General features: G+C 36.9%; 5 protein-coding genes and 1 long non-coding RNA gene across 9 annotated transcripts; 3 read left to right on the top strand and 3 right to left on the bottom strand.

The window, feature by feature from the left end:
- Window positions 1–28049: 28049 nt before the first annotated feature.
- On the top strand, window positions 28050–30657 carry LOC135072229 (uncharacterized). The gene is made up of 3 exons (XM_063966173.1): window positions 28050–28545; window positions 29004–29219; window positions 29944–30657. The coding sequence occupies exons 1-3, from the start codon at window positions 28114–28116 to the stop codon at window positions 30076–30078; spliced, it is 783 nt and encodes a 260-aa protein (XP_063822243.1). The 5' UTR covers window positions 28050–28113; the 3' UTR covers window positions 30079–30657.
- Window positions 30658–34536: 3879 nt separating this feature from the next.
- On the bottom strand, window positions 34537–36418 carry LOC135072228 (uncharacterized). Its single transcript, XM_063966172.1, has 2 exons — window positions 36326–36418; window positions 34537–35979 (listed from the first exon to the last, which is right to left on the bottom strand). Exons 1-2 carry the CDS (start codon window positions 36353–36355, stop codon window positions 34675–34677), a joined length of 1335 nt encoding a protein of 444 aa, XP_063822242.1. The 5' UTR covers window positions 36356–36418; the 3' UTR covers window positions 34537–34674.
- Window positions 36419–112450: 76032 nt separating this feature from the next.
- On the top strand, window positions 112451–167619 carry LOC135071738 (ras-related protein Rab-37). Its single transcript, XM_063965524.1, has 6 exons — window positions 112451–112546; window positions 153817–154191; window positions 155075–155185; window positions 160234–160342; window positions 162558–162668; window positions 166155–167619. Exons 2-6 carry the CDS (start codon window positions 153976–153978, stop codon window positions 166394–166396), a joined length of 789 nt encoding a protein of 262 aa, XP_063821594.1. The 5' UTR covers window positions 112451–112546; window positions 153817–153975; the 3' UTR covers window positions 166397–167619.
- A 2672-nt stretch (window positions 167620–170291) lies between these two features.
- On the top strand, window positions 170292–180733 carry LOC135071728 (zinc finger protein Xfin-like). The gene is made up of 5 exons (XM_063965507.1): window positions 170292–170633; window positions 171264–171410; window positions 171495–171572; window positions 172341–172421; window positions 174834–180733. Exons 1-5 carry the CDS (start codon window positions 170493–170495, stop codon window positions 179130–179132), a joined length of 4746 nt encoding a protein of 1581 aa, XP_063821577.1. The 5' UTR covers window positions 170292–170492; the 3' UTR covers window positions 179133–180733.
- Window positions 180734–181394: 661 nt separating this feature from the next.
- LOC135071739 (protein Tob1) lies at window positions 181395–244028 on the bottom strand. Of its 4 annotated transcripts, none has more exons than XM_063965526.1 (4): window positions 243763–244028; window positions 186509–186806; window positions 184302–184393; window positions 181395–183266 (listed from the first exon to the last, which is right to left on the bottom strand). In XM_063965526.1, the coding sequence occupies exons 2-4, from the start codon at window positions 186795–186797 to the stop codon at window positions 182889–182891; spliced, it is 759 nt and encodes a 252-aa protein (XP_063821596.1). In that variant the 5' UTR covers window positions 186798–186806; window positions 243763–244028; the 3' UTR covers window positions 181395–182888. The 4 variants fall into 4 exon arrangements, with proteins under 4 accessions (XP_063821596.1, XP_063821599.1, XP_063821597.1 ...); XM_063965529.1 differs by lacking the exon at window positions 243763–244028 and adding an exon at window positions 227184–227231; XM_063965527.1 differs by lacking the exon at window positions 243763–244028 and adding an exon at window positions 223904–224070.
- Window positions 244029–253151: 9123 nt separating this feature from the next.
- Window positions 253152–254066, bottom strand: LOC135072226 (uncharacterized). The gene is made up of 2 exons (XR_010257375.1): window positions 253833–254066; window positions 253152–253314 (listed from the first exon to the last, which is right to left on the bottom strand). It is a non-coding gene; the product is annotated as an uncharacterized LOC135072226 (long non-coding RNA).
- Between the last annotated feature and the right edge of the window lie 29107 nt (window positions 254067–283173).

The raw sequence follows: 283173 nt of genomic DNA, 5'->3' as shown, positions 1-283173 counted from the left end.
TGTCTACAGTCATACTACTAGATATCTTATAGTACTTGTTTAGAAATTCTTAAAACTACACTCTTAACCCATTTAGACCGATAATTATTTTTCTAAATAAAAATTGATTTTTCAGTAAAAACTTACAAAAGGAAGCCTAAAAACCATGAAAAAAATATTTAAAAAAATAATCCATAAATAGGGGGCCGTGGGGAGCCCGTACCATATAGGGTACAGTAGGTCTATAAGCATGCAAAACATAGTCGTTGTTCAAAGAAGATTTTTATTTATTTTTGTATGATATAAAATTAAAATAAAATCACATCATCCATAGTATCACACTTGGCATATCTTGTAAGACGTTTTCTGTGATACTAACCACATTTGGTTCTTTTTTCCTACCTTCTCCGAAGTTAGTGAGGATAGCTGAAGAAGACTTGGCTTCTTCTGATTTGTTACGTTTAGTGTTATCCATAATCGCATTTAGCAACACGACGATGGAAATTTAGCAAATCCATCGAAGAAAACTCTGAGGGTTATTATTTACATTGACACTATCTTTATCGCCTACATTTTCGTCAGTCTGATCATCATTAGTGGTCATCTGACAAGACAGCAGTAGAAAAATACCAAGATTGCTTTGTTTGCTGAAATTATCAAATTTTTCACGAGTTGTGGCAATATAGTGAAGCATCAATAGCCTAAAACAAATAAAAATAATAAAAATTAAATTTTATTTTTTCGCATGATTTGCTAATGCATAGACCTACTGTACCTTATACGATACACCTATTTTAGACTGGAATAAACCGTATAAAAATAATCTTAATAATATTTTTTTTGTAGATATGATATCTATTGTACTCTATTTTTAAAATAAAATTGATAAATAACATAATTTACCATGAATAATAAGAAATTATACCTTCTTAAACACATTGTTAATATTTTTTTGGTTTTCTGTCGAGGAATTTCATAAATATTTCCGAAACCACTTGTTAAAACATATTTTTAAATATTTTTATGTAAAATAATCACTTTGAGCTTACTGTCTCAATCATTTTTACAAGTTAACAACAATTTGGTACTTCGAAATATTTTCAAAAAGACACCGTACCACATAGGGTACGGTAGGGCTAAATGGGTTAATTAGGTTTTAAGTCTGCATTAAGCGTTGTCTTAACTGTGTCTCTTTGATCTCCAAAGGATTGTGCCCTTTTTTGCTTACCATTGTCTTGGGGGATAACTTCAAGATTTCTTGAGTGCGACTATTGTCTTGGCCAAGACAACGGCTGGAATTAGGCTACTAGTCTTCAAGATATCTTCAATGCCTTATGAAGATAATCTGTTGCTACTCGGGTTTAAACCTTTTCACCCACAAAGAGTAATAGAGATTGAGATCGAGGGAAAAACAGAATAGTTTTTATTTAACCAGGTTTTTAAAAAGTTATAGACAGATTAAGTAGTAATTTGAAAGACCGAAATTCGCGTGGGCAAAACTGCGGGCAAAAGCTATTAAAATTTCTTTATATTTTTTACTTGTAAGTACACAATTTCATTGTCTTCAAACGAGCCGATTAAATAGAAAATAAAATTTCAAATGACAAATGTGAAAACTTAGTTATTTTTTAATTTATTTGGCACAGATGCCAATTTTGCGTGTTGCTAATTAGATTATACTACGAGTAAAATAGAAAAATATGTTGACATCGATTTATGTATTACTATGTAGAATAACTAAGTGGTTGACTACAAGCAAAGTATTTTAATCTCTCAACTAATTACCTTGCTTTGGCCTGGGAAAGATCGTTATCTTCGGCGGTCCATTTGTACATTAAGATGATGATGATGATGATGATATTGATGATCACCAAAAAACTAATTGAGGTCAATTTATTTACTACTTACGCAGTTATTTACTACTTAGGTAACCGGGTTTTCAGATTAATTCCGTTGCGGGTTCAATGACAGTTTAACTTTCCCCTGGGACAAACTTGACCTTCACTGGTTGGGTTTTTACTGGCGGATCCTGGCTACACAGGAGTTGCAGTGGTGGGAACGAGAGGTAGTCATAGTCCTCTTCCCTATTAGAATGATTGAAATAAAAATCTCATAATCTTTTTTTGCTGACGCTACAAGAAATTTCGACAACATGTTTTGCTTTTGCGTGCTATCCGTGCCAGTGTGTGCCGTGACGATTCAATGTATTCGTGTATGTAAATATGTACACACACGCGAGCAAGATTCCCTGAGCCTTTAAATGGAGGCACTTATCACGTGATGTCTAAGTGAATAGTAAATTATAGGGTTTGGTAGATTGTCTTGCTTAATATTTACTTTATAATTACGAGTAGTTATAATTTACTATAACGGATTTTATTTACAGCTTTGTTTAATTTACTTACACAAAGACGGACAGAATTCCCCAATCCCCATGACAATGAAAATGTTCATTACAATACCTAGCTACTTACTTTTTGTGTCAAAAGTAGAAAAAACAAGAGACAATCGAAAAGAACCAAAAATTAAAAAGAATTTTCTCGCCGGCCAGGCGCACAGGAGTTTGGTCGTATCTGATTTCAATTTTTACTTGGCCATCAGTCTACCCATACTAATTGGCAGTTGGTGATTTATATCAGAAATAAGTTATGTACCTACCTATGACAAAAAAGAGCCCAATATCTCTTTCCTAGATACAAAATCATCAAAATTATAATAGTTTGAAGAAAAATTGTACCTATTACTTAATTAGAATTTCACATATGAGACTCACACTAATCGTAAGTTATCTTTACAAATACAATTTCCGCTAATTATATTTCAGTTAATAATCCTCATGTTAAAAGTTACGCTTTCTGTTTTCATTCATGGAACTTAATATTTGTCTCCCGTGTTTAACAATACCTACTTGGTACTGAAACATGTCTAACGCCCGTATTCAGAAACGATGCAAGCAGCAAATCGAACGGACATCGTTGAATAGAGCTCTGTGATTGGTTCGTGTGTCACCCTGTGCGTCCACGCGCACTGTGAGCCCTCATAGTAATGTTTGTGAATACGGGCGTAAGGCTGGGTTGCACCATCTTACTTTAACTTTGACAAACGTCAAAAATATGTCAAAATCCATACAAAAAACCTGTTGTCGTTAAAGTTACGATCAAAGTTAGGTGGTGCAAAAGCTTAATTAGCCAAAAGTTTAATATAATTCTATACCTTATACCACAGAACAAAATTAAGAGCTGTTACAAATTTATACTTGTTTATGGATTTTCTTTTTATAACCCAACATTAGCAATGTCAACTCGCTTCCACGAATTTAGGTAAGAAATTGAAAAGAAAAACAATCTTCCAGTATTTTTAGCGAGGGAGGAAAATAACTCTATTTTTCTTATTCAATGGAAAAGTTACGGTTTTGTTTTTACAACCCCGTGATTTTATTTTTGTAGGCCATGCCATGTACTAAATAAAGCGCTAATTGTTTAGATATGTTTAGATAATTATTAATCATGAAAATTTTACGAGTATCTACAGTCACTTGCAGTTAGTTTTATTGTATCTCTATTCTTTTGTCTCTAGTCTCTAGTGTCTTTTTTCATCATCTAACATTATTAAGTACTTATTATTATTATTCACATCAATTTAGTAAAACTCTACATTTACAATTTTCCTAACGGCTCCAAAAATCACCTTTCAGTTGTCTGCCCAAAAAGTTTCGTTGCTGCAAATATTGTTTTGAATGTCAGAACAAAGTGAGAAGAACAAAACAAAGTTATTTGTAGTACGAATTTGCGACCGCTCGTGAGCCGCGCGTTAGCGCTGCGATCACCTTCGGGCGACCTCGTGCCTCCGTCGAGGTCACTTTGTGAAGTCGGGCTGGTTACAAAACGTCTAGACGAGGATTAAAATGTTTACTGAATTCAAGCGTCACTTGTTTTGATTATGTAAGACCTACTTAATCAAAAAAATTGACGCGTATTATGTAAGTTAGAACTATTAGTAACTGAGATACTTTGATAATTTGAAGAAATAATGTTTAGAGCTCGAAGAGTTAGTAGAGCTGTTTGAGTGACAATAACGCGTTTTGAAACACCTAGTGGATCTTTGTATGTATTCTTTCTGCAACCACTTGTGAAAAGTAACCCACAGTAGCTACTGTTCATGTCAGTGCAAAAAATACAACAGCGGCACACCGCAGATATTAGTTCACAAACTATCTTGAAAATCTATGTCACTTTTGTCTAAAACACCGATGTCAAATTCTAGTGCCTGCCATACATCTGTAAAATGCATAGCTTACGGGAACAGAGCCAAATATTTCGTGCTACAATTTATTACACAGAATGTCAAAAGTATTCGCGATTTGCTAAGCAATCCGTCGTGTCGTGTAGTCGGAATTCCGAATGTCATCAAAGCTACTTCCTTACACAGAAAAGATTCCAGAGTCCAAACCTGTTTACACAAGGCAGGAAGGAAAGCAGGCCGCTATCAACCGGGCAACATGGAAAGCATTGGGGGAGGTCTATGTTCAGCCGTGGACGTTCTATGGCTGAGATGATGATGATGATGAAGGAAATATCGTCCCTGACAAAATTATTGTTTGGACAGAATGGAAGATAAGTACCTATTTGATCGATACAGCCATTTTATGTTAATTCGAATTCCCTGATCTGCCTGCGACATTTCGACACAGCGCTCATTGTTCGCTGCGCGCGCGCCGCTTACTGATGAGCCAGCCAATCGCCGCGTTCTATTTTTAAAATCCGATCTTGACTGAATCGAGTAGCAAGCGTCATAAAACCTTGTGGAACAAACGAGTTTACTGCCTTATATCAATCACGGAATTCCGGACTGTAAAAGTATAATTGAAAATAATAATTAAATCATTACCATCAGCCTTCCTTAGTCCAATTCTGGATATAGATAGGTTTCTCCAATGCATGCCAATTAGTTCCGTCGCCAGATATTATCGTCCAGCATTTAATTAACTTTAAAGCCTACCCATAACTAGTTTTTGTGCTAATTTCAGTCTGTCACAAAAAGACTTCATCGCGCGCATCACCCCCTATAAAAACTATCTCTATACGAAATTTCATCAAAATCAGTTCAGTACTTTTTGCGTGAAAGAGTAAGAAACATCATCAGAATTCTATTCATCCATCTTGTATAAATGTACCTATGGTTGTTGCTCCATCTCACAAAGGGCGTCCCACGCTACGCCAAGACTATTTGAATAAGAGATAAAAATTGTCTCAATAATTAGGCACTTTATCTTGAAACTCACAAGGTTAGGGACTTCACTGATAATTATGATTTATTATAGGAATAATAATTTTGATTAGACGACAAGGAAATAAATTAAAGACAATTTAAATATTAACATTGTTTTGCAAGATAAGTAATTAGTTCCTATAGTATTGTTTTGTATCTTTTGTAAATGTATTACGTTTATTACTTGCATTTATATAGGTACTATTGTTTAGAAAAACAAGAATAGCATAACCCAGGGGTTGAATGGCGGAGAATTAATATTCGTGTGAGTTTTTTCCATACGTACCTACCTATTTCTTTTAAGCAAGTTGATAAAACTTGCGATACACAATGTATGCGATAATGAAATGGTTTTATTGATGATATTAACACCAATAAAATAAAATAAAAACTCAATTTGTAAACTACTTTTGTGCTGCGATAATGCCATTAATTAACATTAGTGCAAAAATTTGATTAGATGTACTTACAGTGTTTTAATATTTATAAGTAGGTACTAACTAAGAATATTGTATAACCTGTCGAATAGGTCGGATAATTAGTTAATTATTACATTATAACCTTGGTGGTTATAGTGCTGTGTGCTATTATTACCAAATAAATAAATTTTGAATTTGAATTTTGAATGCTTAAATATCTAGCATTAAGTCCACCCATTGTATATTTTTTATTGTGCAATAAAGTTTTATAAATAAATAAAAAAGGGTGGGAAATATTGCTATTTCTAGCTATTAGTAATTTAAAATACGCTTATCATCAATATTCCGTCTCTACCGCCACCATAGACTACTACTACTTAGTTATCTAACTCCGTCTATAAGATGTTCACAAAATCCACGAAATCCATCACAAGTAACTACCCAATTTATGTGTGAAAAGTTTCGTAACCACCAACGTGCTAATTTACAAAAACAAAAAAAAAAAACGACTACATTTACAGCTCTAAAAGTTGCCGCACGCACCGTGCAAAAAACATAATAACATAACTTCAAACAAAACTACCGTCAAAGTAAGTCATAACTTATTCATAAAAACATGCAAAGGGTTTTATCCTTTTTTTCCGTGTCCCCGGGGGAGATACGGGACCGGGACCCGGTTGGCGGGAAACCGGCGGAACAACACGTTTGTGTCTCGTGGCGACTTGGTGGGAAGGTAACGTAATTATTCAATGAATTTGTAGCCTTCCAGGACGATGAATCACATTTATTATAAGCTCTTTCGATTGTACATCGTTTTTAATTAAATCTTAATGTAAATCGATAGACCCAAAAGATGGTGTACAACTGAGCTACTAAAAAGTATAGCCGTCATATACATAACATAAAGAAAGAAAGAAAATTACTTTATTTTGGCAACAAACTCAGGCAACAAAAGACATACACAAAAAAAATAAACAAAGTTGCCAAAAAAGGTCACCCACTCAGTAACATCTTGACAGTGTAACTGCCAAGACACTGATTTTCAGTGGGGTGCCTTTTAAACAGCGTTATACAACAAAAAAAGAAGAAAAAACGAATCATCATCAGGTCATTTAGACTCCACTGCAAGAAGAAACTCTCTTTACCAGAGGTAAAAGAAGGATTTGGTCTACAATCCCCGCACTAGCCAGACGGGTTGGGGAGGCATGATATTTATATATTTTATATATTTCTTCCTTTAGTTGAAGTTACGATATCCACGAGAAGATTGGGGGTGTTCCGTTCTTACTCTAGTTGGCAGGATCTAGTCTGCAGTATTATCAATTTAGCAGAAAAAAATACGAAATGTTTAAAGCAAGTTTTATGCCTTAATAAAAAAGTTGAAATCTGTTAAAAATACGTTACAAATTAATTTTTGAACATTGATTCTAAGTAGGCATTCGTTTAAAAGCGTTTAGCTAATAGCCAGACGTGTAATTCTCTTTGCAAAGAAAACAAAGGGATTTACCACTTTGAGGCTTTCAGGCAATTTATTAAACATTTTAATAGCTTTACAATGGAAGCAATGCGTAAACAGTAAAACGTAAAACAAGCTGTAGGAATATACTATGAATCTTTGTTGGTTAATGGTTTTATTCTAGCTAGGTTTATATTGTTCTTGACCACGGTTGCTTTGTGTTTAGGCAGCCCAAGTTCCTGAAACAAAAGAAAAAACAGTTTAAAAAGTAAAAAAAAAAACACAAATCGCAGGAAGGTTTAATGAATGCTACTCTTGTAGCAAAGTGTAGGTTTGTTGTGGACACGACAAGAAGAAGAAGAAAATCCCACATTGCACACCTACTCCAAACAAGTACTTTCATGTACAAAATGTAACATACCAATTTGCCAGACCCTCCCCAATAAAGCCTAAGCGAATTGCATATTACGGTATACGGCAGCACAAATCGAGTCCAAGCAAAGTAATTCTATTTGCATGAATAATATTTGCCCACCACACTCGTAAATTTTGGCCGTCCACGGCACCCCTGGGAAGAGTTAGGGTTAGGGTTGTCACTTGTTTTTAAAGCAACTTTTCTTATTAGAGTTCCGTACCTGAATAGGAACTGGAACCCCATTAATATGCCTCAGCTGTCTGTCTGTCTTTTTGTCAGTGCTGTATCTCTTGAATCGTAATACATAGACAGATGACATTTTTACCTAATGTGTATTTCTGTTGCCGATACTTACAACAAATAAAAAAGAAACGTATAATCAAAAGTTACGGTTGCATACAAAAATATGCATTTTTGATCGATTTTAATATAGGCAATGCAACTACTATAAAAATCTAATCGTCAGCAGGAGAAAGGCCCTCTCAAATTTACCAGAGGCAAATGGAAGATTTGACCTACACGCTGTCCAGACGAGTTGGGGAGGAACTGGTTTCTTAAAAATATTGTTGTTTGGACATCGTATTTGCATTTTTATGTAATAAATATTGAATATTTTGTGTCAGAAAATATTTTACAAACCTTTTTTTTTAAATAGATGACAACCCTAGCTTCAACCCTTCAGAGGTGACCGAACAAAGCGGACCTTTGTCCCTAATGGCTCTTCCTGATATCTGAGATCTGTTTTATTTTGCTTTGTTTGGCTACCAACATACCAAAACAGAAGTTTTCTAACTGACTTTGTTTTCTGAACCGTATTTACAGAGAACAAAAACCATTACGGGCTTAATAACACGCATTGAACAGACTAAATACCTACCTATAGTCCGATTTTTAATTCGACGGAATTCTGACAGCTGTCATTTTTTGACAATTCAGATGTAATAAGCCTTTTTTGCTTTGAATTATTAATAAATAATATGAAATGAAATTTCATATAGTACAACTTACAAGAATGAACTATTGTTTGTTTTGTGAATTCAATGTACACTAATTATTATGTACATTTTAGAGATTAAATAGAAAAAAACTTTTTTTTAACACAGTTTAACAACATATTATCATAAACGAAAATATGTATTGATCATCAATCATCATTATCGTCATCATAATCAACTTGGATTATAAAATTGGCATCTTGTTAAATTGGTTATTTTATGAAGCTAAGATTTTATTAACAAAAGGATTTTCATAAAAAAGGTTTGTAACCCATGGATTATTGGCCAGGGAGTCCAGTAATAGAAAAATAATTTCCCAATTTTTTTTGTAACTTCAAAAATATGACAATAAAAATTCAAATAACCATTTTGAAATGAGCAGTACATTTTTAAGTCTTAGTTTTTCAAGTGAAACCTTAAATTCAAGAAAGGATTATTTTTTATATTGTGAAAATGCTGTCCATTCTTAGTGGGAATGTTTCAATGTTGGCAACACTTCTGAAATGTCAAAATTCCGTCGAATTAAAAATCAGAGTTTACAATGTTTTATGAAACACGGAAAAAATGTCATAGGGTCAATTTCGTATCGTAAGTCCAACCACAATGTGAAAATACCTTATAATTCCGTACTTTAGAAATAATTGAATACCTAATTAACTATAGTTTAGTGGAGTTGGATTTCTTTTCATTTCACTAAAATTCAAGTCGAAACCTAGACGTTGACTATACTGGAGTGAAAACGATATTTTTTACCATTAGGTGTAAACCAGTTCTCAAATTCAGTGATGCACTGTTTTCTGTATTTTCTGTGCAGTCATTTTAGTATTCTGACTTCTGAGCGAAGGTCACTGATTGACTCACTCATCACGAAATCTCAGGAAGAGAAGAGAGAAGTCTCAAATTTGGCATGGGGGTTCCTTTTAGAACGTCGGACGATATTTTACAAAATTCAATCCCTAAGAGGGCAAAGCGGGATTCACGCGTACGAAGTCGCGGGTTACTAATATTTTGGACTTCTGAAAATGTATATTGAGATTATGTAGAAGGCAGTAAACTCAATTTACTCCTACTCCATTTCGCAAATAAAAAGAGGCTCTCCTCATCCATTACCGATCGCATCTTCGGATCAGGCGAGAATTTTTACGGCTCCCCCGTCGTGTTACCGTTTTATATTTACTTTTACGTTTTTTACCTCGGGCTTTCTTTCAATTTCACGGAGGCTTCACTCACCCCGACTTTTCCTTTGTACTGAATATATTATGGTCACACCTCGTAAATTGAGACTGTTTATTCCGCGGTTAGTGGGGAAGGAGATTTGTTTGTTTTGTTGATTCGGGAAAACATTGAGACGTGGGGAGACTTGACAAAATCAGTGTTTTTTGCCGGTGACCTTTTTGGAATTTGATCAAAGTTTGTGTTTACTAACAATTTTAACAACTGCAGATATCAAGCAATAAAATAAATACTACATAAATGGGAAGATATAACTCAATTAGGTACGACCTACTTGAATCTTTCGAACTAAATGAAATGACACAAGTTACTGGAAATTATAAGCGTCCCCAAAAAGCAAAGAGATGAATGAGGACACTGCCTGTATTTTCTCGCAGGAAAGCTAAATCCTTTACTCAAGGAAAAAGCATTTTCTCGGAAAACATTTCGCAAATATCCGACGAATTTTCTTCAAAATAATATAAATTCAATTACCTACCTAATGTTTCTAAGGTATTAACAATAAGTAAAGTAATCACCATTAGTCTTACGCAGTTCCAGATCAAGACTTTTACGGGAATTAAAGGACAATGACCAAAAATGTATGGAGTGTGGTCCAAATGTCCACCACTAACGAGACCTATGTAGTAAAATAGTCTACTAAATACTGATTCATTATAACCAAACCGCAATCAAAAATATGCTGTCAGTAAAAAGTTATGACTGAATGAAAAGTCATGTTTTTTACCTTTTCATCCGAAAATTGTTCTTGATATCATTCTATCCATCGCACATTTTGGATTAATCTTTCCATGTTATGTCATGTCGCTTAGTGTGCCGTGTTAGATTCTCGCTAAAAGAAAAAAAAAGCTCAGAAGAAAGACAACAATATTGGAATTATGGTCGGGTGGTCGCTGTTCCGCTCCTATTGGTTGTAGGGTGATGTTATGTAATCTAAAACCATCCTTGATAAATGGGCAATCCATAACAAAAATATTTTTTCAAATCGGACCAGTAGTTCCTGAGATTAGCGTGTAAACTACTACAATTTTTCATATGGTCATAACTTTTTACTGACAGCTTATTTTTTTTTCGTCCCATACTGAAAGTTAATCTCTATTTAATGGACTATAAGCCAATATAGGTCTCATTAGTGGTGGACATTTGGACCACTTTTGGTCATTGTGCTTTGGGGAAAATACTTTCTAAGTGGTAGACATTTTTTTTGGTGCCCCCAAGACGTGATGCCTTAGGCAATTGCTTAATTTGCATGGATTAATCCAACAGTGGTAATCGCAAAGATTAATAAAATATTAATGAACATAGAATATAGAAGATTGACAAAGATGTATGATGAAAATAATAGTTCTGTTTAGAAGAGCCAGCCCATTCAAGCTTAGTTATAATGATTGTCATTGTTCTCTCCCAAATGGGAAATTGCGGACATTTACAGTGCCTCATTAAAGGTATATTTCCTCATAATTCATGTCCAAATGCGTTGTAAATATTTTATGTCTCCGTTGCTGAAGGCAATTGTCATGTCAGACGTCTTATTTATCACACGTCTTTGCTTTTATAGAGGCTTTGTCGTTATTACGACAACAGCTTTAAAGCTGTTCAGTATGTAATACCTGTGAAGTGGATTATGCCTTATTATATTATTAATTTTATAAAGTATAGCCTGCGACTTGGTTTCCGAAAATTTCGATGAAAATGCTATTTTCATCTTGAGGGTGTGAGTTTTCGGTCAAACGATTATTCAACTGAATGATCATCATGAATAGTGCAATAGGTGAAATGGACCTTCGGTGAAGAAATTGCGTGAAATGAAAAAAAAAGTATTTCGATGATCAGTTCTAGACCCGAAATGCGTAAGCCGACAAGTAAAATTGAATAGCCAGACAAACCATGGAAGAACGATTTTTTTATAAATAACATTCAAATACAATCACCCACAAGGTGGATCAACGACTTGATAAAGGTAGCAGGAAGGCGCTGGATGCAGGCCACTACCAACCGTGCGATGTGGAAGTCATTGGGGGAGGCCTATGTTGAGCAGTGGACGTCTTGTGGCTGAAATGATGATGATGATTCAAGTACATAATACTATATTTTTCTAAATGCTTAATAAATTCTAATTATCTTACTAATATTATAAACGCGAAAGTTTGTATGGATGTCTAGATGTCAACATGTTTATTACTCTTTCACGCAAAAACGACTGAACGGATTTTGATGAAACTTTACAGTATTATTGTTTACTAGCTTTCCGCCCGCGGCTTCGCCCGCGTGGAATTTTGTCTGTCACAAAAAAACTTTATCGCGCGCGTCCCTGTTTCAAAAACCGGGATAAAAACTATCCTATGTTCTTTCCCGGGACTCAAACTATCTCTATGCCAAATTTCATCAAAATCGGTTGCGAGGTTTAAGCGGGAAAGCGTAACAGACAGACAGACAGACAGACAGACAGACAGACAGAGTTACTTTCGCATTTATAATATTAGTTGGGATAACCCATAATAACATATAGGCTATAATTTATACGGATCTGTGACAAAATACATTTCACGCGGGTGAAGCAGCGGGCAAAAGCTAGTAAATAATAATTCTACGACTGCGTTTTTGTTGCTGAACGAGATAAAAAAAGAAAGAGAGAAAGAAAAAAAGAAAGAAAGAAAGAAAAATTTTTTTGAAGAAGTTAAAGAAAAATGTGTGTTGAACTTGAAGCCCACTTGGTTAAAGTGAGTGTCGGAGGGTTATTTATATTTTGCGGAAAACCACATTTTAATCACACCTTGAAGCTGTCCAGATTCGTCTGTTCTTTCAGAGTAATTTATGTTCTATTTCTGAAACGGTACGTGCTGTAATTCATCGAAGCAGAGCTGTTAATCAGGCCATCGGGCCTTCACGGCTGGTGGCGAGCGACACGTCAGACGAACTCCTTGTTTTCTGCTGGGGGTTTAATTTTAAGTTCGGGTTAGGCATGTCCATTGTTTATATTCTTTAGTTATCGATGATTTTGTTTTGTTCGGTATTAGCCAATGTAAACATGTTTTTGATGCTTCAAGTTGTGAAATCATGAAAAAATATTCATGAATTGTTTCTACTCTTTTATAATTTTGCTTTCCTTTCAAGTCTTTGAAGTATGTGTTGTTGAAGCCTAATCAGGTTCAGTGCTAATAAAAATGTTTTTGTTTTTAACTTAATTAGCGATATGCCAATCGCAATGAAAATATTATTAATTACTAAAACCTTGCCTGATGGAATTATCATTGTATTTTCATTTACATTATCAAAGGACTTTCTCGTTGAATACAGATACGGGTTAAAGGGTCTCAGTAGCATAGATATTGAGATTGAATCAGATTGAACACAAAAGCTGATTATACTGAATGACAAGCCCAAGCTGGACCTCCACTTGCTCCATTCAATGCCACAAACATCTCAATGACAATACCTTGGATTCAACTGTCAAATTGAATATACACAATCGACAAAGCAACATTACTTTCACATCACTAGAAATATTACCCCGTGTATGGGCCCGGCGACGTGGACTTGTTACTCGTTCGGATCCAATTCATTATCGGACTTCCAGACGCAACACGAATATCATTCCGCAGTTTATGCCAGCCCTAATTTCGAATGTAACATTCTCGGATTAAGGTTCATTATTGATAGCTGCCGCGGAACCGATAAGACAAACTGGAATCCGACATCGAATGATTACTAGTCTCGCTCGCTCGGGGCTTGCAAGTCGAATGCGCGTTCCTACGTGGTTGAATATGGACTGTGTGTTGATGGGAGTAGAGTTAGTTTTTGTGTGGTTGTTGTTGGGTTAGGTCGTTGTTGTTTCGCGGCTTGGTGAAGCAATGAGAGAGGGCGTGCGATAAATATCCGCCTTTGAACCGTCACCGCTCGGCTATTAAAATATATTCAGAATTGTTGTTCTTTTTGCGACGGACGCTTGGCCGAGTTCCCATGTTTGCGATGAACAGCTTGGAGTAATTTTCGCTTCTGAGTAATAAGAATTGATTGCTGTGCAGTTTCGTGTACAACACGATTAGTCTTGGAAGCTATTAATAATAAAGTATGAAATTGGCTCGTAAGTAAAATTGATATGACCAACCAAACGTCGTATGGAGCTCAAAAACTTTTCTTAGAGTGTGATGTATTTTTCACTCATGCGCTACGCTTGGTTCGATCGAAACGTTCAACTTTGAGACAACTAGCGCCATCTATCGGTAGCGAAGAGAAGTGTAGCCGCGCTACTGAATCCCCAATAGGATTATGCCTCGTTCGAGGAAACGCGGGCTTGCTCGTAGTTGGGGTGAATAACTAATCAGATTGTTGGAAGTAGGTACTAGAATTCTTTTCACATATTTTTTTTTATGTGACAGGAGGCTAACTAGCAGACGGATCACCTGATGGTAAGTGATTACCTACCGTCGCGCGTCGCCCATAGACACCCGCAGACCCAGGGGCGTTACAGGTGCGTTGCCGGCCTTTAAGGTGAAGATACGCTCTCTTCTTGAAATCTTGCAGGTCGTATCCGTCCGGAAACACAGCAGACGACAGACCATTCCACAGTTTGGTTGTACGGGGCAGGAAGTTTCTAGAGAAATAGGTAGAAAATTAGAAACAGATGAATGTTTTGTTAATTTGTTTGTGTAGATACTTTGACCATACATAATAGGCTAATAACAGCAATAACCTTTGAACTTCATTTACAGAATGTTTTTTTTTTTTCAGGAAATATTTTTTATTGATCGAAATTGTTCTTCATCAGACTTCATCACTATCACCATAATTCTTTTGAAAGTGATTACATTTTACCTATCTGTAGGTTAATATTTTCAATAAACCGAATTTTTGGACTCTGCAAGTCATAAAATAATGTTAAGTTGAAATTATTTGGTTTTTTATCATGTAGTAGGTACCTACAGTAGTTATTTATGTTACAGTATCATAACAAATGACACTCATTGCAGTTCTAATATTCACAAACGAAATATCAAAAGTAATATAAAAAAATATCAAACCTAACCATCGGAGCACTAAAACGAATAAAGGAAAGCGAGACAAAACGTAGCTAGCAATAAAAAGTCCCAAACAACACATCGCATCCGACTTCCGAACATAAAGCGGGATACACGACAGGACGCGGCAACGACCGGCGACGGAAGCGCTGATACACGTTGGAGTCATCCCAAGCTTTCCACTTGGAATACAGTCTCCAGCACAGCTGCAACAAAACACCTACCACAACATTCGCTTGATATGCCGTATATATACCCACTAATAACAAAGATAGAAGAGAAAAATTAGGTTCTTCTGGGATTTTATGTTTCCTTCCTTTTATTCGAGTTTTTCCTCCTCTTGTTCCTACCGCTACAACTCCTGTGTAGCCAAGATATACAGCTTGACCACCTATAAAAACCCAAGTAATAAAGGTCAAGACTCAAGTTTGACCCGGGGAAAGTTTAACTGCCATTAGACTCACAGCAAAATTAAACAGAAGAACATAGGAATTCAAAACAACGTACTACCGGCGGTGTCAGACACACCTCGCTCGGGTCAACAGGGCTCTCCGAAAAATGGAATCTACCATTATCTTTTCGGACATTTAAAATTAATTCCATCCTGCAATGTCTGATAAAACTTAAAAACAAATCACAAAACGAATTTATCTGGCCTGGATGTTGAACTCGACAACTGTAAAGCTACAAGACCGTGAGACTGTGGATAAATCGTGACAGTTACTGCAATTTATATTAATTTTCGAAAATCTCCGTTGGGCAGAAAGAAAGTCAGAAAGTAACCGTTGGATTTCGGTGAGCTTAAACTAAAGTCAAAGCTGCTGCCTGATAGTTATTTCATTGAGTTGAAACGATGAAATGGTTCAAAAGTGATTGCTATGTACGAATGATACACAACGATAACAATAATGCTTAAAAGTGAGCTTATTTTGTGTATTACAAATTTTCAATATTTGTATTGTTAATTTGTTATTACAATTGGATTTTGTTTAGTTTGATTGTGAATTCTCTTAAACTTAACCTTCTTTACTTTGATAAATCATCAACCTTAATATTCTGTGGTAGGTGAAGTAGCATTGCTGTAGTAACACGTGTATTGGGTGCTCGTAAATTTGAAGAAATTAGTATAGTTGCCGAGTAATTACAAACACGTAATTTTAAATTTTAAATTTTAAATAAACGCTCAAATGGAAGTACCCTTTCCACAACCTCGCATGTGTTTTCACATCGATAGCGTGAACGGAACCGATACGTTGGCGGAACGCATCGACAATCAACTTATGCCGCTAGCAATCCAATGGAACTACAAACCGTTGATGTCGTAAACGCTTTGTGATTCAGGTCTCTGATAGCAAGTGACATCGTAAAAATATCTTTACGATACTCACATAACGGTTTTTCTAAGATCTCCATTGTTGTGAGACTGGTTTGAATAAAGATGATTCTTTATGTACTCCTACGTTATTTTAGATATTAACATGCAGAAAACGTGAACATTCTTTGCAAAGTAAAAAGGACACGTATCGGAAAACACAGCGTGAAACGTTTACCCATAATGTGGACCCGCGGACGACCTCATAAAGGTGGCAGGAAGGCGCTGGACCAATGTGGCGATGTGGATATCATATAAGGGGAAGACTATCTTCAGCAGTGGACGACCCATGGCTGAAATGATGATGACAATGAAAAAGGAAAACACAAAAATAGCAGTTTTGTTATTGATGATACCATTCTCAGAAATTAATCTGATCTCCTGGTTATTTTATTGGAAACAAACGAAAATCTCATCTCGTGTGATACAGAACTCAATTCTATTATTATAGCCCATCGTATATATCAAAGTTAACACGTTGTTCTATCTGGTAATCAAACAGGCCACCCAACCGTGAACATTCGCCTCCAGGCGTATGCAACAGCCATTCATCTGTATAACACAGTTTATGTCGAAATATTGTACGCAAACAGCGCTGTAAATCCCTTTCTAGTTGATGAACGGAGTCTACACTGAAATAAATCCTTTGTATGTTGCATTTTCATGTCCAAGCCGTTGAAACCATTTTCAGGAACCTTTTGGCGCAAAGAAGAAACTCGTCAGTCATAGCTATGATAGTATGGAGAACTTAATTCCTTGATTGTAAAATGTATAATCATGTAGATTCAGGGTTAAAGCCTTCTCCATTTACTTTAACTAAAAGGAGTGTCTCAGAATTGTTTTTGATTTGATTGTGCTAGATCGAAATCAATGGCAGATATTAAGACTCCCCGCAGACTAGAGCTGCTAGCTACAGGAAGCTAGAAGATAATTTTGAACTTTTGGGTGTATTAGCAACAGATTTTGACTTGAAATAAAATTACTTGCCCATAAATCTGACGTCAGTTTCCAGACCATACAAAATGTTGAAAAATAAGAAAACTAGAAAACAAAGTTAATCCAAATATTGATTAATAAATTTATCAAAGGACTAATAGTTTAAGCATATTTACTAAGTTCAGGTCCGAAGAAGTTTTGCAACACCAAGCTTTTTAGGTATATCAAAAACAACATAATAACCATCAAATCTACTCCATCCAAATCTGTTGCATTTCCCTAAATACCACATAATATTTGTAACAAATCTTTCGCCACCCTTTTCGGCACTTCGCCACATATCACCATCAGATATCGAGTGCGGTGAGTCAGTGTTCGGATCGGAGCGGTGTAAATCACGGGGCAAATGACATTTTTTCCGGTTTTCGCCCTCTCCACGACTGTCTCGAGAGATAGCTTGGTTTGGTAGAGATAGAAAAAAAGGGTAAAATATTTTTAGAAATTGTTTTGCAAGTTGTTTGCTTTTCTGAAATGAGTTGTTCATTTATGGTGCAAAATCGCCCCTTTTATATACCACAGTGTTTAGCTTAATGTGGTTCTAGTTAATCACTGATGGTTATGCGAATATTGTTAAAAGGGGTTCTTATGCTATGTTGAAATTGTTATTGCTCCATTGGAGCTAGAAAAAATAATTAATATGAAAAGAATATAGAAGGTACCTATTAGGAGAATCATCCGTCAGTTCTGCGTACTATGTGCCCTGCCCTGCCCATTGCCACTTCAGCTTGCTAATCCGTCGGGCTATGTCAGCGACTTTAGTTCATTTACGGATTTCCTCATTTCTGATTCGATCTCGCAAAGATACATCAAGCATAGCCCTCTCCATAGCACGCTGTGCAACTGATAGGAGAATATCTATCTTTACAAAATTGATGATAGCAATACCGTTTTGAGCACTTTAAAAAATCATCTCAATTGATTGATGATGTCAACAACCCAAATCACACCTGGCAAATTTCAATGTACACACGACAGCACATCAGGCTACCCATTTTTGTTGCAAACTCGCCCCTATTACAACTGCACAAGAACCCACAGTGGTTACCTAGACGTGCCGTCGTCTGTACTTGTGTCTCTGTAATCACTTGACACTGGCTAATACTGGTAAGTATGTTATTAAAAAAAACGAAATTTTGATCAGAAACTAATAAAAAGTAAAAAAAAACTATCGTTTTTGATGCAGCCAGTACCTCACGAGGGCGGGGCGGAGTCGGATCATTATTTAGATATTAATCCTCTCCCTCCGGCGCGGTCCTCAGTCCTCATGACGTCTCGACGGGCATTTTAATTAATATGCGAGCTGCGGCTTTGCACGATTGAGGACTTTTTGTAATTACAATCCTTCAAAGATTAAACGAGCCAAAACAGAAATTACGGATATCCTTTGATGGTATCGATTTTAATGCCACACTTGGTATCGAGATCCAAATGGTATCATATAATATATCATGAGACCCCATATAATAACACGCTGTTGTTTTTAAGCTTCAAAAGATCTAAATTAATTTTGAACTAAATCTGGCTTAGCCGTTCCATAAAGGTCTACGCTTAAATTACAAGTTGAATCTAAAAACCTATTTTTGAGGTCTTTTTGAACCCCTTTGCCTAGCATGTAAAATTTTACTTTAAGGATCTTTAAAAGTTATTCCTCTAAATTGTCATAATCGTGTATCATATTATCATACCTAGTTAAATACGAGTGTATTTGGTAAGATTACAAAATTGTTTGTACAATTAGGAAAATTTTCATTCTATTTACCTATGTCAAACCTACGGTATGAATATTGTAACGAAAAGCAAATAAAACTTTACGATAGATTCACCTCAACGTAATTTATAGGGCTAGGTATACCTACTAGGTAATGCTTCAAAGTTGGAGGCCACATAGCCATCCTAGATGTAGGCGCACTGATCTAGGCATTCAGCCTCAAACGTGACTGGAATCGGAAGTCTAGACTCCAGACTGTAGCTATTGTGACGCAAAAGACAAAGGTCGGTGACTGCAGGCAGGTTTATGGCAGGGATGTTATGGATATCCGTAACCGTAACCGAAACTTTCGGATATCCGAAATAAAAAAAATATCCGTAACCATAACCGATTCAAAGGTTTCGGAAAGTTTCGGATGTAGGCAGAGTCAAACAAGTCCCCACGCTGATTTAATGATTGCATTTTGAAGTAGGTAGGTACATGAATTTTTTCCCATAAGCTTTTTTGTGAGACCAAAAGAAGGTGACATGTGCCAAAGAAATCTCCTCTGTACCCATTCTATTTGTTAGGCATGAACTGTGTTGGACAAGTATTGGAATCTACACTATTGCATTCTATACTTAGCACAGATATCCGTACCGTAACCGAAACTTTCGGATATCCGAAATAAAAAAATACCGTAACCGATACGTACGTATCCATAACCGAAACTACATATCCATAACATACCTAGTTTATGGCATGCTTAATATATAATAGACTTACACCTACAAATAAAACCTAACAAACACCTTGGAGTAAAAGTGATAAGAATGCCTAGTAAATTATTAGAAACGCCTTCGAGGAAAAGTTATAATAATCGAGATAAAAATGAAATTCATCTGTTAGAAAATAAAAAATAAGGTGTTCGTGAACCACTGAACCGATTCAGTTTGTGATCCAGGAAAGAACAGGATTATATCCCGATTTTTGAAAGGGCATGCTCGCGCATAATAATAGTCTTTCTGGGACAGATCTAAATTCATACTTGCGAAGTGATCCCTAATTTTTAAGTGACCCTTATGTAAACAAATTCCTGTTATGTGTTACCATTGGGGCCACTTAAAAATTAGGGATTGATGGTGAAAACGGGCATATTATTAAGTCTTTTAAATTAGAATTACTTACGTATACCGTTCCTAATAAAATGTCAAAGATTTTAGAATTCATTAATTGTATGTTTTAGTTTATACTACACAATATCTATATTAGAGATGAAACGGATATCCGGTAACTATCCGGTAGGCCGGATATCCGGCCTAAATTTACTATCCGGCCGGATACCGGATAGTAACTCACTATCCGGCCGGATACCGGATATTAAAAAACTAAGACAATTTCCTATTAATAAAATGAAACACATTAATCTTTGAGGTAAACATCAATAAAATGGCTTATAAGAATGACGGCTTTTATTTAAAGTCCAAAAAGTTACAAAAAAGCCATATTATTAGGCCTTTAAAAAAACTTATTTCTTTTTCTGGACTATTCACTCTAATGACGAATACATAAATAGTAAATATCTGTTAATGACGAAATATTGCCAAATAAAATAGGCGATCTTTTTTCACTGAGATGGTCTGATGTCATGATGCAGTTCAGTCAGATTACGCAGCAAGTTAACTAATTTAATTTTTGACTATTCAATCACACACTCACAATGGCAACTGAAATCGCCCGAATTGATCTGCCCCCTAGACAAGTGGCAAAATCTGACATTCTATTCGGACTGGTTCGATTTTCGAAAGTGTGACTAGTCTAGTCTACTAATCGCGTTCGAAGCACTTGTGCGGCGCTAAACTCGTCACGACATGCAACGACACAATGGGCCAACTATCCGGCCGCCGGATATCCGGCTATCCGGCCGAGCAGCAGGCCGGATATCCGGTATCCGGTATCCGGCCAAACAACTATCCGTTTCATCTCTAATCTATACAGTGTGAGTCACGTTAAAGTGTACATATGAAAATAGATGAAACTAGACCTATTTTTATCGACAAAAAAGAGATCAAAAAATTTTTGAGATTTTTTTTAAATTTTTTATAGATTTTTTTTTCTTCCAATTACTTATTGTAAAGAAAACGTAATAACTTTTAAACTAAGCGGTATATCCTGATAAAATAAAAACAGTAATAATGCTAAATAACAGGCAATACTAAAAAAATACATAAAATACACAAAAAAGGCCAACTAATAATAAAAAATGATACTTTTTGAAAAAAATCTGCTTTTAAATTCGTGTTTTTTTGGTTATTTGATAAATTTCTCAAAAAAATGCCCCCATTAACCGGTGGTTTTTATTACTTTGTATTATTCTCTATCGTATTACCTTCGTAAAACCAAAAATCGCATGTCTCTATCCCTATCACAACGTTTGCAATGATCGTTTGAACAAAGGCCTGCCACAACATTATTCTCCGCTACAGGTAGAGACAATTTTAATTTTAACTAAAATGCTTATTTTACTTCAAAATCTTTTGTGTTTATTTGAAATCTAACTTGTCTTTATCAAAATTACAAATCTAGAGCCATTTTCAGTTTCGTTGTTAACGAAGCGTTGAATGGCGCGCCCGGAGAGGCTTAGTTCAAACGATCATAGCAAATGTTGTGATAGGGATAGAGACATGCAATTTTTGGTTTTACAAAGGTAATACGATAGAGAATAATACAAAGTAATAAAAACTACCTGTTATGGGGGCATTTTTTGGAGAAATTTATCAAATAACCAAAAAAAACACGAAATTAAATGCAGATTTTTTTCAAAAAATATCATTTTTTATTATTTGTTGGCCTTTTTTGTGTATTTTATGTATTTTTTTAGTATTGCCTGTTATTTAGAATTATTACTGTTTTTATTTTATCAGGATAACGTAAGTGCGCCTATTAACGACCCCCCAAAATTTGTATCCTATTACCGCCCTATTTTTCTTTCTTTCATAAAAGACATAATAACAGGTTCCAGAAAACACGTTACCTAAAAAATATCTAGATATGTTTATTGACTATCAAAACGATTAAAGTTTGTGTTCGTAAATAACCAGTAAACGGAGTTATTTGACATTAAATGGGACGCGCCCGCAACGGACGCACTTTTCATACTGACGCGCTCCCAGCTACTTAAGGTGCACCTTGTTATTAATTAGCGATTTTAACACATTTAAAATGAGTATACCAACATGTTTTTGCATGAAAATATTAATTCGTACTTTAGTTTCCTTAATAAACCCTCAATATAGCCCTCTCGCTGTATTTTTGTGGCTTAAATACAATTTTAAATAAGGGCGGTAATAGAAACACTTTTCATAATTTGGTTCCTAATAACGACCCATGGCGTTGTTAGAATTTTGATTAAATTTTTTATTTTAGTATTTATATCTTTAATTACGCATTTAACCTCTACTTTGTTGTCTTGATCGATTCATAAGAATATTTCACATGATTAAATCAATTAACGCCATACGTTAATTGTCATAGGTTTGGCATAAAACTGCAATGAACTTTAAAGAATATCTCTAATAATGTATGACAATAGATTTTATAAAAACCTGTTAAATTCTAATTAGTACCTGTTTGATATAAAATAAAACCTAATAGAAATGATACTTCACTGATCACGTCTTCATTAAAGTAGATATTTTAGCTGGTTACTGTTTATTTTTACGGTCGGTAATAGAATAAAGTAATATTCATACTTAATTCTATTACCGCCTCATAGCTATAACGCCACCTGCGAAGACTTATAAGCCTGTATTTTGTATATAACTAACATTTATGACATGACACCAAACCATTCATGCGTTATCACAACTACTATGTAACTTTTTAAGATCTTTTGGATTAATAAAAAAATAATTATACAGACAGTGTCCAATTGTCCATAGTTTAAATTAAAATACACAATTACACACAATTAAAATCAAAAACATCAGTCAAAAACGAATTAAAAATTATAGTCAAATTAAAAATAAAAATAAAATATTAAATGAAAATTATTTTTTATTAAAACTCAAATATAGTTTAAATAATGACCCCCACTACTCAGTAGAAGACCGGGTATCGCGTAATCAAGTATAATTGAGGAATTTATTATTCTACTATTTCTGCTTGATTATTTATTTATTTTCGAGAAGCGTGCCTTTTCTCTTTTAATAATAAAAAAAAATAACTTGAAAAAAAAAACAAATTTAACTAAAACTAAAAAGCAAAACAAATTTAACTTGAAAAAATCAAGTGGTTCCCGAGCCTCTGAGCGGGAATCGAACCCGTTCCTCTTGGAATATACCCAATTGAAAAGCAATATTCTTAGCGGTCGGTAATAGAAACAGAAAAAACGTTAATAGAAACACACCTCGTCTATAGGTCGGTAATAGAAACAACTGCTTTTTCAGATTAAATTGCTCTTTATTAATTATTGTTTGATCGAATACTCATTATTACTCCTTGAATTCAAAGATTACTTCATCATTGTTATAAATAAATTAAAGTGTCTTTTCTATCACCACGTCTTATATCTAATTTTCTAACGTTTATCCGAAGTCAGCTTAAACTGGCGGTAATAGGCGCATTTACGTTATACCGCTTAGTTTAAAAGTCATTACGTTTTCTTTACATTAAGTAATTGGAAAAAAAAAAATTCTATAAAAAATTTAAAAAAAATCTAAAAAAAAATTTGACCTCTTTTTTGTCGATAAAAATAGGTCTAGTTTCATCTATTTTCACATGTACACTTTAACGTGACTCACACTGTATAGCTACTTATAATAAATCTGTAGAGAGGTCAATTCTGTACATGAAATATATTTTCAAAATAACTACCAGGGGGTGATTAGTGATCGATACTGATGCCAAAAATGCAATCAGTAAAATTTTTGTCTGTCTGTCTGTCTGTCTGTATGTTCCTTATAGAAACAAAAACTACTCGACGGATTTTAACGAAACTTGGTACAATTATTCTTCATACTCCTGGGCAGGTTATAGGATACTTAGGAATTCCCACGGGACCGGGAATTAGCGGGAAAATCTTTTTGTATGAAAAATCTAAACTGCTTAAGTTAGACGCTTGAAATTTGGCATGCAGGTACCTTAGTAAACTTTAAGCTTAGTTACAACAGGATATTGCAAAATTCCCACGGGAACGGGAGTTAGCGGGAAAAAACATTTGTATGAAAAAATCTAAACCGCGTAAGATAGACGCTTGAAATTTGGCATGCAGGTACCTTAGTAAACTTAAAGCTTAGTTACAACAGGATATTGCAAAATTCCCACGGGAACGGGAGTTTGCGGGAAAAAACATTTGTATGAAAAAATCTTAACCGTGTAAGATAGATGAAGGGGGTAAAACGGGATCCACGCGTACGAAGTCGCGGGCGGCCGCTAGTAAAAAATACTATATGGAATTTTATGCAACATTTTGATTTTAACAATAATAAAGCTAAAAGGATAAAAATAGCACATAACAACAGTCTTGGCTAACTAATAATCAGGAAGGCCAAAAAATACCCCTTAATTTTTCACTAATATGAAATAACTAAATAAGCTACTAACAGGTACTAGACTAATGGTTATGAAGAATTGCAGTTTAACTCGTCGTAATAAAAGAGCAGAAATCGATCATTTAGTGAGTCCTATTCCCATACAAATAAAGTTAGAATTTCAGCATCTATCCGATTGCATTGCCGACGCATCAATAATGCATCGCTGTTATGTTCCTATTCGTACGCAGATTTATGACGATGTACATCAGACTATACATTTTCGTTGGAAAGTCGCCCTTATCGCAACTACGTAAGATACCACAGTGTTTACGTTGACGTGCTGTCGACTGTACACTTTAACAAAAACCGCGCTCATGTGTAAGGTCTTATTTGATGAAGCCGCTTTGAAGTCCTGTAGGGTTGACGCAACCAGTTTTACTAACTTGTTTGTGTTCGCAGAATACAATGTCTTGCCAGCTGCGGTTGCAGGTTCGAGTCTCACTGGGGGCAAAAAATTGTGTGATACAAATAGCCCCTTCAGCTAAGCAAATAATAGGTAATGAAAAATGGGTGGGTGGGACCCTCGAAACGGCAGTCCAAATCCAAAGATATTTTCTTCTAGACACCGAACTGGCACATCACGCTAAATAACATGCCATCTTAAATAGTCGTACTAGTGCTTGGTGCCATTTTGGCCATGCCAAATCTGGTCTGTACAACAGCAGGCTATGTTTATTCGACACTTAGGTAATCTGAAGTTTTCAATGCTTCCACCCGTCACACTGAAAATGAAATGCCAGTATAGCCCCCAAATTATGGTCCGGCTATTGAAGCGTGCTCGCTCATCATCAAGTAGGTACATATAAACTTTTTATATAATTCATAGTGATAACGTGAGTTGAAGATGAGCACGCTCAAATCATCAAACCGGGCCTATGTATCTCTCTCATTCCTAGTTGGTACCTACATATTTCTAGTAATAAAACAATCGCAGTTCAAACGTTTCAACCCTGCCAAAGCGTTTTCATATGGTCGGTCAAAAGCGGCGCGTGCCCACATTAGCCGGTCAATTGATCGGCGCAACGCGAGCTGCGCCCGCGCCGACACCGCTAATGTGGAGGTGAGGGATTACTAATGTTTGGCCAAAAAACGTTTCCCAAATTATCACATCGCAAACAACGTTTCGCAAATTTTCATTTGGCAAATTCTCATTTGGCAAAACAACTTATTGCAAACTTTTAATTCGCAAATGTCTTTTTTGGCATATTATTGTTTAGCAAATTATTGTTTGGCAAAGTATGTTTTGCCAAATGTTTCATTTGGCAAAAATATTTCACGATAAACTATTTACAAAACAATTTGATTGGTGCATAGAATGGAATACAAATTAACTTGTGGTTATTATTTTGTTTAGTGGGTAGTTAATATACAATTTTTTCTAAATAAATTTTCATATTTCATTCTTTTTATCGAAATTTCCAAATGATTCATTAACAATAGAGATGATTCTAGCGCTCGGCGGCCGCTGCCGCGGCACGCTTCGCTCGCCTTCGCGCATTAAGGGTCACTGTTCTAACCTAACCTAACCTACTATTTTCTACAATACCTACTTTTTGCAACCATACTATTTTCTGCAATCTCTCTGTTTTACATAAAATTATTGTGAAAACCATGACCATGTGCCTTATGCTTTGATTTGTGGGTAACGGTGGGTACTCGTAAGTATGTGAAGTGTCAATTTGACCAAGCAAATTATTTGGGATATAATATTTGGCAAAATAAAACATTTGCTATATAAACATTTGCCAAGTAAAATTTGGCCAAATGTTAATTTGACCAAATGAATTTGTTGCGAAAAGTACAGTTGCTAAAAGTTTATTTGGGAAATGAAACTTTGGCGATAAGTTGTTTGCGAAGTGAAATTTGGCGAAAAGTAATTTGGCCAAACGGAAGGATACCGGAGGTGAGACGATGTTGGAGGATTAACGCCTTTTGGTCTAGTCATGATTTATGCAAATTATCCGTAAGAAGATTTGCTGAGGGCCACAGTTATTTATTGCATCCATAATGTTACAAAGGTGCTTATGTTACTATTTTAGATACAATTATTATGGAGTGAGTTATGGACCCTGTATGTCGGGTACAGCATTTTAGGAGAAGGGTCGAACTTGAAGACTCTTGAAAGTTATCTTTAATGGAGATCCTAAAGAAGAAGTGTTCAGAAAAAAATTATGAAGTGATATCAAATGCATAATCAAATCGATAGGTACTGTACCTACCTACCTATTCTCGTTAGCCTTTTTGGCCACCGTGTAGGTAAGTAAGATGTTTAAAGAAAATATTGACGGGTCAAATGAAAGGTTTTTTTACAAAGAAAACCTCTAAAAAGGAACCTAATTTTGAATTAAAAAAAATTTTTTAGACCTATTATTGAATTTTGAGTTTAGTTTAAATCCTATGTTTTTTTCCTGGGTCTCTCAAACTTATCTTTTATTACTATAGTTTTTCTCATCCAGATTGATCCATTGTTGATTTTGGGCTCCATCTTTGAATTTGTTTTACTTTTGATTTGATGATCGAATCACCGATTTTCATAAACAGTAAATTTAGGGGTAACCTTCTTCGTTTTAATTTGTACAAGACCCTTTTTGGGGGTGGTGGAGAGAACCTTAAGTTTTTTCAGAAAAATAAAGGTAGATAACAATCTGTCACAATATCTTAACTATACTTTAAGTAACTAGCTATCTAACTTTACTGTTGTCTACACCATCATAACATAACCCACTTATCTTCAAACTAGGTTAACCACAGAGCTTCCTCTGTTAATGTGGTTAATGCGACCTGCTAATTTTCGCTAATCAGTGTTACCAGCTTCTTGCGTTAAACAGAACTACATAATCTACGATTAAACCTACTTTCTGGTTACCAATAAAATTAGTAAAAATCACGTTAATGGATTTGTTAATGTTTCTATAATAAAAAGTGATAATACATTCGTTTTCGTAAAGATTTAGGTAATTCGAGCCAAAATAGTAGGAGTGTGTTGTGTCACTGTGTGCCTATATGGCACAAAAATATTTTATAACAAAAACCTGAAGTAATGTAATAATAATATAATAATATGTAATGTATATGTCACCGTAACATTGTGAATTCCGTCAGATTATAATCTGACGTAGTTAGATTACAATCTAACCTACCTAACCTAACCTACTGTTAGTTTACAATCTTACGCGTTATATTATAAACTGACGGAGTTCTCAATTTCGCGTTGACATATACATTATTATTTCTTTGTATTGTAATTATTGTAAATGAGAGAATCTGTGAGTGAAGAGGACGCCTAGATGTTTGTTACTTTTTCACGCAAGAACTACTGAACACTGGACGAAACCACGGGAAAAAGCTCGTAAGCTTAGTAACAACCCCTGCTAAATTCTCCCGCAGAAAGACCAATTTATTATGCCACCACTTTTAGTGGAAAATTAATTACACTGGCAACACTAGCGCTAATGTGGTTAAGTTTGCACTTTTGCTGCGCATTTAGCGTGAACTTAGCGCGCGTTGCCAGCCCTCGCGAAGCGCGTGTTGCGCGTGCGAGATTCGAGCGCGACGTTGCCGCTCTGCCCGACACCGGTGTCGCGCTCTCTGCCGCCTCGCCCCTCAGTCTCGCTAGAGCGACCTCGAGAGCGCACCGATTCATTAACGCTCTGTGACGCAACGCGACACACGAATCTCACAATGGACTCGAATTCAAACTCGTCGGAGATGTGTTGGCCGAAATTAGAACTAGATATGGAGACAGAAAGAGAGAAACGTGACAAGATTACTTGGAACTCCGAAAACACCATACGATTGATTGAGGTTCTGGAAAAGGATTGCCGCGAGCTGTGGGATGTGAGACACCCGCTAAACAGGGACAGAATATCGAGACAATCGAAGCACGAGTATTTGGCTTGTATGTTTGGGACTACAGCTGAAGAAATAAGCAGGAAAATTCATAATTTGAGGACGCAGTTGAACAATGAGTTGAGAAAAATAAAGCGTCGTCAGTCGTCAGGGTGCCCGGAGGGGGGCGCGGGGGGAAGCGGCTGGGAGTATTTTGATGCCCTCTCTTTCCTCGTCAAGGAGCCGATCGCGATGGAAGACAACATCGAAGGAGTCAATTTAGCGGTTTGTTTTCAATTCATCAGTTATTGTTTTTGAGTAAACCGTTGGTACAACTTTGACTTGAAAGTCCTTTAACTTGGAGCGTATTTCTTGCTGGTATTATTGGCATTAACTTGAAGCGCTTTTTTAAGGTTATTTTATAACCGCGTCGTAGGTTGAGCGAGCGTTAAACTACCTGCGTTCTTTCAAATTATTTTTAACATCATTTATTTTGGTTGTTTATTTTTGCGTATTTTTGGTTGTTTATTAATCCAAGTAAGTATCCTTACCTACGGATTTACATAATTAATTTACACTTACACAGTTTAAGTTTTACAAAGACGAAACTATCTACCTAAATCTTTTAGAAGTTATCCCAATGTTATTATTCAAACCATTAATGAACAAGCATGAGTATTTTTTAAGGAACGAACCAACTTACGATTCCCTTTTTTGCACATTTTAACGAGCATTTTTTACAGCTCGCCGAATTCCAAGCTGATGAAGAAGAAGAATTTGGGATTGCTGCTCGAGCAGCGGCCATGGAGTCTGGCAGCCCCCCCGCCAGGCCTCGTGGTAGGCTGCGCGTGGCGGCGTCTGCGCCCCCTCCGTTGCCCCCAAGTGCCCACCCGCTAATGACGTGGCCCGAAGAAGCCGTGCCCAGGCTGAGACCAGGCATCAGCTCTGACGAGTGTCAGGTATGTTGTTGGTTACCTTTATAGCAGATTGACACATTTTTCAGCAGATTGACTCTTGGAGGCTTGGGATTGGGACTAATCAGGACTGAGAAACCTTACTGAGTAACAATAAAACGCTAACTTCTAGTACTAACTTACCTAATCGTAAAAGGAAAGTGAATATGAGGAATCGAGGTAGTTTCTCTAAATCTGTTTTTGTTTCTGTACACTAACCAACACAAACTCCTCAGTATAATAGAATATTATTATCGTCACTGTATCCAACTAAATGAAATAAGAAATAACGCAGTTTCGCAAATAAATGATTTCTTTGCTAAAACAAAAATTGGCGGCCGCTTGGGACCGTATTTAGAATTTTCCAATACTTTCTAAGTCTCGCTCATAATATAAAAGTGTCGCACAAATATTCCGATATCATTTTTATAGAAAAAGCTGTAAGTTTGATATACGTAAGTCACGGCGCAATAACGTAATAACATCGCACGGCAATAATGCGAGTACACTTAAGCCTTTGTGACAGAGTCACCATTAGTGTCACAAGAACACGATGTTACTTTTCTTTACATTTTGAGAAGCTTAAAGGCATCCCGAAGGTACCCCTATAACATTTTGTGACAGCTTATCAACACTAAAAAATAATTCCCAAAATGCGTAGCGTTGGCATTTGAAGCTCTAAAAAGTCGTAGTGTTGAATTTTGAACTTCTATTCTTTTCGTATACTTAGATATTCGGCGACTTCGTAGCCTCGGAACTGCGCACCCTGCGATCTGACGAGTCTCGGAAGAAGCTCAAGCGCATGATTCAGAAGGCGATCCTGCAAGTTGGAGAGGAGGAAGACGTCAACATCATCTCCGGATAGCGGCGTCGAAGTCTCTCGGCCAACTCCTCGGAGTAAGGTTGAGGGGCTTTTCCTTCTAAGAATCACGCGCATTCTCACATTGTAGACTGTAACTACTTATAAGATCCTCACGGTATTCTCGAAATCTGTAATTTAGACTTTAGTTAGAGTTTAGACTATCTTAATCTTACTACTTAAATATTTCGTAAGTCTTTTGCTCCACACGGTATTCTTGAAATGTGGATTTTAGAGTTTTAGACTAACATAGCCTTACTACTTAAGTATATTTCCCAAACTCTCGCGAAAAAAGGTAACAGCGTTGTCTATGTATCGGCAGTTGAAGATAAGACAGTTGCTCTGTGGTTGCGGATTATAGGGAAACTCGATCCTCTTTAGACCAGATTATCACCGTCCATCAGGTGAGTGAGTGGTGTAGGTCAAGAATTTCCCCGTTGTGGATAACAAAAACAGACTTCATATTTTATTAAATTGTGAATTCGCTCAAATTTAATCTACTCGTAGTTTATGCATAGAATTTTATATTGTGTGAGTCTCAATATAATTGAATTCGTATCAAGTTTTCTAGACTTAAGGTCTAAGTTTTCTAGACTTAAGACTAGGTCGAATTCTAGATTTAAGAAAGCTGCGTGAGTGATTGTAAGTGATTTTATTAAAGGTATCGTTCAATTAAGTATTTTAACATTTTTAACCGCCTGAAATTATGTAATGCATCTTTGAAATAATTCGAATTCTACCGAATGCCGGTATTATTATAATGAATAATATAATGATTGACTTAATTAATAATAATAGCATTATCGTAATTTGATCAAATCTCTTTATTTTTATATTGTTTTCAAAATACTATAACGTAAGAATAGTAATACTATAGTGATAACGTGTGTATTACTTATTAATAATATTCAATGTATAGCATGTAATAATATTCAATCTCAATGTCTTTTATATTCTGTGATTGCTGTTCTAATACTACTTTCATAAATGTATATTATGAGTATTTTAAAATATCTTTTATGACTTGTAGTAGGTACACCTAAATATTAGTATCTTTTTAAAAATGTGATTATTTTTAAATTTTCTATCTTTATAAAGACGTAAACATAGATAAATTAACCCTTTCTGAAACATTATCGTAGTAGCTACATACAGACGAATTCTGTTGCAAAATCGAATCTATTACAATAACTATAAGAGCCGTATGTTACCTTGATGTACCGTCGTCCGTATGTAGGATTTTCTGATAAATAAGTGTCTATATTTGAAAATATATCTAATTCAATGAATCTGATGTATTATTTTCCTCAATGTTTGTAAGACATCTCCTCAACTCCTAAAATCACCTTCAACTAACTAAAGGTTTTGAATTAAACTAAAGTTTTGGTCTGTGAAACTTCTAAATTCAACAAACGTAGGCGGGAATCTCTTTAGAATAGTAACGGGTATATTAATTCATTTTGGTTTCATAGGCAATCACAACTATTATATCTGTTTCATCAGGACATATTACATGAGCCTTAATTCGATGGGTAAGTATAGTAGTAGAGTGAAGAAAGAGTAGAAAGTAGAAGTGGCTGAAAAACCGCGTGCGTTGAAAAAAAAAGTTAGTGTCTTATTTCCTGTAAAAACTAACTACCAAGAATTTATGCCCATTGAGGTTTAGGAGTACTACTTAGTTGAATTTTTATAGCAGAGCAGAGGTCTTAGTAAGGTATAAAAATACAGATGACATTGCTTATTAAGTAACTTAATATAGATCAAGGTAATTGACATTCATTATAATAATATGAAATTGAAATGAGGTATTGCTGAAATTTTCCAATAAACAGATCAAAAGGGCTCCTATTTATAAGCTTCGCTGAATTTCAATAACCCATTGTAAGGCTTCGTCTACATACTTTAATAAATGATTACTTGAGAAGGTCAAGGGCAAATACTTGATAGAGAATTTGATTCCAAAGTCGAACCGCAATACCTTATCGATTACAGCTTTCTTTCTTTATTGTAAACTTTCCAGACAGATTATTATTAGAGCCTCTATAAAATTATAAGTTACGAGTAGTTCATTGTTACAGATTAATTATTAGATATTATTATTAATAATAAATTTAACTAGCTCTAATTACGGTTAACGGAGTACTGCCGCTTTAGTATTTTTAATTTTATCCTTTTATTGTAAACAAAGAAGCTCAAAGTTGCACAGCGTGCTATGGAAAGGGCTATATGCTCGGTGCTGGATGCAAGCCGCTACCAACCGTGGGATGTGGAAGTCATTGGGGGAAGCCTATGTTCAGCAGTGGACGTCCTGTGGCTGAAAATTAAATGATGATTGTAAACATAAACCGTGTAACCATACTCAGAGCATATGGTAATTATTTACTTAATCTCATCTCATATTGCTCATTTACTCTTATAACAAAATATGTTCATGTAAGTGTATAACTAGATTACCAGAACCTTCAGTGAGTACGTGCTTACCTACATAATAGAAAGCCTTCGAGCCTCGTGCAAAAAATAATAGCGCAGCCTCAACACCGTGTATTGATATATCCGTATCAAATATCTTTAATGAGTAACTCGTGTCTGCGTAGTGTAATTCAACACAACCCTTATCGATTACTACAGAAAGGTTCACGTTAAAGACTTCTATTGGAATTAGACAGGCTATTTTGATGTGCTTGTTGGTCACCAAGCCTTTTCAATTATCGAAAGAAGCAGACGAATTTGTTGATCGTAGAATTTTGAGATGTTTTCCTTAAATAAGTGCTTTTCTAGCCAAAATCTGTCCAATCCCTATATTTTGATTTTCGCTTGGCCTGGTGGTTCTCACGTATCGCACTACTTTACCTGCTGTCGCGGATTCATCAAAGACGACCGTATTTTAGTGTTTATTAAGGGTGTTTTCTTATCATCATCATTATTAAAATTTCATCCACATAGCCACCATTCCTGATTTTAGGCCTCCTCAATTACTTGTTGATTTCCAAATTGGCCGGCGCATCTAGCGCCTTACTGCAACCTTTACGATGTCCTCTATATACCTACGCTACGCTTACTGGTATGTGGCCTCCGTTCCAGTACCTACCTTCTTATTCAGAAGTTTCTGGAATGTGTCATGTCATGTCATAGTACAAGCGTAGCGTTCCTTTGAAAGGGAAAATATGCAATTTCCCAGGCTATTTTATTAATTCATTACGATCCAACAACCGCAGCCCTCTGCCCTCAGTGACAGTGAGTGAGAGACCTCACGGCATCGCGGCACGTGCCGCCCTGATAGTATCGGCCCTCCCACCCACAGTGCTAGGTACAGTCAACAGCGCGTCAAACTATCATTTCTGTTGCAAAATAGCACTTCTTGAATGGACATAAGATACCAGTGCTTACTTAGCTTGATGTGATGTCGTCTGTACATGGCTTTCATTCACACATACATTTAGGGCTGATAAAAATGATAGGACCAATTAGCATGAAGCATTATCGTTGAGGTTATTTAGCCGTAAAACACAAACTTACATGGTGAGAAATTTTCATATGCTTTTAATTTGAGACTGAGAGATTTATTAACTGCAAATTGCCTAGGTTCTAGTTAACTGCGATATATGGCAATGTTATGGTGCTTGGTTCTAGGTTCTACTTTAAAGTAGGTTACTCAGTTTAGCTTATTCCACTGATCCCCGTTGACTACTTCACTAATAAAGGCATTGTGAATAAAGGTAACAATATGTAAACATCACTTACCTCTAGGTGCTCTAGCTTTGCAGTTTGAGTGAGAAAAGTAAAATAATAAACACAGACGATGATTCGATCATATTAATCTATAGAAATCAGCTTCATGTAACTTCAAACTAAACATGACAAAATTATGTTCAACAATGTCGCTCAAATATTTTCCCAAATCCTCAACAAACTTTAACGCTAAATCTTGAGCAACAGATTTTCTCCCAGTCAACTCGGACAAAAAGCACACACCGAGTTTTACTTTATGGCCGTATTTGCCAGTACCACGAGATCTCACATCCCTTTCTCTCCACAGGTATTTTGTTACGGGTGTCTCGCTCGCACGGGCGTCGACCCGAGTATAGCCATTAGTACGCGCCACGAGGGTATAGTCATGCACAGCGGCTTAACGTTTTTAGGTCGATTTTTGTTATTAAAATGCAAAGATTTGATACGTACGGCCACGTTGAAAATGTCAAGCTTGGCATGGACGAGACTGTACTTGTACTTAGCATCATGCACTTTACGAGATATTGCATGTGTTTTCATTTTATAATCACTAAAGAGAAGTTTTAGATGGATGGCGTTTATATTGAACATTCTTTTGTTGATTTCTAGTAAATATTGTTCAGTATTTAATAATTTATACTTATATTTCTTTCAATTCACGAAGGCTAGTCGGCTTTACACCTATTTCAACTAATCTTGGCGCGCTACGAGTATGGTTAGCATAAAAAATAAAGAGACAATGTTTGACTTGATTTACTCGTTTAATTTTAACAAAGTAAATACATATTATATTATGTACTACTAATTTATTACAAATCAATAAAATAAGTACCTATAATATAGACGTGTTTTTGACCGTTTGACCAGAAATACTTAAGATTCACATAACTCTAACTTGCACTCACATAAGTCTTCTACTCCGTATTCGTTCTCACTATCACTGTCACTTTGAAAATCTTCGATATCACTGTCACCTGATTGGTAGGCTAAATTAGTATCAAACTCAAAATCATAATATTTCATATATTCTTTTTCAATTTTTTCCACATGTTTGCAAGCGTTATGCCAGGCAATGTTGGCATCGATGCTCTCCAAACCTTTAAGTATTGATATTTTGACTTCAGCCAGGTTTTGTCCGACATCGTTCCAATCAATCCGAGTTTTTAATATATCCCAGATGTTTTCGATCGCGTTCAGCTCGGGATGATTTGGTGGCAGCCGTAATATTTCGAAGCCTTTACTTTTTACTATTTCGTCGATGTGATATGTCACAAAACGCTTTTTATTTTCTTTGATTAAATCGTACAGCTCTAACTTGTGAGACTGTTCATCGAAATAAATGTCGTTTTCTTTCAGCCACTTTTGCATATCGTCTTTGCTGTGATTTAACGTAGGTATTTTACTGCTTCGGGCGTTGTGATAAACAGCGTTATCCATCACAATTACTGAATTTTCTGGTAAATTCGGCAGAAGCATCTCATTCAGCCACTTAACGTAAGTATCAAAATTCATGTAGAAGTTAACATCTCCAGTTGTGGTTGCTGCTTTGTATACTGAAAAAGCACCTGAAATAAAACCACTACTGGTACCAGCATGTGCTACAATAAAACTTTTGTCCTTATTTAGTACGTATGTCTCATCTGTGTACACAATAGGACGGCCTTTGGAACGGCACTGCTGAATTGTTTTCAAAAATCTCAAACGCCATAATTGTATTTCGTGCCTTTCTTGTAACGATTTACGTGTGTTACCAATTTTATTCCATTTGTAACCCATTTTTTTGAGCAAAGAATATAAAGTACTCATACATCCGTCAAAACCAATCTTTTCCTTTAATACTGACTGTAGTTTTGCCAAAGTTGGTTTCTCATTGTGTTCAATATAAAATCTTTGGATTGTAGTTCGAATGATGTCGTAGTCCATACCACGGAAATCGAATTTGCTGTCTCTTTTGCGTCGTTTTTTCATGGGAGAACTGAACTTGGAGGAAGGCGATGGCAGCTCTTTTTCTTCTTTCAAGATCCTTGATATAGTTCGTTCAGAGGCTCCTGTTGCTTCAGCAGTGCGCTTAGTTATATTCGCCAAAGGACTTAAATCACATTTGTCACTGTTGTGCGTTTTCAGAAATTGGTACTCCTCCTGAAGAAAGTGATAGACTTTGGCGATAATTCCTCGTCCCTACAAACAACAGAAAAAACGATTTAAATAAACATAAGTAGCAAGTAAGTAGTAACCATAATTAATTATTTTTTTATCATCTAAAAACCTATTTTTTTTAAACTAAGATTTGCATTATAACAATTTTTATTGACTAAGGCTGAGATGCACCACGCGCTACCTAACTTTGACCGCAACTTTAACGATAACCGGTGTTTTTTTTATGGAGTTTGACCGATTTTTGACGTTTGTCAAAGCTAAAGTAAGATGGTGCAACCCAGCCTAAGTAGGTGTTTCAATAGAAAAAAATTAAATTATTTGTGAATTTTATAATCGAATTGATAATAACAATACTCAAGTAACTTACTTCGCTATTAAAAACTTTGCGCTTTGACATGCTGCCAGTACTGCGTGGTAATTATCGCCGCAAACACTACGAACACGTGTAGCCTGAGCGACAGTTCGCTCGCAACTGATCGATTTACCAGACACTCACACTATCGTTATGTGCATGTACACGTACAACACGTAAAGCCCGCTCGCCTTCGTGTGCCTTCGTCAGAACCAGACTACGATTACGAGTACACGTTATTCAACTCATCTTGGCGCACGGCGCTATGTGTGAGTTAAGTTACTCAGTGTGTGTTTGCTCAAACGACCATCGCCGCGTTTGAACACAATGCCATATTTACAAGCACACGCACACAGCTCCGAGCACCAAGATGAGTTGCAATATGAACAGTATATGTAACTTTTTAACCGACTTTTTGATCCCAGAATTTTAGGAACTAGGTTTCGGTTTGAAAAAATATTTTTTGTTTTCGGTAGCCCATCGAGACGAAGGTTACGAAACTATAAGCAGCAGAGCTTCAATAAAAGTTGATGGAAAACGGGAAAATTTTCAGGCGTTTCACCTACCTACGAACTTACGAAGTCACGGACAGCTAGTTTTTTTAAACAATATTTAGTTAATCGGCCAAAATATAACATTTCAGTCTCTTTTAAGTAAAAATGCTCTTTGAAAACCCTTACAGAAAAAAAAATTTTTACATTAATCTGAAATTGAGTTATTATAATGAGAAAAATAGCCATAATCTTTTCCTCCCCATTGTACTACGCCACTGTGCGTCAACTTTAGGCTACAATATTATGTACTTTTATCTCTGCTTCCTCTATATCTAAACCAATGTTGGTTATACAGTTTAATACTTGTGATCCACACCTACTATTAAACAATAAGCAATGACGAGAACTCATTGATAAACACAGCTGAAATTAATTTCATGACTATTAAAATTACTGACATTTATTATGCGAGCGTAAACAAAACAAATAATTTATTAATAATATCTATCGGAATGTATACAAAAGTGTCCTCCAAATTCCAATACACTAAACAACAAGGTTAAGGTCTCCCATGGCCTGATCGTGGTACCAGGCGCGCATAGAAACGAAGGAGTGTTGTGGAAGCGACGCACGCATTCGTAGGCGCGCCTTATCCGCGATGACAGATAGGCTAATAGTGCTGTCATCCCAAGTAACATTTTACTCCATTTAAGAGTTCACATTTAGTTCCAATGTGTACTTAAAGCATTAGTACAGTTCACTCGTGATGTATAAGCTGTATTATTGCAATTAATTACACCTATACCTGTCTAAGGGACTTATAGGAGTGTAGACTAGTGTAGAGTTATACTTTTATACGATTGTTGGTGTTATAATACTCTAACAACTATCCTTTAGTCAGCCATCTGACTAAGAGCATTATAGGAGGGTAGAGATACGGCAACCGCTGTTTAACGGCCTACTTGTACGATGTTATAGAGCTAGCATTTTAATAGAACACACGTGGTCATTTATAAAGCCCAAGGCTGTTATGTTTACTTGTTTTAGACTGTTATACAGCTAGTAGCTGTAGTAGGACTTGTTTGTGATAATTAAAATAACCTTTTTTTACTATCTGTACAAAAGTGTTTCAATGGTTCGCATGTACACTGTAGGCTGTTAAAAGGACTATATGTGTTGTCCATTAACATCAATAGCAGTTTATTTGTCCACAAGTACTACTCTTATTTGCTTTAAGCTGAACACGAATGTGAATGTGATATTCTATTACACATTTCCCCAAGCCTGTTTTTAGTTGTTCATGGTGGTTCTGTACATGATGCAGAGGAAAATATTATGCTTGAACCTGAAATTTCCCTTCAAAATATACCAGATATCAGAGTGTGATGATTGCAGTTCTTGTGATAGTGAATACCATTTTGATTTGGACAATTATTTAACCTTTCGCAAAAAAAAATAAGAACATGGGCTATTGAAAATCGTATTCCTCATTCCGCTTTGAATAAATTGTCAAGCATAATAAACGAATTTAAACCGGGAACACTACCGTCTGATGCTTTAGGTATTCATACTTGACTATTAGTACCTGGGCTAGGCGATTTAACGGACATTAATAATTTTTATTGCGGATCTCTAAAATTTCAGTATTTGAAAGAATTAAAGATACCTACACAATTGACCTGAACTAGGTACATCTTAAAGCTGTACATAAGTTCACATTAGAATAAATTTATAGACATTAGCGCTGTAGTGGTACAAATGTGGAACTTCATATAGATAACAGCATTCTAACAGAACACATGTGAACCTAATATACGCTCACCGCATTAAATTGGAGTTATAACAGTTCACATAGCCGTATTTCATTTCCACCATTTTGTTCTACATAACCTAAAATATTTACCAAATAAATCTCCAAAATTAATGCAGATTTATCACAAAATTCGCAGATAGAGCGATTGAGTTTTGGTTTCATGTTATAATTAATTACCGTAATATAATTATAATGCCAATCCAATATCAAAAACTGAAAATTGTTGATTTCCTCTCAGCCAGTTTTAAATATTTTAAAATGAATATCGCGTTTTTACAGAGGCGCGTAAATATTTTAGCTGTAAATATGTATACATTTCACGATAAAGTTGCATTCCCAATGGCATTAACATTATTAAGTATTTAAAACCCGTGTTATTATTTGCATAAATGATTTTCCGCCCGAGTTGTTTCCCTCTTGGCACTCACGTACAAATACCAAACTAATATTAAAATGTGGAAATAATTTAAGACACACGTGAACTTTAGGTAGCATTGGAGTACTTTTGTCGGACTTTATAACTTTGAAAGCTGTGCATTTAGCCACTTGTTACTCTTTATTGTCCTCACGTACGTTGTATGGTTCACACTGCGTCCCATATAGTGCCGTAAGTCAGCCTTAAGTACGATGTTACTACTTAAACTGCTATTATAATGCTATTATACTGCTAATGTACAGCCATAGTGAACTTAAAGCTGTCTAATTTGTGCCCAAACTGGTTCTATAAAAGCATTATAGCAAGCTATACAGCTCGTATACAGCTGACATACACAGCTTGTGGAGTACATGTGAACGACTATTGAACTCTTAAATGGAGTAAAATGTTACTTGGGATTGCACTATAAATATACGTGTCGACACGGTAGCGAGATAATGTACTAGTGATAGGACAAGAGAATAGACACGTTCTCATGTGAAGTACACAGGAAAAGTTGTTTTATGTAGTTGGTTAGGTACGAGTGGAAAGAAGAACGGTCATCTGTGACCCAGGCCCGACAGAAACGAGACATACCTCAGTTTTTTTGTCATGTGTTAATTAGTTAAATTATATATTTTTTATATTCGAAATCTATGTATAACACCAAAATATTACCCTTTGTTTTCGTTCAGGCGTTATACAAAAACTAATACAAAATGCTGCCGCACAATTTATAAACGCAGTAAGTACCACTTACTGCATTTATGATTGTTTTGAATATTCTGAATCCTGACATCGCGATCTATAAGAATCAAAGACCCGTTTTTTTCTATCTATCTTAGAACGGAAGATACATGTTATCATAAACGCAGTAAAGAGCAGATTGTCGGTTTCTTCACATAGTATGTTAGCAGTAAGAGCACATAATAACTTAATATTACGTGAATACTCGCGCTTACTTAATTTGCTACACAGTAATAGTGCAGTATGTGCCAATTACATCATTCTTATTATGTTTCTACAATTGTTAAGTTCACCTTGCACATAGTATATGTGCAGTAATTCCACTTAAACACACACTGATATTATGTTTCCATAGGAAAAACAGATGACTTGTACTTAATATTAATGCAGTAATTACAATTATACTGCGTACATACTAAGGATTGTCAGAGTGCTGCCTAGGTGTTAACATGTTATGAACGCAGTGGCTGACTCTTACGTTATTGGAAGAAGTTGAAAACCTGTCCAAATGACAAATCTAGCCGAAGACCCAAGAGCTAGATTGACCCGACACTATACCGAAGATATCCCGGACGTGTCTGTACGAGATTAGAATGGCTCTCAAACAGCTGAAAATCAACAAGGCACCGGGCGATGATGGAATCACGGCTGAGCTTCTGAAATCAGGCGGAACGCCGGTACTAAAGGCTCTTTAGAAGCTATTCGATTCCGTCATCCTTGAGGGAAAAACGCCTACGGCATGGCACAGAAGTGTGGTGATACTCTTCTTCAAAAAAGGCAACAAAACCTTGTTGAAGAATTTATTTTATACCCATCTCACTTCTGATTCTGTTTTTGAGAGTCATCATGAATGGTTTCACGCGACATCTAGCCTCCCAAACAAATCAGTTTCCAATAAGGCTTTAGTATGATAGACCACATACTTATCTATGGCAGAAAACTGAGGAGAATAATCAGCAACTTTGTCTGGCATTTGTGGTCTATGAGAAAGACTTCTCTCTTCAAGCTACAGTCTCTCCAACGGTGCCAAATTTACTATAGATATAATCGTTGAAGGGCTTGTACGAATAGGCCACAATGTCAGTCCGTCTCCGGGATCAGGACTTCAGTTGCAGCGAGGGGTCAGACAGGGAGATGTCATATTTTTAAAACTGTTCACTACCACTCTGGAAGATGTTTTCAAGCTTCTGGACTGGAGCGGATTGGGCATAAATATCATCAGCGAGTACATCACCCATCTTTGATTCGCGGACGATATCGTAGTCATGGCTGAGAACGTGGAGGATCTAAGCTCAATCCTCGATTGCCTCAATAGAGCCTCTCAACAAATGGGTCTTTAATGGACAAGACAAAAATCATGTCAAATGCCGTGCTGTACCCACTCCTCTGAAGGTTGGAGACACTATAAGTTGTCTGATGGCCGCTGGGGCAGGAAAGTTCTTGTGTGGCGACCATGAGCTGGAAGACGCAGCTTGGGCAAGCCTCACACTAGGTGGACCGATGGTCTGGTGAAGGTCGCGTCAGGTGCCTGTATGCGAGCGGCACAGGACCGGTCTTTGTGGAAATCCTTGGGGGAGGCCGTTGTCCAGCAGTGGACGTCTTTCGGCTGAAACGAACGACCGAGTCTTTATTTTATTAGATTGGTATATTTAAGATCTAAAAGTGGGTGCCATATCTTAATTTTTGATTGAATAACAAGCGATCTCAGCAATTATTTTGTAATACTTGTTTCATTTACCCCTTGGTTATTTGGGAAAGTTCAACATGAAAGCGTTATTGGCTTATGATAAGCGCAGTATAATTGTATTATTACTGCGCATTTAAAGTTTTGATAAATTATTTTGATTCACACTCCCATTCATAAATGCAGTAAGTTGTAAAGATACGGCGCACATATTACGTTGTAAGAACTAAAATTTAAATCAATCATTTAACACATGTACCGTAAGTAACGAAAACTACTGATAAACGCAGTAAGGAACAATCATACTGCATTCATGGGTAGTAAGTATCGAACGAAAACTTAGTTAATCCATAACATGAACAGTTTTTTAATAATTTTAAATACAAAATATTAATTAAAATACAAAAACCTCATATCAAAATAAACTTTGAGTTTAGCTCTATAAGCCCATATATTTTTTTTTACAAATATTTGCGTAACTAATTGTAGACACCCCAAAATAAAATTTCAACTTTGATCGCGTTTTTCTCGAAACTGTTCACGTGTTACTTACTGCGTTTATAAATTGTGCGGCAGAATGCCTATTTATCACCAAAATTGGTAAATGTATGTACCTACCTAAATGTCTATTACAGCTGCTATGGAATGTATCTAGGTGACCTGGAGATACAGCCGGATTATACAGGGTGGAAACGAGAAGTTACAAAATCCAAAAATTCAATATTACCAGCTTCCATAATCTGTAACCTATTATTGGTACCATTTGAAAGAGCTCGTGAAGCACTTTCAGAATCAGTAACTAGTTTTTCGATATCTTGTATAGTTTAGAAATAATCGAGTGAGACCACTTATCGTTCCATATGTATAACCAACCTGTATATTCCGGCTGTATCTCCAGGTCACCTAGATACATTCCATAGCAGCTGTAATAGACATTTAGGTACATACATTTACCAATTTTGGCGATAAATAGGCATTTTGTATTAGGTTTTGTATAACGCCTGAACAAAAACAAAGGGTAATATTTTGGTGTTATACATTGATTTCGAATATAAAAAATATATAACTTAACTAATTAAGACATGACAAAAAAACTGAGGTATGTCTCGTTTCTGTCGGGTCTGGGTTTTTTTTGTATGAGGCGTGACCGTTCTTCTTTTAGCGTGGATTGTACGTTGTGCTGTCGTTTGATTTAATCAAGAAAAACTTAATTCTACCTACGTCCAGCTATACAGGGTGTTAGGTAAATGGGTATATGAGTCGACACTAGCCCATGTTAACATAGGCATATAAATGGTATGGTGAAGTCAGAAATTTGATATTATCATTTTAATTTTTTTAATTTTTATACAAAATAAATTTTATGAAATCCGATTTGTATGAAAAATAAAATAATTAAAATGAAGATATCAATTTTCTGACTTCACCATACCATTTATATGACCATGTTAACATGGGCTAGTGACGGCTCATATACCCATTTACCTGTATAACATTTTCCTAAATTCAAATCCGGATTTTTTTCTACAATATAAATATAAATAAATAAATATAAATATAAATAAATATCCTTGGACATTTTACACTACGCTTCTAGTCCCAAACTAAGCAAAGCTTGTACTATGGGTACTAGACAACGGATATAAACATACTTAAATACTTTTTTTTTGTAAATACATACATATTATTACATAGTAACACCCAGACCCGTCACAGAAATTAAAATTCATAATTTCAATTTCTGCCCGGCCGGGAATCGAACCCGGGACCTCTCGGCATAGTAGTCCGTTTCCGAACCACTACACCAAACGGCCGACATATATAGGTAGTAGGTAAATATATTAATTAGATCATGAAACTGAATTTCAGGACAGATTAAAATGTAACACCGTAAAAACTTTGTCCCTTTTTATTACAGTGAATGCAAAAGTTTAGACAAGAGTTAAAAAAATTATAAAAATCAGTAAAATAAGAATAATACCTTTAGTTTCAAAATAAAAAAACCGTCTTTTTTAATTATTATCTTAAAAATAAAAATAAAACAAGTCCAATACCACTATTCTAAGTACCGAGCTTTTCTATGAAATCCTTAGAATTTTAACTAGCGTTACGCAAAATAGAATGCCCGCAGAATAATCACACGGTGTTTCGAGTAAACTCTGCGATCAGATAGCCATGGTAATAGCCATTGTTGCCGTAAATATGCAGCGCGCTGTATAAACTTGGAACAAAGATGGCTGCACGTATTGAAAACTAATACAGATTGAGTAAGGAGAGGAATACATTTGTCACTAACCCCTACTCTTCTCGCGGGTGTCGTAAGAGGCGACTTAGGGACTAGGCACACATTAAAAGAGAACTGGCAGCAGCGGTCTCTGATAAACATTAATTTTCCAAACTGCGATCTTGAACCCGCCTAGCCTGCCAAGCGTGGAGATTATGGCAAAACCCTCCACTAAAATGCAGGAGGCTCATAGTCCAGTAGTGGACTGGAAAGGGCTGTTGATGAGAGGGAAAGGAACTATGTTCAGCAGTGGACGTCCTATGAAATGATGAAGGAGAGTATCTTTAACGTATCTTGCTGGATAAAGACTTCTACAAGGATTTCAACAACGACCAAACCTGAGCGTCACGCTAGGGGAAACTAGGGGAAACGAAAGTCTTTGGTTGAAACGGAGGAGAAGATACTTAGGCTGGGTTGCACCATCTTACTTTCACTTTGACCTACGTCAAAAATCTGTCAAACTCCATACAAAAAATCACCGGTTATCGTTAAAGCTACGGTCAAAGTTAGGTGGTGCAACTCAGCCTTAGGCTATGTTATATGTAGTATGTATTTATTGGCAATCATAATTAGTAAAATTGGTTAAAGTTAATTTTCATTTCATTATAGACGCTGCTGGTACCTATAAGAAGTTGTCGAGATTTTCATTAGATTCATGATTTTGTAGTTGGTGTAATCTGATTTTTTTTTCAGTTGAACAATTCAGAACCTACATACTGTTTAATTTTTGTTTAACCTACACTTAATTTTTTAAAAAAGGTTGGTTTTTCATTCTTAAAAATGAACAAAGAATAGAATTTGTGAAAGAAAACACTTCTCCCTTAAATTAACGAGACGAAAATTCTTTGTTTGAAAAAATAATCACTTCGTTAATGGTTTTCTTTTGATGAGAAGAAATACCTTATTAAAAATATTGGCAGTAAGATTTCGGCAGCCTTATTACGCGTACTTTGTGGAATTTATTGAACAGTATTTGTTATAAGTATTTGACTTAGTTCCTGAGGTTTATACCTATTAAATGTGAAAAAAGTTCAATTGACATGCACATTTGTACAATCCGAGCAATGTAAACAATAGTGCCGACTTTGGTAAATATTTACCATGTCGCACATGGACGGTAATGAACGAACGGTAATGATAAACACGTGTGCATTGTGCACCAGGGTTAATGATGTTGATTCGAAACAGATTTGTAAGTCATGGGGGGAACCAAAGTTTAAACTTGGGACGTCTCTTGAAGGCATTGTTATAAAGTAGGTAAGTTTTGCAAGTTTACAAAGTCACAAAGTTTCAAGTTTGTGAAGATTCGCGCGGAATCAGGTTGAATGTTCTGTTCTTCTTTCTTCCTTATTCCCTGTAAGTAAATCGGCCATTTAAATGAGGTTTTCATTCATTACATACTAAAGGACCTGTAGGTACCACAAGTTTAAAAATTTCTTTATTCAGATTCTCTTCGATAATAAAAGCGGACTGAAAATCAGATTGATTAATTTTGTAGCAAAACTTTTTGGTAGGTATAAAGTTTTTTTAAACTCTACTTTTTAATGAAAACCTTTTTAAAGTCGTAATCTTACATTAAACCTTGCACACCAATGTAAGAAAAATAAAAATTATCGTTCAATTTTTATTAGGTACTTGTTCGTTTGAAAAATGTAGAAAAATTTAGCGCCAGTGAGTTTGTGGAATACGTCAGTTTACCTACATACTTTTTAATTACACGGTTCGTTTTATTGAAAAGAAGATTACAAATAGTTAACAAAATACTCGTGAAATAGATAGAAAATGTATTCTGACTCTAGTTTCTACAGCAATCGTGAATATTACACCGACTATTAACAAAGTTCTACTGCCGTGGAGAACTCAACTCAGTCCCGATCCCGACATTTTGTAGTTCTACCGCATGGAGAGCTCAGTCCCGCCATTTTGTGTAATCAACTTGATGTGGCTTTTGGAATAAAACAAAATTGCCGAACGTCTCAATATCCGGACCTCTGCCCTTGCATGATTTACGACCTCAACGACTCCTTTATGCCAATACCGACCCGGTCTCTTCTGTCGTACGCAATTATGTTTTAGGGTTACATCTTTGGAGGTAAAAGAACTTTATAGTCGCTTACGCCCGTATTCACATACATGACTGAGGTCTCACAGTGCGCGTGGACGCACAGGGTCACACACGAACCAATCACAGAGCTCTATTCAATATTGTTTGTGAATACGGCCGTAGTTATTTAACTTCTTTGTGATTCTTTTAGTCGTTATTTACTTAATTTTATAATCCCAGGAAAAAGCAGTATGAGGGAGGACAAAAGAGGAGGTTCATAGGTGCTGTATGAAATGCTTGGAAAAATTTGGAATGGCATTATTTTTTTGGCCACAACGGGGAAGACTTGCATTTTGATGGAAAGTGATAATCAGACAGAAGTTGGAAGCAAGTTTCATCTGAAAACATCTAGAAGGAGTCATTTTACGACTCGTATTTTGAAACCCCGTTCGGTTTATACTTATTTAGAGATAATCACGGGCTTCAATTCATACTTGAGCAAAGATATTATTTGAATAACCTCTCTAAAAATAAGACTGGAAGTTTTGACATACCTACTAGGTTAAAAAATGCATGGTGCATTTATGTGCTTGTGCTAAGGTTAGGCAGCAAAAGTGCTATAAAAGTCGTGTTTTTCTTGAATAACTTAATTATAGATCATCATACAGAACCAGGGTTTATTATTGGCGTTCGTGTTCTCCTGTATTTTATTTCCATTCATTCCGACGATACGGCAGGTTTTAATCGGCTCCCGAACCATTCGTTTTGTCCGGGACCCGTCAACCGAGACGGCTTGTGTAATGTTCCGGTCTTTTCCGTCTCCCTCGCTCTCGTACAAATACCGTATTCACATCTCGCTCCGAACACCGCATGGCTCTTTTGTGTGTTCGTAGGCGATTAGGGGACTTGGCACGTTCCTGAGAAAACGGCAGATGTTATAAGTTTGGCCCGTTGTTTGCTCTGGTGGCTACGGGACTTTGATAATGTTGACAATCGCGGCCTTATCGGACTTCCAAGGGCTTATTAACTCACCTTTTCAGATGATCCAGTAGAAAAAAATCACAAAGCACCGCTATAAGCCGGCCGTATATCTATCAACAACGAATTCTTTGTTACAACATAATTCTTAGACGCAAATTGCTCTGAAACAACAGGTAATTTATTACAATGTCATTGCAGATACATGGGCATTTAGTGACAGTAAACATATTAATCAAATTATTCTAAGTGGCCAATAAATAAACGTGAATGCGACGGTAATAAATTAACGCCTCCCATTGAGAATAATGGTACACCGCCCACACGGGGATCCCCTCTCTGTACAAATTTACTGGATTCCAAGAACTGCAGACCATGAAGTGACTAATCTTCTCGTTAAGTAGGTACCTATGGAGGTAGATTTAATTTGAGACCTTACAACGGACACTGAATTGCTTCATAAAATTAATAAAAGACAGCTGACAATAATCACAAAATTCAAACTTTTTTATTCGAACATCGAACAATGTTTTTTTTATCCTGGCCGCTTATACAATCAAAAAAGGTAACAACATAAAAAAGAAATTGGCGGCAATATTTTTTTACGTGCGCTCGGTTAAAAAAAAGAACGAACCAACTGCCAGTTCCCCTAGTGACGCGCTTGTCGCGCTCTCGACTCGACTGTCGCCGTAGTTCGTTCGAGCCATCTCTTCGTGCGTTATGCGGCTCTGGTAGTTGTCACCAGTTCCGATTGAGAATTTGACGCGGTGCTAATTAGTAGACCCTTTTTTGTGGCTGTTAAAACAAAAGGTTGGGTGTGAATAGAAACAGTTGAAGGTATTGCATTGTTTGAGTGATTTATGAATATGAAAAAAACAGTTTGTTACATTAACAATGTTCAGCTTCGTAATGATATTATTGCTTTGTAGCTATTGTTAGTTTAGTACATAATAAATAAAACGTTATGTAAATAATAATAGATAAATAACATAATATGGCAGAAAAAAGATTGTATCGTCTAATTTATTGGTGTATCAGATTCTAAAACAATCGAACATCGCACGCTACTGGCAGTTAAATTAAAAGAAAAATCGCGGTTTCTTTTATTTCGATTCGCTTTTCAAACTCCAATAAAAATTAGTTGGAAAATTTATAGCGACGGGGGAACAATGCCAAGTCAGTAGGGGGCCGTCCATATATTACGTCATTCTAAATTAGGGGGGGGGGGGTTGGTCTGCGGATGACGGTAAATGATAGATAGGGGGGGGGGGGGGGTGTTTCGAAATTGACGTCATTCTTATTTATTTATTTATAGTTTATTGTTCACCTACAAAAAGATTATTTCTAAAAAGAAATTTCTTCCAGCACACCTAGGTTGGCACCCGGGGCGATCACCCCCCCCCCCCCCCCGTCACAAGTCCTATGGCACCCCCTGGTACCCCCCCCAGGATTTTTGGGGTTTCCTACCGATTGAAAGACAATCGCACCCCCCACCCCCCCGTATCATGACATAGACCGCAGATTTGCCATGCAGATGTGCCAGGGAGTACTAATTTGCGCGACTTGTGTCACCCCCTGATGCTTGGCACCCGGGGCGGACCGCCGCCCCCCCCCCCCCCCCCCCCCCCTTCCGCCGCTACTGATTACATATAATACTAGCTGCCCGCCCCGGCTTCGCCCGTGGTACTTACGTGTATTATACATATAAACCTTCCTTAAGAATCACTCTATCTATTAAAAAAAAAAAAAAAGGTGATTCTACAAGTGTTTTAATTTTGTCAAACTGGTAATGACGTCAATTTTGGGAGAAGGGGGGGGGGGCATTAAGAAATGACGCTAGGATGATTGTAGGGGGGGGGGGGGTCTAAAATCTGAAAAAATCGATGACGTAATTTATGGACGGCCCCTAGGCAAGTTGGCGGCCAAGTTTGTATTCCAAGTGTCGTAAATAACATGAATCTCTCCACTTGAAACTTTGCAGACGCCATACGATGTAGAGCACGGGACGCACGATGCGGTAATTATTAATAATTGTAGAGACGGTGGTAATTTACAGAATACCACCATCTTACCTAAGTCTGTCGCCATAACAACAATGTTAACAGCATTGTTGTGTTCCGGCAGTTAGAGGTAAGATAGCCTGTTCCTCCGTGGTTGAGGATTCCGGGTGAAGCTCGCTTCCACTTTCGGCCTGATCGTCACTTACCATCAGGTGAGATACAGGCCAAGTGCTTCCTCGTTGTGGATAAAAAAAGACGAATAGTTGCCTAAAATAATACACTCGTAGAACCTAATACAGAACATAGAGAATAATAGAGATACTTCAAAAATGATATTGATTTTGGCTCTAGAAAATAATAATTTTCTCTGAAAATCGTCTAGCATTAAATGCTTGAGAAATCTTTATTGACAGTCTTTCCATTACCAAGATCTAAGTAATAAATAATGGAGATTAGCAAGTTTCGAAAGCTCCTGACAACGTAAAAATAGTTGTAAGTAGATAGTAACATTATTTTTCCAACGATTTTAGAAAAGAGGCGTGTAAATATTCGTAAAATGTACAGTCCAGCAGCAGTTGCGTTTTTATTCAATGCTGCTTAGATTCATTAAATTTAATTGCATACAATAGAAAAAATAATGTACTCATCAATAAAACAAAATGTGCAAACAACTGTTAGACATCGGTCTTTTTAATTATTATTTATTGAATTATTATTTTGTTTATGAATTCATGTATGATTGAAGTGATGTGTTTCAGTTGACTAAATAACTCTACTTTATTGTTCAAAGTTAATGGAGGATCCGACAAACATTTTCTAATCTAAACCACAGAATAATTTTCAAAATGGAGTCTGCGATTTAGAATAATTCAGCTTCATTAGAATTCATTAATTAGAAACAGATAAGTAGGTAAGTACCTTATGAAAATAGATCACCTTACGATGAGAAAACCAGCCAAAAATGATCAAACTCTTAACTTTTTGTAAGTTAAAATAATATTAACAGATTTTTAAAAGATGCAAGATAAACCATAATGGAATCGTGAGAGACGAAGCCATTATGTAAGCAAAATTTTGACGAAACAACTTGTCTCGGACCTCGATAACTATTGCGCAGTTTGTTAGCTCTAACAACACTAATGGAAAACTTTCGCAATAACAAAGTAACAACACCGTAACAACTTTATCTCGGCTAGAGTGACCAATCAATAGCTCGTCTCATGATTGCGTTTTTAATGACAACGGTAAGCAGATAGCATCGAGCCATCGAGCCCTAATTGACGTCCGCGTCTTGCGCTGTATAAACACTTCTGTATTATTCCCAATAAACCAAAACCTACTTTATTGCGAGTCAAATAAGGTATAAATTCAAGCAGAGGGTGATGGTTACGTCATTACGCGCGGTAATTCGAGTCCGCACGGCGAGAGCGGTAAACATATGATTTATGTCAAGCGGCGTCGTGGCGCGCTCAATATTCCGACGCATGCGTAGACCGCTAACGCCATCTCTTGACACGTGGTTTGAGGCTCACAGCGCAGGCGCGCCGACATCGATTCCGTCACCTTGACTGGATAATAAATTCATATACACGAACGTACGACGCTCGAGACTTATTAGGTACACGTGTTAGGTATACGATTAATTTGGTGACCGCACCGCCTGTTGTTTTATGGATAGGCTTCGTTTTGGTAACCAGTTAGGTTGGCTTAGCCATAATTAAAATGCGAAATTGAATATCGCGATGCGAGAGAATAGGAATGTGGCAAGCTTGCGTGGAGTTATGTCTGATTGGTGATCTGAATCGAATGATAATGTTATTTGTTCTTTAAAAAGAACAAAAGAGCAGAGCATCAATACAGAGAGAGAGATAGAGAGAGCTGCAATGTTTTTAATTCCTACTTGCATGAATATTACTTTTCGTCTACCATCATCATACCAAAGTCTCAATGATCACAGTCAGTTACAAAGTATGACCAGACCTTCCAAATCCACTCGCATTCTGCGTCCAAGCTCTGTCACCCCCTCTCTCTCGCCTCAATGAATCTTCAAGCAATTGTAAAGCAATTACGAATATCTCAAAAACATATTGCACCCCTCACTGGGTAGAGGGAGGTGGTATCATTTATAACACCCCGTCACACCCACACCCCAGTCAGTTAGGTTGGCCCGGCAAAGTCAATCAAAACCACATCTATGGATAATAACATAAACACAAAAGTTTGTAAGGATATGGGTTGATGTTTGCTGTTCATTCATCACACAACTCGATAGATTTTGATGAAATTGTACAATGTTATACCTATATTATAATACATTAAGATAGCGATTATTGATCGAAATACACGCGACTGACGCTGAGGACAGAAGTTCAGAGGTTTTTCAATTCAGCGTAATTCCAGTTTTCAATCAACTGTTTTCGGATTATCAGGATTCAAGATGCATGTTATCTAATAATTAAAAGGAAGCATTAACACGAAAAGATAACCCGAAAACAAAAGAATAAAAAAAAAAAGTAACAGTAGCGACGACAAAAGATACAAAACATGGAAAAATGTAAGTTCGGACGTGCTCATAAGCATGTTTTTTGAAGAAATGCGGAATAAATGGGACTTTAAAGTCCGTACACAAAACAACGCTCAAAGCTGAATTCAATCTAAGTCAGTGAAAGATTCGATAAATAAAACACCTTGTCTATGCTTAAAATGGAATCAAGCTTTGAGCTTTTGTTACGAATAAAACTGCAATAGCGCACCTCAAAGATTCGAACTTCACGAGAACAGCAGTTATGGAACAGTTTTAACATCCCAATATTTCGTTCAATCGTGGCAGGTACCGCATAATTTTTACCACATGGTCATCGTATGATTTTTCTGGGTCCTCAACTATCTCTAAACCCATCATAATCTGATCATTAGTTTTGCACAAAACATTCAACGATTCTTAATTCCTCAGAAACTAAACTATTCTAACCATTCTCGCGCGTGAAGCATACAACGTTCAGTGTCCCCCAGGCGCGGATCCAGCCCTCAAAAAAGGTTGTGGGCACAGCACGGGACACAGCCACCAATAAATAGCAAAGTGAGAGTTTGATCACTACATGCCCGGACATACATACATGCGTATCGATCTTATTCATAGATCATAATTAAAACAAGCAAATTAGGGTTGTGGGGATGCCCACAGTCCCCAGTTCCTTTGTTTTCTAATCAGTTGTGATAGGTAGTCCTTTACTTAGTATGTCTACCTCGGACAAACGATCCAGCTAGGTAGGTCCAATTTCGAGAAGGAGGTCAATCGTCGAATCCAACTCGGCTGGGCAGCGTTCGGGAAACTACGCAACATCTTTTCGTCCAAAATACCCCAGTGCCTGAAGACGAAAGTCTACAACCAATGTGTGTTACCTGTGATGACTTATGGCTCGGAAACGTGGCCCCTCACTATTATAGGCCTTATACAGAAGCTCAAAGTTGCACAGCGTGCTATGGAGAGGGCTATGCTCGGTGTTTCTTTACGAGATCGAATCAGAAATGAGGAGATCCGTAAACGAACTAAAGTCGCTGACATAGCCCGACGGATCAGCAAGCTGAAGTGGCAGTGGGCTGGGCACATAGTACGCAGAACTGACGGCCGATGGGGCAGCAAGGTTCTGGAATGGAGGCCACGTACCGGAAAACGTAGCGTGGGACGTCCACCCACAAGGTGGACCGATGACCTGATAAAGGTAGCGGGAAGGCGCTGGATGCAGGCCGCTACCAACCGTGCGATGTGGAAGTCATTGGGGGAGGCCTATGTTCAGCAGTGGACGTCCTGTGGCTGAAATGATGATGATGATGATGATGTGATAGGTAGGACCTAGCTATTGTGTTGGTGACTTAATTCAAAAGAAGCCGTACAGACATTAGTGGGTAATGTCCCCACTTGTACCTGGTAAATAATACCTTAATCGCATTACCGAGAATCGCTTAGGTATTCCGCAGTCCGTGCCTTTAATCCCTATTGAAGACTTACCAACGTTGCACTGACTACCGGTTACTAAAAAAGTCGGAAAACTAGCGTAAATAGCGAATCGAGAAGATGGAAACAAGAGATTTAGGTCCAAATTTGCGTTATAACAATGCTCATCATCATCATCATCATCATCTCAGCCATAGGGCGTGCACTGCTGAACATAGGCCTCCCCCAATTTCCACAAAGGCCTGATGGTAGCGGCCTGCATCCAGCGTCTTTCTGCTACCTTTATGAGGTCGTCGGTTCACCTTGTGGATGGACAATGCACATTGCACATAACTCGATTTAGTCGCGTTAGCAGTGAAAAGAATGGAGTCGAAAATTATATATCAAACGGATCTCTGTACGAACCGCCCTTTTTAACAATATCAACAAATTGTGATTCTTGCATCCCCCATTGAAGATTTACCAACGTTGCACTGACTATACGGTTAGTAAAAAGTCGGAAAATCCGCGTAAAATAGCGAATTTAGAAGATGAAACTTAGGTTGACAGTTCAGAAATTATTAGATCTGAATTCTAAAACGATGCTCGAAACGATTTTTTTTAAGAATCGCTATACAGAAACTTTTTTCTTTTTCTTTTAATATGTACTTACGACATGGGTCTACCTACAATTATTTTCTCTAAACTTCCGAATCTCTTACGCTCGTTTTGGCAGTGGTATCAGGCAGAAAACTTTAGGCCTAAGACTATGACATATATTATTATGAACGATTTCTTGAATATTGTTAACATATTTATAAAGTAGAGTTTATCATTTCTACACAAGTTAAGCGATAGATTCCAAAACAATAGCTTTCTTGTTTTCCGAGATAAAACAAGAACTAAGGAACTGGAATTTCAACACCGATTACGCGAAGACATTCTGTAGAGTTATCCATTCCCATCTGAATTCCAAGGAATTTAATATCGAAGGTAAAACTACCAAAGATTTAGACAAACTAAACTAAAACTTAACACTCCGTAACTCAACACCGTTCACGAGAAGATAGAGCTAGCAATTATCATAATTGTACCGAAAATTTCAAGAAATTCAATATCAGATAATTCGAAGCTTGGTACCAGAGATTCAGGTAAACTAAACTAAACTCTCCTTAATTCAACTCCAATCACGACAAGATAGACTTACTCGTAGCAATGAATACCGAAAATTCTAAGGAACTCATTATCAGATAACTTGAAGCTAGTCTTATCAGAGATTCAAGCAAAACGAATGCTAAACTCTACAGTTCAACACCGATTACGCGAATTAGTTCTCTTATTACCGAAAATTCCAAGGAAGTCAACATCACAGATAACTCAAAACTAGGACCATTCTAATAAAACACACAAGAAGCCAAGTTTTTTCTCAATACTCAATACTTTATTTAAGTTTTCCGACTTAAGCCCCGAAGCTAGATTACTCGTATTTCTTGTAAAACACCCAAGAAAGAAGCAAAGTTTTCCAACGCCAACTCATAGATCGATGTAGAAAATTCGAAGCATCCACGGAATCCAAGTGTCGAGTGTCGCGGCAGGTATTGCTGACACGCCGGTACCAGGGCCGCATAGAGTCGAGCGGGTATCGGTGGCATCGGGCTCGTTGGACACGCCTCCCGCTCCCTAGCGCCCCCCACCGTAGGGACGGTGACGTGCAGTCGTTAATTTACGGATTAGGTAGTTGTTAGTTGTGTATGTGTGTGTGTTCTATTCTATTTGGAACGGCTTTGGTTACGTTTTAAATTGTTCGAATTTTGAATTTTTTTTTTCATGTTAGGCAAAGGCAAAATTTTTGCAAAAGATGATAGATTACGATGATCTGCGTTCGAATTTGGAAGTTTTTTTTTCTTAATTTGGGCAAAGTTTTTGTTTGTTTTTGTTTTACTTTGTTTTTAAAAGATGATGGATTCTAACGCCCATATTCACAAAAATTACTATGAGGTCTCAAAGTGCGCGTGGACGCACAGGATGACATATGAACCAATTACAGAGCTCTAAATCAACGCTTTGCGTTCGATTTGCTGCTTCACTTAAGCAACCATCGTTTTTGAATACGGGCGTAATAAACGATTTGTCTATGAGCTGAGATGGAAATTGTAGATTTAGGCTAGATTTTTCATCGGATAGCTTCTAACTCAAACTGAATAATGAAATTTTCGTTTTGACATACGAGGGCGGCACTGAAAATTTCGGGAATCAAGGAAGTGAAACATCATTACTATTTAAAAATGTATTTATTGCTTTTTAAAGTATTCTCCGCGAAATTTGACACATTTTTCCATACACGAAACCAATTATTGAAGCAACCATTGCATTCGGAAGTTTGGGTCTCCAAAATGGCCGTTTTGTAGGCGTCCACAGCTTCTTCAGGTGATGAAAATCTCTGACCACGCAATTTATTCTTTATTTTAGGGAAAGTATAGAAATCATTAGGGCTTAGGTCGGGGCTGTGCGGCGGATGGACTAATAATTCTATGTTTTCTTGCTCTAAAACTCTTTTGTTCTGTGCGCGGTGTGAGAACTCGCATTGTCGTGATGGAGGATGATGCGGCGGTTGCAGTTCTCTTTACGGAGTTCAGAAACGACCTGTGGCAAACAAATGCTAGCATACCATTCTGCATTAACCGTTCTTTGTCCCCCAAGAGGAATAGTCGCAACATGGCCGGTTTTGGAGACAAACGTGGCCACCATTTTTTTTGCAACACTCCGTGAACGAACAATTTTTTTCGAACACTCAAACTCGTGACTGGTTTTTTGTTTCGGGTTCGTACGCGTATATCCAGGATTCGTCACATGATACGATGTTGTATACAGCATTTGAGGATCCTGCGTGTAATCTTCCGAGAGTTCTGACGCACCAAGTAACGCGAGCCGCTTTTTGCTCTTCACAGAGCGAATGCGGTATCCATCGGGAAAATAACTTTTTTACACCTAATTGTTCATGCAAGATTATTTGTATTTGACTCATGCCAATGTCTAAAGTTGCCTGAATTTCGCGGTATGTCACATGTCGATCTTCTTCAATCAGCTTACGCATAGCATCAACGTTTTCTTGGGTGACTGCAGTTTTTGGACGACCTTGACGGGGATCATCACTGAGCTTGACACGTCCACGTTGAAATTCAGCAAACCAGCGATAAATTGTGGTTTTTGATGGGGCTTCATTATCAAATGCAGAAATCATCCGGTCAACACACTGTTTTTGTGTTAAACCACTCCGAAAGTCATAAGAAATCATCGCTCTTGAATTTTCTCGAGTCAATTCCATTTTCTCAACGACTAAACAAGTTTCACAAGACCTTGTGATAAGACCGAGAATCTTTTTTAAAATAAATAAATGGTATTCGCTTTTTAAAACCAAGGAGTTTGCAATTAAAAAGATTTTAATATGATAGGAACAGTGGAAATATTCCATTTCCGATACTTTTAGTGCAGCCCTCGTATTTCCTATACCGAAACTATCAATGTGGTAAAGTTAATCTACAGACAAAAGTTTTATCTGGCGAACTGAGATAGAATAAATAGGCCTACAAAAGTATTCGATCATTGTAATAATAAACGCAGTGAACGCTTTAACGATATGAAAAGAGGTGATAATGTAAATAATTATGCGTCGTTTATAAATTATGAGGAAGTTATTAATCTATGAACCGTACTTAGGTATGACCAATTAGTTGGCTATTTGTGGAACACTTTTAAATATGAGTAAGTACGTGATAATGACGAGTGAGTACGTACTTCCGTAAGATAATTACTTAACGATGTCGGTATTTAACTAACTTGTATAATAATTGAGAATACGAGTATCAATGAAATTAAGTTAACCTTTAGTTTGCTTAAGTTGGTGTTTAGTACTTATCTAAGTACGCTAGTAAGTATCAAATTACGTAATATCTATCTAAGGAAATGGCTTTCATTAGAGGATGCGCTCCACGATAAAATTTTATCTTATCCACGACAAATGATTCGTTCGGATCAGAATTACGCTGTGGTTGAAGATTCCGGGTGAATCTCGCTTCCACCTTTGGCCTGATCATCACTTTTCATCAGGCGATGTGCAGGCCAAGAGTTTCCTCTTTGTGGATAAAAACATATCGTCTTAAATCGAAAAAATGCCTCGAATTATTATATCGTGTCGTGCATCCAACCCTATTACTTAATGTTACTATTAAAAACATTATTCTTTGGCTTTCTGTTTGTTTTGTTGTAACGGTTACGGTAATTAGAATAACAAAACAAGTCCGCGGAGCGCCACTGTGACATCGGCGTGAATGCCGAACGTCATTTCAATAGACAGCTGTCATTTGTTTGTTATTTCCGCGTCATTCAGTGACGATGAGCGTCAATGAACTATTGTCTGAACCAAAGGGACGTTTTTTTCGGAAAACAATGAATATGTACATTTAACCATTATAAGCAGGCTAAGTAGGTTGTATTGTTCTAAATGGACAAACATAGCCTTAGATGGTTTAGCTACCGTCGTCAGGGTAATTCGAAGAAGTAGAAAACGCGTTTTTATACATAGGAAATGCTTACAGCTGCTGATATTATAGGAGCAGTTCTATAAACCTAATAAAGTAAATGCTCTATAAAGGGACGTAAGACTGGTGGTGGCTACAAGGGTAGCAGCGGTTACAGACTCGATTCCTACTACCGGTAAATGTTATTACGGGACTATTCCGACCTCTCGTTCCCACCACTGCAACTCCTGTGTAGCCAGGATCTACAGCTTGACCGCCATAAAAACCCAACCAATGAAGGTCAAGTTTGTCCCGGGGGAAATAAACTGTCATTGGACCCGCAACGAAATTAATCAGAAGAACATAGGAGGAGTCCGAAATAAAGGTTCGACTTCCCTCCATTGCAAAGCGGATGACAGGTGACAAACAAAGGTTTAAAACCTTTAAGAAAAGATTATGCACCACGGACCATAAATATCAATTTAATCTTATGAGCAATTAGCAACTAACCTGCCAATAATATTTTTCACAAAATCACTTAAAAGCACGGAATTTTTTTCTTGTCGCGACAAGATCGGTGTAATAAATTGCGGAAACAGATGTATGTTGTATTGAATTTAGCATTATATCACATTCATGTTTCCAAAGATCACACTCCCACAAGATATGATGGGCAGATTGCTCATACTCATGACTGACATCATCAGTGGAACACTCGCAAAAAGGAGACGGAACTAGTTTGAATTCGTGAAGTTTATGTTTAAAGTTGCCATGCCCCGTGAGGAACTGCGACGAGCAATGGTCGACCGGTAAATGTTAGTGTGATGATGAGCATGAGTTGATGCGTTTTGCTCAAAGACCTAAAACGTACTTGAGCGAAAAACTATTCAACCCACTGTGGTCTTTCTCGTTTAACGTCCTCATCGCGAAAGTCGTGTTTTGGTTCTAAGACTGCATTTTCACAGAGGTGGAGCTATGCGGAGTTGAACACAGATTAAAAAAATACATAATATGATATTGCTCATAATACACATCCCATCCTCAATCCGCTTTTAGTGGAATGGAAACAGTATTAGCGGAATAAAAAAGTATAGCGTGCGGACTTTAGCTAGCCAAAGCGGAGAGGAGATATGTGTTAATGTGGAGATCAGTAGTCAGATTTCGTTATTACATCGCTTCTCGCTCGGTTTTGGTTCGAAACTCTCGATTTGTTCCGTTGTGAGCTTTCGAAGTTTCTTCTTTATTGAGCAGGCAAGGTTTTTGTCCGATATCATAATTATTTTGTGTGGGTACATCGAAGTCATTAAAAACCTTCACTTCGCTTTTAAATACTTGTGTTATTTCTCTGCCAGGCACACATAATTCTAAAACAAAACTCATTTATCTATTTTATTTTATAAAACTTATCAACTATTCCTGCAAAGCGCAAATAGCTAGAACAACAGAATGCTACAATCAACTAGAACAACAGAATGCTAGAATGCCCTTGCTTCACAAAACATTATAACCCAAATTACCAAAACGGACTCCAAATTTTACCGCCTCCCAAATTTTCGAGCCCTTCACCTTCCTTCTCGCTGTCCTTTAACCCCTCAAATTTCCCTCCCAATCGTTCCATTTGGCTTTACACCACCTGACTCTAACCGGTTATTGATCCAGGTCCAAAAAGAGGACCTAGTCTTAAGATTTCTCAGTGTCAGGTTCCAAGACGTAGGGCCCTAAGGGCGGGGCGGGGGGCGGGGCGCGCCGGGCCCCGCCTACGGGAGGGGCCCTGCGCGCACGCCCCGTAGATCCGACCTTGTAATGTTTCGCTTTTTATACTGAACCCTTTTTGTTGCCTTTTTGTAAATCCGGTTTGCAAATGGTGTGTTGTTGCTTAATGACGTGGAGCCCGGGCTGAGTATAATTGAGTAAAAAGTGATTCATGCAAGCATGACAGTTCAGTGTTTAACAAATATTGGTTGAAATTAATCGACACTTGTGTAGTGTCACATTGAAGGTCGATATTGACTTTAGCTTATTTTAATGTAATTTAAAGAAAGCCTACCTCTACATACGAGTAGTAGGTAACCTAAGACGGTAGAGACATATTTTTGGAGTTGCAAAAATAGCACTTGCTTATTAAAGTTGAACTATTTATGGTTTTTTAAGTAATTAATTTGTATTCATGAAGACCTACAAATGCTTATTTTTATGAATACGGATCAATAATATACTTAGCAAGAGGTGTAGAATAGTAGAGCGGCGTTCAAGAAATTTTAAGCACCAAGCCGTAGGGAATTTTGAGAAAGGTAATCTAAGTAAGTAAGCAATTAGAAAAGTGGTCTATAAAGACCTAATTAATTAAATGATATTATTATGCTAACTCAATAAAGATATAGGTAATTATTGAAGAATTTGGAAGATCGTTAGTTAATAATTTGCAAATATGTACACTGTCTTGATTACCGTAGAATTGCATGCACTTACCGAGATTAGGTACCAACTTACTAAAACGAAGAACTAAGAAGACGGTTTCCAACTTGAGACCCACAGACTTCTAAAAAAGTCCACGAATTTATAACAAGGGGTCCGTGAGTTACATCAAATTAAAAAGTTGGCTGTTATAACATTATGAAAGCATGGGGTAGGGTAGCGATCTGTTCGGAGTCTCGGGGTCAATGTCTTAAAAAGTTTATCATTTAGGGTTCGTTACAAAAGATTGGACTGATGTGTATCCCCAAGGCCCTAAGCCACAGGGCCTTTTCTGCAAGCCTTTGTAGCGTCATTTGGCTTTGATAGCTAAGCACTTACGGAAATTAGATTATTGCGAGTACTGCTTCGAGAAGATCCGTGGGAGAACTAGGGTCAGTAGGGAACCGTCATTGCCCTCAGATTTGTCACAACGTATGTGGGGCACATAGCTCGTAGAACTTAATGACCGCTGGGCTGAAGTGTTGAACGTAGTGTGGGGAGGCCTTCTACTCGATGGATCTTCGATCTGGTGAATGTCACGGGAACGGTCAATGCGGCCAGCGCAAAACCGGTCGTTGTGGAATTCCTTGGTGGACGTCTTTGGTTGAAACTCTTGATACGATAAAGTACTTCCATAGCTGGGCACCGTTAATCAAATTGTTAACTTCGTTAATCGTTAAACCGTTAATAAAAAAATTAACTTCGTTAAACGTTAAAACGTTATATTTCGCAAGATTTAACGCAAGTTAACGTTAATCGTTAATCCGTTAACACATGATAATAAAACGGAAAAAAATGTATGAAAGGTTCAAATAATTTCGAAAGCTTGTATCTCGCATAGAATTGATTCCTCTTTTATGTTTGCACTACAAGCTTTCGAAATCATTTGAACCTTGCATAAGTACAATTATTTTTTTCGTTTTAGTAACTACACTACAACTGCATTTCAGAATAAAAGCTTGTTTTTTTTATATTATAATTTTCTTTTACACTTTTTATTATTAGTATCTCTCAGAGCCTTGGTTCAATTATAATACAACTAGCTTTTGCCCGCGGCTTCACCCGCGTGAAATTTCGTTTGTCACAGATCGTCATAAATTATAGCCTATATGTTATTCTGGGTTATAAACAATAATACTGTGAAGTTTCATCAAAATCCGTTTAGTAGTTTTTGCGTGAAAGAGTAACAAACATCCAGACATCCACACATACTTTGCCCGCGGCTTCACCCGCGTGAAATTTCGTTTGTCACAGATCGTCATAAATTATAGCCTATATGTTATTCTGGGTTATAAACAATAATACTGTGAAGTTTCATCAAAATCCGTTTAGTAGTTTTTGCGTGAAAGAGTAACAAACATCCAGACATCCACACAAACTTTCGCATTTATAATATTATAAGTAGGATTTAGCACCAAAGTGCTCGAAAAGACAAATCCAACAAACCCAACTCGATAAGTTTCCACAGTTTCGTTTAGGAATTCCTATGGCCACCTCCTGACTCCGTCATCAGAACCCTGGACATCATCTAGTACTAAAGTGCTCGAAAAGACAAATTCAACGAACCCAAATTCTATGCGATTCCTTTAGGAGTTTCATTTAGGAGTTCCTATGGCCACCTCCTGACTCCACCATCAGACCAGCTCAATGGTACCATAACATTGCATTTGTCATCGTACCTAAATAAGTATAACAAATTTCAGCTCAATCGGTTGAGGAAAACTAGTCATAAATTCAGTTGCAAGATTTGTCCCACAAATACTAACAAGTGAAAAAAGCTTGTAAAAAATAAATAAATAAAAAATATCATTTTTTATATCGTTTCGTTAGTGTAAAGCAATCGTAATCATTTGACAGTTCATAACGTACGACTGGTTACAAAAACTGTTGTTTTGGGTTCTGGAAGTTCTGGAAGCCCGAACGTAACTTGTCAGAACGCGTTTTTCTAGCGTTTTTAAGCGTGTTTACTGTATCTTTTTGGTAAATAGTAGGTACTGGATTAACGATTAACGGACTTAGGATAATTTAACGGAAGTTAACGAGTCCGTTAACATTTTTTAAAGTTAACTTAAAAGTTAATCCGTTAATAGAAATGTTAACTTCGTTAATTAACGATTAACGGATTAACGAGTTAATGCCCAGCTATGAGTACTTCATAGTAGGTAGGTACGTCACGGCAAATAAAGATTAATACGTAATCATCTGCTTCTTATGTAGTTATATTAAGTGCGATTTTGCAATAAAAACGTCTACCATACAAGAGTGTGATATCATACAACCATGACCACACAGGTCGTTGTGACTCATGACATATGGTCGATATGACTTGATGATATTTATGTTTTTATGACCCGCATTTATCAAAATATTTGCTTTAGGTATTTCATGCTAACGATCGACTACCTGTTTTGGGATCTATAGAGAAGACGGCCTCTTTTAAACTTTTTAAAAAGAAAACTATGAATAGGGATGTCTCATTCATTTTATTGTTAATGATTAAAGCTTGGGTGGGATTAAATGTTTCACTTGAAGGTTGTTTTAGATTAACTGCTGTGTTTAGAGCGGCTGCTTTTTTCTTTCACAACAATACATAAATTAATATGATTTTAATTTCAGAGATCTCATACAATTAACGCTGGCCCGTTAACTCTTACATTGCACTGCATCCGTACATTGGTTACCAACTCTAAAATCTATTTGTAATCTAGGAATGCTAAATAAGCCAACAAGTGTATTTTTCTTTAACGGACCTTGGAAACCAAGCGGAATATACTGGGTGCGATGTAGAGAGCCTGGGTTTATCTATCATCAATTTGGTTGCACTACGCGAATCTGCGCCTTCGTTCGTTCGTTTCAGCCAAATGACGTCCACTGCTGGACATAGGCCTCCTCCAAGGTTTTCCACAATGAACGGTCCTGCGCTACCCGCATCCAGGCTCTTCCCACGACCTTTACCAGATCGTCGGTCCACCTAGTAGGAGGCCTGCCCACGTACGTCTTCCAGCCCGTGGATGCCACTCGAGAACTTTCCTGCCCCAACGGCGATCGTCTCTACGAGCTATGTGCCCCGCTTTTAGCAATTCTGCGAGCTATGTCGGTTACTTTGGTTCTCTTCGCCCTTTGGGTGACCTTGCGAATCTGCGCATTCCTAGAAAATCATGAAGTGAACCTTTGCAAAGATGTAGTAAGTGACTTAATGAGAGAAGCCTGATGCGAAGTACCGTTGTCATAGTATCAGGCCTCAGAAGGGGAGAATTGACAATGAGAAGGGACGGACAAAGATAATTTGTAGGGAGCATAGTGACGCGATGTGCAAAGGGAAAAGAGCCTCGAGCGCTCCCCCAAGATTTGATTGGTATGCTGCAAGGCATGCAGAATTATGGATGGAAGATCTTGGAGATAAAAGTGACCCATTTAACCAATACAAATCGCAATTGTGTTGTTTTTGACACAATCAAAGGCGAAGAATATGAAGCAGCTGTGCTCTTGTATGGAGTAGGTTAGTAGTATTAGTAAAAATTGGAGCTTAGCCTGGACCCAATACATTTTTGCCGAAAGCTTGAAAATTTAAAAAGTTCAGAAGCTGGCAAAATAATGTTTTAATTTTTCTATTGGCATTGTCCTGTAAAAAAAACAGCTGAGTAAGATAAGGAAAAAGAACAACTAAGGAGAAACAAAATCAATTGGATTATGTTACCTAATTAGGTACTGATTAATATTATGTATCTTTTGTATTTACTACAATTACTGTATCAGTGTTCATTTAGATTTTAGTAAACGGTATTCATAAAAAAAAGAAATTCCAACTGAGTCTCTGATCTGAGCTACAATTTCCTCTAACTGAAAAGAAAACCCGGGCAACGGGGAAACAATACGAAACATAACAACTGCCGTCCGATATTCTCTGCGTGTATTCCATACTTTTATGTTTTTATTGCAGGCCTAGAGGGAGAGCGTTATGCAAGAGTGCTAGCCGAGGGTGGAGGGTGGCAGGGAGGCACACCCCGCGGCCAGACGTGTTAATCTGATCGAGAGGAGCCTGGGGAAATGCGGACAGGGGAGATTTTTTAAATTTTATTTTTGGAGCGTCCACAGATTAATGGGTCAGTTAAAGGAAACAAAAGTCGTCGCTCTTTTGAGTTTTTAGACTTTTTGGCGTTAAAAAAGGATGAACTCTTTTTTGCTGCTTTGTTTTTCCCAGAAGTTTATATTCTTAATAGAGAGAACAATGCATGCATTTGTTATGTTTAGAAATCGGGAAATAATCGAATTTTTACTGTTAAAAACGAAATTTAAGGCTTAAGTTGCTTCGATGTCAGCAGGAAGGAGAAAAAAATACTTCTTAATTAACTAAAGATAAAATACACGCTGACTAATTAAACTTATATACTCCTCGACATGTTATTATCTCCCATAGTTTCACTCGCACATGCTCGATAGGGTGGGGTGGGGTAACAGGTGTGTTCCTTCCCTCGTTATCCCGGGAGTGTGTTGACTTAATGCATTCTGAATCGAATGGAGGAACATTGTGCTGCAATTTGCAGACAAATATTAATAAATTCACGTTTTAGTTTGTAAAATCATCAGCATCATCACTTCAGCCACAGGACGTCCACTGCTGAACATAGTCTTCCCCCAATGACTTCCACATCTCACGGTTGGTAGCGGCCTGCATCCAGCGCCTTCCTGCTAACTTTATCAGGTCGTCGGTCCACCTTGTGGGTGGACGTCTCACGCTGCGTTTTCCGGTACGCGGCCTCCATTCCAGAACCTTGCTGCCCCATCGGCCGTCAGTTCTGCGTACTATGTGAGATCTTACGCCTGTATTTACAAACATTACTATGAGGTCTCACAGTACGCGTGGACGCACAGGGTGACGCACGAACTAATCACAGAGCTCTATTCAACGCTGTGCGTTCTATTTGCTGCTTCACTTAAGCAAGCATCGTTTGTGAATACGGGCATTATTTGCAAACATTCTTAATTCTAGCCTGCAATGATAACTTCTTTTTTATGTTCCTTGACTAAAACTTGGCTCAAATGCAATATTTAATTGATTTTATTGTTGGCCCCTATCTAGAAATTAAATACAACAGAAGTCTATTAAGCGAGAAAGAGTCTACTAGGGGAGAAAGTATTATTTTTCTTGCCTCTGTACCACAGCTAGAGGCGTTTCTTTTTTAATTGAGCAAATAGTAGGTTGACTACTTTGAAAACTTATGATTATTGACTGAAATTCGCATCGTACCTACCTAATTCATTACTTTCCTGGCAAAATAAAGAAATAAATTCCAGACTGCAAACGATACCGGCCAGATACCAGATGGCATTCCATAATAATTCCAATTAAAAGAAACAAGGTTACGGTGAGAACCAATTACGGAGACGGTCGTTAATAAGAACTTTTATTATAACATGGTAACACTGAGAAGATATTTTTTATAACGAATTAACAGTATCTCGGAGATCATGTGAATTTTCTCACGATTTTGATGTTGAACTGAGTAACTAAGTTATTTTATAAATTAAAAATGTTCATCTCAGATAAAACGCTGTTGCTACTAATAATGAACTACAACTAGGTAACTTCATACCTTCATTAATAATTATGTTTTAGCTACAGCTACTGTAATGTAAATTAGTTGTTTTGTTACTCCTTTTATTCAAGATAATTATTATCTGTGATTTAACCATTTTATATAAAAATTCAGTTAACGATTTCGTACCTACAATAAAACATTTTTTTACTGCGTCAGTTATTTTTCATCTTCATACTGTTGGTTACTCATTTTACTAAACAAATGTCAAAAATCTCGGTCCACGTTGTGGGTGGATGGGATGTCCCATGCTGCGTTTTCCGGTACGTGGCCTCCACTCCAAAATCTTGCTGCTGCATCGGCCGTCAATGCGTACTATGTGGCCTGCCCATTGCCACTTCAGCTTGCTAAGCTAATCCGTCGGGCTATGTCAGCGACTTTAGTTTACGGTTCACCAAAATTTTTGAGCCAAATAAATAAAAAAGGACAAAATTTATGTTGTCAAACAGTTGAATATTACTTCAATTGTCGTCTTCATCAATTTTAGTTAGGCTAATCCAATAGCCGCTCAAACGCGGCGTCACTGCAGGGGGGCGGGCTTGGGGTGACCACCCCCTATCGATCGAGGTCTAATTACTTGCAGTCATAGCGATTGCAGTTTTAATTTTATTGAAAGAAAGAAAGTAAGAAAGAAAGAAAGAAAAAATATTTATTTGGTATCAAAGATATTACAATACAGATCAACAATAGAGCAAAAAAAGAATTATTTGTACCAAATTGGTATTGATATTTTATTGAAAAGGCTTTTGGGATTTGGTAAATAATACCTGTTCGGTGATCTTCTTCTTTTCGTGTCGACAACAAACCTACACAGTATCAGCCCAAAACTCCGCCACAAGAGTGGCGTTGTCAGTAGCACTCATCAAATCCTCCTGAGTGCAGTTGCTTGGGCACTCAGGGCATGACATCAGGTGCTTCATCGATTGGGGAACAAAACCGCACCTGCACTCCATGCTCAAGCCATCCAAGAATCCCCACCTGGCCAGCCTTAGGTACTGTGGTAATGGTGATTGCAGTTTTAATTTTATAGATATTTTATTGAAAATGCTTTTGGGAAGGGTGACATTGGATTCGTTTAATGGGAACGAAAAAAAGTGGGCAAAATGTGTTTTGGTAAATACCTCATGTGTTGATAGCTTTTTTCGTGGGTTTCCTCTTGATAACAATCTTACTTTAGGGGTGTAGATGCAATTTATGGTGAAGCGAGATTGCCCAAAAAAGATGCCCGTTTAGAGTTATCAAAAGAAAATTAGCGCATATCTAATGAAGTTAACTAGTAGGCCATGAAAAAGACTGCAATCTTCCAAATCTAGCACTGACACGATTTATGTTGAAGGGGAAGGGGGGATTCATTGTACATAAAAAAAACTTGCTTGAAAATAACACTAAACAAATAAATTGCTGTAACTATGTAAATCGTAAAGCCGGCTTTAACCCGATTTTCCCTCCCCTTGTGATTGCATCTTTGTTCTTTAAAATAACATCCGTAAAAACGAGGTTAACAGTTTTAGAAACTAAGTGCTCTGCACACCCTTCACATAAAAGTAAGTTTCAATGTACTCAACTAAAATGTTGTTATGTATTTTCATCATACTGAAATCAATATTAGAATGAAACTGATGACAATCAAAAAGTGACTAGTTGCCATGCATTTACTTAATGGGGGTTTTATGTTGGGCAGGGGTTGCAACACACACCCCGCACTTTGCTCGTCAGGTAAAAGCCTACACGAGCATTAAACGGGGATTTTGCAACCCAAGCAGTAATCCTTTTTACATTGAAATGGTTCAATATAGATGTGAAATAAAAATGCGTTAAAAACGTAAATACACGTCACTAGAGAGCTAATTTAGGAAAGGCTCGTGCTCGATATCTTGTCAAAGAATGGAATGACAATGACGTCATTTGGCGGAAGACCATTATAGTGGATGGTAGATAGACTTCCAAAAATGCCACGAGCTGAATGACGTAGAAGTAGGTCATATCTTTTGGAGAGCCGACGAAATGTTGAGTAAATGAATTCTCCTGGCAATCGTAGCGTATAAGGCCTCAGCCTCGAACTTAGCGGGCAGCGGGGCGGCGGCGGCGGCGGCGCGGGAGCGGGGCGGGCAACGCAGACCCGTTCTCGAAACCAGCGGGCAGCTCGCGCGGCGCTTTAGCGGCGAAGTGTTGTGTTCGGGGTTGTGTTGTCGAGATATTTGTTTTTATTCGCGAACGAAATGTCTGAACAACGGCGACAATTTTATTTCGATTCAAATTTATTCCTTACGCTCGATTTATTGTGGGCAAAAGAAGGAGTGCGCTGCCCGCTCGTTGCCCGCTCCCTCGCCGCTGCCCGCTCGTTGCCCGCTCCGGCGCCGCTGCCGCGCCGCTGTTTTCGAGAACCGGTCTATTTGATTTTACGCATAAGATCCTGCCGCTCCCGCCCCGCCGCCGCTCCCGCGCCGCTGCCCGCTAAGTTCGAGGCTGAGGCCTTACGCCCACTGCTCGATGAACTGACCATATCAAGATGGTATCTTTCTGGATGTGACTGGATGAAAAAGCAGAAGATCATTATTTGTGGTGTTCTTTGGAGGAGATTTACATCTAGGAGTAGACGGCTAAAATGATGAAGAAGATAACACAGGAATAAATCGTTCTAATCGTAAACGGATTTTCACTGCAACCGAAATATCTTCAAGAGATCAGAGATAATAAAGAAAGTATTTGAAGATTAACGTAACTACAACCTTACACTACATGTGTGTCTTAATCTGCTTCATGACTTTTCATCATCTCTAATAATAAGTCCAGGGTGACAGAAGAGAGTTTTCCAGAGTTTCATTTTAACAGTTTATCCTTCTATTCTTCACAACCTTAGCAGTAAACATCTCAATATGGGTAGGTATACTAGTGACGTGCCGTGGTATTCCTCAGATGATCGATAAAATACATTAATCAACCAGCGGGATAGATTCGGCCTGCCGCTAATTGAGTGGAAACCGCATGACGTTTCGTGGGCGGGAAACGGCCCAGTTTCATTTGTTTGGGAACTGTCACAATGATAAACGGTATGCGGAAAACAGGTTCAAATCAAACAGGATTTAGAAGTTATGTTATTGAAAAGGGGGTTTTATGGGTCAACGTTTTTATGGATCTTATGTTGTCCAGAATTAATATTTAAAAAAAAATCTGTTCAAGGTTAATTTGTCAAATGGGTATTATAACTGAAACAGTATTTTACCCATCTTCAGGAAGAATAAAGTAAAATTCCTTCTCGTATTCCGCAATTCCCTGGGAACTGTTTCGTCTGTTTTATTCCCGGAATGAAAATAAACCTGAGAAAAGTAAAGGAGGAAGGCGTGATGAAGGTTATTATAGAACCTATTTTTAGCACTGGGTCAAAGTTCAAGTTCAGAACAATGGAGGAAAACGTGGCTCATTATTTTGTAAAATAACTTCAGACTTTGCTCACTTACTAAACACGGTAGTATTTGACCACCGTATTTTTGTGTACTTAATTATTTTTATTGTATGGATTCTTACGTGATTAAAATGATATTACTTAAAAAAATGAAAATGGAAAATATTGGCAGATAGAGGGACTTAGATAGTTCAGTTATAATTTCAGATTCTTTCATAGAAAAACTTCAAATGACCACCAGAAAGTATTAAAATTAAGTTAAGATCCCTATATCATTGATCAGTTACGTATATCAGTGATAATATTAACACACATCATTTATTATAACCCTTATCCGACTGAAACAAAGCACACAATGGATTATAAGCGTGTCAATCACGGGAACCCAACCCTCATCCCTCCGAGAGGGTCGTAATTACATTATTATTGACAAGCGTTTGGAATAACAATCGCGAGGGATTACGCGGCGAAGATGTGTCGCCGTTTTCAAAACAAATGTGTGCGGATTTGGGGTGATTAGTAGGTATAAATTAAATATGCTACAGAAAAAAAATGTTTGGATCTTGTTATTACTGATAAACGACAAACTTTAAAAAAATACCTTTTTCTAAAAACAGCAAGTGTAGTAATATAGTCTTAGGCTGGGTTGCAACTTGCACCATCCTACATTAACTTTGACAAACGTCAAAAACCTGTCAAACTCCATACAAAAAACACCGATACTACACCGGTACTACCTACAACCCAGCCTAATGTTACTTTATGAACTCTACATTTTTCTATTGTTTTATCCGTATAATCGTGAGATTTTCATCTTATTTGTTTTTATTTTATTATGAGTGCACAATTTGTTATTTTGCAAATAAATTAATATAGTCCTGGCATCTTTAATTTAATTAAATATAATTACACCATTTTTTAATGGTTAAAAAGTAAATTGTAAACGTAAACGCAACGCACGGGAAAAACCGGCACATCTCGTTTGCGACTCTAGATTTTGTAACGTGTTTCATTACAAAACTATAATAAATATACCTGAAAAAACATTTGATATTATTAATTTTGGTGCTATTAATGATGTTTTAAATGTTTTAGGATTTATTAGTATGAGTTTTGGCCTGTTAATTAGGAGTTCATTTAGGCCTACATTTCGCCGCTTGCGCGTTTCTGAGCTTCTACTACCAAAATGTTGTTTTTGTATTGTAATTATTTATAAATTACTTATTTTTATGTAAATAACTTTTTAAAATTACTCATTCTATAAGCTATGATTACTACTAACTGAAGATTTTTGTTGAATAATCAATTTTTATGTAGTAAACCTTTGAATTCCATAAAACGGTTGAAGTTCTTATAGATTTCAATAAGTTTAATCTTTTACGGTTTATACTGAAATGTTTGTAGATAGTAGAAACATTCCTGAAAGTTATTGACAAGCTTTTAAAGAAAAACACCTTCCAGTAATTCAGTTATCACTATTTTGTGACATGATAGAGCTAAAGTCATCAAATAAAAAATACCAATAGGTAGAGCTCCGAAATTTTTTAGTTTAACTGACTTGACATTTACTTAGGTACCAACATTTTGGACCTGTTTAATGATAACAGTTAATTCTTTTAAGATAACAATCTAGAATTGGTGTAATAATCTCTCTTTCATACATGTCATCACGGTAAACTAAGGGATACACAGTCAATAGCATTCACAAACCGCTGTGACCTTTCAAAATATTCCCCCGATCCTTGAAACTACAAAACTCCGGAGTTCCTTTCTAATTTATTCTCTCACAATTTCGGCTTGTTGCCGCTTTCTCAGGTCACAAGTTGCACACTCCACATCCGTTCTTTTCTGAATGCACAATACGAATGTTGTCGTCTCGCTCTCGCGCTTGTTCCTACGCGCGTTTCGCTCTCGCTCGCGCTATTGCGACGTTGTCAACTTGCCTCGAGGTGACCTTGTCGCGCTCCGCTGCCTTCGATATTATCAAGATTAAATAGGCATAATTGCTATGGACTTATGGATTAATTTGTGATTGAAGGCATTTATACCTCATTAGGCGGTAATGGGAACCGCGAGACGTTAAGTATTGCTCGTAGCTGTTGTGTAGATAATTAGTAAGCATGTAGAGATTATCTGAGTTAATGAACAGCGGAATATACGCGTGGAAAGGTATTAATGAAGGTAAAGTAGGAGTGAAAGAAAATGTTCGTGGGAAAATGGAACTGTAGTGAAATTATGATGGTGTTATTATTCATTGTGTTGTTTATGCGTGTCCATCGGGTAAATAGCGCATCGATGAAATGAATCTTTGATGAGATGATTTAATTTATTGCAGGTGACCTTTATAAAATAGCTCTTAAAACAACAAACTCTCACTAACCAATCAAAAAACTGAGCAATAGACAAAAAACTGTATAACAACTTGGAAAATTAAACTTTAATTAAAAAAAACATTGGGTTTGTTTAAAAAACTCTTCAAAACTAATATCCATTTTACAGTAGGTGGCAGTGGAGTACAAAAAGGAAATCTTTCACGAAGAAAAATCTCAGACGTTATTCTGATTTGAAAAATTACTCGGTAGTACGGAAATTAAAGATATTTTAGGCGTCTTGTGGATATAATCACACCATGATTATGCTCATGTAGTAAATTCTTGGATTCCTATTAGGAATATTTATAGCTTTCTACCATAATGGCCTAATTCTTATTGAATGATTGGCAAACAGACATTACAAGTTCAAAAGTATTTAAAAAATGTAATATGAAATCACCAAACAAAAGCAAAAAGAGGACGTTAAGGAAAATTGGCTTCTCTCAAACACATTAACACTATTTGTTATTGCGGCCGATAGCGTTTCTGTGAAAAAGGACCAAACATAATGCTCTTATCGGAGCTTTAGAACCGAAGTGCTCACGTTTACCGTGTTATTTAAAACCTACTGCTCGACCGAAAACGTCCAGGGAATAATTTCTTCTGCCAACATGTAAACACGGATACGTCGACCACCAAAGATAAAACGACGTAAATCCCTTTTCCAGAACCAGAAATATCAACTGTATCTGGTAAACTCTAAAGTTCAGATTCGACTGTTGCGTTCAAAGAAAAGCGGTCTTTTTGAGCAGAGGAATGATCGTTCGTAGTCTATTTTTGGCTGCGGTAGGCGGTCGCTCAAATGCATCGTGATTTTTTATGTCTTTAAAGGGTCTTTTTGTTACTTGAGGTAATTGTTGGATTGAGCCGTGTTTCCGGCTATTGTGCCAGAAAATTTTAATTAAAAGCTATTGGGATCAAGGCGTTGCAGTTGTAACTTTAGTTTTGCCAAGGTTTGTTTCTCTTAAAGGTTTCTCTCAAGGTTTAGATTTCTCTAAACCGATTAATTACGCTGCTTTGTTGGGTAAACAAAGATCCAATGCAATCGAAGTTTAACTAAGCGTGGAGAGGTGATTTGACGCAAATATTCATTTACACAGAATTTCACGTTTAAATAATAAAACTTGAGTCGTCAAAGCATGAAGTAAATGCCTACGTGATTAGCTACATGTTACGACCGATAGGTTTGTGAATATTATTCAGTTACTGATATCGTTTTTGGCTGTAACATTGAATTATTATTTTCTAGAATCGTATAAAATTGACAGAATTTTCTTTATCATGAAAACGGTGTATTTATCATCATCCTAATAGCAAAGATTTTTTCTGGTCGCTTCGTATGATCGATTTCGTGGAAATGTTTGTCTGCCAAAATGAGAGATCTTGTCAGACAAACATTTCCACGAAACCTTTGATCTATTTTGAGCATAAAAAGCCTACTTAAGTTGTTAGTGGTTGTTGTTGTTACTAAGTCAGCAGAGATAAGTAGAGTAATTTCCATTACTGGCATTTCTTTACTATCTCAATATGCCTTTAATTTACTGAATGCTGATAAACAAATCCTGAAAATCGTCCGGTCGGCCGGTCGTTCGTATTGTTCATTATACTTTTATTATCGATTATCTTAGGTACTGAATATTCCAATAATTACAACTTGATAACCATTATCGTTCGACCATTAAATCAACTCATTTATTAATCACTAGCTTTCCGCCCGCGGCTTCGCCCGCGTGGAATTTTGTCTGTCACAGAAAAACTTTATCGCGCGCGTCCCTGTTTCAAAAACCGGGATAAAAACTATCCTATGTCCTTTCCCGGGACTTAAACTATCTATACGACAAATTTCATCAAAATCGGTTCAGAGGTTTAGGCGTGAAAGCAAGACAGACAGACAGACAGACAGAGATACTTTCGCATTTATAATAAATTAGTATAGATTTCTCAAAATTCATTTATCAAACCGAACTAGTACGATATTGGAAGTCCTACTTGCTTGTAGTTCTGATTAATTGCGTTGCGAGTTTCAAAGCAGTTTATTTGCTAAGCCACAGACTGAACTGGCTTTAGTTTAGTTTCATTAGTGGTATGTGAATCCTAGTTTGGAAGTTGTAGAGTCGTAAACAAGTGGTTTATAAAGCCTGGAAGCCAAATCAATAGAGTATCGCAATAACTGGGTAACCTGGATTTCAGAGAATTATTAATTCAAGTCACTGATTTGTTGCTGGAATTGTAGCTTTGAAATAGTTATTTGTTTGATCTGAGTTTAGTGTAGTTTTCTCGATTGGTTCATTATAATATCAGCCAATACAGTCCATTCCTGGACGAAAATCTGCCCAAGAAAAACCGAAAAATCCCGATCTCCGGTCTTTTTTCTTTGAGCGCCGCTAAATTGTACCTTTATGAGTTAAATATGTTTCCTCTGAGTCTAGTGTTCACTCAGTGATCTGGTTCATCATATCAGGCAATAGGAATTGGATGAAAAGCTTCTCATGAAGAACCGTAAAGCTCGTATCCCGGTTTTCCCTGATAGAGCTCGTCAAAGCTCGTTCCGATCTTTTTCGTTCGGCCGCTGCTAGAGTTCATCAGTGCATCAAGCAGGGATCCATCGATCATCTGATCAAAGCATTTCAAATATTAGTACATCGTCTAAATTATATGTTAGCCATTCAGTAACTTTTAATATACCGTTTTTCTGTGACAGACAAAATTACACGCGGGCGAAGCCGCGGGCGGAAAGCTAGTAGGTACATGAATAAAATGGAAATCTATGGGGTACCTACCTAGTAGTAGTACCTACTATGATTGCTTTTCCATGCGGTATTAAACGCTGAAGAATAAAACGAAGAGGAGCAAAAGTAGTCTGAAATTGTTCCAAAATTCTTCATTTTCAGAATTCGGTAAATCAACTTTCAAGATTCGGCTCATTAATCTCATATCAATTCAGGACAATTCAGAAATGAAAATAGGCTTATGATTTAATTTCAGAAATCAACTGCTAGTCTTCTCACATAAACCGCGCCTGTAAAAAAATAGTGTAAGCAAGTTGAAACACAGCAATAAAAATATTTCCCAAAAAGTAGCGCAAAATGAAATACTACTTGCCGCTGGCATTCTATTCTGATGGGCAGCAATGCGTACACAATTTCATAACTCTACATTAGCGCCCCTAGCTACAAATTCACGACTACTAACGCCATCTACCACAATCTATTTGAACTACAATATACGCGTCGCCTCTGATTGGGCGAGACTGACGTAAAAGTCACCTTGCCAATAGAGATAGCCATATCGCACCGTCCGCTAGCGAAAGCGAGATAGAACAACAACAAACGCGGTCTCCATCGATTCGGAGGTCAGTTGGCGCATGTCAAGTGCATTCCAATAAAAGTAAAATACTTAGACACAGAACGTCTGTGGCCCTGTGCGTTGTCTATGGCTTATTTATTGCCTATCAACGGGTGCGTGGGCTAGAATTGGAATGAGGATGGTATGGAGGATGGAGGATGTAGGGGTCATTTGGAAATACATATAAAATAGTTTTTAATACTTCATGAGTAGGAACATGATGATTTGTATAACTTTTCCAAACCGGGTCTATACTTTCTTTAGCTCGCGGCTTTGCCAAAAATGCAATCAGTAAAATTTTTGTCTGTCTGTCTGTCTGTCTGTCTGTATGTTCCTTATAGAAACAAAAACTACTAGACGGATTTTAACGAAACTTGGTACAATTATTCTTCATACTCCTGGGCAGGTTATAGGATACTTAGGAATTCCCACGGGAACGGGCATTAACGGGAAAATCCTTTTGTATGAAAAATCTAAACCGCTTAAGTAAGACGCTTGAAATTTGGCAAGCAGGTACCTTAGTAAACTTAAAGCTTAGTTATAACAGGATATTGCAAAATTCCTACGGGAACGGGAATTAGCGAGAAAAAACATTTGTATGAAAAAATCTAAGCCACGTAAGATAGACGCTTGAAATTTGGCATGCAGGTACCTTAGTAAATTTAAAGCTTAGTTACAACAGGATATTGCAAAATTCTCACGGGAACGGGAGTTAGCGGGAAAAAACATTTGTATGAAAAAATCTAAACCGCGTAAGTTAGACGCTTAAAATTTGGCATGCAGGTACCTTAGTAAACTTAAAGCTTTGTTACAACAGGATATTGCGAAATTCCAACGGGAACGGGAGTTAGCGGGAAAAAACATTTGTATGAAAAAATCTAAACCGCGTAAGATAGATGAAGGGGGTAAAACGGGATCCACGCGTACGAAGTCGCGGGCGGCCGCTAGTGTTACAATAAAACGATCGTAATTCTGCTTCGATATGGTTATTATTCCACGATAATAAAAGGTTTCCAATATTATTTAAGTTACCTACTCATAAATACAGCAAGGCTATCAAAACGTTACTCTACATTTTCAATTACAGGGTTTTATTTATAGTACCTACTCGTATAAGTAACTGAAAAGTGTAGTGTGTGTTGGTTTAAATATAAAATTTCTTAAACCTTAGCTTGAAACAAAGACAAAAATCTTTCCAGTAATACATTAATCTGATTATGAAAGTATCGTTGATATTTTTGCAAGTATTATTTTATAGAAACTTTACTGACAATTTACTTACAGGTTTTGTGCAAAGTCGCCTACATAACTTTATAAAAATGAGCAAATTAATATTCCTATAGCTACTACTGACCCGACCGGGAAATGAACATAGAACTTTTTTACAATATGTTCCATCGGATACCAACTTTATAAAAATAAGAAAATTAATATTCCTATCTATTACTGACCCGACCGTGAAACGAACTTAGAACTTTTACACTATGTCCCAAAAGTGCTAAGGTGTCAGTTATTTTTCATTCAACTTTAGCGGTTCAGGGACAATTCAACTTCAAGTTTATTTACTCGGTTTAATTACAATGCGGGTTCTGGAATACTAAAGCTATCCCTTGGGACTACAAAACCTTACTAATTTGATGAGCAGGAAAACTTCCCTAGTTAAGGAGCGGCTGTGGGCGGTGAAACGCGAATGTAAATCCTACTTGTTGAAATAAAAACCAAACCAAATGGTATCGGTTTTCAATTCTGCTACTGGAATAGCTCTACAAAAAATACGTAGCTTTCAGGTATTTGCGCAAATCAGAAAATTTATATTTATAGACAGTGTTTTTGTATTTTCTAGCTGGGCGTTGGCATTGTACGAGTTGAGTACGAGTAGGTAATATGACATTACTTTGAAGACATTCATTTGAAAAGCTCTACATTTTTATTAAAACTAACTTGGAATAAATTGTATACTTAACTAGTTATCTTTAGCGTCGTTAATTTGTATAAAGGCTTAATTTACCTCTAATAACCCAAAGTCACATGCCCCTAATCCGCCAAACTTCTTCATCAAACAAACTTTTTCGAACTGTTTAACATTACTTCGGCTTATCGCTTAGTTCGTTAATCATCGGCTCAGCTACCGCCGATAACACAATGTAAAGATAGGTCACGTATCCGCGCTACATTGTACCGACTATAAAGTACACCTACACACCCCAGCTGACAACAACAGACGCATTAACTCCATCCTTTTTCACCCCACGCGTTTTCCTATCACCGTCTCCGTCCCACGATTTCCACACACCCTTTTAACAAACTGTTGAATCAACAACGTTGGTGTACTTTTGAATTTTAACGCTTCAAACATAAAGTACAATTCAGCTTGAAAAGGCACCAGGAAAACGCGAGCATTTTTTTGAATTGAACGCATTTGTGTGAGTTGGTAATTGACCGACACACACGTAAAATCAGCCCGTACTACGAAATGCACAGGGCTGAAAGGAAAATCGTTTCAGCAAAGTTATGTTGTGTCTTTGTCATTTGGGGTATGCGCAAAAGAGAGGAAGTCAATGTCAGCTGGAATGTGAGCGACTTTGTTGTGAGTTTAGGTGGTAGGGCCCCATCTCGGTGGATGAGAAGACGGGATCGATTTGTGAAAAGCAGGTTCACGCGAGATAGTATTTTCCGAGATAAATCTAGAGATTTGTCGACTTTTTACACAGTAAGTTAAATTCGCGGTTCTGCTGCTGAGTATTCGTGCATCGTTCCACTATTATAATGGTCTGACGAAAGTTAGTGCCGTTAGATGTCACTCACCAGGGAGTCATTGGTTTCCATAGTTTCAATTTCCTCAGCTCAAAAAGAGGAAGATATTTTTTTTATCTGTATGTCTAAATGTGTATAAAATAGTTATTGGGGTACATTATTTTGAAGACATAAGATAGAGAATTTGATAATACTTAGTCCTTACCCTGTTTCTTTTATTGTAATGAAAGTTTAACTAAAGTAAGTAATTTCTAAAAGTTCCCTCTACATTACCAATAATTAAACTCACGAGTTTTTTCAGTTTTAAGAAGCAGATTTGTAGTTAGCTTTATTTTTGTATTTGGATGTGGAAAATTCGGAAATTTCATTGATTTGACAGAAACATGTGATTTTAACTCGAGATACGTCGTGAAAATTGTGTCATCGTGTAACTCAGCACCACCCACACATGTCCAAAAAGCTACTAACCCCACGCACACAGTCTCACAATGGTCATAATACACAGGGGAATTGCTTCTACAACGTCGAACAGTGCACACAGAGACACAACTAGCCAAGTGATTCTGAACCCTAAAGCTATGGTTAAGTGTCCTACATTTACCGATCCGTGAGATAACCTCAAAATTTGAGTTTTTGACCTACAGTGTCATGATATCGGGTGTTTCGCGGATTCTCCAGCATTTTTTGTCGTAAAAATTGTTTATTTAGTGTTAGAACTATTTCTCGTTGCGTGGTTGTTGAAGTTTAAGTGATGCTTTCAGTGTGTGGTGTTACCCAGTGGGTTTGGCTGTAGTTTCGGAGTTGGCTACATTTTTCAGGATGTCGCGTACTCCACTTGTGTTTTCGGCCACTCAACTTTTATGATAGTGTTGTTTGTGTTGTTACAAAAGTGTTTAATCGATTACTCGAAGAATAATGAGTGTAAGTATTTTAGTTTGTAGTGATGTAGATACTCGTAATCGGCAAATTAAAGTAAATATTTCGTTAAGTGTTAAATGATAATTACATTATAAAGTAACAATAAAACTTAATAGCTTTTAAGATGAATGGTTTAAATTGTGAGCTATCAATCTTAAGGCATAGAGTATTAGGTTGAGAATGGCCTGTGCGTGTTTCTCATATACTTACGAGATGTCAGTTAAGAGCTTTTCATTTGAGAGAAAATTTTTATTACGCGATGGAAAATTAATCGTAAATGAAATTACGAAGTCGAGTTAGGAACGGGATGAAAATTTTAAATTCAAATTATGTATACGTAATTTTAGGAAAGTACTATATGTTATTCTTATTTGAAATATTTTTTATCAATTAATAGTCACTACTAAAAACTTTGAAACAAATATTTATAACTCTACAATTCTAAATTCTTTATAGGTACTTCGGCAAATAACTATACTTACAATTAGAAAGAAAGATAGGGCAGTGGTACCACCATAGACTGCATCTTACTTAACACTAGGTACGATTGCGGTCAAATACCTACCTTGTCCTACATAAAAAAAACTTTCTTTCATAAAAAACTACCGCAAGCAAGTAATACAATCTTTGAGAACTTATGCCATCAGTTTTCAGGAATTATGTAAATAAATACCTAAACCCATGTTTCCTTTTTTTTTAATTTTGTTTGTATTTTGTTGTTAGGAAAACAACCGTTTTGTACTTATTTCTATTTTTGCTTGCCTTAAATTTGGCTGCTATCTATCCATCAGATAATTATCTTCACACAAAGCCAGTATATTCAATCTGAGTATGTATATTCGTACCACTTTTGCGGCTTGCGTCATCATTAGGTATTCAATTGTATCGATTTGTTTGCTCTCAAAACAGACTCAACTTTGCTTTGTTTACTTTCAAAGCAATCTCTGCAATGCAAATAGCAGTTAAAGGGTTAATAAAAGGCCACACAGACAATTTTGAATAGGCTTATTCAATTCAAACCCCGTTGGGATAATTTTTATTCATGATAAACCCTTATAGGGTTATTGTTATTGCCTTTTTTTTTTTCGAAGAAATAAATTATAATGTAGCTCTAAAAAAACATTTTACTAAATGTAGTTGTGGCCTAATATTTAAAGTATTTTTATGCCATCTTTTGAAGGACGAATATTTTTTAAACAAAATAAAACAACGGATTCTTACTTCACTATTTTATTTTGTGTATTGCCAATCGACTCTACAATGTTTCTATTTTTTATTGCAAAATCACAAATTAAAATAAATAAGATGCCTCAATTCTCAGCTATTGGCACATTCCTTTGTGCAATAAAGAGTCTAAATTAAAATAGTAGTCCAGTAGAATTAGCTTTTAAATCGGAAATAATTCCTACAAAAGATTTTATTGCTTTAATGGCTTCATTGGTTGCCCATTAAGACTCTCCTAAGTTTTCGACTTCGACGGAGTTGTGCTTAAGTGGTGGGGGCCCCCGAAAGGGGCGCTTTTTGGGTTTTCCAGTTATACCGCGTAAAGGACTTACCCTATCGAAAAGTGGTCTTCCTGATAGTTGAAGGGCATTTAATTCTGCATTAAATAAGACCAAATTCATATGTTTTGAACAAACCGTTCTCGTGCAAATGTTTGGCAAAGTAGAAAATATGTGTATAATTAATGACCCTCTCCACGTCCAATGGCTCATTACCCGCAGGCTTCCAAGTCTTGAAAAGGAGCGCCTCAACCAGTGTAACCCTATCAAGGCATACGAGCTGGATTCGCCGATCCTTGTTCGTCCCAGCCGTTCCTTAACTGCGGTTGCTGCACCTCTTCCTGGCACTCACCTGAACGACTCTGTGTTACCTACTGTGGCTGCCCCTCTTCCTTGTATCCTCCTGCACGACTACGTTGCCTAGCCGTATGCCTGGTCTAAGGTTTGACGCCAAAAATCAACAACAACAAATTCATATTAAAACGCTGAAGAGTTTTTTGATTGTTTGTTTGAACGCGCTAATCTCAAGAATTACTAGTTTGATTGAAATAATAATTTTTGTGTTGAATAGCTCATAAATTGAGGAAGGCTATAGGATATATACAATCACTCTACGACTAATAGAGCCGAAGCAGTAAAGAAAAATGTTGCAAGCACGGAAAATAGTATTTAAACTATTTTCACGCGTGCGAAGTTGATTTTGTGGCGTCGAACCTTGGACCAGGCATACGGCTAGGCAACGTAGTCGTGCAGGAGGCTGCAAGGAAGAGGGACAGCCACAGTAGGTAACACAGGGTCATTCAGGAGAGCGCAAGGAAGAGGTGCACCAACCGCAGTTAAGGAACGGCTGGGACGCACAAGGATAGGCGCATTAAGCTCGTAAGCCTTGATAGGGTTACACTGGTTGAGGTGGCCCTTTTCAAGACTTGGAAGCCTGTGGGTAACAAGCCATTGGACGTGGAGAGGGTCATTAATTATACGTATATTTTCTACTTTTCCGAACTTTAGCGCGGGAACGGTTTGTCCAAAACATTTGAATTTGGTCTTATTCAATGCAGGATTAAGTGCCCTTCAACCGTCATGAAGACCACTTTTCGATAGGGTAAGTCCTTTACGCGGTATAACCGGAAAACCGAAAAAACGCCCCTTTCGGGGGCCCCCACCACTTAAGCACAACTCCGTCGAAGTCGAAAACTTAAGAGAGTCTTAATGGGCAACCAATGAAGCCATTAAAGCAAAAAAATCTTTTGTAGGAATTATTTCCGATTTAATCAATTTTTGTGTTTAATTCTACTGGCCTATAGGTGCTATGCAGTTTTTGGGATCGAACAATAAAAAAAATAAAGCTGCTGGCTGGAATTAAAAATTCCACTTCAATTTTCGAACGTAAAACAAAACATGATCGCCATTTATTGAGCGCTTTTCCAATGAAGAGAGAAGTACCTACTCAGTAATTACGTTATAGATTGCTTTATCACTGTCCAAGTGTTCGCAGAAATGACTCACCGAACACAATCACATTTTGTCGGCCGAACGAATTTATCTCCGTGACCTTTGTAGTTGAGAGAATGAAGCGTGTATTTTTGGAATTTTGTCGATGACTTTTCATTAAAGTATTGTCTTTGATGTCCCTTTTTATTGGTTGCCAGAATCGCAAATATCTATGAGTTTGAGTAGGTACCTACTCTCGTCAGTTAGTATGAATCTACAGGGTAAATCCATTACGAAATTAATAAACTTTAGATTAATTAAAGATCAAAAAGAGTCGTATTATAGTAAATGTCCAGTCCTTCATTAGATAATATTGTAAATCTTAGATATAAGTAGGTATTTAAGATTGTAATAATAATATGTTAGGGATAGTATTAAGAGGTACACGTTTTAATTAAGTACTTTTTAGTATCTTCAGAAACTTTTCCGATTTTCTCTTAGAGGGGATACTTACATAATAAACCTATAGTTAGCAAAAAGTGCTGCATGGAAACAATAAAGACAAACAAGGTTAGCTAAAATGGTTTAACTGCTCTTAACGTTATTTTTACGACAAAACTATTACGTTTCGAGTTATTTTGCGTTTATTTTATTGGCCACCGATAAATAGTTACGGCATTAAAAGCTCATAAAGTAAATAATGATTGCGTTCCTATTTTACGAGTACGACCGACTTGACGTAATTATTGGGAACTCAGCTACTAGACAAAGGTCGCGGATTCGACCCCCGTATAAAATACACGTTGACTTTGCAATCAGTATCCAATTTTTTTTAATAAGCTCTACGTTGAAAATTGGCACACGTGGTTACTATTTCGAAACCGCGGGTACCTAGCTGATAAAAATCATTTAATATAAAAAAAGTTTTTTTTTTAAATATAAATCGATGGTTACTGATTCTGAGTCGCTCCTAAAAATTTTAATACTGATTGCAAAATCACCTGTATACATATCAAGGTATAGTACAGTTTATGTGCACTAAATAACCATACCTTTACATAGTTGCACTGGGTGTTTCCTATAGTCTTATTCACTAAAAAAGGTATATAACTTACTTCGAAGTTTGGCAAATTCTCCTTGCCTTGAGATTGTATGGAGCTCGATTATTGATTACATGCGACTGTATTCCTAATCTATACAGGTTTATTATTTTATCAATGTCTAAATATTACAAAACCAACACAATTACCCTTTTATGAGGACTTTTACTTTTAATACTCCGTAAGTCAAAAATAACTAGTAAGTAGGTATTTTCCTTAATATCTTTCTAAACCCAAGCTCCTTATTGCTCTTCCAAGAAAAGAAAAATACATAATAATCTTTCAGCGATCCTCCCGTCCCAATCGGCTTATTTTGCAAATTGAATACAAATTGTTGTACAGACAGACGTCGATTTATTTTCGTTACGAGACAGAATCTAAGATTACATTGTAGAGAACAACAAATAACCAATGTTACGAAGGTAAGGGAAACCGAAAACAATGTAATTTTATAGCCTTTGACCCATTTTATACCCTTCTTCAGCTCTTGTCTTCTAGAGTTACAATCAAAATAATTTTAAATTTTAAAATGGCAACGAATGACACAATATCATCATCAGGACATTTACGCCTGTATTCACAAACATTACTATGAGGTCTCACAGTGCGCGTAGACGCACAGGGTGACACACGAACCAATCACAGAGCTCAACGCTGTGCGTTCGATTTGCTGCTTCACTTAAGCAAGCATCGTTTGTGAATACGGGTGTTAGTCTTCACTGCAGAATTTAGCTAGCTAATTAGCTCCCCTTACCAGAGGCAAATTTAGGATTTGGCTTATTCTCTTCAGTTCCAGATATGGACTCTCTCGACTCGGAGATATTGGGTAGAATGCTTAAATGGGTCACATCGTACCTATCCTTTCTAATTTGCCAGAGGCAATTGAAAGATTTGAAGAGGCCTAATGTTCACAAAGTGCCTTTGTCCCCTTTCACGTTACCCAATGGAAAAATGGAGGCAATTAGTGTAAAATCACCTTTTGCGTTTTTTCACATGTTACAGGGTTGAATCAACCTGACAGCCAAAAAAACATGATCCTGTGCTTTGGATGTTAAGCTGTTGTTGGGCATGTTAAGCTGTCGATTCGATTAAATCATGTGACGTCATACGACGGCTCATGTAGCGTTATGGCGCAAGTACACTATGCGGAAAATTTTACCGAAACGCTAGATCTCACACTAAAGCACGGGTGGGCGAAGGAGAAAGTAACCGAGATGGTGTTCACACTTATTACGTCTTGGACAATTTCCCTTATAGTGTATTGCGCCATTACAGCAAAACATAAATGCCTACATAAATTACCTTTTAGGATTGTGATTTGAGTAACTCCCACACGATCGTAATTAAATACTCTTTGAACATTTCACAAAGGCGTGGGTATTAACTACGTGCTTTATGTCGATATTTTTGCATTTATATTGCTAAATGTGATTGTGATTCGTCTGGCTTAGGTGGGACTTGAATCTATGACCTTTCATTATTTATCGGGTGACTGACTTGGCCCATGTTTTCCAAACCATAAAAGTTGTACCTATAGATAGTGTAACTAGGGGCTGATAGATCAATCATCGGATAACTTTTAACTGAATAAAACGAGACTGGCCTATTGACAGTCAAAATGTAAATTTTACTCTTCAGATAAGAGATATTCGATGATTGAAAAATCAACTCTAAAACTTCAATGCTTTAGAGTTGATTTTTCAACCATCGAATATCTTTAATTGCTAATTTTCCTATACTATTAAAAGTTTAATTTTAATAAAAGTAGGTAACTAGGTATTATTGAAATATCAGGGACATAGGTAAAAGGCTTTATTTTCAACAAATTCACAAGCCGTAATCAGAGCTAAACAAAATCAATAAGGCCTTAAAAGCTTCATCACGACAATGTAATTGGAAGGCCAGGGCTGTCAACCTTGTGAAACACAATTATTATTTCACAATTTAATGACATTTTACCTTGTGTTCGTGTAAATAATATTGCTTTATCTATCATTACAAATAAAACCTAATCTGTATGCTGATTCAACAGACGTTAAAAAGATGTTTCTGTCATTAAAAATATTACCATACCAATTTACATTCTGTGGGAAAGGACATTCAGTTTTTCCCGAATTCAAAATGGTTTTGAAAACTTTTCCAATTTTCTCTTCATAAGATTTTTTCGGACAAAATGTTTGAATTATAATTAGCCGCATTTGTCCAGACGTTTTTGAAAATAACACAATAAATTTAAAAATATTTTTATGAAGATAATTTAGTCAAAAAATAGCCCAACATTTATGTAATTATTTACTAAGGCTAGGTTACATCATCTTACTTAACTATTACAAACGTCAAAACTCCATACAAAAAATACTGGTTATCGTTATAATATACCTAGTAACGGTTAAAATTAGGTCGTGTCACTCAGCCTTACACAGTTTTTAAAATCTTCAACAAGAGTGTAATCCACAGATGTCAAGGCAGTTTAAATAACCAAAAAGATTTATTCTTTACAAATACCTAGCCCGAAATAGGGCAAATCCCATTGATTCGCCATCCTTGTTATGGCGTGGGGTCGGGTTTCACCAGTTGAATGCGGGCGACATTGACCTGATTCAGGGGGTGTGATCTAATAAGTTTTTGTAGGGATGGCAGGACTTCAAGAATAGGGATCATTGTGATGGTAAAGCAACCGGTATAGCCCTTTCTTCAAACAAAACAAAAGAAAAATTTTGTTTTGAAAGTTTAAAACATCACGTACTCATGTAAATGTTAAATTGAAGGTAAAAATTGCTACGTGGTATCTACATCCCTAAAAATTGATCTGCCATTTGTTTTGTTTTCAAAAGCGCAAGATTTCTCGACTTATCAAGATCAAAAACATAATATAAAAAAAACTTTATGTAAGAACACAATTTTTTTCTACGTGGATCGCAACTTAAATTAATGGGAGTGTGTGACGATATGACGAGTAGATAACATCTTAACAATGCCACCCTTACTTGAAATAAAACCGACTTTACACTGCAAACCGTTTTACATAATTTTCCGTATGACAAATGCCAAAGCGCCAACCCTACCAGCACCCCGCATCTAAAAATACATTTATGCAAATGTCATTAAGTTTTACTTTACATGCATATTGGACGGGTAATAGATTTTTTCCATCTCCCTCTTATTTACGAGGTGTTTACAGCTCACAGCTGGCGAATGTACGAAAATACGTTTTATTTTCGACTCAAATGCGAAGACATAGGAACAAATAAGCCATAGGCACTATGGGGGGCGTGTGACGTCATTGCCAGCCGTAAAAATAGTTTAGGGCCTTTACGTAATGGCTTGTCGCGCATCGTAACTGGATGTGAGACGTCGCCGTTCTTCGTTGTATAATAGAATTGTGAGGGCCTCTGGAGATTTGCCATATAATGTGATAATCTTTGCATTATTTTCACTCCTTTATTTACTTGCGACTTCGTCTGTGTGGAATCAAATCAAAAGTAACTTCAAATGTTTTCAGGATAATTTTGAAGTCGGTGTCTTGCTATTGCATAATAATTGTCATCCACTCTCCATAAATAAGTAAGACTCAAAGCAACCTTAAAAATGATATGAAAACTAAGGAAGTAAGAAAGTTACGCTTTGTTCAGACTGTACTTAACCTATTTAAAGTCATATTATTATCAAGTTGCTTTAAAAAAGATAAACGTGTAAAATTTTATTGTTCTCATCATACAGTAGACACCCAAGACATCTTCCTTACACAAGCTCAACTAGCAACACAAGGCGGTCTTCGAATTACGGAACCCCGGCTGACTCAATTTCCGTAGAGGCGTGGTTCCGGGAAATCCTCATAGATGGCGTTAGTGGCACAATCCTCTAAAGCCGAGTTGCACCACCTTATTTTAACCGTAACAATAACAAAAACCCGGTGCTTTTTGTAAGGAGTTTGACCGATTTTTGACGCTTGTTAAAGATAAAATAACATGATGCAACCCAGCCTAATAATAGTGTTGTTAAGAAAATATTTATGATCAAAATATCGTTCAGAATAGTGTAAAAAACAGCTGTGATTATTTTTGTGCGTAGAAAAGTACCATGAATGATTCATGTAGAGTCTGAAAGTAAAATTACATAGTAACTTTTCGTAGCTATTTTAATATTTAACGAGAATTTATAAGAAACTGATCGGGCAAACGATTTTCACACTGTGCTTTGAAGACTTTGATAAACTTTTAATGATGTGACCTTTTTAATCCAAAAATAAACAAGATCGTCGAATATTCTCCGTACACAAGTCTTTGTAAAGTTTCCAAAATTATTAATTCCTGACGGTGGCAATTTGAAATTATTAAATCTAACGCAAAAAAGATTCAAAGGCTGTTATCGGAAAATATACTCGTAAACTTGATTATACTGTACCAAAAATAAAATAAGTCTTAGTTTTAATAGCTGTTATTGGAATTTATAACTAAAAGGTTTGATCAAGTGAATATAAAATTACAACTCTTTTGGTTAGGAATATAATTTTCATTAGGTACTGCTGAGATTATTGAGATGTTTACAGCTTACGGCCGTCTTATCCTTTACAATACATTATAAATATAGGTTAGAGTTAATCATCTATTTTATGTAACTTGAGGGTTTTTCAAATTAAAATTACAGTTTACTTATTAAGCTCGAATTTACCTCAGCCGACAGTTAACTAAAATAGACATACTGCCTTAGCACATTTTTTTCCTCTCCACAGTTTAAGAATTTTACTGTTTTCGTTTTATTGTGTTTTCGTGAGCTGTAACCTTAATAAGAGGAAAACTTACATTTAGCCCTGATTTAATTAAAGACAGACCTATTTACAAGAAATCACCTTAAATCAGTAGAACCGTACATTTTTACGTGGGTAGTTAGCTTTATTTGTGGATGAGCTGTTATGGCTAAATGACCACTTTAATTATATGAACGTTCTCCCACACTCGCAGAGAAATGTTATTTAGTCGGAAACTCATTACAAGTAAAAGGTTTTTGTAGAATACGAAGACCTTTGAATGCTGTAGTTCACGGGAAAATGATCCATTTACGGTGGGAAGTGGGTCGCGTTTTCCTTGATTTAAGATTATCCACCATCCACGACTCCACGTGTATGCTACAAATGAAATGCCGTTGACAAGTGACAGTTTATTGGTTGGTAATATACTTTAGTTACTCTCTCATTGATTTATTTACCTACTTTTTAGTGAATTCGTCACCCGCAAGACCCGCAGAATTTGGTATCCGTTTAAAGCTTACGCTTTTGATTACTTTAATTAACTATTTTGATTTACATTATTCAGATAACAGAAAAATCTGAGTCCTATATTTATCATTGAAATGATGATGATGTAAAAAAAAATCAAATATCTGCAAGTTAAAAACAATAATAACTTAAGCAAACAATAAAGAACGACTTCATCTCTCAACCTCGATCTACAACCCCATCAGTCATTAAAGATAAGTCGGACATAAAGGTTACTTGAGTAGGGTCCAACATGGGACCCCATGGGTGACGCACGTGACACGTCCCGCTCGTATATTGTACAGTCAGCCTCAAATAGTCCGTGACACCCAAATTAGCCAAAAAGTTCGCAACTAGGGTTGCCAGGTCTTAAAACACAAAAGCCGGCAATTAGTGTCGTAGCTCACGAGTGGGCACTATCATCATCGGTTGCCCAAAGTCCTGATGTGGCTACACTTTCGGCTGGCGCGGCAGCCAAATAAAAAGCCTAACAAAAGCCGGACAGGCCGGACAAGATAGTATTTGGCCGGACAAGACCGTAAAAAGCCAAACATGTCCGGCTAAAGTCGGACACCCTGGCAACCCTATTCGCAACACTTCTTTCTTGCAATTGGAATAAGGTTGTGATGTATTTTGGCCTTTGAGTGTCACCTATTTGACGCTAACTGTACGGACGGAGGACACGTTGAGATAAACAATATGCATCTTATGTACTTGTGTTAGGGTGCTATTTTGGTGCAATGGACAGTGTCACGTTTTCGTAAAGGAAAGGCTCTATAAAAATGAAAATCAAATGTAAGATCTTATATCTTACCAATCTTAACTCACAATAGGAAGTAATCAAATTCAGTAGTAGCAGGAAATTAATTAATAAACAAATATGCTAATTACCGTACGTTTCATAATTTAAGCTTTTGAAGATATAATCAAGTTTTATTAAATAAAATAAAAACCTTTGTAGATCACCTCCGCTTCACCACACAAGTGCTATGTATTATACGAGTACATAATATTGTAAACTTTCTCTTCTTGATCTTGAATCGCTCTATCTATTGCTGAAAACTGCATTAGGTAAAATTTAAGCGCACAGACAGCGGGAGAGAATTTATTTTGAAATGAGTAAAGATAAATAAGATTAAATGACACGAATCCTTAATGATGTCATTAAGGATTCGGCGAATATTCCTGAAAACTTGTTTCAGAAGTAGGACAAGGTACGTAAACATAATCAATCAAAATTCAAAACTCAGAAGTTAGTAACTTAATTTACTGAACAAACTCTACTTTTCTTGAAAAAAATGGTCTGATACTGATAGTTACTTTATTTTTAAGCGTTGGCATCTCTGAATTTAAAACAGTACGGAGAAAATTTATTCTGTAAAGCTTTCTGAGGATCGGCAGTCTACTTCTGTTTTCTGTATAACCCTTAAGTATTCTAACGGTACGCCTCTTCAATTGAAAACTTGTATTATTAATTCGTTAGGTATGTAAAGTATTATTTTTATAATGTTCTCATTACCTACTTAGTTTATTCTGCGCCTTATTCGCGTGAATTTCAGTCTGTCACAAATGATGGCACCTTCATCATAGAAAAAACAATTCTGCCTCTAGCAATCAATAATTCATTCCAAATATTTTTTATTGTCTTTATTAAATAAACATACAGCTTAGTGTAACACAGATAGCAAAGAATTAGCTCACACTGATAGTTAATGTTATTAACAATATCTGCTAAATTGTGTTACCTCTGTTCATCATCATCAAATAATCATCATCATCTCAGTTACAGGATGCCCACTGCTGAACATAGGCTTCCCCCAATGCTTTCCATCTTGCCCAGTTGGTAGCTGCCTGCGTTCAGCGCCTTACTGTGGGTGGACGTCCCACGCTGGCTCTATCTCTGTTAATTAAATTTTATTTATTTATTTAGTTATTCATTTGCAATAACATATTCAGCACATACAGATATACATGCATTCATACATTGACCCTGTAAGGGTGTAGCAAAGTTACAATTATTTAATACTAGTTAACATCTACGAATTAAATTAACATTTACGAATACATTAACAATTACGAATGCTTAATGGTAATAATTAGCCTTAATAATAATTACATTATTTTATTGTACAATTATACATATACTAAATTATATTATTATATTATTTATTATTATGAGTTGGATATTGCACTATACAGGGTATCCAAAATGTATCTTTGGTTTTGCCGATTTTTGGGGCAAAAAACTATAAGACAAGACGAGGTTACTTTGGGATTATTATATTAATTTACTTGAAATATACCTTCATAATAATCCCCCACTACACATAAAGATTATATCAGTGAGGATTACCTTCAGACAACCTCTATATTCAGCCTATGTTTCAGCAAAGTAATTAATCAATACCGTAATACGCACTGCATATTGCGCACAAAGGTAATAAAGCCGTGTGCACACTGCACACGGGATGTTAATACAAAATGTAATATGGGCGCTAGGATCGCCACGCGGCTGTTTAAAACGCCGGATATTCTGGACTTCACGTTTGGCTTTAAGCCCGCATTATCATGTTATTCTTTGTTTTTATGCCCTCATTATACATATTTCTTTCTTTCTCCATAGTTCCACATTAACGTCTTTTGAGTGTTAGCAACTTATGTTTTTTTATAATTTTTAGCTCTTAAAACAAGGCATTATGATTTAATTTATCGTCACTACCTGTTTATCAAGACTGTGATGTTCAAAAAGTCAGGTATTGTGTCTGCAATTCTGCACATAGCACAAATCTATTGCAAATGTCAACGCCAGTTCAATATATTCATACTTTCAGACTCTATGTGCCCACAACTGGGCAATACTTACATACTTTATATCATACACAAATGTCCAACATTTACATTGCGAGTTGGTGACCCCCAGTCGGATATGCAAGTAAACACCGCCCACCTCGATAATTGTTCAATATTGCTCAAACACACGCTGTACAATGGTTTTGCCACGATCATTAGAAGGTAGTCGAGATGATGACAGTAGAGTTGTTCCAACTACCCACGCTTGGAATAGCTTGTCCCAAAATATTAGGTTTTTGTAGGCTACCTAACAAGAAAATTTGAATTATAATTTTTATCGTTAAAAGTAATTAACAGGTTTTTTACTTTTATGAGTTCGCTAAAGCTTTTTGAGAGACCTCTAATATCCTTTTAATGTTCGAGGTTATAGGTACTTAATATTTTTTAAAGTATAGAAATAAGCGTTTTACTCGTGAATATAATTATAAAAATGTCTAAAAGGGATTGAACGGCAAATAAAAATTAAAGAGACATCAAAGGTCCATTAGAATTTAACGAACGTTAAAAATGATTATGAGACTATGTATTTACAGCTAACCCATTTAAAACAACCATCATCATCATCATTTCAGCTATGATTTTCATATTGACCTTTACGAGTGGACGACGTCACCACCTCATGGGTCGACCTTGCTGCCCCATCCTCTGACCTCCAGAACCTTGCTGCCCCATCGGCCGTCTGCGTACTACACGTAAAGAACAAATAGTGGAGGCATAATTGTATTTTAAGTGAGAAGTGAACAAATAGTGGAGGCACAAGTTGTATTTTAAGTGAGAAGTGAACAAATAGTGGAGGCATAATTGTATTTTAAGTGAGAAGTGAACAAATAGTGGAGGCATAATTGTATTTTAAGTGAGGAGTGAACAAATAGTGGAGGCATAATTCTATTTTAAGTGAGGAGTGAACAAATAGTGGAGGCATAATTGTATTTTAAGTGAGGAGTGAACAAATAGTGGATGTATAATTGTATTTTAAGTGAGAAGTGAACAAATAGTGGAGGCATAATTGTATTTTAAGTGAGAAGTGAACAAATAGTGGAGGCATAATTGTATTTTAAGTGAGAAGTGAACAAATAGTGGAGGCATAATTGTATTTTAAGTAAGAAGCGAACCCACTGAATCTACGTATACTAAGATTATTAACTGTCGGACTACATCGAAGGGAACGGAATAATGGATGGCAGCCATTCAAAGGCAGGGTAAATATTGACGTCGTATTGACAGATAAGTGCTTCATTACTTGGAATCCTTTGAACGGTAAACAATCGAAAATTCCATTGACAATACTCCTTTAACATTGAATTGAGTTAATACCTACTTGAAGACATCGAAGTTACGCGCTGGAAGATGTTTCCCCTCATAATTATGCCCAGTATCAAGTATCATTAGTTTAGGTGTTCGACGACAAGATGTAAGATAATGTAATACCAATCGTTGGTAATTGTAGGTTTCAAGATAGCAAGTACGAACTAAAGGCTGACATAGCCCAACGGATTAGCAAGCTGAAATGGCAATGGGCAGGGCACATAGTACGCAGAACTGACGGCCGATGGGGCAGCAAGGTTCTGGAGTGGAGGTTACGTACCGGAAAGCGCAGCGTAAGACGTCCACCCACAAGGAGGACCGACGACCTCATAAAGTAGCTGGAAGGCGCTGGATGCAGGCCGCCACCAACCGGCCATTGTGGAAATCATTGGGGGAGGCCTATGACTGCAATGCCAATTTATAATCATGACTGGCAACTGAGCAACCGTCGTTCAAATTTTAAATAAACACCCAAACGTTATGCTTAAATGTTATTAATAACCACTCATGTGAATATTACATTTCCTTACCAATATCCTCTCAATTTTGCACCAATCATGATCCTCAGCCTACGCGTGACCTTTCTATGAAATAGGATATAGTTCGGCATTTAGGTAAATAACCTTGAAGCATATAACCTTAAATCTCCCGACAAAAGGGGACTTAATTAAATATCTCATCCAGGTCGCATAGTACGTTACAGTGTGGGCAGTATTGGGGTCATAAATCAGTAGGCCTAACAGAACATGTTTATATTCAACGACCTTCAGGCTACCGAGACTAACTTGAGTGATTTGAGTGAGAGTGACTGAATTTTTAAATAAGTAACTTGAAAAAATGATAATTTTTTTCAAGTTACTTAATTAAAAATTCAGTTTTAGATGCGAATCTTATCGCATTTTTTTTAAATAAAATAAATATAAAGTAGATCAATCTCATGGAAAATTTTAATGGAGCGGATCATATTTTTTATGACTATTTAGCAGACAAGATACTGATACATAAATGAATAAAACTAAAATATGTTATTCTCAGTGTGGCAGTATTCAAAAAACTAATTCATTTACTTTACAATCATTGTACTACTTATCGTAACCCACCTATTAACCTATACCAATTGTGGAAAACCTTGGGAGAGGAAGAAAACCAGCAGTGGATGGCTGAAACGAACGAACGAACGTAACCCACCAAAAATATTTTCATGTAAAATGTTGCCAAGACGAACCGTATAGCTCGCAATGTGAAAAAGTTGTCAGATTTCATGTAGAGTCAAGCTTTTAACTCTAAAGTCCCTAACCTAAGTCAAAATCTGTGGTTAACCAATCTATGATAAAATTATACTTACTGTGTTCTTTCTTTCTTTCATCCTCCATGGGATGTTTTAAGAGGACCTACCGTTTGTAAAGGTTTTCTGTTGTACATGAATACTTTGGCCAATCCAGTTTGTTCAATAAGCTTATGACGTCCTGTGTGTGACAGATCAAAGGATGAACTAGCGGCCAACCGGTTTGGGTTGACCTTTACATAAATAATAAGATTAGAATATTTTGAAGTCTGTGACCGTAGGACAAAAATAAATCTTCTTAGATTAATCTTATTTCTTTCATCTTGGTTTTGGTGGTCATTGGGATAATGTTATTGCTATTATTTTATTTAAAGTAGTTATTTTTGTCAGCAGATCTTAAAGTAACTAAGCATGTAGAGTCAATGATAAAAAAATAAACTCTCTTGACTCAGAGTTTCTGGTTCTGTTACCAATTTACATTTTGTTCTTCTTCTTCTCAGTCGTTACACTCTTGACAGAGATGTCGCTATTGTATAAGACTTGAATCTTCTTGAGACTGTCCGAAACTCTATTTGTTTTTATATTTTTGAAGCACGTTTGCACAATCTGATTAAGCTATATTAGCGCAAATTTTGACAAATTTTGCAGTTAATTCCTACTTAAATCTTTTGTGACTTCAGTGCCGATGGAACAAGGAGATTTTAAATTAGAAATCCTTTCATTTTCTCAGACCCAAATAAAGGTTTATGTCTTACTTATATGGCGCTTTGTCATGCTGACTCACGTTAAACAAAACTACCGTCAATTTCGACTGCGCTCTAAACTGGGTGAACTTCTCTTATCAGATCGACGAGGACAGTTGAAACTTGAATGGTCCCCTCGACTCGCTCCATCTCTTGATAATAACTCATAATATGTGTCGTTAAATGAAGTTATGGTTAAGTTTCACAGGGAAATATAACTGCGATATGCGAGAAACTTAAGACATTCCAAAGCACTAAACTTAATTTATTAATGCACAGACATGTCCCGTTTTGCGACGAGACCTGGAGCGATTTTGAGAAATGGAAATTTCCATTGCGATTCTAGAATTCTGGAGTATAATTAATTATGTATAAATAAATTGTTACTAGACACCCGGGCAAGATATTTTGCTATGAACTAATTGTACAAGGACAACAGGAACAAGTAGTTGTAGTCTATTAAAAGCTGTATAATTTATTCTTAAATAAGTTACAGTACAATTTACAGAAATATTCCTCAATAAAACTAACTAATATTATTTTGTCACCAGCAAATGACAGATGACAGCATGAGCGACGATGTGTTCGAAGAAGACACGCTTCGAGCGGCGCCTGCGCAGCGCAACACGCGCTCGCCCACCGGCTACCCCGACTACCGCCCGCCCGCCGAGACGCCCGCCAAGGCCTACGCCGACGATGACGTGCCCATCCACAAGGTACGCGACACTGAGCCTTATGTGTATAAAGTCCGGTCGCCGAGCACGTAGAATTTCGTCCAATGACCCCAAGCTACCCATCCTTATCGTTCGCGCGACAGCAATATAATTAGCTGTCGCGACTGTGCGACGGGCGGTCACAGTGACTGTGAAAGCGCGACGAAATTCTACGAGCTCGGCGACCGGACTTTAGCAATAAAGACTGCGCCCACCGGCTACCCCGACTACCGCCCGCCCGCCGAGACGCCCGCCAAGACATACGCCGACGACGACGTGCCCATCCACAAGGTACGATACTGACCTTTATGTGTGTAGCAATAGAGACTGCGCCCACCGGCTACCCCGACTACCGCCCGCCCGCCGAGACGCCCGCCAAGGCCTACGCCGACGACGACGTGCCCATCCACAAGGTACGATACTGACCTTTATGTATATAGCAATAGAGACTGCGCCCACCGGCTACCCCGACTACCGCCCGCCCGCCGAGACGCCCGCCAAGACCTACGCCGACGCCGACGTGCCCATCCACAAGTTACGCGATAACGCGACACTGAGCCTTATGTGTATAGCAATAGAGACCGGGTTCAACTGCCGTTCGCCCGCCGAGATGCCCGCCAAGGCCTACGCCGACGACGACGTACCTATTCACAAGGTACGATACTGACCTTTATGTGTATAGCATTAGAGACCGGCTTCGACTACCGCCCGCCCGCCGAGACGCCCGCCAAGACCTACGCCGACAACGACGTGCCCATATACAAGGTACGCGACACTGAACCTTATGTGTATCGCAATAGAGACCGGGTTCGACTACAGCCCGCCGAGACGCCCGCCAAGACATACGCCGACGACTACGTACCTATTCACAAGGTACAATACTGACCTTTATGTGTATAGCAATAGAGACCAGGTTCGACTACCGCCCGCCCGCCGAGACGCCCGCCAAGGCCTACGCCGACGATGACGTACCTATTCACAAGGTAAACAATACTGAGCGTTGTGTGTATAGCAATAGAGACTGCGCCCACTGGCTACCCCGACTACCGCCCGCCCGCCGAGACGCCCGCCAAGACCTACGCCGACGACGACGTACCTATTCACAAGGTAAACAATACTGAGTGTTGTGTGTATAGCAATAGAGACTGCGCCCACCGGCTACCCCGACTACCGCCCGCCAGCCGAGACGCCCGCCAAGACCTACGCCGACGCCGACGTGCCCATCCACAAGTTACGCGATAACGCGACACTGAGCCTTATGTGTATAGCAATAGAGACCGGGTTCAACTGCCGTTCGCCCGCCGAGATGCCCGCCAAGGCCTACGCCGACGACGACGTACCTATTCACAAGGTACGATACTGACCTTTATGTGTATAGCAGTAGAGACCGGCTTCGACTACCGCCCGCCCGCCGAGACGCCCGCCAAGGCCTACGCCGACGCCGACGTGCCCATCCACAAGTTATGCGATAACGCGATACTGAGCCTTATTTGTATGTCGATAGAGACTTTTCGCCCGCCAAATCCGCCAAAAACTATGCCGACAATGTCGTTAGGAAGTAGGACGCTAAAGTGTGTCTTACTTAATATCTTTGATCAGCTCCCAGCGCGGCGCTCTATTAAGAAAGCCTCAAGGCAAACAGACTTAAGCCCTACCTTATGTATACCTAAATATTAATTTCCCAGCTAGAGCCTCATCAGTTAGGATCAGACAGCTTAACTACAAGGATTATTAACGAACTAAATTACTATTAAGTAATTATTTTCTTAGGATTACGATTAATATCAGGCAGTTCTGATCATAATTATCCTTTGCTTAGTCAAATTGACCTTCTCGGAATTTAGTTTAAGTTTACGGCTTGATTGTTCTGATTTTCCATTGAACTGTGTATTTTGCGAAAGCCCACATACTACGGTAAGAGGATTACAACAAAGGTCTATTATTACGGTATTATTTGCAGTGGTATTATTCCTAATTGGAGTGTTTTGTTTATGTGAGAAGCTATTCCACATCAATCACACGAGATTCGTAGGATTAATTTCACATGTTACAAAATATCGTGAATATTGTTATTCTCTAGCTCATAAAATCGCTGAACTTGGACAACTCTACTACAGTTTCTAGGGCATCAACAACAGATTTACAAGTTTCAATATTACGATAACTTCACCCTTAGCAACAAGTAATTAAAATTATTGTTGAACTACACAACTCTCAGCTACCTAAAATCTTCATGAATTACTCCGAATAAAATTCGTAAACAGACAAACGGATCTTGTATTGGATTTTAGCTTGAAACACACTGAGCAAAGCTATCGTAAAAAAAACTCATAACATTGATTTTTTATTGCAAATAAGCTTTTAAAAAGCACTCTTACACGTCCCAATCTTATGCTATAGGTATACTTAGGTACATTTTGGCGAGCAAAAGTTGTCACATGTTGCTAGAGTTAGGTAGGAAGTTCTGCGTTAGTTAAGTCTGCGTTTGTAGCTATAATTTGAACACTGTTGACTTTCCGTCGAGTACTCAAAAACCAAAACCAAATAAATAACTGAAAAAAAAAACAACTAAAGGCCGCGCCGATCTAAAAATAGGCTTTTCATTTGTATTATTATTATAAATTATTATAATGTTTGTATTATTATTATAAAGAGCTGTGGTTTCTGAATAAAGAAAAATAAAAATAAAAATAAAATAAATAAATTTATTTGTCGACCTCTTATTTTCTTATTGAAAACTGTCAATCGTCAATAACTTACGCGTATCATTTTCTTCTTCTTATCGTGTCGACAACAAACCTACACAGTGTCAGCCGCATTAATTAAATCCTCCTGAGTGCATTACATTTATTTAGATAAGCCCATTCAGGCATTTAATAAGTATGAATGACGACGTTAATTATTACTATCGATACATATTTAATAATTTACAACCTTGATAAACAAACATTTAACTAGATGGGCATGTTTTAAAATTACTAATTATAACAGGGTAGGTCCTTCTAGGAAAAACCTTCAACTTTGATTAAATTAATACGAGGAATAAAATAATCAAGAGCATAGAGGAAACTCTTTTGTGGGTTCTAAATTAATTTCATGAAACGGTTTAGAATTCATTGTTTTAAAACGAGAAATCAGTAAATAACAAAAGATGTTGACAATAGCTTTTATTGAAAAAAGTTCCAAGAATTTCAGATACTATTTTTGAGAATAACGAACAGTAAAATTTACGTTCAATTTGCCTTAACTCTATATTTTCCCCCTTCGAAGTTTCTAAAATAGCGACTGTGTACCTCTGAGGGACCTACTTAATATTTCTTTTTTTTCTTCAAGCCCTATTTTTCTTGCTTTCTAGTTCTACTTTGTGCGTATTTAGATACGAGTAGGTACCTACTCGCTATGTTTATTTCATAACTAGTGGCCGCCCGCGACTTCGTACGCGTGGATCCCGTTTTACCCCCTTCATCTATCTATCTTCCGCGGTTTAGATTTTTTCATACAAATGTTTTTTCCCGCTAACTCCCGTTCCCGTGGGAATTTTGCAATATCCTGTTGTAACTAAGCTTTAAGTTTACAAAGGTACCTACATACCAAAGGACATTGTCAGAAACCGCCTAAAAAACCGCCCAAAAACATTAACCCATCATAATTATTTTCTATTTTTTTAAATAAATTAAGCACCCTTTCATTCTAATGGACACTTAAGCATTGAAAAATTAAATAAATAAGTCTTTTAACGTTTATTCTATAATACTATTACAACTTCCGGACGTTTTGGTGCGTGGCATGGTCTAAAACCTATCAAGTTCCATTATTTTTGCCGATAAAATCTGTACGAGGCATTACCGTACTTTATTGCTGGGAGTCCATGTATAGTGATGTTCCTGCGGCCATCATAGACAATAAAATATCGATTTTGAAAATTAAATAAATCGATTAGAAGACTAGATTTGCGTTAAAAGCTAAAAAGATATTGACACTATTACAAGAAGCTATCTAAAGTGTCCAACTGGTCGAAGGTCGTAAATAAAATGAAAATAATTAGGACCATAAACTGATATTCATGGTATCATAACTGTAAAAGTGTCAGAATCCGATGTTGAATCCAATGCCAGTTGAAGTGAGAGAAACATATATCAACCTAGTATAGTTGCCAGTCTCTTATAATCTATGCCAATGAGGGTTTTCGCGATTGAAAAATCCGCGAGATGGCAATACGTATACGCGAGGTCCAAATGCTGCATGATTGGTGGATTTTGACATATCTGTCAATGTCATGTCAAAAATAACCAATCATGCAGCATTTGGACCTCACGTCTACGTATTGCCATCTCGCGGACTTTTCAATCGCGAAAACCCTCATTCATAGCGCATGTATAGCCTGACCAGGAACATAAAAACCCTCGCCATGTTGCGGAAAACTAATGGTACTAATTTCTTTTAATGGCAACAGTAACTCAAAACTTCATTGACATGTCACCTTGCATGTCAGTCTATTGCTGTCAAAGTGTAAACAAACTTTATTTTATATGTGCGCAATTGGTTTTATGAATTAAATTGCTAAAATATTTTTATAGTCGTGAAAGAAAAGTGGTTCACAATGTGTTAAAGTATTTGTCGAAGAGAAATACTAAGGGTTCGGACAATATTTTCATTGAATAATGTTTCCGACAAAGGTTGTCAAATTGACTGACATGTTTATCGTATAGTACAGTCCACTATGAAAATTAGCTGTGGTTTGTTTCAACTACCTATTTTAAAAATTTTGACACTTTCTAAGTGATGAATTTTATGGGATTGGGAAGAAGTACCGTTCTTGAGCAGACATTGCAGTTGAATATTCAAGTTCTGAATTTGATTATTGATGAATAATAAAATAAATTCTACTAGCTCGATTGATGGTTTCATTTAATTTATTTAAATCAGGTTACCTATAATAATATTTTTTCGTTAATTTATGAAAATATCAAATTAGCCCGTAATCCTGAATCCTGATACATAAAGTTAGCCTATTAATTTAACACAGGTACGACTGTACTCAGTGTTGCACTATCAAATGCAATTGACGCGCCTCTATGCCAGGGTTTTTATGTTCCTGGTCAGGCTATATAAGAATATAAATAGACCAAATGAACTTTTATAGATTGTGAAAGAGAAGATAAAGATTTTATTATTTTATTAAAATTGCCACGAGGTAGTTTTTCAGTAGAAACCAGGATTGGATAATCGCTACAGGCAAGTATCAGAACATTTTATAAATATTTTTAATCGATTATATCCTTGTGAATCGTTTTAATAAATTGTCATTTTACTTTTTCAATTAAAACTTTTTCAATCCCTAGTCTTGTCAAACTGTCATAATGTCAACAAATTATAAATGTCACGTCAGTTGACTCAATTTCAGTCTTCTGTGCGTTTATTGTATTTTTATTTCAATTAAATAGTGCTAAAGGGTTAGTACTAAAAGTGAAAGCCTTTTTTCAGAAAGAAAACCAATGTGGTGCCCTTATTATTCATACTGTTTGAAAGTTACAAGTCAGTGATACAGAGTTGCCGCCATTATAACTCCGTAGTGATACCATACCAAAGAAGAAGTTTTCCTAAACACTTGTGTTATTTTTATATGTGATCAAATAAAAAGGATTAATTCTACTGCTCAAATGGAATAACTTATCCCAAGAGACCGAATATAAAAAAAAACCTCTCCATAGAAATTATCACCATCACGAGAATGTGAATTTTTTTGAGAATTTGATATTGGTCCTGTAAGAAAAGTAGTTGTATTTCAGTAGTAGAATCAACCCTTCTTGTTTCATCAGCAAGAGTAACTATAAAAATGCCCTGTAGGTAGGTATTATTAAGCTGAAGAGTTTGTTTAGTGTCAAAGACTGTCACACAGTGTAACTTAAATTGGCATATTATGATAATGAACATAAAAACTTAAATAAATATTTATGTTAATATTTTTTCTATTTATTTATTTTCCCAAAGCTTCACAGTGACAGCTGAAACAGCAATACTGTTGTAAAACTAAACTTAGAACAAACTGTTACAAATATTTTACAAATTAAAATAAAACCGCATGTTGCTTTACTTTCTCGTATAGGTAATAAATGTAATTAATGGCTAGATTATTAATGTTACTTTGTTACCCTCAATAGTGAGGAGATCTTATAAAATGGTAACCCTGATTTTCATTGTCATTCAAGTGCTCTTTCTTCGCATAGGCTTCTGTGATTTGGCCAAGGGCCACACACATTGCGATAACATTATGCGACATTGATTTGACAGCAGCGGAGTGAAGTCTTGCGACTATGCAAAATGATACCCTGTAATCGTAGCGCATATACAGGGTGGAAACGATAAGTGATCTCACTCGATAATTTCTAAACCATATAAGATATCGAAAAACTGGTTACTGACCCTGAAAGTGCTTTACGAACTCTTTCAAACGGTACCAATAACAGGTTACAGAATAAACTGGAAGTATCTGAAAATTCAATGTTTCCAGCTTCCATACTAAATGTATGCCAACCACATAATATTAAGTGTAATTTTTTAAAATTAAATAATGAACCTAAAAAAAACTCGTAAATTGCATTTTTATTTAAAATTATTCAAGGAAAAAATTAGTTTTAGGCTTTACTTGCTATAAAGTGTTGTATCAAGTATCAAGAGATGAGTGCCATGACTGTGGTAGTACTAAATGTATGGGGGATGGAAACATTGGATTTTTGGATAGATCCAGTTTATTCTGTAACTTAATATTGATACCGTTGGATAGAGCTCGTGAAGAACTTTTAGGATCAGTAACCAGTTTTACGATACCTTCTGTAGTTTTTAATATTATGAGGCTGTACCAAATGTATGGAAGCCGGAAACATTGAATTTTCGGATAGATCCAGTTTATTCTGTAACCTGTTATTGGTGCCGTTTGCAAGAGCTCGTAAAGCACTTTCAGGATCAGTAACCAGTTTTTCGATATCTTGTATGGTTTAGAAATAATCGAGTGAGATCACTTATCGTTTCCACCCTGTAGACATAGACGGGGCGGGGCACATAGCTCGTAGAGCTGATGGCCGCTGGGGCAGGAAAGTTCTTGAGTGGCGACCACGAGCCGAAAGACGTAGCGTGGGCAGGCCTCCCACTAGGTGGACCGACGATCTGGTCAAGGTCGCGGGAGGTGCCTGTATGCGAGCGGTGCAGGATCGGTCTTCGTGGAAATCCTTGGGGGAGGCCTTTGTCCAGCAGTGGACGTCTTTTCGGCTGAAACGAACGAACGAACGATACGTATTACCGCTATTTACCAGACATTACTATTTATTGCATACTCGCCGGATTACACGTAGGAGCACTCGCGTTACAGCTTCGGCCTTGCATTATTATAAGATCTTGTTCCGCCCTTTTTCGAACTTCCTCCGTGAGGATATCCCCGCCGAATTCTATGATGAACCTATTAAAAGTCATATTCTGCAATGTCAACCCACCACAAGGTGGACCGACGACCTGATAAAGGTAGCGGGAAGGCGCTGGAGGCAGGCCGCTACCAACCGTGCGATGTGGAAGTCATTGGGGGAGGCCTATGTTCAGTAGTGGACGTCCTGTGGCTGAAATGATGATGATGATGATGAAATGAATGAAAATGACAAATCTTCGAACGTGTATAATACCGTGCCAAAGTAATCATATAATTTTGGCACCTTAATAACTATTGCCGTTTTTGTTGTAAAGATCATGCAGCGCTACTTGCGGATATTATTGGAAAGAAAACTATGTGGGCTCTAGATCTGAAGCCGCTTTAACGAACACGAAGTGCTCATACAATGCGGCGTATTTTCTTCCAGTCTTTAGTCAGGAATTTAGTCGAATTAAAACCCCGGTTGAACGTGATATAGCCACACTAGAATACGATGCTTTTTTGCATAATCGCAAGACTTCGTTCCGGTGTCGACCGAATGTTATCATGATGTATGTGGCCCAGGGGTTACTGTAGCCGCTAAGGTTTGAAACTTCTTGCTTAAAATATTGTAGTCTTTGGCATAGACTACGACGGTAGTCATGGAGATAGGAGTTTGTTATCTCGTGTCAGATGTAAATGGTGAAAAGAAAACTCATGATTCGTGTTATTTTTATGCAATATGTAGGTTTTTTATAAAAGTGGAATCCCGAGTGATCTGCAAAACCCATTCTATTATTATATACGATTCGGCTTCGATATCTATAATACAATAGGAGTTTATTTCATGTGTCAGATGACAAGGGTGGAAACAACCTACGATTCATGTTGTTTATTTACGTGCAATATGTGGGCATATTATAAAAGTGGAATGCCGAGTTGTATTTCTAAAACTTGTTCTATTATTTTATACTATTTGGCTGCGACTCGGCGTGACGACAATACAAAACATTTTTCGCGAATCGGTGTTCATACATTCACACAATACATTAGACGCCATGTTGTCATAAACGACATAATTATAAAATCGCTGTGATTTAATATTCTTAATCATTAATTTTATGGCAAGTGTCCATCAGGAATCATTGTTCTTACACACAGAATCATATTATTTCGCTTTCGGGTAGTAATATGTCAAAATTGTTGGTTCTTAGGCGAACAATGTATGGAGAACGAACATTGTCCTTTCAAGCGTCTAACTTAAGCGGTTTAGATTTTTCATACAAAAGGATTATCCCGCTAATTCCTGTTCCCGTGGGAATTCCTAAGTATACTATAACCTGCCCAGGAAGAATAATTGAATAATTGTATGAAGAATAATTGTACCAAGTTTCGTTAAAATCCGTCGAGTATTTTTTGTTTCTATAAGGAACATACAGACAGACAGACAGACAGACAGACAAAAATTTTACTGATTACATTTTTGGCATCAGTATCGATCACTAATCACCCCCTGTTAGTTATTTTGAAAATATATTTCATGTACAGAATTGACCTCTCTACAGATTTATTATAAGTATAGATGATTTTCTAACATTAAAAATACACTGGGTGTACCAGCATAGTGGTCGCAGGTTCAATCCCCACACAATATAGATTCGAATGCCGCTGTAGCGAAAAACTTTGTTGCAAATTTTTTGCCACTGCCTTTTTATCTTTATTTATTTAGACTAATTAAATTAGTACTTACAAACCGTCAAATGCTCTTAAGGAGCCTATACAGGTCTCATTCTTTTTTTGCCCTACGTAGAGGACCCTATTTAAATTGATTAATGCCACAGACGATCCTGCTGGGTGACAGCGGCGTGGGAAAGACATCTCTACTAGTCCAGTTCGAGACGGGAAAGTTCCAGCAAGGAAATTTTTCAGCGACTGTCGGCATCGGATTTACGGTGAGTCGTAGTTTTTACTAATGAATAGTTTTGACTATATTAAGGAAATAAATAGCAAATAATCTGCAAAAAGTTAGCAAACGAATGGGCAACATTTTTTTTATGGCGTCTCTGGAATATTATGGTCACAGAGTGACCTCCCCTATAAAAATGTGTATGTTATGTTGCTAAATAAGCATATTTTATATTTGTACTTACCTATATGAGTAAATAGCTGATGCGAGCGAAATGACAATCTTTATTATTAATAAATCCTTTGTAACAATATACCGTTATGATTTGTGCTAAATAATATCTCGAAATAAGGTAGGCAATAACTAAATTCATAATTTTGTTTTTTTATTTTTATTTATTTATTAAGGAAATAAACAGCAACATTAATAAAACACATAATAATTGAAGGTAAATACAAAACCTGTCTTTGTGGAAATCCTTGGGGGAGGCCTTTGTCCAGCAGTGGACGTCTTTCGGCTGAAACGAACGAACAAAACCACATTGTGATTATATTAAAATGCCAAATAAAAGTTTATAGGAGAATGGAAAGTCGATCATACTCTCATTATAATGTGACCTTCCTACAAATGAAGAGTCAATTAAAATCTTAATCAGCAATCAGCTTCATAGTAATAAGCCCGCTAACTTCGATGTCAGTTTGGAACAACATTCCATTTGCTGAGTTTGGGACTCCGTAACTGGCAATTTGGCAATTGGCATCTCAGTTAACAAGATCTTATCTGAGTTAAGGGAATATTCCTAATCACGGTAATTTTCCAAACATACACCACTTATGTGATTATGATAATGACTTATACCTTAATAACTATGTTTAATTCTGCCACTTTAAGTGCCTTAAGTTATTTAATGGCTATCTCAATAAACACCTGTATATATGGCGGTGCAGTAGCTACGAATAAAAATACAATAATACCATTTACTTAGCAGATTATGTACTGTGATCTAGATAGCTGATGAACATAATTAAGTAGAATATTGAAAGATATTTCTGAATTTAAAAAAAACTAAACTATGTAACACGCATCTACGCATCTCATACCGGGTGTAGGTACACAAGAAAAACCTTACAGTTTTTTCAACTTTATGTATTAGCAAGAAGAGAGTCGCTTAAACCGTGTGGGTGAATTGCCTATTTCCATCAAGAAAAAACGTTTTATTTGTGCGTAACATAGAAAAATATCGAACCATGAATAATAAAATAGAGTGAAACTTTACGAAACGAACATTATTGAAATTCTTCTTTGTTACCCGCCCTTCCAAACATTGAAGAATTTATTAATCAAGAATCCGGTCTCAGAAATATTGGGAAAATATAATATTTACGAGTTCTGTAATGTAAATCAGTCCATGTTATGCAAGAAAACATGATAGAAAACACAACTTGGTTTGTTTGCCAAAAGAAAATTGGAGAAAAATTTTCTTTGTAAAGTCGAGAGCTCATCAGACTATTCATTTTTGTTGCAAATTCACATCTATTACAATTCCATAAGATTGCTTGCCCTCGACTGTATATTTACAAACTGAATGATATTTTGTGTGTACATTCTTATTGGCATTTTGTTTATATTTGCGATAAATACTTACTTATTAAACGTTATAACATAAATTATTAATAAACTGACTTACTGCGTAGTTTATTAAATTCTAATAATGCTTTCTAAAGCATCCAAACCACGGATAAATAGATCGCTTAAGCAAACTCTATCATAAAATAAACCGTATTAGGCAGCCCTTTCAATAAACAAATCATGTACAAACAAAATATATTGAGCTTAGGCTAACACCAAATCGTTCACTTAGTAAATCCCTAAAATAATCCAAAACTGAGTTATCGCAAAATATCCGTGAACCATTGGCTGTTCCCATAAAAATAAGTATTTTGAGTTGGACTATTCTTTATCTAGATAGCGATATCTAAATAGGTAGGTACATACTGGATGATTTTTTTACCGTTTCGATATATTTACAGGATGTTTTAACCATGAATAATTATGTATAAACAACTTTGACTATGGGACCAACTCAGAAATCACAAAAAAATCAGCTGTACAATACAAAAGTTGCGATTGCGGTCAATCAAATACATTGCCTTGTTATGCATAAAAAAAATTCAATACAGGTTGACCAAAATGTACCTATGAAACAGCAGATTTTATTTTTGTGATTTCTTCGTCCCATAGTGAAAGTTGATTACATTCATGGGTAAAACATCCTGTAAAAATATTGAGATGGTAAAAATATCAACATTTCTATACATACTTATACCTACTCGTACTAGAAACCAAACCGTGTAAGGTGCGCAGCGAGGGGTGTGTCCGACATGGTCGCTTAAGCAGAATGCTCGCCTTCCGCCACGTCCTTGTGGATGACCGACTTTCGCGATATAAATGGAAGCCTGCTGGACAGATTTAACCTCTTGTTGGATCTTTGAAAAAATATGGTAGGCAGTTTATCTATCTATCTAAATATATAACTCAAAGGTGACTGACTGACTGACATAGTGATCTATCAACGCACAGACCAAACCACTGGACGGATCGGGCTGAAATTTGGCATGCAGATGTTATGACGTACTTAGGCATCCGCTAAGAAAGGATTTTACGAAACTCCACCCCTAAGGAGGTAAAACGGGATCCACGCGTACGAAGTCCCGGGCGGCCGCTTAGTGCCAAATAAAGTTTTAAAAAACAAAAACGAAACAGATGAAGAATAAAAATAACTAAAGGATAATTAATTATAAGGACCGATTCACCTGTCTGATGATGAGTCATCAAAACAGTATTAAAAATAAATAATAAACATAATTATTACAACATATTATTATTACTTGGAAATTTTACACTGTGCCGTATATGTGAGTGCTAAAATGAAAATAATAACTAGCGGCCGCCCGCGACTTTGTACGCGTGGATTCCGCTTTACCCCCGTTGAGGTGGAGTTTTGCAAAATCCCGTCTTAGTGAGTACCCCCATGCAAAATTTAAGACTCCTAGCACTTGTAGTTTCTGATAGAATAAGAAAAAATGGGGTCTTTTTAACCTCACAATAAAAATGTAGAGTCTGCGATAGTAATTGAATTGACACATTAATAACTTCCTTCTTAAACTGACAGGTTCATCTATAAACTCCAAACATCAAAGTAAACAAAATAACTGGAAATCCCTTATATTTTTAACGTACACAATGGGCGCTCTGGTTTTTAATTTCCGTAATATCTTACCTACAGGATACTGTAACCGACGTTGGATATTAATCTCGGAGAGTATAATAATTCAGTGTAACAAACGTGGCCCTTAAACTTCTCTGTCGATGAGTTAATTACTTAGTCTGGAGGCCGGGGGCTCCGAGGTAGGGATGTTATGGATATGTAGTTTCGGTTATGGATACGGTTCATCATCATCATCATTTCAGCCACAGGACGTCCACTGCTGAACATAGTCCTCCCCCAATGACTTCCACATCGCACGGTTGTTAGCGGCCTGCATCCAGCGCCTTCCTGCTACCTTTATCAGGTCTTCGGTCCACCTTGTGGGTGGACATCCCACGCTGCGTTTTCCGGTACGCGGCCTCCATTCCAGAACCTTGCTGCCCCATCGGCCGTCAGTTCTGTGGATACGGTTACGGATATAGGAATAATATTATACCGGTTTCGGTTACGGTTACGGATATTTGTGCTTTAGAATGCAATTAGCAATAGTTGTCCAACACGGTTCATTCATGGCCACACATTTTACATCGAATAAAAAGCAATAAAAAAGTAAAACTTGATACTAGATGGCATTATAAAGGTAAATCAGGTTGTTATGCCTTTACATTTATTGCTATACAAAAAATAATTTAAACTGCCTACATCCGAAACTATCCCAAACTTTTGGATCGGTTACGGTTACGTATTGGGATAGTGTTTTATTTCGGATATCCGAAAGTTTTGGTTACGGTTACGAATATCCATAACATCCCTGCTCCGAGGTACAGTTCAAACACAACAGGCAGACCAGTTATCACGGATTCCATTTAATCTGCCGACAAGCCGGCGGCTTTGTTGTAGGCTAAACGTAACGGCCAGCTATTAATTACAAAGGTAGCTAGTATTGTTTTCTTGGTCTCAATGTGCCTGTCAAGATGACTAGTTAATATCCACTTGATCAGTAAATTACTTTTTATGACATGCTATTACGAAATAAAGTCATAACATACTATTACGTTCGTTTCAGCCGAATGACGTCCACTGTTGGACAAAGGCCTCCACTCCACATTCCACCTATTTATTTTCTAGCTTTGTAGCCACTTTCTTTACCGCATTTATTTCGCTGATAGGACAAATCTTCATGACTCTAAAAATATGTTCATGAATTTTCATGACTCACACTTTTCTGGCAATGTCAGATTAATGTAGGTACTTAGCACATAAAATGCGTTTACACCTTTCGTTTTGGTGTTTGCTACATTTCTAACAACTAAAAGTTGCATTATATGTGATTCTGTTTATTTTTGTGTTTTTCAATTTCAATTTTTATTTAATTTACTTTCTGATCTGGTTGTAATATTTAGGCGGTAACATATTTACTTTGTTCTTAGTGGTCTGTTACAAATTTTGTTTTATTAAAGATAAAGTTTGACATGGGTATGCCGCAATTTTCTATATGGTCGGGTGAAGATTTATTCTTTTAAAATTAATCTTTATTACAGCTTTTGCTGTGCTGACATAAAGCTCGTTTATGAAGACGCCACATCAAGTTAAGCATCATAAGTACTTACCTACATTAGTTGAGATACGGTTCTTCAACTAAGGGGGCGTCCATAAATTACGTGAGACAATTTTGGCCATTTTTCAACCCCCCCGCCCCCCTTGGTGAGATTTGGTGAGATTTTGTCTGACCCCCTCCCCCACCCCCCTAATCTCACGTGATATTTAATAAAATGACTATTTTGCAATATCTATGCTTCGATTCTATTAGATTTATATGAAAAAATCAGTAACCCAGTGTCGTCGTGCCACGCGCAGTGCAGGGTTCCGTAGCTTCCCGTCGTTTAGTAAGACAAGCAATTGCTTCAACCTAGGACCAGTTTTTTGATTCATAGTTAAAATAACTAATTGTTAAATTTTGCTACTAATGGTTAAATATTAATAAAATGTAAACTAATAGTTAAAAAATGTACTAAAAATCAAGTTAAACATTGTTATAAAAACATTTTTTTCTGTTATTTAACCACTTGTCATTTGACATCTGTCAAATTTGACTATTGGTTACTTTAACTACGAATACATCATATTTTCATACGTATGTAATGTCATTTTTTAGGGTTCCGTAGTCCTGACAAGGAACCCTTATAGTTTCGATACGTCTGTCTGTCTGTCCGAGGTTTCGCTTGGAAACTATAGGCACTGGGGTGCTGTAATTTTGTGAAGGTATGTATTTGTGATATATTAATCACGCCGACAAAACGGTAAAATAAAATTTTGAAAAAAAAAATTTTTCTAGGGAGCTCCCCTGCATGTAAAATGGGGATAAATTTTTTCAAGGAAAACTATAACGGTTAAGATACATTACTTAGTTTAAAAGTAATAGTCATTTGACTCATGTATTATAAAATTTCTTAACCAGTAAAAAATCCTTAGAAGAAAATATGAAAAGTGACTATAAATGAAGTAATGGCTTGCTTCTGAAATATATTGTGGTAACGACAGACAACTACGGGACCCTACACTGCGCGTGACACGACACGCACTTGGCCAATTTTTTACGCAATAGCGATGCCGATGACGTTTTTTTTTAATTTCGACATTTATTCTGCATCTTTAGTGTTCACAAATGCAGATGGAGGAATTTTTAGTTTAATTTGATTTGACGGTTTAGAATAAATTGTCATTTCATCATAAAAAAAAATCATTTTTTTTACTTCAATAACCCAGTTTTCTGGCAATTTTACTCTATTTCTTGCGGGAAAAATTACGTGATATTTTCCGAGACCCCCCTCTCCCCCACGTGAGATTTAGTGAGGTTTTCGTTGACCCCCTCCCCCCCCTAAAAGTCTCACGTAGTAATTTATGGACGCCCCCTAAGGCTTAGTTGCCATCTTACTTTAACTTTGACAAACCTCGAAAATCTGTCAAATTCCATACAAAAAGCCGGTTTATTGTTATTGTTACGGTTAAAATAAGGTGGTACAACTCAGCCTAGACGTAGCAAGTTTATTCTAGAGTTACTTGTTTTTAACTGAATTGTTTCAGTATTCAAGCCGTATAGTAGACCAGGCTAAAACATTGTCTTTTAGGTTATGTTTTCCATGAAATGCAAAACAAAGAAATAAATAGGACTGTGTGCCATTCCTACAGTAGTAAATATAATCAGCATTATATTATAAAACTACATTGCGAGTTTTCAATGTGCTTTGCTCGACCATAATTTTGTTCCGCGGGAGTTAATAGGAAAAATGCTCCGCAGTGAGCGGAAAGTCCTTCCAAAGCTTTTGTAGTTTTATGACAATGTTGAATCTTTAGATCTTTCTTTTTAATAAAATATTTATGCTTAAAATATTTATTATTATAAAACATCTATATTATATTGAAAATAATGTCTAATCTTTTTCCTGGGTAAAAAAGCAAGAGTATACCTAAATTAGTCCGTCAGTTAACTTATCAAAAAATACGCATGTTTTTCACTTTTGCAAATTATTGAAAATTGAAAGAGATAAAGCATGCCAAAATTCAAAGAAGAGGCCCGTGACGTCAAGAAGTGCTTAAAAGTGTAGCACTTTGTGACGTCACGTAGAACTTCAGCGCATCATATCTTCGTAATTACTTGTTTGATTGACAAGCAAAAAAATATGTGTCTAATAATATAATATTCACGTCCTTTTATTTTTGGAGAACAAATAACAAGAAATTGTAATATTATTAAGTCGTTAAAAGTTAGACATCTCCAGCAAAAGGAGAAGTTCGAAGAAAATAAGTTGTTGAAATAAAATAGTTTATCGAAATTGTACTCGAACTTCCAAACGTTTTCGTAAAATGTTACTCAATGACTCTACACTAAGAATAGATAGAAACTTCATAATAAAATTCAATAAAACACAAACTTGAGTCTGGAATCTAGTCTTAAGCTCGCTTCCTGCATGGTGTAATTTTCAGTGTGTTTGCGTAGTTTCAAAGCACGTTCATATTTGTTCAAGCTTATATGTAAATTAAATTCAATATGGCTAAGAAACTAAACTTGATGTTACAAGTTTAATATGCAAATAAATTATGTAATCGACAAGTCTGTGGAATATTTTAGCTTCAGGCTGTGGATAATAATACCTACTTATAACAATGTGATGATTTTAATTAAAACGTTAGGTATAAAACTACTTCAATTAAACTTACTAATAACACAGGCGTTTAATTAGGTTTCTTGGAGACTTGCTTGGATCTTACTTGATTACTTAACGGACATTTTAGAATAATGTGTTTACGATTAGTTACCATTATGTTACCTTTTTAGAAAATAATAACGTTGAAACTATACATGTAGTTCTATATTATAGTATAGTTTAAAGATCCAATATGTTACGTGTATTTCATTGTATACTTGAATGAATTGTAGTTTGAATTTCCCAAGGGATTATTGTGTAGAAAAGGTAAAATAACAGCTGATAGATTACCTATCCTATGACTGAAAGCAACATTCATAAAAGTTTTTTATAGGTATCCAGTAAAGGTATCCAGTTTCACTGTACGCATTTGAAGTACAATGTTCTTATGTTCTTACGTACTTAATAACGTATATTTAATTACGTAATTAGTAAGCCTTTATACTATACGTAATTATCTAATTTTCAGAAATATAATTTTTCAACCAAAAAAGCGGAGCGGGCTTCTATTATCAACTGCTATAAGTAGGTATCTCAACATTTTATTTAATAGAAAAAACTCTATACGTAACCTAGATATTTAACCTTTTCTGAAGCATCCTCAAACCTCCCAGATCACTTCCAGAGGTCACCCAGTTCAAACATTAAAGTAATCGGCTCAGAAATCTGATTGTAAAATCTCGACCAATTTCCACCGAGCAATTTTCGATTTATTGGAGAGTTGACGTTATTTAATGAAACCCAAAGGGTAAACTCCCCAAGTTAGTGCGCAGGTTGATTAATAATATTATCATGTTTCAAGAAGTTAGTGGGGTCGGTCGTATTTTAATCGGATTTGTCGATAAAGATTGAGTAGTCGGGAAATGAGTGAGTTGTTTTTACGAAAAAATAAAGTGAAAAATTCCTATAGGTTCTTATGTAAAAATTATAATGTAAAAATAACTGAAAAATAATCAGTACCTTAAACATAACTGTCTATGGACGGCGGTAATCACGTTCACTTATCATCAGGTGATTCGTATGCTCGTTTGCTTTTTGTCCCATAAAAAAACATACCTTTAAAAATTTAAGAATTGGCTCTACAACTATAAAATATATTCTTGAAATAAGTACCTATTTACATTTCATCAATGCGTTGATAAAACTTTTAAATGATAACCTTACTTTTCACACAGTAACCTTTTTCGTGCGTGCTTCAATAAACTGAAAATGGCAAAAACATTCCCTGCAATATTTTACACAAAACAAAGGACGTGCCAAACCCATCCGCTTATCGAATTACCGATCGGACCGTGAAAACGAGCGATAAACTGAATATTGCTTTAAACCCAGTGCTTCCCAATTGTACTACTGGTACTAATTAGCAAGCCGCATCCAATTTGCTTGTCGAAGGCCCGCTCGATGTATCCCGAGCGACGGAGGGTTAGCGGGGTAGCAGGGAGACAGGACCCAGGAGCGGCCAGTCGGTTCGGGAGCGCGATCGAGATACCCCACTTTACGGGAGCTGGGAGATTCGCGCGGTAACGCGCGCTGGAAGTTCGAATTTCGAAATTTGAAATTTTGTTTTTATTCTAAAGTGGCTGTCGTGAGTAAAATATTTATTGCAGATTTGGTGTGAAAGAGGTTTTGTGTGAAATTTTGAAATGAAATCGCTAAACTTTGATTTTGGAGGTTTTATAGGGGTTTACAAAAAAATTTATACCTACGAGTAAATAGGAAATAAAGAAGCTTCTGTATACGAGTAAATAAGAATAAAGAAGAATTATAAATATTTCTAAACAATATTCTCAATCCTAATAAAATTGAGAGTTTTTAATTAATATGAGATGCTTATGGTGGAATTTATTGTTTAGTGCTAACTGTCGATTTATTTATTAAGGGAAAAAGGGATTACATTAATTTAAGTAAGGTAAGTAGGTATACTTCTGTTCATAAGCACATTATTTATATGTAACCAGTTGTAATTTTATGGACTAAAACTGCATTAAAAGAAATATTAGCCATTGATCAGTTGACTTTCATAGTTAAACGTCCTACTTGAAGATTTACAACCAATTTTGAGTGTTATTTCATGCCCAGCTTAGTTTCAGAATACTTGCAAAAGACAAACATTACCTACTTTTTACAAAGCATTTAAAATATTTAAAGTTACCCTCATCATAAATTCACCGCAATGAACTCCGCCTAAAATTACAAAACTCAAATTTATTCAAATCCTAACAATGAGTAAATTACATAATTGTTAAGCGCTACCTTTACATGTAACCCTTTTGTTCTAATTATGTGTGTTTTAATTACAACAATGGACGGCACGCGCTGAACCGTTCAGCCTATTCGAAGCAACAGGCTTGTAAAATCGGCGCTTTTTGTGTGTGACCCTATTTCGATGGTGTAGAGTCGAGATTTGCGTGAGACAATGAGTAAGTGATGTCGCCTGGACATTATTAGTTTTATTATGGCGCTTATCCGCGCTCAACACGATTCTGAGCGGCTGCGTATGTGGGCCACTGAAATTGCTAGTCTGGAACGCGTGTAGCGATGCCATCTGGGTTAAGTCGGACAGAGGCGGGCTTTTTGGTTATGTCCAATCAAACTAGATGGTGTCCGGCTTCGGTATGCAATTGCTTGCATTTTCTGACAAAATATAGTGTCCAGCCTGTCCGGCTTATGTAAGCCTCTTTAAAGACAAGTTTTTATAGTGTTGTGTTGTTGTTGGCATTGACGTTTATCCGTGTTCAACTGCGTATTTGGGCCATTCAAATTGCTAGTCTGGGACGTGTGTAGCGATGCCAGGCGTCCGGTTGAAGTCAGACAGAGCTTTTTGATTGTGTCTGGCCTAACTAGATGGTGTCCGGCTTGGCCGGTTTATGTTAGCCTCTTTAAAGACAAGTTTTTATAGTGTTGTGTTGTTGTTGAACTTGACGCTTATCTGCGCTCAACACGATTCTGCGTGAGCCACTGAAATTGCTAGTCTGGGACGCGTGTAGCGATGACAGGCGTCCGGGCGAAGTCAGACACAATCGGGATTTTCGGTTGCGTGTCCGATCAAATTAAATGGTGGCCGGGATGATTTCGCTCCGCCTTACCTTGTCTGTTAGCGCGAGTGTGCGAATGGTACTACAAAATACTTACCGAGTATTTTGTTCTAGCACTAATCCCTTCGGCTTTTTCCAAATTTCCGGCTAAACGTCCTCCTTACGCCCCCACTGTCCCGTCACTCTATCTCCATCCCACTCTAGTTGCTCTGCTTTTTACTAATGTCCGGCTAAACGAGCTACTCTGTCCAGCTTTTCAGCTTAGACCTGGCAACCCTAGCGTATATTTTAATGGACAATGGAGATGTTTTATGGTCCGGCCCGTATTACAAAGGACACTAAAAATCGAGCATGTTTCGAGTTCGTGATCCAATTATGGACTCCAGTCGATGCTTCATTTTGATTCGTAGTTTGAGCTATGTTAGCTATGGATAGTGGTCCAATTGAATTTATTTATTTATTTTAAAATAAGTCTAATTTAACTTTGTAATAAAAGGTAGAGTCGATCAAAATGAAAAGACTTTGGCAAAATCTATTGGTATAGTGCTTATTTACTGCCTCGAATGTAACATTGGAGTATAGGTACAATTTATTGTTTAAAAAAACTACGAAACTACATATAATAAGTGTATTTCTAAACCAGTATATTTCTTTGGTAAAACAGCAAATACATAAGAAGAACAGAATTTAACTGGACGTTCTGCCGTCTGTGCACTCATTCGATGTGATATCGATTCTACCGATTTCGAGTTTGCTCTACCTTTACAAATACCGCATGAATGCTCAATAATGCCCTGTGATTCCACGACCGAGGATTAATACAGGATTACAGGGAAGTAGGTATATGTTTACATATATGGTTCATAATTATACTCCTGTATACATTATCATTATACATATAAACCAGTCCTGGCACCTTATGCAAGTTGAAACAGGGGTGATTTTGCAACGAAAATCTTTAATCCTATGTACTGTAGATAATGTACCTACATAAGGTATGTTGCGACTTGCAATGCACAGAGAATTAAAAGATTTAATATGCAGCGCTATCCTGGCTGAATATTACTTTTCCTTTGACTAAAATGAAGTACATTTTAAAATCCCTCTCCATTAGAACGTAAGCCGTACATTCGAGAATTTTTTTCTCGTTTTCTTCATTTTCACAATAGACAGTTTCATTATGTAGGCACAGATACTTGAATTCTGAGACATGAATAAAGGATGGAAAATCTTGAGTTTGAGTAATTAAGTTTTCCACTTTATGAATAAAGTAGATTTTGGGAGTGGAAGTTCCATTGGTTGGGTTGTCCTTGCGTAGATAGATGAGATTTAGAGAAGGGTAGTTGGTAGTTGGTATACTCTATGTTGTGTATTTAGCAGGACGCGCACGAAGCTTTCTGTGTATACCACTCTAGACAGGTTTCGCAGTACCAGTACTGAGAAATTACTGACGGTTTGGTTGTGACCAATTTGAGATGTAAAAATTAAGCAATTTCAATGCAACCACCAAAATACAAAGACCAAAGCAGCAGTAACTACTTACATAACATTTTCAATTTGTTTGCGTCAGACATTTGTTTCATTGACAATGCGTGTATTCGTATTTGTACCCACTTTGATGTAAGTGACTCTTGTAATATTTTGAGAAAATGAATGTCTTATGCTATGAATAGCTAAGGGAAAACTTCTATTTAGACCCATAATATTTTGTCCAGAGTTATCTCATCGAATTGTGAAGCCGCGACCTTGCATTAGCTAATTCGCCCGTTTTCCCGGTAAATGGACTTAAAAAGCTTTTCAGTTGCCTACTTCATTAATTTTGCTTTCAGCTTATTAAGGACTCTTCATATTTATCTTAATATTTTTTTAAAGCTTTAGTTCTTAATTTTTCTCTTATTTAGGTACAGAGTTTTGTGCCTGAAACACACCGCGAGCTAAGCTAACTTATTAAATATTTTTCATGTACACGTGGTGCCTATGAAGCGATTTTAAAGGACGTAGCACACTTATCAAGCCGGAAAGGGTTCGTAACCGTATAAACTCGAGACGGTCAGTATTATTTGTATGAAACTCTATACTGCAACGCACACTTATCCGCACCGTAACGTAAACGCTTCGCCTCGCGGTTGACAGCTCACGAAAGGCGATGCGGTGTTGATCCCTTACCGATTTGATAAGTCTGCTCTGCTATGACCTTTACGCGGAGTTTCTGACGTAGATCTGTGAAAAACTCTGTTGTGTGAAAACCAAAAAAAAGCTAAATTACGCGCGATCCCTCACATCATTTTTAGCACACCAAGCTATGTTGCTATTCCCACCTCTCGTTCCCACCGCTGCAACTCCTGTGTAGCCAGGATCTACGGCTTCACCGCCAATAATTTTATTATTTACTATATTTTGACGTTCATAAGTGCCAATTGTGGTCTAAACTGAATAAATATTTTTGATTTTGATTTTGATAAGAGCTTAAGAGCATATGACGATTTGTAAGAACTATTTATTAGTCTAAACAAATAAAGAAATTTTGACTTTGACTTTGACTTTGATAAAACGCAACCAGTGAAGGTTAAGCTATGTTAGCTAACTTCGCAGTGGAACATCTACCTCATTTACATAGAATGAGGTGTCTACACAGGTTTCGCTAAGCGTATCACGTATCAAAAGACCGAATAGCGTCGCGAGGTCTTTACGTTGAAAATTATTATGCCTTTTATATTTTTTCACGCTTCCATAATGGCTCGACGCCTTTCAGTCACCTTTGCACACCTGTGCTCAGAATAGGTATTAAATGGAGAGTTACCTACATTTTATTATAATGTTTTACGAGTATGCCAGACAAAATTAACTCAGCCGACAGATTGTCAATAACTTTATTTACTTAATTTAATAAACACGACGTACCTACTATCTTAAGTTTTAGGTTAGTAAGGTAATTTCAAATTACCTATTATTTTGTGATTTTTGTGATCGACGACATTGAATAGATGATTTATGGAGATAAGTTCTAACTCAGGGATAAGATAATAATTAACCTACATAGACTAAATATTTACAAATAAAAATATGTCCCAAATCGCCGTCCAAACAACGCGACATGGTGCCCAGAATGCTTGCTGCATTTCCGCGCTGAATGGCCAAACTGATTCGTTGTATTATTCTTAATTTTCTCTCAAAATAATAATTGTATAAACTCAAATATAAACAGTATTTTTAGCGCAAAAAATATTATTACGGAAGCATCATAATAAAATATCGCGAAGAAATCTTCTTTTCCAACAAACAATATTGGTCGTAGCTTTAATAGCTCCTGCAATTTCATTCAGCTTCCAAAGCTACTTTATTAGTTTGTTTAACAAAGAACAAACTATCGATAAGTTACTGCAGTCCGCTTTTCATTTGGCAAAATGTGTCTTAATACTTGGATATATTGTCGAATATCGCGTGAAGGTGAATACAATTAATTTAACTCTGACCACTTTGACGGTGGGGCAGTGTTTTTGATAAAACAACAAACAAGAGTTCAAACAACAAACAGTTTAATGAAACTCGCGAAGTGGCGGCGGCAGGGCTACAATTTCTGTTCAGCTACAATTTCTGTTCAATTAAAATCTATCCTATTTTATGGAAATCGTTAACTAAGCTTTGTCTCTACGTACTATTATTATTCTTCTTCTTATTCGTTACGCTCTTGGCAGAGCGGTTGTGGTCACGTTGAGGCATTGTTGACATCGGTTGTAGAGGCAGATACAACTCTCCGCACGATCTTCCGCCATCTCTCTCTATTGGCAGACTGTCTAGTGCAGTCACACAGCCGTCTCCCACTGCTGATTTTACTTGGTCGGTCCAGCGCATTGGTGACCTGCCTATTATTATTAGAGACTGTTAATCTCCATTACAAAGTAAAAAATCTTACATTCAAATACCTGTCTCGATCACATACTACCAAATATTATGCCTAATGTAAAATAATGAAAAAAGCATGCTAAAAGCTATGGTATATGCCTTTTAGTCAAGGGTAGTATCAATGTATGAAAAATTTAATTGAAATCTTCCAGTAGTAGCTTTCAGGCCCTTAATTACACACAGCCAAACAAATTAGTTTAAAAATCGGTCAAGCCATTTCGTAGATTACTCGGATTTTTTTTTTCATTACGAGTCCGTTTAAGCTTTCATGTGTTTAGTAAAAAGTACTAAAAAGTAGTTTCATAAAATAAGTATTTTGACATTTAGGTACAAACACACACACCCTTTCATAATTTCTCTAGATTGTACTAGTTGCCATTTTTGAGGGAATAAAAAAGCTATTGAAATAGGGAACAAACGAAAGTTAGGCCATGAATAGAGTTCCCTTTTTTGGCTGCCCTTTGTTTTACATAATAATATGTACATGTACACGTACACGTATAGTAAACAAAGGTACACGTGGTGTTATTTGCTCTGCACACTCGACTTTTCACTGAAAGCGTTTATTAAGCTTCGGTTGTGCTTTGAATGGAGCTTTTTCACTTTATCTGTCAACTACATTTTTAGATGCAAAATTGAATGTCCATTCATTTTTAGTTCGGTAAATACAATAGCACTTCAAGCTAAGCACTATAACGCCCGTATTCACAAACATTACTATGAGGTCTCACAGTGCGCGTGCACGCACAGGGTGACACATGAACCAATCACAGAGCTCTATTCAACGTTGTGCGTTCGATTTGCTGCTTCACTTAAGCAAGCATCGTTTGTGAATACGGGCGTAAGATTTTATTTTTATGTGTAAGCGTTCATTGGGCGTTTGATGTGTTGTCCTCTAAAGCAACTAATAAAAGGAATCTACTAAATAATGCTGAGAGGTTCATTTATGTATTCATCTTCAATTTTGTGCTAAATAAATTCTATTCTTTCTAAATAAGCTTACTCATACAAGCCGAGCTTAAAAATGTTTTTCCGCAGTAAATAATAAAACCCATCCATGTATCTGTTACGCTCTTCATAGATAATAGCAAACCATTTCCATCGCTGTAATTTAATAGCCTTTGAAACGGGTTATTCTCGTAACGTTATAGGCTACAAATAAAATCAATAGAATAGCTCTACAAGCGCTGATAGAAGCATGGTAAATACCTACATAATTAAATTTTGTATCTAAGCTTGGAAATACACGTTATACAAATTTTTATTGTATTTACTTATTTAAGGTGCACGTGCCACCAACTGTCATAGTTATAAGCTATACTGGCATGCATGTATGAATGGCAAGCGAGTATAGCTTACAAAAAAGTTTATAGATTTTTTTTAGTTGGAAACAAGTGTATTTATTCACATAGTCCCAGTTACTTGCACATGCCGTTCACAAGCATGCAATCTAATGTTACGCTTTAATGTCATGTTTATCGCCGACTTAAATGATTAAACCCAGATATGCCACACACTTTTTTGTAACTTCTGGCCTAGATTCTAACCACCGCGCCAAACTGCACATCCTCATTTCCTTGATCAAGTCACTCTTAATGAACTCAAAGCGCTTCCGAGAGTAGTGCTAAAGATGGACCCCTCTTCCCAGAATCGGGAAACGCCAGAAGATAAAAAGGGGTCAAGAAATCTTTGACATTTTCGGCCTTTTTCGCGACAAAACTGTTTTACTACCCCGTAAAAAGGGGCTAAAAGGCGAAGATATTCAATTAATATTTCGTTTATTCAAAGGTGAATACTTTTATATTTATTTTATAAGATGTCTCTACTCAAGTCAACCAAGTTTTAAAATGGTCAAGTTTGTGTGGGCTGTAAAATTACCTTGAATACCAAATACTTAATTACCTAAAAGTATTTTTGTGGCACTGAGTCTGCTTGTTTGATGTTCGGTTTTTCGCTTGCTATTAAATTATTTCTGCTAGAAAATCTTAAAAATTATTTTTATTAATTTAAAAAAAAAAAATATAAGATAATAAATAAGTAAGCTTTAAAATATCTCTTCTGTTAAAGTTCGTTTAGCAGAATGACCATGATTTCATACCGATTAAGCTTCGTGCCCTAGAAGACATATTTTATACAGCCCTCTTTCGGCAGTGTGGGATAAAAACTGCGAATAATTTATAAATACGTGGCCCTTTGTTACGCGATCAAACAAGAATAAAATGAATTTTAATTTGCCACGGTAAATTGGGCTGTGCAAACCGTCCGCTAGCACCAAGTTAAACTCAACACGCCTTTTAGGATTCCATTTAGTCACTTATTGCACCCATTTTATGATTGAAATGAGTTTCTCTTGAGGATCAAAGTCTTAGGCTGGGTTGCGCCATCTTACTTTTACTTTAACAAACGTCAAAAATCTGTCAAACTCCATACAAAATACACCGGTTATCGTAATAGATACGGTTAAAATAAGATGGTGCAACCCAGCCTAAAAATAATGTCTCTCCTTTTTCAACGTAAGACCAAGACTAGCTATGTACACGTACAGTACAATATAAGCTTTATTAATATTCGATATTTTTCAGGCAAATCATAATTTGCTATAAAAACTGAAGTATTTATTCAAAATAGATTAAATACTATGGAAATGCTAGCAAATCAAAATACTTCTGTTCATAGATTTTTAATTAAAGATTGCCAAATTCTACTGCGAAACAAATTACAGGAACATTGTATAGATTACACAAATTAAAATGTTCTCGGTTTGGTTAATTAGGAGCTTTATGTCTTACAACGAAAAGATTTGTTATTACTTTCATTTAATTAAACAAATAAATATTTTTGGACATTTTCACACAGTGCCACTAGCCCCAAAGTAAGCAATTAATATTGTGCTTGTGATAAGGGTGCTAGCATAACGGAATACTTTTTTGAATACATATATTTTATTATGTATTATACATAGCAACACTCAGACCCGTTACAGAAATTAGTCATTTCAATTTCTACCCGACCGGGAATCGAACCTCTCGGCATAGTAGTCCGCCCGTTCTGAACCACTACTACACCAAACGGCCGACGATTATACTCGTAGAAGCATTATTATACCAATAAAAGTCAAGTAAAAGAGGATGTAATATCAGTTTTATTTAGAAGCAATTTCAAGTCAACTTACAATAAATAAACGGCAACATCACAAAACTTTCCGCTTTAGTAATGAGTTCGCCGGCAATACCTACTCTTGTCTTTTCCAGTTGTTGGCTTGGTTACTTTATTTTATTGGATAATATTCAATGTCTACCAGGAATTTTTCTCATATTACAACAACAATAACTATTAAGTAGGTGCATATGTCACCATAACATTGTGAATCCCGTCAGATTATAATCTGCCGTAGTTAGATTAGAATCTCACTTTTTTTTACGGGGAAAACCTAACCAAAACGTTGTATACTGACGAAATTTACAATTTCACGTTTACACTTACACAAGGCTGAGTTACACCATCTTACTTTAACTTTGACAAACGTCAAAAATCTGTCAAACTCCATACATAAAGCACTGGCTATTTAGTCCAGTCAATAAAGCATTATAGATGGAAATCCGTGGAACACAATTTTTGACTTCGGGACTTTATTTAGACTAGTTAGGAGGTGAACATAGCAAAAGTCCCCGCCCTTAGCCCTTAAGCCGGCGGGGAGAGGGGGGTTTAAAGGTACCACTTTTCGGTTTTTCGCTTAATCCTCGGAAACTATGCGTCCTAGTGACATGACTACTATGAACCAAAAAAAGCTTATTCAATTTGCTACAGGTGAGATAGTCAAGTTTTTCTATATCTTGTATAGTTTTCGCGGCAACTGCTCTAGAAGGTCTGTAATATTGGAAATTTTATTTTTGTCTTACATGTTTCCATCAGGAGAAAATCGACTAAATCAACATTGAGCTAATATTCTAGACATGCGGGAGTATGTTAAGCCTAGTTCCAGGGAGGGGACTGCACCGTGCGTATATTTAGATGAACCAATTGTAGCCACTTTTGACTCCTCATCACTCAAAAAGTACTGTGCATTAACACTTCAAATTTGGCTCATGGGTTGAGACTTGCAAGATAAACATCAGCTTCAAATTTCATAAATATACCTCAAACGGTTCTTTTGGTATTGTCGTCTAAAAATCTACATGGCTGACCTATAAGACCAAATTCTAACCACTTCCAGATGACCTTGAAAGTTCAAATTTGGCATCCAGATAGGTAATTGTGTAAATACAAAGGAACAAATAAAAAACCAGTAAATTTTGACATTTCACAGGTGATAGATAGATTTTAGTGTCCTAAATGTCGATTTTTGAACGTCAATACCTAAATAACCATTTGAGGTATATTTATGAAATTTGAAGCTGATGTTTATCTTGCAAGTCTCAACACATGAGCCTAATTTGAAGTGTTAATGCACAGTGCTTTTTGAGTGATGAGGAGTCAAAAGTGGCACCAATTAGTTCGTCTAAATATACGCACGATGCAGTCCCCTCCCTGGAACTAGGCTTAACATGCTCCCGCATGTCTATAATGTTTGCTTAATGTTGATTTAGTCAATTTTCTCCTGATGGGAACATGTAAGACAAAATTAAAATTTCCAATATTACAGACCTTCTAGAGCAGATACCGCGAAAACTATACAAGATATAGAAAAACTTGACTGTCTCACCTGTAGCAAATTGAATAAGCTTTTTTTGGTTCATAGTAGCCATGTCACTAGGACTTATAGTTTCCGAGGATTAAGGGAAAAACCGAAAAGTGGTACCTTTAAACCACCCTCTCCCCGCCGGCTTAAGGGCTAAGGGCGGGGACTTTTACTATGTTCACCTCCTAACTAGTCTAAATAAAGTCCCGAGGTCAGAAATTGTGTTCCAGGGATTTCTCTCTACACCGTTGTTAAAGCATTCATTGACTGGACTAATTATTGTATTAAAATAAGGTGGTGCAACTAAGCCTAAGAGCCACAGCAGCATGCATGCTACTTTTAGCATAGATTAATATTAGCAAATATTAAACAGCACGATTTAATTTCTACATATTCTAATGAAGACGCCAAAATTACCAAAATCTGTAAATCCAGATCGTATTTATGGGCATAGCAAACATCACGTTTTCTTCAATTTAGGTAACCTTCATTAACATTCACCTGGTTAATTAACCAGTCAAAGTTTAATCAATTTGCATCCAATTCAATACACATTCCCTTATTTTCCCGGTGCTTCAGAATATAAGCTTTGGGTAAACACGTAAACTAAACACTGGGAATACAAAAAGACGCGTCGTTTTCACAAAGTTGCTTGAGTCCTCGTTATTTTCATGCCTGAACGAGCACTGAAACTGTTTTCAGGGTCGTGGAAAAATGGTAAATAAGTCAATCTTTAGTAAGCGTTAAGAAAAGATAATACACATCTTTAAAGGACACTTTATTACATCGATTACTTTCATTAAATGTCGATTAAGTTACTGATTCTGAGTCGTTCCTAAAAATTTGGATACTGATTACAAAATCACCCTGTATTTTTAAATCCGAATATTTTAAAGTTCTCTTGTTGTACTTTTTAGATGCCACCACTATTTTTGCGTATACAAGTGTCAAGTAAAATGCGGTTATTTAATAATCGCTATTGGACTTTGTTATGATCTGATGCAAAGAGTCTCGAGTTCTCTCATAAAGACAGGACACATTAGAGCACCATTTTCAATTCATTCTGCGAGTTGCGGATTCTGTAGAAAACAAATACAGGGAATGTCCAAGAGTCAATTAACGGACGTGCAATCGTGAAATACGTTGCTTCTAACTCGCTCTGGAAGAGGGAGTTAGAAGCAACGTATTTCACGTTATTTTACTCGTAAATTATTCACAGTATCACAGGCAGGGCCGTAACTAGCTTTTTACTCAAAACAGGTGCCTTTTGTATGCAAACATCCATAATAAACACAAAAATATTCACTTTTTTAGTCAAGGTCATAAATCCTGAAATCAATATTACAGCGCGTAATATTTATAAGACTATTAGTCTATTCATTCATTATCTAGAATCGGCAAAATGAAACAATGTGTTGCTCTTGTAAAGTAGTGATATTTTCAACAATATTCTATCATCTATTCACACAGAAATTGTTTACGAATCACAAAAGAGAAACGACATTTAAAGTTAATTCATCAGCTTGTCGATTCCTTTAAAATTATTATACATTTTCATCTTCTAAAATAATAAAATTTTCACTTTATTAACACCATGTCAGATGTCACATGTCACATGTCAACATGAAAAAGAAAAGTAGCTCTGCTCTCTGCCTAATTAAAAAAACAACTAAAGAGGATTTATTCTCTTATATATTTATAGATAGTTTTTACTCTAGTGTACACTTTGCTTAAAGGTACACGCGTCTTCATTATTTTCACGGCTGAACTGTTGCACGTCGCGTGCAACTGAAACCGTTTTCATGGCCTTGGCAGTTTCAATTAAATAAGGTGCATATCGAATCAGAAATGAGGAGATCCGTAAACGAACCAAAGTCGCTGACATAGCCCGACGGATTAGCAAACTGAAGTGGCAATGGGCAGGGCACATAGTACGCAGAACTGACGGCCGATGGGGCAGAAAGGTTCTGGAATGGAGGCCGCGTACCGGAAAACGCAGCGTGGGACGTCCACCTACAAGGTGGACCGACGACATCGTAAAGGTAGCAGGGAAGCGCTGGACGCAGGCCGCTACCAATCGATCAACATGGAAAGCATTGGGGGAGGCCTATGTTCAGCAGTGGACGTCCTATGGCTGAAATGATGATGATGATGATGAAGGTGCATATTCCTTTGCGGTTAAAATTCTATATCGACGATCGAATAGTATGTTGTATCTATAGATAAATACACTCGGCATCAAAGAAATCGCACCTCCCGCGACAGTAACTTTAAATATATTTTTTCTGACACAATCAATATTGGTGTTATTTGAAAGCCAAATAAATAAACTTAAAGAAAAACACATTTTTTTTTTATAAACAATTAACAGGTACCTACCATAAATGTGACTTGAAAAAAACCTCACTTGGGGCTCTCCTCTGGGACCAATTAGATCAATTTTTGTGGATAAAAAAACAAATAATGATCTCACGTGTCCTCTTTAACAGATGGATAGCGATTAATTCCAATTTAACGCTTTTAACTAACCATAAACGTTGGCGCAAGCGTAACTACCTGTCGCTTTAAGAAGAGACACTGGATCCTTCTAAAGACACATTTTTGATGTAAAAACACCTTTCCTTTGATGAAATGAAGTTTAGAACTAGGCTTTCCAATGGTACCAATATTGGTGGGAAGTGGGGATGCATACGTTTGAAAGTGCTTGTCGCGGGTGGTGCGATTTATTTGACGCCGAGTGTATTATCATAAAGTGGACTTGAAAGGTCATCCCTCGTCATAAAGTTGTCAATAAACCTTGTGTCTGAGATGTTTTTTGTCTTCCACTAAAATCAGTTTCTTTTATTTGTTGGCAAAGGTATAAGGTGCTTATTTACAAGTACATAAGCTTTGGTGGAACATATTACCTTTAAGTAGGATTTAGATGAGAGAAAAAGGATTCTCAGAATGAGATTTGTGGAAATCTATTATGGAAGTCAGTATCCACTTAGTAAATCTATCTAGGTTTTTATTTTACATTCTTTGCTATATTCTTAGTTTATCTTTCATTTATCTATTAATTTATTGTTTTTCTGTGGTGTATAGTGAATAATGGAAGAGTCTCTAAAACAAATTACGTAAATTAATATATTCTCTACTTACGCATGATAATGCAGCAGAAAAGAAATAGGTTTTGGAAAAATACTAACAGTTTCAAAAGTATACTACTACCTGCACAGGTAAATAAAGAAAAGTAGGTGCACTTAAATACTTATTTAAGTACTTTTGTCAAACTAACTTCTGACGTCAGTTTGACTTGCAGCCAATTCGAAAACTTCGCTCGCAGAACTTCGGCCGCAAAGCTCGCAACGCTGAGTTTGTGCAGTAAATTGAATATGTATAAGCTACACATCACTCAAGAACGTATTTAAATTGGAAAAAAAATGGACGTTGGAATGCATTTACTGGAACTATTACAAGTAAAAAAATATCTAATGTTTCTGTGAAGAGTAAAGCCATGTATTCATTAGGCAACATTTGTTGATAAACACTGTTTATAAACTGTTCATAAACAATGTTTCATCATCTCTGTAAACAGTTTATTAACAGTCCATAAACATACGGCAACATGTATCATAAACAATAGTGCTCTCCGCTATGAGTGGAGAGCAAGTGTGGACGGCCAAATTTCAGAAACCTGTGTTTATGGTAAACTTGTTTCACACTAGTCATAAACAGTTTATCAACAAATTTTGCCTAATGAATACATGGCTTAACAAACTTACATCATACATACATTTCCCTTCGATAAAAAAATCGTTTTCTGTACTATAACGTACTGAAATTTGTACGTCGGGTATAGAACTTTCCCGTTCAATGTCTTACGCTCATTCAAGCATAAAAATAGGCTTTAAACTGACGAACCTTTCAGAACAAGATTACAATGTCGCTCGAGTCTGTCATAATCGAAGCGCACCACTGGTTCTAATTACCTGATCAATGGCCATCGATTTCCGATAACTCACAACCGTTAGAATGCCAGCTTATTTGTTTCTCAACCGATCCAGTCTATAGGTTCGGCCAAAGCGACGCGTGTAGCCTGCGTGCGCGATGGCGATCAGATGACCTGTATTAATTTGTAGCAATGAGTTCACATCAACGCGTCCTGTCATTAGTCGCGGCGATATATGCACGCGGAGTGATCGCCATCGCCATCGCAGACGCGATCTGCACGCAGATCTTGGTTTGGCAGAAGCTTTAGGCAGCCCACAATCACACAGTAATTACTAGTTCATATCAATATTATGTTCGGCATTGTTTACTTGTTGTTCTAGTATTTCCCATTTAGTTTAATTACTTGTTTTTGAGCTTGTGAAAAACAAGCACACAACACAACGTGTATTCGATTACTACATTCATTTTTTTTACTTGTTTTCGTAGTTCGGAGCTGTTTTTCCGAATTTGTCTAGTGTTTATGATAATTACTGGTTATGGTATATTTTAATTAAAATGGAACGCGAAAGTTTAAAATCTTAAATTATTGTTTAATTCATTTTTTTCTAATTATCTAACAATAATTGATTTCTTTAATGTTTTGTTTTCAATAAAACCTACCTTATAAGCATCAAACGGCCATTCTCAGATGAGCTAGTTTTTGGGTGTCCGGGCTGTTAAATCGTTAAAAATGACAAATTAGAGACATGCATGTATTTTTATATGTTACTTAACAACCCCATCCAGTTGTGCATTAAATCATAGGCCTCTATTTTAAGTATTTGTGACTTAATTAATTTCATGAACCTCTATTCTCTAATTACCGTTACGCGTCCGCACACCGACTTAATGTTAAAACTTGGCTGTAATTTTTATGTCGTATAGATTTGGTTTACTCCATTCAACATTTTAAAGAGTACAAAAGATTGTCTTACGCATAGCAAAATATCTATTCAATAGAACCATTCTGTAAATAATTAGAATTAAAAAACTGCTTGTCCGAGCGAAAGTCCTAATTCCCGTGACGTTTTCTGTTTTTGGGCACACAAGCCTAAATAATAATATTTGACACATCATTTACGCGCGCGGCGCGAGCCCTTAGTTAGTTCTAAGACCTGTTAGCAAGTATACGTCTATTGCGTTGGCGTACCGTCGATGAATTGCGTAAGAGTATAATTACCATATCTTTGGTTTTCAATTTTTCTATTTACCATGTCCTTATTTTTATACTCGATTTTTGAAGGTAGATCCACGTTGTTAATTTAAATAGATTCAGTACTTTGGCCTTCATACGTTGTAGTAAGACAGTATTTGCATACGCTGAAGATTTTGGAAATTTTGAAGAAAAACTATCGTTTTATAATTTCCATGTACTAATTACCGTATATTTATAATCACCGTTGTATGAAATTATTACCTACAAATTGCACTCACGATTGAATAAGTATGATGATAAAATATGAAATATACCTAGACTTTCGCATAACAACTGTACGGACTTTTCTTCCAATCTGACAATCAAAATTTAAAAAAACTTTCGTTAGAGTAACCTCGAAATAGATTCGATTTCATGACGAATGTTCAGCTTCAGTTGCTGCATGGTTGTTGGATTTAAGAGTATATTTTAACCCCTAAGGTGACCCCACAAAAAGAAGTTACCTGGAGTGAAATCGGGGCTTTCTGATGGCCAGGAGATGTCACCCCTGCATGAAACATGTCTCGTACCAGATATTTATTTTTACTTTTAGTATAATTGATATTAACATCTTAAATCATTGATTAATTCTAATATAATACCATTAACATCTATCCATAATACCTTTGCCCTAAGAAGATGAGATTTTCCAACAGTGACACTTACCTGGCGTGATCACATTAAGAACAAAAGAGAACAAATCAACAGACAATGGGACTTTTCAAGGCAAGAGTATATAGGCACTTTGTACCATCCTAAACTGCATCCTACCTGCTTTGTTATGCATAGAAAAAACTTCGTGATTATGCAATGGGTACTGGACAGAAGAAGCTTGGAGAATAAACTATATACAAATGGATCCTAAAACCCATGTAGACATGGCATCGACTTAGCCTCGCAAATGTAGAAATACTTTAACGTTTTCAAAATAAAGTTTTAAAAATCTTGAGCTGTGCACCTTGGTTTACAAAGTCCATTGAAGTGATACCAAACGTCAAAGAGGGTGTGGAAAATCCTGTAAAGCTTACAACCAAAGACTAATCCTTCTTGCAATCTATTTGCTGCATCCCTTCTAAATTCTAAGAATTCTGCATTTAGGCTCAGGAGAAAGCGAATAGCATCAATCTAAAAACTTATTGTAAAAGAATCGAGGTGACAAATCATGGGATATGCTGAGCTGGAACTGTCATTATTACACAGTCATTATTACAAATTCAATTTAATCTGAAAATGGGTGATGGCTAATCGCAGATAGATTAAAAAGAGGAAAAATCACTTAAATCATTAATTAATTTTTCGATATATGCATATCCGAAAAATCAAATTTGTGAGATCTCCTGATCCATTATCTGTACGTTAAATCGTTTGTACCACATTGAAATCAAATAAATGATGATTAAAATTCTGATGAAATGTGACACGTAGCCCCTTCTGGCCGAAACTAAGTGTTCCTGTTATAGCCTCGATTATTGCAGTACACTGAAAATATCTTGATACAATAAATAATAGAAATGAGTGTTTTCCTTTTTTCAAAGGGTTATTCAGTGTACCTACAGCGTTTTTTATGACGCTATATATTTATATACAAATTTATCAATGCAAGATATTGTTTTCTTACTATTTTACATATTTTTTATAATTACCGTTAGATTAAGTATTAGCCTTATCTAATTACCGTGACCATAAAATTTTTGGGTCTCATTTACGCGAAAACCGCTTGGAATAATTTGACGCCTTAACGATTGTTAAATTCGTACTTTTCATGTGTTTCATATCTAAATGCGTTTAAGTCAATTAAGCCAAATTTCAAAAATGATATGGTAATTAGGCTGAGAACGCCTAATCGTGAGAATGACCGCAAATAACTTGCTGTATTTTACAACATGTTTTCTGTAGTATTTTAGTATGAGTGGTATTTCTGTTCTTTCCGAGCTTTGTTTCAATTCTCTCTAATTGAGCCGCAATCGGTTTATGTGATAATGACAGATTCTGTGGCGATAAGCGGTACTTCGTGAATGATATTATAGTTACCTACATTGAATTTGATGTTTGCTGTCTGTCTGTTTGTCACGCTTTCACGTCTAAACCACTAAACCGATTTTGATGAAATTTGGCATAGAGATAGTTTGAGTCCCGGGAAAGGATATAGGATAGTTTTTATCCCGGTTTTTGAAACTAAAACGCGCGCGATAAAGTTTTTCTGTGACAGACAAAATTCCACGCGGGCGAAGCCGCGGGCGGAAAGCTAGCTGTTTCTATAAACTAGAAAGAGGGGTAAAAGAGAGGTATTTATATTATTATCGCTCACTTCTCACAAACCCAACAAGTAGAGTCATATTTCTATGAGTTGGAGTATGAATATCAACACACAAACACACTTTTGTTTGCGACTGCACAGTCGAGAGCACATCAAGTTAATTTCTGTTGCAAAATAGCACATAATATTACAATCACATAAGGCCCCTCGCCCATGGCGACTTTTTTTAGCGATGCAGTAGCGATTATGTCGTACGTTCGCATCGATACAGTCGCAATGCGGTTGCTAGCTGTGTGCGTGCCCTCGCCCACATAAACGCGCTTCTGTCGCGATGCAAACGCAATACTGTCGCGCTTCTGTTGCGATGCAAACGCGATTCAGTAACCCTCCCTCCGTTCTCTCCCCGATGTCGTCCGAAACGTTCGCGCGTTTGTATCGATACAGTCACGCTGCTGTAGCGCGTGAGTAGCGCGTTGGCAAATGCGACTAACGCGCGTTAGTAGCGATGCTGTCGCTAGTTTAAGGCGATTAGAGTCCTCAATCCGCGCCAAATGGGCATTTTGTAAAGCCTACTCCTCTTTTACTGCTGGACAGAAATAGTTGAAAAAAATATATGTTATACAACAGTTCAAGGACTACATTTGTGACGTTTGAATTTTCGCTACGTCTCTTTGTTTTTGATTAAAAAAATAAATACGGGACATCGATTTTTTACTTAAATTCCCTACTCCTCCAAAACGGCTATGTTAATTTAAAAGATTTTTGCACGAAAAGATTAGGAATTCTTTAGTCTTTAAATGACACGTTGCGTTTTTCAATCGAACATTACTTTCATTCATAAATTTTACTTTTGATAAATTCCGAACGTTTTGCTGTTGAGGGGGCCTTCGCGGGGTGCGGGCGGCAGTCGGCCGCTGGCCTTCAGACGGGGAGGTTGTGTCACTCGCTGCAAACTGACATTAGCGATCAAAATGAATTTTTTCTTTGGCTGAGTTGCACCACCTGACGTGACCTAACTTTGACCGTAGCTTTGGCGATAACCGGTGTTTTTTGTATGGAGTTAGACAGACTTTTGACGCTTGTCAAAGTTGAAGTAAGATGGTGCAACCCAGCTTTTGTTCCACAATAGATTTTATGTCAGAATTGTTCATAGAGTACGTGCAGTCAGACGATACAATTGAATTATGACGCGCTCAGACGCTATTTTCTACCTGAATATAATCTATTAGTGTAAAAAAACTATAATTGACTCCAAAACAACTGCACTAGATAAATACAAGTAGAAAAATTATTACGTTATTTATTTACTAGGCCTTTGCAATCAATATCCAAATTAGGAGCTAGTCAGAATCTGTAACTTAATCGATTTACGTGAAGAAAACAATTTATATTTTTCATACTTATTAGAATTAGATTTTCAATATGTTTCTTCGCGAAAATACCACAATTAAAAAATAACACCTGTAACGCCCCTGGGTCTGCGGGTGTCTATGGGCGACGGTAATCATTTACCAATAGGTGATCCGTTTGCTCGTTTGCCTCCTGTCACATTAAAAAAAATTAAGATAAAGTGGTATTGAATTGTTCTATAGAGCTTATTAAAAATTTTGGATACTGATTACAAAATTAGCCATTTTCGGAGTCGGTGGCAGCCTACCTTTTGGTGAAAACTGAAATCCTCTTATAAGGTGATGAATTTTAGGAGCATGTCATGAAACCAAAATTATTAGCATACAAGAGCTTGTTTTAAAAAAAAACTTTTTATTTATAAATAAATAAATAATAATAAATAAATATCCTTAGACATTTTACACTGCGCTTCTAGTCCCAAACTAAGCAAAGCTTGTAATATGGGTACTAGACAACGGATATAAACATACTTAAATACTTTTTTTTAAAATACATACTTATTATACATAGAAAACACCCAGTCCAATACAAACAAATATGTTCATGCACACAAATGTTTGTACTGTGCGGGAATCGAACCCGCTACCTCCGGAATAGTAGTCCGTTTCGAACCACTACACCAAACGGCCGACGGGGGATTATGATGGGGAATTTACTGCGGCGTAGTAGCAGAGATTTTCCGTTTGTAGATCGTAATAATTTCGAAGAATAGGGATGTTTCGTGGATAAAGCAAGAAAGTAGCAAGAGTTTGAATTAGTCCGTCGGTGAACTTACCAAAAAAAAAACTCTAAATGTATTTTTCACTTTTTTAAACTTATGAAAATTTAAAGAGATGAAGCGCACCTAAGTTCATAAGATGAGGCACATGACGTCAAGGCATGCTTTAAAATGTGGCGATTTGTGTCGTCACGCGGAATTTCATCGCATCATATCTTCGTAATTACTTGTTTAATTGACAAATAAAAATATCCTGTGTCCAATATTTTTTGATAATGTAAAATTGACGGACCAAAAGTCTTTTTTTAAGAAACTAGCCTATTCCTATGGCCACATTCCAGCTCCATCATCAGACCCTGCAGTTTACCTTAGAGAATTGAAGAATCATGATGATTTTCAAAGTAGCGTACTTACATAACATTAGGTACTTGCTTATACAGGGTGTCCCAAAAACAATGGATAACCCTTCAACCATCGATAGGCCTCGCCATGGTCTCCCTAACGTCCAATTTTGACCCCAGTAAAAATATCACCGTTTTCAAGATTTTTAAGTTTTTGTGCATTTTTAGAAAATTGTAATGAAATTATTTAGGTATAATAATAAATAAATAAATAACAAATCAAACGAGCCTAAACTCGATGGAATCGTTTAATCCCGGAGTTGCTATGGGGCCACTGGCATTCCAGCTCTACCATCAGATCAGCTCCATGTCATCACAATATTGCATTGTCACCCGAATTACATGTATATCCGAAATTTTAACTCAATCAATTGATGAAGGATTTCTAATAAAAAGACAAATACATTTTCAGTTTATTCTTCACAAGTGACACAGAGAGAATGACAATAGACAAAAGCAGAAACATTTGCTTTTTTAGGCCACAGACAATACTAGGTACTAATGCGTTCCAATAGGGATGATGACTGGGTAATGAAATCGAAATTCTATTTAGTCCGTCAGACAGATAATTAGAAAATATTAGACTCATATTTTTTAATTTTTTCCATAATCGAATAATTACAGTATTATATTGAGTTGAAATGTCGCGTGACGTCACATTTGAGTAAAAATTCTACTCAAGCGTGGCGTATCGCGCCATTTCAACTCGATGTAGCACTGTTATTATTTAATTATGAAAGAAAATAAAAAATATGAGTCTAATATTTTCTAATTAGATATCTGTCTGACGGACAAATAATTGAAATTTTGTCATCTAGCCTAGTTGTCGTCAGGAAGTTGGTCTAACTAATTCAGCTTGCAAGATTCCACCCGAACAAACATTTATGTAATTACCTACATACATCATAAATTGCAAGCTAAATAAAAGCTTGTAATAAAGTCGGGTTTGTTCAAATTTCGAGAACGACTGAACCGACAAAAGCATTAGAAAATTTACGAAAAATAAAATAAAATTTTATCCCGTACAAAATGTTCATGGATTTTGTTATTTTTATTAAATACCTTTACGCCTGAGTTAAATGACACCGACATCAAGGTTCATCAATTTAAGTTTAAAATAATAGGCAGTAATGTATGAATAAAGAGCTTCTATTCTGTATCTACCTATGCCCGTGTATTTTTGATCGGTGTCAAATCGGAGTTTTTGGTGCGGGGTACGCGGGTGTTGCTCGCGGCGTGAAGGTCAAACGCCCAAGGTCATTGAGGACTCTAATCGCCTTAAGAAACGCGCGACAGCATCACTACAAAACGTCGCCGTAGGCAAGGGCCCTAAGATGCACAGTGTGTAGCTTGAACCGCCGTCGTTTGTACTAGTTCAGAAACACGGTTAAGCATTTACCTACATAATAACTAGTGTGATACCAGATACCACATGTAATTCTATCGTCAAGTAACTAAAACTGTTTCATAGTAATTAACGTGCAGAACTTCATTTCGAGTCTGAAATTTTGAATAGAAATTAGTAGGTAGGTAGTGAAGTAACTGTTAACTACAACGTGTTTTGGATAAAAGCGAGTTAACTTTAAATATTATAAGGGCGCTCTCATCTAGTAGGTACTTAATATAATATTCTGTTTGTGAGCTACATTTGGGTAAATGTTACATTTAATTGGATTTTGGTGGACCTCTTATTAAAAATAGTTATACACGCGTCGAATATTAGTTCTAAGTTCTTAATAGTTTAAAAGTGACACTTTATTTTTGGTTGTTAAGCTTTATTTATACGATGAAGCAAAAAAATTGTGACAAAATAAATTAATTTCACTGCCAGCCTTCAGCGACACAAAAGTTAATTTAAATAAAATTCAATTCAGAGCTCTAATAGTTTTTTTTCATCTTCGTAGTATTAACTACAGAGTGGCTAAGACATGAATATTGAAATTGAATAATGAAGAATGTTCACTAATTTTGTTTTTTAGCTTTCTGTATTCTCTGTTAAAAATAAAAAATACACGTGAAAGAATTATTTCGATACGTCTATTAGTTTCCAAGATATTGAATTTTAAAAGTGCGGGCGGCGGCCGGCCCGCCATTTTATGCGCGTGACGTCATATTACAGTGACTGGCTCATATTTGTATGGGTGGAATCTTGCAAGCTGAATTAAGACCAACTTCCAGGCAACCGATTAAGCTGAAATTTCGCAAACACATGTGATTTGGATGACCATGCAATATTATGATGACATGGAGCTGATCTGATGATGGAGCTGGAAGGTGGCCATAGGAACTCTATAATAAAACGACTTAAATCCATCGAGTTTGGGCTCGTTCGTTTTGTATTGATGAGTACTTTAATTCTATATAGTAATCCGGGTCTAATGATGGAGCTGGAAGGTAATTCGCAATAAAACGACACAATCGCATCAAGTTTGGGTTTGGTTCAATTTTAATTTCTGTGATTGGTCTGGGTGTTAATATGTATAATAAGTTAGTATTTACAAAAAAAATGTATTTAAGTATGTTTATATCCGTTTTCTAGTGAGCGGACACTGTGAATGTACGTCACGCGGGGTCACGTGACCGTCGGCGGCACTCATTATTTAAGCGAACTTTGAATGCCTATAAAATCATAACTACTGGGTATTTTTGAATGAAATAAAAACTAATGTATTTGTAAATGTAAAAGCCTAACTGTAACATAGGTTTCAAGTGATTTTGCATACCTAGTAACATTCTCAATTGTATAATTATGTTTTGATTTGTTAATTCGAGCTTGAAACGTAATGATCCCAAATGAAAATATAGTAAGTGAAAAAACCCATTACATAAGTAATTATCTTGTTTTTTTATTTAAAAAATTGGATCTTTAAAAAAGAATCAGTAATTCAAAATCAGGTCAAAAGGTCATTTCGCGATGCAATCAAGTCCTTTAAGTAAATGGACCCTCGTTACTGGACGTTTTCCCTGATATAAAAGCATTCATCCGACGAATCAATTTGATTATGTCAGATCAATGAGGAAATTCACTTGAAAAGTAAATTATACAAATTACTGTTACAAAGGTTTATTTTTGTAATTTCAAAAAGAAGAAAGACACGTTACTGGACTATTTGAGAATATTTTGTCAACAAAACTTATAGGTACGTACAGAGCCATCTATTTACAACAATAGGAAACTATGGTTGTCTTTTCGATTCGATTTAAGATTTTGTTAATTTTATTTACAGTGAATTAAGACCGCTTTATTTAATTAATAATTGATCAATCATATAACCTGTTTGTGTCATATTATTACCTTTAATTATACAGGGTGTCCCAAAATCTAACAAGTATAAAATAAGCCAGTCCATTTTTAAAAATAACTATAATGAGTTATATTTCAAAACTCATCAAACTTTTCTATGGAAATGGATAAATACAATTGGTCGTATCTTAAAACTTATGAAACTTTTCAATGGGCATATTAACCAAACTACTTAGGTTAAACAGGGTGTCCCAAAATTAGCACGTCACACTGACACTGGAGGTAGCTGAGTCTAAGACGTATCGAACAAGTTTAACTAAATATTAATTTAAGGTTTCAGGTTGTTCGGTCTTTGCTGGACTAATTTGTTCATCATTATACTAAACATAAGTTCATTTATAATTAATGTGCAAATGTATTTAAAAAAATATTTTGTAAAGATACGTAAACAGTATCATGAATATTAGGGTCATTCCACCGGCCAAGAAAATCACGTGTCCGGGGCCAAAAAGTACCCGAATATCATAATATTTTAGTAACAAATATTTTTATCTAATAGTATAACTTTGGTTCTTGTTGTTAAACCACAGAGATAGTTAATAATAGTTAATTAAGTAATTTAAAAAAAATCGTAAGTCGTCAAAAATTGATTACCACGACGTGTCCGCGCTCCCGATTTCAGAACAAATTTGCTCGTATAAATTAATCCGTTATTATTACCGCTTTCAATGCTTATGTAATCGATTACTGATTAAATAAACATTGATAAATTAAATACGATATAACTATATGACTAAAAGGTTTTGTAAAATAACTATTTGAAGTTGTGTCCGGGCGTTAACCGTGATTACCCCGACACGTCACTAATGTGCGCCTACGTCCCTAGCTACGCAATTAAGAAACGAGCTCTATCCTCCCCCGTGAACCTTTAGTGGTGGCCTGCGTGCCGAGGTGATCGGTAATGCAACTCGTCGCAGGATTTCGGAGTTATCGAGATAAGAATATGATTACCCCGACCTTGGTTCAGTGCACGATTGATTTACTCTATCCTGTTTTTTTAGGTTTCTTTACATGGAAAGTTCTTGAGAATGTACAGGAATAATGGTCCATGTAACCGCATTTTTGTGTATTAAAACATATGGGATTCAACTTACAGATTGGGCAGGGCTCAGGATAAACCTTAATTTTTTTACTACCCCGACCTTGATTACCCCGACTTTTGTCACCGAGTAATCAATAATACTGTAATTTTACTAATGAATGATTAACTAAATAACGTTTAATAAGCAAAATTACCCTTTACTAAAATGAAATCCTATCTCCTATTAATACATAATATTATCCCTCAAAATTGGCAAGACCCCTGGACTCGACCTTATCACCGCTGAAATGCTGTAAGCCGATGTAAACTCCGCCGTTAACGTCCTGACACCTGTCTTCGAAAACATCTGGATGGAAGAGGAACTCCCAGACGACTGGCATAAGGGGCTTCTAATTAATGTGCCGAAAAAAGGGTAAAGCAAGGGTATCAGTACCGGAAGACCCAAGAGATGCGATCTGGAGTGAGGAATTGCACACCGTTGGTGCAGAGGATGTCCAACGAGTCCACAATTTCACTTACCTCGGGAGCATCGTTTCAGAGCCTGGAGGTACCGAAGAGGACATCACATCGTGCATTGCCAAGGCCAGAGCTACCTTCGCAGAACTTCGCAAGATCAAAATATTCGGGTCCAACGTCAAACCAGTTCTGCTCTATGGGCGTGAAACGTGGAAGGTCACTAAGGTTATCTCGCACCAGCTGCAGATCTTCTTCAGCCGCTGTCTTCGCCGAATTCTCCAAAATCTTCAAACGACGAACTTTTGGAACGCTGCCACGAAATACCGATCTTTCAGCAGAATAAACGCTGCAAGTGGAACTGGATCGGCCACACTCTCCGAAGGGACCCCGATCACATCCCCAAGCAGGCTCTAGATTGGAACCCCCAGGGAAAATGCAAACGTGGTCGCGCCAAAAAAACATAGCGGCGCACTGCTAAGACTTGGAGCGAGATCAAACACGAAGCTCAAGACCAAATGCGATGGAGGACTGTTGTGGACGCCTTCTGTCCCAAATAGGAGACATAGGACATTGAGTCACTAATATTATATGTATAATGTATATGTATGTTTTTTTACTCTTTTACGCTACAACTACTTAACAGATTTTGTTGAAACTTTACAATATTGTCGTTTATACATCAAAATAACAAATGGCTAGTTATAATAACATTTATTTTACCATAACTTAAAAAAAACCTTAGAAAATAAAATATTTTGTTTTATTTTTGATTACTCTGACTCCCAACTTTGATTACCCCGACCATGAAAATTTTGATGTCGCATAACTTTTTATTCCTGCTTGCTACCGATGGGCCAATATAAAAAATATGCTCGTAATAATGTCTATTTTCAAATGTTTTACCTAAACTTACTCTAAATTCAAAAATAAAAAAGGTCGGGGTAATCAACAAAATAATCCAGATCCGGAGAATGACCGATTACCAACAGGAAGATGGTATGTTTATTATTTTAGGTCTTATCTCACTCAAGCAGAATTTTGGATATAGGTACATTTTCCTACATAATAATACACTTAGTAAAGAATCATGAGCTGTTTTGTTTCTCGACATTTTAAAAAGATTCAGTATCTTATAATATTGGGTATAAGTAGGTAACTCTGTCTGTTACTTTTCCAAGCTGCAACCAATTTTGATTAGTTAATAACAAGAACACAATTTTATTATCTCTATTAGGGTGAATTCGACCAAACAAGAGTAAATTATTAATCTCAGAATAAATCGTAATTTTTGACATAATAATTCCTATACTGAAACTGTCAATGTACCAGTTATACTAGTAGTTTTTCTTGGATAAAAGTTGAGTTGAATCGGGCCTTAATTCTCAGAAAAGGACATTTTGAGGTATCTTTTCCAAAGAAATCTTTTAAATGACCCTAAAAAATAAGATAAACTTTTTACACAGCATCGTACCGAAAGGACTAAAAGTCCATGAAAGGAGCTTTTCAAAAGGCTTCAGGATTTATACGAAAAATGCGGTATTAGATAGCGAGAAAAGAATCACTTAATCCAAGTATTGATTGCGGAATGAATTGAATTTGACTTGAGTCCCGTGGTTCAATTTGCAATGAATTGAATCACAAAATTATTGTCGACCAAGCATCAGGTGTTAATACTGATAACTCATTTGAAGCACCACATCCACTCGGAAATATTAGCAATTTTTCCTATTTTAAACACCCTTTTAGCCTAGGCGTAGAACACCGACTTTCAATGAGGGCTATCGTTTTTATACTTAACAGTTGGCACCCCTGGCGATTGACAGGACCTTACTCTACAGTGGCGCCATCTTGATGAGTGCAAATGCGATAGTCCTCCTACCACTTTAGCGCTCACCAGTCGGCGCCACTGTCTTCGCTACTAGCAAGTGACAGGACCTTACTCTACAGTGGCGCCAACTGCTGAGCGCTAAAACGATAGCCCTCATTGGCCGATAACTAGTTGGACCCGATTCTAATTTTATATGAAGAATCGACCGATAACAAATCGGTGTAATGTGCGTACTTTCATACATCAACAGTCCGACCCAACTAAATATCGGCTAACTAAAAATCGGTGGTCTGCGCCTAGGCTTAGTTTCCTTAGATTTATTACAGCAAAAATTGTCTTGAAAAGCTCGTGCTTTTGAATAAAATTATGACCAAGGAACATTTCTTCGTCTAATAACAAATAATTATAGCTGGCCTGATTGATTCGGCTTTAACTAAGCCATCTAAAAGTATGCTAGATGAAATGAGAATGATATCTACAACTATAGCAACTACCATACCAGTTACTAGCAATTCAAACAGAGTGATGTTTCAAAGGGAATTGCCAAACCTAGTGTTGTATTTTTCCAATTGTTTGCCGTTGCCGTTATCCACTTTATACAATTTGACTTCGACTTTTTACTCATATAGAGCCGGTACTGTTTTGCCCAATAAAACTTGCAATCCATAAAACCCTTCCACGTGCATGTATAATACGAATTATTTGACGTTTTTGGTTCTTTGTCACCAATTGAGGAAGTTTCTATTTTGGTAAAAGCAGCCATAATTAACTATTATAATATGTCACTAATTTATAATATAAAGTTACGTACCTATTTGTCCATTGGTTTTCGCAAGCGATTCCTCTTTAATGGGGCCTGAAATGCTGTGGATTGTACTTATACAGGGTGTCCCAAAAAGAGCATGCCAAACATAAGGAGGTGATCCATCACTCTATCGTCTCCATAAGTTTGACACGCTCTTTATGGAACACCAGTATATTATACTGTCAGCTGTAACCAGAAATACAGTGCTCTAAATTTTGCATGGCTGTGCCTACTTCATTCACCTGTGAATCCTGTGTTTACTGAACCATCTTAATACACGAATACAAATAACCTCAGCGGGGTGTCCGGCTGAAGGCATAATCCCGATCTGCCCATGACACGGATGTGTTTCCGGACAGATGCCACGTAAATGTGTAGCTATGGAGATAGGACTGCCACGTGAAGAGAGAGAGAGAGAAAAGATACGCCCGAGTTTGACAAAATACGTCACCATCATTCACGGATTTCTGATATTATTTCGGCTTGGTCGAAGCTTTGGCTGGCTTATGGCCGAAAATGGGCGAAAACGAAAACGAATATTCGGTCAATCGTTTGCATTGCACCAATATTCGTCGATTCTATATCTTTTCGAATGTAATAGGAACAATAAACCTATTAGAGTTAAAAATTCTAACTTTTACATTTTTTTACATACCTAACTACTTTAATTTACAATGTAATAATTTTGGTTTTGTATTTTAAGGTCCTAGTTTGTAATGTAAACAAGCTCTCAAAAACATTAATTGGACGCAGAGAAAACATTTTAGGTAAAATTTAGTTAATTTATTAATTTCCATAACATACATATTCACAAGCCCGTCATATCCACAAGTAGCTTTGGTTTTAACATACAGTCATGTAAACTCGTTATTATTATTTTAGTGTAGCCTAATGTGAATTCTAATAGATTAAATTATTATTTATGATAAAATAAATGAAAATGTATTTAAATTATCCACAAGTCGAATAACTTCATCCACGCGTACAATAAACAGCTCATAAAATATTATGGACTCTGTCAAAACTAAATATATTGTTATTAATAAACATCACGCCGTATGACCAATATAAATTTATAAACGTCCTGTTCTGTAATGTATTTGCGGTGACCCATTTTACCCTTCTTCTAAAAATAGCCCCGAGGAGATCAGTGGGGCGAAAGCGGGTTTAAAAACACGTTAGCTCATGCACTTCAATCAGCACACCCGTGCGACCCTCTAAAGACCTCGTACACAGAGGTTTCTGAATTAGGTAAATTCAGAACATGTACCATGTTAAGCTGAACTAGAATTTCCTTCCGGGAAGTTTCCAAGTGTCCTGCAACACATTCCTAAAACACCTGAATTTCTGCACTATTTTATCACCGGGAAAAAAGGAATTTTGGAATCACCTTAATTTTTTTACATCTTGTAAAAAAAACTTTATTCTATAAGTTTATTATACAGAATTACAGATTTGTCAGATCACGGATTATTTTAACAGAACATTTTTATTACCCTTCTGGAAATCAGTGGGGCAAGAGCGAATTGAATCTTCGTTCGAGTAAACCCATTGCACAGATATGGAACGTGTGTAGAGACGACCCCTTATGAAACGTGTGTAGAATGCAGGCAGAATAAATAATAGAACTATGTATTTTTTTTGGCTTCACTTATTTATCTTTTGAATGAAAAATTGTGTCTACTCAACTCTATGTGGGGCAATACCGTAAAATTTTCAAAGATTTATTTGTTGAAAGCGATCTCTTCCAGAAAACCCAAGGAAAATAAATAGAACCTTCCAATGTATTTATAATGAAAATGTTTTTTATGAGTTTATTAACTCTTCACTGAATTATTCTGCACACACTGCAATCTACCTCTATAAAAAGTTAATAGCGAAGCCTGAACCAATTTATTTCGACATGAACGCTGAAAAATAAAGCCAAGTAGTGAAACATGTAGCAATTATTTTTTAAATTATTTTATGAACGCTACTTGATTACCGATTATTGGATTAATGTGAAAATCATGTAACATTTATTTCAATTAGTAGATAAAATCTCATATAATATCACCACTGAACTACATAACTGCAACAAAAAATAATTATCCTTTGTTACAAGGAGTTCATAAGTAAGTACTATGAACTTATTTATACTTATTTGTGAATGAAATGATCATTCTCATTCACAATACCTTTGCCACAAAACAAACACAGTCATTTTAAATACGTTAAATAGGTACAACTTACAAGTCGATCGAGAGAAGTCGATGGCCCCGCTTCCCCCAAATTGGATTAATTGACCCATTGTACCGACCCCATTGTTGGGGCTAATACCCCTTGTTTTCGTTTAATTGTCGCCAGATTTGTGATTGCCAGTTTAAAATAAGCTGATTTACTGTAAGTATAATGGTCTTTTTTACTGTCATTATTATTATTCGCAAGTATTTTTAAATCGTCGCAAGTATGTTGTACTCACGCCCGTTATCACAAACATTACTATACTATGAGGTCTCCCAGCGCGCGTGGACGCACAGGTTGACACACGACCCAATCACAGAGCGCTATTCAATGCTGTGCGTTCGATTTGCTGCTTCACTTAAGCAAGCATAGTTTGTGAATACGGGGGTTGTTCAACCCTGTTGTACACGCAATAACACGTCATATTATATGTTTTATTGCAAAATAACACATTAAATAAGATGCCACAGTATTTAGCTTGACATTGTTTAGTATTTAATGGCCCGTCCACTTACTCGTACTTATTAAGGGCGCTTTCAGATCAGCGTTTCACGCTCATTCGGCGTGTGAGCTTATACGCGCTATTTTCGCGCTTCAATAAGTTCTGTTTATTGCGCGTGTAGCGTTCATTTTAACAGCCTCTGTGGTCTAGTGGAAAGACCACCAGATTTTTCTGTTCGGTTTGGTTTGTGGTAGGGCTTGTTCTAAGTCCGCCTGGCTAGCTACCACCATCTTACCTAAGTCTGTCGCCATAACAACAATGTTAACAGCATTGTTGTGTTCCGGCAGTTAGAGGTAAGATAGCCAGTTCCTCCTTGGTTGAGGATTCCGGGTGATGCTCGCTTCCACCTTCGGCCTGATCATCACTTACCATCAGGTGAAATACAGGCAAAGAGCTTCCTCGTTGTGGATAAAAAAAAATCATCTGACGTACCTATTCTTTAAAAATGTATTTTTGTGTTATAAAAATAATAAGTTAATCACACTAAACTAAACTCGCATCAGCGCACTTTATTAGCACGTCTACCTACACTGAAGCTTCTGTCATAATATAAAAGCAAAATTAACAGTTCAATCTGTCAAGGACTCGCTCACTTTTGGAAATTAAAAAAATATTTTATAATCAAAAAGTACTGATGATCTAGACTAATATTTGAATCTAGGCTGCGTCGATAAATAAAAATCAATGCAAAAAGTATTCAATTGGAATGATGATCCAAAATTGAACTTTTCTACGACAAAAGTCCAAGTTTGTTAAAAACCCTCCACCTTTTATTTCCATTCAAACAAATCTCGGGTTAGCTGGAATGGAAACGAAACGCAAAGAAATGTATTGTAAGTAATTTGGACAGATCAGTGCATTCACAAAGGTTTTATTTTATTATTCAGTCTTTACATTGAATCTCTTGTACCTACTTACTTAATGAATAGATACTGAAACCCAGTGAGTTCCCGGATTACAGGATTAATATTGGTACTGGGAATTTAAAGGTCATGTAGGTATGAGTACAGAGACTAGGGTTTTGTCTGTAGTTTAATCATATTGCTGCTTAGCAAGAACTACGTAGAACTACACTTTAGTAAGATTTATATTAGGTTTTTAAGGTTGCTTTGTATGTTGTTAATGTTATTATGTTATTTATTGTACATAATTTGATATCAAAAAAAATTATTATATCTGTTTTTACCAGAATCGATTAGCCTCCTTTGTTAACTGACACCTCCAGTTTATAATTTTGCTACGTAGTGTTAATTAAATTAAGGTTTTTAGAAATTCTGATGTAAGTACTCGTAGATTTCCTCCTGATAATATTGGCTTACTTAAACACAATATTCTTACTAGCTTTACGATGCAGTCAGTCCACCTTGTGGGAGGACGTCGTCCCACACTGCGTTTTTCGGTACACGGCTTCCACTCCAGAACCTTGTTGCCCCATCGGCGCTAATCGGCTGGACGCAAGCCGCTACCAAACGGGCAACATGGAAAGCATTGGGGGAGACCTATGTTTAGCAGTGGACGTCCTAATGGCTGAGTTGATGATGATAAACACAATATTCATAGTAATAAAGGACTCTTAACTCAGTAATTATTACAGTGGTAGGTACTTACGATCCGTTATTCATCGCAACATAATATTAACAACGTGTAATCCATAAATTGGATTGGATAGAACATAATACAGAATTCAATACGTATTCAATAAAATAATTGTGATATCGCAATACGAATATGGAGGAACACGTGTAAAAGTTTCTAATTGAGTTTCATAATAATCCGCCGTGAATGGAAGCGGTAAATACGTTTCACTGGCGCAGATCCAAATGACAGCCCGTACCAACATAGTTTGTCAATTTTGTTGACTTACAAACAAGGGTTTAACATCAAGAGTCAATTGACGTAGATAATTTGATGAGCTATCTTTAGAACCGCTTTTTCTCCCATAGATTTCCCGCTTTTTAAGATTTTCATGGTTGAAATTTTGGGTTCTTTTAAAGAAATTGTGTCTTGGAATTACTTAGTGATTAAAGGTACTGTCTACTACCCAATTGATTGATGATGATGATTAAGCTACTGCGCATTGAATAATAATTTACCATAGAAGCTACAATAAACACTATCCAAATTGCTATGTAGGTTAGATTTATTAGAAAATTTGATAGTTTTCGTTGCGGCAGTCATTCAGTTGAATTTCTTTTATTTGGTAATCGGAGGTACGAATTACTGATAAGGGCATCATTATAATATACGTAGTGTCAGTAGTATGAGATTAATAGTTGACTTTAGTTAGCAAAATTGCCAAGTCTACAAACTACATAGGCCACTAAAACGGTTTACGAACGATCGGTCCTGAACGATAATAAAATTAAGCCTCTCCGAACGCAAAGGAGATAGCTGAGCAAAGGCAGATTAGTTCACTACTAAATCGAGTTAGTTCCTTTGATCGAATTATCTAAGTAACGTTAACTTTCACTTTCTCCGTTGGTGATAAATGTTTCAAAATCTTTTTTAAAATCGAGCAAAAGACAGAATAATCTCTCAACGTGGAATTCCCAGGTGGGACAAACGTAATAAGTACTATAAAATAAAGTAAGTAATACAGAGTAGGTACCTATATTTTGCTCCCAAGTTTAGTTAGTTTTCCCTAAGACATTGCAATATTGAATCTATGGAAAAATAAATAAATTATTGCCTCAAACGTGCCTGAGTCAGCCACGTTAAGGTGTCACAGACATGACAGGATCAACAGAGCGTGATAAGTCTGAACTAGTGTTGTTACCTGTGTCACAATAACACATACGATTAGAAGAAGGCGTTACTATAGGTAGACGTGTTGCGCTATCCCCCGTATTCACAAACGATGCTAGCTTAAGTGAAGCAGCAAATCGAAAAAAGAGCTGTGATTGGTTCGTGTGTCACCCTGTGCTTCCACTGTCAGCATACCTCATAGTAATGTTTGTGGCGTATGTCAGCTATGTCGAACGAAGTCGATTGATGTCACTCGATACCACCTGACGTGTTCAACTCATGTCTCGGTAGAACAGATGACGGCAAATCCAGCTGAACACTGTGGCATCGTATGTAGCTCTAATAAGAGCGACTTTGCAATTGGACATTTAGTCTGGGTCGCACCTTGCACCATCTTACTTTAACAGTAATTATTAATCATAACCGGTGTTTTTTGTATGGAGTTTGACAGACTTTTGATGATAAACGTGTAACTTTATTCCTGTTATTGTCACCTCGCGGTATTAAAATTTTCGAGTCCGTGTTATTCAATAACGCTGTGCCGAACTTGGAAAGACTCGTTAGTGTCACAAAATGCCGAAGCTTAATTGTTTCGACGCCGAAATATTAATACGTTTTTCAATTTATTTCGACAAAGAGAATATTTAAACCAGATATAGGCCAAACGTTGAAGTTAGATTACATTTTAAATATCCCTGGTGTTATTATTTTCATATTTTATAAGTTCGAAAAGAACACAGACGAAGTATTTTTATAAGGACATATCAGTTTATTAAGTATTTCTCCTTGTTGTAACTTAGAAAAGAGCCTTAATAATAAGATCCCGTTGGCACCCTTTGAGTATGGAACCCTTTCAAAAAATGAACTCACGACCAACTATTTGATCTTTAAAGAAACGTCGAATAGTTAATAAACCTGTAAAACTGCTTAAGTAAGTAAATAACCACTCTGCTTCATCCCTTTACCTGTAGTTTCAGTGAGTTTTTTCAGAAAACTTTCTTCATTAAAGAACCTCGGTAATAAACAGATTATAACGAAGTCCATGTTTGAACTAGAACTAGTTTTGAACAGCGCAAAAGGTATTTAATTAGAGAACGGAATAATATTATGAGTAGATAGTTAATTATTTAACTTCGTAACATGAAGCTACTCGAACTCTCTGGTAACTTATGATCTTGAAGAGTGATTTTATAGTAGGTAAAATGAATTTATCAGGTACGCAATTTTACAAATGAATTTTTGTTGTTTTGTTTGATGTTAAATCGGGCGATTCTAGAAAGACCTTTAATTGAAAGATTATTGATTTCGAAAAGTAATTTTGTCTTTAACTGCCTTAAGAAGAACTCGCTTAATTTAAATTGTGAACAGTAAACAAACTTAAAACAACAGGCTAGGAAAGCTATTAAAATAAACAACAAAGATACTAATCTCATCGAAGTCTCAAAACATCGGGACAATTTGATGGCAATCGCGAAGTTTGAAAGGTTGATTACGTAATATTGCTTCGGAAAATTTCATAGTCTACGCCGCAGGGCTTGTTATTGGAAACGATCCTTTGATAATAATACCCAGGTTTGTTAGTTTCACCTGTATTGTTTTCAATTTAATACTTAAGTTCAAAGGGCGGCTAAGATTTAGTACTTCTCAATATGAATGAATCCTTTATGACACTGACATGAAACCCCCTTCTTTTTTTTAATCTAAACAATCTGTGCCCGCGCCGCGATTTCGTACATAAGCATGAAAACAGTTTGAATAATATTTCCCATTTTTGCAACATTTTTCTTTACTCCTCCACTCCACTCCACTCCAAAACCAATAGGGGCTATTGGTTTTAGGGTGATGTTATATAGCCTAAAGCCTTCCTTGGTAAATGGGCTTCAACATAAAAATAATTTTTTAAGTCAGTAGTTTCTGAGATTAACGTGTTCAAGCAAACAAACTCTTCATCTTTATATTATTAGTATAGTAACCTAATATACCCTCGGGTAAATAAAGTTAACAAAATCGTTCAAAGTTACAAGGATAATTCTTAGAATAAATTGTCCATAAAAATCTCTGAATATTAATAAAATAACATTACCGACATGAAAGTCGAACCTTTTCGTATCTCTTACGATAATGGACCTGAATATTAAAGGGGCTATACAGGGTGTTAGGTAAATGGGTTTATAAGCCGACACTAGCCCACGTTAAAATATGCATATAAATGGTATGGTGAAGTCAGAAAATTGATATCCTCATTTTAATTAAAATGAGGATAAAAAAGATAAAATTTATTTTAGAAAATTAAAATGATGATATCAAATTTCTAACTTCCACATACCATCTATATGCATGTTAATATGAGCTAGTGTCCGCTTATAAACCCATTTACCTAACACCCTGTATTATAACATTTTTGTTACAAAGCTCATCAGTCTCGTCGGATTAATATTTTATTCCGTTAGTCTTTTTATGAATGTGAAATAAGAGGCGGTTTATTTAAAGAATTGAATCCATTATTATTTAATGGTCATTATAATTTTACGTCATGAACATGAGCATTTTAGAGGAGTCATGGAAAAGTTACTGTAAGAAGTAGGTACAGTCGAGTTCATAAATATAATATTGGCAAAGTCAAATGTTTCAAAATAGTGTAGCGCAGTAACTCAGTCAATACTGCGCTACGGCAACATGTCACATGATTACATTTTATTGATGTATGAGTTTGTATTGAAATGAATATGTATGATCGTTAAAAGGCTAACAATATTTTGAAATATTGGCACTGCCAATATATTTATGAACTCGACTGTACATAGGTACTATTATTTAATTTTAACAATCTTTATTAATTATCTTTTTGAAGTACTTTGTTCTTATAAAACTAGACACTTTGGTAGCTTACGTATTAATTACCAAGAGATATTTTAAACATTTAATTTTAACACACGCTAGAAGCCGTTGACGAAGCTTATTGCAGTAGTACTATTCAGTACTACTGCCTAGAATCAGAATCCTGTACTAAGCTTACATCACACATAAGAAAAGCCACAGCTTTTAAATACATTCTTGCCTACTTATTCCGTGAAAGAAGAATGAAACATGATTTATTATTACGTATCAGCAATGTACGAGTGCTAACTGTATTATGTACGAAGCGAGAAAAAATGAGATTTCTTAAAACCTTTATAAGGGCGGCGAAAGTTGTAACAGCATTGACGACACAATCCAGGGGACAGAGGCGGTGACAATAGGGTTGTCACGCTGCTATTCCCGGAAATAATAAACGTGTTTTTTAATCAGACAGCCAAGAAGTAAGATGTGATTTTTAATGTAGAAAACCTGCCAAAATATATTTTAGTGACTTATGTTAGGTAGATCATAGGCATATTGTTTTAGTACCTACATTTTGAACTCGTCAAAACCGTTGTTTTCTTATGGTCTTTATTTATTGTGTAGCAAACATTAATTAAATCTTTTGATGAAGTTTTTTTTTCGCATTAAACTAGTCCACTCTTGGTTAAATAGCTTGGCAATTTGGCATAGCTTATAATCCTTCGCTGCGTTATTTCTTGTCGTTGGCAACCCTACCTGTAGGTAAATTACGTCTCGTTTTGCTTATTACGTAGACGGCGCCCTTTTGTGAAAAGCTGAGGGAAAGTCCATTCGTAGTAGCATCTGGAAGTTTCCCTTTGGTACGTGGTATTTAGTTTCGTCATTGGGAAATCTGATTGTATTTATAGAAATACTTTAAGCTATAGGTATAATTTTAGTTATGTAGTTGAAATGCTGTGTTATTGTGTGGTTACTATTTAAGCGACTCGTGCGTGAAACTACAACGCTCTGCGTAAATAAGCTCTCTAAGTAAATAATGTCTTACTCAAATAAAGTAATGTAGCGTGAGACATAAAGTAGGTTTGTTTTTTAAATATTAATAGACTTAATAAGTCCCGTTTGTAAATACATTTATACTTTACTTATTATAAACCTGAAGAGTTTGTTTGTTTGAACGCGATAATCTCAGGAACTACTAGACCGATTTCAAAAATCATTTCTGATATGAATCATGATCCTGAGTGCTATAGGCGAAGCAGGGGCTGAGCGCTAGTTTGTGTGTAAAGCTCAGCCTCAGTATAACTGGTATAACCATGATCCGTCCGTATTACAAAAAGATCTAAACGTCTAATTGCATATACAACTCGATTTAGGTATAAGTTAATATTCATGATTGATTTATTCAAACTTCAGCGTAGATTATTCCTAGTGATTGAAATATTCAAATTCAGCAAAAGCTTAAAGCGTCAAATTGAATTGCGATTTGAGCATCGATTCTATAGAGTTTTAAAAGATGGCATCTTTCTTTTAAAAGATCTTGAAAATCCGAACACGATTTTATCAAATCTGAATTGTTTTGCCTATCATGTTAAAATCTTCGGATTTCTCATACTTCAGCTCCTTTTGTTCAATTCGTCGAATCTTTTTTGGTGGTTCTATGTATTATTTCAGTAGTTTTTCAGAATCCGGAAAATACTCACAATATATTTTTATTTTATTTATTTAAACTTTTACCACATACATACATACAATGAATTGTGGCGGACTAAATGCCGGATGGCATTCTCTGCCAGTCAACCACGGGTCATGCAGGAAGAATGAGGCGGTGCACGGTGCAATTGATTGTTGTTAACAAACGATGATTCTTTGTTTGTTTGAAAGGATCATTACAAGCTTTTATTTTTCAGTGCTCAGTGCTTTTTAAAATCCTGAAAAAAATATTTTCTTTAATATATCAACTTAAACAGGTTTTAAAGTGATACGCGTATAGATAATATTGAAATAAGATTACTGACAATTCGATAGGATCGCGCCCTCGACGCTCCAGTCAGCCTATGACCACGGCCGGTGCAATCCGGTCGAAACGTCAGGCAAATACAGGTAAGGTACTTGATACAAATAAGGCCTACGTTCTAATAAGGCCTATACATCAGAAAACACAGATAAATAAATCCAACCGGGATAATACTTCAGGGACACGTACTCATATGTCCTAAAACCCGGTAGAGTGCAAGAGCGTCCCGATCCACGATCCCAGCACCAATTGGCACGCGTTCTTCTAAGGTGGTGGGTGATTTCGTGCTCTCTTATAAAAATCTGCCGATTTCATCTTAAATTTTCGGTAAAATGACGCTGTTTTATATGAAGCTTTTCTTAGTAATCGTTTCTAAATATTTCTTACTAGCTAATAATTGCCTTTTTTTGTACTACTGGCTATAGATGCATTATTTGTAAATTTTTAAAGACAACAAGAGCGAGATGTCTAATAAGGCCTAGGCCTTATTTCAGCATGGTAGGCCATATTAGATACTTATGTCAACACCTGATTACGGACAAATTCATTAAACTAAATGAGTCAAAGAGTAACTAAATATTTATTTAATAAGAATGTTACTAACAGCACAGAAAAGAAAAAGAAAACAGAGTCGAAAAAAATTACTAAACCCGTAAAAAAAAGAAACAAAATTCAAAACCAATAAAAAATAAGAAAAAAAAGCCGTATGTATAATTCTAAAGGAAAGGAGAATAAAAGCTGGTATAATCATACCTGTCTTGAAGACAATGTAGCAGATATGCTACCATAAAGGACTGCTTTTGGTGGTATCACAAAGATTGTGTAGGAGTTCGTAAAGATGATTCAGAAGCCTTTTTATGCCCTGGTTCTAACAAAAATTGAGATCTCATTTTGTTTACAAAAATTCGAGAATAAATGATGTTCCTAAACTGATTTATTTAAAAGGTTTTATGCGTAGGCCTTATTCGAACACGGTGTTTTAATAAGCCCTATACAAAAAAATAATATTGTTTGTTTTTGATATTTTTTTTGATAATTTAAGTAAGGAATCATTACTTTGTTACTACGAATATTTAATTTTATCTATAATTTGTGTATTATTCTTAATAAGCGGAATTTAAGTTTATCTAGAGATATACAGTATATTTCTGTTTACTTGGTATGTAAAATTTTGATAATGCAAACAAATCGACGTGTTTAATGTTATAAGACTGCATTTTGTTTAATACAACTTCAATTTTAAGGTCTACAGGCATTTGAATCATATAGGCCTTATTCCGTGTAGGTGATTTATTAAAGCCAAAATCAGTGGTTTCGTAATTTGCTAATTTTGAATAGATTTAGTTAAAAATTGTGCTATTTTTTGTAATATTGCTAAAATTAAAGGATGGAAGAAGTTAATTAACCTTGTTTTTGTTGACTGGCGTTAATATTTATTGAAATATAAGCATTTAAAGTTAGGTAGGCCTTATTTGTATCAAGTACCTTATTTCAATACCGCATATCGCGGTAAAACCTGTTTAAATGAATTAAATTATGCAACGCATAAAAGTAAAGTTTTAAATTATTATGTTTTTCATATTTTTGCCGAAAATACACATTATCTATTTTGCCTATACTCACAGAACAAGGCTATGAAAACAAGGCCACGGCTCTAAAGTCCCGACTACACCGACCTTACGTATCCATTGTGCCACGGCCGCGAACTAACGTAGTTAAAACTACGTTACTTCAATGCCGTGTGCACCCAACTTTAAACAAGCTAACAAGGGTGACACGGTAGATATTCGTGCTATTTACCATATACGCGTGTTATTTAGTTCATAATGTACATAAAAGTGAGAATATGGAAGATCCACTTCGATTGCCTTCTGCGGATAATGTACCTACCGACTTCAAAAATACTTAGGTACTTGTAAACACTTGTAAAGGTAGAAGTTAGTTTATTCCAGTTTATTCATACTAATATTACTGGTACTTATCATACACATACTTATTTAAATAGGTTGTAAGACACAAATGATAAAACAACTTAACAATACTTAGGTAAGCTACATATTTTTTCCAGGAAATGAAAACAATTTTCCTTTTTTGTTCTTCAACTTACGACACGTGTACTTAATTTATTTTATGTCTAAGTAGGTATACCTAATTAAATTAGAAGGAGGAATATATTATTCTCTACTAATATTACAAATGCGAAAGTTTGGATGTCTGGATGTTTGTTACTCTTTCACGCAAAAACTACTGAACAGATTTTGATGAAACTTTACAGTAGGTATTATTGTTTATAACCGAGAATAACATATAGGCTATAATTTATGACGATCTGTGGCAAACTAAATTTCACGCGGGTAAAGCTGCGGGCAAAAGCTAGTATCGATTATGAAAAAAAAATCGATCATCGAAACATAAGTTCACTTTTTGAGGATTTTCCATTCTGAACAAATAAACCTACGACTAGTTTTACTTTGACTGTGCCGTCAAAATGAATAATGGTACAATCATAACAAAACGATGAAATGTTGAACGCCAACCTCTACATAATTAAACGTAACAATTAAATCCGCGTAACAGGGCTGTTTGTTCAGCCCCCACTCCCCTGGGACTGTCAACATTGTTACATTGTCACATTGTTGTGTGACAACAATTATATGGCCAAGTTTCTCAAATATCAAGATACGGTGTCAAAGGGAGACCGTTAAACTGATTGTAACATGAGTATACTGTAGAGTTAGTTGTTAGAGATGTTTGGGGTTTAGTTATAAAACTATCTTAACCGTTTGAATGTTATAGATGTGTTTAATAATATTAAATAAAACCACTGTTCACTATAGAAGAGTTATTTTTCTCAAAAGTGTTCTTTGTCACTTCGCTTTCGTCTAACTAAATGATTAGAACGGATCAATACATGTACCTGGTTACTAAATTGATATTTTTAGCTTGATCGTGCTCACTAACCGACTTCACAAAAAAGAGGAGGTTTTTATCTGATCAGTATAATTTATTTTCTATTTCATATCTCAATTCAGAAACTGGAGGAAAAGTTATTGAATCAATTCTGTTGAAGCAATAATATTTATCTTATATCGTATAGCAAGTTAGTTGTCATGCGGCACAAAAGACATGTAACTGTCCAATATTTCCATGAATCTTTCGACTCTTCAACGTGTACACGTGTAAATAATACTTGACACGAAATCATTTTCCTCCAACTCAGAACTCGATACCCGCACGCTTCGTTTCTTCCTTTATTTCTGATTTCCTGATTTCGGACCAGTTTATAATACTTTTATTTTCCTCATTACACCCGTATTGTGTGCCTTGTTTAACTTCGGCACCATTAGCCAAATAAAAGATGGAAAATACCACCAATACGTGTCCCTGACTTCCATCAAACAACTCTACTAAGCACCAAACATTTTAAATCATATCAAAAACACATCATAAAAAATCAAACTATTAACAATATTGTTTATTATTTTCCACTTTAAGCATCTCAAGAATTTCAATCACACGAAAGCTGCAACGATTCTCTCCATGACAGCCATTTGTTTTTTTTATTCGAATTTAATGTGGATGAGGAATAAAGTGAAATAAAAAAACATTAAAATGTGACTGGCAACCAACAAAACTACATCAGCTACAGATTGAAAAAACTAAAATAATTGACATCAGTTCGAGTTTCAAAAGTATAAAAATAAAAATGTGGAATCCAAACTCCGTGGACAACAGGCAGATGGAAAAACGCGTGATAGTTGGAAGGGTCCGGCCAACGTGGGCTAGGAACCTTCCAGAAGCTAGAGAGGACGATGATAAAAATGACCAGGAGGGGGTCATGCCTCACAGTGAACCTCCGAGCCCTACGGAACCCTGGGAACAGCAGGGAAAGCAAGAGGACAAATACGAGGTCTTTGGCAAAGTAAGTAAATGATTTTTTACTGACCTTAGGTACGTTTATTATAAAAGAGGTATAAAATTTAAAACAACAGACGCTGTATTTGAGTAACTATATTTGAGTAATTTTAAAACGAAATCCCGGGCTGAAGCCCTCGTTAGCATGGGCATAATTTTATTTACTTAGGTACTTGCTCTATGAATTTAATTTTATTGAACTTTGTATGATGTTTTAAATATTTCAATAATGCTTTATAATGAAAACATTATTCGGCGGACTTGTTTAAAATAGATTCCTCGTTAAGTTTGGATTAACTATTTATTTATCATACTTCATACTGTATAAATTTATGAAACAATTCAAATTCCTGGTATAATTAAATTGGCACAAATAGGAAATATAATTTTATCTCCGCTTTTAACCGCAATAGTTTGCATTGTCACTATTTGATTATGTCGCGGTAATTTTGGGTGAAAATGGAAACAACAATTTTGATTTCACAATGATTTTCCCAAAATATTATTCGTATCCTTTACCTTTTTGCCATTTCTACCAAAACTCTAAGCATAAAGGACAATAATACCTCGTCGTTTTTTTAAAAAGGATGACAATCTGTATTTCCACACTTTATTTCCTCAACATGTAGTCCATAGCCATGAATAGTGGAGGGATCTTTACTCTTTTTTATTTTTAAAGTAGAGTTCTAAGGCTGGTTTAAGTGTCACGCGGACTGTCAGTACAGATCGCTCCGGAACGCATTACTCTAAAACGCTCCCTAGAAGTTCATACAGATTGGCCGTGCGGAGCGGGTCCGCACCGGACGGTCCGCGTGACACTAAAACCAGCCTAATCTATGCACGTCTATAAAGGTCTACACGTATTTATTTCCCTGTCTATCGATTTCCAGGTGATGCTGCTAGGAGACAGCGGGGTGGGGAAGACCTGTATGCTGGTACGCTTCCGCGATGGCACCTTCCTGGCCGGGAACTACATATCCACCGTCGGGATCGACTTCCGGGTATAGGAAACTGAACTTAGACTAAGCGATTTATGGTTTGATTTTCTTTGCCTACGGAAATCTCAATGTTCCTAATTTTTTTTTTATTTGGAGCGTAAAGTGATAAAAACTTCAATTGTTTTAGCTTTTAGGATCTTATCACAAGGAAATGAGATTCATAATGAGATGGGGACTTTTTTCCAATGCCTGATAAAAGAAAGCGCGCTTTTCACACGAGCGTGTCGTCGTTCCGTGAATTTACGCTGATGCACATGATGGTTCGCGCCGTGAAGTTTGTGAAGTGTCCCTCGTCACTCGCAAAATTCGAAGCTTTTCCCGCACATAAGTACTCGTATCGAAAATTCGTAACATATTTCGAGTAGATTAATTTGCATAATTGCTCTTTTTGACGCGTTTTTGTGTCGTTACTACTCAGGTTGGGTTGCACCATCTTAATTTAACTTTAGCAAACGTCAGAAATCTATCAAATTGCTTAAAAATACATCGGTTGTCGTTATAGTTACGGTTAAAGTTAGGTAGTGCAACTCAGCCTAAGACCTGATAAATTGAAAATACTGACCTAAGTTTGCATTCCATGACCTCTACTCTAATAATTATTAAGTCTTCCAAAGCTTAAAGATTTTTTCTGCAGCCTGAAGGATCTCTTTACTTATTTAAATTAGCCCGGGATCGTGTCAGATTTGGAGAGCCCTAGATGTAACGTTAAGTACCTAAACTAATTAATTAAAGTTACATACATAAAAAAAACATCCTGTATCTTAATAAACGATGGGCACTCGAACTAAATAAAGGACAAAATAAAAGCCTACAAAGTCACGAGTCCAGCGCAGTAAAAACTCTATCAAAGCACTTTACAAATTGATACTAAAAGGCAAAGGTTTTAAAACGGCACGTGTACGTGTAGGCATTACACGATATCGGGTATTATGGAGATGCAGCTCGGAGGTAATAAAATTTCCTATGGTTTGTCACAGGTTGTGATTGTGAAACGATAAAATTTTCCACGTGTAGTAACGTTTTTACTTTATTAATAACTCTACGTAATATCATTATAGACAGGTATGCGCGTTATAAATGATATTCATTTAATTTTGTTAGTTAAGTTTATAAATATGTGCATAAACTTATGACTTATGTATTAAGTAGGCTATCTTAAGCATTATTATTGGTAATTTCATAGGTTTAATTGGACGTTATTTAATCTGATACTGATATCATTCCGAAACTAAAAAAAAACTTGAAACGTGTATCCTTGTTAGCCGTTGCATCTTTCTTTACTTGGCAGAAATTATTAAAAACCGACTAACAATGAAAATAATCATTTAGTTAACTTCCATCTTCTCAATTACCATATTAATACTGACCATAAAAGAAAAATTCATGACCGTCAAGGGTTCCAAGTTCAAATTAGCCAGTCACGTGTTGCAAGCGGACGGGTCGCCTCCACGCCATTGGTGTTTGAAGTTTGGCGCGCTTTTTCCGTTCCCGCCCCTCGCTGTGACAGCACTGAATACTGATTGAATCGAATCGACTGCGCGCGTGAGTGATTTATTGTTAGCAATGGTGCCCGATTTTTTGCTTGCTAACTTTTTGCAATTTTGATTTATGGATGCTGTCACTGAGCGCCCATGAGTTTTAGATTGGGAGTAGGTTTACGTCATCTTTGTTATTGTAAATACCTAGGTGGGAAGGTCATAAACAAATTAGGCTATGGTTTTGATATTTTAATTAGTAATTAGACTAAAGGATGATGGGCACAAATGTATGGAAAGTGGTACCCGGTCCAATAGCCATAACCAATATATATTTCAAAAGGCCTTTAGATGTAGGAAAATATCTGCTATGGGGCCAGTTCTAATTCACGTTTTGAAAGCAGTAATTCCACTAAGTATTATAAGAAAGTATAACACAATCATCCATGTATACGAGTATGTACTATGACTACAATCTATTAATATAACTAAAAGAAGCATTGAAAAGGAAAGTATTATACCTACGACGAACTACCCAAGCTATTAGCCCTTGATTCTCTTTCATCATCATCATCATGATCATTTTAGCCATAGAACGTCCAGTTGAACATAGGCCTCCCCCAATGATTTCCACAATGGCCGGTTGGTTGCAGCCTGCATCCAGCGTATTCCCGTTACCTTTATGAGGTCGTCGGTCCATCTTGTGGGTGGACTTATTGGGTCTTGTGGGTTTATTCACTTTAGCAACCCATAATAAAATCCTTAAGAAGTAATAAAATTCTAACCCGTTTATTAATAAAATTAAGTTACACCCTAGTTGAACTCTGGCTTAATTGTCATTTGGTATGGAAATGTCATTTTAATCCATGGTTCATCCTAGATGTAACTTTTTATTAATAAGGGGTAGTAGTTCTTCAAATAAAAATATTTATTTCACAATTATCCATAAATATTTATAGAGTCAAGGAAGGATGCTGGAGCGGTAAACAATGAAGGGTTCTCGCATAACCTAGGTACCTACCATACGATGGACACGTGTGATACTTCGACTACACAAAAAGTATGTTTATCTTCGAACGCAACCAGATCTGAGGCTGGTGGCCATAGTAAATGTTGTTCGTCTTGGTAAGACCTTTCAAATGACACTACAAACATAACTATTCGAGCCGGGTATCATTCTGCAAAAAAGTATGTTTATCTTCGAACACAACCAGATCTGAGGCTGGTGGTCATAGTAAAAGTTGTTCGTCTTGGTAAGACCTTTCAAATGATACTAGAAGCATGTCTATTAGAGCCGGGTACCATTTTGCCCATTGTCCTTAGTTAGGTATTGTTAATTCATTTTAAATATGTGAGTAACTTGTAACTTAATTTTCCTCCCAGTGTATGTCTATTTATTAATAAACCACTATTATCTAATCACTCATTATCATCGAATTAATCATTAACTATATGACGATATTCAAGCATCCTCTCTAGCTCTACCATCATAAATCATCTCTAGGGTCATTGTCAAATTTTGCGCAGGTAAATGTAACTTAAAATCATATTTTTTTCAAAATAAATATATGCTTAAATATTACTTTTTTCTATGTCCGTGTCCGTTATAACAACTGAATTATTATCTATTACAGTTTGCCGCGATGTTTAACCAATAATTTAAGATTTATTCCAGATTTAATGGATCAGGGTGAAAAAAAATACAACTTTGTTACCATTACGTTTTACCTTTTATTATGAAATTAAACAAGTCAGTCGCAAATATTTTGGGACTAATATTAAACAGTATTATATCTTTTACATATATTTAGAACCATAACAGTCTTTTTTTAAGTTTAACAATCATCAATCTAAACTCTTAAACAACTCTGTTACTTCTTGAATATTAAAATACCTTAAATTCTACTTAAGTCCTCCAAATATCTATTTATCAGCAGCTAACTGGAACATAATACTGTGAAACTATCTAATAAATTAACGCATCGCGATATTTGCTATATTATATTGACTAGCTTTTCTTTCAAATCTTACTATGTTCTTTAATCTTTGGGACAGAAAAGTAACAGAGTTGTAACACAGTAACATAGTTGTTATTTTTATTGAATAATATGTAATAATTTGCACTTATTGAGCTTGAGATCCAAATCACTTCATCAAAACATTAACTTATGACTGTAATTTATCAATCAAGAGCTTACTTTCTTATAGATTCCTTATCTTTATAGTAATAAAAATTAGATTTTCTTGGAAGAGTAGCTGAAAATTTGAAATAACTTATTTCTTAAGTTTAACTAAGGGATTATCAAATTAGTAGTATACTCTTTTACCTTTGCAGACTTTTTTAGGTTCTGGAACAACGGCAAGTAAATTATCAAAAGCCTCATAGGATAAATCACTTAATTAATTTGAATTTTGTTGCATTATCGTCGATTGCCTTAAAAAAATTATTTTAACGTCTTTTTCTTGATTATTTCTACGGCGTTCTCGGGTGTCGTCGCTGCTTCTCAGCAGGCGTTAGAGGCATTTTAATAACGTAAATATCCTGTAACAATGAGTTTTTGGGGTTATTAATATTTATTATTTCGATTTATTTGTATAAAACAAAGTTACACATTGCTTGAACTTTTTAAATTGCAACTGATTAAAAAACAGTAATTGAAACATAATATTTTAGCAAAATTAAAGAAAAATATAATGGCATAAGCAACTCTGTTACTTTCAAAACAACTCTGTTACCACACGCTAGTAACAGAGTTGCAGCAACAGAGTGGTAAATTTTACATTCCATTATACACCAGTCAAAAAATAAAGCGTGTAGCAAAATATTTCGTTCACATTTAACACATTTACCCCTTAGACAATATACTGAACGTAAACTAATGAAAAAACATTCATTTACTTACGTGAATAGGTAGGTAACAAAGTGGATGCGCAATAAAAACACGCAGCACGTTCAACACCTTGCGGTCGACTGCCGAGCGACTTACCTCTCCTCCCGATCTAACGAACTCCCACGACGAATGCAGACATCCCACCCAAGATTAAACAATATCCAAAATACCGCCATTTCCATTTTGAGTCGTGAATTAGTTAGTAACATAGTGGTCCAGGTGGTTCCAGATAGTACGTGGGACAAAGTTTAGAAAATTATTTAAAAAGTATATTTTATACTGACTGATTTTAAAACATATTTTATTGAATATTTATAATACTCTGTTTACGATGATAATTTATTTTAAGAAGGTTACTATAGTAGAAAATGCAATTATTTGATGTTTATTGTAACGGAATGCTACATGGGACAGGTACAATTTGTAAGGAAAACCTTTCTGTTACCAATAATGACCACTCTGTTACTTTAAAAAAAATTAAAAATATTGAAACTTGAGTCGTTATTCCAATAATGGATGTTCGCTAATGCGATGTATTTTGTATTTAATACATAATTCGTAAAGGATTTTGACATTATTACTAACAAAAAAATAGAAAATGTTGAGGGACACGTTTACCTGCGCAAAATTTGACAATGACCCCTCTACATTTTCATTTGGTACAACTATCGCCATCTGTTCGCAGAACAAAGTGGTAACCGTCGACGGCATCAAGGTGAAACTCCAGATTTGGGACACGGCCGGCCAAGAGCGATTCCGAAGTGTGACACACGCATATTATAGGGACGCCCATGGTAAGAATATTAAGTAGAACCTTTTATAGTACCTATTCATATTGGTATTTATTCTCAAAAGTATATTAATACACTGGACAATCGACTAATTACAGTATATTTCATTCGAGTCAAGCTACAAATGAGACCAGTAGCGCCATCTAGTTCACACATAATAAACCACTCGAAGCGTTGAGGAGAGCTTGTAAACAACTGTAGTCGCAAATAATCCTGCTTATCTACATGAGGTTGGTAGGTGTACAATTGTACATGACTGTTAAATAAGGAAACATTTTTTTTTTCAATTTAATTTAGAAATAGAACGCGCGGTATTTCTATACCACAGAGTAGCTAATCAGACCACGCATTCAGTAGTCTAGACATGCCACAAATCCATTCCATTCCATCCATTCGCGAGTGAATTGGCCTCGACCCGGTGCGTGTGCGCAATCCAACCTCAACGTCAAACCGGATCACGTGTGGAGTGCGCGCACATATGGGCCACTCCCAGCAGTTAGCACATCATTAGTTCGCTAATGATCATTATCCTGTTGGGAACGAGTATAAGGAATAATGTGGAGAACTAAAAATATCCCATAACATCCGATGGCGATAAGTGTTTATTACTTACTGAGAGTGTAGAGTCCTTTTTGGTATTATGAATTATTGTTTGAAACGGAAATAATCACAATTTAAACTTTAATGTTATCTTACATTAAAGTTTAATTATCATAAAAGTATTGCAATAAATATAGATCCTAATAATACTTAAACTAAGCTTTTATATTCCCTAAGAATAAACAAGCTTTCCTGGAAATGATTACTACCTACCCTCGCAATTCAACGAGCAACGTATTTCCGCTTTTAAGCCACCGTTCTGCGTCTTGTCAGAAGAAATAAAGCTTTTCTAAGCTTTTATAAAGTTGATATTATGCCTTTGTCGCAAGAAACAATAATACTCTCACAAAGGAATAACATTTTTTGTCTTCGATTGCAAAAGGTTTCCTCGTAATCATTATCATCTAAAGTCATCTTTTCTCCATTCCAAAACCTCGATGTTTTGTCTAGTTTAGCCTAGGATTTGACCTAATCTTCCTTTGAGACAGTCCCACTTGGACTGCAGAGATCGCACGGCTCCATAATTAATTTTAAAAAAAAATAAAACCGACTTCAAATGCGTGAACACAAAAAAAAACTAAAAATAAAAATATTGCGTATAAAAAAGTTCATCCCCAATTTTCCACCCTTGGGGGTGAAATATTTTCTTCAAATTCGCATGAAACCACCCTTTTGATAATACCTATTCAACAAAAATATAATCGTTCAAATTGATTTATAATCGGCGGAGATATTGCGTATAAAAAAGTTCATCCCGAATTTTCCACCCTTGGGGGTTGTTTTTTCTATTATTAAATTTAAATGGGACCACCCTTGAGGTATACGCCGAACCTATACGTGCCTATACGCCGAAAAAAGATTTGTTCAAATCGGTTCATAATTGGCGGAGTTATCGCGTAACAAACACAGAAAAAAAAAAACATACGGGTCGAATTGAGAACCTCCTCCTTTCTTGAAGTCGGTTGAAAATAGATTTCTCACTGTCGTTTAATTTAAAAAATAAAACGGTCAAGTGCGTATCTTTGACACCACCAGGCTTCGACATAGGTACTAAATAATATGTAAATAAGAATATTTTTTCCAAAGAGTCTCTGTGTTATCTTTATTTATTTCTTCTTGCATCGTTAGCATGAAATATAACATTCCATACGCAAACATGGTACAGCTGTATAAAATTTCCCAAGGGACATGAAAAGCCCTCTTATTAAGAGAAGTCTACAATTTTTAAGCTTCACTGTCGCGACATTGGCAAACTGCCAAAAGCTACGCCATGTGATAAGTGAAATGTTCCATTATAAGATGCACCATGGTGGGTTTACGTAGGTATAGGTTTTGCATCTGCATATTACATTGCATGGATAATCTGGATTATGTACGACACAACGAACAAAGCTCTCGTTTCGATGTTTAATGACTTGGAGGTCCAGTAAGATAATGCATTAAATACTCATTATGGAGACCTGGACCTAAGTAATTACTTCTTGCTGAAACTTCGTTAAATAACTGATTTTTGAGACTTATGGCAAAAAATATACTGCAAAGAAAAGGCCTAATAATTTTCATAGAACTTTAGAGCATTTTTCAGCAATAACAATGTGTCTTTTTCTTTAATTAACAGCGTTACTGCTGCTCTACGATGTGACGAATAAGACGAGTTTCGACAACATCCGCGCATGGCTCGGGGAAATCCGGGAATACGCTCAGGACGACGTCGTCATCATGCTTTTAGGTAAAGTGCTGATAAAAATGCTACAAAACTTCCAATTATTCCTACAGAAACGTCTCGCTTCACGCTTTTTTCAGGTATCAACTCTTAACTGCTCCAATGAAATTAAGTGAACTTATTCAAATATTTTGCGAAATGCAGGAAAGTAAGTAAGTAAGTACTTAGATAATTTTTTTTTTTTGTAAAAGGGATAATTGAACTTTTATGAAAATATCATGCCGGTCATTAGAGACATAGCTACCTATTTATCTTCCTAATTATAGGTACTTACTAGAAAACAATTTACCAGTTACTTAGTTAATCTCGTGGCAAGCCGTGGAAGTCGTTTAACGTTTTCATCCTTTGAATCCGGAACTTTGTACTTAATTTCTATCAAAATGTTGTTTATTAGAAAATTCCCCTGGACAATTGATTAGCCGTCACTCGACTCGACCCTTGCACTTGTCGGCTGTCGACACTCAAGTGGCCTTTGTTCCTTTTGTTGTCTTATTTCTTTATTGCTTCCAAGAAAGACGGTGTTACGCCAGCCAACCTTTGTCCTCGGCTTCCCACGATGTGATTACCCAGCCACATAAGGAAAGTAAGACGCTTCCAGGGTATTTACGAGGCTACTCGAGTAAAAAGTTTTGGGCTCTGAATGGTATTTTATACAGGGTGGAAACGATAAGTGATCTCACTCGATTATTTCTAAACTATACAAGATATCCAATAAATGGTTACTGATCCTGAAAGTGCTTCACGAGCTCTATCCAACGGTATCAATAATAGTTTACAAAATAAACTGGATCTATCTGAAAATTCAATGTTTCCAGTCTCCATACATTTAGTAAAACCACAGTTTATTAAAAACTATAGGTAGAAGATATCCAAAAACTGGTTACTGATCCTGAAAGTGCTTCACGAGCTTTATCCAACGGTACCAATAATAAGTTCTAAAATAAACTGGATCTATCCGAAAATTCAATGTTTCCAGCTTCCATACATTTAGTACTGCCACAGTCATGGCACTCATGTCTCGATAATATTATAGCAAGTAAAGCTTAAAACCAATGTTTTCCATGAATAATTTTAAATAAGAATGCAATTTACGAGTTAATTTTAAGTGTTTATTATTTAAAATAAAAAAATTAACACTTCTAATATTATGTGGCTGGCATAGTGGCATACATTTAGTATGGAGGCTGAAAACATTAAATTTTCGGATAGATCCAGTTAATTGTGTAACCTATTACTGATATCGTTTGAAAGAGCTCGTGAAGCACTTTCAGGATCAGTAATCAGTTTTTCGATATCTTGTATAGTTTAGAAATAATCGAGTGAGATCACTTATCGTTTCCACCCTGTATAATGTAGGTTGATAGGTTCCACGTGGTTTTTTAGTAATGTAAGTAGGTTGTGGTAAAATTTTGGTAATCTTATGAGTGGTATTTTAGCAGTAAGAGCAAGAGTTGATACGAGTAGGTACTTATGATATTAGATAGATAAGTTTAGATTTAAGTGGCTTTAGAGACTGCTAAGGTTTCTGCCACGACTTGTGATAGTGTCACCCGATTACTATCAATCTGGAAAATTTACCATTCTTTGAATACCTTACAAGATAATATAACAAAAGTTAACTGCTGAGTGCTGACAAATCGTACCTATATAAGGTGTTATTTTTTGTACTGATCATACTTTACCAACGCATCTAATAAAATCATACAAATACAACCCAAGTGTTTTTAAAAAAAAATTCAGGCTAGTTTTTGTTTTTACTTTTCCTAACAAAAAAAAGATATTATTTTTACAACCATCCTGTCTTCACTCACTGCCTCTCTCTCTTTCTTTACTCATTTCATTCATACGAGTACGAACAATGGCCGCGCGCATTCATTCAACGTTCACACACATAAAGGTTAGATTACACTAAACCTACGTTACCAAAAATTATCACTCGTGAGTATGTACGATGTTACGTCATATTAATAGGTACTACGCGCTGGGAGAAACAAAATCTAGCCACATAAGTAGGTAAATAAGTGTATTTTCATTAGTGTAATAGCGGGGGACTTTTCCAACGAACCGAGGCGAATCATCCGCGTTAAACTAGAAATTTAAAAAAGGATAGAAATTGGAATTCAATATCTACGGTTTCGTAATGCCTACGCAATTTATTTAGAGACGTAATAAAAAATTGATAGGTACATACCTATTACTACTTCGCTTCGCTTCAGTGGAAATGCACCCTAATATTGAATATGAATATGTGTTGTAAATAAAACTCACTGATCAATTTTCCTGGTTTTAATTCCTAAATTATGATTTGCCATCACACTTTAGATTCATTGATTTTACTTATTCACACATTTACCTATTTTGAATGTTGTTATTTAAAGTTCCTAGGTTATTATTACACTAATCACAATACATTTTGAACGTCAAGCCTTTGTTGAATGTTCACGTAAACACTGTCTTGCACTGTCATCTAGCCACGATCGAATTGAGGTAATGCTTTCGGGCTGCACACTTGCTTGCTGTTCACTAGACACCACGTCGGATGTTGTATTCACAATTCGCGCACTAACTTTTTTACGGAAAAAGTCCCTTTCGCGTAAACAAGCACTCATCTGTCCAAATCACACTGTAGGTATGTACCTAGGTAGACTTCCGCAATAACCATCGATAGAACTAGGTCGCGGTCGTGGCCCTCTGGCAACAACTCCTTGATAAGGCATTCCGTATTTCTACGCAAAAGCCGCCGTCTGCGGCGCTCGCATCTGGGTACCGCCAGCACTGTGCCGGTGATTGAAATTGAAATCCAGAACTTCGTCCTCGAAGCGCACGGAATCTCGTCAAGTCAGGATACGGCTGCGCTCCCTGAAGCGCTGCGCGGCTCCAAACAAGCAAGGTATGAAGGTTTTCGACTCGTCAATGTTTCTCGTCGGCCAGTTAGTGTGCCCGAAACATAATTTCACCTGCGTTTTGTTATTGATCAAGCGCGGCATTGTAATAAACCACACATACACTGCAATACGTTTGGGCGCATTGGACGGACTGGGACGATTATTTATGTTGTTGCGCTCCCGCATGCCGATCGGCGGCTCGGCGCGGGCTGTGGGCGCGGAGCGACTGGCAGCGATATCAATATGGCCGACTCACGCGGCGCGGCACGTGGCAGTGGTCGTTGCCCTCGGCCGGCTACTACGATAGTGCGTACAAACGAATACTCACCGCGCTCAAAGGATGATTTATTTTTTATTTTTTTCGAAACATTCTTTGTCGTTTTACTCGAAAACTAGCCTGAATTTTTTTTTAAAAACACTTGGGTTGTATTTGTATGATTTTATTAGATGCGTTGGTAAAGTATGATCAGTACAAAAAATAACACCTTATATAGAAACAAATAAATCGCAAGGAATCCTTTCGCAGAATCCTCATACCAAAATGTATACGCCTCAGGCTTATGAAATAACCCTACAATCCTCTACAAATGCAGTCTGCTCGTTCCAGGTAACAAATCCGACAGCGGGCTCGAGCGGGCGGTGCGGCGGGAGGAAGGGCAGCGGCTGGCGAGAGAGTACCAAGTGGCGTTTATGGAGACATCAGCCAAAACCGGACTGAACGTCGAAGCGGCGTTCGCCCATGTGGCGCGCTCTTTAGTCGCGAAAGCGAACCCCGTCGACCCGTCTAGGCTGGCCGTGCGCGCGCACCAGACGCAGGAACAGAGGTCCTCGTGCCCGCCATGTTCGTAAATTGCGCGCGAAATTCAAATGTGGCGTTTGAATTTAGAACGCTTCAGCGGACCAATGTCGTCGTGCAGGCTGACTAGCAGATCTGAAACTTTGACATATTCATTGTTGGACTGGAAGTGACTGGTGTAAACAAGGACTGAATCAGTGGGCTGACTGCAAGCAATGCCGACAGCACAAATTATAACTAGAGGCCATGTTTGTAATAAGGAAGAAAAGTCTATTAATTAAGAAAATGGCTCTACCTACTCCAATCGGTGTCTGAATATAAACAAGTTAGTTGTATGTAACCTAACAATAAATAATGGCAGACCTTTATTTTTAACATGCCATTATCTATTATAACTTTTAATAAACCATTTCTTAAAGAATAGACTTAATTATTCTTGTAATTCAACTCAATTTCATAATAAATTCTTCTATTATGCTGCACATCTGTAGTGCAGACTTATCCAAGTAACACTTAAGTAGGTATACCTACCTATTAAATACTTTAAAGTGGACTAGGTAGGTAGGTTCTAATTGGGTAAAAAAATATTCTAAGATAGGCTGACCTTGAACAAAAGCTGTCAAATCGTTAGTTGCATTGCATTATTAAAAATGATTATTATTGAATGCCTTTTTGAAAATTTATAAAAGCAAAAATGTATTGTGATGAACAGATTGTATTAGATATTTGTTGGATATATTAGATGACCTACTTACATGATTAATGTTAATTGTTATAGTAAATATTAAACGGTTTAAAATTATATATTCATAAATAAATTATAATATTACATAATTCACTAAGAAATAGTTAAGTGACCTATTAATTTATATGACCGTGATATTAATTTTAAAACGGGTCTATGTAGAGTCATACATAAGTATCTACCTACTTCAAATTATTGGGGAATGGATTTTTTTATTTAAAACAATAGTGATCGTTGCAAGTTAAAATCCATTAAAAAAAAGAAATTATTTGGTAATAAGACAAGTAATGTGCAGGATTATATTCGTACATCCCAACTAATATTATAAATGCGAAAGTAACTCTGTCTGTCTGTCTGTCTGTTACGCTTTCCCGCTTAAAACTCGCAACCGATTTTGATGAAATTTGGCATAGAGATAGTTTGAGTCCCGGGAAAGAACATAGGATAGTTTTTATCCCGGTTTTTGAAACAGGGACGCGCGCAATAAAGTTTTTCTGTGACAGACAAAATTCCACGCGGGCGAAGCCGCGGGCGGAAAGCTAGTTGTCCATAAAAGATATGGTTAAAAATATGGCTTGATTACAGAAACATCCTTTTTTGTAATTATTAAAATGCTTACAGACAGCATTACAATAAGTTTATTTTGTACTCACCTCAAAGAGTAAGTCATACTATTGTAGGTAATAAAGTAAGTATAAGTAATAATATATTTTGATCCTATACAAATATTAAATTCCTTATAAAATATTATTTTAATAATTAATTGTAATGTAAGTATCGATTAAACTAGTTTTATTATAAGATGCGCGTTTAGGTATTACCTCTTACTTTTATTGTGGAAAGAAAGTATAAGAACCTAATACTGTGTAATAGATCATTATCACCTTTATACAATACTACCACTTAATATCTGTCTGTTCATGAGATCATTAAAACAATCACAGGCATTTTCATCTTTCTCTTCACTGTATACCTACTGTCTAAATTCTAAACTGCAGAAGGATAAAGTAGACGTAGTTAGATAAATAAATTCGTATTTATTAATAACATACCTGGACAATAAAAACAAAAAATCACCTACTTACCTATTTCTGCATACAAGTTGTGCCTAAAATCCTGGATGTATTTTTTTACATCATCATCCTCACATTTCTAGAGGCCTAATATTTTTTTGTAATTTTTGTATCCTTTTTATCCCCGATTTACTGATTTAGATCTCAATTTTTTTTTTATAAAATATCTAGATATCACCACAAATCCAAACTAAAATCGTTTAATTTTTCGGCTCAGAGGGTTTTCGCGATTGAAAAATCCGCCAGATGGCAATACGTAGACGCGAGGTCCAAATGCTGCGTGATTGGTGGATTTTGACATATCTGTCAATGTCATGTCAAAAATAACCAATCATGCAGCATTTGGACCTCGCGTCTACGTATTGCCATCTGGCGGATTTTTCAATCGCGAAAACCCTCATTACGTCACTGGGGTGACGTAATGAATGACTAAAATCAAGGTTTTACCCATAACTTACTAACCATTTAAAAACATTCCACTTAAGACCGCCTATTTTAATTAAGTAAATGGACATTACTTTTTTAGTTATTCGACAGTTCCAAAAATGTAGCAATGTAGGCAATCACAAGGTAATAAATCTTTCCATTAAAACTGGATTCTCATTAAATCCAACCTGCTAAAAAAATTTGATTGGTTATTAACACTAGGCTGTTAAAATAATAGACATACTAATCTACCAAAGGTAACATATTGTATAAATTAAAAAAAAAATATAAGTGTTATGGATTTAAGTAAACATAATCAATTGTGTATTAGAACTGTAAATGTTGTGTGCCATTGAATGTTGCTTCAGCAAAAAATAATAAGTCATTAATAATAAATAAATTATACCAAATTAAAATGTTTTTTTTTTTATACCTATCACTTCCATTTATTTAGATCAACCTAACATTTCAAGCGGAATCCTACTTACTCACCAAGAAATGTTCAATAAAATAACACCAGTAAAATGTTCTTATTATCAGAAAAATAACAGGTGAACAAAAAAGACGTGATGTTTTAGGTCAAGGGTCCTTTTTAAGATTCCGCACCGCACCCAAAGGATAAAAATGGGACCCATTTTTAATTCGAGGTAGTAAATATTTAGATTTTTGTCAGTATTCCATTTATCTCTTTGAAATATTAACTTTATAAATAAATTAATGTAGCATTACAAATCACAATAGAAAATAACAATTCACAACAAACCCATTAAAAATGCTACTCCTCGAACACGAACTTTTGTATTTGCCGCTAAAATGAAACCCGCTGACATTTCCTCCGATGTTTGAATTTGGCGCTATTTTCCATTATAGGTTAGAGTGAGACAGACGATAACATTCAGGGCACGGCAACCTTTTTGATAACTAAAGCAACATAATAATAAAATTATTTTGTTTGGAAATACACATTCATGATAATTTATCACTAATGACGAAAACCAATTCGGAAATATTTTACGAGGTTAAGGACATTAATAATACCACAGAATATACACACAATATCGATTAGGTTCTTAGTTTGGTAGCGGTTGCTTGGATTCTGGTCGATAATAAAATTAAAATATTTATTTAATAGGTACACAAATGCAAACAGTAGGGGGGGGGGGGGTGCCGCCCCGGGTGCCAACCTATGCTACGCCGCCACTGGCCATACTTACAGTTAAAATAAAAATAAATAATAATAATATTACTTAATTTTAGAATTACAATAATTCGTTTTCAGTCCTAGAAATTAAAAATCGCAATATTATAAAATGTCCACACAGATATGGATTTGATTTTCGTGTGTGTCCGAACGAACTAATTATGGATAAAATAAAAATAATACATGCATGAAAACATAATTAAACTCGAACGATCTAAATTTATTGTCCTCACAAGGTTCTGTTTTTCAAAGATCACTTGACTTAATTATCGATACCTCTTGCTTGATATTTGAAACCAATAAACAACAAACTTAAAACAAACAAATAAAATCTTGATCGAATCAATTTATTACCTAGTTGTTTTTATTTAACTTGTGATCAAGTTTAAAAATAACACGTGCGTGGTTTTATTTCAATAAAATACCATTTGTTTGCGAGCCCTGAAACTGTTCATTATTTTTCGTCTTTATGTTGGCAGCATTGACGCCATTCTACGCGCACATGCGCAGAACGACAGGTGGTCGGCGACTCGAGCCAGCCGTCCCGACCGAACCTATCGACTTCTCATGCTCATCATCAGCCGCTTTCGTGCTCAAGCAAGAACGATGTGCAGTGCTTTGTGTTGAAGTGCTCGTGGTGACATGGCGTCTCTTTTATAAGCGTTGTGGACAGTGTAAAAAGTTCAAAATTGTGTTTATTTACAATGAGTGTGAATTATGATCGTGTTTGTCGACTGTGCTTGTCATCTCGAGGCGAATTACTGCCGATTTTTCCTACCACCAGTTCGGATGACTCGGAACCTCCCGTTCTCGCTTCGAAAATCAAGGATTGCGTCTCTGTACAGGTAAGGATTGCCCTAAATATGAGCTTGAGTGGTGTTTTTAGTGAAAGTAGACCCTTGGTGTACGTGAGAACTCGTCATCCGCCCCGGTTCGTGCAATGTCAGGCAGCGCTGCGTTTAGGTGGAGATGTCGTAAGATCGTCCACCATTTTGTAATGTTCCTCGGCTATCGCTCGACTCGTGGCCGCGTCGCGTCACATTCCGTGCAGCCGGCGAGGAATGGCGCGTATCATGAGGGTCGAGTTTGGCATTATTCCCGGGGGTCAGGTCGGGAGGGGGTCTGCGTGTCGTTACGAGGCCTCGCGTTGGCCATCTCGTGTATTGATTTATCGGACGAGACCAGGCCGGTGCAGCTCGTCTCTCGAACGGGTCGAGCGTCGGTGTCGGCGTGAGTTCGCTATAGCTGTGTGTGTATATCGAGCGGTAACCCTCGAGGGGCTCGCTGGCTGGCACTCGACTCGCTTCTACTTATTCGGTCGAGGAGTCAGCCGCCCGGCTATACCTACGCCTACCTACTTAGTTTCTCCTCGCGTATCTATGTACTCATGAAGCGCGGTTTCGCCTCGCTCGCTCTGATGAAATGCGCGCGAATAGGAAGCCCCTTACAATGATTGCGTATGATTATTTTTCCAGATAAGCGAGAATGACGACCTGCCGACGAATGTCTGCAGGAAATGTGTGGATAATGTCAATAACTGGCATATTTTCAAGACAGTATGTGAAAGGACACAAAACAAATTAGAGTTGCTGATAAAAAAGGATGGCAGCCAACTAGAAGAGGTATGTTCCAGACATTCATGCTTGGATTTGTCACTTGTTATTTAGAATGTGACTTGTTTGTTAATATTATAAATGGATTTCCAGATAAAAATAAAGAGTGAACCTGCTGATGAGGCTTATGATGATGGAGTGGTCATTGATGGGTCATACCCTGACAATGAGGTGAGTGTTTCCCTGTTAAAATGTTATCATAACAACTCAACTATTCTTGATGATGAGTGTAGTGTACAAAGGTTAAAAACAGAATAATCATAATGATCATGAGAAGTTAATGTCTGTCTTAAAGTAGGTATTTCAGCAAAGCATCTGTGCTAGCATTTTCATGTCAAGGACATTGTACTGTAGTCACGTCACAGTTGTAAGGAATTTGTGCAATGTTTTTGTTCTGCTTTCTTCAAAGGACTTTTTCATTGATAATACCTATAGATAAGTTATTGTTTTAATAAAGCAATTTGTTTTCAACGATCTAACTATACACTGAGAAAAACTAAGACATACCTACTTTTTAGTAATGACAATAGTTTAAATAAATAAATGTACAGTTTTTGGTTATTTAACTTAAATGCCCTTGATGACCCTTGATATAGTTGATATTTTAATGTTTTTAAAAAGAATCCATGGTTAGCTTCATATTTTTTTTAATAGTATTTTTACTTTTAATTAATATAATTTCAAATGTGGCTCTTAAACGTAGTAACTGCCGTGCTTAATTTACAATTTATAAGTTTGGAAATGCATTTGCGAACGATGATAGATCCAGATGGTTTATGCCCGTACTTTTGAATGGCATAGGATGTTAAAGACAGTTGTTTATTTTTAAAATGTGGGAGTTAAAATATATGCAATAAACATGTACTGAAAACTTATAAAGAACTTAGTGGTAGTAAAATTATTTTATTGCAAACTAAAATTATGTTAATAAAATTTCAGAATGCAGCAGGTTCCAGTAAGGTGCAGCCAGAAGGTCCACCTATCTTGGCGTCATTGGGGCTCACTCCACGAAGTGATAAGGTAAAGATTACATGTCCATTGGCAGTCTTATCACTCACTAAATAAACATTTTGAGCGAAACAATTGCATAGAACTGATACGTTAATTCAATTTCATTAAATTTTATACTTTAAGACACTTCAGTTGTTTACTAAATTATAAGTAAAACGTATTTTTTTATTAGAGAATATCTGTGTGAGAATAGTTCAATGAATTAATTTCATCCACAGAAAAATGTAGACCCTCGCATGGACTGGCAACGAGTCCATGCAATATTGGACATGGTGCAAGACGATGATGTCATTGATTCACTCCAGTCCATTGAAGAGTGTGACTATGTGCAAGAGTCCGATCACAACTCTGACTCGGAGGCTGAGCTTCAAATGGATATAGATGACGAATACATTGATTGTAAAACTGGATACATGTGCAAAAACAGGACGGTCCTATCAAAAAATCCAAAATTGTCTACATCACTGATCAATGCAAAAATAAAAGAAGCCGCAAGATTGAGAAAGCACAAGATAGGAACAAACAAATTATGTGCACTACCTAAAAAGGCATGGCAAATGCTCTTTACAGACGACTTGCTTGAATTAATTGTTGCATCTACAAATGATAACATTCTCAAAGCTGGAAATGATATATCAACTTCCACTAACGCTGGGGAAATTAGAACACTCATTGGTATTTTTTATCTCCATGGCATTATGCGACCAACACATCAAAGTACCCGTGACCTTTGGAATAAGGACTGTGGAATTCCATGTGTCAGAAGTGCAATGAAGTATGAACGATTCAAGTTCCTTATACAGAACATGAGCTTCGACAAAGATGATGATGACAGCATTATACAATTTGATATCATGAAAAGAATGCGTAAGGTGTTTGAAATATTCGCAATGAACTGCAGGACTGCTTATGAAGTTGATAACTTGGTTGTCATTGATGAGGTCATTGTCCCAGTTTATGGGCCTTGTCCATTTCGGTACAACATTGATAAGAAACCGCTAAAACGCGGCTTGAAAATGGTGCTTTTGGTGGATTCGGCGAGTTTTTATATCGGCAATTTGGATGTAATTACCGATCACTATTTTGGTGCTGATGCGATTGTGAATAAGATGGTGCAACACTTGGCTGGTTCGGGCAGAACCATAATAATGGACAGCTGGTACTCATCATTGGATTTGATTGATAAACTCAAGAAGGAATATCAGCTGTATTCGATTGCGGCCACCCATCCTAATGATGACATTATACCGCCGCTCTTTGTTTCGCAATACAGAAAATGTAAGACGTTTTTGACTGGATTTCTTGACAACGATATCGCACTGACGTCTTATATGAATTCTAAGAAAAAGTCATTGAATGTGTTGACGAATGAGCCAAAGTTTTATAAGAGGGGACATAAAAATTTCAACACAGCTGCTGCTTCGTATAGGAAGAACCAATCTGCTGTGGAAGTTATAGATGTGCTGATGCACTACTACACCACCATGCAGCACACCAATGATTGGACTCTTTCGTTATTTTTTACTCTTCTAAATATTGCTGCCGTTAATGCCCAAGTTATATGGTGTTCGCAGAATATGCACCAAGTGACAAAACGTCGTAACTTCATCAATGAACTGGCTTTTAGTCTCCTAGAAAGTGAGGATTCGTTTGTAGCAGATGTTTGTATGACTGACGTTTCACGAATGCGTGAGAAGTTTACTTTATTGAAAGATATACCGTATAAAAACCGAAGAAGGTGCCGGATTTGCGTGAAAACCACAAAGAGAGACAGAAGAACAAAGCAGTTTTGTCTGAAGTGTGGCCAGTTCATCTGTAAAGAGCACACAGTTAACTTCTGCACTATGTGTTCTGGATCATAAGCGATTTTGTACTTATTATTATTATTTTAGAAGTAAAATTAATTGTTACTTAAAGAAGTGTTTCTTCCTAGTGAAGTATTTTTTATTTTTGTTGTAATAAATTAGTAAACTACTGAAGTGTCACATTTACTTACACAAATATTTTAGTTTCTAAGTAGATATTGAAAGTGTTGGGTTTATTTACATTTTTTTTATTGATACATAGAATAGAGCTAACATTTATTATTTCTTTTAAACTATATTATTGTTAAAATTGTTGTAAAAATATTTACATTCTGTTAGATTATTTTGGATATTATAAAAGTTAGTATTTTTTATTTCTCAAAATACTAAACTCATATTAAGGTTCACTGTTAGTTAAAATTTAAATAAATAACCAGATATAATTTAATAAGCAATTTTAGATGTATGTAAAGTGGAGTATAACTTTTCTCATAACTATATTTTAGTTCTCATAATATACTTTATTAAATATAATTGTTAATTTTATTTCACCCATCCCGTGCTATTTAATTATTTTCCTCCCATTTTACAGTATCCCATTGATCTGAATTTCCAGGGTATCGAGAGTGAGAAAGAGGACGAAGAGGAAGACGACGAGGAGGAGATGAGGGAACCTCCACAGAAGTATACTAAAGTGCCCAACATGCCTGAGGTATCCATCACGGTAATGCGGCCCACCGGGGAGACCCTGCATGCAAGGCAAGGCATCCAGCAACTCGCCTCCAAGGACTGCCTCGTCTGCGGCCGCTCATACAGGTACTCCCACAACGCGCGTCGTCACGAACTCACGTCACACAGCTTCGATAGGTACACCAACAAAGTCGTCAACAAAAAACAACCCTCCCACATGCAACCGAAACTAAGACCAAACCCGTTCAACCCCAAAGCCCGCCTCATGCCAAACCCCATCAGCCACAAAATGCAACTCCTCAAACAACCGATGCCTTCGAAAATAGCACCACACAAAGTTATCACTCCACCGAAACCGATACTTATTAAAACGCCTAAAGGAGCTCAAAATAATCTGCCGTATCCTCTGCGCATAAAAGCGCTTAAAGATTTGCAAATAAAGAAAAAGGAACCGCAAATTTTGAAGACCCTCCTAACGTCCAAACCAGAAGTTCTCGTGTCCGAACCTGAAATTGTTAACTCGGGCCCAGAAAGTCCCGAAACGTTGATTTCCGAACCAGAAATTGCATCTTTCCAAGTGGAAACCATTTTGTCAGAGCCGGATGGATTCGACCACCAGGGTGATGGTGATGAAGAAATGGACGGCGACATGACTAACAACCAAGGTCAAAACTATGACACGGTCGACATGGAATCGGACAACGAAATAGAGATAGCACGTGAGCAGGAGAATGAAGGAGAAGTTGAAGGTGAAGATGACGATAATAATGCCGAAGATGGAGAAGAACATAACCAAAATGATGAAGAAATGAATCACTTTGAGCAAAATAGTGAAAACGAGAAAGATCCAGCGGAGGAAAATGAACCAGAACACAATGAGGAGCATATCGGCATCGATGAAAGTGACCTTCAAGCTGCAGAGGAAAATCAAGAAAGAGAAGATGGAATCGAGGACGGTGATAATGATCATGAAATGAATCACGATGAGATTAGGGATGAAGATGACGATGATCTCCCTCCGATGGAAATAGCACCAGAAGTAGAAATAAATGAGGATATGCAAACAAATTCCTACAACAGTGAAGTTAATGAGGAGGAGGAGGAGGAACTTGAAGAATCTGCTGATCTAAATGACACAGCAGAAGAAGGCGTCAAAGAACTCGATCCTGACAAGTTGTACGTCACTAAAACACAAAGAGATTTCATTCTCAAATATCGCGACATCATCCAACAAATCAATACAAAACGGTGTCTATGTTGTGATCGTGAGCATCCTCGGAGAAAGGCGGTCATCCAACATTTGCAAAAGAATGGACACAAAGTTCCTAAACACACCTGCTACAACTGTGTTATAACCTTCGGACACATTGGCGCCCTGCTCAGCCACATGAGGTCCAACAGTTGCACAGATTTATGGAAAATAATCTACAACGAAAATGGAATAACTGACGACCTAGTATTGGAAGAGCCAAAGGATAATAAAGTCCAGTATAAGGACATATTTAACGCAAGATCTTATGCTTGCAAATTATGTCCAGCCAAGTTCCAATTGAAGCAGTTCATAATGAAACATGTTTTGGATGTTCATGAAGATGGCCAGTCTAGGGTGCCCCTTCACTGCGTTCATTGTAGAGCACGATTCAAAGATAAAAGTCTTATCAAAAAACATATCCGTAACGGTGAATGCACAGTCATAATATCATGTGATTTGTGTTCTGAAAAGTTTGTCAATATGCAAGATTTCAATGATCACGCTTTGGCCGTTCATGCCGGAAGCTTTGACTCTGATAGTCAAAATAAGTGTGTTGATGGACGACCCACAGATTGTTCGCTTTGTGGAAAGAAGAATAGTAGCTATCCAAATTTGATAAAACATTTAAAGATGGTTCACAACGAGGATAAACCACATTATTGTCAACACTGTGATGGCAAATTTGAACAAGCTACTGATCTTAACAAACATATTTACACTGAGCATTCTGATAGGACCTTGGGTATGCAAAGCACCGAACCTGATATGTCCTTGGTCAAGGAAGAAGCTGAGGAATATCATTATTCGTGTACTGAGTGTAATGCCATATTTGAAACCGTTGACGCTTGGACGGATCACCAGGTCGCTGAACATAATCAAGTCGCTCATCATTGCGACCAGTGTGACAAGAAGTTCTTACGTCCATCTGAGCTCGCCGAGCATAAGAACACCCATCTGCGTGTCAAATTTTATCCTTGCAGCGTTTGTACAAATTCCTACAGTACTCCACAAAAACTTTCAGAACACGTTCAACAAGCTCACCCAGGCGCTGGGTCATTCCCGACGATGGATTCAGAGTTCTATTGTGACATATGCATACGATCATTCAAAAGTCGTCAAGCATATTCTAATCACATGCGCATTCATGCTAAAGTGCCCACGACCAATAGAAAACCCGGAGAACCAAAGGGTTTTGCTCCACAAATCATTGGCAAACCAATCAAATCGTTTACTGCCGTACAACCTGGTTTTGTAGCCTTCAAACCAAATTGTAACGTTCCTAATGCTCCTTACTGTTGTGATATATGCGGCAAAGGATTTATGCACAAGAAGAACATTTGGAAACACAAGAAAGTGCTTCACGCTGACCTCATCAACGATAGGAATGACAGTGAAGAAAATACCATGCAAGCGTCCACAGAAGACGATGAATATAATGCAGATGAAAGTGGAGCCATTCTGTCGACGCCACAGTTTAATAGTTTCAACTTCACAAACTTTGCCAATAACGTTCAACAATCGACGCCTCAGGGTCAAGATCTGCTGCCATTCTCGTGCGAACTTTGTTTCAAACGGTTTCCTCTTCGAACCAGTTTGTGGAAGCACAAGCGAGCCAAACATGGAATATCTGGATCTGATAACCAGCAGCCAAGCGAAGCCGGTAGCAGATCTAGTTGCACGATTTGTAAAATTACCTTTTCAGATAAGAAGTCATACTACCGTCACAGGAAGAATGTTCACAAATCGTCATCCCAGATGTGTAAGATCTGCGGCAAGCCACTGAATTCGACATTGGAGCTGTATGAACATCTCAAAGCTGCTCACGCACGCGAACTATTAGGCTATAATGCGAACCAAGGCAATAATAGCAAGATGCAGGATAACGAGCAAGAATTAGATGCAGATTACGAAAATGATCAAGATTCGGCGGACCCGAGTGTAGAATATCAAGCTAGATATCCTTGCGACACATGCGGCAAACAGTTCGTGGGAATGCTTGCGTTACAAAACCACCAGTGTATCAATCAGGTCCCTTCCCAACCGCAAACCTTCGACTGCGAAATCTGTCATAAGAGTTACACATCGATCGCGGCGCTCAAGAGCCACCGAGGCTGGCATCTGCGTTCGCCGGACGGCAAAGCGGCCGCCAACAACACCGGGCTTTGGATGCCTCAGCACAAAGTGACCAGCAAGGTCAGCAAACACGAGGTCGTCGATCCGGTCCAACTCGCCCGCGTGTCGCACTCGTCGCCCGCCGCCGCCGTCGCCGCCAAGCGAAGGTTACCACCGGAGGTCGAAGTGACGGTCGTAAACCCAAACAAAAAGTTGCGGTCGGATGACTCCGTAGAAATGGATCAGAACATGTCCGGCGGCGTCGAAGACAGATACTGCACGATATGCGACAAAGAGTTCACGAAGCGCGCCGCGTACCTTCGCCACATGGATGAGGTGCATCAACCCAACTCGGTGTTCTGTCCCGTCTGTGAGAAGAGTTTCACGCGGAAGTCGACTTTGCTGGTTCATATGAAGAAGCATTACGAAGGCGGCGAGGGTAGCTCGTCCGGGGCGGTCCAGGAGGAGGAGGAGAATCACGCGTGTGATTTATGCGGAGCTCAGTTTGACAGCGAGAAGGCGTTGAAGGCCCACCTGACGAGGCACCACGGGGAAGATTCGGGGGAGTCGGATGACGATGGTAGCGTGCCGGTGTCGCAGCCGGGCGAGTTTACATGTGGCCAGTGCGGCGACGGCGTTGCAACCCCGCGTGACTTGATCGCGCACCGCACGATGCACGCGACGCCCACCAAATTCGTCTGCAACATCTGCAAGGTCTACTTCGCCCGAGCCCTCGACCTGTCTTCTCACACTCGTGCGAGGCACGCGGACAACGAGAAGGTGTACTTCCCCTGTGCCATGTGTGACCGTTTCTACATGAACAAGAAGAGTCTGCAGCGACACATCGAGATGGCTCATTGAGCGGTCTCTCATGATTGGTAAACATTCTGGAAATGATAAAGCAGAGCTTTTTTAGTTTCACGAGTTTACTTCGCGTCGCATTAGTGTAGGCGTCCACAGACAAGTGAATTATATTCATTGTAAATTGATCTTTGGATCGGACACTGTCGTATGTGTGATGATATTGCTAAGTTATTGAGATGTCATTCCTTGACTATTGTTGGTTTTCGTAATAATAAATTAATTAATATAGGGATTCTTATTTCTCTTTCTTATTATTCTTGTCGTGTTAAGTCTCTGCTCACTCTATTGTGTTATTTATTGTATTGTGAATACGAAGACTTGGGATTTGGATCGTTAGTAGATTATGAAGCATGCATTACTTTTCTTCTATGATTGTATGTAGTACTTATAATAATTAATTTCGTAATTATGTTTATATTAACAATCGGCAAAATCTTAAATGTTTTTATTGGAATCTTGGGCCAAAATTTTGAAACGTAGTCACCAAAATCAGTCAATAACCAGTGTGTTAGAATTTAATTAAGGTTCGTTTTACATGTAATTTTCAAAAATCTATTTTTGTGAGATCTAATCGATCTTGGTGAATAAATATTTAATTTTTAAATGATGATACTTTTAGTTTTTAGATGTAAATATTTTTTCTATAACGTCAATGTAATTTAGGGGTTAGACTAGAATATTGACTTGGATTGAAAATGGAACGGTCGTTTAAGTTTTTAAAATGTACTGATTATTTTTAGTAATTACAAGTGTATATTTTATACAAAGTAAATAACCACTTAGGGCATGTCTCCTCATCTATGGTGAGATGATGAATTGTATACTAACAACATACCGTGGTATGATTTTTAAATATGGATGATAAGCATTGGCCTAAATATTCAAGTACTTTGTGTGATTATTTTTGCACTCACATTCTGAATATTGGTTTATTTTACTATCTGCATGCTGTTTATAAAACGCACATTCAACTGTATCTATCCATGACCAGTGCCAAAATAGCTTGTTTGTTTTGACTCCATAGAAGTATATTAATGTAAGTATAAAAAGACGTATTTATAAAGATGTTCCTGTAAAGATGTAAATTGTTTACGAAAATACTTGATTGCTTTAATACTACGATGCATTTAATAAGTTATAATACGGAATATTCTACGGTCGCCAACAGATTCTCTTAATGGATTTTGAATTTTATGTGTTTAGTGTAAGGTTCAAAATCAGTTCTTGTAATATGACGTACATGGATATAAATAAATGCCTGCTCATCGATTTTAATTCACGAATAGTTTAAAAATTATGCTACGAATGTAGTCTTGATATTTGGCGAAGCCGTTAGATTTAAATTTTTTAAAATCAGAAATATTGTCAATTCCAAATCAAATCTTGCAGTACACTTTTAAGAAATCATTGATCAGATTGTTCTAGAAATAATGTTATATCTAGAGAAAAGTTTGAAATTACACATATTATTTGTAATTTTTGTATTGGTTCCGTGTGAAGTTTCGGACTAATGTGTTCTATTATTACGGAAAATGTCCATAGATGAGGTTTAATTTTGTCATCTTGTGGTTTGATAAATAAAGTGACTTAATTATTAACTTTTGTCTTTTATTCTAATTAATTTCCCTTTATCTAAGCTTATACTTGGGTACTTGACACCACCAATCCATGCACGTTCCTTTCATGTGCTATCAAAATAGTGATTTCTCAAAAGATATCGTTGTAGGGTCAAATATTTGCTCAACTTACGCACTTCAAAATAGTAAAAATTGAATTAATTTAGCAGTTAACAGAAAACGAAATGACTTGGAAATTGGAATTATTGGTTAATGGTGTCATATGCCCTTCGTAAATAAAATTAGTAATTAACCAAAATGCTATGAATTTAGAATTCACGTAAACGCCTTCGTCAAGTTCAGTGAGCGAATAACATAGCGGATTTTTGAGGAACTAAAAATCAAGGTTGACAAACACCTATAACAGTGCGTTGTTAGACGCATTATTCCAGTTTGCCCGACCAGTGGGGCGCCTTGGTGGACATTATGATTTCTTGTCTTTGATTTTTCTACCACATTATTTGAGATAATAAGTTTTGTATTTTTATAGTATTAAACATCTGAATAATGAAGGGTCTGACTTCTGCGGTACCCCGAAGCAAACCTTATTTTATGCTCTTCAAATGTTTGTTTTATTTTTTGCGTTTGGGGTTTTCAATTTTTATTTCTGAAATAAATACGGGATTTCGAATAAACACACACATTAGATTGCACAAAACATTTTAATATAAACTTAAAAAGTCGTACAACAATATGAAAAATTATTATTGACTAATTATATGCGGACATGGAGAGCCGCTTTTACTATATTATGCAAATATTATTATATTATTTTAACATTTCCATCGAATATATCTTACAAAAGAAAGAAAAATAAAAAGTATCTTTATAATAAAAAATCTCATTACACTAAGTTGTATTATTATTAAACTTACATTTATAGATTTTATCTACAAAATACTGTAGCCTTATGGTCAGTTTTTCAATCGAGATACCTCAATATACACATTAGATAATAATTTAATAATTATAGGGTAACAATAAAGTACACGTTAAGGTATTCAAATCATACAACTAGACTTAATCTAAATCAAAATATAAAAATAGTAAAAATATTTGCACATTTCAATACAGGTATACAACTTGTCAACGTTGTGCACCGAATTGGAGAGTTTAGTAGGTACTTGAAACAACCAATGCCGAGCGACTACTCTACGACTACCCACTACTCGCACTTACGCTACGGCCCCATTGAAAAACTGAGCCAATGCCAAGTGAAATATAAAAAAGATAAATAACACATAGTATTTTTTCCATGAATTTGCATGCACCCGTTATATTAACGAATTGAGAAATATTTTTTTTCTATCATTTATTCATGTCTTTTAACAATATTATAATATAAGTATACCATAAGACTAAGACCGGCCACCGCGGTGCGGTCGACCGGTAATGTACACGAGGACTAATATCTTCTTAAAAAAATACTGTTAGATTGAAACGTAGCTAAATCTATTATATTATGTATATTGTAATAATTATTACAAGGGTACAATCGTACGAGTGATGATTACGCTAGGTGAGAACTCCGACGCCTCGGCGGCCGCGCCCACCGGCCGCGTCCACGGATATGCAAACGTTTATTAGAGTACGATACATTCAGAGTACACTATTAGTAAGTATGAATTATCAATTTCAATATTAAAAATACGTAATTTCTCTATTGGCTTTTTCGTATCCACGTGAAAAATTAGACAATTATCGCGTACGAATATATATATTATGTATACATATTTATATATCAGTAATTCTTAGATCGGAGGACGTATGTATACAGGCTCGCTCTAGAAGGTACGTCGTCGTAAGCGCACGCGGCCAAAGGCCTTTCGCTCCCTTACACCCTACGAATATATCGATATCGAACGAAGACATCAAAAACTTGACTCGGCATTAAATATTACGAAAATAAATCGCCGGCGAGTCGCGCGGCCGATTATTGCTCCTATCGATAAATTTACACATCGACGTAACGAACGAGAATACAAAAAGTTATGGAAAATCGTACGGATATCACAAGCGGCGGGCGGCGCGGGACGCCCCCGCGGAAAATAAAAAAATAAATCGCGGCGCGCGCCTCTCTCGTAAAAAAGTAAAGACTCTATGAGCGGGTCGCGCGGGCCGTGTGGCGCGCGTGCGCTCAGTTGGCGAGGAGGAGGTGCGCGGGCGCAGGGGGGTAGGGGGCCGCGGCGGCGGGGGCGGGCTCGCGCCGCGCCACGAAGTACGCCGCGGGGTCGGCGGCCGGCGACAGCGCGCGCGCCGCCAGCTGCTGTTGCACCGCGCGCTGCTTGATGTAGTTGCTGAACTCCGTGGGCGACATGCGGTTGGCGCGCTTGCTGCTCGTTTTGAGCTTGGTGCTGCCGAACTTGGTCTGCGCGAAGGTCGCGGTGGTGAAGGTGAGCGGCTGCGCGCGGAACGGCGGCGCGGGGGAGAAGGCGGCGGGCGCGGGCGGCGACGGCGCCGCCGCCGGCTCCACCGGCCGGAAGCACTGCGCCTCGGGGTTGAAAGCGCGAGTCACCTGGAAGGGATAGCAAAAACTGTTATTTCAAGGACCAACTAAACTCTCATTAAAACTGGTGATCATACTGTATATTCTAGCCTACAGGAGCAGTGGTAGTAGCGTAAAGGTACAAGTCCAAGATGGACTGCAGAACGCAAACTGCAAGCCACCACGGTTACTTTGAACCTCTAGCTGCAGTGTCGCCTGCGGTTGCAGTCTGCAGCCCATCTTGGACTTATACCTTACAGATGTCCAGAAAAATATGAAAGACCAACAATTTAAGACCAACCGACCAACGACTACTTACTGAACAACATAAATTGGCGATCTCTCAAAAACTCATCATATTCAGTATTTTTCATTATGTCATCAAAAGGTGGAACCGACATCTACGCACGCGATTGATATCTGAACCCTCAACTGCTGTAGCGCTGGCATTCTACCAAAAACTTCAGACTTCAGAGGTCATCCTATTTACCTATTTACTTATTCCTGCCACAAAGTCTGTATCCAAATGGTTACAATCGCGTCAGGGCATTTCTCATCGTCAATATGTACGGCGCACTTGCCAAAATCATCACCCGGGAGTAATTAATCGGCCATTATTTGAGCTTGACGCAATTAATGTTTCAACAAAGCAAACAATCTACAATTACCAAGCAGCTGCGGGCCTGATGTAACAGATTTGTCTTGTCTATCATAAAAATCTAGCCAGCAAATTCATCCACAACTGCCTGACAATGATCAGTCGATTAAGCTGCCAGACTCAAAGCTAAGTCCTTATTACTTGATTTGTTGCTATGATTTATTTGTGCTATAAATTACAACGACACTAGGCCGTTAACATCAATCAAGTGGGTTTGGCTAAATCAGTTTCGAGTAGAATCACATTTCACTGAAGCAAGCGCTAAAATACCATGCGAGTCCACCTTTTGATTCACTAACACTGAGATGACAGATATTCTGATCTTCAAAATTAATCAGAGGGTTAACTTTGCCATTTAGTACTTATAAAGTGCCAATAGTTTCACAGCATTAGACTTCGATTCTTACCTCTCTATCAGTTCGCTCATCAGCAGCTCGCTCGTCGCTACTGAACAGCACTTTCACCGCCCCTTTCTCCCCGATACGGTATGAAACTTCACCTGTAATGAAAGAAACAAAATAGGTTGATTAACATGGTTAAAATTATATCAAAACAAGGTCCTCCCCTCCTAATCACAATAATTCACGGGAGAAAATGGTGTTCACGGTTATACGGATGTCAGACTTGGGTATTCACAAAAAATATTAAACAAAAAATCAGGAATACACAAAGAGCAATGGAGAGAAGCATACTACGGATCAGGAAGATACATAAAGTACGAAGTGAAGAGATAAGGAAAAAAACAAAGGTTACGGATGCATTGAGACACGCACTAGAACTGAAGTGGAAATGGGCTGGTCACATGGCACGCTACACTGATGGAAGATGGACATTGGAAACCACCAAATGGAAAGGACCATCAGGCAAAAGAAAGGCAGGTAGACCGAAACAGCGATGGGAAGATGACATTGTGCAGACGGGTGGGAAAGACTGGATCGACCTAGGCGCGGACAGGGAAAGATGGAAAGGATTGGAGGAGGCCTATACCCAAAACGGGGTCCATACCCTTAATTAGATTAAACTCTTAATATGTCATTGCAAAAATCTGAAATGTTATTCAAGGTTTGGAATAAAAGGCTTTATTATTATTATTATTATAATGGTGTTCACGAGGAAATTGAATAATCGACCCAGTTCAGCGTTGGATCCATATTCATAAACCAATCAAATTCCCGTTTTTATCAAAAGTTTATAATGCATGCACTCTCACGTTTTACTTTGAAATCTTTTTAGCATCCGCTGCCACGCAAAATAGATTTTGCGTCGTAGCGAGAGCACTTAGCGACTTGGCAAACACTGAATTGATCTAGTTTGCTACATCAATGGATTACAACCGGCACTGGTTGCAAGCGGGAGATGGTTTACAAATGTGTTTCCCAACCTTTGGGTCCGCATTCCCCTTTTCAAAGGGGAATATTAAACATTAAGCTTTTACTTTGACGATAACACAATATCTATAAAGTTACTGGTAACATTGAATGATAACTGTAACATAAACTTGAAGCTATCTTTCGAGTCATATCAGATAACTTAAGACTTGAAGATATCGTGATCTCGTGTAGTAGATAAAGTACATAGTATAACTTTGCCATCTCATAGTTAAAGATTAACAAACCATTGAATGTGTATTCTCATTGTTGGGAACCTCTGTTCAGACCTAGCCATAATTTGTTATTGTCCTTGTCTTGTTTGTCTGGCCTCGTCCATTTGCTACTACACGTTAAAGTATCACTTACGTATTATTACAGACACTTCATATTTAATTGTGTAACTTTTTAGTTAGCATGCTCATGAAAACTGCCTTCAATTGATGGTTTGTGGTCATAACAGGGTTTTCTTACGTAACTGATTGTTCGAAGGGTGTCTTTATTTGTGCTATTACGTGTATTTAGTCGCATTCATTTTACGCCTTTGTTGTTGGATTGCATGTCAATCATTCATCATTATCTTAAGAAGTCTTTTTATTCACTTAGGGCATCATGAAGGTTTATTTATAGTCGCCATTTATCTTTCTTGGTGCATTAAGATTTTCTCGAAATAACAACATCTTAGGTAAGTAGGTAAGTACCTTCTATCAACTTAAAATGTGCAAGCTAATCCCAACCTAAATGTAAATAAACTTAAATACTCGTAGATTCATACGTTAGCCTATCTTTCTAAGGGTGGATTCGACCAAACAAGAGTAAATATTAATCTCAGAAAAAATCGTCAATTATTCGACACTAGCTTTCCGCCCGCGGCTTTGCCCGCGTGGAATTTTGTCTGTCAAAGAAAAACAATATCGCGCGCGTATTTGCTCACCGTTTAGACCTACCCTGGACTACGACAAACATTTTAAAACCAAAATCAGCTCAATCGGCCCAGCCGTTCTCGAGTTTTAATCAGACTAACGAACATCAATTCATTTTTATTTATATAGAAGATTTGGACATATTTCCCTATTGAAATTGTCAATGTGCCAGTTATACCAGGAGTTATTCTCGGATAAAAGTTTGGTCGAATCGGACCTAAGTCGTTTCAAGCCGATTTTCAACCATGACTCAGCCAACTCATGCGATAGCAGACGACCGAACTAGAGGATGTGATTAAGAACAATGATAGTCAGAATATTTACCTGGATCAACCCAGACGGCGAGATCCCTAGGAAGGTGTTCCAGCACATCCCTGACGGGAACTCCTGACTCCCGCGCTGCCCTCTCAAGGACGGGGTCCAACGGGCCCCCAGTCTTCAGGCACCGAAAGGCAGACCCCCGACACGGCCGGTCGGGGTACCAGTGACCCCGGAACTTGTCCTTCAGCGCCTTCTCCAGCTCCTCACCGAAAATGTTGACCCGCCGCCTCGGCAGCTTGTTGTATAGGTAGGATATGACGAAGTTGAGGGCGACTTGCACTTCAATATGCATTTTGTTTTACTGTGGACAAAGAAAAAATATCGTTAGTATACAATAATAAGTTAACTTCAAAATTACCATAGGTACTTAACTTAAACAAATGATTAACGCCAAGTTATTTATACGACTGAAATGAAGACAATTCGAGAAGAGACCGCCTTACCTACTTAAAAAGGGAATATTAAAGGCTTATTTTACAAAAGTCCCGTAGGGATTGAGCTGTCATTAACAACGACCTAGGCATTTACAACTTCGACTTTCTATTTTGTTACATCACGTGCTCGTTCCTAAAATAAAGACTTCTTCGAACAGTCGTTATTTCCAGATAAACAACGTAAAGTTTACGTTTTAAAAATATCTGAGGATTACCACGACTTCCATTATTAGATAGAAGACCATGACATTGAGCATTTTTCAACCGTGACATTCCAAATAAAATATGTAACGTACAATTGCCGTGAGCAACCGCATTATGAATCGGTCTCGAATCGATTCAAGCCGCGTGCCGAATCAGAACTAATCGATGAAATTGAATCGATCCGCTTCTATGAATAGTCACCGGTAGCAATTTGCAAATCCAATATTTAATGTTACTTCGAAGACGATTTCCCGTAATTGGGCCCGGTTAGTGTTATTGATTGATTTAAATAAAGACGTTTCAGTGGCCTAGTTCCCAGAACTTTTGCGAAGGAAAAAGTTCTTTCTTATAATTAACTTAATGTAGCTTAATTATCCCGAGAAGCTTCCCGCTTTTTAAAGTGATCAGACACAAATAGTCTGTGAACTGAAATTCCAAAGCAAATCAGCTAATTAGAAATTCCAAAGAAAATACGATAAATAAGGCCTTATTTAAATATCAGTACATTTGTTGGTGTTTATCGTTCGCCTATATTTACTTTTTATTTATTTCGGTAGTCGGTCGTCGCTCCCGAATCTAAAACGAATGTTGGCGAGCGTTTGTTTCCGCACAGAATATAATGCGACCTTCCTCTAACGACTTGCTCGTGGGAATGCTAACGTTTTGACAACATGAGTTTGTTTAGCGTGTCCGCATTTAAAAAAAAATAATGGTGTCATTTCTCATTTTTGTGATCTCGACATAGATGTTGGAACATCGAAAGAGTTTTTACTTCGCTACCGCTTTATTTTGCGAAAGGAATTTCATTCTAAACACCTACATCAAAATATTTGTGATAGGGGTTATAATCTATTCTCTACTTGATTGTAAGACCACATTATTGGGCTGATAGAGCCCATACCATTACCTACAGCAATTTGCATTCCATGCAAGAACAATGGAATGACCAGTAGTTGTTGAAGTGAGAGTCGGATTTAGTCCTGTTCACAAGCACACTTACCATAGGGCAACTATCTAGCACATTTTTCTACGTCATTTGCAAAACAAGGAAAGCGAATACCGCGCGAACGGAAAAGAAACAGTTTCTCAACTGCACACAACATTTTATGGCCGCCATCAAATCGGCGTTATCGGCGGATTAAGAATGCCACTAAACTAACCACCGTTTCGTAACTTTCAGCGCATTTTAACCATAAATTTTAAGAAATAAATGGAGGCGCATGATTGGGATTGGGAAAGACCCCGCGTAACGGAGTCAGGCGAAGATGAAGATGAAGGATGTGAATATTTTTTAATGCAGAACATGGCAGGTTTTTCACCGCCATCACACCTGTTGTTAAGTAAGATGCATGATAATGAATAAAGTTAAGAAATCATGCAGTTCTTTAGACGAGAACAGATGAATAAGGCTCAGACAGTCATTCAGACTTCACCTAGATTTTTTAACCTGCTTGGCCAGTAAAAAGGAAAATAACCTTAGTAGCTCCTTGCAATATGCTATCATCGTTATCAAGTATCAGAATCGAAACCTAATAAGCTACGGGACAATTCCCACCTCTTGTTTCCTAACGCTGCGCTGAAACTCCTGTGTAGCCAAGAGTTTGACCGCCAATAAAAACCCAACCAGTGAAGGTCAGGTTTGTCCCGGGGGAAAGTTACTGTCTTTGGACCCGCAATGAAATTAATCAGAAGAACGTAAGAGGAGTTCGAAGTTAAGTTTCTAAAGTCAAGGTTCGTTCTAGTGCAAAGCGGATGACAGGTGTTAAAACCAAGTTTTAAAACCATAAAGAAAACATTTACACCATGGACAGTAAAGCATCAATTATTGGGACCTATCTTGTGAACCGAAACCCAATAAACTGCCAAATGCCAATGCCTAATCGTCTATTTTCTATCAATTCGAAATCAGTCAGCTTATTGAAAAGAGACATCCGCTGATTCAGGAGGCGAACTATTATTTTGTGTTATTAGGAGACAAAGATTCCCGTCTATTCTATTCTATTCCATTCATGCGTCCCGGCGGTAGGATGGCCATCTGAATACTAATCAGTGGGACTAACTCTATCAAAGATTACTACGATATTTAGGTAGTTTTTAGTAGATAGGAGGCCACACACTTTTGGAATTATCATCAATCATCATCTCATACGTAGGTATTTCTATTTTGACATGACTTTAGAAGTCAATTATTTTATATTATTTTAACTGTGTTAAATTCGTATGCGCACTCAGTGCTACGAAGCATCAGTACATTTCATGGATATATCAATCTTTAACCCTTTATGACTACTGGGGCTTCTTATTGGGGTCTGTTAAATATTGCCACCATAATTTCAGTCAGGTCGTAAAGCAATAAAAATTTTCAACATGCTGTGCCCAAAGAGGGAAAGTTGATCCCTTGTTGCAGCAAAGGGTTCATGTCTTTCTGTCCTACGTTACCCAAACTTGTGGTAACCCTTTCCTGGCGCGCTGTCATTATTGCGTGATCCGGTCACGTGCGCGGGCGTCCGTGACTATGCCCGTGGTTTTTTCCTGCGCAAACGAATCGCTTTCGTGTACAGTCATGTGCAATATTTACATGTTGCTGAATGACAACCATCTGCTGTACCTAATTAAATCTTAATGACAGAAAAAAGTAAACAGAAAGAGTCGCCTTTAGTCATGCTTGTGAGCGGCTGTCTGTCTATCAATAATTTCAAACTACAAATGAAGGATAAAGAAGCCAGAGAAGTGTCACTTGTTGCTGTCGTAGATACTTATATTCAAGGGTATACCGTTATTTGAAGCGTTTTACCTGTAGTTATGTAGTAGGTAAACCTTAAAATAATGATTCCTGATTCCTGTAATAATAGTCATATCATAGTCATAGTCATAGTCATAGTCATATATGTATGTTTATTGCATCATGTTGGTACAATATCAGGAATTAACTATTCCACTAGCGCCTGCGTTTTTACAGCGATGATGGTGGCCAAAAAATTTCATATTAGCTGAAATTCTAGTTACGTGTCTTGCCTAATTAAGTAGATAGGTGATTCGGTAATGTCTAAAAAAGAAAGATAGGTATTTTTTCCGAGACCAACTGTATTATTTGTAAGGTATCAATTAGATACGACGTCAGAAATGTTTTGTAACTTATTCCTTTTTAGTCTGAGTTGCACCATCTTACTTTAACTTTTACAAAGGTCAAAAATCTGTCAAATTCCATACAAAAAGCACTGGTTAATGTTATTGTTATGGATAAAATAAGGTGGTGCATCTCAGCCTTATGCCCGTTTTCACCATCTATCCCTAATTTTTAAGTGAAACAAATGTTAAATGAAAACAAAATTCCTGTTATGTGTTACTATAGGCACCACTTAAAAATTAGGGGTTGATGGTGAAAACGGGCATTAGTCTGCCTGATTTCAGTATTTTTGAGGGCTTTGAAATAAAAATATGTTGTAAATTGAATGTCATAATGTCATACGACTTATTAAATTAACTAGTTTAACTATGAAGGAAGAGTTCTGCGTCTGTCAACTTATACAACATTTGCGTACTTATTATACCTACTCGTATTCACAATGAACAAAGTTTACAGAATTTCATACGGTGCTCAACAATTTCCAAACTCGTGACAACTCTATAGATTGCATAGTTTCTCTTCAGGCGAAATGCTTTTATTTACTCTTTAAACTGTCAGCCATTGTATTCGCATCGGGAAAGTTCAGAAAAGTATTCTCCTTCGTGCGTTGCATGGAGTTTTATTATACGGACGTGATCGTCCTTCTGAAGTAGTGCAAATTATTGTGGAGATTCTCAAACTTTTGGTATTCTACACCTATGTTAGAAAAATAACTAGGTGATTAAAATACCTAAAAATAAAGAAGAGTGGTAAAGAGAGGAAAATACGTTTGTTTAAAAGATAACTCCAACCCCGAAAAATGTAAGTAATCGAGAGCTTTTACCTCGTATTATAAAACTAAGCTCAAAACTCTACTCATATTCAAGCATTGATTCAATCTATCTAGCTGAAAATTTTAGTAGATTATGTGGCGTACCTATGCATAATATAATCTATAAGAGTTTTATTTTGGTCGCAACAAATAAATGTAATTTCACAAAAACTATACGAGCATATAAGCGCATTAAAAATGGTTTGTTTACTTGATCTTTTCATCTGGTTACTTCTGTATAGTAATTTATAATTTACTACATATTTTTGTAGAGCCAGTAGAGCCATATCCTTTGTACATGTGGGGGTTGTATTTCACAGTTTGAGAACCGCAGCAACTTCTCTGATCCTTGAGATGGGATATTTTTAAGCTCTACTAGATTTACTGAAGCAATTTCAGTGTAAGACTCGGTAATATTTCTTCACAGTCGCTTAACATTTCATCAAGTAATGTACCTACTCGAATGTTATTCTTATTTTGTTGTAATATGTACCTTTTTTGCGAGAAAAATAGACTAAAACGAAATTAATGATAAGGACGCATAGGTGTAGCAAGTTTACATACTACCTACTTATTAATAGGTAATCAGAAAAGTTAATGTAAACAACATCTGTATTTGATCTTAATTAAATACTGCTTCTTAATAAAGAAGATTAATATGTTTGTATAAGGTTGTAGAGTACCTCTCTTCCAATAACAAAATTACCTCAATTCGTTCTGAGAACCGTAATTTACGAAATACTTACAGTATCTAAGATATTTATTAAGTTTTTAATGGTACTTGGCTGAATACTGAATTGTCGACTAGAAGTTATTAAGTCGCCAACCTTATGAAGGTATAATAAACTTAAGATTTACTTTAGGGCTCCTTCGTCTTTATTTTTTCACCATTTTAGGCAATACCAAGTTTATTAGATTGCGAGGCTGTCCGGGGGAGAAATAAAAATATTCGGCGAAGATACGACCCCTAAAAATAATGATATTATTGGAAAGCTATACCGATATTGGTGTATGACTACACAAATATTTTTCCAACCATCGAATGTCGTGGGTCTCATAAACATTGGTTTTTGACTGACCTTTTACGGAACTAACAAACATTTTTCTAGTTATGACTAGTTTATCTATATCGGTCAATGCCTCTGAATCCTGACTAAATGTATATTGATAAAAGCACAATTATTTTCCAGCTTTTACGCTATTTAGAGTATAAATGCTCTTGCTCATGACTAGCACTTGAATCTGATGGGATACGATCTCGCAACCGCAATAGGATTGCAGTTAAATAATAATCTAACTAACTAGGCTAGACAGACAATAATTGTTCATAAATAATTATGAGGTTATGAGGAGTTAGCGTTGAAAATAGTTCAAAAACGACATTATTTTGTTGTTTGACATCATGTAGAGCAGAGCACAAAATAATAAGTTCACTTGAAGGACATTTCGACGTCAGTTTGTCACTGTCGTTACACAAACGAGCGAACAAATCGGATCCTTTTCTAATGCTAATAAAGTTTCCTTTTGTCTGTCAAATTGTCCTGGTAACGACCTTGTGTGATATACGATTTTCAGTCGAAATGAGATTCATTGTTATTGGAAAATTCTGGAAGAAACGTAACCGTATTGGCTGGAAGTTTATTTTTTACAATACGAAACCATTCAAAAAATACGCCTGAAAATGTAATTCTTGTAAACTAACTGAAAGTATTTAGGTATAATTTCGTAGTCTATCTACTCTGTAGTGACCTGCAGTAAATAATTTTCCTTTTCCATATCCTTAACCCCTTTAACTCTGACTCTACTTAACTAAAGTAAAATTCCAACGACGCTCTGTATATTAACCATTCTTGAGCTTCTCTACTCCAAGTTACTTACATAATGTAAATAATAAACCCTTCGAGAGACTTCGTGTAACATTTCCTTCAGGGTCTACACCGCACAAAATAAATGGGATAGCCGAAGTCTACGCCCAGCCACGGATCTGCGATTTTTTCTAATTGGGAATAAAAATTAACTGGGGCGCCCCCTCACAGCGTTTGAGATGCCTAAAAAGGTCGACGCGCTCATGACTCTGATGTGCTTAAAAACCAACAGCGTTTCGATTTAATTATGGAATGACCGTGTAACAATTTTTTTACAAAACTTCCCCTTTTTCCCCTTAGGCTGCCGCCCGGGGCAGGCGCCCGCGTTTACCCCCCCCCCTAGATTCGTGCCTGTCTACGCCCCAGGCTTTAAGATAATTTCGGCGAGATGAATGGCCTTTCCAGAAGTTTCTGGAACGTTCTACCTAGTTTAGGAAGTCGTTAAAAGTACCTATATATATAGGCTCAACTTCGTTGCCTGTAACCGTTGTAACCTATATTTTATGATTACTGAAAAATAAGCGAGTGTTACATATGGGATTGGTAGAGCCGTAAAAGAGAGATAAAACGGAATTGAGTTTATTTTATATTTTTATGGGTTAGGAATAATAAACTTTATTCGATTTTATTATATTGAGCACGCATAAAATATTGCGCAAAGTTATATTCCTAGGCTTTGAGAAAACCTAGTACCTACAAGGCTACAAGAAAAAAATGTCTAGATGACTAGAATATTTACGTAAACTTAACGTTCGTGTAGGTATATTACGAGTAGGTACCTACCTACCTACACTCAGATTAGCGTACATTGCCTATACCAAAATCGTATATTTTTATCTATAAAAACGACACATTGTATAACTTTAATTAACAATCTTAATTGCGCAACAGAATGCGCTGCATCGTAAAACCGGCAATTTCAAAAACTAATGAAAATTGATTGCGCACTCTAACAATCGTAGGTAACGTTCTAGGGTTGATCGTTAAAATAAATGGTGGAATCGCGGCGAAATAACGTTATACCGTTATGGGTGAATAACGTTATTACGTTATATAGGTACCATCCGGCATTTTCCAGGTAAATAGCTCCCACCATTATATCACTAACAAAGCCACCCTTGTCATTAGGAAGGTCATGATGAGAAATGGCAGCCGGCGGCGGTGGGGAAGGCATACGCTAGGGCGGTATTAATTTACCTCACTTTTAGCATCCTTAGGTAGAAGAACAAGCCTGTTATGTAGTCAAAAGCTTTCAAAAATTGTAATTATAGAGCGCTATTTTTTATAATGTAACATTGATAAGTGATTTGAAAGGTAAATTAATTCAATAATCGAGTATTAGTAGGTCTATTTATTAAGAAGTCAACCAACATTTATAAGTTCGCACATACTATAGAGTCCTAAGCTTTCTCAAATTATCTTGAGATTGTATCTTAGCAATACCTAAAAGTCGCATGGTATACTGTATGGTATGTCGCATAATACAGTTAATAGAGTTCAAACTATAAAATAACTAGTTCTTAGTTACTCGTTCGTTTCAGCCAAATGACGTCAACTGCTGGACAAAGGCCTCCCCAATCTCCAAATGAGGAGATCCGCAGGAGAACCAAAGTGACCAACATAGCTCGCAGATGTGCTAAAATCAAGTGGCAGTGGTCGGGCCACATAGCTCGTAGAGACGTCACTAGTTACTATTTATTGTTAAATCGCTTTCTCCCATCACTTAAACGGCAGCCGCCACATTTTCCCAGACCGTGCGGTTTGCCTAAACATGACATGTGAACCGTGAAGTATGAAGGCCGGGGAATTCATTTACCTTAAGATTAATCACGTTATTCGGTATTTACTTCAGCGCGCCGATAAAAGCTTTCTATAATAGCACTCTATTGGTTTACAGAACACGGCAATGAGGCTAAAGGTGAGTATTGACTTGTAACAGAACAACGAACCGCTCTATGATACGGAATGATATGGATTAGTGTCATAAAATATGTAGATTTAGCATGATTTTTTTTGTTCGGTGAGGTTTGGCGAAATAAACGTTGAGAAAACCTGTTCTAGTGTATTTGCCCTTTCACGTAAAGATGTCACGTCAAGCTAAACTTTGTGGATTCGTATCTAGTTGTAAGAAATGCTATTTTACAACTATAATGTAGTTTGTGATATGCAGCAAATACCGTCGTCCGTACATGAAAATGATTCGGAAGCTGAGCGAGCTTTTACCTGTATTGTACCATTCGTAAGAACGTTACATAACATAGAAATGCTCGAAAAAATGCTCGAGTCTATACTCACCTTAAGGTTCTACTAATACACGTTGGTATTATATTAGAAGCATTTTGCTGTTTCCATCAGATAGGTTAATAATTAGGTTTGTGCTTGTTTACTTAATAGCCAACGAGGCTTACATGGTTGAACATAATGTTGGTTTAGTTTTTGAACTCGTGTGCTAGTTAATTGGATTCGTAGTAATATGTAAAACGTCAACAATCCTCAAGCTTTTTTGAGATACGACACTTAACTTAATCCAAGTCCTGTAATTGTCTGAATTGCTGTTTAATAATACTTGGATCTGTTCTTGAGTGTTAGTTTTTCAGCATTTATACCATAGGTACTTAGATATGCCTCAGAGACTGTCAAAATGAAATCTATATATATAAAAATGAAACCCGTTTCGCGTTGTCACGGCATCACGTGTGAACGGCTGAACCGATTTCGATAATTCTTTTTTTTAAATGTTTGTGGAAGTCCAAGGATGGTTCTTACGGAAAAAAATATTAAGAAAATCTCTACGCTAAGGCGGTACGAAGTTCGTCGGGTCAGCTATACTAAATACTTACTTGCCCAAAGCATTAAAAATAAATTAACAGGCCAATGTGAAACATTTTTTTTTAAAGAATAACACTACAAATTAAACATTAAATATTGAATGACGTAAATATGGCTTTAGTACCTACTTAACAATCACTTAGATAGGTACTCAAGATTTCAGGCAGTATTTAAAATCTTTGATTATTACAAAACATGTTTCACACATAAATGTTTGTTATTCATAAAGTCAAGGCTAGCAAAATTTGCATGGCAGTAGGTACAAAGTAAATGGCCGACATATTATTTGCATACGATTTTCATTATTCTGACGTTTGCCACGTCTTATTAGCGAGGTTTCGGGGGTATGTTAAAAGGATACTGAAGGCAAAATTATGTATCAATATTATCATAACAAAACATCCGACTGAAAACGTTTCCTTGATAAATAACAAACTGCGTAGTCGAAACTATCTCAAGTACCTATTTATTCTAACTGTACTAAATCAAACTTGTAACCCCCTTAAGAGCCATTTCACAAAAATATTCCGCGCGAATTTAGGTAAAAGCTGTCAACGCAACGTCAAAAGAGTAAAAAGAACGCTGAAATGGACAAAAAAATCTTGAGCCGTGACCGTATTAAGACTTGATTTAAGTTATTAATTTTAAGGTAGAATGAGGTATTCAAACTTGATAAATTAATTTAAATTTTTAATAGAGTTTATGAAGTCTTTTATATTTCGATTCATAATGAAACACGAATAGGTATAATATGTAAAATATATATTAAGTACAAAATATAGACAGTCACATAGTGAAAAAAAAATCTGCCCCCTTACAGCTCCATCATCGGACCCTGGATACGAACTATTCGTCAAGGCGAATCACACAAGCCCAAACTCCATAGGGTTCTATTGTTTTGTTACGGAGGTGGCCATTGCATCTCCTCCAGATCCATTATCAGACAGAGCTAAGAAATAAATAAACAAATATTATTATAAGTAAACAAATAACTAAAATAATTCATCTTACTATCTTACTTGTTATTAGTCTTACTAATATTATAAATACGAAAGTTTGTGTGGATGTCTGGGTGTTTGTTACACTTTCACGCAAAAACTACTGAACAGATTTTGATGAAACTTTACAGTACAGTACAGCAGTACTAGGCAGTCTGTGTTCAACTATCACTCGGGTCGGACGTTCCTATCGCAAGAACTTTGGTTCACTCAGTTCCGATACGACTCTAGTGCTGTGTGTAATAATTTTCGTTAATACACTGAGTTTATTAATTTCTACGAGTGGATTTCATTTTGACTGAGACCTATACGCCATGAACCCTGAACCAGAAGACCCTGTCGCCAGCGACAGCGACGCTCATCCATCCCTGGCGTCGACCAGAATAACAATGTATAGGCTATAATTTATGACGATCTGTGACAAACTAAATTTCAAGCGGGTGAAGCCGCGGGCAATACTACATATTTCATACTAGCTTTTTGCCCGCGACTTCTTCTGCGATGAAGTGGAAAATGGTTCTAATAGAATTAAAATATTCTAAGAAAATTATGTTTAAATATTTGAATACTTACAAAATTATGAGATCTTTCTAAAACAAAATTAAAACACTACACCTGCCGCAGATTTCTTTGTAAACAATGTTTTTTTGTTTTTCCTTCAGGTGCTAAAATCACCAGGCTATTGTGTGCGCATACTCTGGAGTATTCCACATACAACTGGTCGTCGGAGAAGCATAGATTTCCATTAAGTCTACTCCCGCTACCATATAGAACTCCGCTAAAACTCGTGAGGGCGCCAACACTTACTTTTGTATCGAAAATTAGTATGAGCAGCTGCGCACGCGGTTGCCCGTTGCAGGCTCTATGCAACCACACTATTTTAAACCGTGGTCCATAAGCATGAGATGGGAAACTGCACTCTTTTGAATTCTCTTGAATTTGATGGTGTTAGGGGAATCCTAGGAATGAATACAGACTTTCCAATGGAATCTCCTCATCAATATTGCGAAATTGCGAGTTGCAATGCAATGTTACGTTTTCACTTGTTATTTTATTGTTATCTGACCTTGATTTTTCAAACACGTGTCATAATAAAAAAAATAATTTAAATCAAAAGTACTAAGGAATATTTCATTGATATCAACTTAGAAACAAGCACAGATCACAGAAACTAAAGGGAAATGTGACAAGGGACAAATTGGAACATATTGCTTGTGAAAGCAATGATGACAGTAGCGACGTCATTATGTAAACAGTTTATATTGCTTGCATAGTACTAAAGATTATTCGAACGTTGAATACTGATACCGCAGTGGATAATGAGCACATAATTTGATTTCTTTGTGTGTGTGAATTTCTAATAAGGTACTTGATACAAATAAGGCCTACCTAACTTTAAATGCTTATATTTCAATAAATATTAACGCCAGTCAACAAAAACAAGGTTAATTAACTTTTTCCATCCTTTAATTTTAGCAATATTACAAAAAATTACACAATTTTTAACTAAATCTATTCAAAATAAGCAAATTACGAAACCACTGATTTTGGCTTTAATAAATCACCTACACGGAATAAGGCCTATATGATTCAAATGCCTGTAGACCTTAAAATTGAGGTTGTATTAAACAAAATGCGGTCTTATAACATTAAACACGTCGATTTGTTTGCGTTATCAATATTTTACATACCAAGTAAACAGAAATATACTGTATATCTCTACATAAACTTAAATTCCACTTATTAAGAATAATACATAAATTATAGATAAAATTAAATATTCATAGTAACAAAGTAATGATTCCTTACTCAAATTATCAAAAAAAATATCAATAACAAACAATATTATTTTTTTGTATAGGGCTTATTAAAACACCGTGTTCGAATAAGGCCTACTCATAAAATCTTTTAAATAAATCAGTTTAGGAACATCATTTAGTCTTGAATTTTTGTAAATAAAATGAGATCTTAATTTTTGTTAGAACCAGGGCATAAAAAGGCTTCTGAATCATCTTTACGAACTCCTACACAATATTTGTGATACCACCAAAAGCAGTCCTTTATGGTCGCATATCTACGACATTGTCTTCGAGACAGGCATTACAATACCAGCTCTTATTCTCCTTTCCTTTAGCTTGGCTTTTTTTGTTATTTTTTATTAGTTTTGTATTTTGTTTCTTTTTTTTTACAGGTTTTGTAATTTTTTTCGACTCTGTTTTCTATTTCTTTTCTGTGCTGTTTGTAACATTCTTATTAAATAAATATTTAGTTACTCTTTGACTCATTTAGTTTAATGAATTTGTCCGTAATCAGGTGTTGACATAAGTATCCAATATGGCCTACCATGCTGAAATAAGGCCTAGGCCTTATTAGATATCTCGCTCTTGTTGTCTTTAAAAATTTACAAATAATGCATCTATAGCCAGTAGTATAAATTAAGGTAATTATTAGCTAGTAAGAAATATTTAGAAACGATTACTAAGAAAAGCTTAATCTAAAACAGCGTCATTTTACCAAAAATTTAAGATGAAATCGTCATATTTTTATAAGAGAGCACGAAATCACCCACCACCTTAGAAGAACGCGTGCCAATTGGTGCTGGGATCGTGGATCGGGACGCTCTTCCACTCTACCGGGTTGTAGGGCATATGAGTACGTGTCCTTGAAGAATTATCCCGGTTGGATTTATTTATCTGTGTTTTCTGATGTATAGGCCTTATTAGAACGTAGGCCTTATTTGTATCAAGTACCTTACGACACTGAGTTTCGAACTCAGCGCATTACTTAGCATCTCTCTATATTTCTATGGAACCAAGTTATCTCCAAAATAACATTCCACACCTTTTTAACCTAGTCAGGTAATAATTTTAATAAAATACGAAGCACGTCATCTATCAATAGGATATATGTATATTTTAGAAGTTAATAAATTATGCATAAAATATAAACACTTATGAAGTTTAGTTAAATCGTAGAATTTCTGAAAAACAAGTACTAAAATCGTACTGAAAAAAAAAGTATTAATAATATGTTATCTAATTTATTTATTAAACGTCGAATTTTATCAAAGATTTTGGACTAAAGTTTTTGAAAATATTTTATAGCCTACATAGAAAAAAATTAGGATTCTAAATCGTGAAAGAATTTTTTTTCGGAGCCTATTGCCTCCAAACAAACAATTAAATCTTTCCTCTTTTATTAGTATAGATTTAACAACAAAGCTTATCTCGAAACAAAACGCTTCTTTTTCTTCTTCACGAAACAAAACTCAAAGCGGATAAATAAATAAACAAATCTTTGGACAATTTCACAGCGCCATCTAGTCCAAAAGTAGGCAACCAATATGCTTGTGTTAAGGGTGCTAGCATAATGGATATACTTTTTTATAATTTATTTATTAAATTAAATACATGGTACCTACATATTATACATAGTTACACCCAGATCCGTCAAAAAAATTAAAATTCATCATTTCAATTTCTGCTCGGCCGGCCGACTCGAAACAGCCTCTCGGAATAGTATCAAATGCATTTGGTCGCCGTACAAATCACCGCTTCACGACACGAACGCACGTAAACGTCACGGCGGGAAAAATGACACAGGTCCTACCTTGACGGGCGCTCGCGCCATACTAATCGATGTCGGCTTGCGTATTGTAATTTATACTGATATTCACATCAATATTTTGACAAAGTGGTTACTAATATTTAAACAATAACTGTAGAAATTAATTCTACAATGAATATTCTTTATTTTGGGATACTTTTATTGCAGTTATTGCTGTGTTTTTAAACCAAAAACCACGATCAAAATGTGACGTTAATCTTCAAATTTGCCAAATTATTTTTAGATTTTACTCAATAATGGTAATGAAATTCAAGAATCTATTTCATTAATGGACTACAAGAATATATGTCCGATGATTACTATATATTTTTAAGCTTATTATATGAGCATAAATAATAGATACAGGACTTTGAAAATGAGTCTGCGGCAATTTTTCCGTAAAATGGTTGTGGGAGATGGGGCACTGTGAATTAAGCAAAAGAGTTTTAGTAAATCCGTTTCATTAATGGTCAACACCAAGGATTGACCTATCTTTCGCAGTTATTAAATAATCTCTGGGTGTTGCTTAAGATAGTAATTCATGCTTCCAAAATCTTAGAAATTCGCGCGAAAATGTAAAATGGCTCTTAATACGTTTAAATGTCATTTTAAACCAGTGTTCATCGCGCGTTTACCTTTTTAGTAATATGACACGTAAAGGCCGTCAGTCAAACTTTACTGTCGCAAAATCGTAACACATTACAACTAGAGTGTTATTTTGATGTGATATTGTCCGTAAATACATATGTACGTATGTAGATACCCACCTACATAATATGTTGATATGGTATATCTATTCATAGTCTATTCAAAAATGTTTTTTATGCTTCTAGTCATCATAATTGGTGCAATCTCGTGTAGTTTGGAACTAATCACTAGCGTGATTATTAGAAACAGACCTAGCTAGCGTGTCACTATTCCATGTAGATTGCAACTTCATAGACCGAATAAATCGTTAAACCGATTATCGACCGAAATATACCATTTACGTAGACGCTTTTTGTAACGAAGAGCCATGTGTACAATACACGGTTTCAGTGATTTAGTAATTACTTACAGCCGATAAGAAACGGCCTTCGATGTAATTGGAAACATAATGAATAGGCAAATAACTCTTACTTTCGACTTGATTGGAGAAGGTTAAGTTATAACAGCTCATCTAGTAGGTAACATAAAATTATTTTAAGTAAGCATATCTTTCACAGTTAATATCATGTGTCCCTACTGAATCTATTTGGATTATACCTTCGTAATAAACGTTATTACTTCCACCTTTCGTATTTATTTTAAGCTATTCCCCCGGTATACTGAACCAGTGAGCAAATATTTAAAGCCCCCAATAACTAAATTGATTGGAGCTCCAATTGGAATTTGTATTTGATCGATATTGAACCTATTAATTTAATACCAAGGTGTATTATTGACAGCTCAAGTAAACTTATCAGAGTTTTAAAATAATGAATCTGTTGGGAAGCTTTCACAAGTCACGTGGTCGGTTTATGAGCTTTTCAGTACTGTGAAAGTGGACTTGAAAGCACAATTTCGTACATTCCAGCTATTTTACACGGGAAACTTATATTACATATCTCAGCGACTTCGTGTAGATGAATAAACATATCTATAAGTATCAAGTCTCTACTTATATTATAAAAATCCCCTCTCCACTCCATGTAACTTTCCTATGACAGAAACTAGCGGCCGCCCGCGACTTCGTACGCGTGAATCCCGCTTTACCCCTTTAGGGGTGGAGTATCGTAAAATCCTTTCTTAGCGGATGCCTACGTTATAACATCTACCTGCATGCCAAATTTCAGCCCGATCCGTCCAGTGGTTTGGGCTGTGCGTTGAATAGATCACTATGTCAGTCACCTTTGAATCCACTCCATGTAACTTTAGTTATATGACAGAAATGCGTCGTAAAAGGGCGTATCAGTGAAACAAGGTTTCCTTGCTTGGTGGAAACAAACTAAATTGCTATACACCGTTACCGCCTGCAATTGAAACGATCGTCTTTTGTTTTCTATGCAGGTTATGATGTTTATTTACTAATGGCTAATAGTTTAATTGTATTTACGACTATTATGTATGCAAGCAGACAATAGAAATACGTATTCGCCTATACTAGCCACTTGCTTGTGCGCACCTCGAGTTACGAGCCTTCACATACCTTACTACAATTAAATAAACGTCATTAATTAACAGTTACATAATGAAGCAGTGTTACAAAAATAGCCGTAACACAATGACACACAAAGTAATTACATAATTACAACCTAGTGTCGTATCCTTATCGATCCATCCACGATTAAAAGTCAAGAAGCGAGTTAAATATAAGTCCAGTTATTTTATCACCATCATCATCATTTCAGCCACAGGACGTCCACTGCTGAACATAGGCCTCCCCAATGAATTCCGTAATGACCGGTTGGTAACGGGCTGGATCCGGCGCCTTCCTGCTACCTTTATGAGGTCGTCGGTCCACCTTATAGTCATCCTACGCTGCGCTATCCGATACGTGGCCTCCACTCCAGAACCTTGCTGCCCCATCGGATGTCAGTTCTGCATACTATGTGCCCTGCCCACTGCCACTTCAGTTTGCTAATCCGTCGGGCTTTGTCAGCGATTAGTTCATTTACGGATCTCCTCATTTCTGATTCGATCTCTAAAAGTCCAGTCATTTACATTTTAATTACTTTCTGTAATACAATAACTGTTTACTCAATAGAACTAATTACCTTTTGTTTTTGTATAAAATAATCTTGTAGAGTTAATTACTTAGAAATACATCAATACTTTCAATCACCTTAAAGAACTTACAAAAGTTTTGAACTTACGAACCTTCATTTAGTAAGTATAGTAATTAATTAAACTATTAATTGTTTACTAGCGCCCCGGCTTTACATCAATATCTAACCTTCTTTGCGCAAACCTACTTACTGGTCAATGGGTACGCCCAGTGGGTTATGTGGGACTCTCCTCGCCGATTGAAATTTTCCTCTAGACTCACTCTATTGCTGAAACAAGTAACTAGAATATGTTTTCAAAGAAAACCTATATTATGTAGACTACTACAGCATCCAAATCGATTTCAATGAAACTGAGCGCGGCCTTAAGTTATCCTATATATAGATGTAACCCCATATCGACCCGGCCCACTGCCCGACAACCCCTACCACGCACTCGCAATAAACCCCCTTAATGCGACCGGCCGAAAGACGACATTCCCGTCGTAACGACTTCAGACGGCGACACACATTGCTGAATTGGACTTGTGAATTTATTTAAAGATATAACTCGGTTTGTGAGTTCATGCGGCAAATGTATGTAAAAAGTTAAGAAGAACATGTTTAAGTTCAAATTTTTAAACAGATTTACATAATTATTCAATAGCATCTATGTACTCGTATAAGTACGTTAATGCTTCCAACTGGTCACTGGTCAATCTTAAATCAATATTCAGCAGTGGACATCCGTAGCTGAAATTATGATGATGATGATTACAATTCGTTAGATAACATGAATGAATAAGAAATTGACAGTTGTGGTATGTTTGTTATTTTATGGTATGGTATGTTTGTTAATTTTTCTTTGTATCCGACTCTGTCCTTTTGTCACTTTTCACATATATTATGATGCCATCCAAATAATCGATCGACATTTCTTGTGGAATTAAAAAGTATGATTTTTCACTAAACAAAACATAAAACCTTACTACTATGGTATGGTACTTAATTGAGGAATAGCATTGAAGACTACGTAAAAAGTAATGGTCGCAGTAGTGTGGTCTCGAGATTGCGTTGTAACAAATTGAATTAGCCAGACGACTTGCTAGCAGTTCTATTACTAACTTTACTATGTGAACTCTACAGTTCGTGCTTGGGGCGAGCATTCGCGCGTTAAAGTATGCGCGCGTCTCATGCTCTACGTTCAGCCGAGTGGAACCAAATTCGACAACTGCTAATTAGATTCTTGCTTTTGTCAAAGTTAATATGTAATTATGTAGAAGAACATCCTTGTATAGTAAACAGCACGGCAGAAATCATTGCGTGTAATCCTTGACTTCTGGTAAAATATAAGTCGACAAATTCTTACTTATTTTTAAATTTAGTTTTACTATGCGAAGTTCGGTATTTTTATACTCGTTAGATTGAATACTGTTTGTTATTTTTTACCTGATAATAGAATTATTCAGCTATTTCAAGACAGAGACAGACGAAGTTTTAAATGATAATTTATTGCAGTCTTGAAGTGAAAGAGCGGTACTGCTATCTTAAGAACAAAATAAAGTGTCTGGATAAGTAAACGTGCGCTCTACATTGTCTGTTGGTGTAAGTTTGTCCAGTGAAAATAAGATAAAAGTATAAAAATAACCTTGAGCAGCAATTATTTCATTACTTGCATGATTTTGTAATTAAATTGTATCAAAAAGTACAATGCTCAAGTAGTAACCTACAGCCTTAAGATGACAGCGGTTAAGGAAAATGTTTCAATGTTTCCTTCAGATTTAATATAAAGAATGAGCTCACCCTCACCATTTAATTCCAACAGTTAAGACGATATCGATTTAAAACTTTAAAACATAAAAGACAGTTTGTTAAGGTCCTTTAAGTAGGTGACAATAAGATAGTTTTCTCTCTACCTGTCCTTCGAAACAAAGAGAGCTTTATTTAGTACATTTCCAAAAATATAGCCAACATTTCCCGCCATCGCTGGTAAACTGGACAGTCTGACTAGATACGAATGTGCTGCATTAGTCCACGTTACAGCTCGCCAGCGCTCGCCACCTAATGGCTGATGTATCGTTATAGCTTAATAATCTTTTCCACCTACCGTCGGGTCCTATCGGTATTTCACCGTCCAGAGACAAAGTGTGTTTAATGATGTCTGAAAACGTCAATTGGCAGCCATTTTTCAGCCGCCATTTTGTCGAAAGCTTTTACAGAAATGGCGGAATTGTCTCAATTTTCAAAGTGATTGTCTGCTGATTGTTTCCTGGCTATTACATTTGGGTAGATTTTGTAGTATAATAAATTATGAAGGTTTGTAGAGTTCTTCTGAAAAGTGGTATTAGGAGGTACTACTGTAGTCGCTTTAATTTAATTAGTGAAATGAAATAGCGGACACTTAACACTATAAATGTAATTAATTTATAGTAAAATTCACTGGAAAGACTTCTTAATAGATATTGTAATAAGAAACAACCACTTTAAAGGTATTAAAGAAGATCCGAGGCAGTGGCTCTTGAATCTTTAACACTTTGGAATCCTGGAATTCTTTAACACTTTGGCACGTTCTCAGTTGTCTTTTAATTAGTGCTTAGCTTAATAAATGTGCCAAGTGGTTTAAAAGAGTAATATAAAACAGCTATAATTTCATTACTATGCAACGTGTGACATAACACAAATAGTTACTATGTGCTGTATTTATATTTAATGGTTGTATAAGTTTATTATCTTTACGAATTTTAAATAGAAATTCCATTCGAAAAAGTACTGAAAAATTTGAGTTACTAAAACATACATTAGTGAGTATTTAAGTTATGGGTTTTATGTAGTATTAATTAGTGTTACTAAGCTATTACAATGAACAATAAACTAATGAATTCTTTGTAATATTAATAATCATAACTATGTGATGTTTCGTAGCGACAAGATAACGTAAAATAGTTTAACGTGTTTTTAAAGTGTTTGCAATAGGAATAACAGGATTACTTATTATCTCGCGACCTTTAGTTTTCTAGACGGGAAGAATAGAAATGACATTTTAATCTTACATATCAAATCCATATTGATACACAATTCTAAATATTTTTTTCTAAGATTGTTTTATAGATATCATCAACTCGATTTCCTTCTGTTTTACAGATAAATAAATAACCTCATAAATATGCTCGTCACATGTAACCCTACAAAAACAAATACGTTTGCACGCTCCAGTTTCTTGCTGATAGCCCACTGAATAGACGTCGTGGGCGAATATAATGCGGCATGAATATGCAGAAGCCTGATTGTAACGTCTGTAAACAAGGTGGACAGTGGACACGAAGCCCCTAGACAAGCAAAACGTGACAGTTGTAATTTCGAAATGATTTCGCTGCGGCGAGTTTTTGTATTTAGTTGCATCGGTCTGTGAAGGGAGTCGATTTTTGTAGCGATTAAAAAATGCCACTTGTCTAGGGCACTTGGTGTGCCTATAGTCTATAGTAAAGTTTAGCAATGTTCTAAAGAAAACTCATAGACCCGTACAACCGTAACCGTAACCCGTACGCTTGAAAATCGATTAAACATTCTGTCCTGAAATTGTTCTAAATGTAGTCTCAATACGAAGAAAAATACTCTCATAAAGTTTCATTATTTCTTCAGATTACTAACAAACCCCGAACGTTACTGTTATTAAGCGAGTACGTCGATAAGCTTGCTGTAAGTACAGTCGTACAAAAAATAAAAAAAATAAATAAAAAAAAACTGTTACTGTCAGGCACCCAAGGAAAAATGGCACAAACTCGTAAAATCTCGTATCACTGACTCTAAGTATTATTACAATAGGAATGACTGATATTTTCTGTATTTTTTGATTACAAGATATGGCTTCTCATAAAAATTTATGAATTCGATCCAATCAATTAAAAAAAACATCAAATTAGTTGTATGGCAATCGCTACACACTAATAACCAACGTCAGGCCAAGTCACCTTTGTCTATTTTACGTTGCATTAATACTTTTGTGTTTTTTCTAACGCTCACTGTACACCAGCCCCGATATCCGCACGAATCTTCCGGCGGGTCGTGTCGGGTCGGTATTACTGAAACAATTTGTAGGGCGGCGACTTCGTTACGCGTTCGTTCACACCAGTAAGCTGTCGGAATATATCGCGATGCGCGCTGCTTGCTAAGTGGAGGGAGGGCTTTATAGAAAAGATTGCGATAAAATCACTGAATGCAGTTCGTCTGCGGAATCTCTTAATGCTCGCTGGATTTTTTATTAAATTTTCAATAGTGAATGTAATAAAAATAGATAAAAGCAGTTATTATTTAGGTAATTGTTGGGCTAATTAGATACTTACAGAACAAAAATTTAAAAATTGTGTAATCATGTTTCCTATAAACTTTTTTTAAATAAAAAAATTAATATAATCAAAGGTCTAGGATTTAAAAGCTGTTGTGTTTTATTATTTACTGTGCTCTTTCATTGGTAAATCGTGGCCCACATAACCTGCCGTCCCCCCGGTAGGTATGGATAGGCCATTTTCCTGGGTAAAAAAAAAGGAACAGATCCACCAAGAGACTATAAATGTTTGCTACTCATAATATGGGAATCGATCTCCATACCTTTCCTAACAAGGGGTTCAAATTATCTTTGCATGTACTCCACAACACTAGTTCAAATAACTTGTATGCCTTACCTAGTTCCAAAGTCCACATCCCATTAGATAAACTATGTTATCGTTATGCAAATTTCGCCTAGTTACACTTTCACGTGTCCTGGGATGCAGGTAGGGTTGACACTTCGCGGAAAATAATATCCCACAAAAAATGTCGGATAACCAACTACCACGTTGTCCTGTTTTGAGTTGATCCAACTATTTGAGAATTAGTCCGGTCAAATTAGATATGAACCCTGCAATACTTCGCACACAGCTGAAAATTGTTACGAATGTTCGGAGCACCATTATAAATGAAATGTGAAAAGTCCCCATGGATCCGACATGATGATATAAGGCCATCTTAAAACTGAAGTAAGTTTTACTCAAATTGAACAGCTGTACGCTGCTCTTTGTTGAAGTATTATGTAAGTACATAGGTACCAATAGTTTCTTAGACGCCAATAAATCTAATCAAGAAATTATTTGAAGGTAAAACTTTTACAGTCACATCAAAAATTTGCTAAATAAATGAATCGTATGTTAGGAATATGAAAAGTTAACATAAAACGCTAACCTCACTAACTCCAATTTGTTCTGGCACATTTTAATCTGCCCGAACAAGCGTTCATTTCCGACTCTACCCAGCCTGACAACCCTGAAACCGGTGAATGTGGGTTATCGCTGTTTTGCAAGTATGTGCGTCGATACCACCCGTATCTCCAAAGCCAGTTGATATTTCCGATGTGCGTTTGCAGGTACACTCACCCGAAAACATGCTATTCCGGAGCTCTTAAGCCGATGCATTATGAGCTGGAATCGAACACAGGATTAAGGGCCCACTGTATGTGGTCTGGAAATTTCGAGAATTTCTACCCATTTACGGTAACGTTACTGAGTTATTGAATGGGCATGATCCGTTTTGGCTTTACAGTTGGAAAGGCTGTATTTAAGCATTACAGTAAAAGCTGCTGGCATGTTCACATCTCTCGATTCTATAAATAAATGAAAACTAAAGCCAATTAATACTTACAATAGCAACGAAGTAAAACCGTATATTTAGATAAGACCTTTTATTGTCTACATTTAGGTTGTTTTAATAGAAGCTAAAAATAAAAGTATTCAGACTAAACTTTCATTGTAATTAATCAAAATTACAACTCTATAAGTAAGATGCCTCACTATTTGAGGCGCCGAGTCTATTTTAACTATTTTAACAATTATCTTTACGCTAACGAACGTCAGAATATTACAGAAGGCAAATCTAACTTGTACGGAAAGCTAGCCCGAGGCTGGTACGGGCGTGGGAGGCTAATTTGTTGCCAAATTATACACAATATCGGTTATCATTTGCGTCATTGTCTGTTTGTACGGAAGATACAGGCTGTGCTTTTGTAAGACTAAAGATATTGTATATTTTCAGTATAACATATTTTGTTACAGTATAAATATTGTCTGTAACTACATGTCGTGAACAAGATCGTGTATGTGCTATCAGCTCAAGTAACGTATGCATTATTAGCGTTCGATATTCAGGAACTCAGGGATAGTTGAGGAATCTGTAATAGTCTTTGATTTAAGAACAGCGGCCGCCCGCGACTTCGTACGCGTGGATCCCGTTTTACCCCTTTAGGGTTAGGGATGGAGTTTCGTAAAATCCTTTCTTAGCGGATGCCTACGTCATAACATCTACCTGCATGCCAAATTTCAGCCCGATCCGTCCAGTGGTTTGGGCTGTGCGTTGATAGATCACTATGTCAGTCAGTCAGTCAGTCAGTCAGTCAGTCAGTCAGTCAGTCAGTCAGTCAGTCAGTCACCTTTGAGTTATATAAAATATATTTAGATTACAGGTATGCCAGTAAGTAGCTTTACGCATCCACGAAAAAGCTGTAGCTCCTACAATTTATAGCTTTCCGCGGATAAATCAAAAAGTTTTCAAACTGAATAACCATTGCATTATTCTATAAAACATTTTACTCAAGCTTGTATTTATTGGTCAAATATCGAGCATAGTGTATTGAAACTTCAAAAGCTACCTTCCTGCCGTTTATTTGTATTGAACCGGGTCTCGGAGGAAATCATGCCAGCGATATACGAATTCCATTTAATGTAGCTCGCTCAATATCTCATGTCGTGCTTCACCCTGTATACAAGATATACACGTTCAATTGAAATGGAGAAGGAAATATTACAGGTGAGATGAAATATGTGCATAGAGAAATTTGTTGGATTCTTAATAAAGATTCTTTGGAGGAATAGGCATTTGTGAAGGAGATGTTTGCAGAATTTCTATTGCGTATTTCACTTTCACAAGTTTCATAAATTTTTGTAGGGGCATATAGGTCAGAGTTCAAGCTACCTCCCATATAAGTTTGATTCACCCATTCTGAGATCCTGTATAAACCAATTTGTATGTTCTCTACATTATTAGCGACTCTACAGTAGTGTATGCAATTGTCATATCAAATACTAACTGTAAGGCTTTAAGGCTGTCATATAAACTTTTTTATGATCTAAACAAGAAAGCTTTCCGCTCAAACATACATCCGGAAAATCGGCAGGAAAAAGCCTAATACAAGAACAAGAACAGTGATATTTTATCACATTACCGTGACAGTGCGTGGGCTTCTGACGCATATATGCTTTTAACGTATTGTATTTGCACGAACCCCACGTGATGTGGTAGTCTAATTGAAATTGTGTGCTTTGTGAAGCTTATTATGGGTTTATGGTGAGACACGTTAATTGATCTAGCTTTTATGGGCAATTAGTTCGACTAATACGTGTCATGCGATTTAAAAGGTTTTGCATTGAAAATTCCTAATAATGTTCCACAATTTTCCAGGTAAGTACAGTCAGTGTAAGTTGAGTTCATGAAATCTATGAAAGGCAATCGACTATTTTTGTAGTTCCATTACTCGTAAATATAGGTAGGTTGCTGTTAGTCCGATTGGACCATGTCAGACGCCTATGGCGGTTCATTAGGCCTGACAACAAGGTTGTGACGTCAGTTGTACATACGTTAGAAAAAGAAAACTATGAGGCTATAAATAAAGTAGGTATTATTGATTAACCCCCGGTTATTGTACTGAGATTTTTAGCTTGAGTAAATTGATTTTCTAAAATCAACTTTGAGAATCTCAAAACAATTTTGGACCATTTGAATTCGAAAATAGGTGTTTTTGGCATACATAAGTAGAGAGTGAGCATTCTCAAGCTCGAAATCTAAATTCAGAAACCGTCTGTAATGTACCCAGGTGAAATTTCCGCCATTTTGCGTTGTTTACTCAAAGTCATGGTCGACTCTATGAAACGGATTCCATCAATTTTCGATAATAAAAAGGCAGTAAAGGAAACAATACTATTATGGCATGATAAGCAACGACACACGTTCTGCGTATCACGAGAAGTAATTCAGGGCCACTTAAATATGCGTTTGTTTACTTATCGTGACGCTCTGATGTGCATTAGAACTTGGATTAGATGACCACGCAGGATGTTACAGGCTAGTATTTGAAAAATTTAAGCTTAAAAACCATGCTCTTTAGTTGACATCTATGTTACTAATTTATTCCTGGAAACTTTGCAATTACCTAACTTTTTTAAATTATAAATAGAAAGTCGTATGTTAAGAGGGCTGAAGAAATATTGAAGAATATACAATAACATATTTTCATAGGACTGAACTAACTATATTCTTTCAGCGTTTATTTAAAAAAAAAAAGACTATATTTTAGTATCACCCTGTATAGCTATAAAAAGAGTTAAATATGTCTGGGAGGGTCATCGAAAATTAGAAACCAAGTATCCTAAAAATGTCTTTTTATTAAATAGGGAGGAACTGGAAGGAAATTATCTAAACTTGATGTAGTAATCTCGTAATAGAGCCCAAGTATAGGTACGTATACTACGTACGTATACGGATATTGTGAGAACATTTTACGTCTAATTTAATTTACATAATTTTATCCTTGTTTTTATCGTATTAGGAAAAAAACAAGTTACTTTTACCCACCAATTTAGGTATACATACATCAGGAGATGTTTTAGTAACAATGAAATCATTAACTTTGATGTATTTAAATGGCCGCCCATTTATTCGAACGGCTGAATTAATGTAATGATTCTAAAAACGAATGAAAATAAATCGCAATAGATTTTGAATTGTAGATTTGTAATGGCCGAGGGAAAATTAAGTGTGAATTCATAATAATAAGTGTGGTATTTTAAATAGGTATTGTAAGAGATAATTTTATACTTTATATTCTAATGAATGGAATAATTACTGTGTTTATATTAGACACTATTATTTTCTTATTATTAACAGTCTAAGACCTTTACAAAGACATCTATCAATGTGACTGCAAAGTTAAAGATTATTGAGTTATTCCCCTAACTTAGTAACTTGGTATCTCTTAGCCAATATCTCTATCAAACCTCATAATATGTCTCTGGGTTCTAAGATATCAATGATGGATTACACCTCTTATCTGTGGATTAAGGCGAAGATTCAATGTAGACGAGATCAGTACAGGCAGACAACGACACTTCAAGGTAAACACCGTAGTCTTATGGAGTTGTAATAAGTTTGATTTTAGAACAAAAACGTGTATTCTAATGTGCTCTTGTCAGTACATTAAGAAGCCTATTTTGGAACGGGCTCTAAGACGCAGTTGATTGATCAGTATAATAATAGCGTAGATATTATTAGATCTTTAACACGTTGTTACATGATTGCATTATGGAATTTGATAAATTGGTTTAGCAGATAAAATTAGCACAAGGTAATGGGTTCTAGAAACTTATTACATAATTTTTATATGAAGTATTTGATAATAAAAATATTTTTTAAAGTTAAACTTTCATAAGTACTTATAAGAGTAAATTATGTTTACTTAAATCAGGAAACTTTTCCTACATTTGCGACCAACACAAATATTTTTAAAAATACTATTATTCCGCTTGCAAGGCCCTACCCGCATATTTGTCACCATACCTCCAACTTATTGATACACCTAGTTAAAGCATATTAATAGTTTTATTTAAAACCAGTCGACAAAGCCCTGCCATAAAAATGACAACCTACATCGAAAGGTAAAATTAAACAATACAATGTCACTGACTACAATAGGGCAGCAGTGGAACAGTGTCATGCATCCATGTCAAGGTGTTTCCTTAATAGGGTAAGTGCACACTACAAGACCGTTCGAAAATGTGTATGAGTATTTTAATCAAAAAAATCGAATTGATTAAGATGGGCATTGTTAGCGACGTCAAGAATAGTCAGAATTAATCATGTCAATTAGTTCAAATCAACACACCTAATCTGTTTCATAATTAAGAAAATGAACATGAAATTTTCGCCAAAAAGGCAATACCGTAGCGAAAACCATCAGGCTCTCTCGCTTACTCACTCGGTAGGCCTCTTTCTTGCATTGTCTGATCTCTCACTTCCACAAAATAGCTTCTCTTTCACACTTTTCTGGAAAATCTGGAATGTTCAGGAAAAAATAGAGAAGAAACAAGACAGAAATATCGGACCTCTCGCTTCGAACATTCTAGAGCGTGAGATAGCAATATGTTTTGTCCTTGTCTTGCACGGATGGTCCGTTGCGCGAGGCAATACCGTAAAGAGAGCCGTTTTAGGTTTTTTGTCAATAACTTCGCCAATTTCGGGAATTTTGGGATGAAACTTTTTGTATAATGTAGATAAATTAATTACGCATCTGTAGAAAATAAGAAACCATTGTAAAACTACCTGCCAGTTGGAGAAAATTAGCAAAAACTGTGGATTTCCCGAAGACAGGGATAGCAATAGCATGTGAAAGCGGGATGGAGATAGCCGCTCCCCATAAATACGGAATGAACCGCTCCAGCTGGCATGTTCAGTTCAGAGAACAAGTGCTCCAAGCAACAAGTGATCTGAAGAAGCAAGAACTGAGAAAAGGAAGCGAATAATAAACGCGAGAAGTCTCAGCAAGTGAAATAGTGGTTTTATTCCTGCAAGTAACACCTACTACGCCTGACATAGTAAGGGCAAGCTCTCAACGGCAGTCATCATCGTCCGGTCAGCGCTCTCGAACACACACAAACGCATACAGTCCACTGCAGTCCACCACATTTTCCTGGTCCTTCGAGTAGCCGGATTACGGGAATAGCGAAGATGCCTGTCACCAGGTCGGAGAAGCTACGAGGTGCCGCCGCCGCGGCTAACGCCGCCGCCGCAGGGAGAATTACGTCGCCGCCGGTTCATGGAGGAAGTACTCCGACGGAAACCACGGATACTTCATCAACGCTGACCCCGTATCCCGCCGGGGGCGCGTCCTCACCGCGCATCGCCAGGGACCACGCCGCGCCGGCTGTTAGCACCCGGGTTATGGGAGAGCCCGGCGTGCATTTGGGAAGAGGGGAACCAGCACCGCGCTCCTACACAGAGGAGATAACCGCCGACGTCACGAAGCCACACGAAGCACTAAGGGCCCGTATCGCGGAAGCAGAGAAGAGACGTGCCGCCGCCGCCGCCGCCGCAGCCGCCGCCGCCGCCTCCACGCCCACCGCGGCCAATGTTGCCGCCGCCTCCGTCGCCGCCGCCAACGCCGCCGCCGCGACTCCCGCGACTACGGTGACCACCGTGCCGACTGTTGAAGGACAGTACGCGCCACCCACGCCGCAAGTGCATGAACAAACGCCGCGACTGTCACGAGTGAATCAGGACACGCGCTCCGTCCGCTCGTCAAGAAGAAGGGCAGAAATAGAGGCCAAATTAAGAGTGGCCCGCCAGGAACTGGAAGTTGCCAAAGCGGAATTGGAGTTGGCCCAATTGGATTCCGACATGGAAGAGGATCCAGAAGAAGTGCAGTACAGGCAAATGCAGGTCGAAAATTGGTTGGACCACTCGAACACCATCGCCGAGAGGGTCCCGCCGGAACTACAACCGATACCGCCGCCGCCGCCCGCCGCGCCGCTGCCGCCGCCGCCACAAGTTCTACCGCTGCCGCCGCCACCGCCGCCGCAAGTGTTGCCGCCGCCGCCGCCACAGCCGCTACCTACGGAAGGGAGAACAGACATTCAAGAGTTAGCCATGGCCATCACCAAGCTGTCACAGAGGGCAGAGGGTGGCCTCACAAGACAACTGGTCGACCTCCCAAGTTTCAATGGCGCATGTGAAGAATGGCTCGCGTTCAGAAGGTCATATGAAGACACCGCGCGCTCCTTCACGCCGGCACAGAATTTGGCGCGACTACGAAGGTGTCTCCAGGGGCACGCAAGGGAGGCAGTCAAGAGCCTCCTGTTCACCGCCGAGAACCCGGAAGAGCTGATGAAGAGCCTGGAGGTCCGGTTCGGCAGACCTGGAGCCATAGCCCTGGCGGAGTTAAAGAAGATGGAAAGGCTGCCAAGGGTCAACGAGTCATCAGGGGAGATCTGCATGTTTGCCAGCCGAGTCCGCAATGCCGTGGCCACCATCAGGGCACTCGGCAAGACAGAATATTTGTGCGCACCAGGGGCCGTGGAGTGTCTAATAGAGAAGATGCCGCCGACCATGAAATCTCGGTGGCTGATGTACCAACGCGAGCGCCGGGCAGAGGGAAAACCAGCGCTCGAACTCATGTATGACTTCATGGAAGTTGAAGCAGATATTAACAGTGATTACGCTCCCCCGGAAGTGTCCTGGGACCAGAAGAGAAATATGTTCAAGAGGCCGGTTCACCATGTCCAACAAACAGAAGGACGCCGTGAAGAACCGAAGACTGACGCGAAGAAGTGCCCAGAGTGCCGTGAGGACCACTGGTTGTACGAATGTAAGAAATATAAGGAAGCTAGTGTTGAAGATAAGTGGGAAATGGTGAAGAAGGCAAGAATGTGCTTCAAATGCCTGCGCTTCAAGCACTCAAGGAACACGTGTCGGGCACAACCATGCAAGAAGTGCATGAGATGGCATCACATCAGTCTTCACTCAGAGAAGCCCGCAGCGGCGAAGACTCAAGAGAAGCCCGCCGAAGGAGTTGTATCGTCGGTACACACCACGAGCTGCGGAAAGGCCTACTTGAAGATGACGCCGGTGAACCTCTACGGGCCCAAAGGGACAGCAAAAGTGCTCGCGCTCCTGGACGAAGGGTCCACCGTCACGCTGCTGGACTCATCAGTGGCAAAGAAGATTGGGGCGCAAGGAAAGCCGGAAGCCATCACCATCGAGATGGTCGGGGGGAACGGTATGCAGAAGAGCAACTCCCAGAAGATCAACATGAAGATCAAGGGGGTCCATTGCAGAAATAAGCTCAACATGGAAGCAAGAACTATCGACAACTTGAAGCTGGCGAAACAAGGGGTCGAAGAAAGAATGCTTCAAAAGTGTAAACACTTACAGAAGATCAAGGACAAGCTGGTCTACGACAAGGAAGAACCACAACTACTGATCGGGCAAGATAACTGGGGGCTCATAGTCACACGGAGACTACGCAAAGGGAAGGCCTCCGAACCAGTTGCCTCCTTGACCAGCTTGGGATGGGTCCTACACGGATGCGACGCCGGAGGAAGTGTCCCTGTCAAGTTCGTGCACCACAGCAGGTTGATGGAAGACGAAACAGAAGCCCTGGTCCGCCGGCACTTCGAGATAGAGTCGCTCGGGGTGCAAGCACGTCGGCCAAGTAATGACGCCGACGAAAGGGCACTCGACGTCCTAGAGAAGACCACGAAGAGGCTACCAAATGGACGGTTCGAGTCTGGGCTGCTGTGGAAAAATGAAAGGGAAACTCTACCGAACAACTACCATCAGGCACACCAGCGTCTCATCAACATGGAGAAGAAATTAGACAAGGACCCAGCACTGAAGACTTCGTATGAAGAACAAATAGAAAATCTGCTGAAGAATGGATATGCAGAGAAAGCTCCAGAAACCACGACGCCAGGGAAAACATTCTACTTACCTCACTTCGCGGTGATGCACCCGATAAAGAAGAAACCGAGGATAGTTCTCGACGCCGCCGCCAAGTTCAACGGGAAGAGCCTCAACGATGCGCTGCTGCCTGGGCCTGACTTATTGCAGTCGCTCTTCGGAGTGCTTCTCAGGTTCCGGGAAGGTCCAGTCGCCGTCGTCGCCGACATCAAGGAGATGTTCCTACGCATCCAAATGAGGGAAGAAGACCGGGACAGTCTGCGGTTCTTATGGCGCGGCAGCAAGAGGAACGGCAAACCGGAAGAGTACCGCATGGCCTCAGTGATCTTCGGGGCAACGTCATCACCGTCTACGGCAATTTATGTCATGAACAAGAACGCAGAAGACTTCAAGGAGGAACACCCGGCAGCCGTGGCAGCAATACGGAGGAACCATTATATGGATGACTACTTGCAAAGTTTCACAACGGTAGAAGAAGCCAAGCGGATCGCGAAAGAGGTACAGACGATCCACAACAAGGCGAGCTTCCACCTGAGAGGATGGGGGAGCAATCAACCAACCGTTCTGGAAGGAATTGAAGATCAGCGACAGGAGGAAGTCCTCGAACTGGGCAAGGAAGAGAAAACCCTGGGGCTGAGATGGCTAATCACAGAAGATGCACTCGCCTTCAACGTGGGCTTCAGGAACACTCCGCCCGAAGTACTCGCTGGGCAAAGAGTACCAACGAAGAGGGAAGTCACCAGCGCCGTCATGTCTACGTTCGACCCCATGGGCTTCGCGACGCCGATCCTAATACAGGGCCAGAAACTCATACAGGAGATCTGGCGTACCAAGATCGACTGGGACGAGAAGATTCTCGAACCACAAGTCGCCGCATGGATCGGATACTTGGAAGACGTCGCCGTACTAAAGGAACTGAAGATCCCAAGGTGCCTGTCGCCGAGAACCAGAAGAGGGCAACTCCACACGTTCTGCGACGCGAGTGAAGAAGCATACGCCGCAGCCGTCTATTGGCGAACGGAAGACCCAGACGGCACGATACGCGTCGCATTGATTGCTGGGAAAGCAAGGGTAAGGCTCCTAGCAAACCGGTGTCTATCCCACGGTTGGAATTGCAAGCAGCATTATTGGGCAGCAGGCTTGCCTCATCGGTGGAGAAGGAGCTCGATTTGGAGATTGAAGAAAGGACCTTCTGGACAGACTCCAGCACCGTCCTTCAATGGTTGAAAGCAGACCCGAGAAAATTCAAGACGTTCGTGGCCCATCGCCTCGCGGAAATTGAAGAACTGACGCGAATTCAAGATTGGAGATGGGTGCCGACAAAGGAAAACCCCGCAGATGATGCCACAAGAGGCACTCCGAACGAGTTTGATGAAAACGCAAGATGGTTCAAAGGTCCCGCCTTCTTATATGGAAATAAAGAAGATTGGCCGGCGAGACGCTTTGAAGTCAAAGAAGAACTCACCGGAGAAGAGAAGAATCCCCAAGTTGTTGCCACATTGAAGGTCATACCACAAGTCACTCCGGACCCGAAGAGATTCTCCGACTGGACTCGACTGCTACGCAGTACAGCGCGCATATTCCAGTTCATCGACCTGCTAAGAAAAAGAGTAGCAGAAAAAAGAAGTGTCCACATCGTCAGGCACCGAAGATGGAAGAAAACACCGAGTCACGTCCCCCGGGAGAAGAAAGAAGAAAAGGTCTTCTTAACGCTGGAAGATAAGTTCATACATAGGGCAGAAGAGGAGCTTATCAAGAGGAGCCAGCAGGAGAGCTTCTCCAAAGAACTTTGCTGCCTCGAAAAAGGGAGGCCATTGGAGAACTCGAGCCGACTAAAGAAGATTGACATATACCTGGATGGCCGCGGAATCCTAAAACTGAGGACGCGCACCAGGAAGATTGGTTCGGGAGAAGGACGAACCAACCCGATCATACTGGACGGGAAAAGTCAAATCTGCCGGCTCATCATAGGGTTCTATCACAAACGGTTCTACCATGGCAACTCCGCAACGATAATCAACGAAATAAGGCAGAAGTTCTGGGTACTCGGCTTGCGCAGCACCACAAGATGGATCACACATGGGTGTCAATGGTGCAGAGTCCACAAGGGAGAGCCTCAAATACCACCCACCGGAGACTTGCCGGCCGAACGATTGCAGCATCATCAACCACCCTTCACCTGCACGGCAGTGGATTACTTCGGCCCGATGCAAGTCACGATCGGGAGGAGAACTGAGAAGAGATGGGGAGCCCTGTTCACCTGCTTAACGACCCGAGCGATACACCTGGAGCTGGCTAATTCATTAAGCACCAGCTCCATGATCATGGCCCTGCGAAGAATGGCCGCACGAAGAGGGACGCCGAAGATAATCTTCAGCGACAACGGGACTAACTTCGTGGGGGCCAATAGAGAATTGCAAGAGGCCGCCTCAAGGGAAGGAATCACATGGCGATTCATCCCACCTGGATGTCCGAATATGGGAGGCGCCTGGGAAAGAATGGTCCGCTCGGTAAAGACATCATTAATGACCGTTCTTAAAGAAAAATCACCACCAGAAGAGGTCCTACACACGCTCCTCCTTGAAGTGGAGCATATCGTGAACTCACGTCCCCTCACCCACATCAGTATGGATCCCGAAGACGAAGAAAGCCTAACGCCGAACCACTTCCTCATCGGAAGATCCTGCGGAGCAATGGCGCCGGGCGTGTTTGAAGACCACGATCTCGTCGGGAAGGCGAACTGGAGGACAGCGCAGCGCTTGACGGACCACTTCTGGCAAAGGTGGCTGAAGGAATACCTGCCAACTTTGATGCCGAGGAAAATAGCCGGCCGGGAGACCGAAGACCCTCAAGTCGGCGACATCGTATTAATAGTCGACGCGACGCTACCAAGAAACACTTGGCCACGAGGGGAAGTGCTGCGAGTGTATCCTGGACCGGACGGCAGAGTAAGAATCCTCGACGTGCGAACACCCGGAGGAGTGCTGCGGCGACCGACGCGACGAGTGGTAGTCCTGGTTCCTGCCAAGACGTCGCATCCGGAGGAAGGAGTGCTTCGCACTGCGGGGGAGAATGTTAGCGACGTCAAGAATAGTCAGAATTAATCATGTCAATTAGTTCAAATCAACACACCTAATCTGTTTCATAATTAAGAAAATGAACATGAAATTTTCGCCAAAAAGGCAATACCGTAGCGAAAACCATCAGGCTCTCTCGCTTACTCACTCGGTAGGCCTCTTTCTTGCATTGTCTGATCTCTCACTTCCACAAAATAGCTTCTCTTTCACACTTTTCTGGAAAATCTGGAATGTTCAGGAAAAAATAGAGAAGAAACAAGACAGAAATATCGGACCTCTCGCTTCGAACATTCTAGAGCGTGAGATAGCAATATGTTTTGTCCTTGTCTTGCACGGATGGTCCGTTGCGCGAGGCAATACCGTAAAGAGAGCCGTTTTAGGTTTTTTGTCAATAACTTCGCCAATTTCGGGAATTTTGGGATGAAACTTTTTGTATAATGTAGATAAATTAATTACGCATCTGTAGAAAATAAGAAACCATTGTAAAACTACCTGCCAGTTGGAGAAAATTAGCAAAAACTGTGGATTTCCCGAAGACAGGGATAGCAATAGCATGTGAAAGCGGGATGGAGATAGCCGCTCCCCATAAATACGGAATGAACCGCTCCAGCTGGCATGTTCAGTTCAGAGAACAAGTGCTCCAAGCAACAAGTGATCTGAAGAAGCAAGAACTGAGAAAAGGAAGCGAATAATAAACGCGAGAAGTCTCAGCAAGTGAAATAGTGGTTTTATTCCTGCAAGTAGCACCTACTACGCCTGACATAGTAAGGGCAAGCTCTCAACGGCAGTCATCATCGTCCGGTCAGCGCTCTCGAACACACACAAACGCATACAGTCCACTGCAGTCCACCACAGGCATCGAATGACGAATCTACGACCTTTCGCTTGCAGGGCGACTGCTCACCATCTGGGTTACTTATGTGAGATGCAACTCTTAAAGTGAAAAAAATTAATAACCGTTGGGTTAACACGCAAAAACTACTGGACGTATTTTGATTTATAATGCAATAGTAAAGTAAATTACAATAGTAGATAAGTTACTTTTCGTTTATTGTTTTACGTGGACAAAATCAAAGTTCTACATTACGCATCGCTTACAGCGCAGTGGTGTGGGTTTGCCCTTATTTCGACGTGAATCCAATGACGTGACGTGAGAGGGAAAATGTGTGTCACGTCAAATGAAAAGGACAAAAGATAAAAGCTTAAAGCGGGCATTGTCGGAGCTCTGAATGCGTTGATAATATTCATTTATGTAAAAGGTAATATTTCAGGCCAAGTATTGTAATAACGATGATGGAAACTTCAATTTATTTTCATTAATAAATCGTGACCGAAATGTTTTTGTAAGTCAGAGACTTTTATGTTAATATTTTTGTGACGATGCCATAATTATAAGTCCCCGAAAATGTAGTGTGAAAATCGTTGGAATAATTTTCCCCATTTTTTTAAACATTTATCAATGATGCTCCTATTGGTCCATCCAAAAAAAAAAAAAGAATTTACCGGTTGGTTCTTACTGAGATTAGGGAATTCAACCAAGAAAACAATATTTTCAGCTTTATTACAACCTAGTAAATTATATTATGTGTGAGACAGGTAATGCAATTTTCTTAATCTATCACTTTCATTACAAATTAATGTAAATCTCCTTATAATAATTGAATTTTCTATCAGTCTTTGGTCTGGTCATTAATTATTGTACTAAATCCCATAGCAACTAATGCCTAAATGTTTTGTTTAGCTCGGTCGAAAGACTATGTTTATTCAGTCGATTTAATACAGCCTTGAACCTAGCGTCTCGGACAAGGTAGTGTTGGGACATCAATTGTCAATCGATAACAGAATATTTTTTTTATCATTCAATTTAATTAAATTCGCTTTAATTTGATGTGTCAAAATAATTTGAATTTAAAAATGTATTTTTTTAAATTGGTTTAAAATATTTGATAAACCAATTTAACATCACTTTATTAATAAATAGCTACCCACTGTCTTACTTTTTGTCAAATGTTAATTTCATTTGGATCAATAAAATGCAACAGTCCCTATTTGATTAAAACGGCGAAAATCTTGATGTACCTAATAAGATTTTGATTAAAAAAATATTATAACCTTCTAAGACAGCTAGAACATCGATATTTTGTCTCTAAATCATCGATAAGATAAATCTAACCGGCCAACTCAGCCGACTGCCCGAAATGTCAATTTATCATGAACGGTGCACTATAAATATTTCATTCCGTCGTCTGTATTGGGACGCTTCCAAAAAGGTCAAATTCGTGGCTACCGATACTATAAAAGCTACGTTTTTAGGTTTGTGTCAAGGTTGGACAAAAAGTCTAGACAGCTTATAAGTACATACGCTTATGCTGAGTAATAAATGTTAGTAAAGTAGACCGGACCCAGTTTAACAATAAACTCCTTAATTAAATCCTAAGAGGAAATGTATGATCTCACCTTTTCCTGTAATCCTAAATTCGAAGATAGTTTTGTAAATATTTTGGAAAAAAAAGATGTTTTCTGAAAACGTTGTCGTCCATTCTTTCAATTCGTAAAAGATCATAAAAAAATATCGACAATTTACAAGGATTCGTGAACTTATTACAGCTCTATCATTCAACATTTTATGTGATCAATTTTTCCTACTTATTGTGTTAAAATATTGTGTACTGTTTAAAATTAGAATACGTTACTTAACGAGAAGGTCTTCTGTGATATTCCGTTATCAAAAAATTCTCAAAGATTACTTACTTATCTACATAATATGTCGAAAGTAAACATAGTAGGTATTTTTAGAAAGCTATTATTGTAGGTACCTAATAATATGTTATGAGTATATTCATTCATACTCTGATCAAACTTTCGAGATATTATTCATGCCCCAAACCCAATCATGATTTCTATAGTACCTATCTACCCTTAGCCTCTAAGGACCCTCTTCAAAGGCAATATAAATGGGTTCTTATCTCTTTTAGTACAAAGGCAGTTATCAAGCATCAAGCTAAGCGCTGTATCTTATGTTAGTTGTTATAGGTGCGATTTTAGAACAAACACTTTATTTTTTCCTAAAAGCCTTTATGTTATACATAATTAGGGCATACTAGATAATAGTTTGAAAATCAAATCATTTAAGATTTTACGACAGTATTAATCTCTGTCCTAAATGGTCCATAATACGTCTGGTTGGTCCGTATGGTTTAGACAAAAATGGTATTTCGCCAACTTCTATAGGGTTTTTTTTAATATGGTAAAAAAAATCTTACAGAAGTCTGACTGCCGAGATACCAGACACAACAGGATTTCTATAATTGTTATTCGAGGCTCACCGGTGAGCCGCGTGGCATCTAACGTGATAGGAAAGTAGGTACTATAATTGGGTACCTACTTTAGGCCATATTCACCAAGCTACAGCCTTTAATGTAATCTGTTTACATTGTTTCAATTGCCGCCTACACACTTATTTCTCTGTACTACATAAACAACGTGAGGCGTATCGTATGACGTCATTCACGTCACATTTTTCACGATTTGCATTTAACCTTGTACTTTTTCAGATACCAAACCTGTTCGGTTATTTGTAACCTTATTTGTATTATTCGGTCTTTTGTATTATTGCAAACTCATATACCTATGCTGATCAATGATATTGTTCAAAATATGCTTACACAGCGAATGTAATGTTTTGTTTATTTGTCATAGAGTATGTACAAGTTTGTAATATGGTGATTAGTTTTCTTTTATAAATCTTTAGCAATAAGTAGAACACTGTCTTGAAAATCGTCACCTCACTCGTTATGATACTGTAAAATGTTAAGTTTTATTGTTCGATTAATTATGAATATTTTTAATGAGGTCATTCATGTTTTTATCGCTTCCCAGTTTTTATAACAAGAAATAATTATAAAGATTTATTTTGTACAAGAAGTAAATAACTTTTTATTCATCAATAACGATTTGATAAATAATAATTTATTATTAATTTCACGATATAGTTCGCTAACTTCAACAATACCGAACTGAATTAATTTCAAACTAGGAGCGGCTTAATATTCAATCTTGAGTTACGTTGCTGTTGCTCTACCTACAAGATAAATTATTTGAATACTACACACTTACGAAAGATAAAATCTATTATTAAACTAAATAATACTGTAATCAATAGTCTACGTACAGTCATTCGAAGCATTTACATACCTAAGCGTATCTCCGATTCTTTATCCCTCCCCATCTACACTTCTATTTATCTTCAGTACTATCTCAAACGCTAAATCACAACACAAAAAGCAACATTTACAGCACACAAACTGAACGGACAAGTTTCCTTTGCCACATTTCAACTGCAATAAAAAACTAAAAAAGAAAAACATGCGTTGCCGAAAAGCCGTAATCTCGCCTTGCCTGGCGTCTGGGCCGAACTGGGGCGCTGACGTCAAACTTTTCGCATTAGGAGCTACTGGGTCTCGGTCGATGGGCGGCAGGCGGCGGGGGATGCCGATTTAACATCTCGACCCACACCTATAAGGACTACAATCCCATAAAAATACACTTGTGACGTAAGAGCGCGCTAGTGTGAAATTAACCCTGTGTACGCGAGGCCCACATTGTTCGAGATTGTAGGCAAATTGCTTTGAAGTTATCTTTCGTATTAACTAAGACAGGGTTGGAAGTTGGAACGTTTAGTGACGAAATTGAGTAGGTACTGCTGTTACTGTTAGAAGCGCGTCGAGATGTATTTAACTTATATACGTGTTTAGAGAACAATGCACAAATTGGATGTCAAAGTAATGAGTTATTTAATTATACCTTGAAAGTAGTACCTACTACTTGTACCTACAATCTACATACATGTTTGTTGTTTTGGAATGTGTTACGCCGCTTAGTGACGTCGACATCTTACAGCACACTTTTTAAAACAATTTACTTTAAAGTAGCACGAATAACAATAATTTCAAACGCCATCGAAACTTTTGAGGAAAAATTCACGAAATGCCTAAGTACCACTTATTCAAATGCCTGAAATTTTTAAATTAAGAAACTTCAGCGGAATTCTCATCGTAATTTATTCGAGAACTCCATAACTGGCACCAGGAGAGTTTTTCACAGGAGGATGTTGTCGGATTATGGTAATTAAATGTGGTTCCTTGCCAGTGCTCGGATTATTGATTAGATAACGCCTTACTGAATACTGCAGTGTTTACTCTTACGGCAACTACGATATGCGACAGTGACGTTACTCTAGTTGTCTATTTAGCACGATAGCGAAAAGTTGACCTAGTATGCTAAATATTTGAGACAGAAATGAAAGTAGGCAATCTTGTTCGTAAGACTTGCGAATTACGAACAAGGAGTACCTACAAGATCTAGAATTAGATGGTTGGATATATAGTATTTTCTAATTTGAAACATAACAGTGATTCATAGAACTTTTAGATGAGTTTTTCCAGATACTATTATCGACTAGAACGGAAGCGAATGTCTGGAGGGGCAAAGTATGGCCTATCTTGCGTCACCACTGACAAATTCTCCCAAAATCGATGCTACATCTCAGTTTTATAGCAGGGTTTTATATCCTTACATTACCTAAATATTTACGAGGGCAAAAATGTGAGAAGTCTTTCTCGAGGCCATTCTGAATGATGACAGGGCATTTCCATTGAAAGGGCCTTATTGTTCCGGTTTACTTTGACACCGAATAGTAATAATAAATGGTATGAGATCCGGAGATACGGCGACAGTATCTGCGAAACTGGGGTATGTTGCGTCCATCTATAATGATTAATGTTGCCCATTTATTCGGCATAGATCCCCGGGGATCGCTGGGAAAAACTTGATTGATGTGGGATCGGCGGGACACCGGTGGGTAATATTTTCCCTCATTTCCTGGTTATGTGTCTTTGGACGTTGGGAATGGGTTTGCAATGGCTTATGGAGCTGCGAACTTTTGGATTTGATTATCCTTGGGTCTGCTTATGCGGGTAGAGAATTGAGAAGCTTGTTGTTTTTGGCATGTTGTAATAAGTTGGGTTCCAAGTTTTGGTAGAGTTATATGATGCGGAATCAAATTCTGATCTGTTTTTGATTCTCATGGGGATATGATTTTGTGGTAGTGTTGTTCTTGTTACCATTTTATCGATTTACGTGATAAAGTATGGACGAGTGAATAATATGGACATTAAACTGACTAAGATATTCACATGTCAGACGTCAATACAATATCGTTTCATGTAGTCTGACATCGTATAGTTAGTGGCAATATTACTAACTAAATGCTCAATATGTCATAGCGCAGAAATGTTGGCAGTATAACGAACACTTAAAGTGATGATTTAGCCATACGGATTGGCGCGGATTACTGTGAATAGCCAAATTAAGCCATACAAGGCCGGCTTATACAAGCGGCTAACGGCTCAGTCAATATACTAAAAGCATTAGCTTATATCGTACAGATTATCAACACCCACTATAGTAATTAGGTGATTGTTTACTTTGATAAAACCAGTTCCTGTAAAAAGTTTTTTCTAGAATATGAATTGTTCGAACCAGATATTGAATAGCCTGGTGGTTAGCGAACTATGTGCGTAGTGCCATGGTTCATACAATATACAGAGTGACTTTGAAATCGTCGGCATCCTTTTAATATAAGACTCTATTCAGAACACATAGTGCATTCCCCAAATATGAGACAAATCATGAGTAGAGTCTTATTTTATTACGATGCCAACGATTACATAGTCACCCTGTGTACATAATCTTTTTGTGTTGGGCTTGGAGTTTCTTTTACAGTATTACATACGAGAATAAGAATATTAGCGTCTTAAGGAATAAGATTAGCGCTGCTTAGTGAGTTACGTAAAATTCGTGACGAATAATGTTACGACGAATTATATTATGTAGAAGGTGTGAAAACAAATAATATTATACATATTGTAATAGGATTTACTTTAAGCTTCACAAAGATTTTATTTAACGAAGAGATTTTACTCTATAATTCGATTCGATTCTACTCTTTGCTTCTTATGCTTCCAGAGTTTATATAATGTCTTTTAGTTTTCAATCGAAGATTGTACCTATATAAGTATTATTAAGTATTTGGATATTTCCGACTCTTTCTCAACTAAGTTGTTAGTTTATATGAAGAAGCATGGGAAGTCATTAATATTATTATATGCTACTGCAGCCTATTGTCCAAATGTGCCTATAATTTTGACAAACTTTGTTTCGACAATGAATATGACCTTCCAAAATTATAGACCTTTATACTACCAGTAATGGTTTTTTTACAGTTGACAGAATATCAGGCTGTACATTTATGTTGCAAAATGGCACCGATAAAAGCTTTTTTATTTATGGATTTTCTAAGTATATTTTGAGCACACTAGGTATGTTTACTACTATGACATGTTAGGTATTATTAGTAAGACATAAAATAATGGATAAATGTATTGTTGTCAAGTAATTAGTTTTGGTCATTTACCTCCGTGATGATGTTGAGTAGGTAGGTACTGATGTGAAAGAAAATATTTACCTGAAAAGAAATAAACAAAAATTAGTTACAGCTAATTACAAAGTTAATGGTAATCAGACAAATTAAGACTTTATGGCTCTATAAACATTATTATTACATTAAATATTGTCACGTGAAACAGCCGACAGAGACATTACATTTTTTATTACCTAAGAAAAACAAAACATCATCCTAGTGTCACTCTCTTTAGAAGCGTAAAGCGCGTAGTTAACGATCCCACACTAAACAAAAGAATGATAGCACAACAAAACACGCATCCATTGACCGCCCGGCGGGCATCAACGTGACATTGGCGAGGTCAGGCCAGCGATGAATGTCGAAGACAACGACAGCACATCCTCAACTCTGTCACGCAAACTGTGGACACGGACGCCCTAGCACAAGGTCATTGCAAAACACCAACCAATTAACAACCCTATTCCGTTCAACACAAAGCGCATTATCCAACTGAACAGATTCAAGGTCACCTCTATTACGGGGAATAATGAAATGCGAAATGCGTTTTATGAATCAATAAATCATACGCAGTTTTCGAAACATTAACAAATATTAATGGAAAGTTTGACGACATGACGTTTAATTTGTTTTAGACAAGATGCGAGATGAAGGCAATTTAATATTTGCGATGTAGAGTTTGAAGGCATGTTTATGAAATGTCTTATGAATCTTCGGAAAATTGAATTAACAACATAAGATTTGCACAGGTATTTTATGTATAGCTTTTTTCTTTGATTTGTATTTTTAGTATCTTTAACTCAAGAAACTACACAGTATTAATGCATAAATTAATAAAGGCATAAAATAACATCAAGGATAGGAAAAACCTTAATTGAAGTGTAAAAAGATAAACCACGCTATACAATTACTTATGTTTTCTGTCTTGCAAAGAAAATCTCTTAACGTAAAGGAAAATATACAAACATAATATGGTGAAACACTTATTTATAATAGGTATGGTTAAGAGTAATGTGAGTCTCTAAAAGTGCGTATCGATAAAGAAGATTCCAATATTGAATTGCCTGCCAGTAACGCCCTTGCGTTATGAAGATTTAAAAAAATAGCTCAGATGCACGTGCAATGACAATTCTCATTTCTTGCGGTTGGCAGTACACGCATGGCTGATAGTGCATGATACGATTTTTACTATGTTGGTAGTTTTACAACAATGTTAAAACTTTTTTGTTTCGCTAAACGGCCACGAACAGAAGAACAGAATAGTGCAACGGAAACTCAAGGCGTTTGATGCTTTGATAGTTTTTTAAGTCGCGGAAAAGACCTTTAAAACGCGGGAATTGGATCTCGTTTTTACTTTTTATTCAATGTCGTACTGTTATTTCCCTGAATGTTCAATGATTTGTTTGTGTATTAATCAATGCTCAGGGTTTATGGTCGGTCGTGTTGACAAAAGATAAAGAACAGTTTATTATTTTAATTAATTAATAGAGTGACACATAAAAATGGTCTGAGCAAGGAGTTTCATAGAATCAACGAAGTTACTGGTTTGTGAAATTTAACTCAACGTCTTTCTAACGAGATATTAAATTCTGTAACATAGCTTAATCTAGATTCCTAGAATTTGAAACTTCACCCCTCATCCAAAACGGGCAGTTTCTACGAAAATTTTCATTACAAAATAGCTGAAATTAACGTTCTAAAACGCGAGATGCGACTGCAAAACAATATCAGTACCTCTAGTAGGAAAAACTTTCGAGTTCGTTTCGTTGCGTATTCAAAGTGTCATCGAAAAATTTTGTATGAAAAATTAAACAGCGCCCCCTATATTATAGCCGCCCTAGGGGGCGCTGTTTAATTTTTCATATAAAATTTTTCGATGACACTTTGAATACGCAACGAAACGAACTCGAAAGTTTTTCCTACTAGAGGTACAGTACTAACGAGGTTCTATTTTCGCCAGTTTAATTTCGCATTTCATAGTAAAAGTGATTTATTTTAAAACCCCTTAGCGTCGAATTCATGATGTAATTGATGAAACAGCATTATCGCTCATAAATTAATGCTAACTGATGCGCTTTAATTAATCCATTAGAGATGCATAAACAGAAATTTCAATTTCTGTTGAAATATAAGTTAATAAACTGGGTCATGTATTTTCAAATTGATGACCTAGCTAAAAGGTAGATTTTGTGCAAATGTTAAATTATTTATGTTACACCTTTCAATAATAGATTGATACGTATTGAAACTTTAGTTTTGGAAAAAGGAATTAAAAGTTAAAACATATTTCATTTTTATGATGATATCAGTACGATTGCATTAAAACAAACCTCAATAACACAGAATATTTATATTATTATCCCGCCGCATAGATTGGTAATTGGTGACGGATGCTGGCGGCGACCTCATCATCCAATATCCTCAGATTCACCGTATCTCACTATTACCGGTGTCAACTGGATTGTAATGTAAACAGTAACAAAACCGAACAACTTTGAACCTTATTAACGTTGACAGGGACAAGCATTGGCCATTAGGAAAAAGAAAAAAGTTCTTCATAAATCGATCCACGCCTTATGTAGAGATGTTCTTTTGTTTTTTTCATGATTTTTTTTCTATTATGGCTTCGTGCGATTTGCACATTATAACCAGTGTCAAGCATAATAAAATTCAAGTATAAATATTGTTCTTGAATTAATACTTCGTATCGATAAACAAAAACCAATCGGATGGTGTGTTGGCACTAAGGCAATGCATTTACACTGGATAACAGTATTTTCATTGACGAAATTGTTTTAAAAATAATCCTACTGCCTCCTCGAAATAAAACCCTCGCATCTAAATCTATTTACAAACAGCCTATTACCTATTTCTGCATCTCGATCGCAAATTTTAAAATAAAACTGTCCAAACAATCGACCTATTTTCACTTCTAAATTTTCTCGGCTATGTTTATCGCAACGTTACAGACCGCTATAAATATTGAAAGCTCAGGAAATATGGACGTTCGTTATCATGTATAACTGAGCTATAATCGCTATGTATTTATGCGATCTGTAAATTATTGGTTGTTAGCTTGAGTAGTTAAATTGGACACTGTCGTATACAGGGTGGAATTTTGTAATGCCACCTGAAGGGATAGTACTCTTAATACTGTAAATAGAAAATTTTACTCAAAGAAAACATTCCTTCATTTTTGAAAAGAAAAAGAGCTGTATTCAAAGATTTCCGATTTTTTTTCGAAAATTCACCACCATAGCATAACATTTTTTGGAAATAATTAAAATAATTTAAGATTACATGGTTTTCCTTTCATTTAATTTATTAAGTTCGTTAGAGAGATTTCATCCTTAGACTTAACCCTAACGATCGATGCAATAAAAATACAGGGTGTAATTTTTAACAGATTTTAGTTGGTTCGATTCCCGGGTGTGCCAAGCAAAATATTGGAAATCTTTGAATGCAGATCTATTTCTTTTCAAAAATAAAGGAATATTTTCTTTGAGAATAAAATTCTATCTACAATATTAAGAGTACTTTCCCTGCAGGTGGCATTACAAAATTCCACCCTGTATAATGTTTAAAAGGGTGTGTATGTATTAATTTACACACAAACAAAAACTCATCAATCTCTAGTTTCCACTATGAAAACCGTCAAATCTCGCTAGTTGCTGGTATAGCGGCATCTGTCCCAACAATGATTGGAGGATGAACAAATAGAGTTGATCGACCTGTTTTGATTGTGCCAGTTTGAGTTTGACGACTGTACACTGACAGCGAAATTATGTCAATAGTGTATCTGGCCGCTTAGAACTCAAAGCCATTCCGTTTATTTTCTTTTCTGAGTGTCATTTGTTTTTATTAGCCTGACTCTGTCTGAATTTAAAATTTGAATTTCGAACGTTTTTCTTATGTTTAATAGCGAGACGTGACGTCAAACGGTGGAGGTCTTATTTTTTCAGGTCTGACGTTTGAGCTACAAGAAACAATGTAGATTATTAAATTTAATACATCCGAATACGATGGGAGTGTCGCCTTTTTGTGATACCAAAGAACAATGCCCTGTCAATATACACAGATGACATGTCATTTGTAACCACAAATTGGACAATGTGGGAGTAGTTTTTGTTTGTTTTTTTTCAGTGTTTGTGGATAATAACGTTACAGCTGACTGTGTACGAAGGCCGAATATGACAAAGGTTAACACGATTAACTGGATAAATGGCCTGGAAACGTTGATCCATTATGATATTTGCTACGGAGATATTATGTAACGTTGGTCTTTGGTATTGCTTGTTATATCCTCGTAAATAACACTACGCAGTAAAAATGCGTAGTTTTATTGTAATTATAGTAAGTTTTTTACGGTTCCGTATTCCTGACACTCCCCCGCCCTCTAAAAACTAAACAGTTAGCTCGAAAAATCTGAAAAAAAAATCATAATAATAGTGCTTTTTATGAACTTTCCAAGAAAACTATAACGGTTAAGATAGATCACTTACTAGTTTATTTTTGTAAAATGTACCCTACTTTTAATCTGTCTAAAATTACACAATATGATACTATGTAAGTGAGTGCACCCTCTGGGATTTAAATTCAGCACTGTCGGATCAAAAGAGTCCAACCACTAAACCGTAGAGCCGTTATGTTATTACTCACTCATTATAATTTTTACCTTCTGTTTGTGGTTCAAGAGTATCAAGTCACGTGCGTTGCTATAAATAATCTTGGTCACTCATAATATTTCGAAATTAGTTGACATTCAACTCAAAAGTATGATAAAGAGCAGCGGAAGTATTATGACTATAGTATGTTATGTTTATGTTGTATTTTGAATGGTTGCCAGATAAAATTGGAAAATATAGCAGAAATGTCCCAGCTTTTGGCATAGGGACTGTTGGCGATCTGAATTATTATTGTTTTACCTACACTTTCTCCCATAAACATTTATTTGACATATTTTATAACCGTATATTCGCTGGAAATAAATAATACAATAATATTAGTTAGAACTATTTCAGATTTTTTTTTAGTAAATCAACTAGCCAATAACTTTCTATAAATTAATGTAAGCATTTTGGTTTATACCAAAATTAATTAAACGATTGGCGTCTGCAGTAATTAGATAAACAAGCTAATGAATTGAATATTGCAAGCAAACGCACTTGTATCATTTTAACAAACATTTAAAATCCGTTTAAAATTACTTTGGAGTATCAGACGTATTAAAATAATCATAACCACAAAACCAACCAACCTCGGATCATAGAAGCTTATGGACTCCAACTATTCCTTTTTAAAGCCAATACAAACGTACTTTGTATAGTACTTACATATTTAATTAAACCGTGAGCCTTTGGTATTAAGCCTAGCAGGAATGCCTTTGATACAATAAATGTTGGATTTATACGAGACTACAGTCCGCGCCAACAGAAACTGGCAATTTATTACACATCACTCAATCAGAGATGTTTATCTTTGTTGATATCTTAAGCACTAATTTTAAAAACAAAGATAAGTTTACTCAAATAAATAGATAGAAACATAACATAAAATCACATCATTTATTTAGTAAAAAGTTGCATTCATTTATTTAATTTTTAAATCAATCTTTAAGTTGTATGCGTATGGCCGTAGTAAGGACAATCTGGTCAGGTGGGGATTCTTGGATGGCTCAAACATGGAGTGCAGGTGCGGTTTTGTTCCCCAGTCGATGAAGCACATGTTGTCGTACCCTGAGTGCCCGAGCAACAGCACTCAGGAGGATTTAATGAATGCTGCTGACAACGCCACTCTTGTAGCGGAGTTTTGGGCTGACACTGTGTAGGTTTGCTGTCGACACGATAAGAAGAAGAAGTTGTATGCGAGCTGAGTTCATTTGACCTGACCACAGACCGCAAAACGCATTCAGTGTGACACAATGATTTAGATAGAAAGCACGGTGCGGCTTTATTTGGTAAAAAAATTGTCAGTTTCTAATGGCGCAAATTACGTTTGGCGTTTCATTGTTTACGGTGCGAGATGAGATGGCATTTCATTTGGTATTGTAATAACGGCTGCATAATAACATAGGGATTTAACCTTCAGATGTTCACGTGGAAAAATAGTAAGGCTTTAGTTACGTAAATACGGCTTAGGACAATGTATGTTAGGAGGATTTTTACTTAGCGCAATAATAATAATGTAGGATTATAAAAAAAAATGAATATGAAAATGCAAGAGTGTAGAGACCAAGGTAATGCTTTTGCTAATTGTCTCTTCATGAATTATGTGCGATATATTTAGTAGTCGCGTATATTTTGGAGTCAATGACACTATAGTTCCTTAAAACTCAGAAACGAGTAAAAAGAAGCTCAAAATAATACTATAAGTCCATTTCTTTTTAATTTACTTACGCAAACCTAATTTTGACGTACCTACTACGTAATTTATTATCAACTTAATACTTCATCCCTTTGACGTCAAATAATAGCAATTTGTAACATCATTAATATGGCTGTCACACAGCAATTTCAATTTATTGGGTCCAGCAATTCAATTGGCTAATACTATTATCGAATTCATGTCGTCATTCGATTGCGGTTTGATAAGTCCTATGCGCATCGATAGGCAGGTACTAAACAAACCTAAATGGGATTTAGTATACAAATACTTTTAATTTAGAACTTTAAGCCTAGATGCAGACCACCGATTTTTAGTTGGCCGATAGTTGGGTGGGGCTGTTGATCAGTATGCAGATGTATGAAAGTGCGCACATTACACCGATTTGGTATCGGCCGATTCTTCATACAAATTAGAATCGGGCCCAACTATCGGCCAACTAAAAGTCGGTGGTCTGCTCCTAAGCTTAGGTAATGGAAACTAGGGCGATATAGGAATCCAAATTGGTAGAAACATCAGTCTCTGTCTGTACCTAAATGTTCCCGTTTTGGTGATGACTTAAGTTAACGACGTGTTGATAATGATTCTGTGAAGGCTGATATTAGGGATGTCACCTGTTATCACAATACAAAAACAATAAAAAAAGAAAAATTAAAAGCTGAAGTAAAATTTCCCTTTCCCAATTTAAGTAATTAGGAAAAAGGGTAAAGTTTTCATATAATTTAGTACTTCCTTTAAAAAACAGAAGTAACTGGTTGTTATTAAATCATTAATATAACTTCAACAGCCTTACAATATTGCTTTAATTAAAACACTGTCATGTCTCTATTAATTACGATGAAAGTCAACATTAATAGAAAGTTATTCAGAAAGTTAAGCATTCAGTTACTGTTTTTGTTTGTAAATAGGGCTATAAATAAGTATCTATGGTTTAAAGTTAAAGAAAAGTCTTGTCATCTTATTAACAAATTGTGAGTTGAATATCGACACTTTCAAGCCCTGTAGGCCTAAGATGCGCGCTGCGATAAGCGGTTATTACGCCATTTTATCGATTTTTCCCATACATTTTGACGTCGATAAAAGTTATCACGGCGCGCATCTTAGGCCTACTGATTAAATTATCGTTCGATAAATAGCACATTTTAGACTAGAAACAGCTGTTATCGTAACATTACGCATCGTGATCGTTGTACAGTCGCCAATATACATCGCAGGCTCAAAGTTTCGTCGGAACACGTGTTCATGATGCTCCGAACACCGCAGTATCTAATGAGATCGTGATTACATTGATATTAATTGCCAAATGTGCGTTTGCGCGATCAAACGATGTAGTCAGAGTTACGAAAAGTTACGAAACGTGCGTTTTGAAGTTTTGGGTTAAAGCGGAAGCGTAGAGATGCGATTTTGATCGATAAAATGATTTTATTGCTATTAATTTGGTTGTTTGTGTTTTTTTTACTAGGAATAAATAAGTAACTTCCTAGATCAATCTAGGATCTAAGCCCACAAGGCTACCTACCTTTTTCTATGATTAAAGATGGGTAGTTGTCATGTAAATATACATTTTTTCACTCATTAGACGCGATTGTTTATGGTTTATTCCGCTTTATCGAATTTGCTGAAGTGCTTTTGTCAAACTGACATTTTTAATGACATCTGTCACTGTAACCAGCTCAGTGGGTCTAGACAAAGTGCAAATTATAATCGCAAACCAGTCGCAAAGTGGTCGAAAAGCCCCTTTTTTGTATGGAGTTTTGACGGATTCGATTTTCGATTCGATCAAAAAGTGCGTTTTGTCTAGGGGGGCAGGGCATCGCTAGCAAATCGCGATCGTAAAACATTCGAAAATTTTGACACCATAAACAATTTGCTCTAAATGGCATGTTACCATGGCACGTCCATGCAAATATGGCTCGTCAACCCCTCGAAGTGTCGGTGATTTTGGCACTATACGATATTATGTCAGAGTTGGCTCATTTTACTCTCTCGGTATTAATTATAGCTTCCAAACCACTTCGGGCGATATTAATTTATGAAATGTTGCTTGTTCGCGAAATTTGAAATGTGACGTGCGACGTGCTTTGATGATTCAGTTTTGTTTAATCGTTTGTGAAACTTGATTTATACGTAATGATGAAAATTTTTACGTCACGGTTTGTAACATTTAAAACTTGTATATTGTTCTTTAGATAGTACAAATAAAAATTTATGTCATAAGATTGTTTACAGTCCTGATAGAGTGAGCCAATAAATTATTAAAACATTTATTTCCAGTACACATCCTACTAATATTATAAATGCGAAAGTTTGTATGGATGTCTGGATGTTTGTTACTCTTTCACACGAATAACATATAGGCTATAATTTATGACGATAAATGTGACAAATTAAATTTCACGCGGGTAAAGCCGCGGGCAAAAGCTAGTAATTGAATAAGGTAACCAATAAAAAGATAAAGGCATTTTATCGTAAACCAAATACAAGCTCCTACTGTATAGTAATTTTCTTTCTTGTTCAATGAAAATATGCTATATTGATGAATGAATCAGCTTATTGAAGGCATCTCTTACTTTTCTTAGAATCCAATCAATAAGTTTTCATTAATGAACCTTTAAGTATTTAGGGCTCACATTCATATGCTTCAGGGCTGTCACTTTCAATTGAAGACGCGGACTATTTTAAGTAGCACTATAGCCTTTAATTATATTACATAATGATTATTATAGCATGAAAAGATATCAAAACATCACAGTATGTATGTATTCACACTAACAATATAAACTTCATTCAGTAAATAGTCGTATCGCGTGTTTATCGGGCCATCTAGACGTTTATTTCTATCGTTTGTGTGTCGCTCACGTAATATGTTGTAATAGTTTGAAACGTCGTATTTGGGTTCAATTTATGTAGGCTTTCTTTTAATAGTATTGTCCGTTATCGCTTTCTCAGAAACAAAAAAAAACATTTTATTTGTATAGACATTAGAGATGAAACGGATATCCGGTAACTATCCGGTAGGCCGGATATCCGGCCTATATTAACTATCCGGCCGGATACCGGATAGTAACTCACTATCCGGCCGGATACCGGATATTAAAAAACTACGACAATTTTCTATTAATAAAATGAAATACATTAATCTTTGAGGTAAATATCAATAAAATGGCTTATAATAATGACAGTTTTTGTTTAAAGTCCAAAAAGTTACAAAAGCCATATTAAGGTCTTTCAAAAAACTAATCTCTCTTTCTGGGCTATTCACTCTAATGACGAATACGTAAATATCTGTTAGTGTCGAAATATTGCCAAATAAAAAAGGCGATCTTTTTTTCACTGATGGTTTGATGACATGATGCATGCAGTTCAGTCTGATTACGCAACAAGTAAACTAATTTAATTTTCGCTATTCAATCACGCACGATAGCAACCGAAATCGCCCGTTGATCTGCCCCCTAGACAAGTGGCAAAATCTGACATTCTATTCGGACGTATTCGATTTTCGAAAAGTGTGACTAGTCTAGTCTACTAATACCACGGTAATACTATCATACAGTATTGTAACTTCATATAAACGGACGAAACGCGAGCTTTCCTTCGAAATTCAAATCTCGGTATGCGCTGGACATGCAAAAGTCGGGGGTGTCGCAAATGTGCCACAGTAATAAACGGACGATGTGTTGTTTTTGAAACAGTAAGCGCTCTTTTTTTTTATAAAAATAATTACAACTACCTATTTATATAGGGTGTTAGGTAAATAGGTTTATAAGCTGACACTAGCCCATGTTAACATATTATGCATATAAATGGTATGGTGAAGTCAGTGATATCATCATTTCAATTTTTTTAATTTTCATACAAAATAAAATTTATAAAATCAGGTCTGAAAATTAAAATTATTAAAATGAATATATCAATTTTCTGAGTTCACTATACCATTTATATGCACATGTTAACATGAGCTAGTATCGGCTTATAAATCCATTTACCTAACACCCTGTATAATAATCAAGCATTTTGTATGCCTCAGTCGAGGCGCTTACATTTTACGGTCGCAAATTTATAAGATTTATTAGCTACTAAATCTTAACATAAATATAATTTTTAATTAAATCTACTAATCACAAAACAACATGCATTTTATCCTATTTCATTCACTAAGTTATTTTGTTTGTCAAAATAAAATAAAAAATTACAATCACAAAATACATTCACAAAACTAGATAGAAATTCTAAGTAGGCAGATGTAATGAAAATAGGGTCTGCAGGTGGGCAGCCCTATCGCATGTTGTCATACCGTGACGTACCGCGCGGCTGTTGACATTTATTTCAAAAATATGACCGAGTTGGAATACTGTATAGATAGTATTACCGTGCTAATACCCACTGATCGCCTTCGAAGCACTTGTGCGGCGCTAAACTCGTCACGACATGCAACGAGACAATGGGCCAACTATCCGGCCGCCGGATATCCGGCTATCCGGCCTAGCAGCTGGCCGGATATCCGGTATCCGGTATCCGGCCAAACAACTATCCGTTTCATCTCTAATAGACATACAGGGTGGAATTTTGTAATGCCACCTGGAGGGAAAGTAATCTTAATATAGCCTGACCAGGAACATAAAAACCCTCGCCATGTTGCGGAAAACTAATGGTACTAATTTCTTTTAATGGCAACAGTAACTGAAAACTTCATTGTCATGTCACCTTGCATGTCAGTCTATTGCTGTCAAAGTGTAAACAAACTTTATTTTAAATGTGCGCAATTGGTTTTATGAATTAAATTGCTAAAATATTTTTAAAGTCGTGAAAGAAAAGTGGTTCACAATGTGTTAAAGTATTTGTCGAAGAGAAATACTAAGGGTTCGGACAATATTTTTATTGAATAATGTTTCCGACAAAGGTTGTCAAATTGACTGACATGTTTATCGTATAGTACAGTCCACTATGAAAATTAGCTGTGGTTTGTTTCAACTACCTATTTTAAATTTTTTTGTCACTTTCTAAGTGTTGAATTTTATGGGATTGGGAAAGAAGTACCGAGTTTGAAGCGTTCATGAGCAGACATTGCAGTTGAATATTCAAGTTCTGAATTTGATTATTGATGAATAATAAAATAAATTCTACTAGCTCGATTGATGGTTTCATTTAATTTATTTAAATCAGGTTACCTATAATAATATTTTTTCGTTCATTTATGAAAATATCAAATTAGCCCGTAATCCTGAATCCTGATACATAAAGTTAGCCTATTAATTTAACACAGGTACGACTGTACTCAGTGTTGCACTATCAAATGCAATTGACGCGCCTCTATGCCAGGGTTTTTATGTTCCTGGTCAGGCTTTACTGTAGATAGAAAATTTTACTCAAAGAAAACATTCCTTTATTTTTGAAAAGACTATTAGTGTGACTTCTTAACATCTTTGGCGGTTCGCTATCTTTTGTGCTTTTTGAATCTTAGAATCATCTTGTGTCATTGAGTTGTATCTACCTGGGAATCAAACTTAAGACCTTCGGTCTGTCAAAGCCTCTTATGTTGACCACGAAGCTGCTAATGATAACCTAATCATTGCAATGACGAGGGCATCTCAAGGTAACACTATAACGTCATCTTGTTAGGTATAATAACTATGAGTTTTTTGCTTAAAAAAACGATGTAGCGTCGATTGATTAGATGAAAGCTATGGAAGAAAGTAGTCTTATTACTTGGCATGCTTTTTTTTAATTAACAAATTATGGATTATAAATTTGTATCATTTGTACATAATGTAGTATCATCCACCCGTCTGGTCACCCCCTGTCTGACCAGCGTGAGATTCTAAATTAGAGAAAGTCGTGCTCCTGCAGTTTAGAGTTTACACTAAATGACCCGACGATTCATGATGATGTATATCTATCTAAAACTTCCGTGATTTCAAGATACGCATTTAAAAATAGCTCCACTCGCGTGGACTAAAGCGTATTTATTGTAAACTCAGGAGTTGTAAGGGAAAATAAAAACAAAACACGGTATAAGCAGGAAAATGCCCTCGATTACAATATCGCGTGACCTACGAGGTAAAAGCGAAGGTGGTATGAAATAGGCCGTGGTCCGTGGTTCGTGGTTCGAACTGTCATGTGTGTAGTGGCATGCTTTATGCTCAACCTTAAAAGTTTACTTGGTTCTTATTGTGCATAATAACTTTAATGAGTATTAACTTAAGTATGCGTGCAGGATTTACTATCGTAAGGGCTTTTTAATATGACTTTGTGTTTTACGTTTTAGCTTTGATTTACCTATTACGTTATACCTGTTACGTATTACACTAAGCATTAACTTATTTATTAATTCAATGTAGTGAAGTTTTTACGCGAGCTTTCCTATTTTTACCTTTGGTAGAGTCACTTTTAAAGTACATTTGTTTTGTGTAATGCAAATGTATTTAATTAAAGTGAGCTCTATTTTTTATACTAACATTTCAGGAACAGTTTGTTTGACTATAAGAGATGTATTTATACGAAAAAGGTTACATATTTTTTATTTTGTCACGTTTATAGGCCATTTATTTGTCTCCGAATGATATATGGCTGACTTACGTCTGAGACCTAGATCCTTTCGGGTATTTTTCCTCCGAAATGACATCGTTATGCTAATACTGATCTGGATCCGCTTAACTAAAGGCATCGATCTGATAACGTCTAGGTAAGATTTTATAAAGGAAAAAATATTCTATAAAGGAAATTGGCTCTTATTTCATCTAATTTATTCTATTCTAGTGATCTTGTCGTGTCGACAACAAACCTACACAGAGTCAGCCCAAAATTCCGCCACAAGAGTGGCGTTGTATGCTAGTGATGAGTTACAACAGTTAATTTTCGAACGAATTTTTCGTGCACTTAATGACGCAATGTGATAATGAAAGCGCGACCTTGTTGAGGCATGACTATACTCGTATAGTAGTTGATAAAAGATGTCTGCTCTATTTGTGGACAAAATTAGCGCCCGCTATGTGCTGGGCTACCCAGCACGTAGTCAACAGTCATACATTTCAAACAACTTTTTTACAGAATCCAACCATCAAATGGCGTAGTTCTGACTTCCAACGTCATTTATCAATGCATTTTTTGTTGTCACAGTGATTTTGGCGGTGCCATCGCTCCGGTGATGCCAGATGATTCGTGACGTGCACGTCGTCCCCTTGACACCAATACGTGGACATTATAGGCCAGTGGCAACCTCCCGCCATTCAGTTTTGGTGATTCGTTTGCACTTTGGACGAGGTCGCCTAATTGGTACTTGTGTTTTCGATGTTCAATTGTTTTGTGTTCACGGTTTTAAATCGCGTTCGAATTTTCCCACCCATGGAAGGGTATGGCTTCTTTTGTTTTATAGCTTATGGTTGAATATTCAATATTAAGTACCTACACGACCCTCGATTGTTTTTTTTCTTCTAAAATTATTTTGTCCCAAGTATAATCACACTAAAAGTCTTTACTATTGATGATCTTCTTCAGTTCACATGTTTGGTAGTTATGTTTTGAAGTGTTGTCAGATATTGCGTCAAACTAAAAACAAGAATCACGTTTCCTTTTCATAGACAAACGATAAGAACAAATAAACAGATAAAAAAGATATGGGTGGGTTTCCTTTGAGAATAACAATGAATTCATCTCACGAAACAAGTGGTGCTCTCGACATCTCAAAGATAAAATAAAGAAACTTGTATTCGTTGCAACTCAGTTGTTCAGACGAGTCAAAATAATATCTTGTACTTTTTACTTCATCTTATTAATAAATTGATATGCCATTCAACTGTAGGTTTGCGTGGTAAAAACTTGAAAATGTAGAGTTACCTGACATATTTTATCAAAATAAGTGCTTGTCTCATAATAAAGAAAACAAAACTTTATAAAAGAAAATCGGCCCTGACGATACCATCAGTACGTAGAAGACTTATTTTACATAATTTGTGCATCAAAAAAGTGGAGTAGGTATTAGTAATTAAATTAACTCGTCAATCTGGTAACGGCAATCAAGAGTTATACATATTATTATTAACGATAGTGAAAATTGCGGGCACGCGTACGTAATAAGTTGTATTATATACGAATCTAAACACGTTAAGAGCCACTTTACAAGAAAATATGTCGAAAAAAAATTTTTTTTTATAAAATACGAGCCGTAGAATGTTAAAAAAATACGCAGAATTTTATTACATGAGAAAGAAGAAATAATTTGAGTTTATAATAATTAAAATTTTAGTTTTTAATCATACTTTTAAAAACAAATATTAGCAACAGACTCGAATTCAAATACAATTTTATTTAACTTCATAGAGATAATCAAAATCAGCGGCGCGTAAAGTCATCTGCTTTTTTGTACGATCCAAAAAATACAAATTTAAACTTTACTATCCAGTGATAGAGATACAATTTCAATGAGTTTGTTCGTCAGCTGATGTGACCGACAGGACCTTGGTGCAGTTAACATCGGTTCCGATAACTATTGGGTAATTTAAATCGGGTATCAAATTGGTTTCGTAAATACTTCCTTATAAACGTAAGTTTTGAAGATCTCAATTTCACGTCTCATTTAATAAATTGCTAGATGATCTAGTTGTTTAATTAAACTGTGTTTTAATTACAGAAATAGTAGGTATTTGCAACATATTTTATAGTAAAGGATTGTCAAATTATCTAAATATCAATTTAGTTAAGTTCTAACTCAAAATTAGTAATAAATATAATTTTGGAGAAGGATACAATAATTATTAAAATCGTACTTAGTACTTTCATTGAATCGGTGAGTTTATTTTTTACGCGTCTTCTTACTTTTCTACGTATTTACTTTTTTCAGACTGTTATTCAATTGTTTTTAAAAATATCATTATTAGTTGCCAGTAACTTTTATGAATTTTTCAAAAGACCTTCTTCTGAAAAACTAGATTTTTTTTTCATTTTCATTGTAGGTACACAATGTTAACTAAAGCAATGTTTATTTGTTTTTGATCAAATGTATTAGACAAGACAAGGCTAGAAGACAGTATTGGAATTTTGCTCTCGATAAAATATAAAATTTTGATGTTATTAAAGGCTAGCACGAACTTTAACGAAATGTTGATCGTATATTTCTTGTAAAAATGAAATTGTATTCTGAATTGAATAAAGTAGAATAGAAAATTGAAAATTTATTACTGTTTTGAGCAATGTCGGGATAATGAACAGTTCGTAACGATTTTTATTTCATGTGAGTGTTTTAGCAATAAATAATTTAGATGCCTCTAAGTATTTTGATAACAATAGAAATAACTGCATTGTCAATTTTGTTCGTAATTAACTGTAAATTTCAGCTTATCTTAAAAAAATACCCTGAAAGAACGAAACAAAATGAATACTATGTCACTTTGTATTTGTCACTTTTCTAGTATTTGCACAGTTTATACCATTTTTTTTTATTTCCTTATCGGTAAAAGTAAGCGACTCTATATCGACAATGATCACAAACCACTGTTAAACTATGATAACTATGGTAAGTCATGTGATTTCAGTTCGAGGGTCTATCTTACGATCTACGATCTATTCCTGTATGTAAACTTGCATGTATACAAAGTATAGTTTGTTGAATGAATCCCTGTCTGAACGCCTGCCAGGTCGCGTATCACGCTCATTTAGATTTAGTATACGATCTGTAGGTCATGATCAGCTTTATGATCGACGCGCACTCACACCTGGCCAACGACTGTACCCGCTATTAAGTGATTGCCAGCATCTTTGGCAAGAAAAAAGTAATCTCAAAAAAAAGAAAGTCACAAAAAAGTAAAGAACACAAACCATAAAATCCACTTTACAGCCAATAAATAAACATTACATTACACCACGCTCGCGTTTTGCATGTTTCCAAGTTACCATACGCGGTTGTATTGTTGCCTACACACCGAGAAAATCACAACCTCCACGTCACTGCCCGCAACCTTGGTCACACGCGTTATCGCATTACATTAACAGCCTCCCGAGAACCGTGAAAATCACTGGTTTCCCTACCAATCCACCACGTGATAACGCATAAAAACAACGCATTCGAACAATCAAAACAGTACGACACAGCGTAAACGCTAGAACAAACCGGCGCGGCCTTGAACGCTCTAAGCAGATCGGCTGAAATACTCGCGTGGAAATAGACGGGTGAAAATACGACCACGTGATAGTTACGTACCTCGCGTACTGTATGGAGAAAATCGATGGTGCTTGCCACTCGGCGGCCGGCGGCTGACTGAGCCACTGTGTCAGCGGAACGCGCCCCACCCGAGCCTCCGCCCGACGTATCACAGTTTGCAATTAAAAAATATACTTTCACCGTTTTCGCACTACAAAAATAAGGGTTTGCACATTAATAAATTTTCGATGAGGCGGCGTCGGTGAGGTTGTTCGTTCGCGGATGACGGCGCCGTGGCGCGTGCTCGCGGCTCCGAGTGGTGCGGCGGACTGCCCGGAGCGGCAGCCAGCGGGCCGGCCGTGCCTCCCTGCCCCTGCGTGACGTCGGCTTCAGCGCGCAATGGTGGAAATTAGCAGCTTCCGAGCGAGGGTCGCTCGATGTAGGTCACGGGGACTGCCTGCACTTGCCCACTCTACCGTGCTGATACACTCGACAAGTTTAAGGACGTAACTGCTTGTCATTAGGCGCACAACGCGGCTACGGCCTCGTAGCACTGCTACTTTCATCTACGAACAAAGAAATCAAAAATGTTGAATACCTTTTTCCCTTCCCATTCTCGTTTAAGGAACGAGCAGGAAAAAGACAAAAAGCTTCGCCGAAGAGAAAATTGACACAGTTACAGTTTTTTCTTGAGCGAAATGGATAAAGTTTCGATTTCGTTTTGCCGCGATAATATTACTTTTCACTGAATAAATTCGTTACAGGTATCCATTTGAGGAATAATCGCAGTTTCGTAGCTGCTACGCGCTACGATTTACGTAGTAGTATTAACTCGTACTTTAATATACGTATTAGAGCTATGGGTATGTTTGTTATGTTATGTATTTGATTAATATTATGTACCTGTATTATTAATGGACATAATTATGGATGGACAATTCAATTAACAGTGTGATAGCCAGACGATGTTAATGTTGCGAATGTGTATGACGTATGCAAGTAGGCCCAGCAATCGATAACTCGATCAACCGAGTACGTACATGTCGTGCGAATCGTTTCCAATCAAATAACGGAGGGCGGCACGGTTTCTAGCTTGCAATTTTATTTTAGAAAACTGAAACAACTGACGATAGTAATTTGCGAGATTGCTCACGGATTTGAAAGGCAAATTAAATGTACCTGCAGTAAATGTTAATGAAATACTGGATCGAAGACTACTAACGGTGATTGCGTATTAAAATTTATCATTAAATAAAACAAAAATGAAAAGCAAAATGAATGTGAGATAATAATATAGGTACCTGTCAATAAAGCTCTACATTTTTTTTTCAGTGCATGTGCATTGTTTACGCCTACGTTCATGTTTGGAAGATTATGCATAAAAAATACAAGTCTTTATCAGTTTTGTATTTACTGTTTAACTCTTATTAATCCTAAATCTGTTTCTACGAGATCGCCAAGACGTTCTTAATACAATAGATGGAACGTATTGTCCTTAACAATTCCTTGCAAAGAATCAACTCCATTTCTCTAGTATTCCGAATTAGTCAGAGACACATCAGTGTCTAATAGAAGATACTTTACGAAACTTCTGTCGCACTCTAAGTACATATAGACGACTGTATCACCAGTCTGTCCCCGCAGACATTTTTCATTGAACCATTCCTAAGTCCATAATATGTCCAGAGTAGTAGTAGATACAGACAACGGCACGTCTAACTAAATACTGTGGCGTTTTATGAAGTTGTGATAGAGGCGATTTTTCAATAAAAATGTATAGCTCATGTGCTGGCTGTACATTAGTGCTGGAAGTTGAAGCTCGTCATATGCACTGTCTTTAATTTAAAAGTTGCCGTTCCAAAGGTTCAAAAACCGGGAGATGGTTCGATTTTCTTTTGTTTTGACACTTATGTCAGCAGTTAGTGCTGTCTTAAAGATTGTCAGTTGTGTAAAGTATGAGTACCTACATGCGTACATTATAGTTTTTAAGTCTGGTCAGTACCTAATATTTTTCCAAGTCAAGATGATACTGCGATCTTTAGGCATGTAAGTAAAAGTACCAAAAAAGTTATTTTTTCACTTGTAAATGTGAAAATAATTCAGGATAACATAATATTCGTAAAGAATACTTAATAGAACTTCCAACCCCATAATTTACATAATTTCTATATCAGAAGGCGTATTTTAAATTAAGTGGCTCCAAAAATACGTGTCCAAGAAAACAATCACCATCTCATATTTCCATTATTCTATGCAAATGCTATGCTTAGTATAATCTTCCAAATCTCATTTTTGCATAACGACTAACAAGTAAAATACGTCGACTTAGGACGCGTTCACACGGAAATTGTCATTAATGATTCGTCAAAAAAGACGATACGTCATGACGGATGGACGTTTACATTGCATGCGGAATCGTGATTTCTCACCTTTGGCGTATTATTTTCCAGGTACCTTTACTTGAAGCAGCGCGATTAGTGTCATAAAGTATGTAGATTCTCTATTTCTAAGATTTTCTGGGGTGGGCACTAGACCATTCTGGGGTAGCCTATCAAGATATTTCAGATTTCTAAAACAAAAACAAGATTCGTTAATGAGCGTCATTTTTAAAAATGAAACATCCGTCATTTTTCACGATTCGTGATGTGTCTGTGTGTCGAAAAGGGATTTTGCATTGTCGCCAAAAAAAAAAACGAAAATAAAGACGATTTGTCAAAAATCACGAATCGCCGTTGCATGTGAACGTGCCCTTACTTGAACATAAATTTTTGCGCAACTTTGCTCACGTCTCTCGTCTTTATCTTGGTGTAAGAGTGATATGAAACAGCTGATATCAGTGTTATCAGATATTTCCAAACGTCAAATCACGTCAGGGAGATTGAAGCTGGGTTTGGTAACTATGGATGAAGAAATACGGACTTTTGATAAAATAATGGAAATGACATTTCATAAGGCTTAATATTCGTACACGCAATAAATGAAAGAATAATGTCTAAAATGATTTATTTTGGTCTCATTCATGTTGGGGTCTCACGACATTCATAATATATGAGACCTTCAAATGCTCAGAAAGTAAGTTTTATAAGCCTAGAGATTTGTTTTAATATTAATAGTTGTGTGTGGTCCACAAAGTAATTTTATTGAATGGTTACTATTGAAGTTTTGGATCTTGTTCGTAAGCTCTAAACCGTAACATAATTATTTCATTTTTTTTTATAAAAGATTATTAGCAATTTGTATTGCCCAAATTAGTAATAGTCCCATTAGCCCCTCGTGTTAAGCTAAATAAGCTTTACATAGAGCATTTTATAAACGAGTCTGTGTAAACGTGTTTAATTGTATAATTACGCCCGTATTCACAAATGATGCTTGCTTAAGTGAAGCAGCAAATCGAACGCACAGCGTTGAATAGAGCTCTGTGATTTGTTCGTGTGTCAACCTGTGCGTCCACGCGCACTGTGAGACCTCATAGTAATGTTTGTGAATAAGGGCGTTAGCTGTAAATAGAAAAAACAGAACGTTCTAGATACGAGAATGAGATAGTTTTCCTTTCCACTAGTTAGGCAAATGTTAGTACTTTCAAAGCATTTGTGTTTGCTATGTAGAGCATGCAAAATCTGCAATGCAGCATGATCGAGATGAATGCTTAGCAATGGATGCCATTAAGCATTTTTCTAGGAGTTTTCTACGCACAAATTTTTCACTGACGCCCATTTTCCATATTCAATTCTCCATCCAAATCGATCTAATTTTGCCTGTCAACTGTCAAATTTCAATCTGGATTAGTGTTTTTTGGTTTTCCTTAAAGCACCTACTACTTATCCACAATAAAACCACACTCTTTATAACTAAAGATAATATATCATACCAGACGCGCATATGCAGCAGCCTAAGATATGGAGACGTTTTTAGATGGTCATGAAACGCGCTAATTTGGATAAACTTAAAAATAAGAATTGTTGTTACGATGCGTTTAGTGTAGCCTCTGTGTGTTATTCGATACCTACTTAAACAGATCTTAAGTTAATTTTAAAAATTCACATTAAATCGCTCACTTATAGACTTTAAGATTAAGCTGTCCAAAGTTTTATTAAGTAAGATTTCTAGTTACTCGTATGTTATTTAGAGATGGGATATTTCTCAGAATAGAGTTTAGATGATACTTTTATTAAACACTGTTTGAATAGAAGACCTGAGAAGATGGATTAATATTTGTAGAGTAGGTATCAATAAATATTGTAAGATACAGAAAAACCAAAAACCTATAATAAATAAAAATAGAATAACCTAAAACGTTTCTTTATGTCATAAAGTGGACTGTGTGCTTACCATGAGTTTACGTTAGGTGTGCTCGCTAGCGACTGCGTAAAAAAATGACATTAAATGTATGACATATTGTGCAGCGCCCCTAGCGGCTACTTTCAAGAAATAAAATCTTCATTGATTTTTTTGACGTACTCGCTAGCGAGCACAATTAACGTAAACTCTTGGTAAGCACACTGAAAGCAAAACAAATTACTACCACAGACAACAGACAGAAGCAACACAAAGATATTTATTTACTTTAAATTTATATAAACACTGTAAATGCACAGAGATTAAAACTCGCGAATCCTATTAATATTTTCATATAAATGTAAATTAAATCGAAAGGATCCGTTTCATTATATTCGGGAGGGAAAATCAATCCCAATTTTCGTTGGAAATGCCCAACACATTGCTTTTCGTAGAAAATTGGCGCAAAAAACCGACCGAGTGTGAGATATGTTTTGATATTCAGTGTTCCGTACTATTTCTTAAAGAAAGATAGAAAAAATGTTTATTAAGGCTTAGCAACTTAATTGTTGTTGTGTTAACATTTATAAGACTACCTACCAGGTAGTTAACGGCTGACCTTATAAGCCCGTATAGAAAACAATAATTTTCTTTTTCCAGGTAAGGACACCTTAATTGAAAGATTAGGTATCTCTTACTGATCTCTTTTAGAATAAGTTATTCGTATCGCATTTCTTTCATTCATAAAAGCATCGTAGATATTTACAATTTTCTGCCTAGTGATTTTCAACAATAGAACACTGTACCCTGTGTATAAGGAACCATTTCGTATTTTATTTCCCAATTTTAAGTACACAATGCGGGACCCAAAAAGGGAATATGGGTTTATGTATTCAAGAGTTCGGGACGTTTAACAAGTAAAAGGAAATACGTTGAAACTCATTAAAGGTAATCAAGAAAAGCAATTTGGAGAAGCCGGTAGATATTCAAATTAAATAGGTAAGTAAGGGAACATTTTGAGTCTCTTATCAGTGATAAGAGATCGTTAAATTACGAAGGTTCTTACCTTGGAGTTTTGAGGAATCACTTGAGGTATTGGAAGAGGATCTTGAAGATAAGGTAAACCCTCTTGGACAGGGCTTTTCGGACTTATTTTTTACTGTACATTAAATTGGCATTGGTCTGGCATTGAAAGTCTTTCACATATAAGTACGAGTAAATAGGTAGTAAAATTGTCTTTAGTCAGTCACTTTATCTTTAAGTATAATAATAAGTAGGTATAGTTAAATGATGACGTAGGTATTACAGTCGACAGCAAATCAAACTATTCTTACGTCCGTATTCACAAACGATGCTTGCTTAAGTGAAACAGCAAATCGAACGCACAGCATTGAAAAGAGCTTTGTGATTGGTCCGTGTGTCACCCTGTGCGTCCACGCGCACTGTGAGACCTCATAGTAATGTTTGTGAATATGGGTGTTAGGTAGATAGATTTCTGCGGCAACTACTAGATACAACGAGTAGATAACTAATAATGCGTGTACCGTACACCGTTGTCCGTGCTACAAATTGCATGCAATATTAAGAATCAATGATATACCTAAAGTATAATAAAGTGATACATCTTTAAATTACTACTATCCTGTTTATGAAACGAGAAGTGCATTAGGATGTTTATACACGAGTACCAATTATCCAATAATTGAAAAGGACATGTACTCATGGCCGATCCAGTTAGCTCAGTTGTAAATCAGATTGATCTTGAACTTACAGATTTTACTGAATATTTTGAGCGTTAGTATATAAAAACTTAACGATGAAGTTTTTTTTTATTTTGTCTCACAAATTAATACCCGAACAGTCGTTTCTCATAAAAAATTTAAACTTATAAAACCCTACTAAGGATTGAGTTCACTACCTACGGCGATGGAACAAGCGCGTTATTCGAATCAAGAATCAGCAAATCCTGACTCCGTGGGACTATTTTCGTCTTAAGTGCATTTTGCACTCCTCATTATTAATTTCGATATTATGTATTTTATTTTGACAGAGATTGAGAGATATTGACTACAATTAGGTAAGTCAGCTGTTAGATATCAATTTAATGTTAGCAGTGCTCCTCTATAGGTACAACGCAAGATGGCACGTCTGATAAGGAAGCATATTGAAGAACCTTCCCAGCAACTCAAATTCCAAAAGTACAAGTCACCTCGGAAATATAACATTCGTAGAAAGTGCGGACTAAACATAAAATATTGATTTCCCATTGTTAGGGCACGAGGGTAAGGATACGGGCCTCAGCCGCGTATATAGAGCACCAGTGTGATGGGTATACCAGACGAGTATCACCTTTATGGGGGCGGAGTATGGGTGAGATTGGTGTGTGGTGATCCACGGTGCAGTTTGATAAATTGCTTCGCCATGACGCGTGGAAATCAGCCGCCATTATGAGGCTAAGTAATTTGTAGCGCCCGTGATTTTGAAGTTCTATTACGGGCTTGGGTGATAATGAAAATTAACACAGGTTTCATAATTAAAATTATAATATTTGGTCCTTTAAGAACAATTACAACTTTATCCTTGTTCTTGCCTTGTACCTGTGTAATATCAGCGTGCAAGTAACAAGTTGGACCAACGACTTCATAAAGGTAGCAGGAAGGCGCTGAATGCAGTCGGCTACCAGACGGACGATGTGGAAGTCATTGGGGGAGGCCTATGTTCAGCAGTGGACGTCCTGTGGCTGAAATGATGATGATGACCTGTGTAAACAGAATGTTCAGTTAAAATTATTCATCGCTAGGTATGTGACTGCAAGGACTCTTTCTATCGCGATTCACAATGAAAAAATCTTGATAACTCGTTCGTTTCAGCCGAAAGACGTCCACTGCTGGACAAAGGCCTCCCCCAAGGATTTCCACGAAGACCGATCCTGCGCCGCTCGCATCCAGGCACCTCTTGCGACCTTCACCAGATAACTCAAAAGAGATTAAAACTGGTTACTTACCTATAATAAAATGCTAAAGAAAGATTGCCATTCTTTCGGCGCCGCTTGTAAATTCAAATATTGTATTTGAAATTCTTAAATTCTCTTTTAAAATTCACGATACATCGTAACTAATATTTGACGATACTAATAATATATTGCCGTTTAACTTACCTTTATATATTTTTCATAAAACGTGTACTAAAGAAAATGTTTCACTGATACACGTTTTTCGAATAAGCGACACCTTTGTGCGGTGACCTTTACCTTTCATATTTCGAGACGAGATTAGGGCTAACGCCTTTGATTCAATGTTGACATTGGAGTAGGCATATAGTCCCTTTTGCAAAAAATATTTAGTAATTTTAGCTGGAAATGGGATAACACACGTGTTTACATGTAGTGCGATGACCTCACAATTCAACTTCGAAGGAGCCCATTTTGTTTTGGATATTAAAAATTCCCGGTAACGATCTAGCTCAGCTAAAAAGTTATAAGTTTGTATTAGAAGTGTGCACTAAAAATAGAAGAATGTAGTTGTAGTTACTTATAATAATTGGTTGACCATCTATGAAAATAAAGTTGAACTATAGAGTATAGACTCATGAGGCGTTTAGATTTAAAGCTAAAAATCTAGTAGGTATTTAGAAGGCATAAACAGTTTTCTTACTTAGGATCATGGTCATCTATCATCCATTCTGACATTGACGTCTCCTTCGGCAAAGGTAAGCAGACTGCTCGGAGCCTTCGGTTCATATATTATTCAAAGGGATAGATAGGCCTTTGTTTTTATCAGTTCTCTTGGAAAACAATTACCCCCTACCCTGCTACCTACCCTACCTTATCGGGGGCAGCTATGTTCTATGAAGCGAATTTGGGGCGGGCTTAGATGGATTGTTTCAAGTAGCCTTGCTGGCTAAACCATATAGGTACGTGATACGTATACAGGGTGTTAGGTAAATGGGTATATGAGCCGACACTAGTCCATGTTAACATGGTCATATAAATGGTATGGAGAAGTCAGAAAATTGATATCTTCATTTTAATTATTTTAATTTTCATACAAATCGGATTTTATTAAATTTATTTGGTATGAAAATTAAAAAAATTAAAATGATGATATCAAATTTCTGACTACTCCATACCATTTATATGACCATGTTAACATGGGCTAGTGTCGGCTCATATACCCATTTACCTAACACCCTGTATAATACCTATAGTCGTACCTAAGTCTAGATAATGCGGTAGAGTAAAATTGGACCATTTCCACTCTTCGCGTGGATGTCGTAAAAGGCAACTTAAGGACAAATATGCGAATATGTGGCCTTTCTAACTAGTCTGGCCAGTGTGGGAAGTATTGGCCAAATCCTCCATTTAGCAGCTCCATCAGCTAGAGGTGATTACAAAGGGAAGGGCTCCTGCAACAGAAACTAAATGACCTGATGCTGGTTGGGAGGTTAATCATTTAAGGGATTTCTACTAAGTATATTATTTTTTAACTTTCTCCCGGGACAAACTTGACCTTCACTGGTTGTGCTTTTATTGGCGGTCAAGCTGTAGATCCTGGCTACACAGGAGTTACAGCAGCGGTGGGAACGAGAAGTGGAAATACGAGTAGAACATCTTGAAGTCTTCAAGGTTTTATTCTATGGTTTTACTTGTGATAAACAAGATAACTGCGTAGTAGCTTTTTCTAATTATTGGACTCAGAATACAGAACAAACCAGAAGGAGTGTTCGATAACATTTCTACGCGGCAACTTGTGTCCAAAATACTTCCCCTCCCGCGCCCCTCTACCCCCTTTAGTGTTACTAGCGCCGTGTGACACCCCCATTTTTGGGGTAAAATTATGTAATTTTTTAAAGAGATGTTAAACAAGTAAAAAATAAGTAAGTGAAATAAGTACACACGGCCAGTGTTAACTATCCATTTCCGTTTTTGCTCTCGCTCTTATCAAATGGTGATTCTTTGCGATAGAACGAGACGACATGACTGGCCATAGGCATAGATAGTACCTACCTACCTATGAATTTAATTTTTACTCCGAAGTAACTAAGTGTAAGATGATTATTTATTTCTATTAAATAGTGTAATATATGTACTATATTTTATGTAGGTATAATATGTTATTTAAAAGTCAATTACAAAAGTCGAATATAAATTTTAGAATGCCAAGTAAAACAAAAAAGAAACTTAAGGTTCTTTATTATGTAAACATATCGACAACAAAACATTTGTTTACGGCGCAGTAGTGCTTTTAGTTTAACTTTTCTTGGAGTGAAAAACAGAATCCAAATCAAAAACATCACCAATACTTAAATTTGATTGCGAGGCAACTCTGGCTGTGTATCCTGAAAAAAAATCAGAGTAAGTATGTAAGCAATAATTAATTACTTAAAATTATTATTAAATATACAAATATTGCTGCTGCTGATCTGTTGATACCAATGCCTTACTTTTGAATAAATGGGAAAGTATGAAATTCACGATAGTAATTTATTATCTCCTCATTATTAGGGAGTAATATTATAAATTAATTCAATATATTGAAATCAAATCAAAATCAAAAATATTTATTCAGTTTAGACCACAAGTGGCACTTATAATTTAATTAATCAGGTTGTCATCTCATGGATGAAATTACACTAAAAACTAATTAAAACAAAAAGGATGGGGAAAATATTCCATTATTCTGTGGTAACGCTAACAAAATTAACGCGTGAATTTTTTATAAGTAGACAAATGTAATTCAATATAAAAAAGTAGGGTAAAATATTCCGTTGACCTGTGGCAACACTTACAAAATACAACCGTGATTTTTTTTGAAAATTATTATTTAATTAAAATGAATTGGAAATGTGCTACTTACGGATAAAACATGATCCCATGCACTTTCTTCGTAATTCCAGTAGCATTCTTACATGTTGGAACGGCACAAGACGGCATAATTTAATTATAAAGTGTCAATCTGACGGATATGTAAACAATGCGCGCGCCGGCCATTGACTGATTGCTTTAAAGTCAAAGTAGTGCGATTTGGAGTACTTTATATGAATACACATTTACGCCCGTTGACGGTTTCTGGTTTGTTCCGTATTCTGAGTTATTGGATCAAACTTCCGAATCCGATATAAATTCAATGTCAAACCTACTGCTGACGTTCAACCGACCATAGCAATTGCATTCAAGGTTGGGATGCATTTCCTTCTTCCCTAAACTAATTGGTAAAAAACTATTTATCGACGTGTTTGTCGGTTGTTTTGCCCTTTTCAAGTAAATTGAATAATCAAGCATTTCCTAGTCAGCGTGTTTTCATTACCGCTTCAGTACGTCTGATTTTAATTTATGTTTCATTCGAATATCTACGAATTATTAGTTCGTTCCTAGAATAATAGTGAATTTATTATAAAAAGTAGCATTAATTTTATTTTTTCTACTGCTTTAGCTTCAAGTTTACTTCCTAGTAGTGTGCACTGGCTGCAAAGAATATTTTTTTAAGAATACCGACCGTCTTTTGTTTTACATTCGAATTTTCTTATCGTAAAACTCGTAATATCACACGCGTAGAGTCTTCATGTTTCTAAATTCAAAAACAACTTTCAAACAAAGTTCTCTCAACTTTCAACTGTATTGGCTTCTCAGCTATACTCTTAGTAGAGAAAGAGAGGCGTATAGAGTAGCAAAGATTGAGGATGATTAGAAGATTTTACTGTTTTATGATTTCTGAAATAAAAAAAAACCTGCAACAAATTATTCATATCACGACCATTTATGGCGCTATAGTTTCACCTTGTTAAACTTTATCTTGTTTCATATGCCACTAAAGTGTTGATCTTCGATATCTTATCAACGAATTGGGATGTCGATAAAGTTATCTTAATGTGTAATGTCATTGTGTCTGAACGAAATCGTAACATGATTTATGAATCAAGAATAAGCTGTGTTAGAATATTACTTTAACTTCACTAGGGAACAAAATTCTATAGACAAATAGAGTCAAATAATATTGTTTATGGAATAAATGACTATGCCTATGACCAGCATAAATATTATGTGACGTAGTATTAGACCATGTTATATTAATTATACCAAGATATTGAGGATTCAGTAATAAATCGTATCAAAAACGAGTAACATCTTTACATACTTAGTGATGGGTACCATTTTAGCCTAGGCGCAGACCATCGATATTTCGTCGGCGTATAGTTTAGTCGGGCAGTTGATCAGTTTTGGCATGTATGGAAGTGCGCACTTTACGCCGATTCGATTTGGCCGATTCTTCATAAAATTTAAAATCGGGCACAAGCTATCGGCCAACTAAAAATCGATGGTCTGCGCCTAGTCTTAAAGTTCGGTGTCGGGTTCGAACTTTATTTGTGTGCGTATTAGTTCGTTCGTTTCAGCGAAATGACGTCCACTGCTGGACAAAAGCATCTTTTTAGGATATCCACAACAACCGTTCCTGCGCTGCCCGCATCCAGATGCATCCCTCGACCTTCATTTTATGATTTGCGTGGGTGATAAAGTGTAAAATTAAGAGACTATCATTGTATCGTTGGTCGTAACTTCAGGTACGGGTAAGTAACTTTATCAGTTGATCATCATCATCTCAGCCACACGACGTCCACTGTTGAACATAGGCCTCCCTCAAAGATTTCTACATCGCCCGGTTGGTACCGGTCTGCATCCAGCGCCTTCCTGCTACCTTTATGAGGTCGTCGGTCGACCTTGTGGCTGGACGTCCCACGCTCCTCCACTCCAGAACCATGTTGTAGCCCTATCGGCCGTCAGTTCTGCGTACATTATCAGTTCCTGATGATATTTTAATTAATCTTGCAGTGGCTAAATTTTTTAAGGAAAAAGTAACCTTTTGAATCTAAAACAGAAGAGACCGCAATTAATAACCCGGGCCTTAAAATAAAGCAGATCCGAGCTATAATTATGAGCGGAGCAAAACGGCAATTTTCGCCGCAAATTCCTCTAATTGAATGGATCGCTGATAAGCCCCTGATAACGCTTCTCGTGTTGAATAGACCCTGTGAGGAATAGAAATTTGGTCATTAATGTATTTGTAATTTTATGGTAAGTAACAGTGGATTCTTCGCCTAAGTAATTAATAAAATATTAATTAAGAACAAAGTAGAGCAACCCCATTGATATTTAGTAGTTAGTGTAGGTATGAATTGAGCAATATCCTATAAAATATTGATAGATATTCGACATACATATTATCTTGTAACACTAAGGCTGAGTTGCACCACCTAACTTTGATCGTAACTTGGAAGATAACCGATGCATTTTTTATGGAGTTTGACAGATTTTTGACGTTTGTTAAAGTTAAAATAAGATGGTGCAACTCAGCCTAATACTCTTATAGTTAACGTTAGAGTGGTCTAGTGGTAAGAGAGTTTGACTCTCTCGATCCGGGAATCCCGAATTCGACTCCTGAAAGAATCACAAAGATCGAAAAAACGCTTTCTGTAATTATTTTTCTCAGTTTACTTATGAAAACAACTCTCGACGTTAAACCGACATTTTTCTAAGAAACCTAAAAATACATCTTACCCTTTCTGGAGAATTGTTTTCTTTTAATTTATCTGGTAGGCCGGTAAATAACAATATGGTAGCACTGAACTCTAATACAAATGAAACATTTATTATTCTACAAAAATAAATGGTTTAATTCGGTCCGAGGTTCATTGATTAATAAAAAATCTTTTCTGATACAGGGTGGCCCAGAAGAAAGTTCACTTTTGAAAATTCCAGGAAACGAAAACTGTACGTTTTTATAGAACTTTAACTATTGCAATTCAAAGGAAATTTAATGCAATTTATTTTTAAATTTACCTTTATTAAATTACATCGCCCAGGAGATTTCCTTGGCGCTTACAACATTCGATCAACATACATCAAAATCTTGAAATGCGTTCGTTAGAATTACCTCGAAACCTATTTTCAATTTTTTGCCGAATGCTCAGCTTTAGTTGCTGCATGGTTGTTGGATTATAAAAGTATACTCTTTTCTTAATGTAACACCACAAAAAAATTTTTCTGGAGTGAGATCAGGGCTTCCTGGTGGCCAGGAGATGTCACCCCTTCAGGGAGTCGGCTCGGGCTGCTAAGGGCAGGCTGAACGGGGGAGATGTCGAAGCACACATACCTGTGGTCCGACAGTGTCTCAACCCCTTCCAGAACCTCCCAGTTCCAGATTCTGCTCGCCAGGGCGGGACTTGCAAACGTGATGTCTACGACAGAACCACCCTGCATACGCACACATGTCTCTACCGTCCCGCGGTTGACAATGACCAAGCTGTTGGTATTCAGCCATTCCTCCACAAACCGACCTCGAGCGTCTGTAACTCGATGCCCTGAAACAGTGGAGCCGTCTAGAGAAGCTGAGTGGTTCCGGGAAGCCATGTCGCATGTGTGCGACTCGGCGATGCCGAGAGTCAAGGCATTAACATCTCGCACAGCAGTGCATTGGTGGTCTCCGGAGCTGGCCCAGTTGAGGGATGACTGCGTTGAGGCCAGACGCAGATACTCTCGGCATCGCAGGCGCCGTCAAAGGGATGAGGCGCAGGACGCCCCTCTATATGAACAATACCAGCGGGCAAAAAAGGAACTACGGGGTGCGATAGGGGCGGCTAAACAAGCCGCCTGGGAGGAGCTCCTCTCCACCCTTAACCAGGATCCGTGGGGGAGGCCCTACAAGCTCGTCATGAGCAAACTTCGCTCTTGGGCTCCCCCTATCACCACCACAATGGATTCTGGCCTTCTGGGCAGCGTAGTCGAGGCTCTGTTCCCAGCCAGGCTAGACTTCACGCCGCCTGTCACATACAGTGCAGCCGGATCCTGCACAGGAGAGGCGCCCGTCGTAACGGAGGGAGAACTAGGGGCGGCAATTTTACGACTCCGAGCCAAAAACACTGCTCCCGGGCCTGATGGGGTGCCTGGGAAAGCTTTAGTGTTGGCTCTAAATAACGGATTAGAACCGCGATTCCGTGCTCTACTTACAGCATGTTTACGCGAAGGAGTCTTTCCTCAGAGATGGAAAACGGGAAAACTCGTCCTACTCAGGAAGCAGGGACGTCCAGTAGACTCGCCGTCAGCTTATAGGCCTATCGTCCTTCTTGACGAGGCAGCGAAACTCTTTGAGCGGGTTATCGCTGCCCGTCTCAACAAACATCTCGGAGACATAGGCCCGGACCTGGCAAATAACCAGTATGGCTTTCGGCGAGGCAGGTCTACCATCGACGCGATTTTACAAGTAAAGGAGCTAGCCGGAAGAGAAGTGGCACGAGGGGGATGTGTAGTGGCGGTGTCTCTAGACATCGCCAATGCCTTTAATACTCTACCCCACCAATGTATTGAAGAGGCCCTGAAACATCATAAGGTTCCTCAATACCTGCGGCAAATCATAACCGCTTACCTTCGAGAGAGAGAAGTGGTTTTCCCAACAAGCGACGGCTGGGGCAGAAGGCCAGTGGAGTGCGGTGTCCCGCAGGGGTCGGTCCTAGGGCCGCTCCTGTGGAACATTGGCTACGACTGGGCCATCCGTGACCCAGGAATGCCTGGCGTGGATGTTGTGTGCTATGCCGACGATACCCTAGTCACGGCAAAGGGAAATACTTTTAGGGAGGCGGCCATTGTAGCGACAGCTGGAGCTGCGCATATTGTAAGTCGCATTCGGCGACTTGGGCTTAGGGTAGCACTAGAAAAGTCGGAAGCGATTTGCTTCCATGGGCCACGGAAGAGACCGCCAGTGGGGTCGGAACTTGTTGTGGGTGGCGTCTCCATCGGTGTCGGGGGTACTATGAAGTACTTAGGATTGGTCCTTGACAGCCGGTGGAACTTTAAGGCCCACTTTAAAGCTCTCGCACCCAAGCTACTGAGGGCATCCGGTGCCTTGAGTAGGATTATGCCCAATTTGACAGGCCCACGCACGGGGTGTCGCCGCCTTTTTGCAGGGGTTATTAGATCTATGGCCCTATACGGCGCCCCCATTTGGGTTGACGCATTAGGGCGCGACAATACCACAACACTGAGGAGGCCGCAAAGAACAATGGCACAGAGGATAGCACGGGCATACCGCACGACCTCAAGGGAAGCAGCATGTGCACTCGCGGGCACTCCACCGTGGGAGCTCGAGGCCAAGGTGCTGTCAGAGGTATATTACCGAACCGCTGCCGCTAGGCGCGATGGTAACCCTCCTGCCCCCCGCGAAATCGAGCACTGGCGAGACGAGGCCCGTGTTTTGATGTTAGATGAGTGGGCAGAATGGCTGGAGGAGCCCAGTGCTGGGCATCGAACAGTCGCCGCTCTACAACCTTGTTTACGACAGTGGGTAGAGAGGAGCAGTGGTTCTCTCACATATCGCATGGTGCAGGTGTTGACCGGGCATGGTTGCTTCGGGAAATACCTGCACCGTATTGGTCGGGAGAGGACACCTCAATGTCACCATTGTGGCGCCGATGTCGATACAGCGGAGCACACCTTGGAAGACTGCCCGGAATGGACACAACAAAGAGCTGCGCTATGCGCAAATATCGGACTGGATTTAACACTGCCGGCGGTGGTTAGAGCCATGGTCGGCAGTGACAACGGATGGGACGCGGTGAAAGTCTTTTGCGAGACTGTTATGTCGGCAAAGGAGGAAGCCGAGCGAGCCAGGGAGGTAGATCCCCTCGCTGACCCTGCTCGGCGGAGAAGGTTGGGCCGGAGGCGACGTGCTTTTGCGCGTCGTCTCTGACACCTAGTCAAATACTAGTCATAGCGTAAGGTCCATTATGAGTGCCGGCGGATAGACCTTTTACACCTACCCGCTGGCCTCCATTGTATATTATGTAAATATAGATAAGCACTTTGTACATTTGTATATATCATTTGTATATAGTTGTATATCTCCGAGTGGTCAGTTGCAGTACAACAAACTGTAACTATAAAAATCAAAGATGGCGTGGTCGAAGTTGGAGTCTGCACGCATAGCAGACGGTCTGCGCATAGGTGGAACATGTCGGGAAAGGCCTCGCTACACCGGCTCCCACCTGTGCTCAGCGAGACGGAGATGGTGGATATTTAGTGGGTAGGCCCCTCCCTTCTGGAGGGGAGAGCCCCACATAACCCGCCGCCTGACCACAGTGGCGGGTATGCAACTCAATGCATTTTTACCACCGGATAAAAAAAAAAAAAAAAAAAAAAAAAAGGAGATGTCACCCCTGCCTGAAAAAAAAATTTTGTGGGAACATGTCTCTTACCATCTAAATGCTCTCATTTGAAGTGTGACACGTGGCCCCATCTTGATGAAACCAAGTGCTCCGGACATAGCCTTGCGAATTTTGCAGCTTTGATATCAAAAAGCTTTTCAGCCTACCAGTATAGCGTTCTCAAAAATTAATCATCCTTTCAATGCAACAAACCAATTAAGCAGGGGTGAAATCTCACTGCCTTTAAGAAGCGCTAATCTCATTCCAGCAGACTTCTCTTTGTGGGGTTACCTTATGAGCAGAGTGTACTCTCATAATCCAAAAACTCTACAGCATTCATTCATCCTGAATCCATTTCGAGGTAACTCTAACGAAAGTTTTCCAAAATTTTCATGTATGTTAACCGAATGTTGTAAACGTCAAGGGAATCACATGTACGATAAAATTAATATAAAAATGTAAATTTTTAAAAAAATTGCACAAAATTTCCTTTAAATTGCAATCTTAAAGTTCTACAAAAATGTACAGTTTTCGTTTCCTTGAATTTTCAAAAATGAATTTTCTTCTGGGCCACCCTGTATTAGATTTGCCTCTATAAATTACTTTTATTACTTTATTCTTTGACGTAATATAATCTTGTACAAAATTGAAAAGGCCCATTTCCACGGGGAATTTCACTTGGTACTATTTCGGCAGCAGTCTGGCCTCTAGATATATTTAATTTTTAGCCTTCAATCAAGGAACCTCAAAGGAAGCATTCTTGCTTGTATGAGAATTTCTTATGTTAAACATATTTTTTTAGGAACTTAAACTACCTACCTACTTATTGGTTAAGTGATGAGTATTAAACACTAATTACTGATTCAACTACACATTGAAACTGTTCAACCAAGTACCTACTTAGTACCTATTTCTTTCTGTGTTTCAACGAAAAAATACTTTTATTGATGTAGTTGTATCTAGATATTAGCTTATCTTGGAGCGCCTCGTGAGTTCATAATACCTAGTCCAGCGCTCGATAGAGATCGAACTAGTGACGTTACATATCTGCAGTGTTATGCTGTTAACATTGGGCAATTATCGCCTCACAGTTGAAATCGATATCGGAAAGTCTATATTGAGCTTCATAGCAGATCGATGTTGGCTGTGATGAACGTTATCTTTAATCTTCCATCCATTCGATTCCTGTTAGTGTTCGTTATATCGAGTGCACCATTCTACTCGCTAAATCCTAAGCTCGAAAGCTTTAAAATCGAAATAAAAAACATACATTTTGCCGTGGAGCTAAACGTAATAACTTTGCGAAGAGTTATTTCAACGATATGCGTGTATTTTTTACGGGGCTATACGAGAAAACGTATTTTTTGGTATACACGGTTTTCCCGCTTTTGCAAAATAAATATTGTACAGGAAAAATTCAAGAGTGGCTTGCGTAACTCTTTTTATCTCCATTGCGTCACTGCTACAGTTTACCAAAAACACATCAAGAATATCTTGCTATAATTAGGAGCATTAATATGATTAGGATTACCTAGCTAATACATTAAACTTATCTCAAAATAAGTATGTACTTTTTATCACCACTGATTGTCTACCTACCTACTTATACACATGGTAAAAAAACATTAACTAAGTCATAGTAGCCAGGTCGCCCACTAGGTGGACCGACGATCTGGGGAAGGTCGCGGGAGGTGCCTGGATGCGAGCGGCGCAGGACCGGTCTTTGTGGAAATCCTTGGGGGAGGCCTTTGTCCAGCTGTGGACGTCTTTCGGTTGAAACGAACGAAGTTATAGTAGAGGTTTCAGAAAGTTAATAATATTTACATCAATGGAAGTCGAACGTCTGTGAATTCACGCGAGAAATATTCATTTCTTTTTACTGAAGTGCAATCGGTTTGCAAGAAATATTCGATTCACGAGCGAATGCGGATAATCGATAATCAATATACTTCCATAAAGTCGAACTGAGTGGTCATCGTCATTATACATATTTTATTTTATGTTTTTTATTTTTATTTTTAATATTTGTAAAAAAAAAGATTTTATTGTTTGTATTTATGTGGTAGGTAGGTATAATCTGTGTGTTTGTTTGTTTTTTTATTTTTTTTATTTTTACGGCGACCCCAGTGCCCCAAAGGTCCTTGCTGAAAATCAGTGTCGTGGCATCTTTGTCACGACTAATGCTGAGTCAGGGACCTTTTTGGCACAGGGCACTTAAAATCTATTTTATTTTTCTTTTTTGTTTTTTCTATGATGTTTTAATCTTGTATTGTGCCTATATCATGTATTGTGTATTGTGCCAAATAAACAATATTCTATTCTATTCTATTGTAGTCGAAATATATATTTAATGAATAGGTACGTGTTATGTTAATTGTGTTTTCTTGATCTTGCTACACGTGAGTCGAGGGATCGGAATGATTTGGCCCTTTTGAGTGGGCAGAGTCTGACGTATCCCAAATTCTTACCAAATATCCAATATTAATTTCCAAACAAATAAAATTGCCTAGTCCAAACTGGAAGCTTTGATACACCCACACAGAAACCTTTCCATAATTGTTTACCTTGCCTTATCAGCTGGCCGCTCTTACGCAATTTCTTATCGCACACGTAACTAACCTGTTGCCAGCTTAACCGAAAACAAGTCACCGTTAACGATTCAGTTAAAACAATTTCAGCGTTACAATCGATTATGTGGCTCGTTGTTTTGGTAATCGATTGGGTGCGTAGCGGCTTGTTAGGTTCAAAAGCTGTACATGTGTATATACTCGTACCTTGAACTAACTTGTTTTGCTCACAGTTTGGCTTAAAAATAATGCGAAGTTCACAATAATTTTAGCCAAAAAAATAATATTTTTGTTAGTACTTACTCGTAGATGTAACGTATAAAATAAAAAAAAAAAAAAACACTATCTTCTTTACGTCGTAGGTATGCATTAGGTACTAAAGTGCTATCGTGTTCTATCTAAAATCCCTATAAAGATTATCTCAACCACAAGCTTTCTAAGAGGCTCTACATTAAAAAAGAAATTATGACTGGCATCCCTTTGCTGTTTATCTACCCACGCATAGTACCTCTTTATCCGGGAGATTTCGCTCCTGGCAACAAACAACGCGCCGTTTAAAAATAAAATTTCCAAAATGTCACCAAATAAACGGTGAATATTTTACCGCGTCTCCCTCAAAGGAATTGTTTCTCAGTCGGAATGAGTCTAGAAATTAATACTCCCAGTCATTTGTTTTAATTAACTCATGAATATGTACGAGTGCGCAGAGGACATGTAGGTAAAGTGAGTTAGTTTGCGCCTCCGGCATAATTTTAGTTGTTCTATTTATGAGGATATTAATGACAATGGGATACTCAGCGCGTTTCACATAATCGCTGGCAATTGTCGGCTTTCATTTGAGATGATTTTAATGATACATAAATGTTTATGAAATTATGTTAACTACGCAGCAAATTACAGGTTTGCTAATTTCAGACGGCTAACAAAATACCGACCTACAATCTTATGCAAAGCATCTCTGTAAATATTTTCAAGTTCATTGCTAATTTAAAACGCATTTTCATTGCGATAATGTAATTTTTGGAAGAGGAAGGATAGCTGTACCTAAAATACCTAAGCCTGTGATAATGACAACTTATGTATCTAACTAGTTTGCTTTGTCCTTTGAAACTCCCTTTTCGCGTCCTTTGTTGCTGTAAATAAAACGAACCTACGTCAACTAAGTATTTCATCCTAAGTCACTGCCCAAACCCAGTTTGAATGTTAATGTGACTGTTGTATTACAGACAGTTGCCTAATCTCGTCTTCGACCAACTTATTTGTGTTCATGTAATTTAATCTTTGAATGTGGAGCAGTGCGTAGTGTTTAGCTTGATTAATATTCTTAGTAACTACTGTTGTTAAGCGATCGTATTTGTTTTGTTCAAGAATTTTATCAGAATATCTACTTTATCACAACTGGACAGAGTTTATATTACTTCTTTAAGGACACAGAGGCTAGTTTGGCCGTAGTTTGTGTTCGAACCAATGATTTCGGAATCTAGTTTGTTGGTTCGGGACTTAGGATTGGTCTGAGTTGGCCCAACTTTGCCTGTGCTGCGTAAGCGTGTATGTTTCTGGGGTAAACGAACGAATTTCGAGGCCTTTCGTCACATTAAAAATGCCTGGGAAATTAATTATTCTATGTAAGTACAGTCGCGGAATGAAAAGGTTCGTCACCTTAGTGTCGGTTTTCGCTTGCACTAGGTACTGCCCCCCTAGACAAAACGCACTTTTTGATCGAATCGAAAATCGAATCCGTCAAAACTCCATACAAAAAAGGGGCTTTTCGACCACTTTTCGACTGCTTTGCGATTATAATTTGCACTTTGTCTAGACCCACTGTAAGAGTCAAACATGCCAACATAACAGTGCAAGAAACAGTGCTGGTAACATTTAAATAAATATGACGTTTGCTAACGAATAAGGTTTTGCTTGTTTATTTTTCTATCCCATCAGTGCAATGCAATGATGACATTGACAATAGTTTTTTTATTTAATAGAAATAATAATGGCAGGTTGAACCAACAAGACGGTTTTAGTTTATCAATCATAATAATCTTCTTGACAAGATAAATCGTCAAACAACTTTAATCTGAATAATTTTGAACTTTACTGAGGAACAGTTAAAGATTATTTTCTCTAACTCGAGATTATTCTGTAACATAGTTTCAAAAGGTAATATTATGTGCTCGCGATTCGTTGAAGGAATCAATTTGAAAACTGACGAACCTTTTTATTCCGTGACTGTACATCACTTAATTTAAGTCTGTGCTTCTTACATTAGATATTACATATTATGATGAATCAGAGGCTGCTTCGTCCATGTGGTTTTCAGTCTGCCACAGAGTCTTTATAGAAACTTGATTTTTTGGAATTTTATGGAATTTTTGTAACAAAAATGTTACGAAAAAATATCTCGCTATTCGTTATGTTCATGTTAATTTTTAATCTCAAAAGTAGCTTTAGGCCGAATAACTTAATTTCTTAAGGTCTGCCGACCTCTAATTAAGTTCGCTTTTAAAAGCAATTTCAGTTACCCGGTTAGGAATTATGAAAGTGGTCCAATCTTTAAGATGAAATTGTTTAAAGTATAAATAGGTGGGTTCAAATATTTAAAAATAAGTTAAAATCCTTTATGTGCAAGTTAGGTGTTTATTTTTTTTTATTTAGGGATAGCACATAGCACAATATTAGTTTAGATTACAATATTTATTTTTGTAAGATTTTGTAGGCCAAATATGAGTAACAGTAGAATTCATTCTATGTAATTAAGTCTATCACTAAGCACAATTATATGCCTGATAATATTATCACCTAGTTTCAAAAATTTAAGTCTGAAAATCTAGGCTTAGTCAATTTAGTAATTAGTTCTAACGAAATGAAAAGTTGAACGCTAAACAAATTAAATTGATTATGGTGTTTACGTTGAGAGTTAAGTCGTGTTGTTAATGAACATGTAAATATTAGACAATTACTAAGGTCAATATTTGTAGTAAACATTACTAACGAATCCAAGCACCTTACATATTCACGGCAAAGTAATCACAGAACAAATTGAACAGCCAGTACATGAATAAGATAAAATACAAACACTTATTTTCTCTTCAAATATCCACATAATTCTACGTACGTAACACTGACGTCATAAAACATAGGCAGCCATTTTTCCATCTCTCTTCAGACCATGGCCGACTTTGAAAATCTACCAGCAAAGGTGGTGTAGTCCCGTGGGATAGCTAACAATCTCCAGCAAGGAATTTGAAGACATAATTTGAAGTCCAGTTTGCATTGTTAATGGTTATTAATTGTTATTATTAGTGGTTATTGTACTAGCTTTATTCTCTACTAGCTTTTCAAAAAGGGTTTCAGTAAAAGTAGCACAAACATTTTTAGAGTTGTCTCCAAAAAATAACCCAGATAGGACTGTATTGTGTGTAAAAAAATGTATTAATCCTTGTTGTTTCTGAGGCAAAGTGAACTTTTTACAACCTGAAGTTACTGCCTTAACTGCACTATTAAAACCTTACTATCTTTATCTTGCACAGTTTGAGTTGTCCGTTATATTCGAGCTGTAATCTAAGTGACGCTTTGTTCTACTAATGGTCCTTCTTAATTGGGGGACAAGTTGTCCTAATTTGTACACCACTTACAGTAAACGTTAAAGCTAGAGTGAACTACATTATGTACACGAAAATAATGTGATAGGGCCGTCTGGTGGCCGATTTTGGTACGTATTTACAGAAGGTTATGTAATCAACCATTTATTTACCCTTGGAAGACGTAGTGTCGGCAGGCGCCCCACTAAGTGGACCGACGATCTGGTGAAGTGCCTGGATGCGGGCAGCGCACGACCGGTCGTTGTAAAAATCCTAGGGGGAGTTCTTTGCCCAGCAGTGGACGAACAAATACCCCTGAAAACACTTTCACACTGTTTTTGCCTGAAAAAGGTGACTGAGTTCCCTGCGCCGCTGCTTATTCTCAGCACTGGTTCGTTTATTATCCTGAAGCAATGGTAGAGTCAAAGTTATTATGGGAGGGAACGTTCGAAAGCGCTTTTTAAAAGCTTATTTACAGGAAACAAATTACTTTTATGATTTTTCTAATCTCAGCTTTTTGATCAAGATATCAGTCTCAATCTTTTGTGTTTCAATGACCTTACCTTTAATCCTTTCGTCATATTTACGAGTATGCCACCCATAAGTTATACGATGTTAAGTATAGTAAAATTGGTACCTATACTATACTTACATAGGCAAAGTAACGTATAGAAGAAACTGGGGCATAATTACGCCTACGCAATATCGGGGAATAAGGTCGGGTCTATTTCTGCTCCTACCCGCATGATGAGCTCTGAACACAATTTCCGACTGACTCCATTGACGTAGGGCGGTTTGATATTTAAGAAAATCTGGTTTCTATTATTATTATTTTATTCATTCCTGAGTATGCAAAAATACGAGTAACATTGTCAGTAATAGAACCTCCTTCTTTTTTGAAGTCGGTTAATGAGGGTAGTTAAAGATTACATGATCGTTTGTTCGTTCGTTCGTTTCAGCCAAATGACGTCCACTGCTGGACAAAGGCCTCCTCCAAGGTTTTCCACAATGCACGGTCCTGGGCTGCCCGCATCCAGGCTCTTCCCGAAACCTTTACCAAATCGTCGGTCCACCTAATCCTAGTAGGAGGCCTGCCCACGCTACGTCTTCCAGTCCGTGGTTGCCACTCGATAACTTTTCTGCCCCAACGGCCATCGTCTCTACGAGCTATGTGCCCCGCCCACTGCCACTTGATTTTAGCAATTCTGCGAACTATGTCGGTCAATTTGATTCTCCTGCGGATCTCCTCATTTCTGATTCGATCACGCAGGGAAACTCCAAGCATAGACCGCTCCATCGCCCTTTGGGTGACCTTGAGCCTCATGACTCAAATATTAATCTCTAATTAACGAAATTATCTTAGCTAGCCTCTAATTGTTCCTCACAAATGAATTACGTGTATAAACCAAGACAACGTAAATCGATTGGAAACTATTAGTATTAAGGGCAAACCCTTACCCATAGTAGGTATACATACATTTGGCGAAGATAACACTAACGGTGCCAATATCAAGGGGACTACAGACCCGTATAATCCCTTCTAAATTTATTAGCAAATACGCTGTACTAATAACAATTTGGGAAATGAAGATGATTCGACCGAACACGTTTGATACTCGAATAAATAGAGCGAATTCAAGATATGTATTGGAAATATACCACAATAATTACTACTAGTAGATATTTTATGTTAGGTCTCTAACATGAGCACACCTAGATAAATAGAAGTACAACTCAAAATAATATCTTTTTACAGAAACAGCAAGTTTACTTAATTTTTGACACAGATTCCGATAATGGAAATAACTCTATTTTGGATTATTTTGAGTTGCGCTAACCTTTATCTAGAAGTACGAATGTGTCTCTTTTTTTAACCGACTTCATTAATTTTGTTTTACAGAATGATAAAAACAAAATAGGATCGCGGCAAAAACAAAAAAGTACTTATTATGGCAGGACACTGACGACTTTTTGTCGAAAATTAATCGATATCCAGTCTGTTTTGAATATGGCACAAAAATAATTTATGGTCACTATTACATAAATACCACTAAGTAACCTTATCAATTCCTTTTAGTAATAAATACACAAACGATGCTTGCTTAAGTGAAACAGCAAATCGAACGCACAGCGTTGAATAGAGATCTGTGATTGGTTCGTGTGTCACCCTGTGCGTCCACGCGCACTGTGAGACCTCATAGTAATGTTTGCGAATACGGGCGTAAAAAATCAACATAGAATCGTGGCTCTGACATCAATTACAAACGAGAATGCAATGAAAATCATAAATATGGAATCAAGCGTTTCAGCTAAACCATCCCATCTTCAATCTAACTTTGAAGTCAGCCATTGTTCTATGAAGCCGAGTTAGGGACTAAGATAATCATTTGGATCCTTTGCATCGCGAGTGAACTCCAACCTGAGATAAATTAAACCTCACCTTGTTCTTTAATTAGAGAGACAGATCTTGTGCTCGTAGTGATACACCGATCTTGCTTTTGGGCGTTTTTCGGTTGTTTTCGTCCATAGACTGCACGGGAGGCAGGAATATTTGAGTCTCTGTCTAAAGAAAGGAATATACTACTGAAATGGCATACGTGCATACGTCTCATTTAACAAATAAGATGTGTGTAACTATTAAAAATGAAACAAAATAGAAGTTTCCTCATGATTAAAGTTGAGAAAAAGCTCACAAACTCAGTTCTTAAGCTTCAGGCTAAATCTAGCCGATGAGCCTCGGTGAAATATATTGTGAACAAAGTCAGATTCAATGTTGTTAAATAATATTTGCTAACTTTAAAGTTATTTATGTAAAGTTATCATTATTTTTATTTAAAATTAAGAAAATACAGTCTTACAGTTTGCTTGAAAAAATAATACAAGATTGCACTCACTTTGAGTTACGTAAGTTCAAAAGAACCTACAGGCTTGTCAACAGGGCCTGATAAATGGAATTTACTAACGAGTTATTGGAAAAGGGATCGGTTTATAAATATTGGCAGTAGAGTTTGTTAACCAGCCACCGCGAGGATCCGACTAAAGTTTGTCTAGCAAAACCTGAATTAACAAAAGTTAGACAAATTCTCACAGTAACTTGACCCTAAGACTTGACAGATTTTACACTTTAGATGTTGCAACTAGTCAAATGGAGATTTAATATCTTTGAAGTTTTAATTGAGCCATTTACTTTTAGAAAATTTTCCTTCATTAAACGTTTTTTTTATCATTGTAATCAAAATCAAAGATACTTTTTTTGTTTAAACTTCTTCTCAGCACCAGCCCATATTTTGTGCCGAAGTGATGGGGTGGGGCAGCTATAATTTTAGATTTTTAATCGTTCTTTTCTTCCACTACCTAGAGAACTTTCAAGTTTCACTAGATCGTCGATCCATTGACTGAGTAGGTACGAGGTTTGTCTACACTATTTATTTATCTATCATTCCAAGAAAAGCTGAAAGTGTCTACGCCACTTGCGAGCTTTTCTTACCTGTAAATCTAATTAAAATACATACTTTAAACTTGTTGTTAACAACAAGCGTCTATTCTTATACGGGGCGTCTTACATAAGAAACTATTAAAATTGGGTAATTTCAGGCAGCGGCAATCCTTCAACAAGATTGCAGGCATTACTTTGAAAGAGTCTGACGTCACTGACATTTAGAACCGAAACGTGGGTGAAACGTGCGCGTCGGCGACTTGCGTCAGAGTTCCAAACTCTTCTCCTATAGAAACATGAGAAACCACAAATTAACGACGTATTGCTAATTTAGAAACAAAAGAGTTTATTTTAGGTTAATAATTATTTTTATAATAAGAGTTGGACTTTGAAAAGGGTGACGACATTGAGATTTGTGGCTTGAGCGTGCTAAACTTCTAATGAAGTATGAACTTTTCATATATTAGATTCATCTTTGAGCAGAAGATGAGCACGCTCGAGCTGAAAATCTCAATTCAGAAACAGGATCACATAGTCCTTCTTTTGATAGCAGGTGGAGAATGTGAACGAAAAATTGAAAATGAAAGCTCCTTGGCCGCTTGACACTGGCCAGCAAGAATCGTCATTCTTTTTTATTGCCGAATATCGTTTCTTTTTTGTTTCTTCTTCTCGCTTTTCATTTGTCATTTTCCTTAATTTCGTGTTACATCTCGCTAAGTGCTCAAATCAAAACTTTCTTACGATACAATCGAGTTGCGATCAATTAATCTTGAGTGCGATTGTTCGTTATCAAGTCCACAAGGCCACTGCAGCGCCGACACGACAATGATGGATGGGCCGCTTGATGAATTGCTGGCGGGGATACTGGCGACGCGGTATTGAAACGATATTAGGAAGATGGAAAGATGAGAATGGAAAACTTTATACCTGATTAATCAGATCTTGTAAAATTTTAATAACTGGACATTTTTACACTACGCTTCTATTCCCAAACTAAGCAAAGCTTGTACTTGGGCACTAGACAACGGACATAAACATACTTAAATGCTTTTTTTTTTGTAAATACATCATAATATTATTATACATAGTAAAACCCAGACCCGTCACAGAAATTAAAATTCATCATTTCGGGAATCGAACCCGGGACCTCTCGGCATAGTAGTCCGTTCTGAACCACTACACCAAACGGCCGACAATTATTAAATGTGTGTTAGAATAGTTTTTTTGTTGTTCTTATGTTCGTTTCCTAAAATCTTTGTTTCAATTTAAATTAAATATCCAATCAACTGAAAATTTAATGGCGAATTGCAAAAGAACTTATAAAAATAATTTAACAGTAGAATTGTCGCAAGCTTTGACCTACTTCCAATCATTGATCGTTGCTCTGCATAGAACACCTAAGCCAATAGTAAAACCCAAGAAAATTGATTAAAGATGAACTCTATTTTTTATCTCTTATCGATCATGTCGAGATTATGACGAGATTGATGCGATATAATTTGGTCTCCTTTCACTTTTACTTGTGCAGTACAATATTAATCGAAATCAAGTAATCTCAAATTCAAGGGGGTCAGTTAGCAACGTCAAAAACGGCCTATTTAGAATAATAGTAGCTAAATGCTTTTAGTCAGTTGTAGCAGAATTAGCAAACTGAAGTGGCAGTAGGCGGGGCACATAGCCGTTGGGGCAGTTCTTGAGTGGCGACTACGGGCCAGAAGAAGTAGTGTGGGTAAGCCTCCTACTAGGTGGACCGGTGATCTGGTGAAGGAAACACCTGGATGCGGCAGCACAGGACCGGTCGCTGTGGAAATCCTTGAAGGAGGCTTTTATCCAGCAGTGGACGTCATTTGGCTGAAACGAACGAAAGTTGTAGCAGTATAGATATATTTAGCTGCGGTTAGAACAAGATTTGCAAAAAATATCTCTAAACCGAACATTATTCTGTTGCCAGCCTTCAGATAAACCGATTGGAGCGCGCTGTCTTTCATAATGTATAGCGGATTAGAACCCAACCGCTGTGCTCCGGAGATTATCCTGGCGTTTTTGTTTCGAGGAATCGTAGTTTAGTTAAATATTTATGGATAAGCCTCTAAAAGAAATTGTATTGTCAGAATTCTTGGGGATATTGAAATAAAGTGAATTGCGACTTCAGTAGCAAGATACACCAAAGGTTGGAATTATCTGGGACGTGTAACAGTCCTTTTTAAACGGCTGGTTGTGAGCACAGAAGGCTGACTTTAATGTGAATAGCCTGATAAGGAACTCCTTCTGCTATGGCTAAAGCTATGGCCATGTTGAGACATCCCCTAGTTCTTTTTTCTACTCCATACGATGCCTTCTACTGGGTTTCGTTAGCTTTTTTCAACATTTCCTTTTGTTCTACTTGAATACCCAAAACAAACAAATGCAAAAACAAACTTATCCCAATCCAACCTTATTTACGTTACCACACTGTGTCGTTCATAATTGAAAACGCTCCACTTTCTCTCAGGAATATGAAATCACACCGGCTCCCCGGAGAATCCGTCTCATTTCCCTGGAGGATATTAAAGAAAATTATTTTCGATTCGCGCACTCACCTTACAACCGTCGGGCTCCGACAATCTACATAAATTACAAAACTCTTCACCTCCTAAACTGTTATTCAGATAGCGAAAAGTTGGCGTTATTAAATTTCGAAAGTAATACGTCCCTCTGAATCGGGCTATTTAGTGGAAAGCATCAGAACTGGGAACACCGAATTTACTTTCGGGAAGTTTTGGATTTGCTTAATGACTACAAAGGTAAATCATGTAAATGCGCAAATTACCTAGTGCCGTTTGAAAAGCGTAGAGCCGTAGATGTTTGTAGATATTCATGGCCAAGTTTCATAATTTTCCTTACTTTAAGATTTGTTGACAGTATTAATGAGTAGTAAGTATGGAAACAATAATTTAAGTTCTACAGCATATCACACCGAACACATTAACATATTTATAAGAACTTTGGGAAAATTCGCATGAAAATTGAACTTTTAGTACCACAAAACACCTCGTGGCAATTCACTTGAAATTTTAATTTTGGCTACCTGATAAACGTATAAGTAGTAGAGTAAATCAGTAGCGCAACCAAGGATTGAAGGTCAACAATTCCGCACTTTCATAAAATTAATACTGTTTTTTCTGAATCCAAAATCAATTTGAAATCCTCATCGGGATGTAACTGGATATCCAGATACGTTACCCGGTTCATTATTTTCGTCGCGCTCCACATGACGTAGCCAATATCAGTCAGTCAGATTCTCAGTCAGACAGATTTCATTCCAAGTGGTGTCAGTAAAATTCTTTCACAAACGCGTTACATGCGAATATTTGCGATAGCTTTGCAGTGTTCGAATATAAACCTTACTGGTAAGACGTAAGGTCTGGAATTGGAATCTATTTATTTTGTGAAACAGAAAACAGGTAATTTATATTCTGATGTTACAAATTAAGTTTTTGTATTACTTTGGTGTTTCTTACGCAAAAATAACTGTCACTTACTATCAATCTTGTGTAGAAATAGGTCGAGTTCGTAGAACTGAACTTTCCCTTGACTTGACACGGTGAAATAAAGTTATTGTTTTTATTAGCTAAAATAATATTTTTGCTTCTTAGAGTTTTTTTGTCATAAGTCCTTCAAAATTATTTAAAAAAAAGGTTTTTTAATTATAAAAAAAATTCACAGTTAAAACTACTCATAAGTAGGTATTACTAATTTCCATTATAAAGAAAAGTAACAGACAACAGTGCTGTTGGAACAATAAACCTTGATTGCGACGATGATCGACCGAGCGTGTATAGGTACGTACGCGTGTACTCACAGGCCCGTGGCAGCCCCGACTTAAGTATTTGCAACTCCGAGTTGTCGCGCGCTGTAGTTAGGCGATTATCACACTGCACCGCACTCCGCCGCGGTCCGCGTGATTACATAATAATATAACGAATCCCACGCGCAGACGCGTTGTCAGTGTGTTGTGCCGCGCGTGTTTTCTATGCAAACTGAGGTACTTGCATATAATGATGAAATCTGTCGTCCCGCGTACCGCGGCGGAGCGCGGTGCAGTGTGATAATCGCCTTACTTATCGCGGCAGGCATAGGCGAGTGACGAAGGCCTGTTGTAGTTTATATTACAGTACAGTACGACAGGTTCAAGGCCCGAGGCGGATTTGGCAATATAAACACGGGCAAATTAAAAAATCATAGCTCCGTATTTCGTCTGAGGGTGGGAAACAACCTGCTGTCTGCCAACGGGAGCAAGAGCTGCGAAATGTTGGAGAATGTATAAAATACCTTTAGCACAATTTTATCCATTCATCCATTTTAAATTTCATTATTTACTGTTGCTTGTCTATTATAAGTTTTGACATTTAGTAACTAGCACACGTTTATAGGTCTCACAGAGTTTATGGTAGGTAATAAAAATTCATTTAAGATACATAATATGAATAAAGATATTTTCAGTCTTGAATTGCTTTGAAACAAAGCATATTTTAGTTCATACATGAATGTAGTTTAGTACTTTCTCTATACATGAGCTTGAGAAAGTGCTTTCTCTATTTCAGTCAATTTTGAACACTGTTGTCTTATTTTCAAAATAGCTAATAAATAGGTCTGTTTGCATGGACTTTTAACGTAAGTAGTTTTGCCACATCCAAACCCTAATCTTCCTATAGGTTGGGCGAAATTAATATTTTAAGAGCGTACCTTGATTCCGCACAGGCGCCTACGAAAATAAAGAAAGCACCAAATATTAAATAAACATCGGGAGGTGGATTTGGATATTTTGCATAGTTACAATGAAAATGTTTAGTCCGGGATCATCTTTCAAAGACTTTTCTTCGGAAATAAATGGCGCAAATAGTCACATGGAAGGAGCCGTTTTATCTTCTAAGAAACGAGTAACTAAATAAGTTAAACACTCTATGGCAGGGATGGCGAACCTTTAAGTTAGAACGTGCCACTATTTAAAAAAAAATTGAAGTAGTCATAGACAGTAGACACGTGCCATTAAATTAACACCTAATGCTATCAAGTGGCACCACTGGTGAGTGACACGACCTTACTCTACAGTGGCACTAACTGATGACGGCAAATACGATAGCTCATAATCAAAACACATTATTTACTATTGAATTACTGAATTTGTGATTGGTGGCGTGCCCAAAATATTATGTCGCGTGCCATCATTGGCACGCGTGCCATTGGTTCGCCAACCCTGCTCTAATAGTTGGTCTGAAAATATAAATTTATTAGAGTCAATAAGTTGTTCATTATTTATTAAGGTTGCAAGTTCTTTAGGAAAGTGGTCCATGAAATATTAGAGGTGGAAAACCGTAATATTCCAGTGTTGTTTAATAACTTGTAAGTAAGACTAGAATATCATTATTTTATTTTATATTAGTTAAGAAAAGTGAAGATTAAAACACCAATTTAATTACAAGAGAACTAAAATTCCCATATACGTCCATATCGCCACTTTCTTGAAACAAGGATTATGATTACTTTGAAAGTTAAGGCAGTTTCGTCGAATTAATTTTCGGTTCACCCAGGCCGTCATTAAAACTTAAGCCCATTTATTATTTAGTTCTCAGACTCTAGTTTTTCTTAAATTAAAGTATAAAAAAAGACTATCAGAGGGTCTAGAGCTTAATAAGTCAGTGCCTGAGCGGCACGGGACGGGTGTTTTTGAGATGTCAAACGTCAGCGAGACTTCAGATTTCTTTCAGATTTGTATGCTCTGTCATGCCATAATAATGTCAATGTCACCATTCCCTTCTGACTAAAGGCCTATTCAAACCTGCCCCCCTAGACAAAACGCACTTTTTGATCGAATCGAAAATCGAATCCGTCAAAACTCCATACAAAAAAGGGGCTTTTCGACCACTTTTCGACTGGTTTGCGATTATAATTTGCACTTTGTCTAGACCCGCTGAGCGATATTCGCTGCCGCTGTGGGTAGCGGTAAATACCGCGCGGGTTTCGCTCAGGTATTTAGTATCAAGTATCGCGGCTAGAGCGACCTGAGCGATATTCGCTGCCGCTGTGGGTAGAGGTACATAGGTAGACGGTAGCGAATACCGCTTAGGTCTGAACAGTATTATTACCGCATACCCACTGGGTTTTCTCTGCCGCAGACGGTAGCGAATACCGCTTAGGTCTGAATAGGCCTTGACTGCTACCTGAGGCACTGACTGGTGCTAGACCTATTAGTTTGTTTCAGTATCGTGCATTACTTCACACTGTAATTTTAACCGCCTCTGTGGTCTAGTGGTAAGACCTCCTGCTTCAGACACAGAGGTCCCGGGTTCGATACCCAGTGGGAGCAGATTTTTCTGTTCGGTTTGGTTGGTAGTAGGGCTTGATCTAAGTCCGCCTGGCTAGCTACCACCATCTTACCTAAGTCTGCCGCCATAACAACAATGTTAACAGCATTGTGGTGTTCCGGCAGTTAAGAGGTAAGGTAGCCAGTTCCTCCGTGGTTGAGGATTCCGGGTGAAGCTCGCTTCCACCTTCGGCCTGATCATCACTTACCATCAGGTGAGATACAGGCCATGAGCTTCCGGTCTGTGGTTAAAAAAATCATTTAAATGTTATGAAAAACAAATGATTTAGCCCCTGGATAATCTCCAAAGACTATAATCTTCAAAGTCTACGTTTCACCGTAGAAATATTGAAAACACCAGGCAAAAAGGAAGGCTTTAGGAAGGTTAAGAATAGATACTATTTGGTCGAATCCTTTCTTGGAAGCTGAACGTCCTTGACAAAATATTTGTCAACGCTCAAATTGTTGGAGCTCACGCGATTCAGGTTCAACACCCGGTTTCATTCGTGTTCTCTACTCGTAAGACTTCTGAAGTCAATTCGGTTATGTTATTTGGTTCCTTACGGAAACTTATTTTACTCGTCTATACTTGATAAAGTATAGGAGATGTAATACATATTTTCACCTTTCTGATTCCCTTTGACCTTCCTGCTAAGCTAACATGCTTGGATTGAGGTCGCCACTATAGTCAAGCAATCGACTGGGTAGAACATGCGACTTTTCTTCTTTCTTTTTCATTCTTTTCTTTTTCGGTCAGTCCGATGCCGGATCCATTATGCTATTTGAGCTTATTTAGCAATACGTGAATCACTAAAAAAAAAGGCCGGAGGATAAATTTAGACATGTACGAGTGTCTTTATCCACAAAAATGCTCATTAAAATACTCCTATGTGAATTTTTATATCAACTTTTCAACTAATTAAGAACTTTTAACAAAACATTCAAACAACAATTAATTTCTATGGACTCATTGGGACGTCTAACTTACGGATCCCTCGTTCGTTTACAAGGCAGACATATTATCCTCCATTGTCAGAGCAAAAGCCTATGACCTTATTCGTCCAAACAGGAAAATTGTTTGCGATGAATGAGATTATTCTTAGCGGAAAATATTTATTAACCTTCCTCTTTTGTGGCTAAGCTGCCATGCCACAATGGGGATTATTGGTGGGGATTGCTATAGACAACTTAAAGAAACAGATGCAGCATTTTATGTTCTTTTGAAATTGATCTTTATGGCCCTAATCTTATGGAATACGTGAAGTTAGCTTCGACATACAAATCTGACAATTCAGACTATATATAGTCCTAGTCCAACTGTAAGTACCTATAGTGGGATAAGGTGCACAGCCGACCTAATAAAGGTTGCAGGAACAGGCTGGATGCAGGCCGCTACCGACCGGCCAATCTGGAAATCTTTGGGAGGACACCTGTGGCTGAAATTATAATGATGATTACAGTTGAATTTAACTATTTTCAATTAAAAATTACCTAAACATTACGTGTGGGTTGAAACTTATTGGTCTTACTCAAAAGACGCACATTTTCTTACCATTAGCAGCCTCTATAGGGCTAATGTATCTGTGGGTTTACTTTTCATAAAAGCATTTGGGATAACCTATTTTTAGACACGAATACATTTCGCGTGGGTGTCGTCAAAGGCGTGGTTACACGAGATAGAAAACAAGCAATAGGCTTCATATCAAATCCAATTCAAACGATTACCAATGACGTCACTTGATAAAGATGGATTGGCAGCTGAATGTGACTTACGGTTGGTATTTTTATAGTATTAGATCAATATGTCAGTCATTTTAACCTTTAAGTTTGCGTAGGTTTTCGTTTATTACTACAAAGAAATTATTATTTTCGGACAGCTGTGAATAGTAACGTCAAAATGTAATAACAAGATTTGGGAATATAAATCTATAAATAGACATTATATTTCAGGATTTACACTTAGACCTATACGTTTACAACTAAACGCTAAAGGAAGATCAATCAATGCTCATCGCTCAAAATGAGCTGAGGATGAGAAAACCAACACTGAAGTAAAACGATTTAATAGATACGTTTATTATAACTGTGCTTTTATCTCCTTCATGTCGACGAGACCAATAACATCTGTATACTGTGGCATAAGTAATAAAAACAGTCCAAACATGGTTCCCCAGTACTCGCTCCATAAACCTGCTTATTTAGACACTGCGACCGAAACGTAGTTGGGCGGCCTACTTCCGCGAGCGGTACTGGGCGGCCATAACCGTCAATAGTCAATTTATGGTGTCACTGTTGTGAAAAGCTATGGCTTTTGTTATGTCACATATACACCGCTGATGTATGCGTGAGCTTACATTAGATATGGACAGATTAGATAGGTTTTGGTGAAATATGCGTTCATATTGGTTTTATTTAACGATTTTTTTGTTGGATTGCCAGTGTCATGTTCTGATACGAGTCCGGACTACAAGCGATATATTGCATTCAGCTGGAAAGACCATAAATGATTTTAAAGTTAATAAACAACAGTCCGTTCAATAGGAACCGAGAAGTGGGTCAAAAACTTGCAAGATTTCATTACAGACAGAGATAGGTGAAACCAAATTAAAACTTATAAAATGAAGACATTCAATAGGTACTAATTTAATAACGGACGCACAGGGTGACACATGAACCAATCACAGAGCTCTATTCAACGCTGTGCGTTAGATTTGCTGCTTCAACTTAAAGCAGCATCGTTTGTGAATACAGGAATAATTGCAAAATATACCTACCTACCTAAATAATAAGTACATAAATCAACTGACAAAGTTTAACGCACTATAGTGGATGCTCTTGCTATCCATATTCGATTTAATTAATGGAAACTTAGCCTCTAATTAATGCTGAAGCAAATTAAAGAGTGCTACATGTCGCCGGAGCGTCTTTCCGTTCTATACATGGCCAGAACGCACCCATAGCAAACTGCTCGTGTATATTTTGGAGTGTCTCTTTGTAAGTCGGTCACTACAAACTATACACGAATTTTGCGTACTGATCGTGTATAGTTTGTATCGTGGATGGATTCCGTCTTCGCTCCAAACTATACTACACCACTTACAGTTGACTAGAGTGTGTTTAGTTTATTTGATTTAATAAAATATGGAATTATATTTAAAATTATTACATTTATTAGATATTATGCTCGTGTTTTGTCCTCGAGATTAGAAATAAGAACTACCTATGTAGATCACGTACGGTGATGCCATTTTTAAATTCATTAATTATTACATAAAATATTATTATTTTACTGAATCTACATATTATTATAATAAATCTAGATTTATAACACTAATGTAAGTGGTTTCTGAAATTAAATTGATTAGGTAGATTTCAAATTAAATACCAATTATTTATTAGTGAGAGTGAATGAAGAAAGTTAAACGTGCATTATTAACTAAAATTGTCGACCGTTCGGTGTAGTGGTTCGAAACTGATATCTGTTCCGGAGGTAGTGGGTTCGATTCCCGCACAGTACAAACATTAATTTGTGTGCATGAACATATTTTGATATTTGTTTGTATTGGACTGGGTGTCTTCTATGTATAATAAGTATGTATTTACAAAAAAAGTATTTAAGTATGTTTATATCCGTTATCTAGTACCCATAGTACAAGCTTTGCTTAGTTTGGGACTAGAAGCGCAGTGTAAAATGTCCAGGGATATTTATTTTTATTTATTTAATTGTAATTTTATCTCAAGAACAAAAATCATTTTGACATACATAATTCTTAATTTAAGAGTTATTCAGCCCCAAAACAAATATCTTTTCTATGGCAGAATATGAAACACCAAAAAGCTCTTTATCAAAACAATGGCACGTGTCGAAATTGATTTAATGTTTAAAGTAGACACGCAGTTATGAATTAATATGTAATAGAAAGAGAGGTAAATAAGTCAAAATGACGAGCATGCAACTAAGTACTCGCGTATACATTGTAATCGCGAACTTATTACAATACATACATGATTAGTCCGTATGCGTACTGACGATGTATATTTTGGAGTAAGATAATTGACCTAAGTCACTACAAAGTATACGCGAGCAGTACGCAGCGTATGCGTACTGGTCGTGTATAGTTTGGAGGAGCTTAGTAAAAAAAGTCACATCCAAACTATACTCGATTAGTTTCACACCCTTGCGTTCTGGCTATGTATAGAATGGAAAGACGCGTCGCCGGACTTCAATTATGCTCCATTATCTGGCCTTAAGGTCTTAATGAACGTGTTGTTTGCTGATCAAAAGACTGCTTTATTGATGATTTCAATGTTTAATCAGTGCTATTTTTTACCATATTACTGTGAAGATTAAAAAAAGGATTTTTGATAGTAACGGACTTGCTATTATAACCCAAGGGGTGTAGATGCAATCTATGGATAGAGCCTGCCCAAAAGTAGCTATTCACTCATGTCTTGAAGGAACTACACTTTACTTTTTAAAGAAAGGCTGAGAACTACAATTTGTACTTATTTATTACTATTCGGAATAAAAAGAAGTAAAATACTTAAAATTTTCTTAAAACACTAGTACAGCGTTGTCAATATTAGCACAGATATTAGGTCGATGTTACTTAAATGAAAAGAGACAAAATAGTATTTACTCGAACTTTAGTAAACTTTAGTAAAACGACGTAAAGAACTTGTTATAACTTTGATGAATTCGTTAGCATTGAAAATTACTTTTAGAACTTTTACTCTTTCAGAGCCCAAATAACTTAAAAAGTATAAAACTGGATCACTTATTACACCTAGTTGTATTTTAAGCCAAATCCATCTAGGTACTTAGTTACCATCATAGCTACCATTAAAGGCACAACCTCATTGTACTCAGCCATACACTTCTGACCTTATCAGGTTACATCAGGTAATCAATGAAATTAGACCTAACAACACACCGTGTAGCCAAAACAGCCAGGCTATTTCATATGTGACTGTAAGTTTTATTGGAAGGTGAAAGTCTTTCACCATCATTATTTTGATGCAAAGATGCTAGATCCGATAGTCTATTGAGGAACACATTGGGACCTATTTGAAAAAATATGATTCAATAGAGATAGAGTTATTGTCAAAAACACAGTTACTTACTTGTTTTCAAAGTATATTCTTTAGCAGATTCAACACTCGAAGATTACGACTCGCACAGAATAACACATGTCATGGCACTTTCATTATAATACTACAAACATTACTGCTTCTGTACGACCGTCTTCTTCAACGACTGAGAGAGAAATGAAAACATCGGTAAAGTGACACCTTCCAAAAATTATAGACGGTGGCGCCATCTCAAACGTTAGCTCACTCTGTGTCAACTGACATCGTTCAATCGTAGAAAAAAAAAGGAAATCAACTAAAACAATTAAAACTTTATACACAAAGCTATCGATTTCCCTTTTTTTGTCCTTGGACATTATTGGTGAGGCTGATCAATTCAGGCTGTGGCAGACCGATCCATCAGTGCCTCAACCTCTAGGTAGAGTAGTTGTATTTTTCTGTAATAATGCAGACAAAAACCTTTTGTAGGGCCCTTAATGGCGGCACTATATCACAGATATGGGTTATATTCAAGTGTATGGGACTCGCTCTGTCATACATATTGTGACGGCCTTGGGAGAAAAGTGAAAAGAGCTTTCACGTAGCGATACGTTAAGTAAGTGAAAATGTGTTTATTTATTTCGTTTGTGTATTTTACTCGATGGATATGCTTAGTTAAGTAAGACTATACTTTCTTCAATGTTGTATTAATTTGTTCAATGTTTTGCTCCGAGGGACGAACCCCGCTGGACTATTGAAATAAACTCGTAACACAAACGCTTAGTTCAAATCGAGGGAGTTAAATACTTATTGTAAACCAATATTATTTAAAAAATACTTACCTAAACCACACTTAACTCTATCACGTAATGCAATAAACTTTGAACACACAAAAAAATGTATGCTTTTTGTCTATGCGACGATAAATAGCAAGTACATATTTATGTACTACAATCAGCACAGCACATCCTATTTTGTGCACGTTGCAAAATAGCACAATACAGTGTTTAACTTGTGCTTGTCTGTCATCATCATCATCATCATCATCATTTCAGCCAAAGGACGTCCACTCCTGAACATAGGCCTCCCCCAATGCTTTCCATGTTGATCGATAGGTAGCGGGCCTGCGTCCAGCGCTTCCCTGCTACCTTTATGATGTCGTCGGTCCACCTTATGGGTGGACGTCCCACGCTCCGGTACGCGGCCTCAATTCCAGAACCTTGCTGCCCCATCGGCCGTCAGTTCTACTATGTGCCCTGCCCATTGCCACTTCAATGGTGCTATGCTATAATAATGGGGGGTGCTAAGCTTGTCTGTACTTCAGCATAACTCTCTAAAATTAATTATCACGTAAGCTTAAGCTTCAAAGTTCTGATGAATGCGAAACTTCAGTAACGAGTTGTCGACTGACTAATTAAAATATTTTCTTTTGTTCTTGTTTATCTAACGTTACTTTAATTAAACAAAGATTTCGATAAAATTGGATACAAAAGTTTTGAGTAATTGAATTTTATTCGTGCCTAGCTGATTTATTAGAATCCGATCAAATTGGGATCAAACGTTCAAAGTTTAGTGTTTAAATTAATTTATTTGTTTTATTGGTACATAAAAATTATGTAATTTTGGATCCATGGATGGGATTTTGTGGGATTATTATGAAAATTCAAATAAACGTGAAGATTATGTATTGTCTCTGTGTAGGTAAGTCAAATCAAATCAAATTTTATTTGTAAAAATGTGGGTAAAAATTAAGATGACAAATACGAAAAAAGTAGAAACACATTCCACCTTCACTGGCTTACAATTTTTTTTATGTACGAGTAGGTATTTCATAAATCAAAACGATTTGAAATTCTATGAACCTACGAATAAATACCAAAGAAAATATTCTGTTTACCTATTTGCCGTTTGCTAGACAGCGGTTCCCAAACTTATTTAGTCTACTGCCCACTTTGAGAATAAAATATTTTTAGCGCCCCCCATTTTTGTTCAAGAGTCGAGCTCAGTCGGTGT

This window comes from Ostrinia nubilalis, chromosome 5 (assembly GCF_963855985.1).
Source record: "Ostrinia nubilalis chromosome 5, ilOstNubi1.1, whole genome shotgun sequence".
Classification (NCBI taxonomy): Eukaryota; Metazoa; Arthropoda; class Insecta; order Lepidoptera; family Crambidae; genus Ostrinia; species Ostrinia nubilalis.
Note: the sequence above shows the minus strand (reverse complement) of the source record. Positions and strands in the feature narration are given on the sequence as shown.

Excerpts from the sequence above, each read along its gene's own strand:
- LOC135072229 (XM_063966173.1), top strand. The coding sequence starts at position 28,114 with ATGGACTCGAATTCAAACTCGTCGGAGATGTGTTGGCCGAAATTAGAA. Across the intron at positions 28,546-29,003 it reads TCGAAGGAGTCAATTTAGCG|CTCGCCGAATTCCAAGCTGA; the intron begins GTTTGTTTTCAA and ends CATTTTTTACAG. Across the intron at positions 29,220-29,943 it reads TCAGCTCTGACGAGTGTCAG|ATATTCGGCGACTTCGTAGC; the intron begins GTATGTTGTTGG and ends TCGTATACTTAG.
- LOC135072228 (XM_063966172.1), bottom strand. The coding sequence starts at position 36,355 with ATGTCAAAGCGCAAAGTTTTTAATAGCGAA. Across the intron at positions 35,980-36,325 it reads GCAAAGTTTTTAATAGCGAA|GGACGAGGAATTATCGCCAA; the intron begins GTAAGTTACTTG and ends TGTTGTTTGTAG.
- LOC135071738 (XM_063965524.1), top strand. The coding sequence starts at position 153,976 with ATGTGGAATCCAAACTCCGTGGACAACAGGCAGATGGAAAAACGCGTG. Across the intron at positions 154,192-155,074 it reads AATACGAGGTCTTTGGCAAA|GTGATGCTGCTAGGAGACAG; the intron begins GTAAGTAAATGA and ends ATCGATTTCCAG. Across the intron at positions 160,343-162,557 it reads ATATTATAGGGACGCCCATG|CGTTACTGCTGCTCTACGAT; the intron begins GTAAGAATATTA and ends TTTAATTAACAG.
- LOC135071728 (XM_063965507.1), top strand. The coding sequence starts at position 170,493 with ATGAGTGTGAATTATGATCGTGTTTGTCGACTGTGCTTGTCATCTCGA. Across the intron at positions 171,411-171,494 it reads ATGGCAGCCAACTAGAAGAG|ATAAAAATAAAGAGTGAACC; the intron begins GTATGTTCCAGA and ends ATGGATTTCCAG. Across the intron at positions 172,422-174,833 it reads TCACTCCACGAAGTGATAAG|GGTATCGAGAGTGAGAAAGA; the intron begins GTAAAGATTACA and ends CTGAATTTCCAG.
- LOC135071739 (XM_063965526.1), bottom strand. The coding sequence starts at position 186,797 with ATGCATATTGAAGTGCAAGTCGCCCTCAACTTCGTCATATCCTACCTA. Across the intron at positions 184,394-186,508 it reads CGCCGTCTGGGTTGATCCAG|GTGAAGTTTCATACCGTATC; the intron begins GTAAATATTCTG and ends CTTTCATTACAG. Across the intron at positions 183,267-184,301 it reads ATGAGCGAACTGATAGAGAG|GTGACTCGCGCTTTCAACCC; the intron begins GTAAGAATCGAA and ends TATCCCTTCCAG.